A 227,853-nucleotide genomic window follows, 5' to 3' on the forward strand; every position below is an offset into this window, starting at 1 on the left:
TTGCAGCCAGTGATCTGTGAAGCGTGGTGCCTGATGATGGCTATATAAATCTGACCTTACATTACTCAATAACATTACAACAACTAACATTTGGATATAAATGCCAGTGAACCAGCCTATACTTCAGATTTTGCTTTAATGTACTGAATTGAGTTTTATTTCAAATGACATTCACATGCAGGCATAGCCTACTATTCAAACAGAAAACAATGCTCTATTTACAAAGGCACACTTCCTTCACACAAACAATTTCAAACATTGACAACTGACCCTTTATCAGGCCTCCCCGATGTCAATGTCAACTTTGTTTCTCACTGAATATTGTTGCAATGATCAAAGGAATTTGATAGTGAAAGCAATTTGATCTTTCCTGAGGTTTGTTTTTAAAGTGCTGTGGTTCTGTACCAGTCTTAGCTTGTTGTTTAGGATTAGTGTGTGTGTGTGTGTGTGTGTACGTGTGTGTCACGGCTAGAGAGAGAGAGTTCTTTGTTATGATTGGTTGATCCTGCTGCTGTGGTTAGGTTGGGCAGGGCTTATGGGCATTCTCTCATATGATTGGCTGATTCTGAATCGGTAGTGTATGTGGGTGGGTCTTCGTGACACAGTCAGCTGTGTGTTTCGAGGTGGTCGCCGCCGAAAGCAGATTTTAACCGTAAGGGAAGGTGATGGTCAAATCTATCACAAACTTCCCCGAAATAATAATTCAGCTGCTATTTCACTCGTGCGACTTAAGGGAAAGCACATATATCCTCTTAAGTTGGGCTCGCCTCTTAGTGTGACACTTTACATCGGTATTAAGTTAGTTTAATAAATGGCAGAAGCATCGGAAGCGACCGTTGACGGTTCGTCTCGTGCGGCGCACAGCTCCGCAGACTCACTGACCACAGTCGTGATACCGCCGACCTTGGAAGACGTGGTGGAGGAGGAGGACGTGTTCCTTTCTGAAACCGGACACAGCGGCACAACTTTAGAGTGTTCGGGGAACGGGACAGAACGACTGGCAGTGGGGAGAGAAGGAGGGCTGAGTCCTCAAAACCAGGCGGAGAGCAGCGAGTTCTTACACCTCGCCATCCGGAAACAGGTGTCATACAGGTAAATCCCTCTCACAGTAAACATGTAGAGCAATACAAATCTGACCATTTTTGCTTGATTCCAAACTCCAGCTCCCACTTGTCTTAACTGATGGGCCTAACCTTGACCAGCAGCAATTACTGTAGCTTTTGGTAATTTTTCTGTTCTGTTCTGTTCTGTTCTTTTACAGTCATAGGCTAGTTGTGTCAGTTGCAACTTGTTGAATGATGTCTTTTTTTAGAAGAACCGTCTTGATTCCCTTTGACTGGATGATCTGGATTACTGTTACTGCCATCACAAACTGAAACGCCACACTCTTGTAACCTACTACTAGGCTACTAACAACTAATACAACTAAACATTAATTATATGTGTGTATATATACACATACATACATGCATACATTTCCTCTTTAAACTTGACATGATACACCAAACCTTTAGTCTATGACAGGTTTTCAAACTGGTACCCCCACAGGGTCCACAAGGGAGTCTAGAGAAAAGCAATGTAAAACGGGTTAAAAATAAATGAGATTAAAATAAGTAAATAAATTAGATTAAAATAAATATAAATAAATGAATAAAAATGTGATTAAAATATAATGCATATTAGTTAGTTATTAATCTATTAGGCTAAATAGATTAAATTGTATTATAATGAATAAATAATCTGAAATAAATAAATACAAATTATATTTAAATAAATACGTTGATATAAATAAAAATTAGACTTAAATAAAATAAATAAATGACACATTTAACTGTAGGCTACATTAATATGGATTAATACATTTTTTTTCAGTGTGTAATATGGTTGTTTATAAAAGATAGGTGCCTTTTAAATTTTAAGATTGGTCTCCCTCACACAAGGATGATCATATTGGGGATTCATGGCATCAAAAAGATTGAAAACCCCGCTTTATTTGCAACTAATGACTAATTATAGTTCATCAGGCCTAACTGCATGGCTCTCTGTCATCAGGGTCAGTTAGTTTATCATGAATGTAAATGAAATTACTGTCAGATGCCAGAATCTCCTTGCACATTAACAATGCCATCCTTCTCATTAGAGCAACTATCATAGGCCTGGTCTATCCTTGGTGACATCAGCCATGTGTTTTTGTACAGAATGCCCCATCTGACAATCTGTGTGATGGCTCGGAGTATATGGCACCACATGCTTCGTTACTTAGAAAGCATTTGTGTGTGCACTAAGTGCTCTTAATTATTTTACTGTGGTTGCAGTGTGTGTAATGCTTTACTGGCCTATTTGTCATGTAGGTAAAGGCCATGCCATGTTGGGCAATAAAAGTGTGTGTGTTTATGTGATTGTTCCTAGCACACACTTTGCTCTTTTCCTGATTGCTGTATCATGTTGGTATACCTTATTGTGTTACACTGGATTTCTTGTTACCTTGAATAGAGACTGAAAATATTTTGTACCAGTATGTAGAACTAACTTAATTTCAATGTAAAGAAACTCTTAAAATTTGAGTTAAATAATGATAAAAAAAGTGTGTTAAATCTTTATTCTTTTGTTGTGAAACATGCTTTTGTGTTGTATATTGGTTACAACATCTTCAGATAAGGTTTATGACCTCTTACTTCTGTGTTCTGTCATTAATCCCACAAACGATTTTTCCCTTTCGTTTTTGTTGGACAAAGTAATGTTGTTGTGTTACTGAAACTCTTGACATTTAATGGCCTGAAAAAAGAGGAAGTAAATTAAAGGTTTAAATAATTTGTAAGAGCTTCCTCAGTTTTTCGCTGGCTTTGTGACTGAATCTTTTTGAAATAATACAGTAGGCCTATAGATTTGCTCTCCTCTCTTGCTTTAATCTAAAATAAAACCAGCACCAGCTGTGCTGATTATGTAATAATGTTCAGGGTTTTTATACTACTCAGTGTAAAGTAAAAGGACACACTGTATGTGATTGTGGGTAAGATGGTGGATGGGTTCTTTGTGCTCTTAGTGAGTTATATAAGAGGTTAACTAGGGAAACAGTGTGGAATCACAGGTGGTTTTGCATTGTCAGAAAGAAGTTAACAAGAGAGACCCGTCTGACCCTGATGCACGTTGGGCAGATGCTGATAGATGCGTATAAGGTCACAAACAACATACCACACCAGCACTGAGGGCAGTCAATTCATGGCTTAGAGTTCGAAATCAAGAGGATTCACCACTGAAACAGTCAATAACAGGCGGAAATGCAATGGCAACCAATCTGTCCCTCTAGCCGTCCACCTCAGTGCTGTTGTTGTGACCTCAGTAATGTGTTTAGGGCAGTCAGCCTTGGATCATCATCATTTTAGCTTTGATTAGAGTGGGAGTTAATTATCAGCTAAAAAAGAGCAAAATGTGTGGACAGCTGCCTATGGGAATATTAACAGAGCAAAAACAATGCAATACATGACCATCTAGTCAACCTGAGAATGTTGCTCTTGCTGTGTTTTGGTGTAAATATCTACCAGGATGTTATATCGTAGAACTAAAACCATTTTTTCTCTTGTAATGTTGATCTGATCTCGGTGTTTCTGCAGTCACGACTTCTTTCAGCTCTATGATGGTATTTGCATTGAAAAGATGCTTTAAAGTCCATGTGAACCGGAAGTTGCAAAAACGCTTTTTCTCCAGTGTTGTGACGTATTTCCAAGTGAAACGGAATATTGAACAGAGGGCAGGGTTTTACTTTAGCGCTCCTCCTCTCCATCTCTGCTCATAGCAGACTAACGGTTTGAGGGGAGTGGTTAAGCGTTTTCAACCCAAGCCGTCAAACCTACATCATCAGAGAAGGAACGCCATTCCAGACCGGAAGTAACTTTTCAGATTTTGATTAAAGATTACCACAGCAAACAATTTTTTTCCTGTGTATTAACTTGCACTCTGTATCAATATGCGCTAACAAAGTAAATGGGGTCAATTTTGATTTCATGTCGACTTTAAATAAATGACAGTATTTGCATTAATGACAGTCAAGAGGTTTTGTGTCTCTGTGCAGGCAGCACAGATTAAGATTACAGACAGTTGCAAAGCAGGTCACTGTCTCTCGTCTCACTTTAATTCAGACTGAATTCCTCTGAAATGTCTGTCCCTATAGACTGCAAAAAGTAATTCATCTTAGAACGAATAAAGGGGGTCAAATTGACCCGACAGGTTGTGATTAAAACATTTTTTTTATCACTAAAAAACATTTGTTGTTTTGATATTACATGAAATACCGAAAATATACTGAAGAATTACCTCATCAATGCCATTTTCATATATTCTATATATAACTTTTGTATTACTAGGGCTGGAACGAACTATTATTTTTTCAATCAATTAAGCTATTATTATTTTTTTCATATTTTCTGAATAGTCAGATAATCCTTTGGTAAATTTACCAATAAATAACCACCGTAACTTATCTGTGTATGAACTTTTACCTAATTGTACTATTAATGACAAAAGATAAGGATTATGCAGTGTAGGCCAGGGAAGGTGTTTACCATGGCTTCACAGTCACTTTTTGGGATTGACAGCAGCAGTTGCTTACAATGTTTTGTTTATTCAGGAGATTAAAGTAGCTGCTTAAAAATGTTATTCAGCTGAAGTCACGACCGCATTCTTCTAACCATAGTGGTAACCATAGCGACAGTGTCAAACATGGCAGTGTCCATAAAACAGTAAAGTTTTACAACGATTGGCAGCGTTTTATTAAATAAATGAGTCTAATCGAGGCGGGAGTTCATCCATTAGATATTTTAAATAACCAACAACAGCGTTAAATAAGCATAAAATATAGGACTGACAACAGTATTCTGTAACTGTATAGTGCTGCGTAAAATGGAAAAAACGGTGTGTGTGAAGCAAGTGGTGGTTTGTTGTTGTCGCACTAATTGTGTCACTAGGTTCTGTGCTTCTATTGGTTTTGATTTTTCGGTTGCCGTAGAAGAAACCACACGGCAGGACTGTACCTCAAAACTTCTGAGACTGCAGGGCTCCAGTTTAAGGATTTTTTCTACTTGCCCATTTGGGCCAGTCACACCTCTACAAATTAGAAGTCTAAAACGAGAAGTATTAAAGAAAAATGTCAGAGGATTTCGATATAAGAGAAGAGGAGCTACGTCCTATGTCGGGTTAGAGGTCACCCTTCCGCCGGAACTCGACTCTCTCGTGCGGCCGTTGCCAGAAGAAGCCAGTGATTATAGTCAATAAAGTTTTAAATATGTATGTTTTTCAACATACATATTACAAAGATCTCCTGCCGCGAGATTAAAATGTGCCGACATTTCTCGTCGGGGGGAAAAGCTGTCTTGCGATATAGCATGACAGAGCTTGAGGGTGAAATTGCAATAGTATGCCACCGCTACATTTACATTACATTATGGTGCCTGCCCTCCGCATCACCGCCTCCACTGTCATTTTGATTTCTTTATAGAAATAAAAACCATTTATTTCAGGTGGATAATGGTCACTTCAATTGTAAACTATTGTAAACGTCTTCTCTACTCATCCAGCATGAGCTGCAGAGTGCACAGTCGCACACAGTGCAGCAGGAATCACAGTTCACTCATCACGTGACGATGGCGGATGATTCGTGGCAACAGAGCCTAAGCATCTGATAAATGTCTTATCTTGTAGAATGCACGCTCAGCACCACCTTGCACTCTTTACACAGAGTATGTGCGATCGCGAATTTGAAAGTAAAACGCAAGCTCCCTGATGCGCCCAAATTAGGCTACATACAATAGCCTGTCTCCCAGAGATACTTTGATGCTTTGAAACGATATGTATTGTGAAAAGTGCTATACAAATACTGTAAATGTGAATTGAATTTAATTGAAAAGTTATACATAGAAAGGTACACATCTTATGTGTAATAAATTCTGTTGTTCCTTATCATTTTTACCTGATCTGTGAGAAATGTGGGTAGTGAAAGTTCAGACTAGAACATAGCATACTTTACAGTAGATTTAAATTAGCTCACGTTTGCTCAGGAAAAAGTGCATCTGCATTTTATAAATAATAACTTTCATCTTTTGTAATCCATATATACAAGGAAAGTGGACAAATAAAAATGTTTGATTGATATATTGAAAGATTTGTGTATCATCAATTATTTTAATTATTTAATTAATAGGACACCTACAGGTCATTTTGACCCCTTTTATGCATGCGCATAGATTATTTGGTTCATGCATTCTGTAAGGTTAAATCCACGCACTGACTGATTCCTAGGCCTGCACTTGAATCTGTATCCACTCCCGCTACAGAATTTTGTAGAATTTCAACCATTCCCCTCCACAAACATATCACAAGCAAACACACAAAAACAGCATTCTGAGTGAGTAGAGTGAAATTCCTTAAACGGTTGCACCACTCTTTCATGTGGTATATTTGCGTCTAGGTCATTTGCCCTGGCATCAGTGTAAATGTAATACTCATGTTTGTGGTCTCATTTATTGTACATAATTCCTTCAGTAAACTGGGTACTAAACCAGCACAGTTAGCGCATGCAAAAAAAAAAAAAAAAAAAAGTTATTTTCTTAGTGAATTTGCCCTTTAGTTTTTATGGCATAGATCGTGTTTTATGTTGTGAGTGACATACAGTCAAACCAAAAATTATTCAGACACCAGATATGATTTTGTATATTTTTTCTTTTTACTAGTGGGTGCAGGACACTATAGTTAATTTATGTAAGTGAGGATAGCAAGATGTCTGAATGTTTTTTGGTTTAACTGTATATCTAACATGAAGCAGAATATTACCTTACAGGCTACAGATCATTAAGTGCATTACTACTAACATGATGATTGAGCATAATGTACTGCTCCTTTAAGAGCAATGTGCTGATATTTCGATGCTGCTCTATCTGACAATTGGATGAACAGAGAGAATAATTATTTAGAGAACCACAGTGTGCTACAAATGTCAATATCTATTAAAACATATCTAGTAATGCATCACATTTAGGGGGGCAGTCATGCTGAGCCTAGCTCAGAGACCAGTGGAAAGAGGAAAATACTCCAGCAGTTCTCACCATTAAACCACTACCATCCCCAACAGCTGCTTTACCTTCAGCCTCAGTGTCATTCAAGTTGTGATAGATGCTAGTATTCCTAAAAAGAGACCTAATGATAATAGTAGAATGAAGGGAAGTTGGCTAACCTTGTGATTTCCAGGGTGTATAAGAAAGAACAACACTCTTATTTTTTTGTTTTTTATTTATTTATTTATTTTAATGCAGGATTGTATCTTCTGAACGCAGCAGTTATTTTTAACATTGGCAGAGCTCAGCTTTATACTAATGAGCAGCGCAAGGACTACCAGCTGGAGTGCAGATAGTGACCCACTACGTAATACAGCTGATATCGTGGAGAGTAGGAATGTCTGCTAGCGACCAACAGCACAACGACTTAATTTATTTATTTAATTTTTGCTTTCTAAGGAAGGAATCCTTATCAGAAGAGGGCAATATGTTAATATGTTAATTTCTGTTAAATAGATGTTCTAGAACACACAGTATTTAATCTTGTGTAAGGTTATCTGCATTTTATGAGATCTGATCTGGTCAAAACAGTGGAAGTTTTATGCCCTGTGAAAATTTACACAGATGACTAATCCTACACTGGATTACCATTACAACAACAACACATATAGACTCACACACAGAGTTTCACATGACTACATCACTTACAGATAGGCGGGTAAATAAAAAAACATTACAAAACAAAACATTACTTCCTTGCTTCCTTCAAACAGATACATGGCATTTTAAGATGCTGCAAGCAAAACTGTACACTAATTATATTAGTTTTTATTTTACAGTGATGCTTTTTATATTGTTCTTTAATTGGAAGCTATTATTGTGTATTATTGAATATTATTAATATGAAGAGAACTACAAATGTAAAAATTCTCTTCACCTTGTTACCAGGCATAAAACAGCTGTTTTGCAGAACAGTAACATTCAGTTCATGCTAACTATGGATAATCGTGTGGATAAAACTATGGATAATCGTTTTCAGTCTGTTACATTTGGCACAGTGCACAGGGGGATTGTATTTGTTATTATTTATTTGCTTTGTCAAATTGAATGCATCAACATAACAGGCTACATCCTGTTGTCCCTAGGCTCAGTCCTTGAATTGCTTCATTATGTCGATTATTAAAACTGTAAAATAAGTATTATAATACTGTTTTGTGTCTATCACAGGTCTTACCTGTGGGGAAATTACTGTAACACACAGCCTCTTGTGGAATGTGTATTCAGGACATGCCGAGAAACAGGGTTCATGAGATGGGAAAAGTCACGTTACCTAAAATGAAAGGTCTGTTAAATAGGATCAGAATTTTGTACTCCACTATAGAAAACATGTACTTGTCTCTAACCAGAATTTCCTGACACTCATTATTACCTTTATATTTGTCCATCAACCCCCTTTATGACCTGACCTTTCAGGTATCTCATTACTGCAGCAGTGGCCTATTCTGAAGAAGAACAGATTTTCTTTCCATTTTGATCCTCTTACTGCCAGCAGTACAGAGAAACCGGGGTCATTATCTGGCTTTAATGAGCCCCAGTCTTGTGTGTTCTGGTTTCTGGGAAACCAAAAATCACCACTGTGTATAAAGTTCTGAGAAGATCTTTAACTGACAGATTCATGATCTCAAAGGTCACGTACACACTGCAGCTTAATACGGTTGTCACTCCTTGTCTGTTTTGTACAGTGATTGACTATAAAAAGAGAGTGAATTACATGAAATGTTTCTAGAACAAACAAGTTAATCGTTACATCTAGTCCTTGCAATGCATACAGCCTTCAAATGAGTTGTCTTTAGATATTAGGATATACAAAAAAAAGTCTAGTCAGACAGTGCAACTTGATTGGGCTGGTTATATTTAGACTGGGTGGTTTTTGCAACAGCGTTTTTTTACACTTAATTATCGAAGATACAGACTGGATGTTCAAAAATCTGACAGGGTACGTGCAGTATGAATGGGCATGAGGTTTCTGATAATAGTATTATTACGTGTTGAATAATGTGGTAAATTTAGATTTCTTGATGCAGAATGCAGCCCTGGTAAAGCAGACAACTGCTTTGGAAAAATCAATGCACTGCATAGCAAACAGAGTCCATTCAGGGCCATCAGCGCCCCACCCCCCTACTTCATCAAAGACAAATCTGATACAGACATGAGGGACTCTTCCTTAACCATATCACCGTCTCCTTCATCTTAATCAGACCTGGTAGACTACAAAGCCCATTATTCATAATTCATGTAGGTCTGGTGGTTTTAATGTCATTAGGCTGCTTCAATGGGCCATGTGTGGTTTCATAAAGGACCAGCTGGTGTTGGTGTTGGTGTCATCTGTATAGAGAGACAGATCTGCTCAGTTTCCGTGTACATCTTAAAAACAAGGTCTGAGCCATCTGACAGACTTGCTGGACTGTATCCCATGCCACTAAGCTTTGATTCGCTACAATAAATAATATAATATAGTGTTCAGCTCAGCTCATCTATCATGCAACCTAAGCATTCAGGTACAACTAATGTTAAAGCATCTAAAATAAAGAAGTTCTGTAACAAATGTAGCTATTGCAATTTGCACATTGTTAATGTTAGTTAATGCATTAAGTAAGGAATAATTGACGACAGGCCGTTGAATTATTAGAAAAATAATGCACACCCGAGGTGGTAATGCGGTCACGACGCGAAGCGGGTGTGCATTATTTTTCTAATAATTCAATGGCCTGAAGTCAATTATTCCGCTTATACTACAGTTACCACACCTCGAAACATTGTTCAGATTATGTATTTCAAGACGTTTGTAAAGTTTTTGTCATTAAAACGCTCTTGTATGTAGGACTCATTTCTTACGCATCTAATCCAATGCCTCCGTTGCTAATTCCAAAACGTAATTTTAGAGTTAGTAACGGAGGTTTGAGCCACTGACAGCAGACTAATGCTGGGGACACACGACTAGCTGACACATTCTCTGACTGTTTTCATCGCAGCATATTTTAAACACCGACTTTGAACACAGACTGAACGCGCTGAACACGCGTTTGGGCATGATCAGTCATCAAATTACATTCAAAACCGGCCTCAAAGTGTGTCCTCGGCTCGGCTTTATGCAGTTATTATAGAGAGATGTTGCAATAATGAGACAGAAAAGCATGTGCGTCAATATTATTATTTATTTATTAATTCAATTCGTTTTAATTAATTCGTTCATTCTTTTTTTTTCTATTATTGACAGATGACAGTAGACTAGCCAAATAAATGAAAAAAAAGTCTTTTAACAAGTAAGGCCTATCAATAATTATTTATTTGTTATATTATCTGCAATAAAAATCCGTGCTGCAGGACTATCCATTTATTTAGCCTATATTCAGTTTAATTTTCTATTGATTATAGATAGGAATATACTTTATTTATTAAAATTAAACTGCATGTTTCCATTGATTGTGAAGCTAGACATTGAAAATTGCAGATCAAGCGCATGGGGCTAAATGTTTTTTCTTGTTATGAATTGTATCTTATTTTCCGTTATTACAGTTAACTACGCGAAAGGATACGGAACTGTAATGCGGTCAAGACCTGCTGGAACTACTTTAGCTGTGCGTTTCCCTGAAAATAATGCACACCTTAGAACGTTCGTCAACCAATCAGATTCAAGCATTCAACGGCCCTGTAGTATAACTAAAATTAATTAATGGGACTTATACCACGGGGCTGTTGGATGATTGAATCTGATTGGTTTACGAATGTTCTAAGGTGTGCAATTATTTTCAGGGAAACGCACGGCTAAAGTAGTTCCAGCCATGTCTTGACGGCATTACAGTTCCATATCACTTCGCCAAATGATTTCATTTAGTTCAAGGTCTTTACAGCCTACAACAGCAAAAGAGCCAAAACTCACAACAACAAAGCAAATAAATATAGTAAACAATAGGATAAAAACAAGTGTGTCCCATAAGTGTGTGTATTTGACCATTCAAGGCAGTAAAAATAACTCTGTTCAATACTCACTCGCTCTATGAGCAGTGGCTTCATGTGCGTGCGTCTCTCAGACAGCGCTCAGAAATAGGGATGCACTAAAATAAAAAAAATCTGGGCCAAAACCGAAAATTCTGAATGCACTTGCCCGAAAAAGCGAAAGCAAAACCGAAAATGTATATAATTATATTAATATTAGACTTTTTAATGAAATTCAATCATTTTTATGATACTGAATAAAAAAATACAAGCCAATAAAATAATATAACCACACTTTTATTGAAAGCAACACTAAAATTGGATGGAAAAATAACAATATATTATTCTTTATTCAGTTCTGTGCCACAGAATCAGATTAACAGATACTTTTTTTTTTTTATCAATTCTCCAAATAATGTATAGTCTTACAAAGCTATTATTATCAGAGCACATGAGCAGCGTTGCCCAGCACGGCTATACCACACCATGTTACAGCACAGTAGGGCTATTGCAAATAGAAACAAGTTTACTACTACACAGAAATTTTATATTGGCACATTATTTGAGTGGACTTTGCTTTTCCGATGAGCATGAGCGGTACATGGGTGGACCGCATTGGCCGTGAGCAACTGATCAGAGCGCACATACATGGAAGGGAATATTTAGCGCCACGCCGTACGCTAGAGGTGGGAATCTTCAGTCACCTCACGATCCGATCCGATTCCGATACTGGGAGTCACGATCCGATTCCAGAACGATTCTTTATCTACCCCCCCCCCCCCCCCCCCATTAATTCATTAGTTTACATAAGTAATTAAGTAGTCTATTTTTTTTATAATTACAAATAAAATAAATAAAACATTAAAACAGTTTTATTTTAAGAATTTTAAACTAATATAACTTCAAACCATATAAATAGCAAATAATAAAGAGAAGCATAGAAACAAATGACAAAGAAACAGAAGAGTGCTTTCAGTATTTAAGATTATCTGAACATTTTCCATTCAAGAACTGTGAGTGATTTATTTTCATCATACTTTTGTTTTTTACTTTGACATCTTATTAGACTGAGATATCTTAGATATCTATTTAGCTGCATTCATGCTCGGATCTCTTTTTAAATACAAGTAGTAATGTGGTTTGTCCTCACCGTTTAATCCCTTAAGACATAACTTGCTGTGTTTACGTTCATTTTGCACAAGTAGCCTATATTAAACCACTTACACGGAGTCGCACAGCCGCATGCGCGAGCAGTCTACACAAAGCGCGCATCAGCATTTGAAACTGAAAGCAGCCTTCTGTTAGCGAGGTTCATATTTTAAATATATAAGTCCACTGCATTCCAAACCACATAAACGATGACTTCGTAGAGCATTTTTAAGGAGAATATCGACGCGCGAGACAGCACACTTCAAGTGTAACATCAAACATGCGCGTCTCTCACAGCGCATCCTGTACAATGAAGCCTGTGAATGTCCTTATAATTCGTTTCAACCTTACGGAACTGTATTAAATATTATTTTACTGAAGGTACGTGTGTGGGGAATTGTTAGCAAGCAGAAGACGGGTGTTTCTAAAGCAAACTCTGCGTCATCGCACATCTGGTTATAAACTAATCTCAGAATCGATTCTGAAATTCTCAGAATCGATCCAGAATCGTTGGAGAGAGAATCGCGATGCATCGATGGATCGATTTTTTCTCCCACCACTACCGTACGCGCAGTCATAATGGCTAGAGCGAGAGTAAAATTGAGCACTGAACACTGATGGGCAGGGGCGGGGCGACACATATTTTCGGCCATTTTTCTCTTTCGGCCAAAAACTGAATATGCCATTTTCAGTTGATATTTTTCGGCAACTGAAATTTCTGTGCATCCTCTGCATCCTCACTCAGAAACCATCTTTCAGACAGCTTGTACACATATTGAAATTAGCTCTTTCTCTCTGCTTATTGCGCTTCAATGATTAAAACTCTTGTCTTTAAACAGCAATGCTTAACGCATGCTAATCATAAGCTACTGTATCATGACGGGTCAGCATGGCAATGTCGATAGAGAAGATAGTCCAAAATCTCTTCTGTTCGACAAATGTCTACCGGTATATCGGCCACCATTAATACTGAGGAATACTGCATTAATTCAGGGATTGAAGCAGATGGAAAATTAACAGCCCTGTGCTGCAGTTTTATGGATGTTTTATCTTCTAGGTCTCCACGCCAGTCACGTGATTGAAAATTATGAATTTCTGACGTACCGACAACAGTACAAATAGATTTTTGAATATCGCATTCAGTGTGCACATCCTTGCTCTCTTGTGGTACTGTGTGACATGACAATGTCTGTGCCTGTTGTAGACACGATGTAAGAGACATGCATGACATGCATTTGCAACCCTTGGCAAAACCTATGCAATCTCCACACTTAGAGATTGCTCACCCAGATTTTTTACTTTATAGCAAACAAACAAATCACAGATGTTATTAAAAAAAAGTTTTTATTCTGGCTTCATGAAACATACCTCAAACAAATCCACTTAATTATTTTTTTTTATTAATGGCTTTTCTTTTTCCAGAGCAAGTAGAGGGAAAAAGTATGGAATCTCTCAGTGTTGAGAAAAAAATGATGGAATCATCAAAAAAACTACAAGAAAAACAACAATGGACTTCACTAATGAAAAACAATATTCCCCATCAAGCTGGTTTTAACTTTCTCAAATAGCTGTTTAGTGTTTACAAATCAGCATTGCAGGATGGAGCCTTATCATGGACCAATATTTTCAATTTCCACCGTAAAGTTTCAATTGGATTTCGATCCAGACTGTTTACTGGCCATGTAATTCAGTTCTGTGCCTTTCCTGAAGAAAACACTTTTTGCTCTGTGGCAAGATGCATCATCATCCTGAAAATGATTTCATCACCACCAAAGCTATTTTCTATCGATGGAATGAGAAAAGTGTCCAAAATTTCAATGTATACCTGTGAATTTACTGCTGTGGTCCTTAACCTGACATGCAACCTCATATCACAAATGAGGTGAGAGGGACATTTTATTGTTTTCTTCAGGCAGTCATCTTATATGTTTCATTTGAATGGCACTTGACAAAAGTTCCAGCATCATCTCCTTGGCTAATGCAGATTTACTATTCTTCACTGAATATCACTTTCATCTAATCATCCACACTACATGATTGCTTCTCTTTTGCCCACTGTAACTTTGTTTTCTTCTGTTTAAATGTTAGTACTAGTTTTCGTTAGGCTTTTCTATATGTAAATCCCATTTCATTTAGCTGGTTTCTTATAGTTCTGTCACAAACATTGGCTCCTGTTTCTGTCCATTAGTTTTGCATTTGTTTTGTTGTACGTTTTCTATTTTATAGTCATATTGCTTTAAGGTCTTAATTGCGTTGACGTCTTCCTTGGTCTGCCTGTACGTTTTCCTTCATAACCTTCCCATTTAGTTTATACTTGCACCAAATTTTGGACACAGCTGACTGGGAACCAGCTTCTTTGGAGGATTTTATAATCCTTTCCATGGCCTGTTAAGGTGTGTAAGCACTCTCTTTTAGCTGCTGACCAATTAGCATTATTAGACATGTCCCAGTATTGGTTTTAAAATGTAAATTAAAAGACAATTCCATAATTATTTCCTCAACATTGAGTGATTCCATACTTTTTTTCCTCTGCATGTTCTGGAAAAAGACAGGCCATTAATACAATTTGGATTTGTTTGAGGTATGTTTCATTTAGCCAGAATGTTAAGCTATTGAACAAAACCTTTTTTGTGTCATATCTGTGGTTTTTAGTTTTTTTGATATAAAGTAAAACATCTGAGTGAACATCCTCTAAGTGTGGTGATTCCATAATGTTTGCCTGGGGTTGTAGACAGTAAGTGCAGACAAATTTGCATGATGCATGCATCTTGCTCTTGTAGTAGCCTCATTTTTGTAACTGCTCTTCAGACAGAAACCCTCATAAGTCTTAAAAGGCTGGATGAAGTTGGTTGTTTTGGTGTGTTTTGATGTTATCTCTTGGCAAGCTTTGTTTCGACAGCATTGCTACAAGAGCTTCACTCTGCAAACCCCAGGAAATTTTCCTGCCTCTTTTATACTCTTCCATCGCTTAAATCTCTCTCACACACTTCTGTTTCTCTGAGCTTTACAGAATCTGTCTACTGTAACAAAGTGTGAGATGGGCAAAAATAATATTCTCACCATATGCATGTTCTGCTGAAAAGAACTGGAAACAGAGTCGATTCAAAAAGAAGAGATTTAAATTAGGGGTCGTCATGACATTGGTACGATGCTTGGGATGGGGAAAATGGGTTTTAATGGGGGGGGGGGGGACTAAAGAAAGGAGAAGAATTTTTTTTCAATGTCATTGTTACGAGTTTAAAGTTGTAAAAGGGGATGATTGCGTAACATTGATGTGAGACACTGTTGCTGTGAGTGAAGGCAGGAAAAACAACCAGGAAACATCACTTAAACATTTAAGACGTTTATTCACAATCTTCCTCAGGAGAATGAAAGATAATCTCAACAACATGATCAAAAATAAAAAGTAATACAAAAAACAAGAGTGTCGCCAAAGCAATGAAATAATCAAAACATAAATGTAATATCTTAGTTTTAGTCGTCCCTCTAAACTAACTAACAAAGGAAAATGTAGAAACAAAACCGAATTCTTCGACGGATACGCCGCCTTAACCAAACTATACTAACTAAAAACAAAAGTACACTAATGGCGAATACTCCACGCCTAATTTAACATTAAAATTCTACCTCCCGTTGGTGTTGGGTATACGCTTTTGTGATCGGTAGAGTTAACTAAATACTCAATACTCAATGCTCTAGATGTAATGAACAGCTGCTCACTCGTTTAGAAGTCAGCTACACTAACAACAAATGCAGCGCCCATTTTAACAAACTTACAGGAGTGCTTCTCAAATCACGTAAACTAGGCATATCAAAACATTAACAATAACCCATAAACTCAGGGGAGTGTTACTCAAGTCGCGTGAGCTGAATATAAGCTCGCAGACAAACAGTGGTCGTTTCAACAACACATCTCGGTGTGCGCAAGCTGGGTGAGATCTGGCGAGGATCTATCTTCCTTCTCAGGAATGGGCTTTTTAAACCCAGCAGCGCAGCAGTGGATTGGTGGAACAGCTGCTGACGCGTGCCCGCAATGACGACACGTAGCCAATAAATGGTCACCACCTAAAAAGATTGAATGGAGACACAGAGAGCAAAAGAAACACAAATACACGTGGAACGTAACAGTCATATGGATTTTTTTTTAGCAGAGAACAAAAATCAAGAGCCTCAATAAAGCTGTCAGATGGAAACTCCTTTGTGACTCAATAAGAAAACAAATAAGCACAGATTTCCACAGATAATGTCAGTGGAGATTATTTTAGCCGTCAGATTAGTGATCATGGCACTCAGTCAGCATTTGATCGTCTCTGGCAGTCATCTGTGTGGGTTTGAGGGTTGCTCCTGAGGATAATGCTGCAGCCACACAGTAAGGAAGTGGGCGTTTGTTAATTGAGTCTCTCTTATTCTGTTTATTCCTCCTCCGTCTTTCCTTTATTCCCTCCTCCTTCCTCTGTATAACCCCCTGTCTGTCTTCATCTTTCTCAACCTCCATCCATCTCTCATTATTGTCACACTGTTTATCTCAGAGTGAATCTGTCTACAGACTAGCATCAATTGGTCCATTTATTGTTTTTATTGTTATTTTTAATGTTCTGAGTGGCTGCAATGTAGCGTGCGGCGATAGAGAAATACTAGATCAATCTTTATACTCAGGAGTATACAGTAACACAACCGCAAACATGAACGATAGGCTAACCGACAAAGAACTAAACTGACCAGAGAGTATATATGTAGGGGATAATCAGGAACTAAATAAGATACAGCTGATGATAATCACAGAAACAGGGATATAATCAGTAAACAAGGAAAACGAAACTAAATAGAACAGGGAAACAGGAACTAAAGAAAATAGAACAGAATAACAAAATAAGAGTCCATAAAATAACAACTACCAGGATGAGATTGTTTATTATTTAATGTTAAAATGTTATCTAATAACTTACATATGCATGACATGTGCAAAAATATATATTTCTAAGGGGTAATCCTAATAATGTAATAAAAGAGATTGGGGTGGTGTAATTTAAAAAATACAAATAATTAAACTATTAATCTGCTGCAAATGTTGTCTATGGGGTGATCTATATATTTTCTGGTAACTATTATCAGTGTATGATAGACAAGTCCCATTATATGAAAAGGTTATGAGGCAAAACTTCTCTTGTCCAATATACAGTATTACGAGACATTATACCATTAAAAATATTCACGTGTGAATGTGAGTGTGTATGACTTTCTCTGTGTAAGAGTGTGTGTTTGCTCTGTGTAAGAGTGAGCTAGAGGGTCCCAGCTGTACTGAAGGGTTTGTGTTATGGCTGTAGATTGGAGTGTATTGTGAGTGAGTCAGTGCACCCTGTAGGTGCTGCTTTATCAGGAGTTCTCCTCCCACAGTCTGAGCCATCACAAAAACACCTCCTTTCCTCTGCTTTAAACATGGACAGATTTCTTCCCTAACTTTTGACATTAGATGGTTCTAAAGTGAGCGAGACAATGTTGAACACACCAGGTTCAGATCCCACAGCACCATTTTGTGGCTAAGTAAGTACTCGAGTTAGGATGTGCTGTTTTATAAGTCCTGTTCATTAGTTTGTCTGCAAGTGGTCTTAAGGGATCAAGTAGATGCTCTTGAGAGAGAAAGCAGCTGTTTTGATGTTGTCAGAAAACCTAATCCTTAACCAGGTCTACTGCATGTGTGAAAGAAAGAGAGCTGGAACAAATGCGCTCACAGACACATACGGAAAGGACAGTGACTGACTCAGGAGAGGCTGTGACTGAGTGCAAATTAATTATTCAAGCCTTTTCTGTACAACACAGATTACAAACACCACTGTGTGTGTGAGAGAGAGCGATATTTGAGTACATGTGAAGTGTGTGCGTGCTCAGTGTTTGCACTGGAACAGAGTGAGGAGTGGGCACAGCGTGCCTCAGTGCAAGTGTCTGTAGACACTCTCTGTATTACCAGAACACAAATTGTTTGTAGTTCCCTCTATATTTTTCTCCTAAACTCTAAACTCTTTCCTCCAATTAAATCTTGTGGTCACAGTATCACGTCGTCATGAAAATGCTACAAGCAAGCTAATGAAAGCCAATCACTCCCGGCCTTTACGGTTTCCTAGTTAATCGATGCTTTAGCTGATAAGCAGTCACTACAGTGACAGACACCATGGTAACTTTGGCCTTGATCTCTCTGAAACTGGAGTTCATGGGCTGGAACACGATGTCCAACACACTTCGCTATGAGAGATTCTGCAGACGCCGCCACCTCACAAACACGCTGAAGTGGCACTGGCAGCAGGCTTTCTGATAAGCCAAACCACACATAATCTGCATCTGCAGAACAAAGTTGTGCACATATAATATTTTGACAGACTTGACTTCCAAGAAGAGTGTAGTACTGTGAGATCCATGTGACAAATTTTACCATATTTAAATCATTCCTTCTGGTTTGCTCATAATTGACAGTTGTATGTGTGCCGGTGGGCCGAGCTGCTCTTTATGTGAAGGTTCAAAATGAGCGAACAGAATGTCACTGAACCCCAGAGGGCTAGGTTTCTTTGTATAAATATGCAGGATTTTTAGGAATAGTTCAGAAAAAATATTTAGTGGTGCAGAAAACGCCAATGCAACCGTGGAATCCAGTCATAAAATTGTAATTTACTGTATAATGCTGAATATGGATGAATAAATCAAATGGTAGGGCTGAATATCTGCTTGTCTTCATGTGTATGAGCGACACAGTTTCGTCTACTACACATACACAAGAACTCAAGATGCTTATGGTTTTTCAGCTTTTGTTTGCTCAGTATATGAGGACATAAACACATGAACTGAATCTCCAGATCTGAGTTCACTTCAAGAGCATTTTGCCATTTTACTTGATAAAAACTATACCGTCATATCACAGACCCTCAAAGGTCTTCACTACAACCTGCCAAAATAAAAGTTTGGTTTAACTTGAAGAAATTGACAGAAATATATTGTAGAATGTTGGAACCTTTTTTGGTCATTTTCTTTCACACCGCTAGAGGGCACATAATGTATTTATATTGTAAAGTTGACACAGAGTTGTGTGCAAAGAAGGTAAAACAAACTCTTTTGACCGCAATGACTTGAATGGATTTTTTTGTAAAGTGCATGAAATGGCTGCTGCTTTTTCTTTTTCTTTTTTTTAGTTGTTGTTTGTTTTTGACCAAAGAAGCAGACAATAAATGGATTGGAATATCCACGTACCAAAGGTATATGGACATTGCATTTTATTTTTATCTGCTGAAGAAACAAACAAGTTAAAACCAACAATTTAAAAATAGGACAAACGTGCACCTACAAGTAATAATAACAACAATAATAATAATATAGTTGATTAAAACCTCTGTTGTGCAGCACTTTATTCGAATTTCATATTTTTGCATTTTAAAAGTTTCATTAAATTGTTAACGTTTTATGCATTCATTGAATTGCCATAGTTTTTGATAATAAATGTATATTCAATCATAAAACACAGAAACCAGAAACATTAAAACTGAAAACACAGAATTTGGGAAAAATAATAAATAATTTGGGAAAAAATAACAAATTTCATATTCAAAATAATAAAATTCATAGCCTATTTTTGAGGCTATAATGCTTCAGTGCTCATTCATTTTAAATGCATGGATAAAAGCAGCCAGCTCAATTCTTCAAAAACCTTTTTTTTTTTGTTCCATTGAAAAAGAAAGTAACCCAGGTTTGGAACCACAGTCCACAGGATCAAGAGATGGAAAGGGTAAAAGAGATTATTGAGCCATCAGTAAAGAAGAGTAAATTCTCCCCCTAGTGTGGAGAGAGGAGACTTACAGGGACTTTCTATACCTTTCTATCCTGTCCTTTTATATCTTAGAGTAATCATTTTAGAGTTTAATGATTTTTTTAGCAGTCTGGTCAAGGTAACACAATCTGCAGACCCAATGATCTGCAGAGACAATGAGAGGATGAACAGAAATTCAGCGATGAGTGATTATGAAAACATAATTCAATGTGTAATTGATTTCATATTGAGCCCAGTCCAGTAACTACAAACTAATATTTGTAATTTTGTGATTTGTTACGGTTATAATTTGGATGGTACTTTAGAGCCATCTTTTTTTTTTTAGATGATGATGATGACAAAACCATAAATATTTAAGTATAGTAAAGTTTTTGTAAAAATGAACAAAATGCACATCTCTAATAGAAAAAGAGAATGTAAAAAAGACAATGAAAATGGACAACAATATTTGTTTTATAAAATATATTAAGCTATGCATCTGTGGGTGTGAATTTACACGTGGTTCAAACTGAGAGGAGGGTGACAAAGCAGTAACAGAACTGTCTGTTCTTCATCTTTGTTTATTATAGCAGCTTGTGTTCTCATGCGCAGAAAGAAATATTAAAGTTCAAGATCACCAGCCACTTTCCTCTGTAGGAAACAGGGCGAGCTGCCTGCCTCTGTCTGTGTGTGTGAGTGTGTGGGGCTCTCCTTTAACTGTACTAAAAATAGTTTCCGAAAGGACCCTGTTCTCAGTGTGAGTGTGTGCCTGCGGTATGTAGCTCATATTCTATTTGAGGCTGTTTCTTTTAACAGAACCAAGCTTTACCCCTGACCCATCCCTCGTTCTCTGTCTTACACACATACAACACTAACACAAACATACACTCACATAAGGAAGTGTCACAACAGGAAGTAGGGGGTGTTAGGGAAGAAAGCTTTAGCTCAGTGAGGCACAGGCTGTGAGGGTCAGTTGTTGTCAAGCTGTGTGTATGAGAGTAAGTTGATTCAATCTGGCAATCTGGCAGGCCGAAAGAGAGAGAGAAATGTGGGCTCACAGGAGGAAATGGGTCTTGCCCCCCACCCCTCCGTCTCAGCCTCACCACAGGTAAGACTGAACTACACCTGCAACATTTGATGGCCCATGCTACTTGTGCCAGCTCATGTAGCTGTAAGAATGAAGCTCTGATCAGCATCATAAAGACATTGCAACATACAGATTTGAATCCAACTGCAAGATCTGGTAGTAAGAAGAACACTTTCACTACATCCGAATATGCCTGCTTTTTATGTGAAAAACAGTATTCATAGTATTTGAAAATGGGTGAAAAGAATCAGTGACCTGCCTATAGAGTGCACACTTTACTATCCTGAGGCCACATTATGCATATATTGTACATCCAAAATACTACCCATAATCATACTGTATAGATTATTTTTTAACAGATGTGGTTTATGCTAGACAGTGTGTGATTTCGGAGACAGCTTCTGTAGTCTTGTACGCAGTAGTGTGTGTGTGTATGAACTTCTGCAAATGTGGTAGGAGGCATACAGTAACTGTATTTAACTGTGCATCTTACAGTAATACTGTCTGTGCATCTGCTGTGCTGAAGTTTTTAAAAGGGGTGGTAAAATGCCCTTTTCACAAGATGTAAAATAAGTATTTGATGTCACCAGAGTTTGTATGTGAAGTTTTAGCTCAAAATACCCCACAGATATTTTTATATAGCATGTTAAAATTTTTACTTTTTGAGGCTGAGCAAAAACGCACCATTTTTGTGTGTCCCTTTAAATGCAAATGAGCTGCTGCTCCCAGCACTGAGGGCAGAGCTACAACAGCTTGTGTCCTTAGTGGTAGTGGGAAGTTCGGATAATTTTACTGTCTCCGATATTTAAATCTCGTTCATCAAAATGAACAAATCTTTTTTTGAGTAATTTCGTTCATTTCAGCAGAATGTATTTAAAATGTTACATGTTAGCCAAATTCCCCAAACACATCAAATGTTGATCGCATTTAGAATAAGGAAAAAATTGCAATGCAAGGAAAAGGCCAAATTATGAGAAACGATTAATTAATTTATCTTGGTCTTCAGGCTATGCAGTCTGTTAGTTTCCCTCACCTCCCCGAGCTGTTCGTTCATCCCATGACATCCTCATAAACTGCGCTTTGCAGTCTGTAGTACCGGATACAGAATTGATTAGTTCACGTTTCGAGTCTATCGACTTCGGGTTCAAGTCATTCGTTCATCATGTGACAGCCACATAAGCTGAGCTATGCAGTCGGTACCGGATACAGAATTGATTAGTTCATCTTTTGAGTCTTCGGGTTCGAGTCATTCGTTCATCATGTGACAGAAGAACGAAAGACTCAGAAGAATCAGACCCGAAGACTCGAGAGGTGAACTAATCAATTGTGTATCCGGTAGGGCTGTCACTTTTTATTCGATATTCGAATATGCATTCGAACATGACGTGAAATATCCGTAATCGAACTATAAATAAACTATTCGGTTTTTAAAGTGCCATGTGTAGCGCATTTTTTACAGTCTATGATTAGACCGTTTGTTTTTTATTTTATTGTTTGCCATCTCATCCAGTAGCGGGCGCTCTAAACGTAGCGTAGCGTAGGCCCATGACCAAATCAAGCGAATAATAGCCAACAGCCACCCTGTTTTGAAAATGGAAGATAACGCACAGAACGGCCAGCCTGAGCGGACAATTACGACCCCAACTCATCTAAAAAGTAGTGTCTGGAAATATTTTGGGTTCTACACCATAGATGGTAAAGTAACCGTTAAAGATAAGGTAGTTTGCCGAATTTGCAAAAAACGGTTTACTTACTTATCTTCGACATCCAATCTTCGCGCTCACCTGTCGAGTTACCATCCAAATGAGGCAGCGGAGTCAGAGACACAGCAGATGGCCAGATTATGAAGATTATATGAGATTATGATGGCCATCGTAGATATTCGAATATATTCGAATACATTGCTTGATATTTGATACCCATTCGAATTCGATTTTTCTAAAAAGTGACAGCCCTAGTATCCGGTACTGGCAGCATAGTCTCTATGGGACCGACAGGAAGAACGAAAGACTCGGACCCAAACCCGAAGACTCGAGAGAACTAATCATTTCTGTTTCCAGTACAGAATCTATTGGATGTTGCGCATGCGCGGTCAACACAAAATGAACGAATCACTCTCTGAGACAACTCTGTAGTCCCGAGTCATATTTAAGATTCATTCAAAATGAACGAATCGTTTATGACCGACCCATCACTAGTCCTTAGCAGCTTCGATTACCTCACACAGACATGCACTGAAAATTTAAAAAACCTTTAGCCTTTTATGTTCAAACAGGAGTCGGACAAATATGGAGAGACTCAAGAAGAAGTGACAACATGTAGACAACATTTCTGAATGGTTAGTTGATGAATTTATGTAGCTTATGTATAGTTATCTTCTAGTCATTGATTAGCTTATTCTGTCATGATGATAATCTATAAATTGTGTTCCCAGGGGTGGGGTTTATGGCAATTTCTTTAAAAGAAAATATCTCCCTTTGCATTGAACTCTGAGTTTCGTAATTTTGCAGTTGTTGTTTATACTCAAACAGCAACATTACACACTAACTAAAGTTAGAAAAGTGAAATCATAATCAACCACCCCTTTAAATATGAGCCATTTTAGTGACTGTATGCTGCTTTTTTGGCAGAAAGCAGTGTTCTGAAACATAAATGCAGGTTAAGAATATTAACATTTCACATTTATGCTTTTACCCAAAGTAAAATGAGATTTATCAATCACACACACAAGTTGAACACCTGACATTGCCATTGCTAGCGTCATAAATTGCATGCAAATGTTAATGCCACTTTTGCATCTCATTCAGCATTCTCGCAATAACCAGCATTCTGGTGTGCATGTAAACATACTCATTGTATCTTCTGTTTAAGGCTTATAGCTGGTGGTTCTGTTTTAGGCCAGATGCGGTTATCGCCAAACCTGCATATGAAAACCTTCTGTGACCACCAGCTCTTATCTTAGAATCTCATTAAACAAGTGTGAGGGAGAGACAGAGAGACAGAGGAAGGAAGCAATGTGATGTCAGATATTTCTATGTATGTAAGATGATTAATACACAGTTTAATAATAGTTCCATTAGTTGTATTTAGTGCGGGAACACAGTATCTGGTCCTAGTTCAGATGATGCTCAAATTAACCACAATCACTTTCATTGTATTATGACTTGTGCTAGTGTAACTTGAGTAAATAAATAAAGCAGTGGTTTTAATGTATTGTAACCACAGTCAGTGAGAAATGCCTGCATGCATGCAGTTGCTCAATGTAACCACAAGGTGGAAATCCAGAATAGGGATGCACAAAATCATAATTTCTGTAGAAATTGTTAATGATTATTTGATGCTTGAATTAAGATACTTTATGTGAGTGTGTCCTGCTGTGGTGAGTATGGACTGATTTGAGGTTGAATAATTTCTCCCTGCTGTGGTGGGATAGGCTGAATCCAGGTTACAGTGGATCCTACTTGTTACTCCTACACAGTTATTTTCTACCTACTGATCCTTTCAGCTGTCCTATTTTCACACACACACACACACACACACACACACACACACACACACACACACACACACACACACACACACACACACACACACACACACACACACACACACACACACACACACACACACACACTCTCTCTCTCTCTCTCTCTCTCACAAGCACACACACACACATACACACATATAACAGAAGAATAGCAGGAAACAATATCTGGTTTGTGGTCCAACCGTAATTGTGTACGACTCCCATTTTAGTGACATCATTTCCTTCCTTCACAGGAAGTCTGTAGTGAGTGTGAACAGGAGGTATAGCGGGGTATAGTGTTTATAGTACTCACACACACACTATGACCTACTGAGAATACTTCCCTTCTAGTTCTGTACTCAACAGTCTTATTTTAGTATCATAGAGATTCTGTTTTCATTTTAACTTAAATGTAAGTTTTAGTAATTTTGTTGTATTGTTTATTTTTTATTTAATATGTCTGTATAGTTTTCTATCAAGTTAAACTGGGTGTTGATGCTTATAAAATTATGAAATAATTATCATATCAATAGAATCATAAAAATGATAAAATAATTGTATTTTGTTTGTTAATGTTTATTTTCTCTAAGTTATTTTTTATTTATTTAAATGGGCCATACGCAGGTTTTGTTAATTACAGAGGTCACGAAATAGAGTTTGCTAGGGGGTTCAGGGGCATGCCTCCTTTGTTAACATTAGTTAATAAAAATGCGACTGTTCATCTTAGCTCAGGTCCATTATATAATATTAACAGATACAACTTTTGATTTTTATAAAACATTAGTAAATAGTAAGTGTTGAAATTAACATCAACTAAGAAGGTCTTTAAGTAGCCTATTTTAATTGAAGTATTTGGTGCTGTGATGAACACCAAAGCGAATACTAAAATATGAATGGCTGTTTGAAATATTTAGATGGTGTTCAGAAACAGAAAGTAGCGCAGCTGCTGTGTTTACGGGGTTACCGGCTAACGGCTGCATTTCTGCTGTTCCACTAGCTCCATCTACTGTCAGACAGGGAATGTTATGTGCATTTTCATTCAGCGCATCTTCTTCACTTGTTTTGTTGTCATGCACTCTCACCCGTGTTGGGCTTTTTTCAGAGTGCACATGCACATTCACTATTAATCTTATGCCTGATGAACAGATTCATTAATGTTTCTTATCTCGTCATGATGACTGTTATGAATTGCAATGAATCACGTAAATTATTGCCTACATTTTCAATAAAAAATTTAACTTTAGTAAACATAAAGCCCCGCCTACTTTAATTTGATTGGCCATGTCAAACATCTTGACATTGACGAGCGCTGTTAGACCGAAGAAAGTGATGATGTTCAGATGAGAAGGTCGGTTATCTCGGTGTTGTGCAATATCCATGCAGCACCAAAGTAGAGTTAATATTAGACACAACCTTTTTTATATACTCAATTTCACAACTTTTATTATATACACCTCGGAAAAATACAGAGGTCCAGACCTCAGGGACCTCAATGGTGGGTACAGCCCTGTTTTTGTGGTTTTAGTTTTAGTTTACTATAATAACCATTGTTCACAATATGACAGTGGAGGTAATATGACACTGTACTGTATTTTGGTTGTTAATCTTTATGTAACTGTAAAAGAAAACCCTTCAACTGATGTTAAGAGGCATACTCACATACAACACACACATACAAGGATTTGACAGAAATCAATAACCCGAAAACCTGAGGCGATCTTTCTTTCCATCTTTTTTTCTCATGCCTTTTGCTTTCTTTCTTTTTCTTAGTGTCAAACTGCATTTATCCACTACTATAAGATCCTCCTCCTACCTGCTCTCCTGTTACAAGTGTGCTTGCACGGCCACAAACGCATTGTTCTGTGTGTGTGTGTGTGTGTGGTTTTACATAGTTTCATGCGTTTCTGTGACCTCAGTTACACCTTTTATCATTAGCCAGTTCTATACAGAGATTATTTTCAAATAACCCCTCAAACTCAAAACTAGATGGACTACTGATCTGATCTGCAAACTGAGCTGCTTTTTCCATTGTCAGAGATCACATTTTCTTCTAAAGCCTCTATCAGAGAGAGAAAGACATAGGTTGTGAGATAGATGTAGCCTAAAGTAAGGTTGAAAACAATCAGGCACCTGGAGGGGCAGCTACATTTGGGGGTCCTACGAATGAGTCTCTTCTGAGTTTGACACTTCCTGGTGTGGTGCAATGTTTGTGAGTGCAACCGGCAGCTAGAGCGTATGCGTATGCGCCTGCATAGACGCGTGTGTGAGTGGAAGAGACAACCACTGTGGGAGGAGAGAAAGACATGAAGAGAGGACTGAAGGAATACTCTCTGCTTTATGGCTCTGCTTAGACCGGGACTGTAAGAACTTCCTGAGAGAGAGAGAGAGAGACCGAGAGGGAGGAAGGAAAGAGAGGAGGAGGAGGAGGAGGAGGGGGGAGGAATGTTGGGGTTTGCTTATAGGATTAAGTGTCTTGAAGGCGGATGGGAAGCGGATCACACGTGGAAGTCTGCAAGGATCTGGAGCATTGAGCGCTGTTCCCGTTGTCCTCCCTCTCTTTCTGAGAGGCAGAGAGCAGGATGGTGCGACCCTTCTCTTCTAGTTTTTCTCGTCATGAGGACTCTCTGACTGCATGACTTTGGGATTGGTTACGATTGTTTGATTGACGGCCAAGGCTCTTGATGGAGCAGGAGCTAGGAGCAGGTTCGCAGGACAGGGAAGAGGTCACAACCTCTCTGGCCTCCACATCCGCTTCTTCATCCAATTCTGACCTCCTGTCCAACGCCTTGCCTGAGGGTGAAAGAGTCGCGGTGGGTCGCCGGCATAGCAGCAGGACTTTTTCAGGGTTACGGCTGTTTGGAAGGAGGTGAGTCGAACTTGCACCTGATGAGTGGGATCTGAGCTCACTGTAGTGCACTTGTGTATGTCTATGTAGATGTAAAGAAAGATTGTGTATTTATGAGAACTTGCAGAGAGCGTGTGTGTGTGCGGGTGCTCAAGTTTCCATTCAATGTTTCCATCTCAAACCTGAGCCCTGTAATGTGTATTTGCTGTAACAACGTGTCTGTAACGCAGTGCATGTTACCTAACCACACTGTGGCTGTGTGTTTGCTCACTGTTTGTGTTTTGTTCAGGTTGGGCTTAGTTCTGGTGTTCTGGTAGCAACAGCTAGTCTATGAAATAAAAAATAATCACTCAGCAATGTATTCGATTATCAATTAATCGCATCTGTGCACTGTTCATGAAAAACATCCATCAGTCACGTTATTTTACAGTAGTGAATAACACATTTCTATGAACAAAACAAATCTGGAAAGGAGTGGAGGACACCGAGTAAGCTACTGTTGGAAAAGTGCATAACCCAAGTTTTTCTAAACATGAGAAATCATCATATTTAGAGCCTAAAAACAACAACAATTCTGACTAAATTATAGGTTTTTAAAAATATTTATTGTTAGACATGTAAAGTTTCAATTTCTACTTTTAACTAGGGCTGTCAAACGATTAATCGCGATTAATTGCATCCAAAATAAAAGTTTGTTTTTTACATAATATATGTGTGTGTATGGAGTATAATTATTTTCTATATATAAATACACACGCATGCATGTATATATTTAAGAAATATTTGCATGTATATACTGTGTATATATATTTATATTATATATAATTCATATTATATATAAATATTTTATATATAAATAACACATTTTTCTTAAATAAATATGCATGTGTGTGTATTTATATAATAATTATACTCCATACACACACATATATTATGTAAACACAAACTTTTATTTTGGATGCGATTAATCGCGATTAATCGTTTGACAGCCCTACTTTTAACACAATACACAAATATTGTTTTATGAGAGCAGTAACAGTAAAGGGATCATTGTGGAGTATATGATCAGATGATTGAATTTGTGTTCCTCCCAATGTACCAGTTAACATTTTGTATGTGCTTTTGTTTTTCTGAATTATCATTTATAATTTAGTGATTTTAACTTCTACTGTCAGATGGCAAGTAATCAGTTTGAAATTTTATTTGCACATAGCTTTTAGGGATACATTTACCATATTTGTTTTCATTTTCTATTTCTACGGCATTGCAGCTTACAGCTCAGGTATTGATTTATGTTTTGTATTATACTAAAATAATTTAATTTGAGCTATAGCCTATATCACTGTGCATTACTTTAATATGCAAGCAACAATGGATAATTTACCTCAGATGTTGAAAATCTTGAGTCTGCCCCCTCACTCTTTTACTTGCCTGTGATTTGAGTTTGTCATGTCTGGTGTGGACAGACAAATTGCATTGTGTCTGGTTAGGACACTGTATTAGGCTGGCCACCCATCCAGGGTGTTTCCCTGCTTTCAGCCCAAAACGCTGGCCTTCAGCACCCTGCCCTGTGACCCTACACAGGACAAGCGGTTCTGAGAACGATGGATGAATGGGTTTGGGTTTGTCTTGAGTTGTCAACCTTGGGTTAGTCATCTTCTATTTTTAATCTGGTTCTTCCTATCTATCAAACGGTTTCAAAGAGCAAACAGAACATGATGGACTGAAAACTGAATGAGAGAGAGAGGGAGAGGTGGATGGTAGGATATGCAAACTCATCCCATCCTATCCTCATACCCATGACATGTACATAATGATGTAGAACATAAAGAGATCACAGAGTGATTAGTTATGTCATCGAGTGTGGCAGAATGGGAGGATTTGCTCTGCTAAAATGGTGCACGTTAGTGTCAGCTCTATAAGGTTTGACTGAAGTCTTTTCAGCATGACAGCATTTTTATCACCTCTATTACCTCTCGTCTTCTTAGCTCTGCGTGTGTTCCCACTGATGAGACAGCTCCTGCTGTGTGCTTAGAGTGTTGAGCTTATTAATTGATGCATAAAGGTGATCAGAGATGTGAGAAGAGGATGTCAATCAGACTGAATTATCAACTTTCACGGGTAGAGCTTGATTTCTCTGGGATCACTTTATTCTCAGACAGATCACAGTAATAATAAAGACTAGAGCGAGTAGCGACGTTGTGTGGTTGGAATAAGTGCGTAAGTGCGTCTTCACTGTGTGGTGTGTGTGAGAGATTTACACTGAAGAAATATAAAATCAGCTTTAAAGAATAGTCATAATTTACGTTGTCTATTTTTACTTCCTCTGCTCTCTCTCTCTCTCTCTCTCTCTCTCTCTCTCTCTCTCTCTCTCTCTCTCTCTCTCTCTCTCTCTTTCTTTCTTTCTCTCTCTCTCTCTTTCTTTCTCTCTCTCTCTCTCTCTCGCTCTCTCTCTCTTTCTTTCTTTCTCTCTCTCTCTCTTTCTCTCTCTCTCTCTCTCTCTCTCTCTCTCTCTCTCTCTCTCTCTCTCTCTGTATTTGTTTACTCTGTCATTTTGTATGTTTACATTTCCGAGCCTTTGTAAGCAATCTCAGACAGGGTTAGTTATGAAACTCCTCCCACTGTTTGTCTGTTTTTGTTTACTTTTTTTGTTGAATACTCAATTAAGTTTACATTGCGAGTCTTTGTGACATCAGAGAGGACGTTAAGCACAAAGAGAGCAAATGTTTAAATACATTAACCTTAGTGTACTTTATGGCATGATGGGATATTTCTGATCATGTCCTGGAACTCTCTGTGTCACCATGGCAACCCTATGTCAGGCTGGAAGAACTCAGCGGAGATGCATTCATCATGTGAGACTCCAGATATCTGGGTCATCTCCACATATAACTCTGTGTGACAAATAAGCCATGGGAACGTTTGACAATACTGACTCATGTACTGTATGTGTCAATGTCTGATGTCCTCTGAGTCTGATCATACTTTTATAAGTGTGTGTGTGTATTCAATTTTTCCAAGAGGCTATTCACTTCAAATTAGCTTGCTGCTGCCCCCAAATTTGGGCCTAGCTAGTGTGTATAATGAACGAAAACCTGAATTCCATTTCTCATAACATTATATAATTATAGTATTTATTCCAACAGAACACTGTTTAAAATAGCCACGCACACACTGTACTGTAGTTAAATAAAATGTTCAATTAAACTTTTTCTGCTTAATCCTGTTCTGTACACACAGAGTTCTGTAATTAATGGGTACTCAATACTCCATGCAGTCTATACGAAACCAAACTGAACAACTAGTTGTTAATAATTTATATAAATGCGCATTAGAGATTGTTTTTGTATGCACAAGAAAAAGCCTCGTCTCATTTGTGTTGCCAGATCTTGCTAGAAAAAAAAAAACAGCAAACAAGAACAAGCCCATAATAAACCTAAATAAATCCAAATGCCTTATATTGCAATTAAAGGGGCCAAGCACAAAAAAGGCATGAGTCATACAAGGATGGCTGGGAGCATCAGACCAATACCAATAATGAGTAATGAAATATATTTTTTAGATTATTTTTGGCAAAACGGCTGAAAAATTATAAATACAATCACTAGTAATATGATTTAATTGCTTATCACTTTTGACTATTTGGTGGCACTGTTACAAAATTGATGTTGTGTGGTCAGTGTGATGTGACAAAGAAACATACAATATGCCAAAGCATTGCAGAGTTACAGCTTCAAAATCAGTTTGGAAAAGCTTTTTTGCCAGCATAGTACGAAAATGATCTGGTGAAAATTGAACCAACGGTCTTGTTTCGACCAAATTTGGTTCTTGGAATGACTCAAGGAATCTATCAAGACTTGTTTAATTAAAATTGGCAAAATTATTAAAAAGCTATTAGCATTGTTTAAAATTTCATTTGTCTGTCACTGTTTCAAATTTTTGAGTACCTTAAGGGCATGGTCCCATTGACTCAAGCCAAGTTCCGTAGTGATGCGCTAATGTGTTTGTAAAGTATATAATTTTACTTCAAAATTCAAAATGGCCGATATGGGACAAATGGGTATCGTTCAACTCTGTATACTGAGACCATTTTTATGATTTTTTGCAAACCGCCCATTTATTTAGAGACTCGTGATGAAGCTTCCTCTATCTGTGATCCGAATTTCATAATTTTTTTCGCAAGCTGTTCTATGGACTGCCATAAACTCAATAGCGGATAATAAGAATACTAACAGATACAATAGTTGTCTATGCACCTTCAGTGCTTGGCCCCTAAATATTGCAACCTGCACCTTCCCAGTTTAATAACTCACTAAACTTGATTGCTTTATGAGCCAAACACAAACAACAAGCCCAAAGATGCTTATAGTAAGTGGACATGGCAACACTGAAAAAGAGTGCTCTGCAAAGCAGCCTTTAAAACATAAACAAAACATGACATTTCTGTTGATGGTGGTTTTGTTAAAATTGTCTAACATAATGAGTCTTTGGTGCATGGCTGTTTTATTATTTTGGTCAAAAACAGTGGATTCCAAACACGTGAGATGCCAGAACATTAATTTCAGTGAGATGCCAGAACATCATCGCAGTTTCGGAAGCGAGTCATGTTCCATATTTTACCTGCTGTATGCAGCTGTGATTTCATTTGGCCTATTAATAGCGGTGGTGTCAAACAGACAGGATTAAATTTGTGCCAAAACAAACCAGATCCACCACCTCCCAGAACTGGATCTGGCACCTATTTTAGTTCATTTCCCACACGCCACTGATTTATGCTATGACTTTATGCATGTTTAATTAAAAATTAGTCACTTCATTAAGTTGTCAATAACCAGTATAATTAGAAGTTTTATATTTTATATATTTTTTAATTTTTTGTAATTCACAGAACAGACACTTTTTTAGAAAACACTATGTTAGTGCAGTCTCCACCACAAGCGTCAAGTGTCAAAACATAGTTTACTAGATATAATCAAGAAAGAACCATAATCAACAATACAATGCAGTCTACTTTGTTTGCAGTGTAGGCAGCTTCATTTTGATGGGAGCAACAAAACATTCTTTTAATTTACTTGATTTTTTTTTTTACAGCGCACAATACCAAAGAGATCGATGAATAAATTAGGAGGGTGAATCCAGCATGCTTTTCATCTCTATTCTTGTACACATCTTCAGGAGAACCTTTTCCTTTCTTTGTGCTTGTGGGAGTGAGATAGGAAAGGAGATGGGGAGGCTGGACAAGATGGACAGAAAGTGCACTTGAAGTCATGTGTGGCATTATAGCTACAAATTCCTGTGTTTGATAGCACATTCAATTGCTCATTTGAAGCAGAGGAACTCCGTATTCTTAAAGCTGGACTGAGAACAGAGTTTAGATTGCACTGCAAAAACTAAGCAGAAAAGAGAAATGACAGATGGGTGTAGTGGTCAGTGTAGAACAGAAGATGATCTGCCCTTGGCTTTGTCCTCTCTGTGTGCTCTTCTCTCTCTCGGTGTTCGCCTGTTGCCTCTGTGGCCCGTTCAGACCTCAGCAGAAGCCACAGAACTGAGCATCCATCTGTCAGCACCTCACGACCTGCTTCTCTGCAAACTGTGAAAGATAGAGTGAAGGAGAGTGGAGGAAGGGTTTTGTCAGTTAATTTAGAGTCGGCGTGCGTTTGTCTATTAATAGCCACGTCTTGCAAATGTGTGTCTGTGTGGTGTGTGTAAATATGTATGTGTGAGCTAGCTCAACGGATTTGTGTGCCGGATATGTAGCATGGCAGTTAGATGTTTTACATATGTGGATGCACACATGCTATGGGTTGCAGTGCAGTGGTGTGTCTTTTCCTCAACAGCAGAGAGAGAGATGAAGTGAAACTAGTAAAGGAAGGCAATTGTAAAGAGCAGACACTCTTTGTTAAAGGGTTATTCTGTCATCATTTACTCACCCTCATGTTGTTCTAAAACTGTATGAATTTCTTTGTTCTGCTGAACACAAAAGAAGATATTTTGAAAAAATGTTGGTAACCAGACAGTTGAACTGTAGCCATTGGCTTCCTATACTATGGAAATCAATTGGTGCCGTCAACTGTCTGGTTTCCAACATTCTTCAAAATGTCATCTTCTGTGTTCAGGAAAAAAAAAAAGTTTGGAACAACTTATGGGTGAGTAAATGATGACAATTTTTGTTTTTGGTAAACTTTCCCTTCAATCTGTCTGTGTCAAACAGGAATGCAGCATGACATCAAAGCCATGTTGCTCTTCAGTAACAACTCGAATGGTGCACTAGTGGAATGAGGTGCACCTCAGAACCATTAAAACAATTAAGAAATACACTACTGTTCAAAAGTTTGTGGTTGGTAAGATTTAAAAAAAAGTTTTTGAAAGAAGTCTCTTCTGCTCATAAAGGCTGCATTTATTTACATGTCAAAAATTCAGTAATATTTGAAATATTATTACCATTAATAATAACTGCTTTCTGTTTTGCTATATTTTAAGATGTAGTTTATTGCTATAATGTCAAAGCTGAATTTTCAGCATCATTACTCCAGTCTTCAGTGTCACATGATCCTTCAGAAATCATCTGTCTTGTTGTTGTTGTTATTATTTGTTCTTGTTTGCTAAATAGAATGTTCAAAAGAACAGCGTTTATTTTAAATAGACATCTTTTGTTACACCCCAGACTTTTAAACGGTAGTGTAAATTAATAAAAAATCCCCAATATACTATATTTGCTATTTAAATAAATTATGAATTTAAAAATAAAATGTAAATATATAACAATAAATTGCAACTATTATCAGTGGAAACATTTTAGCAGACTGTTCGCATTATATTTGATGATTTGACTAACCGTATTGACTTTTACTGGTAAAGAAACTTTTTTTTTATAGGGAGGCTGCTTCTCTTTTTCGAGAGGGGGCGTTGAAGCATAGTGCTGGGAGCCGCTCTGAAAAGTTACCTGCTAGGTCACGATTCGTTTACGCTGACAGGGGTGGAACAGATAGTGGGCGCAACGCTGTGAAAATGCTGGGGTTGAGTGCGAGAAGAGGTGTCTGCATCTCACTCTATGCATGTGTGGGCGTCCCAGAGAATACCGCTTATACCAGGATCTCGTTGTACTGGTTAACATGGAGATCTGCTCACAAATCCTGCTCAGTAATTCTGATCTCCATCAAAGTGACTCTAAGTGAAGTCCTCAGTCAACAGTTATTGTTTCTAATTATTTATTTATGGGATTTACACATAATGCTTGTGTTGCAGTTCTTAAAAAGTATTTTGTACTTGCCAACAAACGATTTTTAGTTGCATTTATCATTTCTTTGGCTTTGTTGGATTGAACCGGAGGAGACAGGAAGACTGTAGAGGAGACAGGAAGCAATGGGTGAACAGGATCGGGAAAGGACTCGAATTTGGGTCGCCTGAAGTGCTACTGCACCATATGTCAGCACTGTCCACAAGGCTATGGCTCTGAAAAAATTGTCAGTTGGTGAGAGTTAAACATTCAGCCAGTAAAGCAGGAGCTGAAATGCCTATAAAACACATGAACCATGACCTGTAATGATTCTTTTATAAGTTGCTGGAGCTCTTGGATAATGGATTAACTAAATCAGGCAGAGCAGGTTTTGGTTTAGTTAATCCATTATCCAAGAGCTCCAGTAATTGGGTATAATTGGACTGAGGTAGTAAATCATTGTTCACCATTTGTTTTAAAGCAGTGCGGAGTGTTTGCATGTGTGTAAAGGTGGGTGAATGCCTGCAGGTGAAAGGGATGGAGGTTAGCGCTCAGATTGAGTTTGTCTGTTCACTGTTACTCCTTTCTCTCATTTCATTTTCTTGCTACCGCTCTTTCTACCTGTTTATTTGATTGAAGAAGTGATTGAATATATTGCACTAAAGAGGTTAACGTTCTTTGTCAGGATTTACAATTATTCAAGCAGAAGCCAAGCATCTAGTTTTAAACAACCTTTTTGTAGTAAAAATATTAGAATCATTAACTGATTTAAATTTGAATTAGAATAAAAGGAAACTCGAGCTTCAAAAAGATACAAAAGCTTTATAAAAGTACCAGAATGACATGACTTATGCACTACTGTATATTATATTCCAAGCCATGATAGCTTTGTTTGTCAGAAATTTACTGTTGCTCTATTCTCATTTTCTAATTTAATGTTGTTGTTGTTTTTCATCATAAAAAGTATATTGGATATGTTTAAGCATTTTTATTTTTTTCCTTTCAGTAGAAGCAAGGATATGCTTTTTTAGAGCTGTACTGACAGTTTACTCTTATTCTGTGCAGCCTGTCCCATGCATAACATCCGTGAAATACATCCTATTCAGATCTAAAGGGTGTAGATGAGTTTAGATCCATGTGCGCAGTCATGCGTTAATGTCTTTTTGTGTGTTGTGTGTTTGAGCTCACCTGTGTTGGTTTAAGCAGAAGTTAAGAAGAGGTGTGTCTGTGTCATTAATGATGAAATGTTCTGCCTGTCTGCCATGCATAAGAATAAATACCTCCTCTTGGTAATGTGGGATACTCTAGAGTAAATATCAGTGTAATGGAATTAAATTTGATGTTTGAAAATGCTTAAATTACAGCTGGTCTAATCATTAAAAGAAATGATTTGTGTTTGGACAGTTTGATTTCAAGCTAATCGATATTCCTCCCTCTTTCTCTCCCTTTCACTGGCTCTTTGAATGACTAAATGATCTGTCATAGGTAAGTATCCATGTCTCTTTGAAAAGGATCTGTTCTGCTGACACAGTCTGTGTAAAAGAGGGATCTTGTATCGTGTGTGTGTGTGTGTGTGTTTGCATCAGGAGTAAAGTGCATGTCCTCATTAATATTTATTCCACTTTTTCACCCTACCACAGGGTTTATATCAACATTTCAGTAGTTGACATCAATAGCAGTGAAATTGCACAATTCTCCACACTATTATACCACAGCTAAAATTAATTTGCCATTTAAAACATCCCTTATTTAAAGTTACATATAAATATGTACAAATTCATATCATTTTATATCATTTTAAATTTATATAAAACTAATAAATAAAAATAAATTGTATCAAAATAAATATTTTATAGTGTGCTGTGAAAGAGCAACATAGTTGCACTGTTGATCTTATTTATTACCCTTTAAGTATTTCTCAGTTAAATAAACATTCACAAGCATTTAAAGCAGGGCCTAAAATTAACACTCGCCAAATGCGAGTGAAAATTGGTGTTAGCAAGTATATGAAATGGTGTCAATTGCCAGGTGGCCCGGTAACATTTTTATAAATTCTAACAATGCAAAATTTGTGAGAAGAAGAATGTGAACAAACTTGAATGATGCTCGGGTCACCAGCCATTATATTCACCTGTCACAAATTCTCTGTCTCTCTATGTCTATCCATCCCTGTCTTATTCAAGGGTAACTGGTCAAAGATAAAGGGACACCAAAATAACAAAAAACACCAAAAATAATCAGATTTTCCAGGGTTTAGGCTCTTGAAATCATTGAAAGCCCTGTTCTTTTGTGTTTGCGTTTGTCTTTTTGTGTGTGGAGTGTCCCTTTTTACATACCTCATTATTTTTCACTGCTGGATGTGTTTTTTGGTACCCCTGTTGAAACCATGATGATATTTGCTGCTCTTGAGACGCGGACTGGAGCCGGGTGTACAACGATTATGAGAAAAAAAGAGAAAGATCTGTTGGAAAAAAGGATACTTTCTATTGGCCATGTTTAAAATCTCATTACGATCTCAAAGATGAAGCTTGGATGCTGGTTATGGCCTGTTAAGTGTTATTTGTTAGATGGATTTTGTCTAGTGATGTAACCTGACAGAATCAGGGTGATCAATATCTACCACGTCCTCAACAGCGAGGGATATTTCTCATAATCAGACGAGGATGAATTTCAACTGCACGTTTGCTAAAAGCTCTGATGACTACTGTCACAGTTAGAATTTTCTGAGCCGTTGTGATTGCTTATCTTACAACAGTCATGAAAGGTGTTGCTTTTTAACAGCACGCTAGCTTCCATGCCATGGAGACTCTGGAGTCTCTGTAGGTCTGGTTTTGTCTCTCCTTCACATCACACTAACATGTGAGGTCTGTTTGCAGGAAGTTTGCTGTTTTTTTTTGTTTGTTTGCTGGCTACATTAGCATTCTCTCCTAAAGTTGTTGCAAAAAGCACTATGTTGCTCCAGAGGGTGTGTATATGTGCGTGTTTGCTTATTTATGTCATGTTGAAGCAGCAAATGAGAAGGAAATTTTGGTAAGAGTAATGTTCTTTGCCGAAGAACAGAAATTAGAAGATTGGTAAATCTGAAAAAAAACAAAAAAAAAAAAACTGGATAGGACCAATTCATTAATATAGTTTAGGATAAAAAAAGGATTTAGAAACAATTAGAGGTCAAACAGGTATGTTCACATTTGGATAATTAGATAGAAAAATACTGAATAGGGCTGGGTGTCATTACAGATTTCCAGATTTGATTCAAATTCACGAACTGTCAGTTCAGTTCAATATGATTCTTATTTTATTGTCCTGTTGCACTACACATTACATTACATTGTGATTTGCTGCCATCTATTGGAGGACACATGCTGGCAGAATGGAAGATTCTACTGTTCAAAACTATTTTTAAATGTTTTTGAAAAAAAGTCTCAACAAGGCTGCTTTTATTTAATCAGAAATACAGTAAAAACAATGTATTATTACAATATAACGTAATCGTTTTCTCTTTAGTTTAACACGTTCCTTCAGAAATCATTCTAATAATGCTGATTTGGTGCTCCTAATATTTTTGTGGGATTTTTTTTTTTTTTTTTTTCAGGATTCTTTGAATAGAAAGTTCAAAAGAACAGTATTTGTTTGATATAGATTTTTTTAACAGTATAATGGCTAAGGTTTTACTTTTGATAAGTGTAATGCATTCTTGCTAAAGAAAACCCCTACTTTTGAATGATAATCTTTATAAGTTACATTGCTTTTGATAAAACTCTGCGTCTATTGATGATCATTTTGAGAGGAGTTTGATATCTGAGCGCACAGGAACAGAATGATGCACATAAAATCAAAAACTTCAAGACTGACATGCAGTTAATGACTCTATTGTAATGTCAGCTTCTGACCAGCAGATGCCCCCCTTTCTCAATATGCTCAAACATGAGTGTGTGCAGGATGAAAAGGGCTGATTAGATGGCAGATGAAGATTGGGCTTTCAGCGGAAATATGACTGACAGCTGGTCTTAGGTGGTTGCTCAGATGATTATCAGGTAATTATGTGCTGTGACACCCAGACAGAAGCAGCAACAGTTGCCGTGGGAGACGGTGAAGCGACGTCTTAGATGGCACGTTCAGTTCACACATGACAAAATAAATAGACAGACTTTGCTTCTGTTCCTTGTTTGCATGGTGACTCACACTCCTCATTCCTCCCACTCCTGCACTCAGAGATTGAGTTCTAAATATAATCCCCTTGTCTGGTTTATGAAATGCTAATGTAAAACCCCTCTGTCTTGAACTATCAAACCACCGTGTCTAATTTGTGTCTGTTGAGCAGTGTAGCATTAGCAGCCACAAATTCTCTGAGCAGCGCCTTTACCATATATGGCGGAGGCAGACGCGTGCATCGTAGTTCATCAAATTTGCATAGAACAGATTCTGTTTGTGTGTGCACTAGGGGTGGAACGATACACAGAAGTCACGGTTCGGTTCGTACCTCGGTTCAGACATCACGGTTCGGTACGAGTTCGGTACAATGGAGGCAAAAGCAAAACAAAAATGCTGAATGCAAATTTTTTTTTTATTGTGCATGTCTCAGGCTGTACCACCAAAGGAAAATAAATGTCTTAAGCCTTGTATTTTTTAAATAGGTTTTATTAATAAAGTAAAGGCATAGAACCAGTTTATTTGTAGTGCATTGACAATTGTTTTATATAATTAGTTTATTCATTAAATTAATAAAAAGACAAAAAGACCTTGAGATATGTTTGGTAATTGTACCTGAATGAATTTAAAATTAATTTGCTACATTTCAGATCAATATATTTGTTTTCCTTAAAATTTTAATTAACACTAACTTTATTCTCATCTTAATTATAAATAATTTATTTCTGTATAAAATAATACTACCATTAAAAACACATTTGATTTTCTTTCAATGTAGAATGAGTAACTTAAAAATAAACAGATTTGTGCTGTTTGAGGACAAGAAATGAAAACCAATGCAATATGATGAATGTCTAAAAGATGGCACCAACAGTTTTTAAATGGGGTTGGATAAATATTTTTTGCTTTTTAACAGTGTGTGTGTGTGTGTGTGTGTGTGTGAGTGAGAGAGAGATTTTGGTTGGGTGACAGTTGTAGGTTACAGTTTGACAAGAGTTTACAGTTTGACAAAAGCACAATGTTGTTTTATATTGCGAGTGTACATAATTATAAGTAAACACTTTGCAGTTTGAATGATGTCCTGTATGAACAAAATGAGGGAGTATGTTTTTATGTTTCCACTGTTCGATCGCGCCCGCGCCTCTCCCTCTCACTCACACACACACACACACACACACACACACACACTAGGGCTGTCAATCTTCCTCTATAATACTATTCGAATTCCATTCCTTATTTTATTTAATATTCGAATAATATTCGAATATTAAATGCTCAAATGTATCCTATTATTATATGAATCATGACGCATCGTTGCCATGAAAAACAGCGTTGCTATGGACGCGGAACGGACTACTTTCTTTAGCGGAAGCAATACAATCGTTTTTAAATCAATAAACTCCTTTTTAAATCAATGTTTTGTGTAAAATTATTTATTTATTTTGTAGGTAGCCGTGTAATAATTTCAGCCTGTCGGGGTTGTTATTCGCTATAACAACCGCCTCGCTATACATTATCTTACTTGGCGGACAGCTGGTAACAGTTAAGCCCCGTGATGAGGAGAGAGGCAGAAAAGAATAATTCTTGCCTGTTTTAGCGGCGGTTCCTAGGACAGATCGCCTAGCTTGTCAGGGTGTAACGTTGTCAGTTTTTCCATTTAGGGTTTGAAATCCAAACACCTTCAACACATCGCTTCTCAAATTGTCAGGAGTGGTGATCTCCGTTTCCGTGCAGACATTGCTCTCCGCGGTTTTTGACAGTATTGTTATGATACAGCGTGGATAACGTGCACAATTGTGTTACGATTCAAAAACGTTATTGTTCATCTGACGAAACAAAAGCATTTCATTTTCACATGCGCGCGAGAAAGGCAAGATTGCATAATTTTTTTACATTTTAAAATGTACATAAAAAAAGCAATATTCGAATAGGAACTTCAGCATTCGAATAGTACTGATTTTTTTAATATTCGAATTATATTCGAATTTCGGAATTCGTTCCAACAGCCCTAACACACACACACACACACACACACACACACACACACACACACACACACGCGTTCGATCGCGCCCGCGCCTCTCCCTCTCCCTCTCTCTCTCACACACACATACACACACATAATCCAGCATTGCAATCTTGACATCGCAGTCTGTTCATTATAGAGCTGGTAAGTCCCGCCCCTTCCGCTAACCCCACTGGACCTCTAGGTTGAAAAATCGTCAATGCAAGTGAATGGGAGAAAATTATTATTTTCTGGTCCCGTTTGAATTTTGCCATGAATGTGAACATATGTTGTCTGTGAATTTTTTATATTATTTTTCGTGTAAAGAATGCTACAATTTAGCTGGTAGAAGTTTGATACGGTTAGACTTTGTGTGAGAGCACTTTGTGGACTACAACTCTTCGCTGCTTTCGACGCAAATCTGAAGAAAGAACAGCCCATTTGGTTTGAATGGTGACATTTGGGTACAAAACACACAGGCATCTCGATCTGTCTCCATATATTATCGCAGCATTAGCACCGTGATTTGACAAGTGGAGGGAAATGTGTTATGGGGTGACGTCACATAGGCGACATGTAGTCTTTCTCGTTATGTCTTTTCCACAACTGCTAGCCAAAGAATCATACAATATACTGTCAAACTCGTAACATGAAAAATTATATAAAAAATTCACAGACAACATATGTTCACATTCATGGCACAATTCAAACGGGATCAGAAAATAATTATTTTCTCCCATTCACTTGCATTGACGATTTTTCAACCTAGAGGTCCACTTGGGGTTTTACGGATGGGCGGGACTTACCAGCTCTATAGCCACAGAGCTTCAGAGCTAAGGCGGGGCTACAGCTTAGGCGTCCCTAAAGAACCCGCGTATCTAACAGTAGTTCCGCACTACTTAATTAATTTGCACGCGAGTTTTATTTATTTTTATACCGTGTATTTTCCGTGTAAATTCATGCACCGAACCGTGACGCCCGTACCGTTTCGGTTCAATACGAATACATGTTCCGTTCCACCCCTAGTGTGCACATGCATATCGACAGAGTCAGGTTGAATAAGTGTTTGTGTGGGGGAAGGAAGTGTACAGTGTGTGTGTGTGAATGCATGTGTTGCTGTTTCAGTAAATGCCGCTTCTTTAGTTTCTGTCACCAATTACTCATAGCTCACACATCCCTTGTATTATGTAAAACATCTGGGTACTTTTTTATGGTGGGAGCCAAACTGACCCTATATGTATTGAATACAATTCCCCAAAAATCACACCAATGACAACCAAAGACCTTTAACATGAGAGGAATACTAACATAAAAAAACATAATTCATAAACATGAAACTCATAAATATTATAAATGGTATTTAATAAAAAAAAAAAAAAAAAAATTTTTTAAGTTGTTTGGAAACTTCTGCCTGTCTTCCTGAAGCTCAAACAGTGAGCCTGGCACTTGCAATGGCGAGATCATGAATACAATTCCCAGCAAACTTAACATGCAAGAATTGATAACTATATATGCCTTCAGTGCAAGTTCTTCAGATAAAAGTGTCTGCCAAATGAGGGTAGTTTAGAAACTGACATATGTTTTTATTTCGGGTCTGTGGAGAAGACTTTAACAATAGAAATTTTGTACGCACATTCCACAACACATTAAAGTATTAACACTTTGCAGGCATGTTCATGACTCTAAAAGAAAAAAAGTCACAAAATGTCATAAGTTAAATTGTATTTCTGACAACTAAAAAAAAATCGGCCAAATTGAGGGTTTCTCGACAGGCTTCTTGTGCATTTTTGGAAACGAAAACTATGAAACTGAGAGCATGGCTGAGTGTATGCATGCATGTTTTTTTGTGTTAGATGCAGTTAACCGCTCTGTCTGAGAAAGGTCTTTCAGTCGGACAAAAAAGCTGTTGCGGTCCAACCACACGGGCAGAGTCCTGATGCACACACTCACTGCTTGAGGCAGTGGTGTCACACTGATCAAAGGGACTGTTGACGTCTCTGTCACATCAGAGTTAAGAGACTGACACAGAAACATACACCCTTTCTCCCGGCACAAACACGTACCCATGTACGCACGCACGCATATACACACTCACACACATATAGCTGGCTTGAGGAAGTTTGTGGTTGATGTCCTCCCCATAGGAAACTGTGTGTTTGTGCGTAAAATAGTAACCTTGCTCTTGGGTCAGTGGGGGAGTCAAGAGGATGTTAGTTGTTTAAAAAAGGCAGCCTGTGGTAATTGGGTGTCTCTTCTTCCTGATGTCACAGCTTAACATGCAGAGACAATGTATAAGTAAACCGTTAGTTGACGATTCCACCCAAAAGTGTAAAAGCTCTGAGGCACTTTCAGAACTTAGTTGTTGGTTTAATCAATCCGTCCAGCTCACGACACAGTAAATGTGATTCTTTATTCAGTAGTATCCTTCATGTCGTTCCAAATCTCTAGGACTTTTTTTCTCCTGTGCAACACAAAAGAAGAATGTCAGAAGTATTTTTTTGTTCCGTATGATGTAGGCGAAGGGGTCCTATGTGGTTTGGACCCCAGTGCTCTCCAAAATATATTTCACAGAAGACCATATTAATGCAGATTTGGAATGGAAGAATATTCATATTTGGTTGATCTATTCCATTAAGTCAGAGATACAGTTGCTGTAGTAGATCCTCTTACTAGCTTGCAGTTCTCATTTATTTACATAATAATAAGTTCTGGGGGTGTTAGTGTAGATATTTGCATCTGCTGTATGTACATGTCAACATGTGTTCAGACTGAGCAAATGTTTTCAAGTTTTTGGTTGACTTTGATCTACATAGCTGGGTGTTTGTGTCAGAGGAAGCGTGCCTCATCAGTAGAATCATGCTGCTGTCTCTGATCCCTCTCTCTCTCTCTCTCTCTCTCTCTCTCTCTCTCTCTCTCTCTCTCTCTCTCTCTCTCTCTCTCTCTCTCTCTCTCTCTCTCTCTCTCTCTCTCTCTCTCTCTCTCTCTCTCACCCGCTTGCTTTTTGACCCTCCCACTCTCTAAGGACAGACTGTATGCTCTCTCTTTCCCCTTCCCCGTCAACCTTCTTTCTGTTTCCATTCTCTTCCCCCTCACTCTTGCTTTCTCTAAAAGTTATCTGGTGAGAAAAGGAGAAGACATTTGGATGATTTACACTCTTCCATCAGGTTGTAGATTTCTCTGACTATTCTCTTTTGTTTTGTTGATCTCTAGAGTTGAGAGTGCAGTGCTGTGTCCTTCAGACTGTGATTTGTGTTAACGGTGCGTGTGGGAGAGTAAGACGAGATGATTCTAATGTTGTCTGCCTGGCAAATTATCTGCAGTTTAGATACAGTGACTCTAATCTCATTGCTGTCTGTGACAGTCTGATTCTGTCATCAACTGTTGCTGCTGTATTTGGGTTGTATCGCCCTGCAGTTTGTAACTGTACAAATCCAGGTGTTGTAATCTGTATTATATTTGTTTCAGAGTTAAAAGAGAGTATTGCAGGCTGCTGTTGTTACCAGAAATCTTCCTAGCTCTGACACTGAAACTCTAAAAATATTGCACTAGCACATACACTTGTGTTTGTGTATGTTAATAAGACACCTTGTTATACCACAGAGTGAAACTAAAGTAAAGGCTTTTAACAGAGTCAAGCAAATGATTAAACTGCTATGTTTATAGACCACTGACTGTGTGTGAGAGAGAGACAGAGACTCTGTAATTTCTACCATAATGACAGAGATAACTCAAATATTTATATGCACAAGCTTCTCATTGCAGACTAGATATTTATTTAGAAAAAAAGATAACTCTGACTGTGAATTCTGATTGCATGAGCCACATCTGAAGCCGAGATTTCCGATATATTGTACAAGAAATATGGCACGAGAGGCTCTGAATATAGTCAAAGCTAAAGGCAAGTTAGGCAAGTGAATTTATTAAGGTTTTACTGGGATTTTACCATCCATTGGGATTTTTTTTTTGGCACTTCCAATACAACTGTTGTACCTAAAACCCCATTTGGAAGTGACAAAAAAACCCTGGTAAGGTCAAAATCTGGAAAGTTTTCCTAAAGAAGTCTTTGAGCAGAATAAATGAATGAACAGTGACAACATAGGAAGAAATGAGAGAGAGGAACAGTAGCTCAGACAGCGTTAAGAATTGAGACATGATGTGACAGCAACACTTACAGCACATACTGTATGCTCGGCTACTCAAAGTACAGGATTAGGTCATTACATGTGTTTTATAAACTCAGAAACTGTGATTTTTATATGACAGATTACAATACATACTGCTGGTTGTACAATATACTGTACAGAGAAAACAATTTGGCCTGTCAGGCCAGTTGCTTGACAACATTTTTAATGACCCAAAATATATATATTTATTTGTAAAATAATTAATTCATTTATAGAATTTATTCATATTTTTAATAATAATAATTTAATGTTTTATTTAATTTTATTTTTCTAAAGAAAAAAATTACTTTGAAATGAAATGCTAGAATGTAACTACATAACAGTTAAACACACTTGCACACTTGCAAATTATGGTTAAATGCACTACTTAAGGGATGTGACCCATAAACAGTCAACATCTGTTTCTGTATGTTCTATGTTGGATATCTTGCTTTTCGTTTTCTTACGTAGATAGAGCTGGACGATTCTTGATAAATTGAGAAGCACAATTTTTTTTGTTTCACAATTCTCCCACGAATCTGAACAGATAACTAAACAAAATAACGTAATTTACTAGAGGTTCTGAAAAAAAGTGAATTGCTGCAGTCTATTTCAAATGAATACATTTTAATTATTTTTTTCAAAAATCTGTTTGAATGAATGATTCAATGACTCTCTCATAAAGGCCCTGCCCCAAATGGCACCCTAAACAATCACGACTCGCAAGCACCCTTCTGAAACCTAAAATGACAAATGGGAGACCCTACTGTCTCATGGACTTAATGGACATGCGCTCGTGGCAGCCATTGTAAGTCCACAAGACCGAAAGTGCATATGAAGTGTGCCATTTGGAACAGGGACAAAGACTTCAATTGTTTTATTACTGAAATAATCAGCATTTTTGAATAAATCTCTTGAATGAATGATTCAATGACAAATAATCAAACTTTTCGCCACCTAGTGGTGTAACGATAACCTAGAAATCTAGACGCACCCTAGCAGCAGCAAAATTTATTTTGCAGCCAGGGTAGTCTAGCAACTCTCCGTTGACTTTCGGAGCTGTAAAAACCTAAATTGGGTCAGGCCAATCACATCGTGTATAGAGTAGGCGGGGCGGGATAACATGATGACGACAGCGTTGTGACGGTTCCCCCTGCTACTTGAAAACAAAGAAGAGCGACTGCTGGCGAACAGTCTTTCGAATCGGCTTTGGCCGCGACTCTGGAGGACTTTGGAGTTAAGTTTTTCTTTGAGAAAAGAGCAAAGAACGGCACTTAAAAGTATAGCGGAGGATTTTCCCGAATTTTAGAAAAGAACCGCCCTCTCCACTTTTTGAAAAAATGCACATGCGCAACACTCTACCTGCTTCAGAGAGGGAACACCTATTAAACGTGTGCACGAGAGAGCATGCACGAGCTAATCATAGCTTACATTTAACTTTTACTAACAGTGATTTTAAATGGATTTCTCCAAATAGCATGCCAAACTCTACCTGTCAAGTAGAAACTTCGCGACTGAGGCATCAGTGGGAAGCCCAACCTGTGTTTTGAGCGCACGTCATCGTGTGAATCGTGTGCACGAGCACGTACGACGGCCTTACGTAAACATCACCAGAATGATTGACACTTAGGAGGACCAATAGTTTTGATGATCCACCCGGAAAAAGAAAATCCTCCGCTATACCTTTAAGTCATTCTTAAAAAAGGAAGATGTGTTTGTAGTTTTGCCGGCCAGATTCAAAAGTTGAATCTATCAACTAACTAACATTAGCTCCGCTGTTGGGAAAACGCTCTGGTCGGTTGAAGCGCTGTCCTATTGCGTGCAGACAGCCATTTATCCCGCCCCTCGGATTAAGCCGTGTCTATGGTGAGTTGCCAGACCTAACATCTTGATGTAGGTCTGACTTGCCAGGCTAGTGTAACGATGTAAATGATACAATCATTATTTGAATCACCAAATTACTTTCAAAAGGTGATTTGCTCTATTGATTTCTACCATAGACATCACTGTTTATATCCAAACTATAAACTTTTACCCCAGCACTTCTGTGATAATTTGAATCATTGTAACTCAGAAATAGCGATTACTGTGTGGTTGAAAAGACTGTTTATGAAGCTGTTTCATACCTATTCATGACAACTTCTCTCTCTATGTCAGCGGCAGTAGCGTCAACACAGGTTTTAATTGTTTCTGTGAAATTTTGTCAAAGGTCATAGACACAGGCGAATAAGATCACGTATGGTGTTTGAATCGAGATCGAACTTTTAACGATTAATCATTCTATTATGTAGTGATATGAAGGAGGCAGTGTAATTATTGGAGCTCATTTGAGGCATATGTATGAGAATAAAATATTCTACCCCTATTCATTTTGAGTCTCAGAGTTGCCATGAAGCCATACAGTACACATCTCAGAATCATTTGCAGTCGGAGACACAAGCCACTTGAACAAGCTTGTTTTGAGTTTCTGTATAATTAACAGGTTTGGACAGAACTGCTGGGGATGAAAGTGCGTCATGGCGAATTATGCAAAAAAAAATGTGTCTGAAAGCAGTGTTTGCCAAATTAATAGGTATCTATACTAATCACATAACCTTTTTTTTAGTCAATTTGTAGAAAAGCTCAAATAAAACAGGATGGAGGTGTATGATTAGGACATAATATACTCTGAAAATGAAAACAACATTCTGCACCTCTTATAATATGCCATCAGTAAGAGAATAGAAATTCAATTCAATTCAAATTTATTTGTATAGCGCTTTTCACAATACATATGGTCTCAAAGTAGCTTTACAGAAAGTGCATTTCAGCAATGTACATAGAAAAATACAGTTAGTTAATCATGTATTAAATTAGGGCATAACATATCGCCAGCGTTGAGTCGTCTCTTCACGGGTGTTGGGGGTAGACTCTTTATGGGTAGACTCGTCGAGAAATCTTTGCTCACAAATTCAGTTGTAGCGCCCTGCAGTGATCGACACCGCCGAGGTGATAGAGAAGAGGTCGCATCTGACTCATCCACTCAGAAACGCACTGAATTGAGTATTTCAATGAATGTAGTTTCACTGAAATTCACAAAGGGATTTCAGAAAAGGGTCACAGCAGCCCTTAAGCACACACAAGGGGTTATTTTTATGGCCCACACTTCACAAAGCTGAACTGTGATGTTGAGACAGAGGCAAGGTCAGAGCTTCACAGTACAGTATAATGACCTGCAACAACAAGGCAGAATACAGTCATGGTCACCAGAAAGCGACTGCTACAGATGAGCATTTTTATGAAGCCACTGAAAGCTAAACACAACAACCAAAAGTAGGCGTTAATCTCATCAGTTTGGCTCTTCTAGCTTGTGTCTCATCTAACTTTTCTTGTCCCTCATAAAAACGTGCGTGTGTGTAGCTATTAGTCTAATCAATTTTACTTTCTAACCTCTCCTTCAACTTCTAAGGCCTGCTCTCATCTCCTTTCCTCTGGTAGATTAGTATAGTTTCCCTAACAAGCACAGGTCTGGCATTATCTAATGCATTTTTGTCGAGAAGTGTGACCTTCACTTTACAAACAAAGCATTTTAGCACAATTAATCTGTTCCAGTGTGTGTGTGTGTGTGTGAGACACAGAGGCATGTCATATCCCAAAACTGTCTCTGTGCTCTCTTGTAAATATTTACTCAAGCTGAGACGACTCTCTCTCCCTCCCCTCTCTCTTTTCCCCTTCTCTCTCCCTCTTTCTGTCATGTCTGTGGTGAGCTATGGTAAACTTTAAGGCACGTGATTAGGGCGAAAGGTGTTTAAGTGAGGTTTTACACTGAAAATCAGTACATTTATTTGTACAGTAAATGACCATTGCAGCTTTTTTTATGTTGCTGAAAATATTTAAATTCCGTATTTTTACCGATTGGTCAAAAACTGCAATACAGTATGTAAATAACCATGAGCACAGTTCACATTTCACAGTTATTTACACAATAAAGGACATTTAGTTCATCGTTATCTATGAATGGAAAAACTACGAGAATCCATTTTTGATTTTTTTTTTTTAATTGTGTGTTGAATAAACTTATTATAATTAATAATAGTATATTACTATTATATACTATTATTGTAAATAATTATTATGCTATTAATAGTATGCATATACTATTATTATAATCAATAATTACTGTGATGGTCGTGGGTCATACTGGTTTCAATACAGTTCACCAAAAATCACACAATGAAAAATAGTAAATAGCAAACAGATCAAAACAATATAATAGAGCAAATTATGACTTTACAAAAACACATTACACAAATTTAACATATACAAAAACACATTACAAACATGTTACATAATAAATAAAACGACTGTATTTCAAAATATTTTGTACATTTTCTTATTGCAATAATATTTTCTTTTTTTTTTTTTTTACAAAATGAATATAGGCTACTGTATAAAGTAATTAAAAAAAACTTTTTATTGCAACTTTTTAAAATTGCTTTGGTTACAAGTAATGTTGGTCTGTTTTTTTTTTTTGTTTTTTTTACAGTGTATTTGTGGCGTCTTGAATGTGCTGTAAAATAGGGATGTTTCCAGGGACAGCTCCAGTTGTGGACAGGACACCAAAAAGAAGGACCACATCTCTATATATTATTTGTCAGTGACCCATAAATCCATAACTAGAGTGTCTGTAGTGAGTGTGTGAGGGGGAGACAACTGACCGCAGACAGTTTTAAGTGCTTCCTCTTTCCCATGGTCTGGGGCACAGCCCGAGAGGGACAGCACTCTCACAATCACACACATCTCACACACATCACACAAAATCCCTAATGACAAACAAAACCTTCAGCTGCACACAGAGACTTCAGAATCCCGATGGATTGACACAGATGCGCTCACACATGCAGTCACGTGCAGTGAAGCTTAACTCACAATAGATTACCTAGTTAACTTTTTGAATTGGTATGAACTGATGTTTGTGTCTGAAAATCCTGCTACAGGCTTTCTGTGAGCTTTCAAATACTGGTTTATTCAATGTAACAGTTATTTTGTTATTTTGCGTACAACATATATTTTTTTAAAGACCACCATACAACTGAGCATAGCTCAACAACTGCTGCATCTATTCAATGGCCACGAAGAGCGCTATGTCGAGTGTTTTGAGAGGGGACCTCTATTAACTTGTTGCTATTAACTCTATTAAATTGTTAATGGTTATAACTTTATAACACAACAAAAAACAACCCACACAACCAACTCTCTTTAAAATGGCAAATATCATGTTTGGCGCCTATGATTCCTGCGATGTGAAAAGTCAGAATTGCAGAATCCAGTCATAAATGGAATTTACTGTAAAAAGCAGAGTGTTGCACAATTTGGCAATTTTTGGATGAATAAATTTAGAGAAGCCATGTACAATAAATCAAATCACAATATGGACTAGAGTCAAGTTTGGTCTAACTTGAAGAAATTATGACAGAAATATATTCATGTATATTAATATATAAATATACTTCTTAAAGTGATGATGATAATAATAATAATAATACAAAAAATTATAAGGAATATCATACAATAAAAAAAAAATGTCCATGTTTTAATTTAATCAATAAACCTCTGTTGTGCAGCTTTTCAAAAAAAATAGAAAGAAATAATTAAATTTTCATTTTATTACATTTTAAAAGATTAACTTAATTGTTAGTTTTATAAATTGAATTTTTGATATTTCATTTGTGTTTGATATTACTATGTTTTTATATTCTATGTAATCCTGGCAGTAAAATAAGATACTACAAAGATCCAGTCATGCAAAGAACAAAATATAGCGTGAAACCACCAGAATCTTAAATAGTTTTAGTTTTTGAATAAGTGTGTGTGTATTGGATGGGATTGATTGTCCTGGTAAAGACGGCTGACTGCTTATCCAATAACTAGAAACAAAAATTGTCTTAACTTTACTATTTTAGTGTTGATGCTTTAAAGCAGATGAATTAAGAGATTTAACTGAACAGAGACCATTTTAGCGGCTGTTAGACTGTCAGCACAGTAAACTCTCTTCAAGAAATTGTCTCTCTTAACTCACAATAGGTTACCTGGTTATCTTTTTGAATTGGTATGAACTGAACCCTTTTTAATCATCAGCGCTATACAGCCATCAAACTTTGCTTGAGTAACAAATTCACTGCCTTCAATAACACATTTCAAGACTATTGCTGTGAGCAGGTTTCCCATTATAATGGGAATATAATTAGATTATTTATTTATTTATTTATTTATTTGTTTGTTTGTTTGTTAGATATAATTGTTGAATATCTGTAAATTGAAGGCCTGCATACATCTGCTTTTTTATCTTTTGGTCTAAGATTTTAAAGGTGCTCTAAGCGATGTTGGGTGACGTCACTTCTTGTTGGCGTTCAAAGTATCGTCAAACAAAACGGAGGCTAGCTCGACCCTCCCTCCTCCTCAACCCATCCCCCCACCCCCTCCCTTCCGTGCTTCCTGAAACACTCATGGACCATTTAGGAAAAACCAAACTGGATTTACCCACCATATTTATATGGTTTTACCCACCAAATGTATGGCTCATAAAAACAGAGGTGGCTCAGAAAAAACAGAGCCACCTGAATTTCGGATTGGAAGCCCTTCTGCCGGCGGAGTTCTCACCACCTTTTGAACACTTTTCCGATGTAAATTTGGGACTTCGCACGTTCTTTCTCCTTTTCCCTTTTCTTTGTTATTTGTTCATCGGAACGTCGTCTCTTTGGTTGTCAAGTATATACATTTTTAACGTTAGTCGTTGTTTGGACATCTCTCCTCTAGCTAACTTCCCTCTTCATGCTTCTCTCTCCTCCACTCCCCACACCCCCCTTCATGTGCACACGCACTAAACCCCCAACCCCCACCCCCAAATCATTCTTGTCGGTTATTGGCTGGAACACTGTTTGTTATGTTTTGTGGTCCAGGCTGGGCCAGTTTGTTTTTCTTGCCATTTGTGGAGCCTGGTCTGTCTACAGAGACCGCGTTTTTTTCCCAGTGTGTTCAGAGGACAGGCAGCTAGCGGATAGTGAGGAGATGTTTGCTGTATGTGACAAAAAAATGTTTTGGCCTAAAAAACGCGTGACATCGCTTAGAGCACCTTTAAGCCACACTTTCAGGAAAAAAGGTAGTCACTAAAAGCTAAAAGCTGTCACTGGGGCGGTACTCTTTCAAAATATGCAGCCTTTAGGGGTAAATAAGGTACAAAGGTGTACATTTTGAAAGGATGCTGCCCCGGTTACAGCTTTTGTACCTTTTTACTGAGTGTATTCTGGCATGCTGTTTTGTGCGCACGCACGATATTAGCGCGAGTCTTTCTGTGTGTCACAGGCAGGGCGTTCTTTTTTGTCTTATCGCGCATGAATGGTTTAAAAGCATTTGCATGAATAAGAGCGGGATCATGTAACACTAGCCAAAGGATGCCAAAAATTAACAGATGCTGCGTTAATTGCGTTAACAGCGCTAATTTGTTTATTTAATATAAAATCGCAGCATTTTGCGTCAGATAATCGCATAGGCTTGACATCGATTGCGATTGCGATATGATTAATCATGCAGCACTACTCTAGACTAGTAACCGGCCACAGTTAATCAGTTTCTTGTTGGTCCAAAAAGGTTACACGTTTGAAAATTAATGGACACCAAAAGTGCAATCAAAATTACATATAAAATGATATATCTATTTTTAATAAATAGGATGTCTCTATAAATTGAGATTGGTACCACCGAGCTGACAATACAAGACAACCTTCTTCCCGACCTCCGTGTCAAGTTTGCTTTTAACAGTGTGTTATTCACAGAAAACAAACTCCTCATGCAAACAAGAGGTGGTCTTTGCGTCACTCACAACAATGCTCGCTCTTTACAGCAGATGAACAACACGGCCCTGTTAAAGCCAGCATATGCAAATCATCTTCGAGTCTAGAACCACGCCATAGCACTGATCAACTAGTGTGTGTTGTTCCTGTTATACATTTACTTGTCTGATGCTCTTAGCTGTTTAATCTTTTAAACTATTTTGACGGTACTGTCTTTATGCACACAAGTCTTTCACCTCAGTGTCAACACTTGAGACAGCCGACAGCTTTTCTAATATCTCTGAGCATAATGGAGGAAAGATCATCTCTATCCTGTTAAGCTGTCAAATATCAAGCTTTCACATGCAAAGCCGTGCATGATACGAGAGCGTGGTAGAATTAAAAAGTCACTGTTTGTGCTGCAGTTACCAACAGTTGTGTTCGTTTTTTTTCTACTTGTCTGAACTCATTTAGTTCATGAATTTTGAGTCCATCAGCATTATTGTTGAATTTGCTAATCAAGCTTAAATGTCAGAATTTAATAAGTCTAATCTACAAATGTTGGGAGTTAAACAATTTATACTGGCTGCAGTTTATTTTTTGCTTTTGTCACTAATATAAATTCATGCTCATTTCCCTATTTTTACATTTAGATTAGCTTTGCCATCAGCTAATGCTCACTTTTTAAAAACACATATAATTTAACAGTTAAATGTAATCATCAAATCTCAGGATAAATCAAATTTTTCACAATGTGCATTATAATGTTGAGATGCCTAAATTCACACAAAGCATTTAAAGATTAATTTTAGTTTTGTAGTGTTTTTTGTTTTATTTAGACAAAATAGTATAACAGTTTATCAGTTATTAGCTACAACCCAAAATAATAATCAACTCATCAGTTTCAGCCAGAATTGTAATATCAGTGCATCTCTACCAGGGTTTAAAAAAAATCAATCCGTTCACTCAGAGCAGAATCTGTATTATAAAACGGACAGTTCCGGTCCTTGATTCTGATTGGTTGAGCCGCGTTCAAAGCCGGTGTAAATTACTAGACAAACATACACCTGTGACCGCATACATTAGTGATACTGCACAACTGCTGTTTGTGATTCTTTGTTGCTTGGCAACCTCTTTGGAACTACATTGCTTGGTGGAGGAATAAATGTGTTATAACGTTATATTTTTTGTTGCTGCTGTTTATTTTATGAATAAAATAAATATTTAAATAAATGTTTTTTTTTTTGGAGTAACCATTTATAAAAGCAATAAGCCCCTTGAAGCCGTGTTTTACAGTGGATTTAGAACAGCTCTGCATCATGCTTAACAACGCCCCATAGCTGTTCTAAATCCACTGTAAATCACGGCTTCAAGGGGCTTATTGCTTTATTTTAACATTTCTGTTCATGCGTTGCTTCTGTAACATTAACGTTCCAAAAACGTTTTGATTTGAAAAAATACCAGTTAATAATGTTTTTATTTATTTATTTTTTGCCTTTACTCCATACCAGAGCTTGAACTAAACTTAATACTAAGAGCTTGTGACTAAACCTCGTAACTCCAGTGGATCCTCAAACTTTCGGCAAAACCTCATACAGCAGTTCCACCCGCCTCAATCGTGAATGAAGTCCTGCACGCATTTTGGAAACTCTCTCTGCTTGTTTGCTGTGTAGGGGTAACGTTAAATAAAAAAAAACTGTCTTTTTGAATGAGTGAACCTGTGATCCAACAGCTAATGCACATTGGCTTGACTTTTTTTTTCTCTCTTTGTATTTGTATTGTGTAAAGTGCCTTGAGAAGCTGCTTTAAAGGCTCTATACAAAATAAAGTTTTTTTATTATTATTATTATTATAAGTACATTGTTTTCTTTATTCAAAACACTGTGTGTGTAAAGGCTAATGTTTATATATTTGAGGAGCGGAGAAGAGTCTCTTAGTCTGGTATTTACCATCTAGTCAAAGCCAATACAGCCTGTAGCGTCTTTTATAACACAAGCTTTTTGCTAAATGTATTAAATGAAAGTAAAAACTCAGCGCCCACATAGCTACAATAACCTTTATTACCTGTAAGTTGATAATAACTTGATGCGATGCTTTTACTGCCTCAGATGCAACTGTTAATGATGAAAACCTTGTAACTCCATTTGAGCTTGATTTTGGGAAAATGTTAATAATATAACGACACACGCAAGTGACTGACCATACATAATGCCACAATACTTATTTTGTCAACATGGTGTTTAATCATTTAAAAAAAATACATTTTATTTAATTTCCTGAATAGTAGTTGTTCTACACTAACCTGCAATTTTCACTGGTTTCAAAACACCACTCTGGATATAACCTGCTATGGTAACAGATCCTCGGATAAATTCCTGCAATCCAACAGCTAAAGCACATTACCTTGCAGCTTACATAGGATGACATGACATTTGAGCACAGGCATTTCACTCACGTTAGATGCGTCAACGTCACATTTGCATAGGCCGTACTATTTGAATTCATGATTGATTGACTGCCAAATTAAAATCTTAAAACGAACGATAAAATAACATTATTAACTGGTTAATGGTAAAAATGTTTTGTTCCTTTTAAAATTTCGTTCCTTTCCGGTTTTTGTTTTCGTTCCTTGAACCGGCTCAAAGCCCTGATCTCTTCTATCATGACTAGTATTTTAGTTTTTTTTTACCACTGATAATATACTAGCTATATTTTGTATACTGGCTTTTATTTTTTTCACTTTTCTTTAATAAAATATCCTATATAGTGATTTATAGATTTTAAGACTAACCTGTCAAACATTTTGTTGTACCACAACAGAATAGAGTTAGAAGGAGAGATTTTTTTTTTTTTTTTTTCATTTGTGCACGTGTAAAGTTTTGCAGAGGAAATGTTAAATGTAAAGTTTCTATATTTAACGTAGCATCTGCAGAAACCTTAACCTTTAACTCTGAGACCACAGCATCTATTACACAGCACTAACCCACCCACACACCTTCTTCCCTGCTGCTTTCTTGCTTTCAGATAGGGCTTTAATCTGGTCATGGTATAAGCATTAGCTCTACTGGATCACACACACACACACACACACACACACACACACAGTCCTGCCTCTTAAGACATGAATGTAATCTGGAGAACAAACAGCCTAAAATGCTTGAAAGGGTGAAGTGACAGGTTGTGTAGAGATTAATTTGAGATGTGCAGGAATGCAGTATGATGTTGTTTGCTCTGCACATTGTGCACAGTGGAGTACAAGAGCCCCTTCCAGTTTGTCACAATTTGTTTCAGCAATGCCATAGCATATAGACATGCCATTGCTATAGATAGGGGATAGCTATAGGGATGTATGTCCGCACATGATGGGAGACAATGATGGTATCCATTCATAAGGGAAATAATTAAGAGAACGTTTGGAATAAAACACAAGATAATATTTGAGATGACCAAGGCTTTTTATATTTTGGCAACAAACACTTTCCCCTGAAAATGATTTTTTTTTTTTCTTTGTGCAGTTTTGCAATCTAGATGCATTTTGTGTGATCTTTTGGGTGAACTGGATACTGGCAGCATCAAATATTTAAACATTTGAATTGTGCAAGAATGCAAGGTCCCTATTTTGATGTTCACTCTACTGTACATGTTTTGTTCACACAAAAGGTGTCGGCACAAAAAAAATCTGTATTCGCAGTAAAGAGACATTTACTTACTGAGAAGCATTTGGACAACACCTGTTTGTGATCTAATGACGTTTATTAGTATTGCACAAATAATCTGAATAAAATTGAAATCCAGATATGGTTTAGTGCTATTATCAAAGTGCACAAAATTGCTATTAAATTAAATATTCTGACAACTGTACATACATAACATAGCCTATTTCAGAATCGTACATCTGTAAATTCTTCTCAAACTGTACACTTATAAATATAATATCTGTACATTCACAAATATGTACTGTATTGTATTTATTTTTTTGTCTTTTTTAATAATATTATTATTTTGTTACTCATTTTATTGCCTAATTCCTATGTATGTCTGCACTATATCTGTACTTTCTTCTGCACTGGAAACTACTGTCACTGAGACAAATTCCTTGTATGTGTAAACGTTCTTGTCAAGCTGTTTCTGATTTTTCTGATTCTGATTCTGATGAGCTGCATGTTTCAAAGCGAAGCACTGCTCTGAGTTCTTTAACACACATGCAGCTCATGATCCAGTGTTTTCAGATGCTCAGTTTATAGTAAATGCTGCTCCACACTAACACCGGACACGGTGTTAATTTCGGTGTACATATTAACAAATTAAAGCATTTACAAAGGGACTTCGACCTCAGCTGCACAGGGGCGTATTCATGACCACAAATGGGATGCAAACCTTTCACGTAGTGTGTGACTGTGAATCCTGCATGTACTATGACTTTTGAGTCACTTATAAGGTGTTTGGTGTTTTTAGCCCCCAACGGCGCCTTCCAGGCAGCGAGGGGATGGGTAGGTTTAAGGTTGAGGTTAGGGTTCGCTGCCTGGAAGGAGCCATTGGGGGCTAAAAACACCATTGAGCCACTTATAATGTGAGGTCGGAACCACAATGTGAGGCAGGTTCACTTTTCACATTTGCAGTTTACAGGTATTTTTTTTTTTTTTTTTTTTTTTTTTACCAGATATGGAATGAGAAGTATTTGTAAACCTGTTGTCAGCAAAACACAGAAACACTCCCTGCAAAGTGTGTGTGTGTGTGTGTGTGTTTGTGTGTGTGTGTGTGTTTTGTGTGTGGATAATTTACCTTAGTCTGTGTGGATCTCAACAGGGTTCGGCAAGTTCGGCAGTGCTGACAACAACAAATTTATGTTCGTGTGTATGTTTCAGTCTTTTGCAAGTTTCTGTCTGTACACACACTTGCACACTAACTCTTTCTATTGGCATTAATGTGTGGTCTCTTAATACTTTTGCCTGGATGCAAAAGCAGAGAGGATTTCACATGAGATTAAATATTAAAATATTTAGGTGTCACAGTTCAAATCAATTATATCAAATATATATATATATTTATATATATATATATTTGATTAGTGTTAGTGTATGTACTTTGAAAGATGTAAGAAAACAGAGCTGCAGAATGCCTATACCCCCCCCCCCAGCTGTCATCCTGGGGTGTCGCCAGGTAGCTGACCTGGTTGTGTGTATGAGTTTTTGTGACTCAGAGCTAAATATTTAAGTACCATTTTGTTCTTTCTGCACTTAGTTTTTGTTATTTGAATTCATCTCATGCTCTTTAATTTAATGAGTCAAGTTTCCAGTTACAAGTCGGTCTAACAATCTCACCTTACATGAGTCATCCAAACCTAATTGCCAGTCTCTCTCACCCTTTCTCTCTCTGCTGACTTCAGCCCACAGACCTCTGAGCGCTATAACAGAGCTGAGTGTGAGTTGTTTCATGTCTTATTCCTTATTGTAGGTAGGCCAAGGGGGCGGCCCTTTTCAACAGACACACACGCTTTCTCTCTGTGCCTCCATCTCTCTGTTTTCGCAGTGGATATAGAATTGCAGTATGACAGAAGATGAAATTATACAAGAACAGCAATAGATATTTGGGACAGACAGACTAGTAGTTTGCATAAACATAAACCGTCATAATATATTATGAAATATGACAGGTGTTTTCTTATATGAAATAAAGGTGGATGCATGCGTATATAAAAATGGAATGGAATATTATGTAGCCTATACATAGAAAACACTTACGGAAAAGAAGATGGAATTAGTGTGGATATGCTCATACAGTAGTTTATCTGCTTCAAGATCCAAGTTAAATGCTAAAATAAAATATGTATCTAAAAATGACAGTGGGAAGTGTAGCTAAAATCTTATGCAGATTCTTGCCACATCCTCACATACATAAATGTTTTTCACATTGACCTAAAGACCAAAGGACACAATAACTTAGATCTGTACTAACGTTTATTTGTTCATTTTACTTTTACAGCCCTTCCTCTTTGCAAAGTCTCTTTTTTGGACATATGTTCAAATGTGCATGTTATTGGTTTGGATTTAATAATAAACAGTCACCGTTAGGGCTGCACGATTCTTGCTAAAATGTGAATCACGATTTTTCTCCATGGGAATTGAGATCACGATTCTCTTACACAATTCTCATTTTTTCAACCAAAATGTATTGCACTCAAGTACAAAAAAAAAAACCAACAACAAAAAAACAAAGCACATTCAGTATAATAAAGTGCAGGAGAAACAAAAATTGTCTCTTTTCTTTATTTTAGCCCCCTTAAAGTGAATAATTTTAAAGCATTATGTTGTTGAACATAAGAAAACATTAACATATAGGCCTACAATAATAGCCTAAATAAAAATAACTAAATAGAACCTGTGATTTTTGCTCCATTTGGCACAGAATGTACATAGTACTTACATCTACTGTGTTTACGGGAATACTCGACTTGGCGTTTTGAAATATTTCTGTGTTTATTTGGCCGTTTAGACGCGCAACCGGAGACTACTGCTTGTCCGTGTTGCGCTCGGAGCACGCGCACAGCATCCTGTCAGTATAATTCAGTTCTCTTTCGCGACTTATCGCGCTTTTAATATTTATTTTCGATATAAAGCACATTCTGCTATTTTCTTTCTCTTTCATCCATGATTTGTTATTAATAACTTTAAACAGAATCATCAACTGAAATCTGCGCGGATTATCAAAAATACGACACATTTATAGGACATAAAATTGTCTCTGCGCAAAAGTGTAAGTAAAAGGACAGCAAAGCACCCGTTTCAATAAAAGGATATATTAAAGTTTATATGGTTTTCGCCATTACCTTAAACAAGCAGCAGCTGCTTGAATCCAGTGCAGGAGCTGTAACTATTAGATTACCACAGAAACGTAAGCGGTTAGTTGATTGCTGTGGTGACTCGTGACAATCGCGAGTCGCGAACAGCACTGAACACGCACTTTTGCCGGTACAACTTGAATATTATTATTATCATACACTTTTCATTAACTTCGGTAGGCTGTACAACAACGGAATTGTAATTGGCTGCTTTTTCTGCAGAGGTCTGAATGCAGGGAAATACACGGAAGTGAATCGCCATCATTAAGAAATGAGATCGCATTTATGTTTGAATCGAGATCGTGATTTTTTTTCGATTAATCGTGCAGCCCTAGTCACCGTATAAGTGGACTATTGCAGTGGGGCACAATTTTAGATCAGTGAATCGACAGTGGAGTCTGCAGTTCGACCACAGTAAACAGTAAAGTTTACAGTAAAGACCACACAAAGCCAAGTAGTACATTTCTTGACCTTCGGTGAGCTTTTGTATACTGACCTTAATTTCCTCTCAGAGCGCAGTTCACACAGTGGGATATTCTAGAATTGTCACCTCTGCTGATCTTAGAAATGAGAACCAAAGAGTGACACTGAAGACATAGACACATTTTACTGCCACTGTCATTTTTTTTTTTTTAAGAAATAATTTATATTAAATGTAAAGGGGTACTTCACTGCTGTCAAAATAAAACTTGGATGCCTGCAGTAGAGAGGCAATTTTTTTAAAGAAATCGGTGCTACATACCTGACTAGTGAAAACAGAAAAAGGCTGTTATCTTCCCTTTTGCCAAATAAGGAGGATAACTTCAACACCCATAATGCAATGGGCATGTTATCGTCCAAGGCTGCTCCCACCAGTCTGCTATGTATAAGCTTGACCAGAGTCAAATACTGCCTTGCTTTAGTAGGAAATGCTTCTTAGAAAACTTTTAGTTGTAATGGTGTCAACTTGTATTGTTCCCAGGTGCAAGAATTCAAAGAGTAAAGCAGGAGTGCGTTATTTTCAGTTTCCAGTGAAGGATCCAGCGCATTGTAGGCAGTAGCTTAAGACTGCAAAGGATTGGAAAATTTGAAAAACCTCTGTGTTTGTAGTCAACATTTCAAACTGGATGATTTGACTACAAACACAGTGTTTTAGGCCAAACAAATGGGTAAAACTGAAAGAAACTGTGGTTCATCAGTTCCACATAACATCGCAAAGCAAAACGCTGTTGCCTTGCTAGTGAATAATTTTTACCATAATGCTGTTTAAAGAGTAGACAGTTATAATCCTACCCTTACAATAACTGTCCTGTTAATAACCCTCTGTCAATCCAGCTGTCCGTGGGCGGGGATACAAAAATGCGGAATTATAATCTGTAGTTTTTTACGAAAGCCCTAGAGCTGTCAAAATTCCACCAGATGATGCAAAACAAATAAAAGAGAACTTGTTATTGGTCCAGGTAACACAGAGAACAAGTAAACATTGCTCATTTAAGTATACTAATGGCATTGTAACAATACAAAGCGCGTAGAAAATCGTCAAAGTTACACTTTAAATCTCAAAAAATGAAAAGACTTTCTGAATAAAACTTTTTATGTGGCTGCTCTGATCATTTGGGATGACCATAAGAGTCACAGACTTGGCTGTGTTATCATGCAAAAGACAATATTATATAATAGACAATCTCTTGTAGTGTCTTATAGTATTCTTTTGTAGAAAAGTCTTTATCCAAAAGTCATTATAAAAGACACATTAGCACTAGTGTCGTCCACCAGGAAAACACAAGCCTGTCACTTTAAATTCTTGCTTAAATTGATATTCGTGGACTTCTGTTAATGGAAAATGCATATTTACAGTATAAATTTTTCTTCTCTTATCATTTATTTGCATTACAGAATAATGTGTCAGTCATGTTGTGTATTTTGACAAAGTTACTCACTGGTGACCTTTAATAGTGTGGGAATCTGATAAGGCCTGTGAGTTCAAACTGTGGTGCTCGAGTTAAACACAACCCTTTTTTAAAGGCTGCAGAAATTAATCCACACATTTCCGATGTTGTTTGATTCAATATTACTTCATTTGTCTGTGTGTTCAATTATAATAATACATTTTGTTTGTTAGATTCCTGTTTTTGTTTTTAAATATACAGAAACTGTACAGTACACAGTTTACTCTAAGAAACATCAAATTATTATTTTTCTCTATAATATCATTTTCTTATGTGGTTCATTGGATGGTCATGTATTCATAATTATGACCATGTGTTTAAAAAAGTTTGTGTTTTGTAATTGTTGACAAGTCAAATAATCATACTGTACACTGTTGAAATTAGATGGAGGTCTATACTGTATAGATAAACACGTTCTCTCTCATCTTTTCATTATTGTTGTAAGCTTTAAGTGACATACTTTTGCAGTCTTTGTGTCTTTTGTTTTGAGTAGTGAGTTTTCTGAGTAGTGATGCAGAATTTAGGCACGGGTGTTAGTATGGGTTGGAGTGGTTAATCGAGGTTTAAATAGAGACTTCCTACTGAGATACTGTAATTCTCAACATTTCCATTCTGTCATTGTTGTCTCACTCTCATGTCATTCCAAATCTGTTCTTCTGTGGAACACACACAAAAAAAACTTTTTTTGTCCATACAATTAAAGGGGTGGTTCGGGATTTTTGACATCGGACCTCATTTTTAAGTCAGCCTGGTTGTTATTCATTAGTGGAGAATTTTTTTTTTTTAAATGATCCAGTCCTTATATTTGGATAGTTAGCCGATGCTAGGCTAGCGCGAGTCAATGGTATATATGTTAGCCAGCCATTAAAAACCGTTTTACCCACTCCACAGTGCACCAAACGCAAATCAATTATAACACTAGACTATCGATGTATATGTCCGTTGAGAGAATAATGTTAGAAATCAAACTTACCTTTCATCACATTGCATTAGTTATAATTTGTTCCCTGTAATCACAAGCCTTGTCTACAGCAGCAGCGGAGTGATATTGATTACCTAGGCAACCGAGTGAGCCGGTACACACATGACGCAAGTGTATTTACCTGCGCTTCTGTTCTGTGTTTACTTTTTGCCGCATTACTAACCGGAGCAAAGTAAAATTCCGCAGCTGCTGAGAAACTAGTTCCTTTGGGATCATTGAGATGAAAGGTAAGTTTGATTTCTAACATCATTCTCTCAACGGACATTTGCATCGATAGTCTAGTGTTATAATTGATTTGCGTTTGGTGCACTGTGGAGTGGGTAAAACGTTTTTTAATGGCTGGCTAACATATATACCATTGACTCGCGCTAGCCTAGCATCGGCTAACTATCCAAATATAAGGACTGGATAATTTTTTTTTAAAAATGTCTCCACTGATGAATAACAACCAGGCTGACTTAAAAATGAGGTCCGATGTCAAAAATCCCGAACCACCCCTTTAAAGTCAGTGGGGTCCAATGATGTTTTGAATGTTGTGAATTTTCAGTTTTTGGGTGAATTATCCCATTGAGGGCACTGTTTTGAAGTCACTCTGTCGGGTCAGACAGTGGAGATGACTTCTATAAATATCACTGTTACAGTAGATAAACTTTCTCCAGGTAACGTTACCTGAGTGCCGTCAGGTATATCATGACCACATTATACTCCTGAATCAATTGTGATCATGTGTCGGTTCATTGCTGATTAAAAGAGGTTTGATTTTCTTGGTTACAATTCAGATACTTGGATGCAAAAGATTGTGGCAGATGGTTTTCTTCGGTTTTGTCTGAGCTGCTAAATAAGTCACGTAGGTGTGGAGAATAGAGTTGATTGGTATTGAATAGAGTTGATTGGAGTGATTAGTGGTGGTCTGATATCCCATCATTGTTATTTCACCTAAAATAAAGGTCAAAGGAACAGCACTGCATTTGTGGAGACAGTCACACCACATTTGTTCATGTACTGTATGTTGTAGCCTGTGTATATTGTGTGCTGACCGACTCACTCTTGCGCCCACAGCGTCCTCTTGGGAAGACATCAGTATAGCATCCAATGGAAACATTGTTCGGCCTACGTTTCAGGCGGAAAGCCTGTGAGCCAAACGTGCGCAGGCGCTCCAGTGTGTCACTTCCAGCGAGTAAAGCGCGCCGGCGCTCGAGCGTGGGCCTGCCCTCAGCTGGCCTGGCTCATAGACGCAGGTCTAGCGTTCAGCTTCAAACCAGCAACGTGCAGGCAGGTGTCAGAAGAGGACACTTCACTAGGAGGAGGTCGAGTGGTGCGACGGCCTGCCTGACCCCGCGGTTCGCTATCCGACGAAGACAGGCTGCCAAACACCGCAACATTCATGCCCAGCTCCTGGGACCGTCACTGCTCCTGGCTAGTGTGGTGCAGATGAGCGAAGACCATGAAAGGGAGGATAAGAGTGTAGAAGAATACTCCTCTTTCTCTGATAGCGAATGTAGTCAAGAAGAGCACGAGCAAGCAGGGATGGGTTTGGAGACGGAGTCTGATAAGTGTCTGACATGGTTGGCTCAAGGTTTGTTGGCGGGAGAAAGCATTCAGCCCCGCCCCCTCATCCGTGCACCACGTTGCCTGCGGCGAAACTCCTCACACCTACTTCCTGCCGAGGCCGTTTATCGAAGCCCATCCTCTTCTGGGCTATATGGCCGTTACCGAAGGACCAGTCAGGCACACAGGCTGTCCGATGTGGGTGGATTGTGGCCAGGGAGGCGAAATTCTCTTGCAGCTCAAGGATCAGTTGCACTGTACAGGACCAGCACCCCTTGCTGGCCAGATCACAGTCTTTCACACACACTGCAGGGAACTTACTACAACCCACAGATTGACACATGGAGCGGGTTCCTCTCGTATGTAGAGCCCTAACTACAGCTGTATGTCTTATGTTTGTGTGTTTGTAATATTTTATTTATTTATTTATTTTTTAAATGAAGGATGTTTGGACTTTTCTTTCACTTAAATATTTTGTTTGCTGTTGGGTTTGTTAGAGAGTATACAGTATATGCCCCTTTTTAATTGATTACATGATTAGAGAAGCAAAAAAAAAAAAAAAAAAAGAGCACTACATTATTTCAACCCTAATGCAACTTATCATAATACTAGCCATAAATCAAGCACTCCAACGGTAATTCCTCTATATTTGTCATCAGTGAGGTGATTATGGAATTTTTTCTCTTGTGTTCTTAGCTTTCTGACATTCTGACACCTACAACTATTCCTTCAATTGTATGCACAAAAAAATAAGATTGAGAGTTTCTCTCTTCTTTTTACTCTTACATTTTTCAAACTAACATATCTTGTCTTCTCCCTAGGCATGATGGTTTACATGTGAGGCACACTGCTAAACAAGTCAAGTCACCTTTATTTATATAGGTCTTTATACAATATAGATTATTTCAAAGCAACTTCACAGTAATAAATGATGCAAACAATATGAGACTAATAGTAATTCTGCTGTAAACCAGCTCTAAAATGACAATAGTGTCATTATTCAGCTCAAGTCATTTCAGTTTCTGATTCAGTTTAGTTCAGTAACAGTGTTGGTGTTGTAAAATTCATTAATCATGAAACAAATTAGATTCAGCTATAAAACCGCTTTACAGAAGACAATGTCATCATCCAGCTCAATTCAGTTCAAGTTATTTGAAGGTTTTGTTTGTTCCTTGCACATTTACTGTCCTTATTTGTGTATGTGTACATCCGGGTTATAAACCGAGTTTCTGTATATAATTATTGCTTGATGTTTTATGGGACCTGTCTATTTTGTTTGTTTGTAGGAAGGCCATTGCCAAGTCCGGTCTCCAGCACCTCTCATGCCAGCCCAGTGCTGCAGTGTTGGCCAGGGGGGATACGGACAGAGAAATCCGCAGCACAGTGGACTGGAGTGTGAGTAACACAAACCCAAATAATCTAGACTTCAGATCTCCATTCATTGTACTGTAGATAGCGCTATAGTTTCTTTCTTCAGTTTCACATTTAATTTGATGTTGTGTGTTTGAGCAGGAATCAGCTCTGTACGGAGAGCACATCTGGTTCGAGACAAATGTATCTGGGGACTTCTGTTACGTCGGAGAACAGCACTGTTACGCCAAATCACTGGTGAGTGGGTGTTCTATATATAAAGGAATACCAAAAAAAAAAAAGTCCCTCCTTATGCAAGAATGAGTAAACGTAAGAGTAAATAGAGGGACAAAAGTGAGATAAGACATCTTGAATGAGGTATTCCAGATGAGAGTGAATAAAGGATGAAATGAGATACGAAAAGAAGGTGAGCGAGAGGATAGAAATTGATGGATGGTAAAAAGGGAAAAGAGATTCTATCATTCGTTTCTCTTTTTCTCTTATATTTTTCTCTCTTAGTATAATGCTGCTCCCTGGTGGCTTTCTCACAGAATGCATTGCATAGGATTTGGTCCTTTAACTTCGGAATTATGTACATCAAACCAGTTTGATTGAATTATTTTGGCCATTAAACTTACATCAAGTGGAGATCACCTGTGACCTCAGTTTGAGTCTGAATCTAATGATGTCTCTCTTTCGTGTTTTTCACAGCAAAAGTCTGTTGCTCGGAAAAAGTGTGCTGCTTGCAAGATCGTAGTTCACTCCATCTGCATTGAACAGTTGGAGAAGGTGAGTTCCGGTTCTAATGGCAACACAAAGGTAGAGACATGATCTGACACTGCATCACAGACCATGCGTGTTCCTCCCTTCAGTTATTGGATTGGAAAGCTCCGCCTCAGGGGGAGGGGCTTGATGAGGTGCCTCTCAAAGAGCCGTCATTCAGAGTGAGAAACCCTCTGGCTTTTTCTCAGACTCAACTGGGGCTAATGGATCACTCACACATCTGATCTTAGTAAAGACTGGTGGCTGTCTGGCCTGATAAACCTAGAACACCCAAATAACAATGTCCTGTTAACATCTGGAGCCACTTCAGCTCTCAGTCCATCCAGACTGTGAAGGGGCCATCCTTTGTCTCTTTTTGATAACCTGATTGGTTTGAAGTTAAGACAAAAGCTGGTTCTAATCGTATTAGGTTTTCTTGCCAGACATACTCTTTTTCTCACTAGTACCTTAATCACTTTCATTTTGATTGGGCAAGTCAATGTCAGGTTGTTGGGTGGAGTTTTATTTTATCCATGAGGCACTGATTCTGTGCGTTCTCAGTTCTGATTCTGGCTGGTGTCTTCGACAGTTTATGTCTGCTATGTGGGGCTGATTGTGGTGAAATGATGTTTGATTAGGGGATGATTTTAATCATACTTTTCACTAACCAGGCTAACAAACTCAGAGAAAATGGTAAGGCAAGTGGTGCTTTTACTTTTTGTTCTGACCTCATATTATTATTTTTTATTTTTTTATTTATCCAGAAATGTTGATCTCAGTGGGTCATCTTCAAATCTGAGCATGTTTTCTATAGAATAAAACAGTTTTGTAGTTTTGATAAACTACTGAACTGTTGAGGTTTCATTTAGGGTAAATACTTAATAGTATTGTAGAAAACTTGATTTTTTTATTTGTCTTTCAGATAAACTTCAGATGTAAACCATCTTTCAGGGAATCAGGATCGCGGAATGTCCGTGAAGTGAGTTTCTTCTTTTCCTCTTCCTTTCTTTGTTTTCTTAATATCTCTCCCATTCTGCCTGTTTTCCAATTCTGTCAAACTTATTGTCGTAAAATCTTCATAGATTGATATAAACAGCCAACAGTGGTGTGCTGAGAGTCAGTTTTCTTTGTCATTGTATTTTTATTATTTATGTGTTATACTTTAAGATAAATAGCTCCTCATTTTTATCTATAAAAATCTATGAAAAGCGTTAGAAATAAAATGTATTATTATTATTATTATAAACTTAAATTTAGCGCTATGCAGCTGTCCAAATGACCCCAGACTGTTTGACACACACTACAATGACTGATGCTGTTTGCTGTTTACATCTTTAAATCTTGATTTTACCTATTTTACCCTCTTTTCCTTTTACACGTTCCCTATGTCCCGCTCACTGCTGTAATCCATCCCTCGTCACCTCATCCCTATCTCGCCATTGCACTTCTGCTCCTCTGTGTGCCCTTTCTCTTCCTGTCTCTCATCTTGGCTTGGTGGGTTAGCGCACCTGGCGACGCAGAGCTTTCAGAGGTCGCCCTGCTTTGGAACAAATGACAGTTGCTGCAGCTAAATATAGTGCACACACCTCTATCACACAGGTATCAAACACACCCTCACCCAACTATGATGACACCTTTACTTGGCTATCTAAATGAGGGCTTGTACATTTCTGTTGTTTTAAATTAAGCTAATTACAATTGATACAAACTAACCTTAACCATATGTGGTTAGAATTGTTTCAGATGTCTAAATAAATAGATACTGATTCACAAATAAATTTAAAGAAGTTTGCAAAATTGAACAAATTCACAAATAAATAGTGTGATCAACAAATATATGTTAGGAGTTTCACAAAAATTAATTAAAGGGTTAGTTGGTAAATTTTCAACAAAATTTCTATTGTTACAATGTCAGTAGTATATGTAAATGAACAATGTGTAAAACCTGCACAGAGATTTCTCAATTTCTTTGTCAGCAAAACTTGTCAGTTTTTGATGGCTCCAGGTCTTTTGTGAAAACTACCAAAAGCCTTTATGCTTAATTTTATTGATAACCCATAATGCCAGTTCTGAATTATCTTTAGATTCACAAATACTTCTGTTTTATTTGCCGATATCAGATTAGCTCGAGTGGACGGCGGGTCCATCTATTTATGGATTTTTGTGCACAACAATGCTAGAAATGTTTCAGAATCCACAAATGATTGCCAGACAGAGTTGTGTTTGTCAAATCTCATTTTATGTTTTGGATTTCTTTGTGTTTGTGTGAATTTTAATCTTTGATCTTAATCTATTTATTTGGAAATATGAAACAATTCTAACCCTATATAACCCAAATCCCAATCCTTAACCCTGAAAGATAACTTACAACTGCATTTTTAGAATAAAAAAAATATTCTAAATCATTTTAGTATGGTGTATGTCTGGGGGAGGGCGGGAGGGTTTATCCCCCAAGTATTTAATTATACATTTGCCCACATACGTATAGGCATTGCATCATAGCATTCAAATATGAGTTTACACGGTTTTTAGATACATCTCCAGAAGACTTCTATTTCCATGATTTCTGTTCTGCTGTCTCTTCCTGTCCACGTGTCACTCCAAATCCCTAACTTCAGATTTGATCTTGATCTTTGCCCCGCAGCATAACCTCACTACATTAAACTGGTTTAATGTTACATTTTTAAAACTGATTGTCATAATCTATGGATGAGACAGCTATTTGTGATCTTGTGTCTTGTTTTTATGACAGCCTGCAATAGTGCGACACCACTGGGTCCATCGGAGAAGACAAGAGGGCAAATGCAAACAGTGTGGAAAGGTGGGTAGAAAGAATCATGATTAAAGTGTTTATGTGACATATGTTTGGGAAATGACATGTATCTCAATGAGTCCGATCTCCACCTACAGGGATTTCAGCAGAAATTTGCCTTTCACAGTAAAGAGATTGTAGCCATTAGCTGCTCCTGGTGCAAACAAGCAGTAAGTCTCTCAGGCTGAATGCTTTGGTGGGTTTTAGTATTGTAGAGTATGTAAATGTATGTAACTTTCCTCTCTTTCTCTGTCTGTCTGCAGTATCATAATAAGGTGACATGCTTTATGCTGCAGCAGATAGAAGAACCTTGTTCTTTAGGAGCACATGCCGCCGTTATAGTACCTCCTACCTGGATCATACGGGTTCGCCGACCTCAGGTATACACTACACTCTATTACTTCTCTGTTACGGTTGTTGCATGGCCAACTAAATGGGAAAACCCCACAAACTGAATTAGATAAATGAATTTGGTGGCTCTGTAAGCAGGGCAATCAGCATCTCTATGGCTCAATTTCATGTAAAACGATACATTCCACCTAGTGCAAACCCTAAGGAGTTCTGTAAATTTTCAAAACGTAGCATTGTCTTACTTACTTGGGCAAAAGCATTGTTTGAGCTTTGTTCTGCTAAAGAAATGTTGTTGTCTTCCCTGGATTGTTTAAAAAACTACAGAATGTACATAGATAAGGCATTAAATGGCTGTTCAGAACTAAATTAGAATAAAACCTTCTGTGTTTTGTATATATTTTAAATACTCAGAAACTCTTTTTTACATCAACATGCTTTTTTTAATGAATGTGTTGAGCTTGTGGAGTGCTTTTTTAGTAATGTTATTGTGCTGTTTTTCAATCGTAGTCCTCACTAAAGTCAAGCAAAAAGAAGAAACGAGCGTCTTTCAAACGCAAATCCAGCAAGAAAGGAGCAGAGGTATGAGAACAAACATACGCCCCCCCCCCCCCCTTCTCTTTCTCTCTCTCCCTCCCTCTCTTTATTTCTTTATTTCTCTCTTTCCAGGAGGCTCGATGGAAGCCCTTCATAGTGAGACCTATTCCCTCTCAACTCATGAAGCCGCTGCTGGTGTTTGTAAACCCGAAGAGTGGAGGAAACCAGGTATTATAATTACTTTCTAAATCAATAATAATGATGATGATGAACAATTAAATAAACCATAAAAATGATAATCACCTATATGAACTATTCCCTTCTGCTCTCTCTCTTTCAGGGAGCTAAAATCATCCAGTCCTTTCTGTGGTATCTGAACCCTCGGCAGGTCTTTGATCTCAGTCAGGGGGGTCCTCAGGAAGGGTCAGTATCTGCATATGGAATGATTCACAACAGGCCTTCCCAAACTTTTTTCTCAGCGTTACCCCTTTGAAATACAGTACAGTTGTAATCAAAATTATTCAACCCCCATAGCAAATCAGGTTTATTGGTAAAATGTACAGACTTTCAGCTGTTTGAAATGAACAAATCCAACAAAAGTAATTGAAATAGCTCAACACAACAAATGTTTCAAGTGGTTTCCCCAAATTCAACTGAAAATGCAACTTTTAATGACTTCTGCAGTCTCAAAATTATTCAACCCCTTCATGCCAAGCACCTTTAGTACTTAGTGGAACACCCTTTTTTGTACATTTGTTTGATTTGTTCATTGCAAACAGCTGAAAGTCTGTACATTAAACCTGATTTTCAATGGGGGTATAATATTTTCAATTACAACTGTACTATAAGTACTATTCAAGATTTTAAGTTGTTTGTGGTTCGCTGATGTCAGTTAATGGTCACACTACAGTACATGTTTTATTTTTATTTATTTTTATTTGTTTCAAACAGCTGCAAGGTTTGGTCAAAAATATATATTGTGATTATTTTGTCATACATTTCATCATACAGTGATATTTTCTACATGGATGTTCATTGGTGTTTTGTTTTTAGCTTGGAGATGTATCGCAAAGTTCACAACTTGAGAATTTTGGCCTGTGGTGGGGATGGCACGGTGAGTGAATGTGTGTGTGTGTCTGTATTAAGGATGTAGCACTGTCCGATCATTTCTGTATTTTCTTTGATATATTGATCTCTCCTGCCATTGAAGCTAGATCTGTGTCTGTCAAGAAGAGATGCTTAAATGAGAACACTAGTGTACTATTTATGAAGGCTATATCCTTAACACCAAGCATATCTGCTGACTCTGTTGATTTTCTCCTTGATTCTTTTAACTCAAAAGTTAAAAGGGTAATTGATGATATTGCTCTTGTGAAAGTCAGGAAGAAGAGTGGCAGACAAAAAGCACCTTGGAGAAACTCAACAACAGTGCAAAATATGAGAAGACAATGCAGAAAAGCTGAGCGCATGTGGCGGAAGACAAAACTTGTAGTCCATTATAACATCTACAAAGACAGCATCCATGCTTTCAATATGGAACTAGGCAAAGCTATACAGACTTTCTTCTCAAATATTATAAACAGCAATTTAAACAACACACGCACTCTTTTTGCTACTGTAGAGAGACTGACAAACCCCCCAAGCCAGATTCCCAGTGAAATGTTCTCAGACAGAAAGTGCAGTGAGTTTGCTTCTTTCTTCTCTGAGAAAATCAATAATATCAGAAAGGTGATCAGCACATCCTTGAGTTGCGCTGGGGTCAGACAGATCAGACCACCTGTGAAAGTAGTAACTTTGTCTGATTTCAAAGAAATTGATGGCAAAATTTCGGAAGAAACCGTACAGCACCTTAAAACATCAACCTGCGCTCTTGACACACTTCCCACATCATTTTTCAAAAGTGTGTTAAACAGTTTAGAAGCAGATCTCCTAGAAGTGGTAAATGCCTCACTTCTCTCTGGGAGTTTTCCAAACTCCCTGAAAATTGCAGTTGTCAAGCCCCTCCTGAAAAAGAGCAATCTGGATAAGACCATATTAAGCAACTACAGACCGATCTCAAATCTTCCTTTCATAGGCAAGATCATTGAAAAAGTTGTTTTCAATCAGCTGAACAAATTCTTAAGCTCGAATGGATACTTTGACAATTTTCAATCTGGTTTCCAACTGCACCACAGCACAGAGACAGCACTCATGAAGATAATAAACTATATTCGCTTAAATACTGATTCAGGAAAATTATCAGTGCTGGTACTACTCGACCTCAGTGCTGCATTTGACACTGTCAATCACAACATACTTCTTGACAGGCTGGAAAACTGGGTGGGGTTAAACAAAGACAAAACTGAAGTCATTGCGTTTGGAAACAAAGATGAAGTTCTCAAGGTGAACGCATACCTTCACTCTAGGGGTCAAACAACTAAAAATCAAGTCAGGAATCTCGGTGTGACACTAGAGTCAGACCTCAGTTTCAGTAGTCGTGTCAAAGCAATAACTAAATCAGCATACTATCATCTGAAAAATATTGCAAGAATTAGATGCTTTGTTTCCAGACAAGACTTAGAGAAACTTGTTCATGCTTTCATCACCAGCAGGGTGGATTATTGTAATGGACTCCTCACTGGCCTTCCCAAAAAGACCATAAGACAGTTGCAGCTCATACAGAACGCTGCCGCCAGGATTCTGAGCAGAGCTAGAAAATATGAACATATCACACCAGTCCTCAGGTCTTTACACTGGCTCCCAGTTAGATTTAGCATTGATTTTAAAGTATTATTACTGGTATATAAATCATTCAATGGCCTAGGACCTCAATACATTGCAGATATGCTCACTGAATATAAACCCAACAGATCACTCAGATCATTAGGATCATATCAGCTAGAAATACCAAGGGTTCACTCTACTAAGCATGGTGAGTCCGCTTTTAGCTACTATGCCAGCCACAGCTGGACCCAGCTTCCAGAGGAGATCAGATGTAGTCACATTCAAATCCAGACTCAAAACACTTCTGTTTAGCTATGCATTTAATTAATGAGCACTGTGCCACTGTTCATTCGAATGTTTGTACTGTAATGTATTTTCTTTTCTTTTTCTTTTTTATTATTTTAATTTATTCTATGTAAAGCACTTTGAATTGCCATTGTGTATGAAATGTGCTATATAAATAAACTTGCCTTGCCTTGCCTTGCCTATGTGGCAATAATCTGCAAACACATAGTCTGTGACCCCCTTATGTAGATGTTTGGTGAATGGTTTATATAGGATTATGAGCCCCTCCAGCAGGGTGTGGCACTGCAGTCTTATCTTCCTGACTGTGAGCAGAGGAAGAGATGATTCTCCTGAGTCATAATACTGTGACACTATTCAGATGAGTCATGTGTTTGAGGAGTTTTCTGACATGTAATGCTGATGTGTGTGTCCTGGTTTACCCCATGCTGTCACATCTCCATAATCCGTTTGTGTGAGTAATTAAGAGTGTTAAAGAGGGATCTGAACGCAGCTATATTTCATATACTGACTTTGATCCATGAGAGAGAAGTTTAGGAATATTGCCTTAAGCCTAACTGAAATAAGGAGATTAAATCCTCCCGTCCTCCACCCTGCTGAACTGCGGTTTTCTTCGTTAAATACTGCAGATATTCATATTGAGTTCTTTTTCTTGTGTGGTTTTCTGAGTTGATGTGATTGTACAAAACAAGATATCATCTATTTTTGTGTGCGTGTGTGACAGGGACTATTAATGAATTTTATAATTAAGTTTTTATGCATCTCTCTCTCTCTCTCTCTCTCTCTCTCTCTCTCTCTCTCTCTCTCTCTCTCTCTCTCTCTCTCTCTCTCTCTCTCTCTCTCTGCTTTGTTTCAGGTGGGCTGGATCTTGTCCTCTCTTGATCAGCTGCAGCTAAACCCTTCTCCTGCTGTGGCAGTACTTCCTCTGGGCACAGGAAATGACCTTGCTAGGACGCTAAACTGGGGTGGGGTGAGTGAAACTTGGGTTAGAAATCTGCACATTCAGACACAATTATCCCAAACAATCAGTCCAACTTTATCATGTTCCTCCATAGTAAATTTGAATGTAATTCATGTAGCGTAGTCTGCTCACTATCCATTCGTAAGCATTGTTTGCTGAATGGGAATTCTTGTACAACCGTATGCATGTAGGGTTACACAGATGAACCTCTGAGTAAAATCCTGTCTCACGTTGAGGATGGGAATATTGTACAGCTGGATCGATGGAATCTTATTGTGAAGCCCAACCCAGATGCGGGCCCAGAGGAAAGAGACGAGCAGGTTACGGACAAGGTAAGAGCTTCACCTGCAGTGCTGTTGTACATGCAGTCAGAAGCACTGGTTTGCTTCAGTATGTAAGCAGCTGAAGAGTGATCGATGTTTCTCTGTTCCACAGCTCCCTCTAGACGTGTTCAATAATTACTTCAGCCTTGGGTTTGATGCTCATGTGACTTTAGAGTTCCACGAATCTCGAGGTTGGTGTAAAGGCGCTAGTCTGTGACTGTTAATTTGCCAGACAGCGTTTGTGTGAGAATAAAGGATTTCTTCTATGAGGTCAGATTGATTGGTACATTAATTGAGATTAATGGTGGTTTGTCGTCTTATTTCTCAGAGGCCAACCCTGAGAAATTTAACAGCCGATTCAGAAACAAAATGTTTTATGCAGGGGTAAGTGAAACACATTTCTAAATGATTGATTGCATGCAATGATTCCTCGATTTATGTCATTTTTAAAAATTTTTAAATCAAACTTAATCAAACTTCCGGTGAAACGACAGACTTTTTTTCTATTAATGTATGCTGGACTTCTCCAATCATTTAGTCCACTTAAGCCCCACCCCTTTCTTAAAATCAACTCCAAGCTTGCATTCAGATCTCCCTCCATCCAGAAAAAGGCTTTTTCGCTACTTCCATTACTTCACAACTATAATAATGGCAAACCCCTTTGTTAGCTGAAACATTAAAGGTTGTATCAGCGATTTCAGGCCCAAAAAATGCCCAAACATAAATGATCACATTCATCTAATCTTTCCTAACGATCCGCTAGCTGATCGCCCCATAAGCAGGCCATCAAAAAACCGCGTCTCTGTAGGCAGCCTAGGCTCTGAGATCTGCACACAATAACAATTGGTGGGTGTTGTGAGGTTTGGCGCTCGTGCACGGCTGCACGCGAAGTCGGGGAACACGAGCGCCAAACCTCACAACACCCACCCCCTGTCGGTGATTGGTTGGAACACTATTTATTTTGGTTTTGAGTGGTTGGTGAAACCAATTGTTATTGTGTGCAGATCTCAGAGCCTAGGCTGCCTACAGAGACGCGTTTTTTTTGACAGCATGCTTATGGGGCGGGGAGCTAGCAGATAAATAAATAAATATGACAGTGAGTTGGTGATGACAAATAATGCAAATATTGTTTCCTTTTTCTACAGACAGCGTTTTCTGATTTCTTGATGGGCAGCTCCAAAGACCTGGCTAAACACATCAAAGTGGTGGTACGTACAGAACAACTCCTTTGTGCAGAACAAGAGAGGAAATATCTGTGCATGTTAGGGTGTTTTGAAATGCAAATGAATATGCTGTGATTTTTTTTTTTTTTTTTTTTTTTTTTTGGCTCGACTCAAAGTCTCTGTATTTGCGTGCTTGTTTGTTTGTTTGTTTGTTTGTGTTTCTTCCTCTTGGGCTTTGGGCTCTTGAGCATTGAGAGGTAGTGTGTCTAAATATGAGTTGAAACCTTTTTTCTGCTGACTGTTGGTTTGTTCTGCTGACTTACTCAGTTTATGCTGCTTTCTTCTCTCTCTCATTCTCTATAGTGTGACGGCACAGATTTGACCTCGAAAGTCCAGGATTTGAAGCTGCAATGCCTGGTCTTCCTCAATATCCCCAGGTAATGCACAAAATCTTTTTTCTGCAACTTGTTGAATTCTCAGCATCATTACTCCAGTCTTCAGTGTGACATGATCCTTCAGAAATCATTCTAGTATGCTGATTTGGTGCTCAAGAAACATTTCTTACCTTTGCTCAACATGTCACTCAGCTCTGGATTTGTTTGTGTGACGTGTACATTTGGATGTGCATGTTAATCGCAGGTACTGTGCGGGCACTATGCCATGGGGCAATCCAAGTGAGCATCATGACTTTGAGCCTCAGCGTCATGATGATGGCTGCATTGAGGTCATTGGATTCACAATGACATCACTGGTATGTTTCACCTGATTGGATAAGTTTGAAGTAAGGTTTTAAAGTTGCATTGTTAATTTACATTCCCTGCTTTGTTTGTTGTGAATATAGGCCACGCTGCAGGTCGGAGGTCACGGTGAGAGGCTAAATCAGTGCCGTGAAGTCACCCTTACCACCTTGAAGTCAATCCCCATGCAGGTGGATGGGGAGCCTTGCAAACTAGCGCCATCTGTTATTCACATCTCCTTGCGAAACCAGGCCAACATGGTGCAGAAAACCAAGAGACGCACATCTATACCACTGCTCAATGAGTGAGTCCAACTTATGTGACAGCACACTCATTCCTGGATTCTGTGTGTAGATTAGGGCTGTTGCGATATCATATTTTCACTACACTGGTCATGGGACAAAATAATTCACTATTACAATAAAATTGCATTATCTATAGAAATAAAAAAGATAATAATGCTCTCATTCAAATTCATCTTTAACTTTTTTGTTTTCTCTTTTTGGTCAATGAATCACACTCAAAATACGAGTGTAGTTTGATTGTTGATCGATACTTCGGGCAAAATAGGGTGTCTAACAGAATCTGAAAACCCCTCGGGTGAGGGTAGTGTCTCGGTTTTCATCTGTCATCTCAAAAGATTTTTCGTGACCATAGTAATATGTTATTGGCACTGAATTCGCTGGATTATTTATGATTTTATCATATTTGTAGTATTAACAATGATATTAATATTTCATTTTTAAATATCACGGTTATCGTCAGTACCGCTATGTTGCAACACCCTACTGTCCATATGCTATTAAACAGACGGTCTGCCATTTTAGAATGAGCGTTAAAGGAGCATGGCTCTTTAGAGGGGCGAAATCACCAAAACACACACACACACACACACACACACACTTGAGTATTTTGTGTGAGCTTGTTTAATAAAAGCCAAGTGAGCAGAAATTTAAACTGCTTGATTGATGTCTTTCTCTATTGAGCTGTTACTGAAAGTGTGAAAATTTAGTGTGATTTATTCGCTCTCTCATTCTCATTTCTTTTCCTTGAAACTTGAAGTGAATAAATTACCCTCATAAATGGCTGCTTAGGACAGACAATCTTGCTTAGTCCTGCTGAAATTAGATAATCGCTCTCTCTTCGAGGTGAATGCATTGTATTGACAGCAGATATGCCCATAATGAAACCACTGTTAAAAAGCTAAATATCTGAAGTGGAGACAGATTTAATAAGTGTGGCGACAGCAATGCCATTTATTGAAGTTCAAGACACTGTACTTAGCCAAAACAGTGCATACAGTGCAGACAGCCAACGTACTCTATTACATGCATCTGTTCTTGAAAGCCTCAATTTGTGCTGTACATCCTTTGTTTGTATGATTGTTCTAACTGCAATCTTTTTCCATTCAGTAGCCAGCAACCATTTCCAGAACGGTTACGGATCAGAGTGAGCCGTATAAGCATGCATGATTATGAAGCTCTGCACTATGACAAGGAGAAACTCAAAGAAGCTTGTGAGTATGAAACACATATTAACATTTCAGTTCAGCAAATGTACTGATGATTTTAGTTGTATAGTAATCAATTTGAACTATTTGCAAATAATATTTTATTTAAAAAATCGGCGTGAAACGGAAGTGGCAATAGTATTTTCTTCCCTATTGTGATGGATATCCAAGTGAAACAGCTTCTTGAACAAGAAAACCTGCAGAGCAGGACTTGATTTTGTCCCTCTGGAATTGATTGGATCATTGGATAGTTGTGGTTTGCTATTGCTGCAATGTCATGTGAGTGACAGGATGTTCCGCCCTCGCACCAGTGAACACATCATCAGAGAAGAGATGTCACTACAAGTTATTTTGATTAAAGATTATGCATGGATAAATCATTTGCAACAAATGGTGCAAAATTGCATTAAAAAAGAATTGTCAATTTTGATTTTATGGTGACTTTAAAATATGCACACGTTCGTATGCCTAATATGTAGAAAGTGCAATAAGCTCTTTGTTTCATCACATTCAACATAAATTATAGCATATTTTCGATTCAAAATGGCAAGATTTTTGAAAAGTACAAATTATTTTGTAGCATGTTTGTTTGGATATTACTGTTTTCTGTTGTTAAACAGTCAGATATTAAATGTTTAGGTACTTTGCTACTGAACCATCCCGTTAAGCTGCAGTTCTATTTGTCAACACTAGGTGTCGTCCCATCACTACAGTGAGTGATTATAGTGCGTACTGATGAAATTCAGTGGGTCTTTGAGAATACGTTCAGATTCAGCTTTATGCTGCTATTGTGTTTTGACAGATTATTTTGTGCCGATCCATCGGAGATGTTAATGCCACACATTTCTGTTCTCAAAAATCCATACTCTGTAACACATGAAAGGTTTGTTGTATTCTGCTAGTGTGTTAGAACGTTAGAATATTTGTGTGTGTGTGCAACAGTAAGTCCGTCTTCATGAACAGATATAATCAAGCTGTCTGTCGAAGTATATATGACACCATGCGTAATAAGATAATTGAACTATTGAATATGCATTGCACATCACTCAGATCTCTTTTTCAGAAGCACTCTATGTCAAGACCAATTGTAGTGTGAGTAACATGTATAAATGCTGGTTGAAGCCATACTACAAACACTTTATTTAGGCCTGTTAGTCTGATTTCTCTGGCATGATGTTCATGTGACATTTTATAAAGTATTTTATAAAACTCTTCTGAAAAGCGTTGACAATACCACCAACTCAACAGAAAGAGAGAGAGCGGAGAACAAACCTGAATTGAATTTGAGAAACGACTGTTCAGATGTTGCTAAGCAACCCAACATTCCTCAATGGAAGAGACTTCTCCCATATCTCGCTACTCTCTCTCTCTCTGTGCTCATTTCTTCCTGTTTCCCTTGTCGTTTTCTCTCTCTCTCTCTGTCTCTCTCTCTCTCTCTCTCTCTCTCACTCCCTCACTCCCCACTTTGTCAGAGAAATTTGCCGTCCTCTTGAGAATGCTCATTTAATTTAGAAATATTACCTTACCTCTCTGAAGCCTGTGAGACTCAGCTCAGGGTAGGACATGGCTACTGCTCCTCCAGCCTTCAAAGTACACCACTGCACTTCCATAACGTGATTGAGCGTGTCATGCTACAGTTGGGATTTCAGTGCAGGTTCTATGCCTTTCACCCTTTTCCTCTAAAGTGACTTAGACTTGAGAATGTCCATATGCATGAGAGGACGCATGTACCCACAGCAACCACTGCACAAACATCATATTTCATCATATTCTCTCAATGACACATACTGTACAAGCCTGCAGCCATGTGTCCACAAAACGCCTTCAGTGGTTTAGACTCTAGGGCAGACAAAATTGCCACATCCTCCCCATCATGTCCTATTACTGTCTGACCTTGTTTCATGAGGATTCTGTGGATTAGTTTGAGTTTGATTGAGTCTGAGCCAGTGCATGTTTCATACAACTGCCATAAATCATATTCATCAACTCTTCTGCTTAAATATATATCCACAAAGATAGAGATGAATTAGCGTATACCTTAAATGATTTTAGAAAAGTCTTTCTTTTATTTTTACTCTTTCTTCCATTTCTGATCAGTATATCTCCTGAGAGGAAAATGTGGGACAAGTTTTTCACAACACACAGCAGACTGTTACTGTAAGAGTGATGGAAAGATTCTGTTTCTTCTCCTCATCGCTCGTTCTAACTTCTTTTTTCGTCTCTTTCCATCCTTACTGCAGCAATTCCGCTGGGCCTCATCGTTGTCCCGGGAGACAGTGATTTGGAAACCTGCCGAGCTCACATCGAGAGACTACAGGAGGTAAAAAATGAGAGGGTGGGGTTAACAGATGGAGTGGGGTAAAAGTGAGAAATGAAGAGGACAGGGAAAGAGTAAAGAGGAGAGAGGTGTTTGAGTTTGATTAATGATGGGAACACTCAGAATATAAGGAGGGAGAAGTTACACTGCACTACAGATACAGAACAGTGGTACTCAACTGGTTTGTCCTTTAGGACCTAGATTGTAGTGGCGACACAGTATCAAAATTGTTTATTGTACAATAGGAAAGAAAAATCAGCAACACCTTCATTAACAAAAGTTAACAAAAGAAGTATTAAGAAATCAATGAACAGCAGTTTTTACAGCATTTCTTAATCAAGATTAATGTTAAAGGGATAGTTATGGAAGTAAAATAATGCCAAATGTTTTTGAAACAAAAAAGCCAGTTGAATTGCACTACTTGGAAAAAAAAGGCATTGCATTAACCATGCTTGCATTTTAATGCATTGTATTTTTAGGGCTTGCATTTTTATGGGCTGAAATTCAACATGGTTGAGTATTTAAGCTGTGAATATTTCAATTCAAAACATTTCAAACATATTTTCATTATTAAAAATTCAATAATCCATATTCACCTTTCATATTTCACTTCCAAAATATTCAAACTGTTTAAAAATGCAACCTATAATATTCAACAGGCAATTTTCGGTCCATTTTATTTCGCTTTGCAAATTCAAAACTGCCATTCAAAAGTTTGGGATCTTTAAGATTTTTAATGTTTTTAAATAAGTCTCTAAGCTGAGAGATTATGTTCAATTTGCATTTTTGGATGTACTATCGCTTTGAATTATACATATATATTGTTTATTCATGAAGGTTTATTATTAAATATCATATTCATTGTTAGTTCATGATACCTAAAGCGTTAACCAATGTTAACAAAAAGTGTATGAGTGTTACCCAAAAATCAAATATTAAAATGTGTTATAATATTGTATACTAACAAAATACTAAATTACAACTACATATGAAATAAGAAAACTGACATTCCTGGATTCAGATGATACCATGCTCTCCAGCCAATAGTTATAGACAAAACAAATTGTGACAAACAATGTCCTTTTGCAACTCATATTATTTATGTAATAATATAGTCTGAATTTATGTCAGCATCTGCCTAATGTAACTTGTTTCTGCAAAGTGGCAAATGAAATACTGTAGTTTGAAAGTTTTTGATGGCAACAATTAAAAATAAGGTACAGCGTTTTCTCCTCTATTTTAAAAAATGTATAATATTTTATTGTTGTGACAGTGCTCATTTTTTGGTTTGGTGACCTTTAGTATTTACCATTGTTTTTTTTCCCCTGATGTTGTGACTCCTGGTATAGAATATCTTATTTGTTTATGTAATACTCTCCTTGTTTTAATTCATACTTTCTTATTGAGAAACATTGGTCGTACAAATTACTTAGTTTAGCTGGAAAACAAAATGATTTCAAACCAGTTAGAGCCTTCGTCTAGAGACATATGTACAATACATTTAGGTTTGATTTTGTTATCATATGGAAGGCAAGAGCAGGGGAAATCTCTCTCTCTCTCTCACACACAGACACACACGCACGCACACACACACACACACACACACACACACACACACACACACACACACACACACACACACACACACACACACACACACACACACACACACACTGTGCAGCGGGTCATAATGAATTCTTTGGCAGGAAGGTTGTGTGAGTGTCTGTGGCAGAATAGGGTATTCTTAAAAAAAAGAAAAGTAGTCTCAAATTCACATTCTCTCATTAATTCATGTTCTGGAGGGTATTTTCATAGAAATACTGTTGTCCATCTACTGCAAAGGAGACTTTAAAGGAACCGTATGTAAGAAATGTATTTCAATTAATCATAAAATGGCCCTGATATGTCACTAGACATTAAGAAATCATGTTCATTTCAAATACTTATATCACTGACAACAGTAGTCCGGCCAGGATATTGTCATTTAAAAGTGAAGTTGCAGCCCTCAACTGATGTTGATGTTGTCATGTTGTGTTTTGGCCTGATGCCCCACCCTCCACCTATCTACTAATCACGAAGTCAGTAGTGTTTCGGCATCCGGGTTGCCAGCTTTGCTCTAGTTACCACAGCTGCAGCTACAAACGTGTCGGATAAAAAATGTCTAACGTTACGAAACCTAAAAGACCTCGTTATGAATCCGAAATACGCAAAACATCTCTCATGAAGTATAAACATAATTAACAGAAAAAAACTTACTGTGTAGGACTCGTCACTTGCCATTTGAAGCTCCTTGTAGCAGCCTACGTTCCTGCTGGATCCTGCAGCCTAGCTGGCAACCTCGAGTCAGGGGGAGGGGGAGGGGATACACCGCTCTACAGTAATTTGAAAGTGATTGCAGTACCAGTTTTGGCCACAATCTTACATACGGTTCCTTTAAATGATAGAGAAATCTTATGTGATGGCGTTTGTATCTAAACTTGATGGCCTGTGTGCCTGATCTGATGGGCTTTGTGTGTGTATGTATCTAATGTAATGGGGTCTCCTGCAGGACTTTGTGTCGTGTCACCCATCTCTGCAGCGGCTGGTGCTCCAGGTGGGTGAGAGGTAAAACAGGCACACCTGGAGCACTTTCAGGAACAAGACTGGAAATACAGCCTGGGCAAAGAATCTAGAAAACCAAACAGAGTTCTGTTTGTACTAAGGCCTGTCAGATTTTGATGGACATTCCTGCACAAACCCAAACTACATAAACTTCAGCAGCACATTTGTGTACTCTAAAAATAGGCTCGGAGGCAGACATGTTTACCATGAGAGTGCGTAAAACTCAGAAGAGATCAAATAAGCAAGAGAGTTTGTTTTCAGATAGAGCTTAACATGATCCTCAAAGCAGAGTATTCTGCAATTCATCCGAAATCTCCTGCATCATTTTCTGAGATTAGAGCACTCTAGCGCCTCCTAGACACTAGTCTGTTTTCAGACGTGAAGAGAACCCTCATTAGTACAGCATTCACTCATAGCAGATGTTATGGGTGAAACTTCAAATAAGCACAATTTATACTAAATGCTTGCTAAGCTAAATCCACTCGCTCAAAGCTTCGTTCCCTGGATATTTCCCCTGGGTCCTAAGTGCTCCCATGTGCTTTGTGTGGATGGATGCCTTCGATCACATTTAGCTTCTGTTGAGAATGGCAGCTTTCTTTATAGTGATGGTGCATGCAGGTGTTGTATTTATTGTGTGTTTGTGGATTCTGTGAGTGTAGTCTTTGTAGTGTGTATTTGACTTTGCATGACATATATCTTCAAATGGCAGTTTGGCGCTTTAGGAAAGAGATGAATTGATGTGACAGGATGTGATGACAGGTCTGTGTGTGTGGGGGGTGAAAATAGTGAACTTTCACATTTTTCATATGCTGTTAATTTGCTTTGAGTGGCATAAACTGACACTAATCAGAACTGTATCTACCTTTCTCCTCTTCCCACCTCCTACCCCATACTTCCTTCTCCTCTCATTCACAGGAAGGTGACGGGGCCCAATCAAAGGCTTTGTCATCTCAGAGGCTGTCGCCAAAATGGTGCTTTCTCGATTGTGAGTATTCTTTTCACAGTAGTTTGGATGGTAGAATTCAGAGAGTCAGATATGGGGTACTGAACAGCAAGTGTGTCATGGTGGCCCTCAAGGATGTGGGCTGGAGTTGTGTTTATCAGTGCACAAAGTGTAGGTGTTTGCTGTGAATAAAATGGCAAAGAAAGGTCAGAGATTCAAAACCATGAGTCAGACGAACAAAATATTCTCTTATCAGTGACAGAATCAAAGTGAGCCAAAGAGGAAAAGAGAAAGAGTCATGAATCTCCATACTAAGGAACAGAATCTACTCTGACATTTCAGCACTAATAAGGAGTGCCAGGATGATTACTGTCAGAGGGAGAGAATTACAGCCACAGAGAAAGAGAGAGGAGCTGTTGGCATCATATTAACTGCATGTCTGACATGATGAACTCTGTGGGTATGTGTGTTTCACCAAGTCACACCAGCAGGTTAGCAGGAACTTTTGAAAGAGGCATCACTCAGTCATGCATGTGGCATACATTATCATACATAAATCATTTCTGTATTTATTAGAGGTTAAACGTTTAGGGTAAGATTTGTTAAATGAAATGAATGCTTGTTTTCAGCAAGGATGCATTAAGATATGCATTTCAATTTCTTTTGAACTCTCTATTCATGAAATAATCCAGAAAAAAAGTATAGCGGTTTCCACAAAAATATTAACAACTGTTGTCAAAATTAATACAGTAATAATGTAAGACATGTTCCTAAAATGCCAAATCAGCATATTAGAATTATTTCTGAATGATCATGTGACTCTGAAGACTGGAGTTGTGACACTGTTTTAAAATATATTCAAATAGAAAACCACTATTTTAAATTGTAATACTTTTTAACTGTATTTTCTATTAAATAAATGCAGCCTTGTTGAGCATGATACTTCTTTCAAAAACAATGAAATTTTAATGACCTCTATCCTTTGAATGGTATGTTTTTTTATTGTTTGTTTAACACTATCCTACTAGCTCATTATTGCCACCATACAGACCTTTATGTGGACCACTTTCCAATTCTTGTAGTTATCTCCTTATTGATCCCTCAATGCATGTAACTCTTTGGAGCAAAAAGATAATTGTACACATTATGTATTCTATGAGAAATGATAAATAGAAATAAATTGCTTTTCGCATAGAGGTGACGCTTTTTGTTGAGAGGTGTGTTGAACCATTGACTCGAATTGTGTTGAAAGGGCCATCAGACTTCATTTGACAGTATCTCGAGTTATGGGGAGTCAGTCATCATTATACACAAATCCTCTGTGACAGTTGAGTCACATTCACATAGATCCTAAACTGCTACACATCAAACCAGTGAAATGACAGTACATCACAATCCCCTGTTCAGTACATGCATCTTTCTACCCTTTCCGCCCTTTTTTCATCCTTTCTTTCCAGTCCCTCCTTCCTCTCTTCCCACTGGCACAGAGCAAAACATTTTAAGACTAAAAAGCTTCCAAGGGCTTTATTACCAGAGCAGAGAGCCGCAGAATTAGTCAAAACTTTTCAGAGTGATTGTGGAAGCACTTCTGATCTCAGCTCAGTGTTATGAAGTTGCTGTCAAATAATTAGTTTCAGTTCAAGCTGGGGGAAAGTCTGATCCGAGAGCAGTGTTATGCCATTTTCATGGATCATGGAATAGCACATTTGTGTACCCCAGGGCAGCATTAGAGGGGGAAATTGTCACCAAAAGCGTGAGGAATCATGTGCACTCATTACTTTTGCGGCAGCAAATATGTTATTTACAGGTATGAAGACAAGCTCTTGGGAATTTGTTTATGTGTGCATTTTCAGCCTGTGCTTTCTCTTTGGGAGTAATTTGCTTCCCTGAGATGTGAGACCCATAGCAGCATCTCTTTTCACGCTCATTAAGACAACACAAGGGAGTGCCACACCCCTTCACAAATCCAGCAACACTATTGGTCTAAATACCTGGCATGCCTGATTGTGGCACCCTCTGATTCGTTCAGATCATCTTACTGACATCTGTTGCAGCCAACCCTGTCAAGGGGTGTCATGAACCTGTGTCGACCATAAACATTTTATGTTACATATAAGTACCCAGTTTAGGTCATTTTGGCAACCCAGCGCTGTTTTTTTTTTTTTTTTTTTCAGCTGAGCAGTGTTGGGTGTAATGCATTGCTAAGTAATTAATAACTGTACTTTTTCAAAGGAAAAGTAATTAAAATACAGTACGGGATTACTTTTAATATTTCTGTAATTTAATTAGTTACTTCTGATATAATTGCATTTAATACTGTAAAGACTATAGAACATTTACAACAATAGTGGATTTAACATTAAAATGAACATGTAATGTTAAAATGTATGTTTTTAATATAACCTTTTCCCTTTAAATATGGAGAAGAAGAATTTCAAGGATAATTTATGCAATTGTGTATGATTTATTTGAAAGAACTAAAAGAGCAGTTTCATGTCTATCCTTGTATTGTTTAACTGGTTGAGTTTGATATGGGATTTAGAAAGTAATAAGTAATGCAATACTTTTTAGAGAGAGTAATTGCACTGTTGAAGATTTAATTAGTAGCTAGTTAATTACTTTTTTAGAGTAACTTACCCAACACTGCAGCTGGGTTAGGTTAAATGTTTGACCCAACATTTAAAAAATAAATGACAAAATTACTGTACTGCTTGGTTAGAATGAACCCAAAATGGGTGGGAACACAGAATGACTACAGTAACACAGGCTATAATCAAAAGGTGAAATTTATTTATAAGCAAGAACACCCAGAAATAGACAAATATAGGCAGCAGTAACAACATGTGATAAAATAACCCAGTGTTTGATCTGTAGACGTTGAAGGGTACTGTTGTGTAATTGGAGACCTGATCTGAAGGTCTGGTAACTAATCAGAGGCCTGATTTGGATTTTTATTTATGTTTTGTGTTTACAGCTACAACAGCTGATCGATTCTACAGGATTGATCGAGCTCAAGTGAGTCCTCCATAGAATACCTCTAAGAGTAATTTGAGCTAAAATTGAGCAATTTTGAGTGTCCACAAACAAACTATGCATATTTGTTTTCCGTCTGCCTCAGGAGCATCTTAACTACGTGACTGAGATTTCTCAGGATGAGCTGTTTGTTTTGGACCCGGAACTAGTTGTCACAGAGACGGTCAGCACATCGCCAGGCATGCCAGACCTGGTGGACTCCTCTGGTGATGTCTCGTCCGATCCACATAAATTTGCCTTCCCATCATCCTCCTCTTCGCCACCAAACTCACCTGGACCTAGGTGAGACACCGTAAATACAGACATGGACAAACACAGAGGAAAAGGTTTCAGTGTATCCAGTGCCATTACAGTATGTAGAGGGATAGTTCGCCCAAAAATGTACTTACCCTCATGTTGTTCCAAATCTGTATGACTGAAATTCTGAGGAACACAAGAAGATATTTTGAGAAATGTCTCAGTCAGGTCCAGTTTTGTTTTGGGACCCCATTATATGGTCAAAAACAATTCAAAGGAGACATTCTTCAAAATATCTTTGTACAAGTTTGGAATAAAGCAGGACGAGTAAATGATGACAGCATTTTCCTTTTTGGGTGAACTATCCCTTTAAGCTAATCTTTGACTTTACTTTCATTATAATGATGTTTTGATGAATTAGTTATTTTACACGAACTCTCGTACAGGAGACATGTTCATAATCGTCAGTAGCTAATTACTCAGATGGCTGATAGCTGACAGCAGTTTCAGCCAACAGAGAGCAGTAGAGCTAGAGCGTCGAGCCGCCTGTTGGCAGAGTGTTTCTTACAGCTTAGCTGCTTTATACAAATGCTACAGTACATTAACAACATTAATTCTAAAGTACTGAGAACTGTATGTTTAACATCCACCTAGGGCACTTAATACAGTAGTTAGTTATTACTTCTGAAATGCTTTTAATATACAGTAAACATACACACGTGTAGGCAGGTTTATACTGTACATGAATGTCTATGCATGTTTGCATATGGGAATGATAATGTGATTGTGAGATTGTGCGTGTGTGTATAATTGTGTAGTACAGAGTGAATAAAACAGAGCGTTTCCTGCAGCGCAGAGCTTGATCCGATCCTCTATTTATAGCTGCCTGAAAAAGTCATACAGCACCGCAGCTCCTGTTAATCTCCTGTGTGCGTGTGTGTGTTTGTGTTTGGAGGGGGTAAGAGAGCTCAAGACAGAGAAAGAGAATACAGACAGTAATTTAGATTATTTTTTTTTTTGTGTGCATTTCGTTTTTCTGTTTTTGTAAAGATTAAATTATAAAGATTTGATGAAAACAATTGATATTGTCTTGTGTAAATCAATACAGTATCAATACCTTAAGGTCCATCATCACATGTAATTTCTATTCAGTAGATGTAAAGGTCTGTAGGGAGGGTGCATTTGATATTTTATTTTATATTATTCAATATTATTTAACATTAGTGGAATGCTCTGCTAAAAAAAGAGCAGCGTAAATATCCATTACTGGTCCAGTCAGGTTAATGTCGGTTAGTGCTGATTTTGTGGTAAGAATTTAATACTTTTATTCAGCAAGGACACATTAAATTGATCAAAAGTGACAGGAAAGCCATTTATACTGTTACAAAAGATTTAAGATTTCAAATCAATTCTCTTTGAACTTTCTGTTCTATTTATTAAATTATGTGGAAATAGAATGTATTATGTTTTCCACAAATATATTAAGCAGCGCAACGGTTTTCAACATGATTTCTTAAGGATCATGTGACACTGAAGACTGGAGTAATGATGACTGCTGAAAATTCAGCTTTGCCATCACAGGAAGAAATTGCATAAAAATAAATATATACTAGGGTGACCATACGTCCTCTTTTTCTAGGACATGTCCAGCCGGGATTTCGAGATCGCCCAAAATATCCGGGATTCGGCTTTTGCTTTCTATTGTCGCCATTTATGTTGTTTACATGCACACCTATTGATTAAATAGGACTGAATTAATTCCAATTGGTGAATCTGAATGTAGTGTTTACATGAACGCTAAACAAGTGATCGGTTGATGTGCGTTTTAGCATTGCTAAGAAAATTCCTGTGTTTTCGCCTCGGTCGGGATCCGTGTGAAGCAGAATGCATGACCTGCAAAGCTGGCACGTACATGTCAGTGTCAAATAATGTAATAATGTACACATAATGAATGGTGACTGTAGAAAGCAAAAGCCAAATCCCGGACATTTTGGGCGATCTCGAAATCCTGGACAGACATGTCCTAGAAAAACAGGACGTACAGTATGGTCACCCTAATATATACACACAATCCATGTATGTATATTGCCCTATATATACAGTACCAGTCAAAAGTTCTAATATGCCGATTTATTATCAATGTTGGAAACCGTTGTGCTGCTTAATGTTATAACCTGTGATACTTTTTTCAGGATACTTTGATGAATAAAAAGTTAAAAAGAACAGCATTTATTTAAAATACAAATATTTTGTAACATTATACATCCGTTCAAAAGTTTGGGGTCAGATAAAGTCTGATACTTGGGGAATGTAGCACGGCTGGTAAAAGTTATTTATTAATATTTCACAATAGTACTGTTTTACTGTATTTTTGAGGCACAAATTTGTGCCTTGTTGTGCATAAGATACTTTTTTTTCCTCTTTTTTTTTAAACAAAAAATCTTAGCAATTATCTGATATTTGCTAATAAATCTATTCATTTATTTAGCTCATGCTGGTCAGAAAGAGACAATAGTGTATTGATTGATCAGAGTTATTGAATAGTTATCTCTGTGAATTTTGTATAATGATCATTGCCCTCCTGCATCCCCCAGCTGTTTGAATCTTGTCTGGTTGAAACACAGAGAAGTCGCTCGCTGGGCATAACTCTCTTCTGATTATGTCATGTATGTCATTGTATAACCCAACGGATAGGAGCTATTGTTTATGGCTCCCAGTGGAAAACATTGAGTGAACCCTCAGAGCACTTTCAGTCCTGATGCTGCTTCTGTCATGTGTGCTGTGCTGTGATTGTGAGATAACAGTCAGCCTTTTGACTTTAGGGGCCGTGGATGCTTGAGATGTACTGATATGTTCTTTATCTCTCTGTATTTGAACTTCAGAAAGTCTTTCTTTTACTTTGAATTTGCAGTAAATGTGTCATTTGTCAGCCTTAATGATTCAAACACTACCTTTTCTCTCACCCTTTTTCTCGGGTTCACTCTAAGCCACCTGGGTATTTCACATCAAAGCTGAGGCTTTCTTTAATTAGTCTTGTTTAGCTTGATAATTGTGTGTTGTTTTTTTATATCTGTTGTGTTAGAAGCACCACAAGCACACAAAGCTACAAAATGCTGACATTCTGTTTTTCTTTTATACATTTATAAATATATCTGGGTTCTTTTCTTGTAAAATGTTTAAAAACAGCACTATAAACGATTTCAGATATCATTGTCCATTCGCTTTGTCTGTTATTGCAAGAGGCTTGGATTTGTTTCTTCCTTGTCGATACTTAAATATAGTTTCTGCAGTTTTAATGACATGTTTGCGAAACCGAAAGAGTCTTTCAGAGAACTTTGTCTCATCTTCTTGTAATTTAATCTGCTTTTTCCTCAGCTCATCCTCCTTTTCTCTTTCCAGTTTTGTCTTCCTTTTATTTGGATGTTTCACTTTAACCAGGGTCCCCATGGGTCCTTGAAATCCTTGAAAGTTTGTAAATCTGAAAGAAAAAAAGAAAAAAAGTCGAGGCCCTGGAAAATTTTGGAAAATAAACATACATAGATACAGGTCCTTGAAAGTTCTTGAATTTATTTTGTGCAAGAAGTTTTCTAGAAAAAAATCCACATTATACCCTCCGGTCGGATTAAAGTGTTATTTCATCAACACTTCATGGCCTATGCATACACAAAACTACTACGATGGCACCTCAACGTTTGTTGTTGAACACAACAAATGTGTCCCCACATTAAGTCCTTGAATTTAAGGGTATTGGACCTGGAAAGTCCTTGAAAGGTTCTTGAATTTAAAGGTAACCAAGGTGTGGGAACCCTGTTTAACAAACAATCAGTGGTACTTTTTGTTCTGGATTAAATTTTTCGGCAACTTTTCTATTCCTGATTTGTGGTTAGTTGCACATACGCAATCAGTCACACAGGCGTACGGCTGTTGATGCGTTTGGCAGGCATTATTACATCCCTTAACTCCCTTGGGCATGAAATAACGATCTCTCGCCTAGCCAACATTGAACATGCTATTGTTCAATTCAGTATCACACAGAATCGCTCATGAAAGGAATATTAAATTAATAAAAAGAGGTAATTAGCCTTTGTGGTGATTTATCTTTGTGGTGTTATGTGCTGAGTTTGCCTGGGTGAACTGTGGGTGAACAGAAAGTGACAGAAAGCATTGTCTTTTTGAGTCTCTAGAAATGTTGTCTCTCTCTCTCTCTCTCTCTCTCTCTCATTTCACTCTCTCTTGTCTTCGTAATGTTTTTCCACCGGTTATGCTTTTCCACCAAATGAGATCAGACTGCTGCAGGGTGATACATGCACTAGTGGAGATCAAAGGATAGTGTCTCTATCTTACTCTGTCTCTCTGTCTCCACCTTCATCTCTTCCTTTTCCTTTCTCTCACATACTATTATTATAATATATACTAAAAACACAAACAATATGCATCTAAACCTACTTCTATATTTTTTTTTAGGATATTCCTCATCTATTAGGTGTGTTTTGTATTAACCAGACTGTAATTGTGGGTCTTTGCATGTTACTTATTTTATTATTTTTATACTGCAAAGCCTTCCAAGCCTTAAAGAACAAGCACACAGATAATTTTGATTGGTTAGCAGCTGGACCATAGCATTTGTTTTTGTTGGCTGCAGATATAATGACTGCCCTGCTGTTATAGTACCATATATTCCTCTTGATAATGTATCTGTGTGTGTCTCTGTCTTTGTTTCCTCAGGGCTGCAGAGCTCCAAAGGAAGCGTGTTTCCAGTGACAGTTCTGTGGCAGAAGCACTTGCACACAGTGACTCGCTCAGATCAACCAAAGCAGCTCTCAGCAGGTAAGAGCTACAGAAAGAACGTTTATGCTCCTCCAGAACACATCTCTCAAACTACAGCCACATGGATCAAGCTTGCTGTCACACACAAAAGTGTACTTTTTTTCTTTTCCAGGCTTATAAAGTTCTTCCTGATTTGCATTTGTATGGCCCTAAGCATAGTATTGAGTTCTGTGATAGTTATGAAAGATGCTGATCTGTGAATCTCAAGTTGTTCTGTGAAAGATACCCTCTCTAGCTAATCTTAATTGTAGCAAAAGTGAGCTGACTCCTCTATTCTCATTTCTCTTTTAGTGGGGCTTGATGGTTTATTGATAATATATACATTCTGTAGGGCTCGGCAGTATGAAATATCTGCAGTGTTTATACAGGGGTAGATATATTTAGAACTGCTTTATGTTATTTACTTTAACATTTACATACAAATTTTAAAGCAAATGTGTCCCAAACAAGTCGAAATGTGGAAGAACTTGCCGTTAATAGTTGTTTATGACTGCAGAGCAATGTGTGTGTATATTAGTCATTTTAAAACATTTAGAAACGTTTAAAATCTTTCCATTGTAGCTCATCCAGCCAGAGTCAGTACCATCCTTTTTACTACATTAGTTTGACTATATTTTGTTTTTAGCTCAAATGCTAGATTTTATAATTCATTTCTAATGAATAATCATATCTCTTAGCCTGCGTTCCGAATAAAACGATGGTTGAAATACCTTTAATTTGTAAAGTATTGCATTCACTCCCCTCTATAAGGGTAAAATAAGTGTAAATGTGTTTGCTCGTGTGCAACTGTGGCCACCAGGCATTTTTGTGAAAAGTATGACATCTCATTACTGTGCAGAAATGCATTTTGCATTTTCCTTGTACTCTGTGTCAGAGAGAGAGAGAGAGAGAGAGAGAGAGAGAGAGAGTCCAAAGGGTTTTCATGAAGGTTTTTTTAAGGATGCATTTAATAGTTCCCCATGAGCATTTCATGAGGACTCCATATTTCACATACTGTACATGACATGAAGCTTACATTGAATACATGGAATATTTTTTATGTTTGCTTGTAATAAGTCTTTATTCCTGCTTATTTTTTATAAAAATATAAATTATAATATATATTTATTGCAGGAGATGTTTGTCAGGCAGAAGTCTCCAGAAGTGATAGTTTTTGCAATGACTTATTTTCATGATTGATTTGGAAGTGGTTTATGAATCAACTATCCCTCATGTTACACTGCAGGACAGAAAGATATTTGGCTCTGCTTCATGTAAATGTGTGTGTACAAATATGCATGTGCGATTGGAGAGGATGAGAAAGGTTTTCTGTTAGATTCTCTACAGGATCCCAGACATTATAATGAAATACTGGATACTGGCCAAGAGATATTACACTGATAAAAATGCAAGAAAGCTGCTGGCCATGAACTGTTAGCTTTCACTGCACAGAAGACGTAAGGCATATCACTGCCTGACTGCTCTCTAGTCAGAAACCACAATCACAAATCTCGCTCTTGTGTGAAATCAGCTCTGTAAAGCACAGAGGGCTGTCCTGGACTCACACGCTCCTTTGTGTTCCTAAATGATGGGCTCTTTGGGTCCTATTACGTTTCTCCTAGGGTCAATAATATCTCTGTAAAGGAAACTCCAGTGTCTGTGATCCATTATGTAACATTTGTGTTGACCATGAACTGATGCGCTCCAGTGGGGTCCGGGCCACAGCCCTGCCTGAGGGGAGGAATATCTGTCCAGAAAAGAGATAATAGAACCACCCCTAGTTTTAATGGAGAAATGTGTCTGGATTACATCACATGCACATGCTTGATGTCCTCAAAATGTCACACCAACTCAAACGCACAATGCACAAATCCTCAGTTCTTTGATTTTTTTTTTTTTTTTCTCCTTGTTATTATTTTCTTTTATGTGTGTTCTTATATGTATTTATTTATTAGTTTCAATGTTTTCCATGCCATGTACTGTACTGTACTGTATAACATTCTGATTAGGGTTTGTTCTACAGTTTACTTATTGTAAGTTTGAAAATGTTCCATTGACTGTTGATTGTTTAAAATGCCACAGCAGCAATGACGTTACCACAATATTTTAATACTGAATTCATTTGGTCTTTTTTCTTTTACATTTATTTGCATGCTGAATTTTGATTTGCACTTTTCTCTTGTATATATTTAACAATGTCTAGCCAATTTAACAATACACAGTGATCATGTGTGAATTGTTTGCAGCCAACATAAAACAATATGCTTGCTCAGTGTCACGAAAATGACAAAGCAGCTCTAATGCAGCATTTTATTTACAGTATGCAGAACCCTATGCTACTTTTCTTTGCTGCCATTTCCTTTGGGAAATGCAAATGTAGTTTGTACTGTATCACTGTTATGTCAAAAGATTATTGTTTATGGTAATGTCTTCATTATTTTATCTTACATTCCCATTTATTTATGTTGTTTTTTGTTTAATTCTTTTGTTGTTTTGAAGGGTGGGGGGTGTTCATCGCTCAAATACAACAGCAGCCGATTTCAAACCTACCAGCAGGTGAGACAAAGCTTTACAGACTACGTTTCTGTATTCCTCCCTTCTCTGTACCCTGTCAGTTGTTTCTTCTCAGAGCTACTATAGATGTTAGTGTTGAAGGGTTCAAAGAGCTGCTCTACTCTTTTAATCCCAGTCGGGATAGTTTCTGGCAGCCGGTGGCTCTTCTTTATGTGAACTATGTGTCATTGCTGCAATGAGGAAATTAAATCCAGCACAGCAGGACCACACCATTTCTGTTGCTGATTATTATTTTTACCAGCCTGTTCTGTTCCTTATTAGGCCCTGCTGTCTCTGTTAACATGACTTTAGAGGGCAGAACAGACACAATTGCACACAAGTACACACAAAGTTCTGTGGAGCAAAGAGTAGTAATTTACCATGTTCTGGTCCAGTATAGGCATTTCTAGTCTGGTTTGTTCATGTTTTGTCTTGTCTTGCATTCTCCGGTTTGATGTCTGTCATCCCATTAACTGCTGTTTGCTTTAAGACTAAGGGCAGAGTCACACAGAATGCCTTTTTGTGTTCCAGTGTGCTGCTTTTTGGTTTTCCATGTAATCATCTGCTAAACTGACATCTTTGACCATTGTGGCACGTCTCACTGCTTTTTTAGCATCTTGCATGAGCACCCCATTTTTAAGATGTAGTGTCAAGTTAAATGAAGTTCAGTTTAAAAAAAAAGTTTTTTGGCAGTTTTTTTTTTTTTTTTAAGTTGTATTTTGGTATTTTTGTGGCACGGGTGAAATGGGTTTGACAAAGGACCAAGAGCCAGGAATCAAACTCAGGTCACCAGAGGAGCAGTTACGCTATATGGCAAAGCACTGACAACGGAATATGGCTTTTGAGTGGCCCATCTTAAAGATAATTCACCCAAAAATGAAAATCTTTAGATCACTTACTCACCCTCATATAATTTCAAACCTGTATGAAATTTTCTTCTGTGAAGTATGAAAGAAGATAGTTTGAACAGTGTTCATACAATTGAAAAAAAAAAGTGGTGATTAACGTTGTTGAATCAAACCAAATGGTCACCAGATGAAAAGTCATAAAGGGTTGGTATGACATTAGTGTGAGTAAATGACAGAATTCTCATTCTTTGGTGAACTGCTCTTTAAGAGATGGCTTCAGCATAGTATAGACAAGCACAAAGACAGCTTGTTTAAATTGTGTCAGCCTTAAAACCTCACCAATCTGTTCTTATACAGCACTATCTCTTCTGTTGCCCATATTCTACATCTCATCAATACCTCAGATCAGCTTAAGATGCTTTAAAGTTTGATTAAACTAGCATCTGTATCTCTGTCTACCAAGGAAATTGATTAGGTTTCTGTTGTCGTTGGTTTAACTTTGAATGAGAGCCGTAATGAATTGATACATGTTTTATGTTGTTTTTCTGTCATACATAAATGAGGGATTTGTGTTTTCCTCTGTAATGGAATTATAGCTGGGCCCATGAGGAGATCGCATTCTGAGGCAGATTCACATCTGAACACTGATACTCAAAGCAATTAACAACAGGAGGAAACAAGAGCGCGCAAGAGAGATTAACCCTTGTTTCCTGTGCAGGCTTAATTAACCATCTTTAATGTGGTGTCTGCAAATGGTAAATTGGAAGGAGCATAATAAAGGTTATATTGATGAGGAGAAGCAAACGAGGAAAGATGCGCAAAAGCAGCGAGGGCAGTTTAATGGGGCATCGCAGCCTTCATTATCAAGCTGAGATCCTCATGCTGCCAAAGTCTCATTGGCCCCTAGTGAGCTGAACTTTGACCCTAAGAACCTTCCTATATTGAAGTCTCCTTATTGGTATTTTATTCACAGCACAGGCCATCAAGCACCCCTCATTAAGACCTGTTTTTGTTTTAAGAAAAGACTCCTGCTCATAAATCTCAGTGGTGATTAGAGAAGAACATTCCAGTCCACAATCAATACAGTAAAAATAACTCGCAAATACCATTTGTCGTATTTGTGAGAACTGGTGGAAGCTGGTGATCTGGCTGAATAAATGCCAGGCCGGTCCGGATTCAAATCGCTGTTTCTGTCTAGATTTAATGAGGGGTTTCTGGGCTCATATCGAATAATTGGTCCAATGTCACATTTCTACCCTTTCTGTAAATGTGCTAAATTACTAGCAATTACAGCTAGCAAAAACTCAATAACCCCATTAAAGCTGCCTTGAGCTATATTTTCATTGTTGAGCATGTGTGTGTGTGCAGGGTGCGTGTTAGAGTGTCTTTTAGAGCGGTGTTAGAGTGTGTGAGTATGTTGTGAAAGCAGTCTGAGGAACGTCAGTAATTACAGCTGCCGTCTGGGTTACATACCAAGGAATGGTTCAGACATGTTTAAACACTGGATGATCTTTACACTAGGGGACTAAACCGTTACCAGCTTTTCCTCAAGGACATGATGGTTAGAGATGCATTTGCCCTGATTCCAGGCACGTGTATCAAGCTCTTGTGATACATAGAGGATTGAGAGACATCATCAGATCTTTACTCCCCATACTGTCCCAACTCAGCTGCAAGCCTCTTTTCCATCTGAGGAAGAAGAGGTTGTATCGAAATGGATATGGCTGAAGATAAATGTGGATGCCGATCACCGCGGCAAGTTCATGGATGTGAATTAGTTTGAAATAGTCAAGTTTTTTTCATGCTGTATTGATGCTGTGAACTCTCAGACACACAGGAAAAGATTGGCTGATCTGAACATTCCTCTCTGACCAGAGATCAGTGTTTTTGAACATCATTTGTCATAATATATATATATATATGTGGAAAGATAAGTTATGATTGATAGAGTTAGTTTTTGATAGATGAGAGTTATGATTTGTGGTTTCAGGGATCTGAAATCCACTTACCTGAGCAAATTTCACTGCCTGGAGGCTGAACCTCAGCTGCAAGGCTGGAGGAGGCATGCAAACATTCAGCAAAGGTGTGTGTTGGGAAGACATGTCAGAGTCAGCCCAGATTTATGAGTCTGTGAACTGCTTTTAATTATGGGACACACTCAGATTCCTTAGCAAGGCTAAATTTCACTCACTCACTCACACACACAATCACTTGAGTGAGTGAGTGAGTGAGTGAGTGAGTGAGTGAGTGAGTGAGTGTGAGTGAGTGACACACAATCACTTGTAGACACATCACAATGGAAACAGTATTATGTGGCTTTGACTCAAGTGTTCATGAATCCCTTTACCTTTTCCTTTCCTCTTTTTCTGTCTCACTCAATTTGAGGCATTGTGTTTGAAGTGAAACGGGTTTATTGTTTTTCAGTTGACTGTGATCTGACCTCTCCTAAATACCAGTTACATTTACTGCAAACCTTTCTTGTAAAGAATACCCATTATTGGCTCCTTCTGTCAGAGGCTGTTAAATATTTCCTTGTAGTGTGTTTCTGGCAAAGAAACCCGTCTCAGAACTGCACTGCTTCTAGCAAAGTTCGGGATCCAAAGCCCTGTGCGCCACTTGTCTCTTTTCCTTAATGTCCCAGTCTTCTTAGTGTGGGGTGGGGAACCCTTTGATCAAATATTCTTTCAGGTGAGAGAGATGCTCCAGTCAGCTGGAGGTCTGTTGGGGGAAGAGACAGAGAGGAGGTGTAGTGTCAACGATGGCATCATCGTCCTGGGTGTATTCGACTTAGACTGCGTCTGTCCTTACCGATCGGTGATATTTCCCGCTTGCTGTTGGGGGAGGAGTTAAAAAAGAAGCTGCCAAATTGATCACTTTATGCTTCCCATAGTGACGCTCGCACAGTATTTGTGTACTTTATCTCAGACAAAGATTAGATGTAATATATTTCTCAGATAAACAGATGTTTGAATTTTACATGTAGCAAGCAGAAACTCTCTTCATTGAATAGGGTACATGCTGCTTGATACAGTGCTTGATACAGTACCTGTATGTAAAAGAGAAAAGTTATTCTTCTTATTATTTAAATACCATTTTTATAAATTTTATTTAGATTAACATAACATTTGTAACGATATGACATTAAGATTAAGTGAAAAGAGTTTTTACTTTTATGTTTTTACTCCAAAAAACACTGATTTTTGAACATTTGTGGAACTGATATTGTCATCTGTTTGACCAATTGTGAAATGGCTGTCGTCATCAGAGCTCATACAGCCATTCTGGTAAAATGACTGCCGACTGAGTCTGTTTGAATCCTTCTCGCTGTATTTTAGTGGCATATCATATGTCAGCACCTCGTCAAGTCAGACTGTCATGCACTGCTAAAGATGCCCATTCTGTGCAGTGCCATATGAAGTCAAACAGACGTAATGTCACACTGTTTATGTCACACAGATAGAATTGCAGTGACATTCATTGAGTTTGGGCTCTCTTCTCAATTCATCTCTTGCTCTGAGAGAAGAAAAATATCAAGCTTATTTGAAGTTATTATTCTGTTGCTCAATAAATCTCTGAGATGCTGAATATTGAGAAGGGCATAAAAGAATGTGTATGCATATGCATTGTAGCCAATCTTTCTTTCTAGGACCATTTGAAGATTATTTTAACAGCTTCATCAGGAAAAACATCAGGAGATGATTCAAGTTGAGATTAATGGCTTCACAGAGTGTGCATCAAGAACTTTAGTTTCAGATACATGCTGTGAAGAGGTCCTCTAATAGATTGTGTTTTTTGACTTGAACTGTTTCAATCACTCAAATGTTTCTGTTTCTCCCACAGGTTTGAGAAGAGCACCCTGAACAATGCGAACTCTGGTAAGGAGTTTAAGTAGTGCTCTAATTTTGCATTCTGCTCTTCAGTGAATGAACATCATGTGAGCTTTGGCAGAGTTTCTTTGGATAATAATGTAAAATTCTAAATGAATAAATGTAAATGGGAGCACAGCGAGGGCTGAATTTTAGTCTTTCCTTGTGAGAACAAGTTAAAGTCGTACAGACTCTCATGTCTCTGCTAGAAGCAAATTGGGGTCACTACATATAGTTGAGGAGCAGCTCTTGCTCAGTGAACCATTTCTGACTTTCATAGAAGGTGGAAGTTGAGTGTTAAACACTCCTTGGTCTTCGTTCTTGTTCCATTTAACGAGCCGCTGCCTGTCGGGAGAGGGCATGTGCCAAGGCTGTGGTGTTTTCCGCTCTCTTTGCATTGGTAGGGGAAGGAAAGGTCTGTCTCACAGTCTGTGCCGTGCAACGAGGCAGAGCAGGTTATCATCACTCACACTGATCCACATTAGAATTCAGCACTAGCTCCAAAGCTTCCTGGCGTGAGCATAGGAGGAACGCATTTCCAAAACCTGATTTGGCCCTGTGCACGCTTTTTCTCTAGACAGGAAAAAAGACTCTTCAATTCCATAAAGCGGCCGAGTTTTCAGAGCTGGATTGGAGCGGGCATATCTTTAGACACAGGCGTAGATTTAGCCTCGCAGTCCTCTCTACAGCGCGTGTTAGCCCAACATTCCAGCTGGGTGTTTTCATTTCTTACCTCTCGAGGTTTGCGAAGCAACACACAAGATTGCTGGATTAGGAAGGCAAATCTACAAAGGGCATTGCGAAGCTTTGAACACAGATTTAGCATATTGAGACTGAACCCTCAGAGCCAGCATCAGCAAATGTGATTAACACCCGTAATTAAAATCATATTTCTACTCCCTTTTAAACTGTCTGCTCCTAAAGCATTAAATAACCAGAACATTGTCTTGTGTAACTCTGAATAACTGAATATTGAACAGAAATGAATAAGCGATTTGTGCATGCAGGCAGTTTATGAATAATAATACCTTTAAGTAATAATGGAGTCATCAATTGTCATGAGGAAACTGACTCTAGTATTTGCACATTTTCTGGTATCACAGCTTTACAAATCTTCTTATAAATAATTCCGCCTTTGTTTTTTATTCTAATGCCATAGTTTTCACACATCTGGTCACATTTCAGATTGGTAGATTCAGTCTTTGCTTTATGTAACATTTTCAAAATTGTTCTAGATTTAACACAATTTAAATGGTGAGTAAATCCATCTTCCAAACCATAATTTCACTACTGTAAGCCTATAATAATTATATTTATTTTAGAGCTGTCGGGTGGATTTAGCAGGAACCTCGATACTTCAGTCATTTATCCTTATCATGTCTGTAAATAAAGGAAAGAAGGTCAGGTTATTACAGTGCAAGTTGTCGAAGTAGCCTGAAACCACAAATAACCCTTAAACTGAAAAGAGAGTGTTGGTCAAAGGGAAAGCGAAAATGCATGGACTAAAACATGAATCAACAGCAGGCAACAATTTGCCTATAAATAGCCTATTAGCCAAGTTATAATAGTTTTCACTGTTTACCTTATATAATATGAATAGATTTTAGTCCAATTGTTTTCAGTGAGACAAAACAACAGATGCTTAAAAGCTACTTACCTGCTCTTAAGATATTTTTTGCATATCCATCTTTCTTTTGTTCTTCATTGGTTTATTTATTTTTTGGAGTGGGGGAGTTTTGATGTTGTTAGTGACATTTGCACTCATAAGACCTCAAGCCATCAAGCCATCAGATTTATCTGCACAGAATAGCAGGAGCCGAAGCACAACTCGCACAATCACAAAAACAATGTTCAACAATTTCTTTTCATAAAAAAAAATCTACAGAAAAAAGAAACAAAATATACTCTGACATATTGTTCTGGTCACTGGTCACTGTTCTGGGCACTCTGACATATTGTTCTGGTCACTGGTCACTGTTCTGGGCACTCTATGACATACTGTTCTGGTCACATTTCATCTTAGTAAATCTCTTGCTTTAGTTACACTTAAGTAATAACATCAAAATAATTTCAAGATCAATTAAGATGGCCTCCATTAACTCTGGAGAAGTCTCTAATGCTGATTACATATTTTTCACACATCTGATCACATTACATCTTGGTAAACAGTCTGCTTTAATCATTAAGTAAAAATGATCAAAACAAGTTCAAGCTCAAATAATTGACAAACAGCAAAAACTGTATAAAAAAGAAAAAAATATGCTTGAATCTCCATTAATAAAGTACTTTCTTGTTTAACAGTGTCAGCAGACAATCTAATCGAATGTGTGAAAATGAAGGACCACCAGAAGGTAAGAGCATAATTTAAATACATTAAGCACATAAAAACCTCACCCTTTCACCTTCTAGGTTTCTCAGACTTTTGACAGATTTCTATTTTTTATTTACAAAATGACTTGCAAGAACATGAATATCATTTGAGTATAGCTCGAATGTTGTGTTTCACAGTAATTTAATATGCAAGAAAGCAATCCGTGTGCTTTTAGTTACATGTTTACTCGGCCTAAAGGATATTCTGTCATCTCTAACGCTGGACTGACCTCACCATTAAATGTCAAGTATCTTGCAGAGCGGAGGCGGAACCAGATAAATGATCCTGCATATTCTCTTGACCTTTCACTCGTTCTTAGTTTCTATGGTGACCAAACAGGCTTTCCCCAGAATGATAATCTCTCATATCCAGCCCCAAACCTGTTATGGTACAGAGCAGAGAAGAGAGAGGACATTTCAAATATTAATGAAGATGTTTGGCATGTTGCAGTAGGCAGTGATGTACACCGCAACCCTTACCTGCCCTAATGCGTTTTCTTTAAATTAAGCATAGAGCAATAAACACTCTCTCTGACATTTAAACTCGCATGAAAGATGCAGAACTATAGACTCTCTCTAGATGGTGTCTCCTCTTTCCTCTCAGTTCATTCATCATCAGGAAAGAATTCATCATCCTCCAACTGAAAACTGGCAAAATAAAGAACCTCTGATGATACTAGTCTAGACTCACTGGACTGATGATAATGGCAGAATTTTTTTAAGCCCAAACTGTCTGTGGTGTATAAAAGAGTCCTGGCAAGTTTCTCACAGATTTTGGGCTTTATCGCACGGAAAGGTCCTTTGAACCTAATATTGAGACTGTCACTGGCACGTTTGCTATCAGCCTTCAGCCAAACTTGTGCTTTTCTCCTTGAGCACAGCTGAGCCCATCACTAGATTCTGTTTGAATTACTGTGCGGAAACTTTGGAATAATTAATGAGCCTCAGTGATCAGGATACCATGTGGCTTACCATAATGATGCTCTCTTTGGTTTGCCATTGTTTGGGGATGTTTATCTCAGTGTTGGTTTGATTAACTGGCAGCTTTTTCTCTGCAGTTGAAGGACCTGCATAAGATGGGGGCAGACCTGTGTGTGCAGGACCCTGTGGGCCGTACCCTACTGCACTATGCTGTGGAAGTGGGCAGCAAGGAGATTGTCAGATACATCATTGATAATGGTAAATGATCACATAACACATGTCTGTAACATCTCTAAAATGCTTCTGGCATAGACGGAATGTCTTTGTCACTGCAGTTTGTATGCCTCTTGTTCTTTCTTTTGAATGATCAATGTAGATTATGTGGAGTAGATCTCTGAAAGAGTAAAGTGAAACTTGCATTATCAGCAGTCTCTCTAAATTTCAAATGAGCTTTATTAGCATGGCTGTGTAGCACAATATATACATACATACATACATACATACATAATATAGCATAGCATAACCTAGTAAATAAATAAATGATATCCATCTACATAAACTGGGTCTCTCAGTGAATTAACCATGTCTAACATTGTGAACGACTAACACATATTTAGCAGTAGTTGCAGCTGTCCTATCATTTTCCCCAAGGCATTTTCACTAACTCAGTATCACTAAGTTGAATGATGGAATCAAATCTAGGGAGAAATGTTTCTCTTAAATTGTGGTATTTAGGACTGATGAGGAGGAAGTGTTTCTCATCCTCTGTTTGCTGTAGATCACAGTGTCTACAGAACCCCTGCTCTCTCTGTGTCCATGTGTCTGTATGCTTTCCTTTTTTCTATTTCTAGATCTTGGTCACTTAATCTGTATTTGGGGAGGGTTTGTCTTTCTTTAAATTGTTTAATTAATAAATAATTGGACAATTTTGTGATTTTCTTTAGGATCGAATAACATTGGAGTTTATTTTGAGTTTTTAGTGTTTTGTCAAGAGTAACTTTTAGATTTTTGTCAATTTCTTTAATACAAGTTTTGGGGTTGTAGCTGTAGTCAATCAAGAGTTGAGTTTCATGGACTAGTTGAAGAGCAAATGTGTTTAAAGTCTGGTTTCATTGGCGAGGAGGGCTTTATATTGAAATGAATCAGGGTGGACTGATGGAGTTGATGCCAAAACTGAACACATCTCTTCTGGACCTCAATGTTCAACTGGTATAAGCCTAATTCATCCCTGCAGGCATCATTGGAAGTGTTTCTGTGGACCTCTAAAACGTTTTTCTATGTGAAAAAACTAATTTCTAAGTAAATTCACATCCATATAAAATAATTTGTTTTATTATTGAATTATATAATTTTATCCACGTTTTAATGGGTAATTTTATTTCACTGACTTTGTGACTTTATAGCATAAAAAGCCCTCCGATCTTTTTCGCTCAGTGTTTTGATAGCCAGACGGAAGCCTCCCGAAGCGCTGATGTTGATGCCCAGATAACTGTAGCTAGTGCTGTGCTGTAGGATCTGTCCTTTATAACCATGACTCTGGTTTTGTCCAGATTGACTGTCAAAGCACTTGTGAGTGCTGTTCCAGTTCAGTCTCTCTCTCTCTCTCTCTCTCTCTCTCTCTCTCTCTCTCTCTCTCTCTAAATACAAATTATATTATTAACGGCAATTTAAGTGAAAAGTCTGTTTAGTTCCCATGAAGATCAAATGTAGTAAAATATCATATTAATTTTCTATCAGAATGTTTCTTTGTTTAAATTCTTTCAATATCTTTTTAACAGTTAATTACACGTATTGAATATTTTCCCTGGTTTCACAGACAAGGCTTAAGATAGTCCCAGACTAAAATGCATGTTTGAGCTGCTTTAACTGAAAGCAACTTGCAATGACATATCTTAAAATATATACTGTATTAGTGGCATTGTTTTGTCTCAAGATGCACATCAGTAATGTTTTTTCTAAGGCATGTTTATAAAAAACTACTTAAATGTCCTAATTAAATTAAGGCCTAATCCTGGCTTAATCTACTGTAACCCATAGACTTTCAGCGTGATCTCAGACTTGAATCCCCACCCCAGACAAACATGCATGATTTTGTTTGTTTACAATACTTGTATACATTTTCGGACGCACCTATTCTTTACTATTATTCTTAAGTGTGAAAGGTAGTAATAATATAATCATTAAAACTATGGCAAAATTATATTTTAGATTCTACAAAATAGCCACCCTTTGTCACCGTTTGTCTCTGTCCAGGCCTTTAGATCAACAGGTCTCTGAACGTAAATGCGTTCAGGTGTGTCCAAACTTCTGACTGGTATTGTTTGCTACTTTGCCTTCAATCGCTGTTATGTGCATTATCTGTGGTGTGTGTAGGGGGTTGATGTGTGAAGCAGGTCATCTCTCTCTCCCACGCAAGCTTTTTACAGCTCTTCATTAAGCAACACACCATCACCTCAGGGCACATGCTTTAGTGCGGTTGCAAGGTTTAATTTCTCTTTTTTTCTCTCTTTTTTCCACAGCACCCACCGATATTCTGGATGTAACGGAGAGAGAAAAGTGAGGCCTGTTCTGTCATTCTATAATGCACATTGATGCCATTTTATCTGTTGACAGGAAAGGATTAGGCTTTTGTTTTATGATAGTATAGTCAGGCCTGGCTCACTCAAAAGCTTTTTCAGGAATTATCTTGAGATTCATATTTAACAGCCTGTTTATTCCTCCAACTTGTTTTCTGCCTTCTCTTTCTCTCTGTCTTTCTATCTCTTCCCTTTTTATTCAGCGGAGAGACGGTGTTGCACAAAGCGGCCTCGTTGTGTCATAGGACAATCTGTCATTACCTAGTGGAGGCGGGAGCATCTCTCATGAAGACAGACTTACAGGTGAGATAGACATGTAGAGAAAGACAGTTCATGTTTGATTCTGGATAAGTCAAAGGGTGTCATCATTTACTCACCTTTACCGGATGTCATTCCAAGCCCATAAGACTTGGTTAATCTTTGTAACACGTCATATAAAGCAATTGTATCTCTTCACAAGACTTGGATTAAACTGCTCGATTCAAATGGATTTGTTACACGATGCCTTGATGACCTTTTTTGAATCATCTAAGTTTTAGTTTGCTGAACTTTCAATGGAGGGACATAAATCTCTCAGGTTTCATTAAAAACATCTTAATTTGTGTTTAGAAGATTAACCATGGTCTTGGGGGTTTGGAACGACATGAAGGCGAGTAAATGATGAAATTTTTGGCTAAAACATGCCTTCAGTGTTTTCAGAGGTCTACTTACAAGCACAGAATGAAGCCTCATGACCAGGGCTGCGTTTCCCAAAAGCATTGTAAGCCTAAGTTGATCGTAGAACAATTGCCACCAGTGGTCTCTATGATCAACTTAGGCTTACGATGCTTTTGGGAAACGCAGCCCATGTCTGATGCTGACAAAAACAGAAGGGGAAAAAATGTCATAGCTTTGAGTATATCTATTGACATCCTGTCAGAAGTTTGTGTTTGATATGGGAATTTAGGAAGGAATAATTTTGGTGAGCTCTGAATACAGATTCATGCCAAGCCGATTCACTGGAGAAGTTTGTGGCTTTTGGATCTGTCTCATTTTGGTTCCAGCCCTCCAGCTGGTCTCTATCCCTGAACGTCTCTGTTAGTCAGTGCTGACTAAGACCTCCACATGAAACAAGGAGCCATTCTTCCCCCAAGGAGCCCACCCTCTCCCCCGCTCACCTCCACAGAGCCAGCCAAGAGACTCAAGCTCTCCTGCAGCACTTCTGATTGGTGTACCGCAAAATTACACACAGCTGTAGATACACTACACTCTAATTACTGCCTCTCTTCTTTTCAGAAGAAACATCAATTTAAAAACGACTTATTTGAAGAGATCTGTGAGGGAATGATTTTCCACAAAGCACAAAAATCTCATTTGTGGTTAGAACTCTCAGCAGTACTATCCATCGCTCTTGCTCGCTCTCATTTTCCCCTGTAGTTTTGTACTTTTGCACCACTGGGCCTTACTGTAAGAGTCGGCTCTAAAGCTCACAGCAGTCTAACGGACCTTTCCCAGCTCCCATCTGATAAATGTGTGAGACGGCACTGATTGAGTCTCCTGGGTGCAGATGGACTCTAGTCTGTCTGACAGCCTTAAGTTCTATCTATGTAATTATCAGTAACTCATGTGCTGTTGAGGGAGATGAAATGTGTGAAGTCACCAGTCTGACACGGTCTGAGAACAGACCGAAATGGAGATTTTTCTCTTCAGAGGATATCCCATGATTTTCATCTGCCCTCTTCAGGGAGACTGTCCTCCTATGCTCCTGACAGACTTGAACTGAACAAGACCTGATTTTCCTGGACTGGTTTAACAGCTCCATCAGCACTTTTCTGCTCCGCTTTCCCTCTGTTTCCATCAAATCTTAGGATCCTGCACTCATTCAATCCAGAAAACATCATATCCAGGATAGAGTGACTCATCGTTCATTTCCCTGTGATGAAGCGCAATCCTCCTCTCCAACTCTCCTCCCTCTCGCTTTCTTTCCTCTGTTTCTCTTACGGTCTATCTATCTGTCTTTGTCTTTATATAATAAGCATCCCCATTATCCTTTCCATCATTTTTTTTTCCCTTCTCTCCTTTGTGACTTGTATGAGAATAAATGCATGCTGGTTTTTAAAAGCACTATAAAAGTGTGATTATACTTCTGTTCGGCATGCCCTGCAGGGATCAGGATCTCAACCACAAAGCTTTATTTTCTCCTGTGTAACTCGTCTCTTTTAGTTCATCATGGCTAATATTCTCCATTGTTCTTGCTACAGGACTCTGTAGTTTTTGACAGCTTTTCCAGAACTGGCTTTGTCTGCATGTGAAAGGCTGAAAATGGAGGGATGCACTCGTACATGCATTCGGTGGCCGTTCGTACTGTATATTCCCGAACAAAAGCAGCTTCATCTGTGCCACAACAATGAAAGCGCCTGGCGGGCAGTTTGAGTGCTCTCAGCTCTGTTAGGAACAGTCCGGGCCTTTCTCTCAGACTCTCAGCACCAGGCCTGCCTGCAATTAACAACAATTACTGTTGAGCAATGCTGGCACCAGCAACATGGAAAAACAGAGGCGTTTTCTGAGAACATGTTTACCAATAGAGGCTCAGTGTAATCTTTGATTTCCCTTCTTCATTGTTAATGAAAAATCTGTCTGAAAGGAACTATCCCTAATTAAGGCCTGGAGCAACCATAGATATTCTCTGTGTATTTTGCTTCAGTTCACGAAGAGCAGTTTAATTATAAATGATGGCAACTTCTCCAGCATTTGTTGTGTTTGGACTTAACGTGTCTCTTCATTTCCAGGGCGACACTCCAAAGCATCGTGCCGAGAAGGCGAAAGATGCAGAACTCGCGGCATATCTTGAGAATCGCCAGCACTTACAAATGATCCAGCGTGAAGACCAGGAGACTGCAGTTTGACCTTTGACCTCTCACCCTTCACCTCAACCAGTGTCCTCCTTTTTGTGCCAAAACAACAGTAACCAAAAAATGTATCGCTATACCCATCGCAGGCTCTCTGGACTGCACAAGGGGGGAGGGTGGATTCATTCCCAGAGAGGGGAGACGGTCGGACACTTAACTCTCTGAAGAGGTCCCTAGCTTTTATCGTCATTCTCTGAATGACCTGTTGAACTTAATGTCTTTTATTTCATTGCACTGCCAAAACATCTTAGAGTTTGTATGTATGAAACAGGATGCAGAATTCTCTCCTTGTGAATGCACTCATCAAGTTAGCTTTTCTAGTTTGACAATGCTGAATGTTAGATGAATAGAATGAGGATCTCAAAAGATGCCCATGGGCTGTGTGTGTGTGTCTCCAGAGGCATCGGTGTCAGTAGAGTCAGGGCTATGGCGAATGCTCCAGCTGCACTTACAGCCACAGCTTCAGTATTGCTCTGTTATGGCTGAACTTTAGTCTGCTCAGTGGTCCAGAACATGAACCGGAACTCGAAACAACATTTCTACATAGCTGACTCATTTCCTAATAACAGTAGAGCCATTAAATAACATGATGTTAATGTATAATGTAACTTTCTAGATTCCTCTGCACTGAAAGAGTTCAGGATGGTTCAAAGACAGGAATGTTTTCCTAGGGCCTTGGTTTTTAAGTATCAGAACGATTTAGATATTTTTTCTGGTTTGTTTATTGAAAGGATTTAGCATTTTCATAGATTTCTGTGCGGTTTCTAATAAGAACATTTGGTACTGTAAATGTATGCGAGTAGCTTTCTGTTTAAGAGGCATTTTGCACTGTAGCTTCGATTGCCTTCTTTATTCTATAATATGGATTTATAATTGATGTACTAAATATAGCTTCTTTCCTACAATATTTTTAAGTAAATAGATGTTTATATAATTTGTAGCTATACAAAATATGTGTTGTCATGTTTGTATTATAAAACTCTGTAAATTAGATTTTGGTTTATTGGAGTTTCAGCATTTTTCTTAATTCTTTGTGATAAACCAACACACTTTATTAGAGTTTGTTTATTGTTCTGTTTTGTTGTGTTTTTTTTTTTTTTTTTTTAGTTCTAATGTCTAAATACAGATTCAAGATTTTAGGATGCTAATTATTTTCCTAAAAAGATAAATATTGAAAATATTTTGGCCTTGAAACATGCGTATTTAATAATATTAGTCATTTATAATGTATTTCAGTACATCACAGAATGAAACTCTTCTCTGTCCAGAAAGGTTACTACTTCATTAATCATATGACCCACTGGTTTCAAAGTTATTTACAATAAATGCCATTATACAGGATGTATGCATATTCACAATGTATAACACATTGTATTTAGGTAAATCCACTAGCATCTTTAATACTCTTGTCTTCATTAGCTCAGTTCTATTCTTTCTTTGGAAAGACATTGACAAATGTGAGTGTTTTTAAACAACCATCCATTCAACCCTTTTACCCTGACAGCTATTTGACAGGAGTCTTGATGAATGACATCATATGCCATACACACTGAACTCACTGAACTCTTACATGGGACATGTCTTAATAAACATGGAATATGTCTTAATGAGCGATTTTTTTTTAAATTCTGAAAGGTTTTTTTAGGTTTTTTTGTGGACTTTATTTATAGTGTGGAAAATTGGGTTTGTTGTCCATGATTTTTTTTTTTTTTTTTTTTAGCCTTTTATAATGTTCCATCTGAAACCCCAGTGTAAAGGCTGATCATGTGATGTGTATAGGATAAGAACACATCTTGGTTTTGATGATTGGTGTTTCTTAATAGCTCCTGTAATGGAAAAGCTGTTTGATGTAGTTCAGACAGACACAGGTTAACAGAGAGGACAAAGCTAGCGGGCTAGCTGAAACTGTAATTGGTCTTCAAGACAACAGTACTTTCTATTCAATCATGCCAACTTCATTCCTTTACCAAGGAATTTTGATCATTTAATTCTACTATTTGAGATAAACAGCCTACATTAACCTCTCACTCTCTCAGAGATTGGAGGGATTAAGGGACAATTTTGTGAGTTTCAATTTCTTCATAATTATAATAATCCTAAAACTAGAGTTTTTCAGACTAATAAGCAGGACAGATGGCATAGATTTGCCCCAAATGTTTGAATTCATTTCTAAGCACTTTTAGAGGAGCCTTTTTTGTCTAATGTACTATAATAGTTGGAACTAATGTTGTCACTTAAATCTTATAAAGCAGTTGTATTGAGTGCATGATATAACAAAATTCAGTTCGTTACAACTTTTTATTTCTCATTTAAAATATGATAGAGCCTTGCTACAATAGGCTACTATACTATTTTCTCTCTCTCTCTCTCTCTCTCTCTCTCTCTCTCTCTCTCTCTCTGTAAATCTTGTAATTGATTTGGATTTTATTTGACATAGATCTTTTATTGACATGGAGTCCATAGAAATTTAACAGCCTTCAATTTCTTAGGTCAAATATTTGTATGCCCGCAGGTCTGTTCCTGATTATAAGAATTATGCATTTTGACTGGCATTGTGATGTTCTACTGCATGAACTCAGTCCACAACTATTAACTCAGTAAAGTGGATATTTTAATGGCCAGTTTTTATTTGTAGACTGCTTTTTAGCATATCATTCTAACACCTCTAAGGGCAAGCGCTGCATAAGCCCACTGTCACTGAGTTATTTAGTCTGGTGTTAAGATTTTATCACCCAGACTTTTAATGATATGGTTCTATTGTTTTGTTATTGATTCATTTACTCTTTGGCACGTTCAGAGGAGATTGCGAGTGGTTCTGGCAGCATCACAATATTACACTTCAGTCTCCTCTGCTGGGATTTTTGTCCAACCAACAGATTATGGTTATGTATATTACTTCATTATACATAATTCATACTTGCATGTTTTCTCAAGCAGCTATTTAGGCCTGGACCTTACATGCCCTTTCTTATTAACACCAAGTTTTTAATGCATAGCTCATTTTAGCGTCTCTTATCATCAATACACTGTCAGCAACCATTAATTACATGCATCTAATATGCTGTTTTACCTCGTATAGTAGAGACACTATTGAACGTTGTCAACATTATTATCAATAAACACCCCTTAATATGTATGCTGCATTATTACTTAAGAGATTTGATTTTTGGAGAAATTTCCATTCTGTTATGAAAATATCTTTACTTTTACTTTCAAAGGGCAAAGCAATGTAATATGTATGTGTTTTGAATTTCTGAATGTGTTTTGTTGCTGTGTATTCTCTCGCTCAATTAAGCTCTTAAGCCTTTAGCTGTCGAGATGCATGAAAGCAGTAAGAAGAGGAAGAACTGTCTCTTTCCTTGATTTACAGGGGAAATTATCTGACATTGACACTAATTTGTGTCTAGTTTTTTTTTTTTTTTTTGTGCAATTTAAAGCTAGAATTTGTTAGATGTTTTGATAACGAGAAAGCAGGAAACAGGTTCCAGTGCAATACAATATATTGGGTTTTAAGAAATGTTTTATGAATTTTCTGTTCTGTAACAATATGTAGTCAATATTTATCTCTTCAGTGATCTTATTTTGTTACTGTCTGGTTATTAACATAATAAAGCATACTGAATATTTCATTCTGCACAGCAAGGTCATTTGTTGCTGAAAACGCATCTTAAAAGATTGGACCTTGAATGGTCTTTCTGTCCTCATCATTATTTGAAGAATTTTGTGGCTCATTCTACAGAATCAGAATGAGATTGAACAGAAAGACCTCTTCAGAGTAAACAATCCTTCATACACCCTGCTGCTAATTTTGTACTGTTCACATAGAATGATAAACTAAACAAAAGCTGTCACTGGGACAGAACCCTTACACCTTTGTACCTAAACAGTGCATATGCATGTGAGCTTTGTTTTGAGGAGCCTGTAAAGAATTTGTATTCTTCTGTATTGCACACGTAAGCTCTCCCACGCGTCCACATAGATTGATGGATGTGAGGCTTTGGCGCCTGATACAGCTATTTCATTTTAATACATTTGTATCATCCTTGGAATGTATTAGTGACATTTCCCTCAGACTCTGATACTGAGTTTCCTTTTGTCTTGGCAAGAGTGAGTTGCCAGCTCAGAGATGAGAGGCAGGCATTAATAAGAGAAATGCAATTGCTGTCTCTGATAATTCATGCCTCTCTCACAGCCTGAAGCCAGTCATTGAATTATCACCCTATATGGTATGAATGGAGGATCCTGATGATGTGGAATAACCATAGATGAGAATGATCCAATGTTCAGCAAGTTCTTCTGGTTGAATAGTCACAGCTCAACTCTATTCCAGTGATTTCTTTGAGAGGAAAACTAGTTGATTGAACTAGTTTGGTCGCCCCTACAAAAAATGGTATTGATATAAATGTAATTTCCTGCATTTTTTAAACTTATATATAACTTTTTTTTTTATTCTTCTTATTTATGATTCTGTTAGACTTCTGATAGAGTGTCAATATTTTGGGAAGATTTTATAACAAGGTTCAATCGGTTAACATTAGTTTAAACTAACATTTAACAAAACCTTTACAGAATTTCTTAATCTAATGTTTGTTTGTTTTTTTATGAAAGTGCATAAATTAACTTTATTTAATGCATTATGAATGAACAATAATTAAAAATGAACAAATGTATATAAATGAATGTTAACCAAAAAAAAAAAATGCTGTAAAAACATGATATCATTAACTCTATTAACAAGTGAAACATTATCTCTAGTAATCTTCACTCTTAGGTAAAACAAATCTTTGGGGTTCTTGTGAATTGTGAACTGTTTAGAAGTCTGTGTGATAGTCTTTCATTACATATTTATTCGGTTTTGCGATAAGAAAAAGAGAAGCAGCATGTGTACATTATGTGAGAGGAAGTGTAGAGTCCATTCTTCTGGTCATGCTCTGAGTGACCCCTGCCTTTAGAATAATGATGATGTGATTAAAAGCACAGTGAAAAAGCACAGACTTCATCTTCAACTCTTTAACCTTTTCATGGACAAACTCTCACATGCTGGTTCACCCTTTGCCCATTTGGAAAGCATTCCCATGACTTCCCGTGGATCTAAAGAGACATAGAGCGGGGAGAGGAGGAGTGTTGGGGAGTTGTTGATCATTTGTGGTGGCTGTGAACTCTCTTTTATTGAAACAGTGATTGTTCCATCTGGTCCTCTGTTGTGAGACAGAGGTTTCACTGTGGAGAGTAGGGAGGAGGTCTTGCCTTTTCAGTTTGCTACAAAATATGTAGCCTGTATAAACCTCCCAACCCACTCTTTCTTTCTCTTTGTCCTTCACCCCACTTTGATTTCCTCCATCACCCCCATTTTCCCTGTGGTCTACTTAGTCATCTTGGAGTGAATGTGTAAAACGAACAGTATAGTTTATTGTTTTAAAGCATTTTCACTTTTTTTGTTAGTTTTGTTCAAATCAGCTACTAACAGATTCCTGATTTTTGTATAACAAAAATTAGGAAGCATTTAAATGCTTACATTAGTATACTTTTCCTTTCAAATATTTGTGATCAAATCAGTACAATCTTACATGTCTTACTACTACAGTCTCTCTTTTTTTAAGCACGACCTTCAGAAGATGTGCTCTGACTGAAATACAGCTTACAGAAAAACTATAAAATAACTTCTCCCTTTCATTCTGTCTGCAATAAAAGTCTTATCTGACGCTCTGCGGTCACTTTTTCAGTCGTTATTATAGAGGCCGTGTGTGCGCTGCTGTTCAGATGCTTGCTTGTGCGACAAGTGTGTGTTTGTTTATTGAGAGTGGGTTTTATGTGAACACGATCTATGAGAATGGTTTTATTTGTGGAGTTGGCTCAGGTCACTGTATGTGTTCTGTTCTTGCCTGTCTCAGCCTGCAGAGAGATTGTTTATCTGACTGCACAGTTTGTCCTATTGAGCTGCTGTTTCCTGCCCTTAGGAGTCTACAAACACACATTCACAGACTAACAACACACCCACATAAAATCACATAGCAGGCAATAAAAAATAAGAGGATCTATAGCCTCTGAAAACATTTGAATCATTTGCAGTTAAACATTTCAGTTGCTTGCAGTATAAATGCAAACAAATACACACAAAAAAAGGTAACTGATAATGATCCAATTAGATATTTCGTTGAAGCTAGCTGTTATAAGCTGCTATGCTATTTGGAAATCTGGATATTGCTATGTTCATCAATACTTGAGTATTTCAAACTGTGCTGTTTAATCAGAGTAAGTGCCCTTGGTAAGCTAAGTTTGGACTTCCTGGCAGAGTTTTATGCATTAAACTTTACATTACTGATGATTTTTTGCATATGATGGTTTGCAAAATTGAGATGGTATTTGTTTGTAATCTGTATGTAGTTAAATCGTAGGTGCTGTTCTTAATAGCCAGGTCTCTACATGATGCGCTTATAGACAGATATATTTGCCAAACTTGTAAATAGTCAGAACTGGTCAGTTCAGCATTAATCATGATATTCTGCCATTTTATATTTTCTGTTGAAGGGGAACAAAGCATTCATGTTTGCTTTTTGTGTTTTCTGCAGAATTTGGTGTGTGTGTGTGTGTGTGTGGTGTTTTGATCATTTGATTTAGTCTTATTTTATGTCTCTCCTGGCGAACTGCCAAAAGTGTTGGGGTTAGTGTTTGTGAACAGCCATCTCTGTCATCGTGGAGGGTCTTGTTTTCACTTTTGCTGGGCTAGTGTTGAATGTAATCTTTTATTATATTATGATGTACATGTATATAAAATTATTATTTCATTATTATTATTATCATCAGCAGCATATTATTGGTATTATTTTAGGCTCTAATAATAATAATAATAATTGAAAACATTTTTTTTTAGGTTGACTTACAGGTCTCATGGCTGTGCCATGAGGTCTATTGACTGATGCTGACGTGAGCTGTGACGTCACGGTGGGGTTAATTTAAATAGGGTTCAAGAGAAAGAAACAGATTAAATTAGTCTGGGGGGAAACAAAGAGACGGAGCGACGCATAAAGGCGGGTGCTGGAGAAGAGTTCACACACGAAACTTCAGCAAGACCTTTCAGTGTGGAAACTTTCAACACAGAAAACAAGTGAGTTAAATCTGCTCTTTTCACAGCAACAGTTATGTGACCAGTATGTGGACTTTCTATTTTATTCCGCTAAACTTCTTGAAAAGTTATAAAGCGAAATAGTTTGCATGGATGTTTCTCCCACGCTATCTACAACGATAACACATTTTAACTCGAGCAACGTGTTTTAGAGGATTATTTTGTACATGTTTGAAGGCTATTAAACGTTTAAAGAAGAGCATTTAGATGGCTAAATACCCAGTATGAAAGCAATGGAATTATTTGATACTGCTCTTTATTTGGTAATAGGAGTTTTTGTTACCCATCAATAAACTAAAATAGCAGCCGTTCTGAAGTGCGCAAACATTTAGGCTCGGACTGTGTTGCGCGCTATTGCATTCATTTGTTATGAGTAGCCTAGTAAATTAAGACCATCAGTTTAACCAAGTAGAAATGATCTATCACTATCCTATGACCAGCCTCCTCCGTGTACGAAAGTGTAAGTTGTTCGTTTCAGCGTAAAAATATAAGGGCTTTACGGAACAAAACAATTTTAAGGTAGGCTATCATTTTGCGTTTTGTTTTGGCTATAACTTTTTTTTGCGATCATGTTAATGAATGACTGTCATGATGCAGCAGAGTTTCTACTTTAATTTGACACACTTATTGTAATTTAATATTTTTACTGGACTTTATTTTTTATTTGATAACCATAATAAATGAATGTACAAATTATTTGCCTATATCTATAGCCTACTATAAAACTGCATTTTTGGGGATCATTAGTCACCTTAGCTCTCACTCACACCCAGTGTGCCCAGTTTCTGTGTGGATAGGCAGTTTATTGTGGCTAAAAAGTATTTACACAAAGCATGTTATAGTCTGCTCTAACCCAGAGTGTTTCAGATGTGTGTGTGTTAGCGATCATTGTGCATTTAATGCTCTTGGTTTCATTCACTCCCTCTCTCCTCTTGAATGAAGTGATTAAAGTGAGCATGGTCAAAGGGTGCAGAGGAGAAAGGAAGAGGACCGCGCTCCATCTTTTCTTCTCTCGCTCTTTCAGAGAACCTTTCACCTGACCTGCATTCTGACCTGCCCCCTTTTTATCTCTCTCTTTAGACATTTTTCAGGGCCTTTTCATCCCAGAGTGGGACTTAGAAAGTGCAAAAAAAAAAAAAAAAAAAAAAGAGGCACTTTTATTGAAGGGATTACACATTTAGAGGTATACCACTTCACAGCACTTCAGCAACGTTGTAAACATTCAACCTTTTGGTCTCTTCCCTGATTTGGTGTGAGTTTATGACAGACAGAGAGAGACTATTTGGGTCAAAACAACACTGTTATCAGTTCAAATAAAACATATAAAGTGAGAGGAATGTGAATAATTCTCAATGATAAGCACAAGAGTATATTATATATTTACATTGCAATAGAGGAGAAATGGAGTATGTTTCAGAGCGATATTACAAAGACTCCTAGCCCTCCTTATAGAAGTGACATGCTTTTAAGCCTAATGTCTCAGTCTCAAGCTCTGGATATATGAGTTTATATCCTCAGGGTGTGTGTATAACGGCTGGAGCAGTGTCTCAGTCACTGATTTCTCTTTAAGGAGCAGGGATGTAATTACATGTTTCGTTTTGTTTTTTAACTCTGAGCTCTCAGATTCACAGGCCTCCAGCACTATGCTGGTCACAGTTTCTGTCAGAAAGCATTTGGTGTAACACGTACCTAATGTTTTACAGAGCTGGTCTGGTGACAGCCTTTGTATGTGTGTGTGCGTGGACATCGCACAGCTGCACACACCCATCAGAAAGAATAATGGGAGACTCAAAGTGATTTATGACTCCTAGCCTCAGACCTGTGTTTGAGTAAATCTTGTGCTGAGGTGAACTTAAACAGCTGTTTTTGGTTTGAACACTGTCTCCAGTCGTGTCCCTCCTCCCCTGTGTCTGTCTGTCTGTGGTTTAGATGACTGATAAAGCCAATGCTGATTTGAACTCCCTCTGCACTGTCTCTGATGACTAACGCTCAGTACCAGCTTAGCCTTAAGGGCCTGCTTTTCTTCAGACTTAATGAAAGCACCTCCACTTAATAGAGTCTTTACAAAAAAATGCAGCGCTTGTAATAGAATTTAAGAGTTGCTGAAAGGAGAGACTCCAAATGGAAATCTGTAATTGAAAAGCAGCGCTGATAAGCGTGAAACTGTGCCATGTGTTTAACTATGAGTGAAGTGGGTCAGAGCTTTGTGTTGTTTTCTCTGCTATGGAAATGAGTTTTAAGTCCAGCTGGTTGTGCTGCAAGGGACTCGCACACTTGAACGCTGGGTGCTGGGACATACTGAAAAGATGTGAGGGGAGGAGAGAGGACCAGAGGTGGGGAGAGCAGAGAAACCGTGTGTGTCCAGCGCTCCCACATTCCTCCGCGCTTGTGATAATGGAAGCCCCATGGCGTATGATGAGTGAGAAAGGCCCTCAAAGAGTGTGTTTCTGTGAGAGGAATGGGGCTTTTAAAGGGTTTTCTACCCTCAGAGTGTATGAGATGTGTGTGTGTGTGTGTGTGTGTGTGGACCCAGCGGGTCAGAACAGCATCGTTAGACAGTCTGTCCCTCCATCATTCACACACACACACACACACACACGGATAACACAAAGAAGACTGCCTGATGAGAGGTTTTGGAGAAAGGTCAGAGAAAAAAGGTGAGGAGGGGGAAATTTTGGACAGGGAGAGAGGGGGTGAAGACATTTTTGGGCCAGGAAAATGGGGGTTGGGGTGCTCGAGATTTGTGTTTTTCTGAGAGAGGTTAGTCACGCTCCGCTGAGCGGCTGACACTTAATTACTGTTTGGAGGGAGTTGCAGGATTTACTGGGTCAACAGAATATTTTATAAACGGCTTTAGAGAAGCATTTAGTGTCTGATAGTGAGAGATGGAGGGGAAAAAAAACAGGTAGAGTATTTTTACTGCTTCTGCTTATGGTGACCTATAAAGGCCCGCCGCCTGAGTGATGCGGGTCAGAGTTTGTGCTGGGACGGGAGTTTGAGTGGGAAGTTATGGCCCAGAGATAGTGAGAGTCGAGAATATTAAATTCAAACACAATGGGAACAAGACAAGTGACCAAATGGGCCCTCCAGAGTGAAATGGCCAACGTGGGCGAGCGGATAGACTAACAGACGCATCGACTACAGTGAATAGAGAGTGTTGCGGTCAGAACGAGAGACTTGTTTGGACCTAATAGATGCTTAATTATCCTCAAAGACGGTACAATACTGCTTTTCATCAGTCCAGCTCCTTCTGGCTGCTTTGAGGAGTCTTTTATTGCGTCTTACAGAGACCGTCCTCTCTTTCAACAGGAGATCAGCTTTTGTTACCGTTAATTGCTTTTCCTGCTAACAGATCTCTGAACCGGGGATGTCGTCTTATTGACAAAAAAGTCACTCCCACACTGACAATGTTGCTGAGTTGTTAGTAAATGTGTCTGTGGGAAGCTGGCCGATGTGTGAATGTGAGTTCTATAATCTGTGTGGGTCCATATGCGAGTGTACGTCTCTGCGTGAGCTGCTGCTTCAGTCCTCTTGCCTTCATATCCACGGAGCGTTCCGGAAGAATGGCGTCCCGCTGCGATGATTCCATTCTCTTCAGACAATATGCTCCTACTATCTCACAGCACCCGGTCGAATCATTGCCATGGAGATCACAAGCAGAGGCTAAAGAGCGCACTCACGCAGCCAGAGTCACAAACACAAAACCCATATAAGCAGATCTGTGTACATGGAGCAAACCTCCTTTGAGATGATCCACACAAATAAATGCCTGATTGAAAAAATCTCTTTTATCAGCAAAAGAGTGCAGGTTTTTTTTATTCAAAGATTTATTCATTTACATCATGTGTTCACAGCTGAGGACAGACACAGATGTGTGGACTGGAAACCAGCAGAAAAGAAGGACACGCTCAAACACTCTTCCTCTTGAGTCTGAATGGATGTCAGTCAGGGCTGGATGTCTATGTTTGATGATTCACAGCAACAAGCTAGTACAGTGGCCGTGCCAAGAACGTCGTTATCATAATTCCAAGAAAATCACTCCGTATTCTCCCTTTTCACTAGCTCTTACATCATACTCCTGTGTGATGTGTTTGTGGGTGTCTGGAGAAATGCAACCGCTGTCGTTACATTATAATCTGGTGGCAGTGATAGCAGAGAATCATAGTCCTTCAGCACTATGACCTTTTGTGTTTGTGACATTTTAATACCAGTCTGTTGAATTCAGTTAGTGAAGCTCTAATTAATCATTCTGAATGATCATCCTTATCAGCTTCATCCATTCATCTCTAATTGGGAATTTGAAATATTAAAATGGCAAAGTAACGTCTCAGCGTAGATGGCTCGATTACTGTCCTGCTCTTTGATAACCGTACTTATGACAGAAATTGTTCATTTCCTGAAAAGTGTAATTTTGCTCTGCAGCAGCTGATTAATCTGTGTTTTTCAGAATGCGTGGCCTGTTTTCCACCCTCATCGTGGTGCTGGTGGCCTTAATGATCGTGACTACAGAGGCTGGGAAAAACAAGAAAGGTATCAAACATGGAAGAGACCATCTCTTCCCTTTCTCATTTCTTCTCTTAGTTCAGCTCTCATGCAGAATTACACCCTGTGATCTTTGACTTTGAACCTTAGACAATAGTTTGTGTGATACTCACCTGATGGTGAAGGTGAAGGTAATCACATGAAGTAACAGTGGTGCGTGCCTATGTGTCATGTGATAGAGAAGAATAAGGGAGGTAAGGGTGGTTCGGACTGTGCGGAGTGGCGCTATGGCAACTGCGTGGCCGACAACGGGGACTGCGGACCAGGCGCGAGGGAGGGCACCTGCAACGAGCAGACCAAAAAAGTCAAATGCCGAGTTCCCTGCAACTGGAAGAAAGAGTTTGGAGGTCAGTGAAACTGTGGTAAATCAGCTGAAATTTGCCAACCTTCATTTCTCTTATGTTTAGCCATTTTTCATGCTGCTGTGTATTTCTGTTTGTTCTGTGCATTTCATATTATCTTACTGTATTGGTACTCATTTCATGCAGCTGACTGCAAGTATAAGTTTGGCAACTGGGGCGAGTGTGACACTGCCTTGAGCACAAAGAGCCGCACCGGCACTCTGCAAAAGGCTCTCTTCAACGTCGACTGTCAGCAAACCATCTCTGTGTCCAAACCCTGCGCCACCAAGGTCAAAAACAAACCCAAAGGTACATCCTCAACACCAAACCCAAAACTGGCAGCCAGTGAGCACGTTCCTGATTTTGCCCACCCTTACGAAAAAGAAGTATACTTCAAGTTCATTTTATGAAGTATACTTAAGTAATGTTCAAGTATATTTTTAAGTATACATTATGAAGTAAGTATACTAATGTCAATATGTACTAGTAGTAAACTTGTAAGTGTACTATTTTAATACCGCTTGGGACTAAATTGGCCCACTTTTAGTGTACTATAAGTTTAACAGTAGTAAACTTTAAGTGCACAACTAGTTCATAATTATGTTTCTCATTTGTACTGCAAGTGAACTTATGGGTATACTAGTAGTTTACTATTTTAATACTTGTAGCAACTTTGAAGTATACTTTCAGTAAACTACTAGTTTAGTAGTTTTATACTACAAGTTTTCTTTAAGTGAACTTAACATCATACTTATAGTTTACTATTTATATATTATTTTTGCTCTTTTAGTGTACTCTCAGTAAACTACTAGTTTAGGAGTTTTATACTGAAAGTATACTAGCAAGTTTTCTTTTAGTGTACTCTCAGTAAATTACTAGTTTTATTCTACAAGTTTTCTTTAAGTGAACTTAACATTATACTCATAGTTTACTATTTATATATAATTTTTGCACTTGCAGTAACTTTTAAGTATATCTCGATCAAAAGATTGAGTACAAGTGTAGGCCAAATATTCTTGGACTTTTCTCTCAGTATAAGTCAAGTACACTTAAGTGTAATTAAGTATATTTCTGAGAAGTACATAAAGTAGATTTTTGAGAAGTATATAAAATGTAGACTGAAAGTATGCTTCTTTTTAGTTGAAAAGAAGTATACTAATAGAACACTTGAATAAACGTATTTTTCGTAAGGGAATAATTATCGCTGTGTACAAGATCAGGTTCAGTTCCATGCTTATTTTATTTACTCTATAAGCTATTCCACCAGAAAGCTTGTTAGTATATAAACTGGAACATGTTAGTTATAAGACAATGTGTAATATTATGTTTTAAAAAAAGGATTTAATAAGCTACTCAATCAAAATAGTAAACACAAGTACACGAGTACTTAATAATTTTAAGTATATCTCGATCAACAAGTATAGGCCAAATATACTTAGACTTTTCTGTCAATATAAGTCAAGTATACTTAAGTGGAATTCGAAGTATATTTCTGAGAAGTACATAAAAAGTAGACTGAAAGTATACTTTCTTATTTTTTAGTTTAAAAGAACTATACTAATAGCACATTTGAATGAACGTCTTTTTCGTAAGGGCAGTTAAGACGCATTCCTGGGTCAACATATTTTGTTGATCCTGGAGCAAATGAAAATTTAATCCTAACCATATTCCCCAACCATACCCCAAACCTAACCCACCCATAAGTTATTCCTAAAATCAGAGGGAAATGATAGGTGAATAACACCTAACCCTTGTTGTTAGCCTAAACTTGACATAAACTGTAAACTTGTCCCTCAAATCTGATTGGTTGATTTGAATGTTGTTCCAGGATCAACAAAGATGTTGATCCATGAACATGTTGCACTTGGTGAAATCAGGTTCTGCATTCAAGGATGAATGTTTTATGTTAAAATCAAATGTTAGTGTTAAAAAAAGAGCTTCCTCAAACACACACGACTCAACAGGTGTTATATTGCAACCAGTAGTTTGGTTTGGTTTGGATGAATGGAGTCAGTAAGGTATGTAATCTGCTCTGGTTGTGTAATCTTGGCCTGTTGGCTGTGGTGGGTGTCTGAGTGGGATTCTGAAATCAATAATGAACCTCTGCTCATACATAAGAGGCAGATGTCTAAGTCAGTCCTTTTAAAGCATGCGTTTGTGGTTAATGTGCTTATCTGAATGTGGATTCAAGCAATAATACTGTAGCATTATTTTTATAAGAGCATATGCATTTCCTAACCAGCATGAGACGGGGAGGCGTCGTCAAAGGTTCAGGTTTTCTGCTGGATCTGAATAATGAGATTTTGTGTCAATCTCTCCACAGGAAAGAAAAACAAGGGGAAAGGGAACTAAAGGGAGCAAGAGATTCAGAGGAGCAGTAAACATCACGCGATCATCCGTCATCCAAACACGGCCTTTTATATCTCTACTCGGTGTTCTTCAGCTTGAGCGAGACTCGCTCTACAGCCACAAACATATAGCTTTAGAAGACTATGACAGAGTAACATCTGAGAATTTGACACCTTACATGACTCTTTCATGTGTGGGGGGGAGGGGAGAATAAAATGTCGTTGTTTAGCGTGTGGTTCCCTGTAGTTGACCCATTCCTCTGATGTTTCCCTCCAGCACATTCCCTCTCTCTCTCTCTCTCTCTCTCTCTCTCTCTCTCTCTCTCTCTCTCTCTCTCTCCCATCTATCAGCTGTGTAAGCCTCGGGCCTCTCATTTGCTAAAGGACAACACTCAGTAGAATCAAATCAATCAAACACATCTATTTTATTACTGTTTTACTTACAAATTTGGTTTTGTAAAATTGTGTAATTTACAGGATTATATTACTAGTGGGGTATATAAGTAGTGTTTGGATGTCACCCTTCTTTTTTTGTATCATAGAATCTAAAACTGAGGAGTGTTGTTTGAAATAAACGATTTTTTTTTCTTTTTCTATAAAAGGTGTAGTTTGTGTAAAAGTGAAAATACCCCAATACTGTTACTTTTTCCTTCTGACTTGACTGTTACTAACAGATTGAAGGGTGACAGAGGGTTTTAAGATTTAGACTGCATAGAGAGGAGACCGTCCTCTCTTGTGCAAACCTATTTTATAAGCAGACAATTTATAAGACAGTGAAGTTTTGTTACAGAGCTTTGTGTGTTATATGTTGTGTTAACTAAAGGTAAATTAGTGATGACAGTTCATTATTAAAGACACTTGAGCCCTCCAAATTTTATGCAAACCCATATGTGTGTTCATGAACATGTAAAGAACAAGCCTTCTCCTCTCCTCCTGGTCAGTGCGCTTGAGATCTTTATTAAGCTTTATGCAATATAAAAAGAACCATACACTCTTATGTACACTGGCTCTTTAAGGGCAGTGGTAGATAAGTCCATAATTACAGTGTGTTCATTCCATCAGCTTCACTGGGGTAATGATCATTGATTTTGCCCTTCAGCTGGTACACTTATACAAGGGATTTCTACATCAATCCTTAAACGATTTACATTTGAACATTTGAAGTGAAAATTTAAAAGACCAGAGGAAAGAGAGCATTTTGGGCAAAGTCATTTCAAAGTATTGGTCATCTAACAGATGCTAATGATAGACTTGCTATTTTCAGATTTGCAGAAGGACAATATTCAGATTGTATGATTGAATTTCTTTAGTACAGTTAATGGTTCAGAACTCTCTGAGCGAACTCTATTCCAGTGTGACACTTTCTTAGTTTGCATCAGAGTTGGGGAGACTTTTTATAATGTCTTTGACTGACTAAGATTTGTAGTGAACAGCCTACTTCAACATAGTCCATGTATCAGATGACCAAAGCAATTGGAAAGTTGTAACATTCATTAAAAAAAGGAACTCTGGTTTTAGCGTCTTTTGCAATGATATCATTAGTCTGTCTTTACCGCTCATTAAAAAGAGATTCAGAGCTGGTTTGGATATACAAACACTATGAATGGAAATTTGATTATGAGGTAGAAACATGAAACTAAACCCAAGACGTTAGAGAGGCAAGTCTCTGCATCTTAAAATGATGCTAATGAATGAATAATCTCTCCTCCTGACCAGGTCTAAGAGTGCCACGATCTCTTTGGTTTAATGCTTTAAAGTCTGTAATTGCTGAAACTGGCAGCTTGTAAATAATGTAACAACATGAGCCCTAAAACATCCACATTTCTCACTCTGTGCTAATTCTGACCACATGTTCTCAAACATAAAAACAGTTGGAGATCATTCCTTCAGGTTTACATGCAGCGGTTTCATCAATTACAAACCTTGTATTTAAATACAAACTTGGCAAAAACGATATTGCACCATGAGAAAACATAATGAAGTGGATATGTGCTAAATCAACATGTTTTACAGGGGGAAATAAAAGCAATTTTCCATTTCTCAAATTTACGGACAGTCCTTTGTGCCCCGATCTAAATAAAATGCTTGAAATTGAACATCTTATAAACAGATTAAATAAATTAGTCATCTATTTTTTTTTCCAAGTATATCACAAATTATAAATGGTTTCAACAGTTCTGCATACAGACAACGACACATTTAATATTTAATCTGTAAAATTACATGAAGATCACCAACTAAATACAAGAGGAACACAAACATCCAGACATCAAATGCAGGGAAGAAATAATACTTTCAAGAGCATATATTCATCATATCTAAACATATTTACAGACCTCTGTAAGATCAAACCCTTACAGTGACATTTCTCAGCTCAGTATAGAGTGTCTCATCCCATTTAAAGTCTATAATGCCTATCCCAATCCATTGAGGAGATCCTTTTGAATTCTGACCTATACCAGAACCTCAAGAGGATCACACTAAGAGGATAACGATGACTAACTTCTCCCAGGCAGAACCACATGCCCTGAATTTGCCGTTATGAATGTAATGGACTACACAGCTGCTGTGGACAGCAACAGACTTCCTTAATTTGGAAAGTGGAAGGTACTGGTAGGCTATAGGAAATTGAACCTCACTCTGGAGCGACCTGCTTTCAGGGATAGTCAAACATGAAGCTTTTCCATATGTTATCTGTCTTTGGCTGTGATCCTCTGTATGATGTTTTCAGAGAATCTGCACAGAAGTCTGGGTCAAAAACAGTGTTAATACTAACCAAAAGGACTTGATTGAGATCATTTGTGCTGTACTGGGAATATAAACGAATCAATAAATCTCTAAATCAATAAGTCTCTTCAGGTTTATATTTGCTGGGATTCTCTCTCTTCACTGTTGGAAATAATGAGCCGTCTAATCTGATGTCATTCGCAGCCTGATCTTCATGTAACTGTAGTGCAGAGTTCAGTGGTCTGAGCAGTGCAGCGATGATCAGATTACTGAAAAACTCTTGATTTCTTCAGTGATTCAGTCTATTGTCCATCGCTCCATCATCTTCTTGTAAACACTGATTCCTTCATATATTACGTTTTGGTTATAACGCACTGTTCAGCATTATGGGACTATGATGCCTCTCAATGTACTGTGCGATAACTTCCGAAGCTTCAAAGTTATGGGGGTCAGAAGAGCCAGGGCAGCCTTTAAGCTCTCCATATCACACCCTCCATCTCTGCTGGCTGCTTCTTTCCACAGTTCATCTGGTGCCGATGTTCTTATACTGGCACATGAGCAGGTTTTTGAAGGTCTTTTTGAAGGTGGCGTTACAGAGTGCATAGCAAGCGGGGTTGATGGTGCTGTTGACGTAGCAGAGCCAGTAGCCAATGGCCCAGACTGTGTCTGGAACGCACGACTGGCAGAACGTGCTGATTAAGACCATCACGTTGTATGGCGTCCACGTGATGATGAAGGCCAGCAGGATGGCGAAGATTGTTTTTGTCACTTTCTTCTCTCGCGCCGCCATCTGCCTTTTCCTCTTCACCTGGCTGCGGGCGATGCTGGCAAACTTGCGCGCCACCGTGCGGGGACGGTTGACGGGGATGGAGCGCCTCTCGCCGCTACTGTTCGGTGGGACGATCTCGATGGCTGTGATGCACTCGTCTCCTGCCTGTTTGGTGACTATCTTGATCTTGGACCATTTGGATTGAGGGTTGATTTTAGGTGCGGCTGTTGGCGCGGGTGTCAGGCCTGCCTCTGAAGTCACTTCACTGTTTGCCCGCTCTTTGGGCTCTTTAGGCGCTATGCTGGCCGTGCTGGAGTCGTTTGAGCTCTCCTTCTCCGGCTGCACGCACGAGTCAGCTTTAGCCGATACCACAGACTCATCTAGTTTGCCGTTCTTCACAGTGTCTACTGTAGAACAGGTATCCAGGCTGGGCTTAGGAGGGGACTGGTTGTTGTTGTCCTGCTTCAAGATGTGACTCTTGAGTAGGCTGCTAGACTTCTGGCCTTTCTTCTCTTTCTTAGCCTCGGGCTTTTGCTTGGACACACGGCTGCGGCTGGCCAGAGAGATGTGCACATAAAGCACCGTCATGATGACCACCGGCAGGTAGAACGCAGCGATGGCCGTGCCGAACGTGACCGCGGGGTTGGAAAGGAACTGGATATAACATTCGCCAGGCTCTACGGTCCGTTCTCCGACGATGAACTGCCAGAACAGGATAGCGGGAGCCCACAGGATGAAAGACATGATCCAGGCGGTGGCAATCATGAGGCCGGCCATCTTGGTGGTTCTGCGTGTAGGATAACTCAAGGGTTTGGTCACACAGAAGTATCGGTCAAAGCTGATGATTAGCAGGTTCATGACGGAAGCGTTGCTGACCACATAATCCAGCGCGAGCCACAGGTCACACACGACTGGGCCAAGCGGCCAGTAGCCCTTGATGATGTAGACGGTGTAAAGGTTCATGGAGAACACACCGATGATGAGATCTGCACAGGCCAGGCTGAAAAGGAAGTAGTTGTTGACGGTCTGTAGGTGTCGGTTAACCTTGATTGAGAGCATGACGAGGATGTTGCCCACAACGGTGACAAAACTGAGGGATCCAGTAACCAGTGCGATGAAGACCATCTCCACCGCCTTGTACGGGCTCTCGCCGCCCGCCTCAACCGCTGCACACGAGCCATTAGCGCTGCCGCTGTCACAACTGAAGTTGGCATCACTGGACACGTTGCTCAATGAGCCTGAAATACACACACAGCACAATGCTATAAATGACAAAAATGCAGATATCAGAATGGATGCAATCATTGAAAATAATCCCAGGCTGATATAAATACAGGCATGAGATCAGAATGACATTCATTAAATATTACTGCAGAGCATTCATTTCCATCATGAAATATAAATATGCTGTTTGTAAAAGCAAGGTAGTATGTGACCCAGCTGACAAGAACTAATTCAACACCTCTCAAAAAACACTTAGAGCTGTAACAGTAATGATGAAACATAAAGCCCTATACACCTCAGACTAATGTCCAGTGTTGACATTTTTTTTTTTTTTTTTTTTTTGCAGGGCATGCAGTTTTGCAGGATTGTGATTCATGTAACATAAATTCAAACAATGAGTGCACTGGTCATTAGGGTAAAAAACCACCAATGTACTGTTATATATGCTATTTGTTAGCATATATAACTGTAACCAACTACGCACAATTAGTTTTTGTTTTATTCAGTGTTATTATTAAATACAAACCAGCATCATTCATTATGGAATATTTTACAATAAAGTTCAATTTGTTAACATTAGTTAATGAAATAACTAACATGAAATAATGTGTGATACTTTTGCTGCAATTATCTTAATGTTAATTTCTACATATACTAATTCATTTTCTAATATTTCACATTGTGTAACATTAATACCTAAATTAATAAATGTTGTAGAAATTGTTGTTCATTGTTAATTCATGATACCTAACGCATCAACCAACTGAACCTTTAATAATTACTGAGACAGTGTGAGAACGTTCAGGCATTGGGGTGAGCAGTCTCAGGTGAAGAGAAGATTAATTAAATCCTCATGATTAATAACACGCTCATGTTTTAACATTATGAAGTGGATATGTGCTAAATCAACATGTTTTACAGGGGGAAATAAAGCAAATTTCCATTTCTCAAATTTACGGACAGTCCTTTGTGCCCCGATTTAAATAAAATGCTTGAAATTGAACATCTTATAAACAGATTAAATAAATTAGTCATCTCCTATTTTTTTTTCTTCAAGTATATCACAAATTATAAATGGTTTCAACAGTTCTGCATACAGACAACAACACATTTAATATTTAATCTGTAAAATTACATGAAGATCACCAACTAAATACAAGAGGAACACAAACATCCAGACATCAAATGCAGGGAAGAGAACAATACTTTCAAAGCATATATTCATCATATCTAAACATATTTACAGACCTCTGTAAGATCAAACCCTTACAGTGACATTTCTCAGCTCAGTATAGAGTGTCTCATCCCATTTAAAGTCTATATTATGCCAAGTTTTATTCAGATACACAAACTCGAATGTCTTACAACATTATCCAATTAAAGAAGGCAAAGCTGCCCTGTCGGTAAACTCACATGACCCCTGGGCTTCCTAATGATCTGAGCTGCTCAGGAACAATTAAATACAATTATTAGACGGGAACCCTGAGAACCTCAGTGCTCCTCAAAAAAATCACCTCAACCCTTTGATGCAGGATTTCCATACACCCATTTACCATATGAAAAATGTATATTGCTTCCTTTATCATAGATATTCAAGTAAGGATCTTGGTATATGAAAAATGTAGAGGTTTGGCATGCCATTTGTGAATGTGGGCTGCATTTCTAGAGATTTCGTCATGATGCATGCTGCATGCTAAACTTTACAAGAGACAGCGCAGGGCACAATGCACTACCATAGAAAAAGGCGAATCCTTTTTAATGCATAAGTGTGAGAAGCTTTTTGTTTCAGGTCATGAATTATCCATAACCTTCTTCATGTATACTTCTGGGAAGCTGTTGTCATACTGATAAAGTATTAATCCAATGGGCAATTAAAAACCTATTTGAAGCAACTCAAGGCAGGCGTTTCCTAAATGCGCAAAATACACTAAAGAACGAACGCAAATATCTTTAAGCGATTTAAAGACACTTCATTATTGCCCATTTTAATTCCTAGAAGAGTTGTTTCTGTCATATCTTTTGAAGGTTGCCATCTTCTGGATAACCAGTGAAATTACAACCTATCACTCTGAATAAACACAGCAAAAGGCTTGCTATGAATGCTGCTGCCTGCCAAATTATTCATTGTTTTTTTAAACTACACTTGATGAATAAAGATATAACAGATCTTTATATCTATTAAATCTGAAATCAGTTTCCCACCAGAGGAAGGACCCCGACCAAGACCCTCTCTTTATCTTTATTCTCTCTTAAAACCACCTGACTGATCATCAGCGGGCATCAAAGCACTGCCACACTCCGGACGGTTAGACACCACATATCCTATTCCTTTTGAAAGCTTTTGACAAACAGACACACATTCTCTCCTCCTCTGTCATGCCAACACTGATCACACTTCTTAAGGTCTTTGGCTATTGGTACTTGGAAAGCGATTAGAAAGTTGATATAGTTTGGGACTTGCTCTATATTTCCCCCCTCGGGTCCAGGTGATTCAGTGTGAGGAGAGGATTCTTTACCCCTTATCAAATATGAATCAGCAATTACTCAACTGTGGATTCGAGCAGAGCGGAAAGATAAGCGCCAAGCCTCATTAAATATGAATCAAAAATATTCATCTGATATCACCGTGGGAGAAAGCTCTCCAGGACTGTTTTATCAGCTTTCTTGTACAATTTGACTCTGTACACAAACTCCAACCCTTAACACCCCAAACTCACTGAAGCAGAACACCTGAAGCTTAGAGCCAGGCAAGGTTAGTATACTTTGCTGTATTCTTTAAACTTTATTTCTGCTTTATTTGTGGGATTTCTTGTTTCAGTTGATTTAGTTTTTACTTTCATTTTAGTATTAAGAGGCAGCCAAAGTTATTAATGCGCTAACTGGTATCATTTAAAAATGTTATATATCTCTGCACACTCAAGTGTTATTTTATCCAGCTGCATTTTCTTGTGTAATACAGATTTTATAATGAATAAAATGAATTAGTTGCTTGTTAACAGTAAATATTTAATTGAACAAAAATGCATTCATTTAGATTTCATTGTAGTTTTGTTAAATATAATAATACTGTACCTCATCTGTCCTGCTGTCAGTCAGACAGAAGCAATTTCTCTTGTCACAATGTGACAAGTAAAAAAGCAGAGCCTCATCTAACCACACACACACACACACACACACCCAACACATGCACATTCATTCCCTGCCGCACACATCACACACGAGCATCGCAGAACCAAAGGCGAGGTTTGTGTACAGAAGTCCCACACATATGGCTAGTTGAAAAGCTCCACCACACCACTGTTCTGTCCAGCTTCCTCTGATCTGATCTGATCCAGCATTTTTGTCATTAAAAATCTCTCAGCTGGAATCAGAACAGAATAATAACAGAGTAAACAGAATAAGAAAAAGAACAGAAAGCCTAGCATTCAAAATGAAATCTGTTTACACAAACAGTCTGAGACAGAGTGCATGTATAATGAGACATGCAATGTCAGGCAAAATCACTCTCTATGACGGCTGCATTTTATTCAGGTATGCTTTACGTTCAATAAAATTCACTTCTTTCGTTTAGACCTTTAAAATGGCCCCTTCAGCGGCCGCACTGAAACGTCACCTGAAAGAGCTGTCGTTGTGTTTGTTTGCTCGCGTTGTTTGAGGGTTTTCCCCTCTTCTGAAGGTTAATATTCAGAGAGTCAAAGCTCTTTGAGGATGGAGTGACATTTGTGTGCTGAGAGGTTGTCTGAGCTTTGAACCAGCACAATACCGGCACTGGCTCTCATGTCAGGAGATAAAAACATTCTGGAGCATTTCGACATGCTGACAAACATCTCAGCAAAGCCTTCGCTAAACATTAGATTCTTGACTTTACCAGAGGATTTTGAACAGTTTGTGCTGTTGATTGTGAGCGCCACTTTGCAGCTTCATTGAAATTGATGGCGAGCAAAGCCACCACCCTCCTCCTACAAACCGCAGCTGATTCTATCTGGGCCGTTTTTTTTTCTTTGCATCCGATGGGCGGATCTGAATATCCATAATGGAGACAGGCAATCTCAAATTAACCGATGATTCCTGTCTCTCACTGCATGATGAATACGTGTCATTTACACATCTGTATACGCCACTGAAACCAGACACTCAAACGTACACATTCAGGAATAAAATATGAGGAGCTGTGAAAGCCTATTCATGGATTCGACCAGAGATTTCAACCATTCCGCTCCAAAAACAAATCTACAGTAAACCACGCCGACCTCTCATAGTTTAACATAATCGGTCAAATGATTTATTACCATAAATGCATGATGGGGCCTCAAAATGGCTAAGCAATTATTACATGCAAATTAAGCAAGGGTGAGTGGCATCTATTTTTGTGATAGGATCTGGTTCTGAAGTTCTCCCACAGCTGTGGATGTGGAGCTGGCAGGATGCAGAAGCAGAGAGGGTGATCTGTGCTCAGCCTGCAGCAGCGAGATATGAGGTGTCTGATCTCAGCTGGCTCTCAGCAGCGCAGCAGCTCCGTGCCTGATCACAACCGCTTGCCAATGTGTTCCTCTGCCCCATTCTGTGTTCCTGAGCTCAGTGTCCTAAGCGAGTTGATACGGGACCTGCTCGACAGAGCTTTGAAAAACAATACCAGTCTAACCGTTACCAAGAGGCCGATAATCTGTGACTACAGAATGACCCCAGCAGTGATATGTCAGTGATGTGTTAGAACGTCATAAATAGTGCTCATTTCTAACTGAACGCCATTAGGCTGAAGAAGAGCTCCGTGGCTTATATAATCATAATAATTCATCTACCCTCACCTCTACTCATCTCTCTCTCCGGACACATTCTGCACATTAACTAATTATTGATGACCCTTATCTCTCCCTCTCTAAGCACACTTGCTCTGTTTTACCTTTTTTTTTCTTTTTTTTGCTCAAGTCAGTTATCCTATTGTGATATAAATTCTTAAACACTGTCATTCTAAACATATTTTAAACTGAATCAATTACATGCCATTGAATTCCTATTACTGTATATTGTAATTTATAAATAGTCACTGTTTGTAACATCTCATATACAATTATTTTGAATGTTCTCTTTTATAATGCATAATAAACGAGAGTACATTAAAATGAATATAATACAAATATTAGTTTTTATTTTGAATGTTCTCTTTAGAATGAATTATTATAAAGAGAAATAACGTATAAATCACCTGTCACAACAAGTTATAGTAATGTTTGTGTCTGTTATTGTTCATTGGAGACTTTTCTGCACTGATACTAGAGCATTTTGGTTGTTTGTCTGCATGTACAGTGAGGCGGTGACATCTTGTCAAAAATACAGTGAAAGACGTTTCCCGAGTCTCCAAAGCGAGTCACAAACCGAGACTTTTATATAAGCTGTCATTCTCTCGGCTGTGTGTCTCCTGTGCTAAGCGCTGGGATGCAGAAAACAGCAGCTGTTGCTCAAACACTTCCCTGCTTCACACACACTGGCACAGACTTTCATAAAGGCTAAACACTTGTACTTTTACATTTAATTGAATGACAAACAATAGGAAGGGAGTCAACTCAGCTGCAGAGGATTTGACTATGGATGTAGTCACACACGCTTGTCTGCACAAACAAATGCATGCACACCAACAAACACATGGATGCTGCTCATTTAGTGACTCTTTTGGGACTAAAAGCAGAAAGCCTCCAGTTACCAGCTGGCAGCTCGAAACATAAAGCCATCTGCTACCAAATATACTTTCCCCCACCAGTACAACTCTGAACAAAAAAAAAAAAACCCCAGTTAATATCAGTTAATTAACATGAATATCTATAACAATGTGTCAGCATACAAATAACAAGTTGAAAGGTTCCATGGAACCACTTTCTAATTAGTGTTTTAGTGTCTTTGACAATCAAAAGTTAGAGTTTGTTAAGACACACAGGCAAATACACAGACGGCACACAGGCCTCTGCAGATTCGGACAGACATCACAGTGGGAGTGTGTGTGGGCTGCTTTGTGGTCTGTTCATCAGACTCCTCCTTTGATTCTGATATGTGCTCGTTATAAGATCCCCCATACTGGCCACTGGCAAACTAATGACTCTCTCGTTCTCTCTCCCACACACAATTCTAATTCTCTGCTAATTCTCTGAATATTGGATCGAAATCAGGCACAATGCCCCGCTGTGCTACAGTTTAGCAGCATTGATTAAGCTGATCAGCAGACAGACGAGCGAAACTTCAAAAGCATTGTGACAAGTGACGCAGCATTCTTACATCAGTCATAGGATTGAGCACACATTTTAATGGGGAGTTTTACACAACTACAGAAATATTCTAGATGTTTCTGATTGGCAGATGGCGATGTGGGTGATGGTTCCCTGGTAACTGTGCCATTGTGAGCGCCATGGAAAGAACATTTGCAATTATTGACACACACCGACTCACAACTCACGCAGTTATCTGCATTATTCTCTCCAGTGAGTAAAAACAAATTGCTCTAAGTCAGTGTCGGACTACTTCCAGTGGCATTAGGTGGTATTCATCATATTGATGAGTGCAAAGTTCAGCTTTGCTTTTCTCCCAAGGTGCTGAAAGATACATTAAACCCCATTGATACTACAATTTGAGTCAATTCCTATGGAAATTAATGCAAATGACATGCCATGATCCCTGCCAGTCCCCAAACATACAAGAATCAAATTGGGGAAACCAAAAAATTATCAGGCAATGAATTTTAATGGTTTAATTCAACCAAAGATTATGTTTCATAAGATATGATTGGTTGAAACCCTTGTTGTAATGAATGATCTACAATTAATAAATAAAATCTTTTTATAATCAGTTCTGATGTGATCTTTCTTGGATAATCTCTCAAAACAATTTGGTGCATGCTGACAATAGAGGGCACCATTTGGGATCAGAATGTCCCATGATAGGCTGTCCATCATGCTACAATGCTGAAGGCTATCCACTCAAGTCTTCTGCACAGTAATGATATATTAAACTGACAACCAAAATGTGCTACGTCTGATGAAATATTTAGTCTAAAGGTGTCACGGGTGATGCAATTGTTGGCGACCAGTGGCAGAATGCTCAGGGCTTTGTTTAAAGCTAAAAGCCAATCCTGCTGCTTTTGCTGTTATAGCTCTTCTCTCTCCCAGTTGAGAACCCACAGAGAACTGGATGTGTCTCCAGGCATTTCATTCTTTTCTCAGAGTGTTTGTGTGTGAGTGCGTGTAACAGGGTGAAACAGCAGCATAGCGACACACTTTCCTCTGTGAAACTGGGTTAACACCCAGCCCGAGACAACGAAGGATGAGGAAGAGTGAGAAAACCCAACACAGAGAGAGAGCGAGAGAGAGAGAGAGAGAGAGAGAGACATCAGACTTTCACTCTAAGGGATTCTTCTAGTACTTTACCAGTTCACACAGTGAGAATCATGGTCACAGAATCAAAAAGGCGCCATCATGCGCATTAGTCTGATGTGATTGAGTCGGTCAGAGATAACAGAACTGAGATATTTGTATTCTTTTTAAACGCTCTCCGAGTGTACTGTGACAGATGCTCAGGCTTTTAGTTTCTTTCCCCCATGGTCAGCACCCCAAAATGTCTGTATGTTTTCTGTTTTATTGTCAGATTGGAGAGGGGAGTCTGTGCAAGTATCTGAGGGGGATTGTGTGCCTGTTCTGTGGTGATATGCACTCTGCTTCTTATGAGCTTAAAAGGCAACATTTCGAGAACTGCATCCAATTTAGTTTTTAGGTCAAATATACGTGTGCATTCTGTGCTGCATATGGGCATATGCATTTTCTTTGAGAGATCTTTGCCACAGAAAGCATGGTTTAAACCCACCATCAGCCAATGCCTCAGGACATTCCACCAAAAATCACCACTGAATCACCCATCAGTCTCACACACACACTGCACACTCACATAAACTGTTGTTTAAGGTGTTTGAAGTTTAAATTCATTTTCTCACTGCAAAAGCATTACAGTACCTACATACACAGAAACATAAATGGAACAAACATTCATATAGGATATAATCACACAGTTTTCGTTTGGAGCAAGTTAAAGCCAAAGCTGTTTTAGTTAAGACTTTTAATAACACAAAATACATCATATAATTTAACCTCTGTATCTAGAATTAACAAAAGTATTATATACTGAATGCAATCAGAGACCTGTCCATGTTCCTTCAAACCGCCCCACTTCATATTCTGTTTAACCATATAACTTGAGTAAAATATTTGAAATGGAACTGTAATAATTTGATTACATTTCTCGAGATGAAAGAACATTGATTTACATGTTTTGTTTTTCCTAATGTTCATTTTAAAGTGCATACGGAACGGGATAAACAGGTTTAGCCATTTTGCTGGTGTCTTTAATTACCGTTAATGCTTCTTTCATATGTTTTTGCAGCTCATTCTGAAAGGGTGAAAAGGGATCTACAAAATGATATAGCCTACAAAAACAATAACACAAACCTGGAACATATTCATCGTGGAAAACATTACAGGACAATTTGAGTTTTTGTTGGGAGTAACACCATACCGTCACGAATATGAGTCTTTGGACATGGTCTCAGTATGCTATATGAAGATATGCAAAAGCCTCTAAAAGCCACCCATGTCAAAAATGAGATCATTATATTGAGTGAATGCTCTCCGCACATACTATACGTTCATCAAATACTTTCACTTCAAACTCACTAAATCCCAGCCTCAGCCCATTCAGAAATGTCGGTACTTACAGTAGGTAGAAACCTATACAGAAGCCTGTTAAAAATGTTAATATTAAAGAAAAACGTTAGACGGACTTAGAGGCTTCTGCATCTTAAGTCTTCATTTGTACTCACACAATGAACACATACATCGCAATTCTATGTTGTGACATAAGGAACTCTTTCTTTTCTAACTCTTTCGTGTCATAGCCTACTTCACTCGCAACTCACCGTTGAAGTTCCAGGGCGCGAGTCCCTCTGCTCCAGTGCTGTTAGTTACATTCATGTTGCATGATTTTAAAAATGCTCAGGCAGCCAGAAGAAAAAAAAAAATAGAAAAAGAATCCACACTTCCTTTTTCACTCAAGTTAGAAGGGCTGTCCTCATGTTGCGCGGGGTGACTTTGTTTTTCACTTCATGCGTTATTGACGCGCGCGGCTCTCGCCAGAGGGGAGAAGCTCATTATGACTCTGACCATCGTGACTGGCGGCTCACCTAAACACACCTCGGGCGCGTGGTTTTCTCTAAATCGACTCGGTTTACAATCCGCCAGATGTGGCTCCCATCTGCGCGAGCGGCTCTGATCTCTTTCCAGGAGTTTAGCGCGCGCGACTGAGGCAGTGGACTTTCAATGATGTCATCTACCTCCAGCCAATCACCTGAGAGTTCACATGTTCAACTGAATCAACCTATAGCTTGTACTGTCCTGTGATGTGCTTTCAGCCCAGCACTGTCTGTTCTAACAAAGTCTGAACCATCCTTCCAGATAAACGCATTTACTAATAATCGTTTTACAGATTGTCAGATAGAACTCATCACAGGATATGACTTGTCCTAGGCGGAGGGCGAATCAACTACAGGCTAAAACAACGTGTGAATTATGGTGGGTTTAACTAGCTTAGTCACGTCTTGAACACTTTGGGTCAAGGTTGAAGGGTATTTTTAAGAAGTAACCTATGTTTGAGGTAACCTGGGGTTTCTCAACAAGAGGGCGTTTGAGGATTTATTAGAATCATCGGACGGAACACTGGCAAAACATAAATAAATATCAGGCTATATCACAAAAACTTTTTTTAGTTCACTTACAAGCCAGTAAAATAGTTTGAAATATAGGCTACCATTTGTGTTCGACAGATTGCGACCCGAGAATTCCCAATTAAAATGCTCAAAAACGTCGAACCAATGAGAGCCAGTGTATAATTTACACACAAGGTAAAACCATAACTTCTATAGGAGTGGAAGAGTGTCCGACTCTTAACCTTAGAGCTACGTTTCTTTAAAAATGAAAAACAAAAAAACAAACATGGTATGGCCACCTTTGGCCCCGTAAGCAACGGCCCTGACATCATGTATTTCACAAATTACAGTTATTTTCTTCGACGTAAAACATAGTTGTAGGCTATGCCACTGATCAAACGTCATTTCACTGGGGAGGGGAATCTGAGCAGTCGGAATCCACATCATCTGAGGACAGTGGTCATATACTCAAATTATGCACGCGGTCAAGGGAAGGCTAAGCTTTCCCCAGCCAGCCGTGCACACGCTCCGCCTATGTTTCTTGTGTCTGTACATCGGTGTAATTGCTTATGATGAGTGTGGCTCTCAACACATGCGAGGCTCTTGAGCGCAGAACACAGGTTCAGCACCACCGCTCGTGGACAGCGCTCAACAGCCCGAGCTTTTAGCTCTCTTCCAAAAATATCACGTTATAAGCTAGGAATAAAAAAAAAAACATGCTTCGTACTTTTTATAGTTTTCCCAGAACAACAGCAAAGTTGCTATAGATAAATAAACCATTCCATATAGAGCGAATGTAGAGGGGAAGGGATGGGGTGTTTTCTTCACTTTAAGAACTATCCTCCTCCAGAGATTTCGAAAACATGCTGAATGGTTGCTGTCTGTCGCTAGTGCGTGAACTGGCACCAGAACAATGAATGACAAACGCACGCGCTCAAACCCGCCGGGGGCTGTGTGTTATGTGTGTAGACTAGGCTAGTGTTTGCATAGTAAAAAGGCAGAAAGAAATAATATATATATATCACGGAAAGGGTGATTGGGAGATAAGAGCATTTTGGAGCTTGTATAAGGTGTATGAATGACAGTTAAGCATCAAGACATCCCCCCCCCCTCCCCTCCCCTCTCGGCAGATTCGGAGGGCTTGCGCCCAGACTCAAAGATTAATCTGGCAGCTGTCTCACAGCAGACAAAAATTAGACTGATGCCAGCCAAAACAGAGAGATCGCGCACAGAAAATCATTTCAATGGCAGCACAGAGAGGAAACCTGACAGTCACTGACAACCTGGAACGAAATCATCTAAATCATATGCAGGCGGAACGTTCTTTCAGTCAGCGCGCGCTTCGCCGCAGATGAGCAGCGCTGTTAATTAAAGTACACAAGCGTAAAATTTGGAATAAAGAAAGCGCGTGCTGTAACTAAGTTTACAAATGTGTAGGCAATCAGTTCGCCTTGTCTTTATCCATTTTGCTTTTCCCAAATTATAATTTGTCATTTGCACGTGCAGCGTGCCAGTTATGTAACAAGACGACAAAATGTCGCCAATAATTTAGGAGAGACGCAGCTCTCACGATTTATTTATTTGATTGATTGATTGACTGATCGATTGTAATGTTGCCATTTAATGAGGCTAGGTAAATGGCTGTCATAATCAAACAGTTCAACAATAGCAAAAACCTGCGTGTTTGGAAAAACCCCTTTAAAAATATTTAATTAATGCCATTTCATTAGATAAAATAACAAACCAAGTTGGAACCGGTTCCCGATGCTATTTTTGGGGCACTATATGGCTGATTTTAAATGGTGTGTTATTTGATAAAATCCTGAGATATCAAAGAAAGACATGTGTATTGAGAATAAGTATGCTTAAAAAATACAGGAACATAAAAATGTAGACCTGGAACTCAAATAAAATGAATGACTTTAACAGGGAGGATTTATCACATTGATGATGTGCTGACACACTGCACCAACACACACATTATCACACACATAAAGAATTAACACATTGTTAGATCGATTACAGGCAGGAATCCTCAGGATTATGTTGTTGAAGTCATCATTTTGAACTGACACTAGTGACAGAGCATGTAATTAGACGAGAGAATCCTCTTTATAATTATACACACCAACACTATGAGCTTTTGTCACAACAGCTATTTTGTGAATGGAAGTGAAGAAATTTCTGCATCTAAGCCCTGTCTGTGAAGCCAGGCCTTAGTATATTTGTGCATTTGTCCAGCCTAATATTTACACCCACAGTAGGCCAGCCAGTGGCTTTAGCTCTGATTGATCAAAGAAGTGATGCAATTAGGTCACATGATGTGCCAGTAGGAGAGACAGTGAAGTGATAGATGTGGCTGTGTTTAGGTTTTCATCATCAAGGCCGTGAGATCCTACTGGAGCCAGGCATGCTGGGACTAAATGATTTTAATGGTGCATAATATTCGAGCAGATAAAGAGAAAAAGAAAGAGAGATGGGGGAGAGAGAGAGAGAGAGAGAGAGAGAGAGAGAGAGAGAGAGAGAGAGAGAGAGAGAGAGAGAGAGAGAGAGAGAGAGAGAGAGAGAAAACAACCTCATAGGATGAAAGTGTGAGGAGGCGTGTGCATGTGTGTTCCTCTCAAAGGCAGAGATGCTCTGCTAAGAGCAAAGAGGGAATTCAGTTACATTCATAGGCAAAAGTACATCGTTCACAGCACAGCTTCACTAAACTCCTAGCAGCCCTTCCCGCAGAGGGGCCAATCTGTTTCCATTAGCTGAGCAGGTACAGGCAACAATTAAAGCAGATAAAAACATGATGTGCTAAGTGACATGGATGATTAGTCTGTTATTAAGAGAATGTGTGTTTCGTGGCACCAGTAATCCACAGGGAGAAAGGATTCACCACAACGACATCGAACAGCACCACAGAGAGAACATTAACAGTGAGAACTGCTGTAACATCACCCACTCACCCTCCCATATCCTCATCTGTAAAAAGAGGAAGATACACACACAGAGAACAGCTATATAGTTTTAACACAACAAATTAACAAAATCCCTATATCTATTACAAGATTTTTGATATTAGCTACATTTGTAATTCACAAATTTATTTAAATTTTTTTATTTTAATTTTAAACTGCATTTTGATATATATTTTTACTTAGGACAGATTCATTTCAACATCCTTTGGGAATCAGTCCCTCTGCAGCTCATAGTCTCTACATTTGGCAGGAAATTAAAATATCACATCACCATCCCTCTTAAAACAAACACACTTTATTGCAGTTTGTTAATTTAGGTTTGCTTATTTGGTAGCTGTTTTGTGCAGAGAAGTTGCACAAAGACCATCATAGATCTCCACACAACATTACTTTATTAAAAAGACAAATAAATCACTGTGGGAAAAAAAAAACACCTCTAAGGGTACAACAGCGTGTCACTGGGGCAGAAGCTTACACCCTTTTACCCTAACGGCACATATTAGTAGAGAGACGATTCACCTAATTCACTCAACCTGGTTCCAAACCTGTTATGTCCCAGAAGACAAAAGAAAATATTTTGAAGAATATTTTGAAGAATGCTGGGGTTATATATATATAACATACAAATCATTATATATATATAACATACCAAATCATTTTTTCAGTAAATATATAAAACATATATATATATATATATATATATATATATATATATATATATATATATATATATATATATATATACATATATATATACATATATATATACATACATATATATATATATATATATATACATATACATACATATATATATATATATATGTTTTATATATTTACTGAAAAAATGATTTGGTAAATAAGACTATAAGAAAACTGAGCCATTTTAATTCTTTAAGAGTTTAAAATACTTGGTTGTGGCTGTTTACTTGTTTATATGTTTTTTTATGTAATGTGTTTGCTTAAGGCTGTAAGTGACTGTTGCAGGTAGGAGGAAGATATATAACATTTTATTCCAATCCCCGAAAAGAAGCAGAGTTCAACTATTGCACATGGCCAGCAAAAAGACACGGCATGAACCTCAGCATGGGTAAATACAATAGGACACCATTAGTGACTTTGAGGAGGATGTTTTGGAGAATATGAACCTGTTTCTAAGGAAAGCCAAAGAGCAGAAGTACTGGCACTATACATATTTGTGTGAATTTCAGTTGCATCAGCCAGTGCAGAACTATTCCTACTATCGGCAGCACCAGCTAACAGTTTCACTCATAAGGCTTTTTCGAGTGAGAGGAAGCACACACTAAAATGTCCAGTCAAACTTATATGAGCAGAAGCAAATGTGTGTGAGGAGGGGAATTGCCTACAAACACACTCACTGGTTCTTGGGCTCTCTTTGCCTACCCTGCATTTCCACTTATTTCTCTGATGTGGTTATGTTAAATTAGATTTCCTGCAGCATAGCTGATCTAATTGGACATAACTTGCCTTCGGGGAATGCCAGTATTACCCAGCATGCACCTCTCAGGGGAGCAGTCATGAGTATGTAAGTGGTGGTGGTTTCTGCAGGTGTGGAGTGAGAGAAAATAGATCTAATTGAGCACCTGTAAGACAGGTATGATGCAACGCTACAACATATGACTTTTTTCAGCTATAAATGTTGTTGAACGTCTGTCATAAAAGTGACATCTGAACCTGTTTTTATGGTTGCGCTTGTGCTGAAGTAGGCTAATGTAATTCTTGGTCAACTGACCAATGTTTTTGTTTAATGATGTGACGGAAAAGCAAAATAGATGAGGGTTCGTTTAAATTTACACCAGCTCACTTCAAACTACCTTCAACCTTCAATCTGACTCAAGCACACACACCAAGTACACAAAACAAAATGTGTAGATGTAGAACCAAAGTACTGTTGAGGATGAGGATCGGTGTAACGGCGTTACCGGCATATAAATTCGTTTAAGTGAAAGGCCAATCACAGAGCTTGCAGAATTCATCTGAGATCTGCTGACAGTTCAGTGCTTCAGAAGACATATGTGCGCGTCTGCGTGAGAAAAGACATTTGATTGACAGAGGCTAAACCCAGCCTGACTTCCTCTCACAAACAACCCTATTTATAGCAGCAATCTCACCTCCGCTTGGATTCGTGTTTTCCAACAGCGCTTCAGTCTTCCTTATTTTCCCAAATAAAATTAGGCTCATTAAGGTTGGTTTCACACAGGAGGATTGCGTTGATCTTCAGAGAGATCTGTGAGCATTCTTTTCATAACGGTTTGAGTCTGAGACAGGTACAGTTACTGCATGCTCCACCAGACTGAGTTAAAGCCAGAAATCACACCAGGAGCTCAAATGGCCTTTTGACTGCAACAAGAGGTCAACTGTGTTTGATCTACCCTTAGCTGAACATCGTGTCAAACTCATGCTTTATCACTGAGAGAGGTATATAGAGAAAAGACAGAAATCCAATAGAGCAATTATTATGGATACTGGCATATTGACTTGAGCTTAAAATTCTTTCTGTAGTCTGCAGGGAGAGCACTGCTTCTATCCCATTTGATTTTGTCTCTCCAAGCCCTTGTTAATGGCCATAATGATCCTACCCTTTTCTAATGTGATTTACAGCATACTGTAGGACATTGTTTACCATCTTAATATAATTCAGGAGGTTCCAGAAGTCATTATATTTCTGTAATATTTATTGTGAGTCTTAAAAACAGTAATTAATAATTGTTTTTCTTTCCAGTCCCTTCTATTTACCAGAGCTGGAATCAATAAATGGTCAAAACAACTGGAGCGAATTCAAATTGTGAAATGATTGCATTTGTTAGGTTGCACACTTCAGCTTATCTTCAAAACATGGACATGCCAGAGAGAATATATTCATATTTTATGGACATCGGAATTATGTTTTTATAGAGCACAGGGTTTTTATAGAATGATTTACATTTCGTATGTTGTCTTAAAAAAAAAGTTTCTTCTCTAAAATCAAGAAAAAGCTTAAATTAATCATCAGACCAGGCTCTGAAGTCTGAAGGCTCTGTAAACCATAGACTTGTGTTAGGCCTTGCTTAAGAAAAAAAAATACTTTTTCATGATATGGCAGACAGAGTGATTGGCATCACTGTGATTTGAGTGAATTCGCTCTCATCTTTCATCCCTCCCTGTACAGCAGTTCATACTTCATAATGTCTGTCCTGCTGTTGACTGTAGCACACCACAGCACCATCCCTCTACGTGACTCCAAATGAAATCCCAATGTCTCCAGACTGCATAAGCAGTAGACTTCATGGGAAATGAGAGAGATTAGTGGGAGAAAAGGGGACAGAGTGACGGCCCACAAATCAATAGCTGCTTCACAGATGAGCAGAATTTATACCTCTGCAAATAGAGCCGAGTCAGTCTAGCGGACAGTAATCAGATTTAGACTTATGCGCTGCTGAAGAAGCCGCCCGAGGAGCACAGTAAACATACTCAGAGAGAAAGAAGGACCCGGGGCAAATGTTTGGGGTTGAGGATGAATGCAAGACAGGACAGTTTTTGTCTGAGAAATTGACCAAGGCAAAAAAAAGTCAAAATGTGCATGGCTCAGGTCCCAGAACTATAAGATGCAAGACTTTATGTTTTGATGTTTCTCTTGTTTACTGAGAGTGGACTCACTGCTCCTTTGCCAGATCATTATTCTGGAGAGATGCACAAGGGATGTTGTTACTTTTGGGCTGCTTTTATCCAGGGTACAGTAACCATGGGCAGAGGTATAATCAAGAGTCCTCCTGAACTATGCGATTTTGGGCTGTGTAAACACTTTAAACACTATCCTGTTGCCAACCAAGAGGCAACCCTGACAAGCAAACCATCTGGGCAATACCCAAGGTGTAAAGCTTCCATCATATAACTTGGTCAAATCCATGATCTTCTCCCTGCATTCTGTTGAGGATGCAGATTAGCTTTCTGTTTATACTGGCACTGCAGTGTAATCTACAGGGCAACATGAACCAGCTGAGCCATAAGACAGCGAACACTCCATCAGAATAAATGCCAGTGGGTCCTTGTCTCCCCTCGCAGTTAAATGTCATTCTTTTACGTTCTCCTCCTCTCGCTCACCTCTGTTCGTTCTCCCTCTGCCTCTCTCTCCTCCCATTTCTGACAGTTGCTCAAAGCTGTGTGATTATTATGCCACTAAAATCAATGACATTCAGGAGAACCTGTCCTGCAGGAAAGGTCACACACACACTTTCTCTGTTCCTCATATATATAAAGGGTGAGAGGATTCTAACAGATAGCACACGACATATGACCAAACACAAAACATGTATAAACACATATAACTATAGCGATCACAGTTTAAAGGGAACCATTTTGAACTGCAATTCAAGGTGATGCATTCTGGTAAGCGTTTTTCCACCCTGCGCAGGTCATTTACATTTTACATTTACATTTATTCATTTAGCTGACGCTTTTATCCAAAGCGACTTACAATTGCTATATATATGTCAGAGGTCGCACGCCTCTGGAGCAACTAGGGGTTAAGTGTCTTGCTCAGGGACACATTGGTGTCTCACAGTGGATTCGAACCCGGGTCTCTCACACCAAAGGCATGTGTCTTATCCACCACGCCACACCACGCCACACCACACCACACCACACCACACCACACCACACCACACATATTTACTAAATCAAATTAAGTGGCTATAGAAATCTGTTTTTAAGGCCTACAAAACCTTCAACTATTTTTTCAACTTTCAAACAAGACCTTGTCATTCTAACATTCAAAGATATGGAAAGCTTTATTTTTCTGCTCAAAGATAAAACTTCTTCCTTACTATTTGAATTACAATTCTGCATTCTGTTTGCTACATCAATTCAAGTTCAAATGAAATCCAGGAACTGAATTGGAATTTAAAAGGCATTCTCAATTCTGAATGAATTCCTTCCCTCCAGTGTCATCAAATAAACCCACATTTCTGACATGCACTACAAACCAGTTGCTATTTTTTTTTTTTTGGTTAATTAAAAACAACAACAAAAAAGGTTTGTTGAGAAAGAATTAAACTAATTAAAGCCCCCCTAAGCCTAAAAAATCCCGGAATCAGCCCTAAATTATGCCTATTTTCCATGCAGAAGGTCAAAATAAATCCCAAGTCATGCACAATACACAAGGGCAAGGCAACAGAATCCTGAGCGAATTCACAAAACAGTTGCAGAAAAAGCTCTACATTATTAGAGATGTAAATTATTTAGACACGCTTATCCTGCTAGAAATGTTTATGGAGACTGTGACTGTTTGTAATACGAACAATAACAGGAAAACTCATCTTCCACAACATTGTGCATCTGGAATTGCTATCATTGATCAGTGCACACCTAGACAGTTTCTTTATGAGGCGATTCCTCACCAGCTTAAGAGACAAAAAAACCAAACACAAAAACAGAGGATGTTTAGGACTTAAATTATTACTAAATATTCTGTGCGTGCAGAGTCTGTTGTTTCTCTGTGGACTTCTTAGAGTGGTAATATGTTGATTTAAGAAACACATTAAATGCAAAACCTATAGCAATTATCTAAATAATTCAGACCAGCTCTGTAGTAATGAATACTCGCAAGTTTGGGGATATTGAGATTTCCAAGAGCATCTGAGGACGAATTCTGTGGAGGACCGGGAGGAAGTGTTTGCTACACAGTTTTGTGTGTGTGTGTGTCCATGGTCAGTTTCACACAGGCATTAAGGGTTCATTAGTTCAGTTCATTCTAATGTTGATTCTGGGTGACACATCAAACAAGCTTGTGATTAGATCAGAGAGCTGCCGTACCATGTGATGTTTGTTCTGATTATGCCTAGAGATTCAAGAAAGAAAGAAAAAAAGAACTCTAGAAACAATTGAAAATGTTCTAGAGCTTTCCACCACTTTGTGAATGTTTAACATTAGATAACAGTAATACATTTATAATAAAACAATACATTTTACATTAGAAATAACATTCAGGGACTTGTGCAAACAAGAAGCACATTTCTGCAGTCTGTTCAGTCAACCCACTAATTAACCTTATCAGTCATTCAATCCATAATCAATATTCAGTTCCAATCATACTGAATGAAGAGGCACCAGAGAGAGGAAGAGAAATACACTTCTCTGGCATAAGAAAAAAAGTCTGATAGTATCACCCCAGCTCAGAGCTCTAAGTGACTGTGTAAGCACTGACAGTGTCTGTCAGCACCTACCATCAACACACATCAATGCTGCCTCTCTACTAAGCAGATTAATCTCTCCACAGACATTAAACAACCCTGGCAAACTGGGGTCGAGGTCAGATCAATGAGAAGTTTGTCCAGCACCTCCAACCTTCATTATTTAAAGCATGTTATCTGACTGAGGCTAAAGAAAATAAAGTTTGACTTCCTAGAAAAAGGAAGCCGGATTTACAGTGTAACCCCACAATTCTCTGAATTTTATGAATCCTTTTAGTTATAGGAAAAATAGATTTTTTTTTTTTTCATGCAAATGAGCAGAGCAGAGCAAGCAAATCTTTGAAGGTTTTAGCATTCAATAAAGTCTGCACTCTTCAAAACTACAAAGCACATCAACAAAGACATTGACACTGGAAATTCTCTTCCATTTACTATTCTATTTCCAAACTTTCTACACCACTATTATTTCTATTTTTTAGTACTTAAGTTGACACACTGTATATATTCTGTATATATAAAGCAATAATCAAATCTTCCTACAAGCATCCCTTTTCATCAGAGATCAATATTTGTACACATAACGTACCTGCTGAAGATGAATCACAGGACTAAAAAGAAGTAAAAAAAAAAAGAGTGAAGAGAGAAATAAATAAAAATCTCTCCCAATCATTCCAATATTCAAAACAGGGCCAGAATGATACAGATGCGGAGAGCTTCCACATTTTAGACCTGTAATATACAGCACTAAAGCTAGGTTACGAGATATATGGGAAAGGGAGACAAACCACAACATGTAAAATGTGCTGAACACTCACAGTCTCACACAGCAGCCTGCAGTTTGCCATCAAATCCAAAGTACTGTAGTTTTTAAATGTCTCTTTGCAAAGCATGCCTCACATTATAACAGGGTCACATAATAATCTACACACAAAGGTAAACATTGGACTGAAATGAACAACATGTTAAAAATAAACTGCTCACTTCTATCACTGGGATCCATCTGTCATGCATTTCAATTTTATGCCATTAGTTCTTCTGGTGATTAGGAACAATAGTATCTACTGTATATTAGTGATATAAACTACTGCTAACCAAAAATGCCACAATATACAGTACAGCTAAATGGCTGTTAATGGAGAAAGAAGCCTCTCGGAACCAGATGGTGTAGTTACAACATCTACAAGTATGGCTAACAGGGCCATTTAGAGTTTTCACAGTACATCAAGACGATCAACTAAAAGTTGATTCCTCATTATATGACAACTTTAATTTATACCCCTATGCATTCCTTTTCCCAAAATGATTTTTGTATTTTATTTTTTCAAATCTACCAAATCTACAAATCTAGGTTTGTAGCCTACTCGTCTGCACAAAGCTGCTTTGATTTATGTATATATTTTGCATGTTTGAACATTGTCAGAACACATCACTGCATTTCAGTGACACTGAGGTCACTCGACTTGGCCATTATAGGATTTCTTCTGTTTGATCCCTGCTCTGACGTTTATATGTAAAACTGATACAACTTCTCAGTTTCACCACACCATTGTATTAGTACAGCTGTGGGTAAATTATTTATTGCTTTAGAGAGCAGTGGTTTCCACTACAGTAACCTCTCATATAGACCATTCTAGCAACAGCTCTGATGTTTTTCCACCTGTCAACTTTCTGTCTGATGGTACACTGATTTAGGCCCTAGTCTTCTAGAAAAAAAAAATCTTTCAACCATTTCATACTCAAAGCAAAAATCTGTTCAGAAGAGTATAGGTTAAAAAAGGAAGTTTCCTTATGGCAAAACAACAGAAAACCTGATTCCAATCACTGTCTTTTTAATGTTGTAACTTCTATGTTGACATCATACTATGGAATCATACTATGCACCACTGCAACAGTGTCTAATTGGCAATATTGAATGAACAGATGATGCTGCCATTATAGACCAAACAACACTATGTTAGCATTAGTGCATTAACAGGACTGTGCAGGATTTCTGAAGGAGATTTTTATGAATGGGATTGATTTTAAGATACTCTTATTTGTTTTTAAAGCCTTACATGGTACTGCTCCAACATGTATGATCTGATCCAGGTGAAGAAACCAAAGAGAACATTACACTCCGAATCATTAAACCTCTTAGCGGTCCCGCGGACGTACCGGAAAATGAGAGGAGGCCGCTCCTTTGCAGCCGCTGCTCCTAGGCTGTGGAATGGGTTACCTCCTTACATCCGGCAGTGTTCCACTCTTAGAGAGTTTAAACAACATTTAAAATCGTATTTTTTTATTCTAACATTTAATCATACATGAGTGTTGTGCTAGTGATATAACGGATTTTTATTTATGCCTCGTTGATTTTCTGTTTTTTATCTGTGACTCTGTTGTAATGATATAGAATTTGAATGTGATTTTATGATTATTTTGCTTTGTCCCATGCACAGCCCTGTGGTCAGCTGTTGTTGTAATAATGTGTGCTTTATAAATAAATTGAACATTGAACATGAATGAGGCCAGTGATTTTAATTACAGTATCACAATATTGTGGGAAATAAGTGTGGTTTACAGGGGACAATGAAATCCTTGTTATCTGGTAAGCAATGTGAAACTGTAAGAGATGCTTGTGCAGTTCATAGTTAATGGTTGATTGCACATGTGTGTTGATGCATGCACTCCGTAATATGGGGAATAGGTGCTCTAGGGGCATGTGGAGAGATTTGGGACCTCTGTAAAAACTGTTGGCCTGATTAAGTCAATCCTTGTAAAATTCTGGAACACACACACACACACACACACACACACACACACACACACACACACACACACACACACACACACACACACACACACACACACACACACACACACACACACACACACACACACACACACACACACACACACACACACACACACACAGGTGCAAGAATAAAGACTGCATGCTCCACTGGCTTTGAGATAGAGAGATGGAAGGATTGACGAGAGGAGAGAGAGGCATGGGAATGAAACGATAGTGAAAGATTCAGGATAGAGAATGAAAACTTTACATTTACATTCCTGTGCCCTCAAACCCACATGTGCAGGATTGCCTGAGTTCTCACACGTGTAACTACATAAAAACACAAGTATCACAATTGAAAATATAATTTGTAAAGAAAAATACCATTTTATGCAATTGTATGATATTTATGCCATCATAACTTGAAATCGTGCAAGAATAATTATAGACTACTCACCTACATGTCTAATAAGAGTTGTAAATGAAATTGTCCCTATAAGCCAGGAGATAAAATCATGAAAACAGGTAGAAAAAATAACTTAAATTATTAAACAATTGAAAACCTTAAATCACTAAAAGAATTAAGAAATCTTAAAAATAACCTCGAAATGTGAGCTATTAATTTGTAAAATACTGTACACCCTGCAGGGGGAAAATAAAACTAGAACCAGCTTAGCTGACTTAAGCTGGTTTAAGCAGGTCTTCAGCCTGGTCAAGCTGGTGGACAGCTGGTCTCTCAACTTGACCAGCTGCAATGTGCCCAAGAGCCCTCTAAAACCAGATAACAGACAAGAACAGCAAACCAGCATAGGCTGCTTTTATCTGGTTTCTTTTCAGCAGAACTAACAGATCAAGCCAATAAATGCCTGATATTTTACCTCTGTCTACACAGCTTGTTCTTGTGTTTAATGAAGTTAACTTTAATTTCACTTGAATTTAATTACATTTGATTCATTAGTCAAGGCCATAAAGAAGACACTGCAGAAGCGTAGGCTGTTTCACTGTGAAGTCTATAATATCAGAAGGGAATATTCTCTCATGCAAACAGACCACAGGGTAGGAACGAGATCTGAGGGAGCCGTTAATGAGGTGAGGCAGACCAGCACTCCTGTGTGGACATGACGAGATGTCTCAACTAAATCACGGTGTGTATAGTAACAGTAATACGCTCTGGTCTCTCATTAGTTCGGTATGAATACTGAGCTTGATGATCTGAGTACAGCAGGAGAGGGGGAGAGGTAGAGAGAGAGACCAACATCATAAACTTAAGAATAATTGCAAATATCAAAATACCAATGATTTAAAACTACAAGAACGTTAAAACTAAAACTTTACCAAAACAAATAGGTCTAATGCTGAGACATTTTATTTATTTAACCACTCTTTATTTTGTCTTATCCTTTAGTTTGTTTCATACGCTGTTTAGTGAAATGTCTCCATAGGGAACAGCAACAAAAACAACAACAAAAATATTGGTAGAATAAGACTATAATGAAAAGCTACTGACTCATGCTGCTGTTTGCCATGAGAAACCAGTTCCAGTCAGGATTAGACGTCCAAAAGTTCTCTAACAAGTCAAATGATAGGCTCATTAAGCTCATACATCACACACATACATAACAAATTCCATTTCACTTCACTTGCTCACCCACTGCTTTGAAATGAGATACAGCACTGCTGCCGAGTTCAGCCTGCATCAGGTCAGTTCTGCTTTGTTAACTTTAGAACTGCTGAATCTAGATTACATGAGCACCACGTTGAGTTTGGCACTGAATTCATTGTATATGGTGTGTTTCTCGCGTACGTGCTGTACTAGAATTATTGGGGCTTCAGGCCCGAGGTAGTATCTGCCTCAATAAAACAATTGATAAAGTTCACCAATAAAACTGATTTGCAATAGCTAACTGAACTGCTGACAAAGGAAATGGCTTTTTCCCTCAGTTTTTTTTCCCTGGCTTTTTCTGATGTTTATCAATGTTATAAAATCTCTACAAAGTAACCCTGTGAATTAAAGGTATGGTATGTAAGATTGTGGCCAAAACTGGTACTGCAATCACTTTCAAATTACTGTAGAGCGGTGTATCCCCTCCCCCTCCCCCTGACTCGAGGTTGCCAGCTAGGCTGCAGGATCCAGCAGGAACGTAGGCTGCTACAAGGAGCTTCAAATGGCAAGTGACGAGTCCTACACAGTAAGTTTTTTTCTGTTAATTATGCTTATGCTTCATGAGAGATGTTTTGCGAAGTAATTATGTATCGCAAAAATTTACTAATGCCGATTAGCCAAATATAATCGTAAAGATGTACGCTCGTATGTGACAGTACATTGTTAGAACAGTAGCTGTTAGTCTAACTTGTAACAGTAGGTATCTGTCATTAACGTACAAGCACAAGCCTAAGTCACTATGTGTAACAGATATCAAAGATACAGCTATTCATTTAGCTGACACTATAAGTGAAAGCGACCAGTATTTTTCCGACACGTTTGTAGCTGCAGCTGTGGTAACTAGAGCAGAGCTGGCAACCCGGATGCCGAAACACTACTGACTTCGTGATTAGTAGATAGGTGGAGGGTGGGGCATCAGGCCAAAACACAACATGACAACATCAACATCAGTTGAGGGCTGCAACTTCACTTTTAAATTACAATATCCTGGCCAGACTACTGTTGTCAGTGATATAAGTATTTGAAATGAACATGATTTCTTAATGTCTAGTGACATATCAGGGCCATTTTATGATTAATTGAAATACATTTCTTACATACGGTTCCTTTAACTTTATGTGATTGACCTAAAGCAAAACCGTAAACTGAAAGAGTCACTACAGACAAAACAATGCGATGATCACCACTAGTTTTTGATAATGACACCTCTCTCTCTAATATTCTCATTGGACTAAATCAGATTAATTGAGAATCTGCTTTGAAGTGATAGAAGAACTACTGATTATGCCCCTTTATACCACACCTCTTTATTTGGGAAAGAGAGACAGAAAAGAGTCTTTTTTTTTTCTAAATGAAAATGAATGACTGAATAAACCACAGTCAGATGACTTACAGACTACAGGACTACTTTCTCTCCCCACTTTTCATATACAAATGGCATAAGTCTGAAGATGGCAATATAATGAAAACACTTCCAGACAATTAGTTTCCTCCAATTAGTTTTGCCATGGATCTGGCTGCAGTTTGCATACTATGAGAATGAGCTGTCCTTCCTGCTTTTGGAATACGAACATAACACGCATTCATGCAAGCACACACTTGTGTTCTCATTTGAATATAAAGAAAGATCAGCATCACATACAGCCACAGACTTCAACATCTCACCCTCTTCTGCTTCTCTCTATCCTCTCCCTCCACTTTTTATATTTCCACCCATTTACGTTATTATATAACACTCTCAGGGGCTCTAAGTGCAGTGTGTTCTCTCTGTTTAAGAGGTGCATGTTTGTATTAGCATCATTATTCACCACCAAAAGACAGAGAGGTACCAGAGCAAGTAATGTGTGAGAGAAAGGAATGTGTGTGTGTGTGTCTGTGTGTGCGTGAGAGATAAATAATTAAACTAATCAAAAACAAAGCAGTTATATCTAAATGGAAAGTTAAGCTACTGTAATGCAATGATGAGCATCCGTTTTCCGATGAACAAGAACACAGTTAAGTGTCTAAGAAGGACATGCAAAACATCCATTCAGCTGCTTTTTATAGTGATCACTTCCTGGCAGCAAAAAAACAACAACCAAAATTGTTATTAAAAGCCATAAAGCTGAAATTGTGACCCCTTTCATACTCTTCAGTTGAGCATATAACATTCCAGTACACCGTAGGAGAAGATACAATTATGCAAATATACTCTTAAAAAAGGTGCTTTGGATGACAAATGGTCCTTGCCGGAACCATTACCGCTCAGAGAACCCTACGCAAATACGGTTCTTCACAGCTCTCAGGGGTTCTTGGCATCACAAACACGGTTCTAAGCCTCTTTAGAGGGTTTTTGTTCAACAACAACAAAAAAGATTGAATTGTTTCTTTGAACAAGTACAACATCGGGTAAGTGGAACTGTTATTTTTTTGTTAACTTCCCTTTGACTTTATTCTATTTGACACGTCCCTTTGCTCTGGTTATGTTCAATAATGTGACATAAAATAATAACAATGAGATCAATAATATAACAATAACATAATAATAATATTTTCTCTCTTCCCTGTCTGATTTCTTTGAAAAGGTCTTGTCTCTTTTGCAAAAGCCTATTCTGGTGTCTTTTAAAGTGGTTCACAGTCTTACTAAAGCTAGTATTTTTGGTTTAGTTATACCAATTGCTTTAAAGGGATAGTTCACACAAAAATAACCATGATGTTATAATTTACTCACCATCACGTCATCCCAAAGCGGCATCATATTGACTGTGGAAGATATTTTGATGAATGTTGGTAAGAAAACGTTTTGGTGAAACACTGACTTCCACTGACAATAAGAACAATTCTGACACTATTATTCAGCAAAGACACATTTCTCAAAATATTTTTTGTTCCACAGAAGACAGAAAGTCATACAGGTTTGGAAAGACATGAGTGGAAGTAAATGATGACAGAATTTTCACTTTTTAGGTGAACTATCCCTTTTAGAACGTCACTGTAAAGTGGGTAATTTTGAGATTCTAAATAAATGGATGTGAAGAATTCAGTTTAGTTAAAATGATTTTATTATGCAAAATTAGACACTGCGGAATCATACGAGAGCCATGAAATTAGCAGAGCGGTGTAGCAAATGAGTTGCTGGGGAAACGGTCAATTAGGCCTCAACAATTAAGTGATCATGTTAACAAAATATGACCCCAGAATGCCACGACTGACCAATCAGAATCAAGTATTCCAGAGAGCAGTGTAATTTGCATAAATATGACACAGGCTATTCAGATCTGTTATGATTATTGGATATGTTCCTAAACTTTTTTTTTTTAAAACTAACACTCAAACACCATCCTCATAAACACCATTCAGGATTTATTGAAGACTGCTGGATGCATTTTAAACCATACTACATCTGGTCTTTTTCCTATATTATTCCTTTTTAATAACAAAATTCTGAGGTTTGCTCATTTGGTGGTTTTCTAACTCACTATAACTGTGTTAAAGGTGCATGAAAAGTTGGCTATACATCTAAATTTGATTTTTAGTTTGTTCTTTTCTGAAAAAAAAAAAAAAGGTATTTATGCATTTCACACAACCTAATCACTGCTTTATTTCAACGGCACCTCTCACTTGAATATAAAACATCTCTAGATACTTGATTATATTTTGGTTGTTATCACTGGCACACAGACACACACCAATTTAAAGTTATATTTTATAGCTTTCATAGCATATTTTTTTTATTACAATGTTTTTTTTTTTTTTTTTGTAATTGATGTACACGCTACTTTGATGCATTACAAAGCCATAAACATACAACGAATAGATCATGAATATTAAAGTTTAATAAAAAAAAAAAAGATAAACATCCACTGTGTATGACGGCAGATAATCAGTCTATTATGATCATGAGACCAGATTACACTCAATTTCAGGGTTATGTATCCTAAGTAATACGGGCAATTTTGGACAAAATTTATCAATACACCATAATGTATGAGCAAATGTTGTGTGGATATTTCCTGTACAGTCTCAGTGGCTTTATTAGCTGGGGATGTACAGCAAATTATAACTGACAGCAGCAGAGAAGCACAGGAAAATGATCGCTTTAGAAGAAAATTTCCACACACACACACACACACACACACACACACACACACACATACACAGCATTTCAGGGAGAAACAAACAAATAAATGTACAACATGTCATATCAGTTAGAGAAACATGTGAGAGCTTTGTAATTACATACAGTACATAATGGCTGCACACTGTGCCAAGGGGTTTTTAGCAATAGTAAATGGGCCGGATCATTAGCAGAATGTTTTGCTGTAGTCATCCCCATTAACCCTAGCCCACTCTGTTTATCTGTCACATTATACAATTAAGAGGGGCTTTGCATAACAGTCTTTCTCTCTCAGAAAACACCCATCATTAAATCTCCTCTCTCACAAAGCCTAACTGTGCATGCGTGCACTTGAGCGCTCAGAAAAATGCCACCACACACACAGGCACGCAGTGCCCACTTACGCTGCGATGCAGCTCTCTGAGATCCTCTGTGTGGAGCACTTTATGCAACAGCAGTTCTGGAGAGTGAGAGCAGAGTTAGTGTAGGTGATAATAATGCTCAGCAGGGCATGTAATCATGTCAGTATTAGAGCTTTGTTTCTACACAAAATTACTGAGATCAGCTTTATAGGGAGGACTCTGATCAGGACCGCTTATGGAAGTAAAATAATGACAAATGTTTTTGAAACAAAAAAGCTTGTTGAATTGCACTAGGCATAGGCTACTTGAAAAAATATGCATTGCATTAACCTTGCTTGAATTTTAATGCATTGTATTTTTAGGGCTTGCATTTTTATGGGCTGAAATTCAACATGGTTGTATATTTAAGCTGTGAATTCAATTCAAAACATTTCACACACGTTCTCAGTAATAACAATTCAATAATCCATATTCACCTTCCACAAATTCAGTGGTTCAAATTCGACAGAAAATTCAACAACATTTGACTTTCAGGAACGGCAGGAATATCAATAGATTACCGATTGATAATCTGCATAGCTGTTAGTCGACCTCACCAGCAGGGGGTGCAAGCGAGCAACGGGTGAGAGAGTCATTCCTTCATAAAAACGGATTTACAGAAATGGAGCAATGCTTAAGTATTTGTTGAAATGTAAACACAGCTTTTGTGTCTTTATCAGCTTTTCCATATATATACTGGCCCTGATAATCATCACAACCCGTTGCTCTATAGTTTTCTTCGTCAACAGCCGCTTGCACCTCTTGCTGGTGAGATCGACTAACAACTATGGAGTTTGTCAATCGGCAATCTACTGATATTCCTGCCGTTCCCGGATGTGAAATGTTGAATATTCTGTCGAATTTGAACATAGACAGTATGAATTTGAACCACTGAATTTGTAAAGCGAAATAAAAAGGACCGAAAATTGCCTGTCGAATATTATAGGTTGTATTTTTAAACAGAATGAATATTTTGTAAGTGAAATCTGAAAGGTGAATATATGGATTATTGAATTTTTATTAATGAAAACGTGTGTGAAATGTTTTGAATTGAAATATTCTTAAATATACAACCATGTTGAATTTCAGCCCATAAAAATACAAGCAGGGTTAATGCAATGCATATTTTTTTCAAGTAGTGCAATTCAACAAGCTTTTTTGTTTCAAAAACAATTTGTCATTATTTTACTTCCCCGCTGTTGTCAACCTCACAGGTTTATATGCAGTGAGATGAATTCCAGCAATCCCAGCCCTCTTTACTCATTCACAGCATCAATACTGATATATGTGACCCTGGATCACAAAACCAGTCACAAGTAGCACGGATATATTTGTGGCAATAGCCAAAAAGTATTGTATGGGTCAAAATTATCGATTTTTCTTTTATGCCAAAAATCATATTAAGTAAAGATCATGTTCCATGAAGATATTTTGTAAATTTCCTACTGTAAAGATATAAAACATTTATTTTTGTGAGTGAATGCAGCACAATCGCCAACATAAATGGACAACTTTAAAGGCGATTTTCTCAATGTTTCGATTTTTTTTGCACCCTCAGATTTCCAGTAGTTGTTTCTCGGCCAAATATTGTCATATTCTAACAAACCATACATCAATGGAAAGCTTATTTATTCAGTTTTCAGATGATCTATAAATCTCAATTTAAAAAAAATTGACACATGTGACTGGTTTTGTGGTCCAGGTCACAAATGAGACAGGAGACTCGCAAAAAAGCAGAGAGTCAGCTGAAAGTTGAAAATAAGACACACTGGGCTAATGGCGAACAAATTTCCTGCCAGACAGATGGAATTTCTCAGAGCCTTTAGGGAAAAGTGTATAGTCGTTTTCTCAATATAAACAGTGAATGCTGCGGTGGCTTCCATTCCCTCAGGAACGTCATAGCTTAGTCTGGGCTGGGGGAACAGGAATTGGCGTGATTTCACATGGCAGGAATGGATTTCTCAGTCCTGCATTAAAACCTTTGATATTTGTCAGGATGACACTGATTAGAGGAGCAAAGTGTTTCTATCAAGGAGGACTATAATATCTGGAAAAAAGCTATTTCAAAAGCAATTGCTTTGCTAGCTAGAGAGACTGGAATTTTGTTTTTGAAGTCTCTTCTGCTCACCAAGGTTGCATTCATTTGATCAAAATTATTAAAAAAATATTTTTTTTACTATATTTTACAATATAATTTATCCCAGTGATGTCAAAGCTGAATTTTCAGCATCTTTACATCAAGTGTCTGATCATTCAGAATTCATTCTAGGCTAATCTGCTGGTTAAGAAACATTTCTTAATATTATCAATGCTTAAAACAGTTGTGCAGATTAATATTTCTTAAATAAACCGTGATAGATTTTTCAGGATTCTTTGATGAATAGAAAGTTCAGAACAGCATTTATTTGAAACAGAAATATTTTGTAACATTGTCTTTACTATCACGTTTGATCAATTTAAATGCATCCTTGCTGAATACAAATATTATTTTATTTTCAAGAATGTCTGTCTATCTACACATACAATTAATAAAAATACATTATAAATGCAGCAATTAAACAAATATATAAATATTTAGTCTGAACACAGAGCTGCTTGAAAAAGGTTATCATCGATGGAGAAATATGCTTTTTGCCACCCAAATGGCATCTACCAGCAGGAGGTAACTGCCTCATACAACCCTGCCAAACCTTGACCTCCTGTTATGTATGTGTGTGTGTGTGCGCAGCAGAATGCTGTAAGGCAACTCTCTTCCTTCTGTTAATGAGCCCTCAGCGGTCTTGAATCTACATCATCAATTAGCCACCACACAGTTTTAGTTGACTGGAGCCCAAAAGCACAAAATGTTCTTACATGGCTTGTTGCATGTTGCCTCTACAGCCTCACATTAGCTAGTTTGGCTGTTGCTTTCATACATACCTGCATGATGAAGTGTTTCTGGGTGTGTGTGTGTGTGTTTTATACCATGAAACTGATGTTTTCTAACAGTTAGGTCATCTTGAGGTCCTCATTACAGGGCTGCTTCTCAGAATAGAGACTATTTTTTAAAAGCTTCCCTTGAGATCCCATTTAATCAGTATAAGGACTGAAAAAGGCTAAAGAGGACCAAAACACTCTTCCTGATGTTCCTTCCCTGATATGCAGCTCTCACACATCTCATTTCTATTCACATCTCCCTAAACCATTTTCACTTAGAAGATTAACAATCTTAAATTACATCATTGTACCTTCAGAATCCTATAGCAAATGTCTGAAACTGCAGATATGAGAATCTTAATATTAACTGACAAATCATTTTTACAGGCCTTTTTATTCAAATGGTCTCTCAGAGCCAGTGTTAACCTCTCCATCATAGCACAGTGAACACTATCACTGTTTAGTCTCATTCACAGTTCTGGAATCATCTGAAAAGAATCTACTTACGTGAGAGGCATAACCCTAAACAGGCAGCACTGATCTGAAGTCGGCTCAGGAGCAACAAGGCTAATGTGGAGCTAAGTGTATGAATGAAAATGGTTATATCATAAAAGAACTACAGTGAATCTAATAACATCTGGACCTTTAGACTTTGGTTTAAAGAATCAATAGGAACAGCAAAAGATAAGTCAAAACAGTAGGGGCATCTCTCATCCCGGTCATCTGCAACAAAAAGGCCCATAATAATAAAATAAAAACATTAGAAACAAAACATTACAAAATGAGCATTTTTCTTTTTTTCGCTATCTACACACAAACAAACATTAACACGGTATGTTTGTTATAACTTTATTCCATATAATTCACATACAGGATTGTTTCCCAGTATGCAGATCAATGTTTTACCGTCATTTTTTTTCTTTGAAAAGAGACACATTTAAAAACAGTTTTCTAAAAAGCAAACAGAAAAACAAACAAAAAAGTAAAATTTGTCACTTTTAATATGAAGTACATAATCCCTCAGAAAAGCTGCTGCTGTAATTCTACAGTGTCTTATACATCATGTGCAGAAAAAGCACAACATTTTTTGTGTTGTTGTTGTTTGTTTTGTTTTACTGTAGGAGGCCAGTGAGCTGAGCTCTAAAGCAGAGGTTACACTGTTTACCAAAGCAGCAGGTTGATTCAGGAGACACTGCTAGACATTCATTTTCAGGATTAAGTGGTTTGCCATAAGAAGCAGAGAGAGGCTCTCCATATTAATGCGGAACATAATGCATTAGCCAGTGAACAAGAGAAATCTCACGTAAACATTCATCCAAACATCCGCCTTCCCTATGCAGTACTGCAGCACTGTGTACCAGACCACTGGCCAGCATTTCGACAGTGATGAACACATCATAAAGACGCTCCCTAAGGTCACATATCAACATAAAGTACACTTAAGCACATCCGACATTATGATGTGGTGGTTATTTAGTGGCTTGTGAACAAGCTGAAGTCAAAATATGCTTCAAATTCTGAAATTCAAAAATGATAAACACACTCTCTGAACACACACATGCATGCATGCGCGCACGCACGCACACACACACAGGCACACACACACACGCACACTTTTCTGAGAGAGAAGGTAGAAACCAGAGTGCTACATAAGAAATAAATGGCAAGGTAGCAACAGAAATGTTGTCAGGTGTCTGCTTAACTTTCAGTAGGCTTTGAAAATCTACAGTAGCTGACAGAACTGGGATAGTGTCTCTCTCACATAGACATGCTTGTCAAACTTCACCGCTTCCCTGTTGAGGTTCTGAGTGTGAGGTTTATCACATTGTGCCAAGAACCACTTTACTGTAAACAGGGAAGGGAAAACCCTTTCAAGAAGCCAAATTTCTGTTTTTTATTTAGGGCAAAGCAAGATAATTAAGGGGTTTCAGTGGTAACGATGGGTGGAAAGAAGACTGGCTTGGCCACATGGAAGACTGATGAAGCTGATGATTTTATGGGGCTACAGATCTTAAATGAAAATTGAAATGAAAATTTTGTCATCCCTTACTCACCCTCATGTTGTTCCAAACCTGGACTCTTCTCAAAAGAGTTTTCTCTTCTAGAAATAACCCAATTCTTTCTTTCTTCTCAATTCTCAAAATAACTTATTTTGTGTTCTGCAGTCGGACAGGTTTGGAAAAACATGAGGAAGAGTAAATAAATTTTCATTTTTTTAACTACCCATTAATGGCACAGAATTAACTCTACAAAATACAACATTTGTTTAGACAACTCCGTCTTCTTTCTTGATTCTCTTTCTTATCTTCTTTCCAAAAGTTTAAAAAACAGGAAAAACAAGGCGTGGCCTTTTCACCTTTATAAAAATCTGAACTAAAATGTAACAATCACTTTCTAAAAATGGGCCTACCTTCTACAGAAGTGACTTTACACCCAGTTCTAAACTAACCAACAGTAACATAACCAAATTGTTCAGAGTGTGACAAGTTATTGCAACTTCAAATACAAGACTATACGAGACTTTATACTTGTCTGGTCCAGGCAGCAGATTTCAATGGCATCTGAAACGTTACATTTGAAAGAAGATGTAGAGGAACAAAACGTTCAGTTGAACTGATATTGCTCTGCAGACTCGAGACTGCCTGCAAAGTGATGCTCCGTCTCTCTGGCATTCACATAAAAACACATACGCACCTTATTCTGTACGTGGCTATATATGTGCGCACTTCATGATGGACAACAGGCAGACAGAGACCACCACTGGAACCTTCAGCAAGGCTGACTGAAGTACAACATGGAATCGCCTCAATACATTGCTGAGTTTTAGCTGATCAGGAAACCACAACTGTTTCTCCATCTTTCATTATTCACTAAATTGTGTCAGAGCAGATGCAAAATATTAACGCTGATGCGAAAGGAACACCGAGTGCAAATATATTCGGACGTTTCTGTTGTGTTGCCTTCTCTTTTCTCGTTGTTTTCAAATTATGACTTCTCTCCGAACTCCGCCCCTTTCACCGCCCATACTCTTCTCCGTGGTAACTATTATCACTGTTGCTGTAGTTACTGTTATTCACTGGAGAAAGAGATGGTGAGGATGAGAGTAAAGATGGAGAGAGGGGCACAAAGTCTTGGAGCTCCTCTCCCTCCAAGACACTGTCTGTTTCCATGGAAGCAGAAGGTCCGTTTGTGTTTACAGCAGAGGAGAAAAGAGGTGAAAACTCCTGTGACAGGAGGGATGTGTGAAGTCTCTCTTGTTCTACGAGGGGTGTTAGGTCTATGTCTGTAGAGGTGCCCAGAGCTGTGTCTGTATGAAGCCCCAGTGCGTTGGTGAGGACGCAGGAGTACGAACCTGCAGCTCCAGCCAAAGACCCAGGAACACTAGAGGAGGGACCAGGGATAGGGCTCAAAAGAGTACGGCTTCGTGCGTCCGCACCTGTCTGGGAGCCACGGTGGATATGGTGGCTGACGATGATGTTGTTGCCAAAGCTGCCCATGGAAGCCATTGTGGTGCTCTGCTCACGCTGGACAACCGCAGTCATGCCTCCCTCAGCCATTAGCCTTCGGATACGAGAAACATACTCTGCCTGACCTGAGAGAGAGAGTGAAGGAGAACTATTGAGTTCTTCAAGAAATACCAGTGTCCAACTTGCTTTCAGGGATCAATAAACTTTATTAGGGAGGAACAAAGTAATAAAGCTGGATGGCCTTTTGGAGAAAAAGTGAAACTGACAGCTTACAAAACACGAAGAGTTGCAGGGTGTGTTGACAGCGAAATGTTTGGTGTTAGTGGAAGATTTATGTCTTGCCAGTGTCAGTGGAGATTTACACACATAGAATGGCTTTCAAACAGCTGTTACAGTACAGGTTTACGGCCTGGACACGTGTTGTTTGGACCTAATTTAACAGAAAGGTGCAGTGCAATTAAAGCGCCACAATTGAGTCTAAATTATTCATCAACAATGTCTGCAAACTCAATTCTTTGATCCTCATCTACTGTTTAAGCACTATGGATCAAGTATAGTTAGTATGAGTATGAGAGTGTGTTTCAGATGTTTGCATCAGCATCAACAATCCTTTCAAGCTTTGGTTTCCTTCTTCATGGTTTAATTTCTGCACTGATAGTTGCATTCGTTTTCTGAATTGTGAGTGGACTGTGTACTCCACAAGTGACTTGTGCTGTGCAACAATGTACTACTGTACAATCTAAGGGGACTTTCACACTGGGCATGTTTGCTGCGGTCTGAATCTGAGTGTGACGGGTCTGGTTTTTATAGGTCCTATCGCACCTCAGTGGATTTGTGTTCATCTTGCGGCATCACAAATGTGCACAACACGCATGATAGAGAGAACAATGTGGGATAATATGTTGTTTTTTATTTAATTAGTGATATTATGTGCAGCAAAATGAATAAACCATGCGTCTATGCACGTTGCATTCTGCTGCTCTTTTGAGGAGACATCTGATTGCGAGCCATTCATTTGCCGCTCTGATTGCACTCACTCTACACGATTACACTGCACGCTCACACTCGCTCGTATCCAACGTAAATCATCACTGACATGATTCCCTGCATGTGTTTGGTTGAACTAATGATGTTTGTCATCAGCTAAAATTCATGTGCATGTTACTTTACATGCTGAACAAGTGCGGACCAGAGTTCAAATTGCTTTCAAATGAATGAAAATTGCTCAACAGTTCTATTGAACTGCAAGGGTGAAAGCACCCCAACATGTTAGTTACCAAGGCAAAAACAACTGTATTACCTAGGATGGCTTTGGTTTTAAATGTCCTTTCTTTGTCCTAACCATAAACCATCCCTACAGTCAGAAGTCAATATTACTGTATGATGATTTAAATGTTGTTCAAGTTGGCCCTAAATCAAATTCTGGATGGTTGATAACAGTTCCAGGACCAAAATCAATATTACATAGTTACTGTGTTCATCTGTGTGAAGTATGTGCTGGTTACCTGTGCTGGGTTCAGTGAGATCTGACCCTTCATCTTCCTGAGGTCGACTGTGGGGGGGCGTCTCTGGTACCACCTCAGACCCAGAATCCTCTGGGAGAGTCTCTAAATCCAGAGAGTCTGTGGATGATAAAGAATGATCATTTCAGAATTGTATAAGTTGCTTTTGAAACCCCCCCATTTGATTTATTTGATTTTCAACATAAAAAGAAAACAAATGGGATGAATAAAAACGAACAAACAAACAAACAGATGATAAAAACTTGCACAGGTTAGTGGCAAAATGAGAGAAAATAATATTACTGCTTTTTGTATTCCCATTTATCAGGGAGAGTGGTACTATGACTGTGCTTTCTTAAACCTCTGAATGCTTGCAAATGTTTGCTTTTGTGTTGGTTCTTAATTCTCACACTTTATTCTCACACTGAATGAAGTGCCACTACAATAGTTTACATATTTTTATTATTACTGCTTTTTTATTGCTTGCTTATGTTTTACATTTTCACATCTGACTGAAAAACCATAAACAATCCAAATGTTATTATCAGATGAATGATTTGAGAAATAGAAATTTGACAAATAGAAGCATACAACAAAACATTGACAGTCAAGAATAATGGAGAGGAATTCTCTATCTCAGTTTTTTTCTGATACCTGCAGCAATACACCTACATCAGCTATAGGAAATAAAGTAAGCGAAAATGAGAAATCATGTGTGTTTATCTGTAAAAATGACGTTCCATGTTAAAATAACAGAAGTGACAAAAATGATTTCATAATTAGTAACTCAGTCCTTTAAAGCTGTTTAAACATTAATGGACTTAGGACAAATACCGTCTGCTGTTTAAGCTTATCTCAGCTGGCAGGCTGATCGTCGTGATTTAAAGTGTCTTTATTATGATTGAATAGTCTCTTTTTTGCCAAACTGCACTCATGGTTCAGGGTCACTAATTTCCAATATGAATACTCATTGTGCTGCCTGTAAAATGCGTCACATTGTCAGTTTATCCCTCCCTGGACAACAGCTCTCCAAAAATACAGAACATCACCTTCATCTGGACCCAACACAACCAAATTCTCTTAGATCACTGGTGACAAAGGCCACTAATGCCAGTCTGTCCTTGTTTGCCACCACAAAATGCAAAATAGAAAAACACAAAAAAGCAAAACACAACATTTCCATTATAAAAGTATATCAAATCTCATAAATAACATTTAATAAAACAAATTTGATATTTTTATACTCTCAATCTATACTACAGTTCAAAAGTTTGTTAAAAATATTTATAATGTTTCAAAAGATTTCTATTTAAAAAAAAAAAAAAAAGCAGTTCTTTTGAACTTTGTATTCATAAAATAATCCTGACAAAAATGAAAACTGAAGCATGGATCAATGGCTGCTGAGAATTCAGCCTTTTAAAATATATTAAAATTGAAAGATTATTTTAATTTGTAACAATATTTCACAATATTACTGTTTTTACAGCATTTTTGATCAAATAAATTCAGCCTTGGTGAGCATAAGATACTTCTTTCAAAAACACTAAAATATCTTTCAGACCCCAAACTTTTGAATGCTAGTATGCCTTCTAAAGATATCATAAGATTAGTCAGGATTATTGTGTTCTATTGACAGCCATAGCTTAACGGTATATTTCGCTTCAGGTTTATACATCTAACATTACTCTAGTGGTGGGTAGAAAAAAGATTCAGTGAATCTTAATAGAAAGCAAATATTTTTCAGATACACTAAGAAGAGTCGGACCAATGTACAGTTAATATGAAGGAATTTTCCGCATTGATTTTTCAGAGGTGTTTTATCCTTATTTTTAGTTATGTTTCATTGTGTTGTGTATGATAGCTAAAGGAAATGTCAGTAAACTTAACTGAAATGGTACTGTTAATTTTCTGCCAGGGCATTATCTGTTTTTTAGACAGATTTCTTTCTTACTGTGTGAAATTTCACACATATTAATAATATTGTTATTTCTTACAGTCTCTGATTATTCCTTTAAAGTCAAAGAAAATGAATATATCTGAGCCAACCATTCACAATGACGTCATTCAGGAGACTTCTCCTTCTTTCAAAGCCCTGAATGCATCTCTGTGACTGAGCCAATGGCAACGGTGCAATTGGGTTTTGTACATACCAGTACCGATGTGCAGCATTATTATCACATCAGCATTTTCGTTCATACACAGCTAATGAACAAGCCATTATCAGGCCGCGTGAGCGAATTAAATGGCTCCGTGTGGAGCATCTCCTCATGGGGTTTGTGCTGACTGAACAATGAAAAAGTAATCTCTCAGCATTGACTGCACCCACAGGCTTCTGTGAGGAATACATTTTGCTGTTGAGTGAAGAGAGTCTTTGAGCTATATATTAATTATTTATCTAATACATAACATCTGTTATGCCTCCAAAATAGTGAGTGTGTGTGAGTTGAATGAGATAGAAAGAAACAATCATCCCTGTCTTTAAGAAGTAATCGGAACATTCTCGCATGCAGCTGTCCTGTTGACCAGTTTGCAAAATGAACACCACTTAAACTGCTCAATCCTCACACAAACAAGCTTTCAGTGTCAGACAAAAAGCCAACCAATGTCGGAATGGAAATGTGAGGATTTCCTCTTCTGCGACCACAGTGCTTCATGTGAATGTTGTGACAGACTGTACAGTAAATCCCCTTAAAGGTGCATGAGTCACTGGATATCAACAACACTAGCTATTCAAACACATGGAAATGAGCTGTTTTCTATAGTGATTCATGCATATTTTGTGTGTTTAAAAAAAGGGTTAAAGGACACGGAGAGAAAGGAAGGAGGAGCCATTATGAAAACTCTCATGACCTTTGGCTGGTATTCTGCCTATGACAGCTGAAGCTGATTCCTCTGTAAAGGAGAGTTAAGGTGTCTAAGTGTCATGAAGTGCTATAATGAGACTGGTTACTCTCTGTCTGTCTGTCTAAGCTCTGACCACTGAAGAATGATGAGATGCTTGGCAGTAAGAAAGTTTTTAATGCCAAATCAAACCTGAACACATGAAACAAAACCATGGCTTCACAAAAACTGAACTTTCATTTAGTAGGATAACCCTAACGCCGTTCATACACAAAAACAACTTTCAAAATTGCTCTTCTTTTCACACTACACAACTGTCTGTCGTCATTGATGTCAGTTCCAGTCAAAACTCATTTAACACTACAGGACTTGGGTTGCACACAGGTCTAGAGATTTAACTGCTAAATATCTCTCGGCATCGGTAACACACTGGCGTTTCTCTCAGAATGCGTCTTTGATAATTCAAACATAGTGATCATCACTTACGTGAACGAGCACCGATTTGCCTCTGAATTTGGGCTTTTATCATTATTTATGTTGTCATTAATTATGTTAAATTACTGTTACTGCTCTCATAGAAATATGATTAATTGTACTCCTGTTCTGTTGCGCTCTGTCTGTTTGACATGCATGTGCACATCAACGCTCGTTCATTGACGTCTGTGAAATTTGACGGAGATTCGTTTGTTGTCAGAATATGCTAAATGGAAATACTCGTGGGAATTTATAATATTTACCGATAAGGATATAACCGTAAAAGTTACGATATTGCATTACTCCCTTAAAACAGTAACTAATTGCATTATTTAGTTACTTTTTATGGACACTGGACAGTAATGTGTTACGTTACTTTTGCGTTACTGTTTCCCACCTGGGCTGAGCTTGCTTATTCGTTTTTTAATAACACACAAAAAAGTTCTATTTTTGGCAAATGTAAAGGCCCTTTCACACAAAAAGTGAAAGGAATAAGCCTCAGGCTGAAAGAAATGCAAATTCATGTCTGTACAGCAGAGGGCACAGCTCAAACAACCCTTTCAACTGTGCTGCCATTCTGGATTGCAGAAGAAAAAGACACAGGAGAAGAAATTTCAGCATTCTTATGTCAATAAAAACAAAAATATTAAACAAATGAGAAGTTTAACTAAAATTAATTTTCCTTATTCGTATGGTTGAATTGGATCATTAAAGGTCAGAAACAAAGACATTGGTAATAAAGTGAGATTAAATACATAACATATATTTGTGTTAACAATTATTGCAAATTTGCGTAGTATTCTGAGTTTGAATTTTACTGTTTTCATTCATTTTTTTTTAGGAATACTGAATCTGTTTTGTTTTTTTGCAAATGAGATGAGAAAGTTAATGTTAATATGTACATTTAGTCTAGAACTACAATAACCGTTATGTTTTACACAGCGCACACAACGCCTCTGCACCTTTACTCCCGATTTCTCTCAACATGGGGACGAGACGCATCAGTCAATAAATGGGGAAAAAAGGGACGTGAAAAAGTAACTCAGATATTTTGTTGTGAATTATAACATAATGTGTTACTTTACTAGTTACTTGAAAAAAGTAATTGATTACGTAACTCATGTAATCAAATCCTGCTGAAGAAAGAACCAAGTCTCCTGGTCTTCGCTTCTGAATTTCCAAAAGTTTTGGTGCCGTGACCCGGATAGAGCTCCTCACCTGAATCCAGATTTAAACTTCAAGCTCAACAAAGATCTGACTGTGTTCCAGACTGAATCTTTCTGTACAACCAAGGGTTGGTGAGTGCCACTCTATCCAAAAGAACCTTTAAGACCAGTACAAATGTGTTTTTCAGTACTTCCTCTGTGCTGTCAGAGAAGAGTTAACCGACAGCTGTAGGGTTTGGTTAACTAAGCTATCCTCTAAAGTTTTCTTTTAGAGATGAAAGTTATCTTCTGTTCAGGCAGGGAAGATTATCATTACGTGCTAATATTGGTTATCCTCTGTTTTTGGCAGGGAAGAATTGGTTTATCCTCTGCTTTACCAGGGAAGGTGATTTATCCTCTGTGTAGTCAGAGAAGATTCATCCTCTGTTCAACCAGGGAAGGTTAACAACAGCTACAGTGTTAACAGTAGTTTATCCTCTGCTTTGCCAGGAGAGTGTTTCATCCTCTGTATAGTCAGGGAATTTGGTTTATCCTCTGTCTAATCAGGGAAGGTTGTTTAATGGAATAGTTTATGCTCTACTTTGCTTGAGAAGAAGGTTCATCCTCTGTTTAATCAGGAAAGTTTAACAACTGTTAAAAGTGTGTTTAGCATATTGGTTCTCCTCTGCTTGCCAGGGAAGGTTGAATACATTATGATCAGTATTCATAACTAGCTATCCTTTGCTTTGTCAGAGAAGTTATTGGTTTATCCTCTGTTTTATCAGGGAAGTACCGTGTCAGGAAAACATCACAAAATGGTTAGAAGGAATGCTAAGCTGATTCCAACAACTGAGAAAGGTGGACTAACTACCCCTTTATGGACAGACAGTGAGTTCAAGTCATTGTTAGGAGAGCACATGGACTCCATAGTGACTGAGTCAGTCAGATTGGATTTGACAAAGAAATTTGGTGTTCACCCAGAAAAAGTATGGTCTATTGAAGAATGCAAGAAGGTGTTAGGTGCATGTATCAGGAAGAAAAACTTATCCATTTTAGCTTATCCATTGCACAAGAACAAGCTCAGTGTATTGGTAAGCTAAAAGAACAGAAAAAACAATTGCACACTCAAGTGTCCTGTCTCACAAAAAAGGTGGGCCATAGCAAGGCCTCAACCAAATGTGACTCAGAAGACAAACAGTCAGATGAAACTTATCCTTACTTACAGTCTTTCTATAGAATAGAAGTCAATGCTGGATTGATGAATAAAGATGTAAATGCAGTTGAAGTGTGTGGAGCAAGACAAAAGGCTCAGACAGAGTAGGGGAAAAGGGCTTAATACAGTTCCATCTGCAACCCCCATACTGCAGTTACAAGCAGTCAATACAACTTTAGGTCCTGAAACCATAGAGAGACTTGCTGAGAGTTTGCCATCAGTGCATATAAAATTTTCTGAGTTTAGGAGAGAGTTGTCCAGAAAGATGCGGCTCTATGATGTCTCTAGCTGAAGTCACCCAGCTAACATCACAGATCTTGACTGAGTCAGAATTCAATGATTTCAAAGTGCTGTAAACAATTCTGATTTTCAACATGCCAGAAAAGATTAATTGAAAGAGGGAGTTCCGAGAGTGTTAAAGAACATTGTTGGACCAAACGTGGACTGGTTAAAGATCACTAGTTGTGTACAGAAGAAGGATGGAACTGTCAGTGAGTACACTGAAAGATTTTGTCAGTCAGCTGCAGCATACAGTGGGATAGCTGACACTTCAGAGAAGGTGCTAGATGATAATGGTCCCCTAGATCGCACATGGTTTGATGGTCTTTTGTCAGAACATAGAACGGCATTGCCTCTCTTAGACTTCACATGGTCCACTAGAACCCTGCAAAACAACTTGGAGAGGTTAGCTACTTGGGAAAGAGACTCTGATGTCAAGGCAAGAGTAAAAATTGCAGCAGCATCCTTTAAGGTCAACACAGAGAATCAACAGAAACGAAAATGTCCTAAGAGAGAGGGCAGTTGTTATTACTGTGGTAAGCATGGACATCGGAGAAAAGAGTGTAGGAAAAACAAAAAATAACTTTAGACAAGTTAACAATGTTACTCAGCTTCTACTCAGTCTGCTTGCTACTCTGAAGCAGCCCCTCCCCTCGTCATTAAACTCGTGGGGCAGCTTGTTGAGGTGTTAACCATTTGGGCTGTGAGTGCTTAATTTCCCCAGTAACTTACAACAAAGATGAAAGTCTTATTATTGTTTAATAGAACAAAAGGAAAGTGACTGTCTCAGCCTTCCTTTAGGGGACACTTGTTAAGTAAATTCACAGCCTTAAATGTCATGCTACAGCACAGGCTTCATCAGTAATGGTGTTAGGTCAGACTGTAAACGTAAAATGCCCTCATGCAGTGTCCGCACTAATGAATCAAGCAAAAGTCACTTCTGTCACCTCCTCCCGTTGGGGAAATTGGTTAACTACCCTCACAGCCCCGAACATTGTTTTACAGCATGCGCCAGTCACGAACCCATCCTCATGTATGATGTCTGCAATGACTGAAGTTGTGTTAGAGGATGAAGGAGAAATGACTCACGATTGTGTTACGCTTACATACATACCTATGATTGAAGTAAAATAAACTCCCATAGAGAATTCAGAATTTGAGTTGTTTGTTGATGGTTCAGCTCAAGTCATTTAAGGTAACAGACGAGCAGGTTATGCAGTAACTTCCACCACTGAAGTGGTAGCTTCAGGTCGTCTTCCAGATCATTTTTCAGCTCAAGCTGCAGAACTAGTAGCCTTAACCCTCTGAGGTCGACAAACGCGGGGGCGCGTTTTGCTGGATTTTCTCCACATTGTAGCACTATAAACTTAAATTACTCCGTCATTTATGGTCATACAGAAAAAAGAAATATAAAAAAAGAATCTGTGATATTTCTCCTTTTGTATGTGTCCACTTACAATCAAATCAAAACATTGTGCTTTTGTAAAATAAAGAAAATAAACAGGGTGTGCGTTCTGCCTCTCCGTTGCGGTGAACTTTTTTTTCTTGAGCACGTCTATAAACTGAAACAAAACTCAGCGAATATCATCATCATAACGGATGGAAACATTTGAAGTAACATGATAATCAATATATTTTTCTCTAGCTTAGTTGTTACTGAAATCTTTTGGAAGATTTATACTGCTATAGGTTATTTATTGTTATTATTATTTTATCCGGCACTGCGCATATACCTTATGCCTACAAGGCACAACAAACATGGTGTTCATTATATTATATATTGTTGGAAACATTTGTGTGTGTGTGTGTGTGTGTGTGTGTGTATTCTGTGAATTTTAAATAGGAATTTTAAAAAGCAATTTTAACCAGAAAAATCTAATATTTATTTCCAAAATCGTGCAGGCCTTTCTCTTGATATCAGTATGTTCACTTTTTTTTTTTCAGGGCCCAGATGCCACTGAGGACTTCAACATTCACATGCGTCTCGTGAGTACGTGAACATGGTAAAGTGAAAATCTTGGAAATTAAAGGTATGTACAATGTTTTTAGGAATGGCACAAAGGTCTCTGTCTTTGAAGTGCTTTTTTGGCATTTGTTGTGTATCTTTGGATTATGTTGTGTTGTAAATAAATCCAAACAATTTAAAAGCCATTCTTTTTTAAATCTCCTCATTTACAGTATTGTGCAAGGTTGCTCAGAATGACAGGGCCTGATAGCTCCTAATAGGGCCGTTAGGGGAGGTTCTTTGTCTTTCTCAGGTGTGAAAACTTACATATTAATGAGCTCCCGCATAAAGCTTTTTCACACAAAACACGTCGTAAAATTTTTAAATCAATATATTGTCTTATCTGAATGAGCAGTCAGGGTGATTTTCACATAGTTTTGCAGCAAATATTCTAGGCTACGTCATACAATTTTCAAAAGTCTTGTGAAGAAATAATCAGTATGGGTTTCATGGCCTTATTTCAGTGAGAATTTTTTTTTGTATTTTCACAAACCACGCATAAATGTCATTATCTCAAAACTACAAACTTTTACATACATGCTGCTGATATATTATTGTAGCAGAGTTTGTGCTGAATACAGTGTAATTAGAAAATGTCACAAGTAACAGAAATAACCAGAAATGTCAGAGCATGTCAGAACACCTCCAGGGCCCAGAAAACAGCTCAGACCTCAGAGGGTTAACTAGAGCATGCATGCTAGCTTCAGGATCAGTTGCAAATATCTACACAGATTCCAGGTATGCTTTTGGGGTAATTCATGATTTTGGTGTCATTTGGCAAAGCAGACAGTTTCTAACTTCTGCTGGATCCCCCATTAAGCATGCTGGATTAGTGAAAGATCTAATATTTGCCATGAAACTTCCAAAGAAATTAGCGGTGATCAAAGTGAAAGCACATCTCACAACTAATACTACGGACAAGTGTGTTCAGGTAGTACAGCACAGAAGACAATTCTGCCTCCTGAATCAATCATTGATCTGTACAAAGACATTCCTCTATATGAAGCATGGACATGGTTAGACAAAGGAGCCACCGTGGATTCATCCGGCTGCTGGACCAAAGGGGGAAAGTATGTCGCTCCCGAGTCACTGCTGCCATATTTGGCTCAACAAATACACAATTTGGGTCACAGTGGTCCAGCAACGATGAATCACAGGTTCTCAAATCAATGGTGAAATCCAAAATTCAGAAAGGTAGCCACCGAAACAGTCAAGAGATGCATTACATGTCAGAAATATAATGATGTGCCAGCAGCAACTAAAGCAGCAACACATACCCCAGCTCCACCAGGACCATTTCGTCACCTGCAAGTTGATTACATATCGTTGCCTCGTTGTAAGGGAAAAACTGACGTTTTGGTAGTAATAGATATGTTCTCAAGATGGATAGAAGCTTATCCAACAGGGCGTGCTACAGCTGCACATACTGCTAAATGTCTTGTCACTGATTTCATTCCCAGATGGGGATTACCAGATTGCATTGACTCAGATCCAGGTACACACTTCACAGGACAGGTAGTCAAGGAAGTGTCTAGAATGTTGAAGATTAGGTGGAATCTTCACTGCCCATATAGGCCACAATCATCAGGACAGGTTGAACGATCGAACAGAGCAATCAAAACCAGGCTAAGCAAAATGCATCAGGAAAGAGTACCATGGGTCGAAGCGCTGCCAGCAGTACTGTGTAGTATGAGAGCGTCACCCAACAGATCAGTAGGACTGAGCCCTCATGAGATTATTACTGGACGCCCAATGCAGATGCCAGATGTGATTGATCTGAGAAATGCTGATGTACACATTGCCTCAGATGCCCTGATCGCTAACTGTGAAAACCTCACAAAGGCAGTACAGAGTGCCAAAGAGAGAGTTGAGTCTTGTTAGCAGACTCCACCAGAAGGTGGACACACAATCATCCCAGGTCAATGGGTCATTATAAAGTCATTCAGAAACAAGCCATTAGAGCCTAAGTGGCATGGACCACATCAAGTGATGTTGATTACAGCAGCTGCAGTATTGTGTCAGGGAACCGAATGCAACAGGCTTCGGGGGCCAACCCTGCGGTGAAGACTCCCTCATAGGCCTTCCCCATCCACTAGTCCATCCTTTCCTCACTGTTCTTTAGGTGTCGCAGGAATTAAGAAATAGGGAAAGAAGGAACAACAATAGCAGACTCAGAAAAGGATACAACCCTAGTGTTTGAACAAATACTGCTCTATCTGTCTTTTGTTTTCTTTCTTACTCTGTGCAGATATCACTTGATGGCTGTCCCGAGACCCATATGCACCGACCTCCTCATCTGCGTATAAAGCCACAACCTCTAGAAAACAACTAGACCCACTGCAGAGCCAACTATCACAAAAATAAATAAATAAATACACATACGGGAACTTCAGTCATCCATCAACATGATCAAGATTGTCGTACAAGTAATCATCATGGACATCGCACAGTGTAGACTCCAGAAACAACATATTCTTAGAGCTGATGGATATGTCAAAAAACGCCTTGTTTGCTGGAAAGAACGTTTGCATGCCACACCCGCCTTCAGTAGGAGCAGGAATCCCATGGGTGGAACACCCCATCTACATCTACAAAATTCAGCTCCTACCACAAACAAAGAAGATGGCTGCATTCCAGGACTCACTTGTGCACAAACATGGTGGTCAAGAACTCTTGGAGCATTAATCCAGTCTTATGGTGTCATATAGGCCCTTGATCAAGTCAGAAGCTTATAGAATTCTGTACAGAAATTGGCCAATGATACGGCTTTGGCCCTGGGTAACATCATGGATACTCTCGCTTCGCAAAAGATAATGATCTTACAGAACAGAGTGGCCTTAGATTACATTCTTGCAACGCAAGGGGGAGCCTGCACCATTATCGGCCCTGAGTGCTGCACTGGGTTAATGGATCCAACAGAGAACTTGAACAAAATCCAACAAGACATTCTTGATCTTTCAGCAAAATTACACCAGATGACTGAAGATAATTCTTCATGGTTCGGAAACCTGTGGTTAGGTAAACCCTGGCTGTGGATTCAAGGAAATAGCAATTCTGTTGTTGTTTCTCCTACTGGCGTACTATCTATGCGTCCACAGTATCAAGTGTTTCATTCAACAAATGACTCACGCCCCTCACGAGAAAATGACAGTTCCAACCAGAAAAAGACTATTACTCGTAAGAACTTCACGGACCCTAATTGCATGTTTGATTCTGTGTCAGCATGCAATTAATCAACACAGAGCATGTGCTATGTGCCTGTAACGATCACAGGTTACAAGAATGAACTTTTAAAGGAGTCATAACCTAGTATTACCTTGGATCCCTACTGCTGTATTATAGTCTTTCAGGCCCTTCTAAAAAAGAAAAGTGGAAAAAAAATAAACACAGAGCTCCTCAGACCCTTATTTCTGAAGGCATTATTGTCTCGCGAGATCTGATGCGATATTTTGGCTGTCGTGGACGGTCATTTTAATAATGCAAATGAGGGGCGCGTTGATTGGTTGCAGGAAGGAGGGGGGTTGACACCGCAGGTAATGCTTTAGCATATCATTCCAAAATGACATCATGGCGGAAGTTGTGAATGAACCCGACCTGGCCGCGACCGGCTTCCCGGCCAGTGTATAAGCGTTAGGCAACCAATATACAATAGCCGAGTTCATGATGATCTCAGTCATTTGTTTTTTGCAAAGTAACGTTAGCAGCCATTCCCCATGTTTACCTCGAAGCTAATACTCCCGCCAGTGTTGTGCCTGAACGCGTTCATTGAACGATAGTTCATGAACTCGTTCATATTTTGGGCGAACGTGAACTGAACGTACCGCATTACTGCCTGATGAACGTTACTGTGAACTCATTCATTCTGGTGTCTGTGAACGCCACGCTCTCTCAGTTTAACTTCGTTCAGTAGGATGCCAGATTTCTATAAAGCCTTCCAGGCGAAAACCCACCTAAAACCCACCGTAAACCGGCCTTAATATGTAGCGGAAAAACACCCAATCTGGCAACACCAGCCACCAGTGTCCATTGACTCTCTTGTTCGATCTCGTTCATCAAAATGAACAAATCTTTTTGAGTCATTTCGTTCATTTAAGGGGCTTTAAATGTTACTATTAACTGGCAGATTCCCCGAACACATCAACCTACGCAATCTTGATCATATTCTGAATTAAGAAATCATTATAATGCAGTCAAAAATCGTTTACAGGGAACATAAATAATTACTTCACCTCGAGTCTTTCGTTTATTTGTCTAGTGACAGACGCAATAGCATACAATAGCCGCATTAGCAGTTAGCTGCTGTTTGTTACACACAGTAGAGCAATATAAACACAGTCTTACCGTTTCAATTGCAGGCAGTTTTGTTGGAATGGCGCTTTTCCCGAGCTTCGATGCCAACTTCGCCTGATATTGCCCCAAATTTGTGAAGGATTCCGGCGTACAATGTTTAGCACAGCACAAACACCTAACGATAAGCCAGTGGGAAGGGTTGAAGGAACCGCGTCATTAAAAATGAATTTAATCCACTGGTCCCTGATAGCTAGGTCCGTTCTTGGTAGAGAAAACACATTTACATGTTGATTCTGGCAGTCAACCACAGAGCAACTCACGTGTGCACTACGTTTCTGCATCTTTCGCGACTGAATATGAGGGGGAGAGGGGAAGGGCGGGCTTCCTGCTGCGGTGTCCATATATGGTATATCCTGCCCCGTCTTGACGTCAAGACGGGGCAGAAATCAAAATCTCGTTTTTTAGTGCGCGTGCACGTGGGCTATTTTACAAACCCTGAGGTAAACAAACGCTTCACTTTTAAATATCGGCTTCCCGGCCAGTGTATAATCATTATGCAATCATAACATACATTGATTCTCGTGGAAAAGTGAAAATTGCAGGTTATGACTCCTTTAAGTGTCTAAAATTGTATTTTGTGAGAGTTATTAGAACAAAGGGGGAAATGTTGTATTACAAATTTTCCAAATGTTACATCTAGGTTCCAATTCAATAGTATATAAACTGAGAAAGTTCTGTACACTGTGTTTTACATTTTGAGGCATAGATGATGAGATTCAAAGAAGATTAAGTCAAGCAACCCAGGTGTCTGACATTAACCTTTTGTCTTTATGCACCTCATGAACAGTGTTATTGTCCCAAGTTAAGATATGATAATGTGAAGTTATGGGTGATACTGTCAGGCTGATTGGATTAGCATCTATGCATTTGAATGGCACTGTTATGCTGATGAGATCAGGGCTGGAGGAATTCCGGTAAGGAACTGACTCCTGTACTTCATTTACATGCTTTGTTCAGAGTGTCTCCACCTCTATGTCCTCTATGTACATCCCTCCCCCTTGAAATGTATATAAACTACAATGTCTACTGCCCTAGTCAGACTTAATAACTGCAGCTACCAACAGCTCGTGTTCTCAATAAAGAATCCTGCTGAAGAAAGAACCAAGTCTCCTGGTCTTCGCTTCTGAGTTTCCAACAGTGTAGAATATAAGAGGTCCATATATACATTACCATTCCAATTAAAACATTTTTTTATATACTTTTATTAAGCACACCAAGACACATTAAACTAATTAAAAGTGAAATACATTATGTTAAGTGTCATACAAATATTAAGCAGCACAACTGTTTTCAACATTGATAATAACTGTTTCTTGAGCATCATCATTATATTATAATGCATATTTTAAACATCTGCATATTATAATAATTTCTGAAGGATCATGTGACACTAAAGACTGGAGTAATAGCTTCTGAAAGTCATTACAGGAATAAATTACATTGGAAAAAAAATCAAAATAGAAAAGTGTTTATTTTTATTTTTTTAAATCAATTAAATTTGCGAGCATAAGATACTTTACATTAAAAACTCCTACAGACTCCAGACTTTTGAACGGTAGTGTATGAAAAAATTCCATTTCATCTGTCATTGCCTCCCACGTCACTTATTTTCACTCTGCTAGCCGCTATACCTATTTATGATGTATTAGGACACCAAAGATATCAACAGCTTCAGCCTGTCAGAACAAAAGGACAGGTGCAGCAAACTCAGGTTCAGGTGGAGCATGATCTGTCATTAGTCAGTGAACTCAATCTACTCAGGGAAAGGAAGAGAGAAGTGGAGGATCACATCTTTATAGTAAAAATAAATATTCCCAAAACATGAACTAGACATCTTCTAAATGAACTTCTGGAGTTGGCTCATTCCAAAAAAGCACATTTCAACCAAAGATTTGAAAAAAGAAACAACCCGAGGATTACATTTTACATTCCGTACAACATTCATAACAGAAAGAGATCGAAAATAGACTGGGGGAGGGATTGAGAGAGAAAACGTCTGTGCATCTTTTTTTTTTTTCGTTCCTTTGTATAACCTAAGTAAATACAACATGCTCTTTCCTCATATTCATTACATAAAATGCACAAAGAGGATGGTAATTCTAACCCTAAACTTATTCACTGACTGCAGTTTAAAACGATACCACACTTAACCCTCGCCCACAGATCTCACTGCAGGGAGTGTGCACTGTTTGTGTGGGAAGTTGGCTTTCCTTGAGGTGAGACACTCAGATGTGAACTTCTCTACCCTAAAACTTTGAGTCATCAAGTTCTTGGCACCTGTAGTACCTCAGAGAGACAAAAACATACAGTTGCTGCAGGCGAAGACGCAGTACATCTGACCTCAGTCATACGCCACAAAGCAAATACACACAGCCATGAAACCTGCTACTATGTATAATGGGCAGGTTACATGCAAATCAATTTCAGTAAAAAGAAAAGTGTTTACATTTAATCACAACATTAGAAACAGGTCACAAGACCATCAGACCTCTGACCACAGTCCATTCACTGATATTCCGTCTGATACCGTACACTAAACTGAACTTTAAACTTAATTTTCTCAATCTAGCAAGCTCTAACCTGGTCTAAAATAAAGTTCAGGAGTAAGGCCGCACAGGTTCGTTTCAATCAGTTCGCACAGAAACCAAGTCGTGTTTACAAGGAACAAGCTGATACAGGTGATCTTTTGAGATGAAGTATTGACTGGCTTTGCCAAATCTGCCAGATTACTGACATCAAATCTTTGAAAGATATTTTTGTAAACAAGTTAAAAAGCAGAACTCTACAGTATATTCCACTATTTTAGTCAAAAGTCTGGATACACAAGACTAAACCAAGGACATTCACTGTTTGAAAGTGTGAAAACAGAGCTTTTGAATAGTCTCAGAGACAGAGAAGTTTTATTCCTTCAGAGGTCAATGCTTTCAGAGATTTGCTAAAACCACCAAACTTCACACAGCTTCAGTCTGTACATGCACTCTGGGACTTCATGGACTCCGTCATGTTCCACTAATTATTATTTCTATTCATGCACTGTTTTAAAACTAACAGTTTAGCTTTAAAATCGAACAAGAAAGGGGTGTTCGTTCTTCTGTTTCTATTCTATTTTTAATACTCAATTTTCCGTAGAAGTACATTCATTTGACTCTTGCTAAAGCCAGAGCCAATCAATTTAAAGGACGCTTCAGGCAGTGCCAGCTAGGGCCCCATGTGCTTGGTTTACTGATAGCACATCCCTAGCCGTCCTTTTTCCTTCCCTCTTTTAATCCCTTTATCCAACTGAATTAAAATTGTCATTTAAAACTCTTCCCACTACTACAACTTTCAAGCAAGAGTTAATAAACTTCAAAACTGCTAACCTGTATGCAAGTTGTAATCTATGTACGTTCCTGGGCTAAACGTAAGCTTAAAAAAAAAAAGAAAGAAAAAAAAAACTCTCTCTATGTTTGTTATCATCATTCTATCATCGTTTTAACCTGTGCTTGATAACCCTGAATTTCAGTAACACTCATGACAAGTAAACCGAACTGTATTTATTGTTTTTCTAGCACTTTAGTATTGTTTCTCTCTTGTACTCTGTCACTTTAACAATACAAAATTACATTTTTATTTTTATTTTTAAATTATATACGGCAACTTTATTAGGTACACCTTGCTGGTATACACGTTTTGCATTCAGAACTGCCTTAATTCTTAATCATAGCACAGATTCAACAAGGTGCTGGAAACATTCCTCAGAGATTTTGGTTCATATTGAAGATTTGCCGGCTGCACATCCATGATGTGAATTTACCGTTCCACCCAGGGGCTTAGCTATAATTTCAGAAGTGGGGGGACAGGTTTGTTGTGTATTATCAGTTTTTTTTTCTGACCCTTGTTCAATTGACAGGTTTTAATTTTTCTTATCTCCTGCTTTTAATAGGCTAAGAAACAATAACCACTAATTTGTTTCCTATATATTTTCCTTATGACAATTTTAGGACTGATTTATGAATAAGAATTAGAGTTAATTAGAATTTACTGTACATTACATGAGAGTGTTTAGCACTCCATAATGTTCACATTGCCTCATTTTGGATAAGAATAAAACGTCAGGTCATGCATAGACTTTCTTGTCTCTTTAAATGTACTTTAATTCATGAGAATGAGAACCTTTACGTGAACACATTTGCCCGAAAAAAGTGAGGGGGACGAATTTCTGTTTTATTAAAGTGCATATGCTACACCCATGGTTCCACCACATCCCAAAGGTGCTCTATTGGATTAAAATCTGGTGACTGTGGAGCCAATTTGAGTATAGTGAACTCACTTTCATGTTCAAGATATCAGTTTGAGATGATTTGAGCTTTGTGACATGGCGTGTTATATTGCAGGAAGTAATCATCAGAAGATCTGTCACTGTGGTCATAAAGGGATGGACATGGTCAGCAACAACACTCAGGTAGCTGTGGCATTTAAACAATGCCCAATGTGTACTAAGGGGCCCAAAGTGTGCCAATAAAATATCCCCCACACAATTTCATCACCACCATCAACCTCAACCGTTGATACAAAGCAGGATGGATCATGTTGTTTAAGCCAAATTCTGACCAAATTCACAGAAATCAAGACAGATCAGAATGTACACCATTTTTCCGATCTTCTATTGTCCAATTTTGGTGAGGCCGTGTGTATTATAGCCTCAGTTTCCTGTTCTTAGCTGACAGAAGTGGCCCCCAGTGTGGTCTTCTGCTGCTGTAGTCCATCTGTTTCAAGGATGAGCGTGTTGTGCATTCAGAGATGTTCTTCTGCAGACATTGGTTGCAACGAGTTACTGTTAAGTTATTGTTGCATTTCTAACAGCTTGAACCAGTCTGACCATTCTCCTCAGGCATCAACAAGGCATTTTCGCCCACAGAACTGCCGCTCACTGTATATTTTCTCGGTTTACAGTCATACCACTTATTTCACAGCATTTCTCCACATAAATAATTATGGAGATGAGAGATAATGATTTCAGATTAAACTGTTTTAAAATCGTACCTGTTTGTATCTTATAATCCAACAGTGTACAAAACAATAGTCACAAAATGGCAGCAGCTGCGTTTGAATGAAACACGAGAGAGCGAGTCCACGACACTGGATGGCATAATTAAATAATAACTGTATACAAAATATTGATTTGACTGAGTTGTAATATTCTATTAGCTCACCAAATGCAAAACTTCCACGAAGAAAAAACCTAGCACTGCTGACTTCATTAACCCGGATGAGCCTGCGTTATCTGTTTTGAGTGGTTTTTATCTGGGAATATTTTACTGCTGGATGGCGCTATTGACCAATCAGAATCAAGTATTCCACAGAGCCGTGTGATAAAGTCACTTAAATCATCTTTCTTTCCCATTCTGATGCAGTTTGAACTTCAGCAGATCGTCTTGACCATGTCTACAAATGCATTGAGTTGCTGCTATGTGATTAGATATTAGCGTTAACGCGCAGTTGAACAGGTGTACTTTATAAAGTGCCAGTGAGTGTATATATTATTTTTTCACAAATAAATCATATTATTTATTTTGTGTTTATGCGCGTCTGTGCTTTCTATGCACTGTTTGACTGACAGGCAATCTGACCAATCATCCGCCATTCTGTCCAACAAACAAACCAGACAGGAGAGATTAACATTAACAATTATTTTATTTTTACAAATTAAAATAGATTAACATTGGTGGACTTCAACTTGAAAAATGGTGTGTACTGACGTCTTTCCGCGGTTGAAACAACATAGCTTCTGATGTTAATTTATATTTATTTTGTGCTATAGCTAGTAGGAAGTTCACTGTTTGAACTGAGGCAGTACAGCGATCTGTCACGACACATTAAAGAGCCATTAAACAGTACTTATTGTTTACATTTCTTAAAAAATGTAAAAATCTGAAAGCTGAGACTTTGTTTCATAACAAAAGTAACTTGCTCTGTCTTGTCTGACGGCGCGTTGTCAGAGTTCTCTTTGCGCCGGCCATGTATTTTTCACTGCGTGAGAACATGGTGGGGCTTGAGAGCGGCATGGCTTGTCGGACGTAGCAACAGTAACTAAGGGGGGTGGGTCTTTATGAAGGGTCAATTGACCGTTCGCAAAGACCCGCCCCATTTAGTTACAGTTGCTATGTCCGACAAGCCATGCCTCAGTTAAAGCTGCTCGTGAACCGATCATCTCTTCCTTCTAGTTAATTTATAGCATCAAATAAACATGAATGAACATAAGAAGGAATTTTGTTTTAACAAAAATGGCGGATGGCGGATTATGATTGGTCAAATCGCCTGTCAATCAAACTCCCTGAAGGGTCAGTTTTCTGTACAGTACAAAACTCTACAAACTGAGCCTCATCTTATGCATTTCAAACCAAGTAAACCTTATGTTAGCTGTACAAATGACAAATAAATAAAACTTGATTGGAAACTTCAGACAGATGGCCAGATTTACAACTACAATCTATAGATATGGAAAGAAGTAAATGATTAAATATGTGCTGCTAAATATCGCACACAGTATGATCTGAATCTTCTGAAGTTGAGCTCCCACCAGGAATTATATCAGACATATCATTCCAGCAGCGGCTCCGACTGCTAACCATGTTTATAAATAAAACACATTTAAACAGCCCAACTATCTAAAAATACAAGTGTCAGCTGGGTTAAATCTGTCGCTCTGCTTATTTCTGCAATTTATATCTGGGACCTCAAAATAGTTACATGCTTATTCATCTGTTGCTAAAAGCGACACATGCGGAATAAGAGTAATAAGAGCAGAGAGCTGAAGAGGGCTGATGGGTACTGGAGGCTGGCAGAGTAGAAAATGGCAGATGCAATGTAGTGTTTTCTGTCATAAATGCTCTCTCTGAAGCTAACCGCCATTAAACATGAGAGCAATACTACACACACATTAACTTGCCCAGTGTAGTGGCCTCTCCTGTCCCCTGTAATTACCATTAGCATAAGGACAAAATTCAGCACCCAATCTTCTCTCTTCACCTCTCAGGCTTCTCACTAAAGGCCACAGAATGACAGATAACACAAAACCAAACGGGAGCTATGTTTACATGAAGCCAGGTAATCCATAAATTCAAGTGAAAGTTCCGATGGAATGAAAAATCATTATGTAAACACCTCATTCGAAAACAAATGATCCGACTGAGCTCGATCCCAATTAATGAGCCTAAATACTCAGTTAAATAGAAACTGGCATGTAAATCAGACAACTTTCACAGTCAGATCCAAAATTGAGGATTGATATTTGCACCACAGCAATAAACATGATGGGGGTTATAAAACATTGATCATGCAGCAGTGTTATTATTCATATTTTGCATTTATTTTCACATTTTTATTTTCCGTTTTAATTTAAGTTTAAGTTACTTTTTAATTTTGAGTTAATTTTGTTACGTGCTTTTGACATTTTCATTCATTTTAATATTTTTTATATATCCATGTTAAATTGATTTTTATTGCAGTTAGTCACCAAGGCAACAATTTTTTCACATAATATTTACATTTTCTTTTAATTTTGCTTTATTTTAATTAACAAACACTGTTTTTAACAGTTTTAGTTAACAATAACAACACTAACATTGAGACTTTTAACATTCGAAATGAAGGAGGGAGGAAAAGTATGGAACAACGATTTCAAAAAAGTCTTTGAGGTAATGAAAGTTGTGGCCACGTTCTCTGACAGGAGCACTGACAGCTTCTTGTTTGCTGTGGTAGCACCGACACTAAATGCTGCTTTTGTATGTACAGAATACATGAGCTGCACATGTAGACAGATACAGTAAGTTTGAGGTACATAGAAGTTTGAGTACTAGAATCTGCAGTCAGATTGAATTTATTCAAATTGGTGAGACAAAAAAGAATGTTTTATGGATACAGAATATTTTTGCAGAGAGAAGCAGCCAATATGTTAGAGCGAAGAGATGGAAAACTAACCAAGGATTGATTTGTCTTTTCATCTCAATGACAAACCTCACCTGAGCTCAGTAATGTTTTCTTACCATCAGTAACCTGTGACCCCTGAGAAGTGCTGGGCTGCTGAGGTTCATCTGGAAGGTCATGGTCTGTTTGTGTCTCTGCATTCTGTAGCCGCAAACTCTGTGTCTGCGTCCCCTGTGATGCAACAGTGGGGGCGGGATGTCGTGGCTGCAGACCAATCGCATTCATCAGGCCCATCTCTCTGTGTGAGCGCCAATCAGTCCTGCTGTTCCTACAAACAAGACACATCCCAAGGTCTACAGGCAGTTCAATTCTAAACAGGGCTGATGGCGCTTCAGATAGAACAAGATATGTGTCTGTATAACTGCTTGCTACAGTAGGTAAAGTTCAAGGTTGTTTTCTTTTCATAGAAGTTTAAGTCAGGACGTACTACAATGCATTTTATCTAAAACAACTTACAAATGAGAATAATACAAGAAGAAGTGATTCAGCTACAGGAGAAAACTATTTGAGCACAATGGTAACAAACCAAACAAAGCCTACCCCCAAAATTACAGACAGTTAAAAGGTTAGTTCACTGGAAAAAAAAGTATTCTCATCATTAACTCACCCTCATGTTGTTCTGAACCTGACTGTATGACTTTTTTCTTCCGTGGAACATAAGGAAGATATTTTGAAGAATGTTCCAACTGTTTTTGTCCATACAATGAAACTCAGTGGGGTCCAAAACAATACTGAACCCTACTGACTTTGATGTTATAGATTATATTTTTAAAATATCTTCTTTTGGAACAACATGAGGGTGAGTAAATGATTACAAAATGTACATTTCTGGATGACCTTTGAAATGCAATTCATAACAAACACTAAACTTGGAGACAGGGTCATGTGGCATACAGAACTGAATTATCTTTAAAATACCAATTCAATTGATAATTCAAATTTTACTGTGAAAGGAAGTAGAATTAAACTGACTGAAATTCAAGAATTACTAGAATTAAATAAATGTATTTTACCTAAAAAAGGCAAAGTCTCCAAGATCAAGCCTTGTTTTGAAAAGTATTAAGTATGAAGTATAATAGACAGACATATAATGGCAGTGACCATTAGACCATTATTGTGATCATGTATGCCTAATCATGTGATGCCCGCAGTCATATGCTGTTGTGGACTTCCTCTCAGCCACTTGCTCCAGCCTGAATCTGAACTGGCAATATAATGGCCAGGATGGTTATGCTTTGAGAGGAGACGGAAACTCCATCACAATTTTGGGTGAAGCACCGTTGCTGTAGAGTGGACTAAGATGCCTCATTAAGTCCACTGTGGACAAGTGTGGCACCAACGTGTCAGATAATGAAAAGCAACAACATGGGATCAGCAGTCAACACACCTCACTAAGGCTTTTTTCTAAAAAAAGTGTCAGCAAAACATGCTGGATTCATGGCTGCTGTGAGAAGGTCTAATTAGCCTCACAGCTGTGCTCTGCTATCATGCGCATCCACTAAGTGACACGCTGCCATTGCCCGGACCTTGGACAGCAGTTGGAGGGCTACTCTGCAATCATTCTGAAGGGAGGTGAATCCTCTGTCAAACAATATATACCATATCACAACAGAATGGATGAAAAGCTATTAATGAAACAGCTCTTTGATATATACTCAATTTGACCAACAAATAAAAATTACATTATTTCTTTTTATTTTTTTATTTATACTTTTAAATTATAATAGTTTATACTCACCCTACCCTGTCTCCACCCCTGCTGCTGCTGGTTCCAACCCCTCCACTGTTATTGATGGTGAACATTCTCTCAGAGTGTTCAGAAGTGCCATTGCCATCTGAATGTACATCTCTGCACGGTATATTTCCATGGTCACATAGACAGGCAGACAAAGAAAGAGAGAGTGAGAAGTCCAGGTAAGACTCATGGAAAATGTTGCACAAAAGAAAAGAAAAAAGAAGAAAAAAGACTGACCTTTATTTAAACAAATTATTAAAAAGTTTTTAATTCTAAGGTGAAATCCACTGGTATTAATTAATTGTACAGAGATTAAATAAAGCAAGCAAGAAGAACGGGGTCAATGTGTTACTTGATAGAAAATAAATAAATATATATAAAAAGATAATCAGACAAAAAACCCATGAATCAGGATACCGAGGAAAAAGTTTTTTTTTTTCTTCCAGAAATAAAGCATTACCTAAAAAAAACAATGGGAAACCCTCATTTTTCTTTGTCAGTTTTAAATACAGACAAAAACTTCAGCAAACACAGCATGAGAACAAAGAGCTGAGCTTCAACAACAGCAGACAGAAGGAGAAACCTCTCTTTTTCTTGGCTATGTCAGAGCTGTAGTTCGTTGACTGCTCATTTGCCTAGCTCAAAGAAACTCGCTATACTCCCCACGGACTCCCACAATGCATCTTTGTGGCTCATTAGCATAGCACAGACAGTCCCGTAGTTGCCGAGGCTGACATCCACTTTATCCAACCATCCTGTGCACCTGTCTCAAACCAGTAGTTCCCGGAGATGTTGCCTCCCAGTGGGCCTGTCCAACTCTCTTTCTTGCCCCCTTATCCCTTCTACTATTCTCTCTGTCCGTTTGTTTCTTTCTCATTTCTCTAAGGGAGGCTAACTAAAGGAAAGCAAAGAGTGTAGCAGGTCAAGAAGGAGGAGAAATTTGTGATGCATACTTGCACATTATAGAGCAACGGTAATTCATTTCTGGGGGAATTTTTTTTGGTTGAGCTGATGGTGCTCTTTAATGGATAGGAGACAAGTTATGAAGGTCTGCTCATGGCATTCTTAAACTATCAAATCAATATTTGTGCACTTTACAATTCATCTTTTTTTCAACACATCCTAATAAGTGGGTGTTCCCCAGCATGAGAGTAGGCTGATATCAGGAACCACTGGAGGCTAATTACCAGTTTCAGTCAGATCGATCCCTCTCCCTCCGATGTCCATCAAAAGCTGTAGTGTAAAGAGCTTTATGGGTACTGACAGAGAGAAAGCTGTGCGTCATCCTAGCTGCTTTCAGAGAAAGGTGAAGACATACAGCATTCTGAACCTCTGGTAAATAAACGTACAGGGGATGGGACAAACAAACGGACTATATATTAACATAAAGAGTCGAATGAACTGCCTAATATAGAGTAGGGCTAAACTTTGTCTTCAAAACAGCATCAATCCTTCATAGAATTTGCCATCTCTGAAATGTGTTGTCTCATTGAGATTTCCTGAAAAATGCAACAGATCCTGTTAAGAAGTCAGTGTTGTAGTTGAGACCAGCTTATTCGAGTCCAAGTCAAGACAAAGACCAGGAGAGGGGTTGAGGTTGAGTCAAGACTGAGGCCTGATGCTGCTCCCAAGTCCATAAGACCAAGACCATGAAAAAAGTCAAAGACCATATTTTCAAGGTCGTGGTCTTTTTTTCTGTCTCCTTTGTTTAGTTATCCCGCTCCTCATTTGTGTTATTAGTTTCAGCTGTGTGTTCAGTCACGTTCACGTTAGGTGTGTTTCTCTGCCCTTATTGGACTATCTTGCCTGTGTGGGTTTATTAAACTTTGTGTTGAAATTATATTCATCTTCTGAGTCTTTGTCTGTCTGTCTGCCTGCTGCATACACCCTGTATGGTGACAGTCACTTAATTTTGCCCATCCTTCTAAAATAAAATCATTACAAATATCAAGTGTGAATACATTTGTGAATGTGTGAATTATGTGCAAGACAAATAACTTCTGACAGTTCTGATGTTTATGATCTCTGGCCTTCTAAAAACCAAAGGTGATGACAAACTATCTGCATTTATTAACTGTTTTGGCCTTTGACACTACAACTTTAGCCAGAGGTTGTGGGTGATACTAGCCAAAAATAATGCACATTTGAAAAAAGGTATGTTTTTAGGCACTGGTGTCATTCTGTTTACAGCATGCTTGCGAAAGCTGCTCAGAAAAGCCGGTTTCACTTTATTTTGATGGTCCCTTTAACACATTCTGTTGACTATAAGTAGCATTGCACCTACATGTTTACTAACTCTTATTAGAGTGTTAGTAGAGTATTAGTAAACTTGTAGGGTTATAGGGTTTGAATAAGTTGACATGTACTTGCAAAGTTACTTATAGTTAGTAGAATGTCTGTTGGAGGACCATCACTATAAAGAGTTAGCAGATAATAAGCAGACAGTGAACTAATACTCTAATAAGAGTTAGTTGACATGTAGCTGCAAAGTTACTTATAGTCAACAGAATGTTCAAAAGGGACCATCAAAATAAAGTGTTACCGAAAAGCCAATGGCTAACCGAAGATCAGTGAGGGGAGCTCTGGAAAGAAATGCCACCAAGAGGACTAGAGTATGACAATATGTATGTATATGTATTACATATACAGTATGATTATATATTAATTACAATCCAGGACAGAGATAGGAAACGCTACATGAATTTGAAGGATGACATGAATAACGGAACGTCATGCCATGTCAGAGTTATCGTAATTATGAGATTCCAATTGTAACTTGTAATTACAATTTGTAAACATCAAATTGAAACTCATAAATGGCAGCAGCTTTGACTTAACTTTAAATAAAATAAAGTTGTAAGCAGTTATTTCACAATATTTAACAATTCCTACAATTAAATATTGTTAATATAATAATAAAGAAAGAATAAGCTGGAAAGAACAAAACAAAGTCCTTCTAAAACTGTGTTTATTAATAAGGTATTTGAATAACAAATAACATCTGTTATTTGTTGTATTGCGGTTTTGTCTACTTATTACTCAAATTACACAGAATTATTTCTGTGTTAATAGTGTTGCCATAGAAATGCATAATTCTGTGTCAGAGGACATGAACATCTCCAAGTAGAATGTTCCAGGTTATCATCTAATTATGATCAGGTAATTATGAAATGGCTTGACTGCAGCATAAAGCCTTGTTGGAAAAATATAGACTGCGAAATCAGAAATGATAACAACCATACAAACAAAAAATATCTATTATTGTTCTGAATTATCCACCTAATATTCTAATGGGAACGCGTGCGTGGGAGTAGTCACGATCATGAATTTTGTGCTGACCATTGTCAAACAAATATTTGTGATTAACAAATTGTCTGTTTTTCTCATGTCACAGTATAAGTCGAATACATTTTTTTACTGTATTAAATATATATATATATATATATTTTACATTTTACTTGGAAACAAAATTAAATATGCCATTATGATTTTCTTGATTTCATGATTATGAAAACTATAAACCATTGCTATATGGATTAGTTTCTTTTTAAAGCATAACTTTTTGAAGCATCATAGTGGTAGTTACGTGTCAATGGAGGGACAGAAATCTCTCTGATTTCATTAGAAATCAAATTCAAAGGTCAACTGTCAGCCTGAAGTGAATGGCAGCACATTGTGACGCGCGTATAGTATTACAACACTAATGCTTCAAAATACTGGCGATCCCACTGTATTTTTTAAACAGTGATATCATCAGTACCGGAAGTAATGTTGTATGTGCAGCAAGTACACCATTTAAAATGTTCATTTGAACATGCAATGTCGGCAAAAGCATCACAAAAGTCTTTTTGAGTGCTGCTGCCTTTCTGCTGTGCACTGTGTAGTAAATGCTATCTAGAATTCTCTTCTTATATGGTATTGAGTATTTCCCGATGCTTAAGTTTTGCAATGAGACATTGCAGGTCGTTGTTTGTGCTGCAGTTTATTAGGAGACAGAATCTGAAAAGATTAAAAAAATATAAAATTACATAAAATCTTTATATAAAAATGAATTCTCGCAGTTTGTCCGTTGCTCATTTGACCACTTCTGGAACAGGTGAAATGGTGTGGTATCTGTCAGGAGTTATAAAACAATGAAGCACATGAGACAGGAGTAGCAAACTTCATCCATCTTGTTTACTCATTTACTTCCGTTGTCAGACACGTTACGTCAGAACACAACACTTTTCAAAATAGTAGTCAACAATACAATTCACGTATGAACACAACATTTCCCCCCTTTTTAAATAACAGAGTATTACAGCAGATCTAAGTAACATAGTCCTTTAACCAACTAGGCTTCCGAACATCACATTAGGTATAGCGGTATGAGTGTAGTGAGTGAGCAGTGTTCTCAGCCAGAGTTGTTGATGTGCATGGATATGCAGTGAGATGGGAAGCATTCCATGTCTTTCCATCACGAATAACACAGTACCCACCCAAAATCTTTTGGCAACTGTGAGATGATCAGTAAACTTTCCATGTCCCCTTAGGAAAATGCAAGGGCTTCCATACCCTTACTTTATCCCCCTCCTGGAAACAAGGTCATAGAGGAGCTAAAAGGGTGAAGTACTAGTTGTACTGTACACCTGCAAGAAGTCAGTTAGCACAAGTTTCCATGGCTGATGTTGCAGGATGGCCATTTGGACAGTGTATTTGAGCACAGGGTTAAACCTCTCTACAGCACCATTAGCTGCCAGGTAGTAGAGAAAAGAACAATGGTGATGAATATTCATTCCTTCCAGAAAAGCAGCGAAAGCAGCAGACATAAAATGAACACCATTATCAGTAACTATACTCAATGGATTTCCATGGCGGCTGAAGACTGATGTCCGAAACTAAACCACAGAATCAGTATTTACAGTGTGAGTGAAGGAGACCTCAGGTCATTTGCTGTAATAATCAGTTAATGTTATAGCAAACCTGCAGTAGGATGCAGCAGTATCAAATGGCGTGACTATTATCCACAGCCACTTTCTGCCATGGTCCATTTGGCAGCAACACCGGCTGGAGAGGAGCAGGATGTGACTTGACAGTTTGGTCATTGAGCTGATACACGTGGCAGAAACGGACAGCATCCTGAACCTGAGAATCAATCCCTGGCCACCAATTGAGATCATGAAGGCGTTGTTTAGTTCTCACCTTTCCCTGATGTCCTTTGTGCGCTATGGAGACCAGCACAAATTGAAGAGCAACAAGTGCAAACAGCCGTGAGCCTCGGAAGACAAAGTTGTCCTTGAAGGGTTAGTTCAACCAATACAATTATTTCATAATTTACTCACCCTCGTGTCGTTACAAACCTGTAAAACTTTCGTTCATCTTCGGAACACAAATTAAATCAGAGAGAATCTGATTTTTAATGAAATCAGAGAGATTACATACTGTCCCTCCATTCACATGTATCTACCACTTTGATGCTTCAAAAAGTTCATAAAGAGAAACTAATCCATATAAATTGAGTGCTTTAGTCCAAATTTCCTTTAATTTAGGCTTTTATTCACATATAAACATTCATCAACTCACACATCAGTTATGGTAAATGGAAGCTCAATCATGCTTGCTTGAAGTGCGAGAACCAGTGAGGTTCATACTTGTGTGTTAAGCAGCATGTTTGTGTCAGGGTTGAGGGAAGGGATGAGGAAAGGTCTCAAGATGCAGAACAATGGGCTTTTATGTGTTATAAAAATAAATTGAAAACAAACTAAATCTACCGGGGGGGGGGGGGGGGGGGGGGGGGGCAACAGGACTGGGCAGGACAAGACAAGGCAGGAACAAACTGGGAACATGTTACGTGGGTACATCAGATGACAATCTGGCACAGGACTGAAAACACAAAGAGAATAAATAGGGAGCAAAACAAGGCAGGTAACAAGGAGGGACAGGTGAGACAAATGAACCAATAATCAGATAACAAGAAGGGCAGGGTTAAGACAATAAAAAGGAGAGCACATGGTACAAAGAAACAAACATGACAAGCCATGTGCTCACACCAAACAAAACAAGGCAGGAACATGCACCCCATGAGAACAAACACTCACAAAACACACAAAACATAGCACAAAAGCACGCGGCTGATGAAAACACGAACAGCGTGCTACACAGACACGACATGAGCAGCTGGACAAAGGAAACATAAACTAAGCACTCAAAAAACACAAGAGTGCATGGCGAGTGATCACACAAAACCGACACAGAACCAAAACCAAACTAGACATGAGTGCCGGGAAACACCACACTCAGAATATGAAACAAGGCATGCGGACAAGAGAGCGCACGGCTCGAGCACACTTGAAACCACACTCACACGAAGACAAGGAGTTTCGTCCGAGCTCTGTCACAAAATCAAGAATAAACCAGGCGAAGTGACAGAACCCCGGCAGTTTGAGCTTACGCAAGAACCAGTAGCCACATTTCCACTGTCGGGCCAGTGCGAGCCAGGGCTTTAAACGGGCCGTGCCGGGCTAAAAGCCCCGGGCCTGTAGCACCGAGCCCAAAACACACTGTCGGGCCAGAAGCTCCACAGCGCTTCACTAAAACATGCCCGTAACACGCCTCTCTGGAACAACTCACACAAACCCATCATTTCACCAACAAATTGAAGTTTTATCAGTAAACTAATCAGAGAGAAATCACTGGAAACAGCGTGATCGCAAAACAAACCTAATAAAAGCAACCTTTTTCTGGCATATTTGTTGTTTACTTACTTTAAAACACAAGAATCAATGTTTTACCACAGGTTTACAATAAAAAGTGATACACTGATCATAATTAATTAATCTGTGTCAAAACTGCACATTAGTCACACAGAAATAAAGTGACTTACCATTAGGTCTATTTAAAAAAAGCCCGGTTTTGGCCCGACAGTGGAAATGCGGCTAGTGAGATTGTTTCTTGCGTGTCAAGCAAGTACGGTTGAGCTTCTGTTTATGTTCGGTGATCAATGTTTATATGTGAATGAAAACCTAAATAAAATCTAATAAGTAACCTCTCAACAGCTCACACACGCTAGTGATTCCTTTTCCACCATGGCATATTTACGCTCAGTAGACAACGTACGTGATGCAAAGGCCAGATTGTTCAATGCCTTCCGGGCTGACCTGAGAAAGTGTGGCTCCCAGACCATAGTCAGAAGCATCTGTGGAGATAATCGTGTGTAGTGTGGGGTTGAATAATGCCAAACCAGGTCTGTTTGCTAGCAGTTGTTTTACTTCTGTTCAACTTTGTTCAGCCTCTTTTGACCAGTTGAATCCATTTGGATCTTGCAGACATGCATGCACTGGAGCTTGACATAAGTGACATAATGACAAAAGTCCATGTAAGGAGTGAAACGTAGCCCCTAACCCCTAACAAACCAGCCAGGATGATGGTCATCATCTTCTAAAATGCCAAAGGTGCTGAAGCCAATCTGTAAGGAACACAACAAAAACTGACCCGTTTGTGAGTAATTAAGTCCTCATGCAGCAGCACTTTGTAGTAAGCATTAGTCAGGTTGATGGTAGGAAAAAAAAAACAGTACAACCTTTTAGAGCATAGAGTAGTCCGGCCCACGATCACTGCTTTATCTGTCTAAGGTCAACGCATATCCTAATTTTACCTGACTTTTTCTGCATAACAACAATTGGTGACACCCATGCAGAGGCATCGATGCTTTCTATCACCCTATCTGCACACAGCCTAGACACAGCACTAGAGAGTGAGTAGCAACAGAGAGTGGCAGATGGCAAAGTTTTTGGTGCACAAGTGTGACCGTTTCATCCAGCTTTACGCGGTGAATAAACTTTTAGCACATCCGAAAGTTTTAGCACAATTTTAACAAATCTAAACTCAGTTGACTCAGCAACAGTACACTGAAAGACTGGCACAGGAGAAGCAGGCACAGGAAGGGCATTAGGAGGCAGGACTTGATTGTTTTCTAACCTCACATGCACTGCATGTGGTCCCGCCCCATGAGAGGTGTCCCTTTGTCCACAATGAAGAACGTATCAGGAACTGAGTGGTCATATAGGGAAACGTTCGCTGACAAACATCCAACCACCGAAATATGGGCTTTTGAATACATCACAAGCCTGGCTGTGTGTTGCGACATTACTGAAACGGCATGCATAAGTGCTGTAGGGCAGGGTAAATATGGAAGACCCACTGTCAACCACCAAATCCACCACACAAGTCAGAAGTAGACATAGTCACTGTGCTTGTAATACTGGGAGTACTAGCTGAATATTCGGTGTACAGTACAGTAACTTCTGGTAATTAAATTTTAACGGCACAGTTTAGCATAATGTCCAATCTTTTTACACTTCCTGCATGTAGCAGTTACAGCCGGGCAGTTCACGACATTAGATAAGTGTGCCTCCGATCCACAGAGAAAGCATGACTTCCACTTCCCCATCTAAGCAAAATTAAGAGGTGCATGTGACGGCTTTCCCGCTTTACTGTGTGCGGCACCGCTTGTACGGGGGCGGTAACTTGGTGGGAATATGAAATGGATTTAACCTGATCAGCAGCAGATTCAATCTGGCTTGCTATCCAGGGTTATCTAAACTCTGTCCAGGGTAAGATCAGTTTCTATTAAAAGTCTCTCACATATTAGTGGGCTAAGCACATTCTACTAACTGATTGTGAATCATTTTGTCAGTACTGGCACCAAACTCACATGAAACAACAAGCTCTTGCAAAACAGCAATGTACTGTAAAACTGTCTCGTTAGGTGCCTGACAACGTCTACGGAAAGTGTGGCATTCAGCTACTATGTTAGCTTTTGGCACAAAGTAGGCTTTCAATGCACCATCTGCATCCTTATACGTTGAACCTGTGTTAGGCAATGAGTAGAAAATCCGTTGTCCCTGTGTGCCAAGGCAGTGAAGCAGTACAGCTCTCTGTCTTTCGTCCTGTTAGGCATCCCTTGTAGTAGGGATGTGACAGTGAGGAACATTTCTCAGCAGCTAATCGACATGGGACAACACCGGTAATACCGTATTCCCATCAGAACACAACACTTTTCAAAATAGTAGTCAAAAATACAATTAATTAATGAACACAACAAATGATTCGTTTCTAGAACCATCTTTGCGATGACGAATTAAATCCTATTCAGCGGCGATTGCACTTTATCAATCCTTATAACGTTGGAGTTTTAGGTGCTCTGCAACAGTAGACATGCACCATAAGACTGTAACAGAGCGAGCATTTTCAATGAATTCCTATAGAAGCTCAACTTCCATAGGAATAAACTGAAAATGCTCGCTCTGCTCCGCGGCAGTGGACACGCACCATTATGAATGCCTGTGCGGCCGTGCGCATTTTACTTTAGAATTAGTGCAAATTCGGGGGCGGCAACTGCTTGAATGGTGGGTTTGTTATTCTTAATGAAAAACACAACAACAAAACAGTACAATGCCAAACTCGCTTAAATAGGCACTTTTACATTTTGCTTTGAAAACAAATCTTCTGCCATTGTCTTGTCAGTCAGTGAGAAATGGGCGAAGTAAGGTGAAATCTGACTCCTGCTGCTGATCTGTGCTGCGACTCTTGTTCGATTCACACTGAATTGAGCAGACGTGTCCAGTTTTTAATTGCAGTGTTTGTTTTCTAACTGAACTAAATATTTTTTATTACTATAAAAAAATCAAAACAACGGTGGCGGGCAGGTTGCAAGTGATGCAACTGGTGTTGCAGCTGAACACTAGTAACTCCAACTATTGCAGCAAGTCTACCCTGTAGCATCAATAAATCGTAGATATATCCGCAGCCATGTGCTGAATGGCATAGCAGGCTTAATGGGGCAATGCAGGAAAAAACTCGGGCAAGACACGTTAGAAACAGCCATTTTTGAGACCAACTATAACAAAAAAATGCCTAATCCTCATTGCCAATTTGTGGTATCTGTCAGGAGTTATAAAACAATGAAGCACAAGAGACAGGAGAAGGGAACTTCATCAATCTTGTTTACTCATTTACTTCTGTTCTCACACACGTTACATCAGAACACAACACTTTTCAAAATAGTAGTCAAAAATACAATTCATTAATGAACACAACAAATGATTAGTTTCTAGAACCATCTTTGCAATGACGAATTAAATCCTATTCAGCGGCATTTGCACTTGATTCTTATCAATCCTTATAATGTGATTTTAACATTATAAATGAATTGTATGTTTTAATATATATATATACTGCCCTTCAGTCAAAGTTGGAAATTTCAAGCTATGAGGGAAAAAATGCTTCTGTATGAGTTCTTGTTTATATATCTATGATAATTTAGCAATATCACACGAGCAAGATTTCTGTTTTTCCTAATATCAGAACGATTGCAAATGTGACTGATTTTATACAACAGTTCAATTAACAATAAGTTAAATTGATTAATTTTTGATAGATCTTATACAACAGTTCAATTAAATCACATAAGAAACAACATTTTCAATATTTATTTACGCTCTATTTACCAATGAAAATAGTTCCAAACAAAGCAGAACTGTAGCATTTCTCCGAGCAACATACAATAGTGTTTTGTTTTTGAATAAAGCCATTCATTCAAAAACATTGAGCAAATCAATGCATATAACTACTGTTCACAGAAGGAGGGAAACAAGGTACAACAGATGACTATGGGATATCGTGCTCTTGTGCCATTTGCTATAGACACCTTTATTCACGCCTGAAAGTCCAATGATGGATGACCATGTGGGCGGGGTTACCTGCCAGTCCAGCTATTCACCGAGCCTCCGACTGTTAGGGGCTCAGAGGTGCTGTACCTCACTTTCACTTTCCTCCTTCTGGGATCAGTAGTTATATGTATAACTCATCATTTCCATTCAGTCAGTCACTCTATGGGACATATATTCACGCCCCGCAAAGTCGCTGAACTAAACGCAAGGGACAAGCACCTCCACATACCCCTTTTTTCAAGGGAGTGGGGAGTTGGAAAACACAACAAAAAGCTGGTCAATGCGCTTTGCTGATGCCAGTACCAACGACAGGGCAGCCTTAGATTCAAGGATTCTAAAGGCTCAAAAGGAGGTTCACACATAGCCTCCAGACCAACCATCAGGTCATGATGGCACCATTACATTTTGTAATGAGCCTAAAAACAGGTGGAGAGAGAGCACTTGAAAACAAAATCCAATAGATAGTGCACATGCGCCGAATGCATCTTTCCACCCACGTGACCAAAGGAGCATATTTTGAAAGGCTCACGCTCTCAACCGTGCGTGAGACAGAGCGGAACACAGAAAATTAAGTAATGCAAGTGCTCTGTATTGTAGCTACAATCAGATTCTCCCTCTCTCTCACAGTTCCGGCCGAGGGTGCAGAATCTGCCTCCTGGCTGGAACAGCAGGTCCCTACATAGAGAAAGACACCATGGTGTCCTTATGGTGTCCTTATGGTGTCACATACCAAGTCTTCACTGGCCAACAAGAAGCCACAAAACTCAGTGACAGACCCTTCTGTGTACAGCAGAGTACATGCGACAATGGCCCAGCCGAAACCAATCCCAGATCTGCGCCACTATTCAAGAACGCAAGAGCTCCAGGGGAGACCGCAGGTCTGCGCCATATCAAATAAAACTTGTAAGCAATCACCTCGAAAGAGACTTCAGAACATTTTCTGTGCCCCGGGTGGACTGTGGCAATATGCATTGGGCAAATCCACCGATGTAAGTCAATCCCGATGACGCAGAGGATTAGAGAAAGGGAGGAGAAAGTAGCGGCTGAAAAACCTCTTCCTCCATCTTCCCTTGTGGCACCACCTGAATTGACACTTTGCTGAGGAGAACACGGATTTACTCTGCCGAAACAGGTGACGCGAAAGAAACTGCAGTCGATAGCACCACTGGAATCATGTGAAAAAGCCACAGTGTAAGAGCGTGTGCATGTTACCACTCGAGGCAGCAGCGAGGATCCCCAGTCTTCAACTGGGGAACCCCCACGTCCTTTTGCAAACGTTGCTGTATATACAGTATTGCATTTTCCTCCTCTGTCGGCACACAGACCAACTGTGAGGTTGGCGGTTCTAATGCATTTTGATTGTTTTGACTAATCAACAAGAGGCATTGTATACTGAACACACATTTTCCTTTATTGACAACATACTTAAAACTGAACCCGCTATCTTGTAGGGTAATTTTTACCCAATCTGGATAGATTGGCAGGCGTCAAATAGAACTTCTCTGCTTCTCTGTATCGGGGCAGGCCACTCAACAGACAAACTTTGTTGCCGCTCTCCAACATAGATAAATGCAAGGGCCCTCAGTTCACTTCCACCCACCACCTTGGGGGAGCCGTGATCTGCCCTGCTTAAAAAAAATATCGTCAGAGCATTCATTGCCCACCCCGCCTCCAGCGAGACAGAAACATCCCCCTGACAGTAAAAGTTCCGCTCAGACTAAGGGCAGCCAGAGGAACCTTGTCGTGTATACTACATCAACACTCTTCGGCCTCCACACGATTGTCCCAACTCTCTGTGGCCTCCAAAAATGACCCCGCCGAGCACAAGCTACACACCGCTTAAGTGCGGAACGATACATCTGCCGGCAGTGCACACATGCATTGGGGTTGGAGAGATCCAGCCTAGAATGGTCAATTCCAAACACACTAGACAGTGCTCGTGAGTATAACATAAACACCCACATGCCATAGGTCAGGGGCGAGAACTTATGTTCAGATATTTCTCATGAAAAGATGTATTAGCCATTTGTTAGCTATGCTAAACTTGAGCTAAAAACATCTCTTTTATGCCTTTTCCTTCAACATGAGTCACCACCATGGGATTTCTTGTTAATGTGACATTTTTTTGGACATTTTGTTTGAGAAAAGTTTATTAGCCCTTCGTTAGCAAAGCTAAACTTGTGCTAAAAACGTTCTCTTTTCTGCCTTATTTTCGACAAGAATCATCACCGTGGGCTTTTCTTCTCATGAAAATGTGGCGTGATGGTGTTCTAGCAGCACAATGAAGAGATGAAGAACAAAGGGAATAACACATGCAACTGCATTTATATGCTGTGGGCGCGTAAACAACAGTATACAAACACTGTCATGCGTAATTGGCCTTTCAGGCGTGAATAAAAGTGTCTTTAGCAAATGGCGCAAGACAGCGATATACCATAGTCATGTGTTGCACCGAGTGAACTAATTGAATGGGAACAATCACTTGCTTTGTTCCTGAATGAATCAGCCATTTTGAACAAATCAAATAAATGATTCAGTGACTCAATCAAGGCTACGTTCAGACTGTCAGTCCAAATTAGATTTTTGTGAATATACGATTGAAATCTGATCAGATTTAGCGTGAACAGCAAAATAAATCACATATAATCCGAATTTTACAAATCCATTTCAAGCTACATTCGTATGTGTTTTTAAATCATATTCAAATAGCATTTCTGGAAATCCGTTTCAGTCTGACTGCTCTGATCGCATTTTGCGTGGTTTATGTGACTGTCTCACGCCACATAAAACGCAAACGTCTTTATAGGAAACATGCGGAAAGTCGCTGCAGAAACAAGGGTGTGTTGTTGCAAAGTGCCGGTCGAGCAGAAAATGACGATATGTTTTGTATATGTAATAGAGACATGTATTAAAACTGTCAGAGACAACAGCACAGAATAAAGCCACATATACCAGCCTCCTATGTTTATGCTGCTGCCTCATAAGATGCAGTAGTTCAGAGCGGCAGCTACACATCGTCATGCTGTAAATAAGACAACATCTGTATTGCAAACCCCTCCATGTTGCAGTTGTTGTTGTTCCTGTTTTTGACGTATACCTGCCAATGCCATAGAAACCAATGCAGATATTCCGGAAAACAAAAGAGCTGCATGGACACACAAATCAGATCTGGACAGTTGTGATTCAGTATGGACGTCAATAATGTTAGATCAGATTCCAATCGGATACACAAATAATCGGATTTGGACTGGCAGTCAGAACATAGCCAATGAATTGCTGCCACCTACTGGCAGTTTTATTTTCCCATTTAAAAATCCATTCGACCATATAAAAAAAAGAGGATTGTATGAATTGTATGGGTTACTGCCGTGTTCGTTTTGTGTGGTTTTTGAAGCATCAACTTTGAGAGACCCATCCAATTGCATAACTCACATGGACTCACAGGAATTTTTTCTTTCTTTAAAAATCTCAGTTTGTGTTAAACAGAAGAAAGTAAGTCACAGATGTCTGGGATTGCATAAAGGTGAGTAAATAAAGCTACCATTTTTGGGTAGAGTAAATAACGGTCCTTTGTGGTGCCGAAAACTGACCCCCCTGCTTCTCTCTACACACAGGAAAAAGAGACTTGACAGAGCACATTTAATGACATTTCTTTACACGCTTAAATGTCATGTTGACAAAACGTTATTTAAATTTGAAACTACACAGTTATTGAATTTCTCAAATAATTGCAATTAGATCAAATAACCGCGATCAGATGATTAATCAACAATTGTTATAGGCCTATGTGGTAGTGCATTAATTACTGTTTATACAGTATTACACTAAGAGAGATCATTTCCTGTCACGACTAAAGCGATTGGGCTTTTTGGTGTCAAAGCCACACAATATTATCTGTCTCTGAACACTGGACACTACGACTGAGTACATAAACTATAAACAAGTTTGAGCCCTGAGTTTGTGTATGGTGCATTTTCTGCTGTCTCTAATTAGCAAAACTGTTTGCATTAATGAAGTGAGAGCGTGTTTACATTAGAGAGACAATGTTTGTGTGGCAACGTGGGCTTTTTGTATACACAGTAACCTTGATGATAATTATGACAAACTTGCAGAAAAGCAACATTCACAGCCAAGCTGCAAATTATACAACCAAATACAGTGGAGGGAAATTATCCTTGAAGTGAATTAATTAGTGTCAGTTTCGTTAACAAACACCAAACGCTTGTAGGAAAACTTCTTTTTAAACTGCTGAAGAACTGACAAAACCAAGAAGGTATTTGAGATGTATGACATTCATTTACATAAACATTAAACAGTGCAGTTCTCACCCAGAAAACAAAAACAGATGGGCAAAGCAGTGGAAAGACAGTTCAACATTTCAGAACAACATTTTTATACGCACACCATATATACCATTGCAATTTGTTTTATCATGGTTAACATTACGGATCATTTCTCATTTGTTGATGACCCACATGCAGATGAGTAAAGTGCTGATTATATTTGTCAAGCAATTATCTTGAAGAGTCCAGCCGAGTTGAGTTAAAAAAAAAAAAAAAAAAACCTCTTACAACAGCACTTTTATTCTTTAATGCAACAAAAAAGGAAAGAAAAAGTGATTTATGACCCGCAAAGAGGGCTGAGTGAACTATGAAGGGATGGATAGGAGACTCACACAGGTCTGCAGATGACCAGATCTCCTTTGTTGGTTCCATAAGCAAGCCCAAGCCCCGGTTCTGGCAGCCAACGTGCAGAATTTATACTGACATGTCTCCGCTGGTCTGGGGCCATTGGATACACCACATCAAACACCCTCTGAAAAACATACAAGAACACACCTGTTTAAACTGTCCCACAGCCCTCTTAGTAGTTTCACTCATTCTATCAGTCACCAGAACCTCCCACTATCCTCTCCGCTGTAGACTGCAGTCTGTGTCAGATATGACAAGCACTGCTAGCATAACTGAGGAGAGGCTAAACTGTGAATAGTCAAATCTCTTTCTCCAAAGTACTCTTTCTCTTTCTTTCCAATCCATTCCCCCGTCCCTGTCTGTCAGCCTTGGCATACTACTTACACTCCACTGGCTCTAGAAAAAAAGGACAAAAATAGGACAAGTTCATGTCTGCCAGGGAAAGAGAAAGCGGTCTCATTCATCTGCAGATGAGTGATCAACAGACAAACTCTTTCTCTCTTTACTCTAGACAGAAGAGATTCAGGACAAGGATAAAAGCCACAAAGTACACTGTTCAAACAGTGTATTTAAAGGAATAGTTCACTTCAAAATGAAAATTCCATCATCATTTACTCACCCTCAAGTTGTTTCAAACCTGTATGAATTTTGTTCTTCTGCTGAACACAAAGATATTTTGAAGAATGTCTATAACCAGACAGTTGATGTACCACATTAACTTCCATTGTAGGAAATAAAATACCATGGAAGTCAATGGGGTACATCAACTGTTTGGTTACCGACATTCTTCTTCCGAAAATATCTTCCTTTGTGTTCAGCAAAAGAAAGAAATTCATACAGGTTTGAAACAACTTGAGGGTGAGTAAATGATGACAGAATTTTCATTTTGAAGTGAACTAATCCTTTAAGGGAAGAAAGACCACATGGACATTTAAACAACATTAAAGGCTTGATTTTCACCACAGGGGGACTTTAAATATTACACTGCTCATAAAACAATTAACTGTTAACAATTAAGTTTTCAATCTAAAAAACAACCTAATATGAAATCACCTGTCAAGACTACTAGAGAACATTGACGGGTAAGTGGCATGACGAGTACTTTTCTATAGCTTGAGAATGAAATTGATTATTACATTAAAAAAATAATATGTACAAAAAGTTGTTCACAGTTCAAAGTTGTTCAAAGCTGGAGACAGAGCCTTGGGCTAACCTTTGTTCATTTTCTTTCTCTCCGCACTCCAGTGTATAATTAATCCTGGTAATAAGCAGACACATTAACGATGCTGACGCATTAAATTCATTCATTAACAACCATATGAGAAAATATCACTTCTAATAAACAAAGACATGAGGGGGAAACAGAACATAATCAAATTACAGAATATAAAATGATGGAAACTAATAAATAAACGTACTGTGACTGAGAAACGTCTCTATAAACAAACAACCAAAAAAGCAAAAAATTAAATGTATTAAATGTGCTGTTGCTATAGTTACAGCTGAAATGAGGCACACTGTGAGGACGTTGCTATGGCAAATGTATGTAGTGGTTAACGTTAGTGGTCCACGTTTTTTCCATGATTCATAGCAGAAGCCTGTTGTCGTTTTACGGTGCTGGTGTTTTACGTTCACATAGTATGATTCAATACATTCATTGAGACATTCAATAAATATAGATATACTTGAATTTCTTAAAAAATAAATTAGTTGTACATTTTACTCCATGTAACAGTGTATAGAAGCCCTAAGAGGCCATGGATTATTTTTTCTGCCCTGTGTTCTTGTGACCAAAGCTTAATTTACTTGTGACTTACACTTAAAAAGTTTTTTTTTTTTTTTCACAAAATCTTGAATTTTAGATTGTTCACAGTTTCTTAGCTTGTTCTACATGAAAAAAAAAAATCCTAAATTTGTTGTGGTAACCAACAACAGCACACAGTGAATCTGAGCACTTTAAATTAATCAGACAGTTCAAATGGTTTTGGTTCATGCAGCTTCTACAATGATGTTTAAGGCCTCCATTAACAGTTCAAGAAACTAACAGACAAGTCTCATATCAGTCTCACATACAATGCAGAGAGAAAATTTAATGAAAGCAGACCTGGGAAAAATATTTCACACAGAGATGTGTGAAAGGCTGACAGTCAGGAGACCTGTGGAGTTCAAAGACTCCTCATTATCTCATATAAGACATAACATAACACTACTGCATTGTCCACTTCATTACATTACCTGTGGTAGTGATATACAATAACCATTAGAGCTGAGAAAGAGTGCCTGAGTGTCATTAAGAGAGACTGAATTCATGTATGGGTCATATTCTAAGCAGCTCTAGCAGCAATAACAAGGGTACTAACTTATTTGAATGCATCACAGTTTCTGATAAACACAAAGACATTAATGTAAGCCTAATTAAGAGGAAGCTTCATATTTATCATACAAATTAGGCTCAGCATGAAACACATAGAGAGACTAAAGTGGGGAGTGCGGGCGAAATAACAGCAAACTCCCATGAAAACTAACAAGCGCTCACTGAACGGCTTTCCAAACTCTGCAGAGAGAGATTTGGTGTTGTATGTTTAGAGACTGAACAAGGATAAAAATGAAGCTCTCCTGCTCCATCGCTCTCAAATTAATCCACGTTCAGAATCCTGCCATGAGCACAGCTTACAAAAACAAAAGTCAACCATGTAGATATTTCCATTTATGCCCTTCGCTCCACACAAACACACAGTTTTCCCACTTCTCTCTCCCTCTCTATTTCTAAGAGAGCGTATCTAGGTCAGGTTCCTACTCAAAGGCTTTTCTAAACCCCAGGCTCCCCCCTCTGCTGTAGAGAGCACAGAGAGCTGATCTACATAGGGCAGTGGCAGTCCACCAATAATATCCAAGCTTCACAATAATCAAATGCCATGAAAAGAATGACTGAATTGACTAAAGTAAAAAAAGTAAATGGGTTTTGTGGCCCATCTGGACTCTCCACCAAAATGGAAATTGTAATTTAATTTAAAAAAAACACAATACTATAAATATAAATATATATATATATATATATATATATATATATATATATATATATATACACACAGTATATATAATATTGATGGGAGTTTGCGCCTTTGAAGGCAAAGGATGTGGTAATTTTTTTTACTTTTGCCTTTATTATTTTATTACACTGAATCTTCTGACAAAAAAGTGACAACCTACATAGGAAGGCAATTTTTTTTTACATTTATTTTTTTTACAGCCTTCCAGTCCAGAGGCGTATAATTTTTAAGGAGATATTGTGGTTTGGATTTCAAAAAGCAAATAGCAGTTTTCTTTGCTTTTTTATTTCATTGAGTATTGAGAGCAATGGCAGTCTCTAAAGAAGACGTGAGGTCAGAAGTGACGTACCCTCATGGACGTCTCTCCTCCGTGGGGCTGCTGCAGTCTGAAGACCTGTGCCACCATGTGATCGGTGATCTGATGCAGCAGGATGCGACGAGACGCCAGACCCACCATCACGTAACGACCCATCGGAGACAAACTGACAGAGATGGCATTTGGACCTGTGACAAACACACAGTGCAGTTATTCACAGCTGTACCATGACAAACAGAGACAATCTAATACAGAAACATCGAATTAAAACTACAGCCTAAGCCAAACCATTGCAAAATTAGCACAATTATGTAAAGTAATAAATTCAACAACAATGGGTTGCAGAGCTGTATTTGCTCTTACATTTTTTTTGCTAAACCAACAATACAATAAACTAATAAAACACTGAGTGAGCTGACTGAACAGTATTTAAACTATAATAATTACTAAGTACACTTAAAAAAAGTAAAATCATAGCAGTAAGCCTGATGTAAAAACTAAACTAAAATGATGAAAATCCAGGAAATGCATTTTGAAACTATTAATACTAAAACATTAATTTTTCACATTATTAATTGCTGTAAATGTTATAACCAGAGCATTCAGACTTTTAAAGCATGAAATTAGAAAAGTTCACACCTAGACCTGCTCAGACTGTAATTATAGCTGATATAATTTTTCATCTTAAAACGTAATTGAATTTTGTAGCCATTTTAACTTTAGAGATCAGTCTTGCTTGGCATGTGCATGAGTTAGAGAGCCAAAGAGTGCTGGCGATGTGATCAGCAAATGAAAACGAGTGGTTTAGTATTGAGGCTTCCTGGTTGATTGCTTTCATTAAATCACTGTTACTGGATAGGATGAATGATAGTTCTTTGAGACATGCACAGCCGATGGCGATGATCAACCCGCAGAGAGAGGGAGAACAGCATTTCAAATCGGTTTAATCTAAAACAAGCAGGACTCATACTTCCTCATCATTGGTTTCCATTAGCAGCCTGGTCCCATCCCTGCCTTCATTTGGCAATTAAATGGGGACTATCTAATTAAAGCTGCCTCTAAAAGAGCTCCATCACTGCTGTCTGTTCAGCCAATTAGAGGGAAAGTGAGAGCACAATACGAAAAGCTGTGTCCCTTTGCATTTTATTTAATTAAGCACAAGTTTAAAATAATTTTACCTCTGATGGCTCAATCAGTGTATTAAACCCTAATAACCACAGGGAGGCAAAGTCATGTTTTCGCAAACCAACAGCCCTTGTGAGGTCAAGCAGTTTATGTCTCAGGGTTACTCACCAAATCTCTTGGAGTAGAGCATCTCTCCCAGGTTGTGCGGGGCGAGGGAGTACACAGCCAAAATGCCCTCATCAGGGAAACCCCTCTGACTGCTGGGAATGAATACAGCCAGCAGCTGCCCGTCTGCTGAGATATCACAGCTCGCATCATTGTAGATCTTACAGTTGGGCACCAACACGTTAACAGAAGCTGAAAAGAAATCAGACACAAGAGTTAAAATTAGGTGTGCATCGATATGGAAAATGTGTCTGGTAATGATAACGTATATTTGTCCAATATTAGATATTAATCTAAAAGACTGAATACTAAAAGTCTAAATCTCTACACGCTTCAGATGACAGAGGAAGTGGAAAATTGCTTTAATTTTAAAATAGATACAACTATAGAAAACTTTTTTTTTTATAAAAGTTAAATGGAAAATATAATTGTATAAATATAAATATAAATATAAATGGAGAAACTAAAAGCAGAATAACATGTAAACATCTATTTTAGGGGGACACCCCACATTTCATAGTCGCAAAATTGGCTTCATCCCACATCCTGCAAGTCATAAGCAGTGTCCAGCATTTCAATTTAATCTATATTATATTTTTTTTTTCCAAAAAATTACAATACCACAATAAAAAGGTCAATAATAATAAGATTATTGGGGTTTAAAAATCTATTTGCGGAGGAATGATGTTCCAGCAAAGGAACCGAGCCAGTTTGGACCTCAGCAAAAGTAAAATGATGGTTAGCAACAGTTACAACTGCCAGGATTTCTACAGACACATACTGGATGAGAATGCTCTGCTTGAAGCTGCCAAATCCACAAAAACAGCCTACAAGTTCAAGATGAATCTGGTAAAAAAGCACATAATCTTTGTATAGTCTAATACAGAAGCATAGCCTAGTCACTGCTTAAGGAAATTTAAATTCAATAAATTCAATATATTTAGTAGACTGAATAGTGTTATATCACTCGAACCTGCACAAATTGAATGCCAGTCATACAAAGCCGGTCACAAAGAATATATTAAAAAGCTTATTGCCAATTTAAAGCATATTATCATCCAACAGAATTTTCATCTAACATAAATCAATATTTACATAATCTATTATCGCTCTCCTACGTGTCCCCCATTGTCCCACAAAATCACGTCTGCTGACCTGCAAAAGAGCATCAACCAGATGGTCACCCTATTCTATTTGTTTTTAAGAATAGGTAGGCCAACTAGAAATAATGTGCAATCCCATTATCATTTGAATATAACTTATTAGCTATAATACATCACACTTATTACCCGATACCAATATAATCACAAAAGTATCATGCATCCAAATCATCTCATACATTAGTCCAAATAGTCCAAATCATCTCATACATTACTTAATTTAGCTTGGAGTGGTCAATGAATACAAAAAAAACAAACAAAAAAAAAAACATAGAATGGATGAACGAGATTCCCACTGTCCCTACCTGCTATCTAGTGAAACCACAGCCAAGGGAACGGGCTTGGCAGAATCAGTGGGGAAAGTAGACCCTGTTGAGCTTGATTCTAGTCTGGCACTGTGAAGAGTCAGAATAGCAGAGGTAGAATCTGGAACTAGCTCTCTTGTCTCTGTACTCTTGTATTTGGTGTTATTTCATAAACACCATGATGAATACAAAAATCTGAACGGCTTTTTGAAAACATGTAAATACTGACTTTTCTTCTCTGTGAAAAGCGGGTGCCAGAAAAGTTACGTAACGCATTGACTCAGAATAATCGGGATTTATTTGCTTTTTTAAAAGTGCCATCTATTGTCAAAGAGTCAAAATTTTCAGCCTGAGACAGAACAGTGTCAGTGTTATTGAAGTCATTGAAACTTTAAATTTGTCATATTTTGAAATGCTAACTTTTCTTATCTGCTGTTTTTCAACTGAACATTAAGCTCCACTTTTTAGAGAAAGGATGTTGAACAAGCATGCTCATAAAATTATGCCAAAAATTGACTGTAGTGTCAGCCTCTGCATCTGCCAGATTTCTATTTCACATCCAAATCTCTATTTGCACACAAGCAGTAGTCTGTGTAAAAATCTTTTTGCTAAATTAGCAGAAACTGCAGAATTGCCATAAGTTGAGCCGCAATAAAAGTGATTTAGCGACGTACAGACAGCTGCATCTGTTCAGCCCACACTAATGAATAAGAAAGGAAGAGTGGCAGGAGAGAAAGAGACATCTGTATGTACCCCTCTCATTCCCCCCCCCACCACACACACAAAATGCATCTAGGACTACCATTCTGCCAAGGAGGAGGCAGATACATCTTTTTTCAGCTCTGGGAACCACATGTCAACTCCAAAATTAAATTGGATTTCTGTTTTCATTTTCTGTTATACACATAGTATAATCCTTTACTGTTTCCATGGCAATTTGCATCCAGATGAAGCTATCTCTCAACACACAGAATGGTAGTAATATTCGGAAAACAAACTGTGTAAACACAGGGATATTACTAAACAAATGTGAGTGAACCGAGACAGTTGATTCAAAACAATTGCTCAGATGAAGCAACGTATTCAAAGCATTACTGGAACAATAACGCGCTGCTCTGGTCTCATGCATCAACGCGTGTCATTGCGCAGAGGTCTCTGAATAAAGCATCAGGTGCTTGTGTGTGGGAGATGTAATTAGGGCTATTTGTGTTTTAGAATGTGAGCGTGTGATTGAAGTGTTTGTCACTTCCCCGGAGAGTGAGTATGCGTGCGGACGACGCTGGAAAACATGTAAGGGCACAAGATAAACAAGAGCAGGTGAGTTTTGGCAGGTGACTGAGAGTCATTATGCCCATTTAGAAAGATGGATTTGTTTTAATCACCCACTGTGTGTGTATCTGTGTGCATGTGTTCACTGAGTAAGGTCAAGAGAGTCTGATAGGACAGGAGGGAAGATTCAAGCATGAGTGTGTTAGTTAAACAGGGCAGTAATTTAGTGCAGTTATGAGGCTGCTGTCGGGCAGGAACTGCATTTCACTCCCTGACACACACACGCACACACACAGTTCATCTACCCATCCATCATCACTTAAGCCCACTCATTCACAGCAGGCCAACAGGAGGAGGGAAATCGGTTCATGATAAAATACACACATACAAAATAATAATAAATAAATAATAAATTGTTACATACAGCAGAACAAATAGTGTAGGAAACTGGCTCAGGGAGACACTTAAAAAAAATGACAATCTTGCCCCTAAAGACTTCAATTCAAATCGAGAGCTAAAGTTTTATTTCCATTCATGTTTAAAGCACATGAAAGAAATCTAGTATAATCTCATCTGCCTCTTGCTATGATGAAGGCAAAATGAAATTAAAACTCTTGTCTTATACCAGGAGAGGGTCAGAAGGGCAGGTTGTGTAACGGTGAGAGTCGGTCCACACTGCTAAAGATGGATAAGTGGCTCAAGGCTTCAGCAGACAGAGCTCCCTACTGGACCTGAGTAATGTATTTGCTGGGGTAAAGTGACGGCTATTCCGGTGACACTACGAGGGATGCACAGACCATTCCCATATGAGATAAAGTGCGTTTAATCATCTATTTTTGTGGACACAAGGGTGCACGAATGTTCTTTAGGATTTAGATTGGGTTTGCGGCTGACACTGAATGATAAACGAAGCGCTCAGGACTCCAGCTGCTATGGACAGAGAGCATCTGGACAACTGAAATAAATCATGCTTTTACAGGCATATTTATACTGGATCCATTCCATCGACCTAGCCAATATACCCAGACTGGTTCAGTCCCGAATTACTCACTCCCATTACATTCTCTGTCATCTGCAAAACCACTCTGTCTGAAACTACAGTACAATGTCATCAAGCAGTTAACAGACAAAAGATGGTAGTGACAGGGATTTCCTGGTCATAAATTCTGCAGAGGAGCTTGGGAAATATGTCTGAGAACAGTGATGTGTCTCTTTGTCAGAGAGACTAAATGAGCAAAAAAAAAAAGAGACAGGGATAAGGAACAGATTCAAAGAAGCAGTGGATTAACACATCCCTAGAAAAAAAAAAACATTCAGAATATTCTAGTTTCAAGGTCAACAAATAGTGAGTACACAAACATTCATAAAAACACAAACATCCCTCTTCCATCTTCTCATAAACGACACAAAAACACAAACACCTAATGTCAGTTCAAGTGTCAATTACGATCACTGCACCTGAACACTAGAAAAAGGATAAATACAGAAGAATGACAAAGAAATAATAAAGTTGACAGATTTTATGTTTGAGGTTGATCCCAAGTGGTGGCACTCACAAATGGAGTATTTTTCTAAGCAACAGCGAATAGCAGAGGTAGAATCTGGAACTAGCTCTCTTGTCTCCGTACTCTGTATTTGGCGTTATTTCATAAACACCATAATGAATAGAAAAAAAATCTGAACGGCTTTTTGAAAACATGTAAATACTGACTTTTCTTCTCTGTGAAAAGCGAGTGCCAGAGAAGTTACTTAACGCATTGACTCAGAATAACCAGGTTATATTTGCTTTTTTAAAAGTGCCATCTATTGTCAGAGAGTGAATCTGCAGTTTCATTTCTCCAGTCTGGTCAAATTTTCATGCTGATCATTTGCGTTGGTGTGAACAGGACTTAAGACAAAAAACGATATGCATGAATTGCCAAATTATGCAGGCTTGTACTACACAGCAATAACATCCATTCAGTGGTTCATCTCAAATGACCAGCCTGCAGTTCCCATTTTCTTCTGTATTGTGGAGACCAATGTCGTTTTTTCCTCTAGGGCACCACTAGATTTCCGAAATTGGCTACCGCAGATGAGACAGTATGTTGTGCTCTTTATTTCCATTAAATGTAGACATGCTATTGCGGCAATAATTTAATGAAGCAGCTACTGCAAGCATTTCACACTAGAGGCCCCATATAATATAGATGCAACCCATTTCATTTCCTTTGCAGCAGTGGGCATACTAAACAGTTTGAGGTATTTTACATAAAATCCTCTTCATCATTTATCAGAATAATGAATATTCATAGACTCATGTTGCATTTTTGCATCAATGGGTCTGGCATACGTGTGTGTACAGTATATATTATTATCTCAAAACTGGAGCTCCTTCAGCTTCTGAGAATTTACAGAAACATAAAACACACCTTAACTCTACAATCAGTCCTGCAGTGACAGTCTGAATTTCATTTGCGGCACCAGTCCCACTTTTTTATAGAAATAAAAACCATTTAGTTCAGTTGAACAATGGATAAAATTATAAACTGAAAGCGTCTGCTCTGCATACAGCACAAGCTGCAGAAAGTCAGATTTCACTTATCACAAATAAGGAAAATGAGGAGATATGACTGACAAGACCTCATCATGACCCCTAGAAGGTCTATATATATATATGCACAGAATGACGACTTGCTATATCTGCTTTGCTGTAATGACAAAGGACTTTGTGTTGAAAAATAACTAGAGCAAAGCATTTAATTTGATTTGACTCATAGCTCTCCTAATTAAAATAAAACTAGTGTGTGCTGCTATCACAGCAAAATTCCACATAGCCCTTAGCAATCCAGTGATTTCAGTGAAGGCAAATCAGAAACATCTTTGATTTCAGGAGCTGCAACAACATATGGCTGGAAAACATGTCTTTGATCCTCTGTTTTGGTCTTTATATAGAACAAAAAGTACACAGGGCTGAAGATTTCATCTGAACTGTAACAAACTAGAGGACAGGAGAATTGCTGCTGTGGGAAAAGAGTAAGGAGGCATTGTAACGTCAATGTTTGTTTTCTGCTGAAGCCACCAACAAATTCGGAGACTATTTCGTTCTTAATTACGCATTAATGAGCTGAGTGGTGTTAAAATGATGAATCAGTTGTGATGGCTTATATTTAGTCAGACTAACAATTACACTGATTTATGATCCCCAGCAGATTCCTGACATTATTGACTTTGGAAGGATAAAGTACAGAAAATGGTATCTCAATATGAGCTCCCAGAGCTCTCAGAAGCTTTATGAGCTGGATTTGTTCAGTGTCTCTGCTGGTAACTAAAAATTTGTGACAATCTAGTTAAAGGAGTCATCGGATGCCCATTTTCCACAAGTTGGTATGATTCTTTAGGATCTTCATGTAAAGTTTGTAACACACTTTGGTTAAAATTCTTCAATGGTTGTGTAAAAAAACACGCTTTTTACCTCCTCAAAAACAGCTCTGTTCACAGCGACCCGTTTCGGTGCATGTCTCTTTAAATGATAATGAGCAACTGCTCACCATCCATCTGTGGGGGGTGTCGACACAAGACACGTAAAGTGCTGTCTTGTATACAACAGTATACAAATGGCTGAGGGCGGAAATATGCTAATACTGGACAGTCTGTCAGTGGTCGTGGGCGGAGCATGAGCAATATGACATCATGTTGCTCTGAAAATCCAAATGGCTTGATTATTGAGAGTGTTTAAGCTTTTTGAGGATAAAAAAAAAGGAGTGAATGGATTGTTTTCATTGTATGGTGGTTGTGTCCACACACTGCAAAGACACATTTATATGCAAACACCATATAAAAGTGAATTTTGCATCCAATGACCCCTTTAATATTTATAAACACACAGATAAAAACACAGCTTTAGTCTTAGACCTGACCTCATGAAACTAAAGCATGTGTCTTGCTGTTCTGGATTAATCACAATAATGGACTGTTGTGGTTTTATCTAAATATCATTATACTGTATTTGCCATTGTTTTCACCACCACCACCACAACCACAACTGTATCTTCACCGTTGAACTAAACTATACCAATCATACAGTAAACAATACCAACTGACACCAGGGGCCGTATTCACAAAGCATTTTATCTTACCACTAGGAGTACTCCTAAATCGCACTAAAAGATTTTAGCTAGGAGTTTTCTCTTAAAAGTTATTCACAACGCCTTTCAGACCTACTCTTAGTAAAGAAAAATGACAACTCCTAAACTAAGAGTGAGTCTTCATTGCTATGGATGACATCATTACTCATGCACGAGCTTGACTGAAGTGACCACCTTGATTGGCTGATGATTGTAACGCGGGAATGATTCCTAACACCTCCCCTACGATGATGAGTGACATGTGACAGGTCTGAGAATGCGTGCGCTACACAAGTAGTGCGAAGGACGGAAGATGATGAATAACTGAATAAATAGCCTAAATGAATAAAGAGTAAGGCAAAACAAATAGCCTATAGCCTAATGAAACATATGGATTGATGCAACATCTTTGCAACATTATTGAATTAATCTGTCACTATAGCCTATGCCTCTGCCTACGTTTGCAAAGAGAAGAACATTTTAATTTGATTCACAATGAAACGTTACAATTAGTTTACATGCAATGAGTAGCCTAGTTTTGGTTGTTGTTGGTGGCGTTATTGCATCCCTAGTTATGCCTACAATGCAAAATTGTTCCCTCGCGATTGGAAGCTCCTGTAGCCGCCGCATACGCATTTCAAAACATCAAACGTGAAATGCCACAAAAAGCGGTTTGTGAGTTAGGAGTCCTCTCGACTTCTTTTAAGCTGTCCCAGGCTTAGGTGCTACTTTTAGGGCTAAAATGCTTCGTGAATTACTCTTAGTCAAAATAATTAGGAGTCCTAAAGTTAGGAGTGACACGCCCATTATTTTTAGGAGTTGCTCCTAAATTCGCCAGTTAGGAGCTACTTTTAGCCTTAAAATTCTTTGTGAATACGGCCCCAGAGCTGGTTTAAACCTCAAAAGGCAGACTGCACCAAGATGAAGAAAGAAAGGTCAGCTGTGAGAGATCTCTCTTTGGGCATCCCCTAAAATGGAACGAAAAAACATCCATACAGTTTGGTACAGATGTTAGCTTATAGAGCCAGGGACCTTTGCTACCCCTAGAGTTTTTATTATATTATACTGGCAATTAGTGGAGTTTACTTGTTTTGTGTGCTTCTTATCAAACCTGCAGATAAAAATGTACTTTTTGCGCTTCGTATCATTGCCAGAGCTTCTGTGCAGCCAGTCACACTCTTCTCATAATAAAATAATGGCTAACTTTGATGTAGAGCACTTCCACAGGCTAAACTTCAGATGCTCTGTTAATTTCAGCTTCTTGAAGCCATACATTACCATGAAGTAGATGCATCAGAGAGCATGGAAACATTTCAGCTCATTAATACTTCTGCTCTTTGGCTGAGCTGGCCAGAAAGATTTTTGAGGAAAGGGTAGTTAATAAGGGGAATTCAAGCTCAAGTTAGATAATGAGCTTGCTCAGCTGAAGGCCCACCATGCTAAGATGTTTTTGCCAGAGATCAGACTGTATTACCCCAAAAGATTTCTTCACCCTTGTCATCTCAAATGAGTCTAAGTCTTAGTAAAATTGGGCAGAACTTTGTTTTGTTCCAGAGTCTCTAGGCTTCTCTCGGGGAAACTGCTGTCTTCTCAGCGGAGAGTAGAGAGATGGCTGGTAGGTACTCAGTGCTACTGAGTAGATTGACTGCTCAGAGATATCAGTCAATGAGCAGGCCAGTGATTCACCTGTCATGCCTCCTGCTGCTGAGCAATGTCATTATCGCCCCTTGGAGATGCCTGTCCCAACGCTGTCAGTTGATAGGGTGCAGAACTTTAATTGTGTGGTGGTTGAGGAAAGCAAGCAGGCAGGACTCGGGTGGACACATTTGTGACACACACCTCTTACTGGTCATTCTCTGACAGGATGAGCCAAGTAAAAGATACAATGGAATACATGGAATGGATCAGTGCATGCTAATTTAGCCTTTTAAAATCTGTTTGTTGGTTCTAAATGTCCTCTATTCTTGAATTCTTACAATATGAATGGCAAAGTTATGAAGTCCAATGCATCAATCTGAATCAGAAGGCGATTTCTCCTCAACAATTTGTTTGGATCACACTATGTTGTGCTTGTATGAACTTGGTGAAACTGAAGTGTTGTTCAGAGTCCCTGCAGTCACTTGAGGTCTTTATATGTATTACTGTGGCAGTTGTTTGCATGTTTTTAGTTGTATTATGGTTGGGGCAGTCGAGTATGAATGAAACATGAACTACATGCATTCCATAATGCTTGCATCATTCTAATTTGGGTAAAAATGGGAAAAAAATCTGCTCTCTAAAGACATTTGAAGAAAATATATGATAATCCATAAGTTTTCATCAGAATGAGCACACTATAAGCCCAGAGGGATGCAAATAAAATAAAACACAGAAAGACATCAGCAGCTGAAGGGTTAGTTCACCCAAAAATTAAAATTCGGTCATTAATTACTCACCCTCATTTCGTTCCAAACTCGGAAGACTTTCTTTCGTCTTCGGAACACAAATGAAGATATTTTTGATGAAATCAGAGAGATTTCTGTCCCTCCACTGACAGTCCACGCAGCTACCACTTTGATGCTTCAAAAAGTTCATAAAGAGATGGTAAAACTAATCCATAAGAATCGAGCGATTTAGTCCAAATTTTCTAAAGAGACCCGATCACTTTATATGATGAAGAGATTTAATTTAGACTTTTATTTACATGGACAGGAAATACATTCCTGTATTTCAAATAAGTTCCTGACAGGAACAGCTCCGGTGGACTACAGTGACTGTAGTTATAAATACTATTACTTAGGGTAATAGTATTTATAACTAGCTGTATTTAAAAACAATAGGAAGTAGAATTTTATTTTAATTGCCGCTTGGCACTGCACAAACACGTGTCTGCCGTGTGTTGCTGGGTTACTTGTGTGGTTTCGCTTTTGTGAAACAGGACTATTACTTAACCTTAACCCACACCATTACCCTAACAGAAAGCTTTCTGCATTTCTACAATTTAATGAAAAACAAAAAACTTTGTATATTTTATACCATTTTTACACGAGGACATACCCAAAAGGAGGTTTTGTCAGATTTAGCCCAACTCTGGGTACAAATTTGTTCTCAAAATAAAGTTAATATTGCAGGAAGCGCACAGAAAAAGATGTTAGGTTATGGGCAAATGCCCAAAGTTTGCATTGTATTACACTGGACAGGCCTCACGTCTTTAAAAGGTTTAGATCAAAGACCTGCAACTAAATTACTGTCATCACAAGGACACAAGAGAAAAAGCCTCTCAGATTCAAATCAACTTCTATTACTGCCAACATTTGAGCTACAGAGCATCAATAATCTACAGAGCAAATAATAATTACTTCTCATATGGCCTAAAAATCTGAAACATGTCCCATTTACACTAATGATTATAGCCTGAAGTCTGACAAACTATTTTTGACAAGCTATTTTAACAAGTGCACTGCATTTCTAACAGATTTTTGGATCGAAAACAAGTTCTTAATTACTGTATCAAACTGATTTTGTGATATTTAAGCCAGAGCACATAAAGCAAATACAAGTACTTTCTAAGAAGATTAAGTGCTTTTTCCTAACAATTAAACCAGATTGCATTAAAATAATTATAGAGGAAAGAATCATAAAGGCCACCGAAAAGAAAAATAAAAAAAGTTCACAAAAGCCCAGTCGTACTTAATTAAAAACAATGGCAAGAGCATGTCTAATGGAAATGTTTCAATCTTAAGTGTTTTCTAGAACAATGAGCTTTCACATATTGAGCATGAGCTGTTTAACTGCACAATACATGAACTTCTAATGGGCTCCAGAATCAATAGCACAGTTTATTTGACATCTAATGCCTATAAAGGATTTCTTGTATTTATAATTAGACAGGACTGATGAACCAGATGGAACGTGTACTGTGGGAGGACAGAAGAACGCACTCAGGCCTCTGTAGAGCGGCAACAGCAGCCTGCTGGGAAGTGAAGAGGGCTTCTGACCAGGGGGTCAGTTTTCTGCTCAGCTGACATGGTCCAGCTCTGCCTCCCGCCATTTACATTAGTGGTCCTGTAGCATATCTGATCCTATGTGCTCTGATATCTAACAACTGCTGGCTTTTTTCCCCTTTAGATTACAAAAGATACAATACTTCTTTCCCAACACTAATCTGTGATCAATGTCGGTTAACATTCCAATCAAAGTCACTCTGCAAGCTGTGTGGATCTAACAAAAAATTAGTCTTTCTTCTAAGTACAGTCTGTTTAAAATGTAAATTCACTGTATACATTTTTTATAAAAATATTCTAAAAAATGTGTCATGTTGAAAGCACAAGAAGAATTTATACTGCAATGTAGTATTGTGCTGTGGTTTTCATGGCCATAAAGGCCTTTTCACAGCAAGAATAACAACTATAACAGTAACTATAATGTCTATACATGGTCCACACCAATGGACGATAATGATCTGTTTACTACAAGCGTGCACTTCACTTACGCTCTGTGAACATACATAATTGAAGAACGCACATTAAAGTAGGAAAAAAATTGCTCTGAAAGTGATTCCAACAATATAATTCCACTGTGTCGTTATTGTTATAGTGGTCTAGATAGACCAAGCAGTGTAAGGGGACTTATAAAACATTTGTGAGTGTTTGAATACCTTTAACAAAAACCTAACAAAATATTTATTGTCCGTCTGATTCAACTGGATGCATCTGGACTGACACTGGGATGCACGTCTGCATGCATAATATGCATTGTGCTGTTCGGTCTCATTTCTGTTTTATTTTATAACACAGTACTATAGACTATGACAACAATGCTGTTAAAATCACATCAGTTTTTATTGCCTTGTCTTTGGGAGATCTGAGCATTTAAAAAATGACTGGGTCTTTAACAGAACTTACAAATAAAACTCTCCATCCTCATCCATCAACAGATCCTCAGCAAGTCTGGCACCTCTGGGTTAAGAGATAAGTGAAGGTCAAACTGAATCTTATAAGGGATTGACTTTGTTTGTTTTTTTAACCTTCATTCTGCAACAAACACAGCATTCATTACACTTATTTTCTTGTGTATAGCTGGCTGTGTGTACATGCCCTGAGGGATGCTAACCTTTGTTTTCTGAGATCTTGAAGATTCTGACAGGCTGAACAGATGTTAGTGCCTAAGTGCTGCCAGGTGTGAGATCAAGCCCAGATAACAAGAATCACTCTACAATCTTGTAATTAGCCCTGGGTAATCACCAAGAGCTTCCAGTAACGCTTATCGTGACAGAGAAAGAAAGAGAGAGGCAGAGGGAAGAAAATAACTCTAATATGTGACCAATTTCCTCTCCTGTCCATGGCATCTGCCCTCCATCAGCTGCACTCTTGTGCTCAGTGGAGTGCTCACTATTACCTTTCTCTACAGCTACTCTATCACGGTGCAGCCTTTCCCCTCACAACGATTTCTTCAACACTGTGGGGTATTGAGGCATTTTGTGTTTCTGTTCAGGTGGATGGGCACATGCCAAAAATTAAATGTCAGAAAGAACACATGCCTTTCTGGAAAATCCCACAGAAAACACCACTGTAAACAGGGGTGCACACTTCACAATTCAATCAGAATGTATTTCAGGGAATCACATTTTTTATTGATTATTCTGCTGTTTAAATGCAAAACTGTAGATATTTGCTCAAAGGTTTTTTGTGTGGAATAAAGAAAATTAAAAAAAGAAACTTTCGGAATCATTAAAGAAAGAACGGCGATGTACCAATGTATTGATTCCCCCACAATCTCTGATAATGCATCTGTTTATCATTAATGGCTATGATACATCCCTTCAAACACTCACCATTACTGATCTCAGGCAAGTTGAATTTGGTGAAGTCCCACCACTGCAGACGATAGGTTGTGTTAGCAATGTTGCTGGCTACTGCTGATTGACCATCTCCAATTACAGCACCTTAAAAAACACAAGAAAAAAAACATTCAGTCATATATTACTGATACAGCAATTTAAAAATGTCTCAATCAGTCAATATTTCCATGTAAATAGGTTGATTGTTTACACATTCTTTACACTACCGTTCAAATGTTTGGTTTCTAAATATATCATGGTTTCTAAAATAGAACATTTTAAATTGTAATAATATTCCACACTATTACTGTTGTACTAATAAAATGCAGCCTTGCTGAACATAAGAGACTTCTTTCAAAAATATTAATAAATCTTACCAACCCCAAACTTTTGAACTGTAGTGTATATCTGACCACAACAGCAACAGCAGAATACAAGAACAAGGAAAATGTAACAGCTTTCAAATAAAGACACTCTGTAGTGTTTAGTTGTGGTTTGCATGGCTTCTCAGAATGCAACCCCAAGGCTTGAACACTCAAGCAGAACAGGAAAATTAATAACATGGCCCCTACTAATACTGATCAAACCCACAGTGCATATTCTTGTTAGGTTAGAGGATAGCAGATTAAAAATAATAGACAAAAACCAAGCGAAAGTTTTGCATTTATCCGCTATTTAATAAATCTTCTGCGTGATTCTGCATCTGATCTAGACAATAACAGTTAAGCTTTGTTTGCCTCAGGAATCTCATCTATCTGCAATAACTTCTTCCGCTAAGAGTCCATCAATGGTTATATAAACCATATTACACTCTGGGCACTTAGCAAATAAGACAACACACTCGCCACTGAATTTAATACAGGTCTCTGCCTGCAACAAAACTCTTCTTTGAGGTAAACAAGGAAATGTCAGGCTGTCCTCTCCAGTGCTCAGCCTTGTCACCATAATTACAGAAGAGAAGAGGGAAGGCTTTGGCCAAACAGTACACTTAGAGGTCCATTTGCCAGTAGAGGGTCGATCCTGGGCCTGGCTAACATATTAGATTTGCCTGTTATGACCTGAACTCAAGGAGACGTAATGCAGACATAAATATCTATTACGCAGCTTCCCCCTGCACTCTGCTGTCTGCCCATTATGGCCCACAGACACCCAGGTGCAGTAAGCTGGCATTCAGACGGGGCTTTCAGAAGCTGCTCTAACAGCCATGGACTAATGAGCTGGAGAGCTTCCCTCACTATAAAAGACCCTTTGGGAAACAGAATGATATGGACTTTACACTAAACCTAACCTGAAATACAACACAGCACATCTAAGAGTGCTACGTAGGAAAACAGAAAGTATGCTGTATGCAAATAAAAAGACGTAGAATTTACACTACCATTCAAAAGTTTTGTGTCGGCAATAATTTTAAATATTTTTCTCTTCTCTTTCCTGCTTTCAAAGGCTGCATTTATTTGAGAGCTGTAAAAACAGTAATACTGTGAAATATTATTAAAATGTAAAATAAGTTTCTATTTAACATTTGAACATGTAATTTATTCCTCTGATGGCAAAGCTGAATTTTCAGCAGCCATTACTTCAGTGTCACATGCTGCTACAGAAATCATTCTAATATGATGATTTGGTGCTCAAGAAACATTTCTTATTATTATTTTTATCATCATTTATTTGAAATCTAAATCTTTTGTAACATTATAAATGTCTTTACTGTCACTTTTGATCAATTGAATGCATCATTGCTGAATAAAAGTACCTTACTTACCCCAAACCTTTGAATAATAGTGTAAGTTTTAGCCATATCGACAGAGATAAATGTAGGATTTGAAGGGGTAGGGGAAATAAGGAAAGACAGAACGATATAAAGAACTGAGATGAGTCTGGTGATTGAAACCAAATCCTCAAAGTCTTTACAATCGAAAGTGCAAGTCAACAACAGGACAAATCACAAAAGAAACTGCTCTAAAATAGTCATTAATATGAGAGACACGTAAAACATTAGTTTGCAACAAAGTCATCTTCAGAAAACAAAGGAGATAATTAATCATTTTACAGTAACATGGTTTTATTTTAGAGACAGTTTAGAGGAGTGGGGTGGAACAGATGAGGAACAAACAGAGTTTACAAGAATTAACTACACTTACGTGACCATTTTATCAACAACAACAAAAAAAGCACTAGGACGAGGGTGAGGGATTAAGTATTTATCATCTGTCACAGTGCAGTTATGAGCTAAACCTTTTACACGCCCATCGTTTTCTTCATAGACGCACAACAAATTGCCCTGAAAAATGTAACTTTTGGGGGAGCAGAGTGCTTGAGGAGAATTTTATAAGGTAGACAGAGGCAGCAGAGAAAATGGGGGATACACTCATTAAAATATTCACAGATAAAATAAGATAAAAAGACAAGAATGGAGATGTATTTTAAAAGTTCACTGCAACACCTTGTTTGTTAAAGGGAGTTCACCCAAAAATATAAATAATAAAAATATTAAATATCATCGTTTACTGACTCTCATGTCACTTCAAACCTGTATGAATTTCTTTCTTTGTGGAACACAAAAGATATTCTGAGAAAATGATTGGCACCCCTGGTAAAAATGATCGCAGATGGCTGTAAAAATAAATCTGCATTGTTTATCCTTTTGATCTTCCATTCAAAAAATTTGCCAAAGAATTGAAAGTGGGGGTAAATTACATTATGAAATAAAAGCTTTTCTCCAAAACACGTGGTGCATAATTTATTAAAATACTTTTCGCAACCTCCTTTTGCCAAGTTAACAGCTCTGAGTCGTCTCCTATCATGCCTGATGAGTTTGGAGAACACCTGACAAGAGATCAGAGACCATTCCTCCATACAGAATCTCTCCAGATCCTTCAGATTCCCAGATCCATGTTGATGCTTCTCCTCTTCAGTTCACCCCACTAATTTTCTTTTGGGTTCAGGTCAGGGAACTGGGACGGCCATGGCAGAAGCTTTGTTTTGTGCTCAGTGACACATTTTGTGCTGATTTTGATGTTTGTTTTGTGTCCTGATGGATGATCCAACCATGGAACATTATAAGATTTCTAGCAAAGGCCGTGAGGTTTTGATTTTTTTATCTGAAGATGTTCAAGACCTTCGGCAGGAAAACAGGCCCACAACATTAAAGATCCAGAGGTATATTTAACCGTACACATGGGGTACGTTTTATCCCTGTTTGCACCAAACAACAATTTTTTTTAGTTTCATCTGATCATAGAATCCGGTCCCTTTTGAAGTTCCAGTCATGTCTGACAACTGAAAATACTGGAGTTTGTTTTAGGATGAGCAAGGAGGATTTTTCTTGAAACCCTCCCAAACAACATGTGGTGATGTAGGGGTTGTTTGAGTTTTATTGAGGCTTTCTGACCCAAAGACTCAACTAATCTATGCAATTCTCCATCTGTGATCCTTGGAGAGTCTTTGGCCACTCAAACTTTCTTCCTCACCATGCATTAGGACAATATAGACAAACTTCCTCTTCCAGGCAGATCTGTAGCATCTTTAGTCGATTGGAACTACTTAATTATTGCCCTGATGGTGGAAATGGGAATTTTCAATGCTTCAGCTATTCGGCTATTTCTTACAGCCACTTTATATTTTGTGAAGCTCAACAATCTTTTGCTGCATATCAGAACTATATTATTTGGTTTTACTCATTGTGATGGATGATTAATGGAATTTGGCCTTTGTGTTTCCTCATATTTATACTCCTGTGAAACAAGAAGTCATAGCTAGACAATTTCATGCTCCTAGTCACCTTAGTGTGCAAAAAAATGTAAATATTAATGGGAATATACTTCAGAGATATTTTACTCATAAAAAATTTGAGGGGTGCCAATAATTGTGGCTAACATGTTTTGGAGAAAAACATTTATTTCACAATGTGATTTGGAAAAAAAATTCAATGTCAAATTCTCTTAATGCTAGGATTCAACAAGAGAGTTTTGGATGATTAGTTTAACAGGTCTCAGAGTCTTGGCAGGATCAGTATTTCTCGCCCTGCTGGCTGATTAAACTTCTGCTCAAGACCAATTACAATCTCAGCACTCACAGGCACAGGCAGTTAGCACTGAGGAGGTCAGGTCTGCACCTTTTCACACAGAGCAGGAAAGCTGTTACAACCGTTAACTAGTCACCATTCCAGCTGGCATGAGCACTACAATGTTGTCTGGATACAGTTCAGCAGCCCAGTATGTCATAACGCTGTGTCATCTGGAGAGATTTTGATTGCATGAACAACAGATCTGACAAGCTGCATCCTCTTTCAGTTTATCCAGAGGCTGCCGCTCTCAAAAGGCGACAGTATCAAAGGGATAAAATGCAAATATCATTTGAAATTGAAATTTTTGGTATAGTCCAGTTGATATGGTCAAAATCTGAGGTGATATGTTCACTTTTTCATAAAAGCATGAAACTTGGTACTGTTGTACAGTTTGGGGCCCTGAAATAGCTCCATTTCTGAAAATGTTCAGGGCCACAAACTGTACATGTGTACCAAGTTTCATGCTTTTATGAAAAAAAATCCCATAATTTTCGCATACCACCTGGACTAGTAGGCATATGGCCAATTAAACAGTTATAATCTGTAATGCAGTTATAATCTGTCTCAGCCACATTCACGATTTAAGTCGAGAGTCTTAAGTCTTATCCTTGAGATTCCTGTCCTCTTTACATGAGTTTAAATTTAAGCTAAAGTTTTATCTTTTTGACAGGGCATTTCACTAAATCTCAATTATGGTTCTATTACATTATGTGTTAATGGTTTATTTTGCTCCTCCTTTTATGTTTCCTGGACTTTTACCTTGTAAAGCACAGTGGTCAACTTCTGTTGTGTTAATTTGTGCTATATAAATAAAATGAAACGAAAATTGCCTCTTTAGCATTTATGCAATATACTGAAGCCAAACCTGAGAAGGGAGTCAAGAAGATTCCACAGCGTTCCTGGTCACGTAATTTACGTAGTTATAATTCATAAGCGAATAATATGCTTATTATGAATGAGCGTGCACGCACACCCTATTTATTAATTATTGGAATTTATTAACACACATGTTTTAACTATGAAATCGGATGTTTACGAAGCGCTTGTGAATCCGGATGAGAGTTTTCGGGAAGGACTGTTTTATGTGAGAATTCACTACTATTTACAAAGGTTTCATGAATGAGGCAAATTCATTTCTGTCACATACAGTGCCTTGCAAAAATATTCAAACCCCTTCATTTCATTTCGCCTTATGTTAAACTACTATAAATTACTTTACACATCAATCTACACTTCATATACCATAACGGTAAAGCAAAAAAACAGATCTATGATAACTTTGCAAATTTATTAAAAAGGAAAAACTGAGATACTTACATTGCATTAGACACTTGATATTTAGCTCAGGTAGCATTAACTTCAAATAGAGTTAATCTGTGGCAAATTCAATTGAACAGGTATGGAAAGGCACACACCTCTCTCATAAAAGGTCTAACAGCTGAAAATGCATATAAGAGCAAACAACACTTTCTCAACAGCATCTCAGACTCAGAATCCTCTAATACATATAGCAAGAAATAGTTAGGATAGGATATGTATAATAGTCAGGATGGGATATGTGACCCCTGACTTCTGAGTCTGTTCCCAATGTTAAAGAATAAAGAGCAGCTGAGGGGAACTGATGTTGCACCTCTCAAAAACAGGTCACTACCTAGAGCTGCCCAGAAAGACAAAGAAACTACTAAAAAGAGAAAATGGGAGGGAGAGAGAAAGAGAGAGACCTCACCTGAACTCTTCATAGACTCAGCTGTGTTTTAAGAGTGGCTCGACTGAGTGTTTCAAGGAACGATTACCCGAGGGAGTCTTTGTATGGCATGTGGTGCGTATGCTAAATGAGGTCATCATAAGTGTCCCACACAATAACTAAACTTAGGACGACTACCAAGAAAAGCGTGTTTCTTCATGAAAAAAACTAATTATATCAGTGCTTTTCAAAATGGTTGAAATTTACCTCACACACCAAAACATAAATTAACAAACTGGCCATGCAGCAGAAATCAGTCATACGCCTCATGTAGTATACACCAGCCTGTTCAGCACTGACCCGACAGAGCAGGAGAGAGAGAGAGAGAGGGACCATTCCATTAAAGATAATCGGGTCTGTTTTTCATGCTCTGAAAAGTCCATATAAACTGGGTTTCTCTCTGACAACAAGAGCCTGAGGAATCCTTCAGGCCTGCAGCACTGGGTGGAGCAGGACTGAATGGATCAGAGCCGGGCTGAATTAGAGAGGGTCACTGTTCTCCATCACTACCCCTTCATTCATTACACACTCCATCCTAAGGCCCTCCAGCTCTGGCTTTGTCATACTTTCTATCTGTAGTTAAACAATATTTAATAGAACACACACACATACACTACACACATACCCTATATTTCTCAACGTTGTTGCTTAAATGATCACTGATTAAATTTGAATATGTAAAACATAAAATCTGACTTTTCGACAATGATTATATTTACTTGAGGCATCCGATCGTATTTTCATGAATTCTTTTTTCAGGGTTCCTGCAGGTTTTATGAAGGTAAATTTAAGATTTTTAAAGACCTCTTTAAGACCAAGTAAAGAAAATTTAATAGGATAGTTCACCCAAAAATAAAAATTTAGTTTTTATTAGAGTTTATGATTAAAACAAGAACTGCAAGAATCTTCAAATGGGCTAAAAAAAAAAAAAAAGTAATTCAAAGGGAAGTTTTCATAACTCATTAATCGATATTTGTTCTTTTTTATAATATTGCATCTCAAGTAAATGTATCTTGATTTAAAGAGGTTTCCATATTTGTATTGGAAAACAAAAAATATTGAGGAAGATATAATTTTTTTTGCAATGTATGCAACATTTAATGCCAAGACTTTATGAATTTATAGGGATGGTTCGGAGTAATTTCAACCTAGGGTCCTTTGCACCATTAACTCGAGCCAAACACCCCCCCAGAAGCTTTTTTTCCCTTGGTCGAACATTATTAAAGTTAGAGCTTATTTAGAGAAATCAGCCGAATGGCTTAGTGCAGGCGCTAACGGATCCAAGGTTGTATCTCGTAAATTACCCCACTAATAATGTCCGGAATGGAGCCAAACTTCTACAGTAGTACAAATAGGTTCTGTACTCATAAAACGAGGCATTGGAAAGTTTTTAAGTACATCAGGCACTTGCTACTTATGCTACAGGTACTTATGCTACCGCTAAACCGGACGTCAAGGTCACTTCCGTTATTTGGGAAAATAATAATCGCCACAATAATCACCCAGTATTATACTGCTATTTCTCTTTACAGTAAATAACTGTGATTCCCATTGCATCATGGGAATTTTCTGTGACGTCAAACACCACATACAGAGACTTAATGTATTTTTTAAATTTGCTGTATACTACTGTATTTGACGTAACGGCCTCTCTGGAACCATTCCATTGTGCTTTTTATTTCCTAATTTTTGCCTTACACCACGTGTCTACAACGCTATAACAGCCAGAGGCTGTCTTTACTGGACACATTGAAGTGACCGGACCATTAATGCAAAATGCAAAAATGCAAACTTGTTTGTCCCTTGTCAGAAATAGCGCGAGTGCTTGGACTCGGAGCACCGTACGTCAGAAATATAACGGGGCATCAATATCACACTATCACTACACACTGTCTGGGAATTGTTGTGTCGCGCCGGAGCATCCAGTGTAATATCACTGGGTTCTGACTGTCTTTTGTTGGATCGCGCCGTTCGTCGTTACAAATATATATTCTTAAGTTATAGAAGAAATAATAATAAAAAATGGAGGTTAAAAATCTCTCTCCCTCTCTCTCTCTCTACCTCTACCTCCTCCCTCTCCCTCTCTCAAGGACTGAGTAAATTTGTGTTTGTGGACACGCATACAGACCAGGGAACATTCTGATGTTGTCAGTCAAGTTCTGAACAGGAACCAATCTTTGGAGAAGTTCATTTATTCGCAAAGGTGGACAAAAAACATTGTGTTGGCTTTTTAAAGATTATTTTGATGATGACTTTTACTCGTAGAAGTAGGAGTAGAAGTAGACTGAGGGGTAGACAGTCAGACATTGATAATGATAAGAAATGTTTCTTGAGCATCAAAGAGACTTCTTTCTAAAACATTAAGACACTTAAATACTTCTTTTGGCCACCAGTGTACATGAATCCAATTTTTTTTTTTTACGTGTCATGTATTGTGAAAAGAACTGTGTTTTGGCCTGTGTTGGACATTTCCTTTTTTACTGCTTAAAAATGTATTTATATTCTGCAGTTTTATGAATGTAAGGGTTGATATTTCATTATAATAATTGTATAAGCTAAACAACCAATGACTCTACATTAATTTAGCCATGTTTTGTTTAGGATTTTATGTTTTTTAACAATGTGTGCAGTGAAGGAAAGCACATAATGTGTTAATTTAGCACATTTACATATCTTTGTGCTAACCTTTCTGACATATTTACTTTGTTAAAATCAGTAATACAATGAATGAGTTAAAATTAATACAAAAGACGTTGTCCCTAAACTTACCCATTAATGTGTACAAATTTAACACATCATTTCCGGCATTGGCATGTTTATTTTGTGATATATATATATATATGAAATGTTTTAAATACAAAAATGGTATTTTGTAATAATTTTGTCTAATTGATTTGTATGTCAGTAGTACTTACGTAGGATAAAATTAATTCTATATCAAAATTATGAAATCTAATTTATATTTAGTAAAAATAAAAATAATTACAGTAGTGTACTGATTAGCTTGGTTTTTACAGTAATGCATTGTATTACACAATTACAGTACCATGTAGTTACTGTAAGAATGTAAAACAGTTTTGCCAGTAAGTTACTGTAAAAAAAACCTTGAAATGTCTAAAGCCCTATTCGCACGGGATTAGTATTATCTGGGGACCTCGTGTGATTTAGAAATGACCCCCCCCACGTCTGAATTTCGTGTGGCGCATTCGCACGGGATAACCGAAGCCTGTGAATTTACTCGAATTTACTGACTTATCTCCCGGATATGATGTCAATAGGCTATTGCTTGGAAATGACTTGTCGTTATTATAGGTCTAGCTGTATGATATCATAAACAGAAGAATGTTCCTCACCGCATGCTCAGTGGCGTAACTTTAAAAAGTGGGTGGGACGGGGGACGGGGGGATTTATGAATGCTAAATCATAAATCGATGTAGGCCTATGTACAATAACATTACGATGTCCAGCAATTGATTTAAATAGTGCATTGGGTTTAATTTGTCATTTAATGAGAATTTTCACGTGAATAAATACATAAATCCACTAAATAAAATGTATATTAAAATGGTCTAGTGCTAGAACTTTTGCCAAGCGTGTCAGAGGTTCTGGGTTCTAATCCGCACTCGTATAGGCTAGGTTTTTTTTTTGTTTTTTTTTCATCAAAACCGATTATGTTTATCAGTGGTTGTATATCAGGCAAGCATACGTTTGTATGCATTTTGTTTTGTAATTTCACCAGAATGAATAGAGAGTCTCCACAACGGATTGAAGCGCACGTCCGAGTGAAGACTGTGCGCCAGCCACAAGAGAATACAGTATCCGCGCCACTGATCGCAGCGGCAACGAGCACTTTGATCACTTGATTTCAAAAACAACACATTTCAGTGCTAGATCGCCTCTTACAAACGAACTAAATGAATGCTCTGCTAGTTAACCGGAGATGTTTTATTTATTTGTATTGATACATTCGTGCCGCGAGATGTTTCAAAAATGGTGGGGACATGTCCCACCCGCAAATTACGCCTATGTCATTCATCTCCATCTAATCATGGTTTTCAGCTTTCTCTTTCTGATAATTGTAGTTGTATCGTATCATGGTGTATAGCGATATGACCCAGCACCCAAAATACTATCATAACACTCCAACACAGCCTCCATTCTTCACGAAAGATGGATAAAAAAGCGCACAGGAAACAAAAACCTTGAAAAAATTATATACACCCTGTTAAATCACAGAGATGCTGATTCGCACGGGACTAATATTATCACAGGACCTCGGTGTTCGCCGAAATATGGTAGGTCATTTGCGGGGGAATTTTTACTTTACAAATTACAGACATGGCCGATTCGCACGGGATTAAGATCACAGACAACCTCCGCAATTATTACAAATTACTAGAGGTCGCCAGGTAATACTAATCCCGTGCGAATAGGGCTTAACAGTGTAGGTGTGAAACAGCTTCACAAACCGTCTTTTCAACAAAACAGTTTCATTATTTCTGTGATTTTGGGATAAAAGTTTATAGCTCAGATATAAACACTGATGTCTACTGTAGTGATCAAAATAGATAAAATCACCTTTTGAAAGTAACTTGGCGCTTCACATAAAGATTACATCGTTACACCAGTAGGTAATGACAAGTTAAAAAATCTATTTGTCATTGAATCATTCATTCAAGAAATGAATTCAAAAACACTGATTCATCCAGTAATTAAACAAGTGAATTATTTATTATGAGAGTAATTAAATCATTCAATCAAACAGTTTTTTAAAAAGCATGTTATTTTGTTTAGTTGTCTGTTCAGAATCGTGGGGTAATCATGATCGCTGTTTGAAACAAAACAAAAATCGTGATTCTCAATTTAACCAGAATTGTGTTGATCTATAATATGACTTTCTGTAAAGCTGCTTTAAAATTATATGTATTGTGAAAAGCACTATACAAATACACTTAACTTGACATAAACAAAAGCATATACATATTTAATGGACTGTACATTTAAGTTCT

The 227,853-nt window shown here is 38.2% G+C and overlaps 4 protein-coding genes across 30 annotated transcripts in view; 2 read left to right on the forward strand and 2 right to left on the reverse strand.

The window, feature by feature from the left end:
* Nucleotides 1-578: 578 nt before the first annotated feature.
* On the forward strand, nt 579-108,596 carry dgkza (diacylglycerol kinase, zeta a). Of its 25 annotated transcripts, XM_079865667.1 has the most exons (38): nt 43,818-43,966; nt 63,581-64,428; nt 65,356-65,464; nt 65,582-65,677; nt 66,131-66,208; nt 66,292-66,363; nt 67,104-67,160; nt 67,685-67,780; nt 68,934-69,002; nt 69,092-69,163; nt 69,257-69,373; nt 69,852-69,923; nt 70,011-70,106; nt 70,219-70,301; nt 70,932-70,992; nt 73,741-73,854; nt 74,037-74,177; nt 74,281-74,359; nt 74,497-74,552; nt 75,314-75,376; nt 75,695-75,768; nt 75,971-76,082; nt 76,173-76,372; nt 77,481-77,584; nt 79,819-79,898; nt 82,444-82,488; nt 83,412-83,481; nt 86,414-86,454; nt 86,558-86,754; nt 91,435-91,536; nt 94,015-94,071; nt 96,907-96,999; nt 98,757-98,791; nt 101,084-101,133; nt 102,211-102,331; nt 104,593-104,629; nt 104,853-104,952; nt 107,418-108,596. In XM_079865667.1, exons 2-38 carry the CDS (start codon nt 63,614-63,616, stop codon nt 107,532-107,534), a joined length of 3,981 nt encoding a protein of 1,326 aa, XP_079721793.1. In that variant the 5' UTR covers nt 43,818-43,966; nt 63,581-63,613; the 3' UTR covers nt 107,535-108,596. The 25 variants fall into 25 exon arrangements, with proteins under 25 accessions (XP_079721802.1, XP_079721805.1, XP_079721800.1 ...); XM_079865678.1 differs by lacking the exon at nt 96,907-96,999; XM_079865672.1 differs by lacking the exons at nt 43,818-43,966; nt 63,581-64,428; nt 66,292-66,363 and adding an exon at nt 602-1,092.
* Nucleotides 108,597-114,208: 5,612 nt separating this feature from the next.
* Nucleotides 114,209-123,590, forward strand: mdka (midkine a). The gene is made up of 5 exons (XM_079866206.1): nt 114,209-114,642; nt 119,108-119,190; nt 119,382-119,549; nt 119,691-119,852; nt 121,867-123,590. Exons 2-5 carry the CDS (start codon nt 119,109-119,111, stop codon nt 121,893-121,895), a joined length of 441 nt encoding a protein of 146 aa, XP_079722332.1. The 5' UTR covers nt 114,209-114,642; nt 119,108; the 3' UTR covers nt 121,896-123,590.
* Nucleotides 122,177-136,054, reverse strand: chrm4a (cholinergic receptor, muscarinic 4a). The gene is made up of 2 exons (XM_079866205.1): nt 135,559-136,054; nt 122,177-126,625 (listed from the first exon to the last, which is right to left on the reverse strand). The coding sequence occupies exons 1-2, from the start codon at nt 135,611-135,613 to the stop codon at nt 125,142-125,144; spliced, it is 1,539 nt and encodes a 512-aa protein (XP_079722331.1). The 5' UTR covers nt 135,614-136,054; the 3' UTR covers nt 122,177-125,141.
* Nucleotides 136,055-160,034: 23,980 nt separating this feature from the next.
* Nucleotides 160,035-227,853, reverse strand: part of ambra1a (autophagy/beclin-1 regulator 1a) — a 94,437-nt gene continuing 26,618 nt past the window's right edge. For 2 of the 3 annotated variants that reach the window (XM_079866203.1, XM_079866202.1), the window contains 8 exons: nt 217,029-217,139; nt 204,380-204,568; nt 203,120-203,274; nt 199,705-199,844; nt 184,324-184,434; nt 182,645-182,853; nt 162,317-162,433; nt 160,035-160,936 (listed from right to left, as the gene is read on the reverse strand). In XM_079866203.1, the coding sequence (XP_079722329.1) occupies nt 160,359-160,936; nt 162,317-162,433; nt 182,645-182,853; nt 184,324-184,434; nt 199,705-199,844; nt 203,120-203,274; nt 204,380-204,568; nt 217,029-217,139 (1,610 nt within the window). In that variant the 3' untranslated portion in view covers nt 160,035-160,358. Of the gene's footprint in view, nt 160,937-162,316; nt 162,434-176,111; nt 179,408-182,644; nt 182,854-184,323; nt 184,435-199,704; nt 199,845-203,119; nt 203,275-204,379; nt 204,569-217,028; nt 217,140-227,853 lie in introns of those variants that run through there. The other variant, XM_079866204.1, reaches the window with a different exon arrangement.

This window comes from Squalius cephalus, assembly GCF_949319135.1.
Source record: "Squalius cephalus genome assembly, chromosome: 3".
NCBI classification, from domain to species: Eukaryota; Metazoa; Chordata; class Actinopteri; order Cypriniformes; family Leuciscidae; genus Squalius; species Squalius cephalus.

Bases quoted from the DNA above. Each gene is read 5' to 3' on its own strand.
- dgkza (XM_079865667.1), top strand. From the start codon at position 63,614: ATGGAAACATTGTTCGGCCTACGTTTCAGGCGGAAAGCCTGTGAGCCA. The intron at 70,107-70,218 runs GTATTATAATTA...TCTCTCTTTCAG, and splicing joins CGAAGAGTGGAGGAAACCAG to GGAGCTAAAATCATCCAGTC. The intron at 76,373-77,480 runs GTGAGTCCAACT...TTTTCCATTCAG, and splicing joins TCTATACCACTGCTCAATGA to TAGCCAGCAACCATTTCCAG.
- mdka (XM_079866206.1), top strand. From the start codon at position 119,109: ATGCGTGGCCTGTTTTCCACCCTCATCGTGGTGCTGGTGGCCTTAATG. The intron at 119,550-119,690 runs GTCAGTGAAACT...CATTTCATGCAG, and splicing joins CTGGAAGAAAGAGTTTGGAG to CTGACTGCAAGTATAAGTTT. The intron at 119,853-121,866 runs GTACATCCTCAA...ATCTCTCCACAG, and splicing joins GGTCAAAAACAAACCCAAAG to GAAAGAAAAACAAGGGGAAA.
- chrm4a (XM_079866205.1), bottom strand. From the start codon at position 135,613: ATGAATGTAACTAACAGCACTGGAGCAGAGGGACTCGCGCCCTGGAAC. The intron at 126,626-135,558 runs GTGAGTTGCGAG...TGTGTATTTCAG, and splicing joins CGCGCCCTGGAACTTCAACG to GCTCATTGAGCAACGTGTCC.